Source organism: Phoxinus phoxinus, assembly GCF_949152265.1.
Source record: "Phoxinus phoxinus genome assembly, chromosome: 1".
Lineage (NCBI taxonomy): Eukaryota > Metazoa > Chordata > Actinopteri > Cypriniformes > Leuciscidae > Phoxinus > Phoxinus phoxinus.
The window spans coordinates 38,089,521-38,377,878 of NC_136876.1; the positions used below are offsets into that span (position 1 = coordinate 38,089,521).

Here is a 288,358-nt window from a genome sequence, read left to right on the forward strand (position 1 = left end):
TTAGTCCCTTGTGATGGGGCCATTATAGTTCAGTGGACATGAAAGTGGCATTGCAGCTGCAATATCATTGTCGTTTAAAGTGTAAAAATAATTCGAAATAGCCTATAAACAATAAAAAAAATATCTTGTACCATTTTACAAACTTCGTAAGATAATGCTTTCCCCCCTAAATCTTGAAGTAAGATTTTTTTTAAATTGTTTTAAGCACAAATCCATCCAATTTTAAAAGTAGAAATTTGTCAACGAGGTAAAGAAAACAAAAAATACATTTGAAGATATATTCTCTGAAAACAAGTATTTACATATTGTTTTGTATAAATAATAATGTATTTTATATTACTATTGTTTTTATATTATTTATCTTGTTTAAAGTTGGCATGAAAGGAAAGTTGTAATAGTCTTTTCTGCCTATTGTGATGTATAAAATGTAGGGCGGGACTTGATTTCGTCCATGGAGAATTGATTGGATGGTTGTGGTTTGCTATTGGTGTGATGTCATGTGAGTGACAGGTTCTCCCGCCTTCACGCCAGTGAACACGTCATAAGAGAAGAGATGCAAGAGGTAGGGAAAGCTATTTTGATTCAAGATTATGAGTAAATTAATTTAAAAATAATAATGATTTGCATGGATAAATCTAGCAATATTCCATACATTTTTTAATATTTGTCCATTTTGACTTCATGCTGATTTTAAAGGATGATATTTTTACTGGAAAAAAGAGAGAGAATAGTGATGACTTATCTTAAGAATCAAAGCATCAATGCAACTAATGCAATTTTTACCGTAGTCCCGTTTTGACTGTAACACTCTCTCTAGGTCTCCATTATGAATACAGAAACATTAGGATACAGAAACGATCATGGTAACTTAGTAAATGCCCATTTGAAACGGATCCGTTTCTCTTAACGTTTCTCTTTGGCAAATAGGTTCTCCAGCAAGTAGCGATATTTATTGTAGTTATCCAGGAGGTATTTGGGAGCGTACATATGCTCTTTGGGGTCTGTGGGTGGGTAGTTTGGTACAGACCCATCAAACCAACCCCCTGTACGTATTAACTCTTTAATGTAACTTATATTCCTTTTCTCCCCGTAATCGCCCCAACGTGGGAAGTCTCCATTCTGAGCTGATATGAGCTTGTAATAAATCCCTTTTGGTTTGAAACACCAAGAGCAGTGCCATCCAGCATAGTGAACGGGGCTTCCGATTGCCCACGGTACTAGAATGCGTCCCGTGGAGTTCTCATATTCCCGGAAACCCGACATGGAATAATAGGATCGGCGGCGAAGAAGAATCCCATCACTTTTGTAAACCTTAATGAGCATGGCTGCCGTGCAAGCAGATAAGACGTTTAGCGTTCCGAACTGCCTCCAATAAAATCCATAAAGGGATTTGCGCATGTGTATCCCAACCGGTTCCGTCCAGCCGTCGTAGAGTTTGAGGAAAAGGATTCCATCTCGAGCAGGAATTTCATCTGCATCATCGATGATGAAAACATCGTCCGCTTTGAGGCCCTCAATCCTTGACATTCCATTTTTGGTCAAATATGTGCGCAGGTAATCATCCATGATCCAGCCGTCCTCACGGCCGCCCTCTGGAAAGTGATCCAGGAAGACGTACAGAATCTTGTGCTTAATGTAATCGAACGTTCCGTTTAGGAGAAGGTGCCGGAAATAAAGAGGTCTCGTGTCACCGTACGCGGTAAAGTTGGATTCGCAAACCAAAAACACGTCCACAACATCTGCAAGTTCGTGAAATCGAGCGTGTAGTAGGTCAAACTCATGGTTGATGTTGATGGCATTGATGACTCGACGTGGAACTTTTCTGGGTTTTACTTTTGACTTGGACGGGAGATTGGAGTGATACACAGTTGTAGGTATGCCACAGTGAGGCCCGTGCCAACCCTGCCGACAGGGACACTGAACCACCTTCTTGCCTGCATTGATTGTGTCGTCTTTGGAGTTATGTTGCAGTAACCGGCGGTGAGAAGCAGAGGCGGCCATATCCGTACCCTCACGGAAGCACACAGCTCCGGATTTGGTGTGGATGAAAAAGGGTGTGGAATCATCATGGAGTACAAAGGTACGTTCATGAAGTTTCCCACCTGGAGGATCTGGCAGAATCACATGTGAGTCATATTGAGTCTGTTTGGAGGAAATGAAGATTATTATCACAAAGACAGTTTAATACATTTGTAGTCAAGTGACATTCTTGAGAGCTGGGACATTCAGTATTGTTAGCTAATCTGTCAGTTACTTGGCCGCCTAAAAAGTCAATATTAGTCCTTAAAATTAGGTAAATACCACCTTAGATGAACAACAACACATGGAACTTGTCATTATTTATTTAACAAAACAAGTACATTCTATTTTATTTGACAAACTAAGTACATCCTATGATTTAATTGCTTCGAGCCACCTTTTGCAGAAATAATTTTTTATATGACTTTACCAGTCCCTCACATCGCTGTGGAGGATTTTTGGCCCGCTCTTCTTTACAACGTTGCTTCAGTTCATTGAGGTCTGTGGGCATTTGTTGATGCACAGCTCTCTTAAGGTTTCTTTCATTTCAATCGTGTTGAGGTCTGACTCGCTCCAGACCAGCAAACTGCCAAAACTTCTGCTTTTATAGAGTTGATTACACTTGCTCGTGATCAGTTAAATCAAACGCATTTGATTAGCAGCGCTGACTGCTACTTACCCTGCTATGGAAGCTGTAAGGGGTACTTAGTTTGTCACACATGGCTTCTCCTTTTCCCCTAGTTTTTGTTAAATAAATAATGACACTGTGTAATATGCCATGTGTTGTTGTTCATCTGAGGCTGTATTTGCCTAATTTTAAGACCTGCCAAGGACCAGATGATTTTAAATTATGTCCTGATACGTAAAACCATAGAATACTAAAAGGTTGTAGCCTACTTTTTTTTCCACATGACTGTATATACTTTATATATAAAGCTGAAGTCTGTAGATGAGACCATGCAGCCCAAACAGTAACTTTTATGCCAACCACAAAATAACCGGCTCTCTTTATAAATACTCTTCGAGTCAGTACTAAACCAGGTTCATTAAACCACATGAGGACCTCAGTAGAAGACCTCAGATTAAAACTTCTTTCACCCTCATCCCCTCTACCTTCAGGTGGCTGTGTCTGTGTCTGTAGAAGTCAGTAGCCGGAAAACTCCAGAAGATCCCTCTGAACAACTTCAGGGTCTTTAGATGGGTGGAGGAAGACGAGAGCTCCTGCAGCAGTGAAAAATTGTGGAGGGCTTTGTAGTAATGAAGGAAGGAAACGAGACACATCCCCAGTAAGCACAACAGGAAGACCTTATGCTTCCTTATTCTTATCCTATAACACAGGTACAATTCTGTTAGTTGGACGAAAACAAACTCAGCCCACTAACATACAATTTCAAAGAGTAGCCTATAGAATGTATAAAAATTTCAAAGAGTAAGTCTGTCATTTATATCTTTAAATAGTCTGGCTGTCAAAGTGTCTTCTCAGTTTAAAGTAACAGATAATTAATTAGCAGAAATTAAAGCAATTACATTTAGCAATCTTTTTGCAGTGGATCCCGGGTGTCACTGGGGTCTTAGCCCATGAAAGATGAGCAGTGTTGTGCAACATTAGCAACCATGGGAAAGTCCAGCAGAAACAATCTGACTGACTCATCTTCTGTGTGAACGGCCCTTTACATTATGTTTACATTCGGCCCATTTTTCTTTATTTGTCTCTTCTTTTGTTCTTTTAATTTGACAAGAAAAGTGTCAAATGTTGTTGTCATAGTGGGGCTCTGTGACTAGAGATAAATACACTTTTCATACTAACAGAACACATTTGTTTTGCCCAAATCTTAACACCAGTTAACGCAGATATGTGTGTGTCAATGATTGTGTATTGTTTAAGTGCTGTTCCTGTCCTCACCATGTCCTTTTTCTTTAGTTTAACATTTACGGAGTCATACATTTCACTGTTGATTTATGTATTGTATTAAGAATTCGAACAAGACCAGTTACCGTGTTAAATGTTTATTGTTTTCAATTAACCACTTACATAATATATAAATTGTCATACTTGCGTACTGGAACATCTTCCCATACCAAACCCGGTCACAGTAACTGCCACCATTTTTAAATATCTATTTCCCGCCAATAGAAGGCACAGTTGATTGTTCTCATGTCTGAGGGGGAGATTGGTGTTCTGTTTGATTCTTCGTTAAACATTGTTAAACATTAATAATTAATTTAGTTTTTTCCAATGTTTATATATTTTTGTATTATTCTAACAGTTTATCTTTTTGTTACTGTTAAATCTTTTTTTTGTCTTTCTTAACTTTCTTTATTACCTTTAATTACTTAATGGTTTAGTCCAAAGGGGCTTATACTTTTTAAGAGGGCCTCTCAGTGTTGTATGGAGCTTGTAGAGTGAGTTGGTTGCTCTGTTTTTGGGTCAATTTATTGGCATAGCCAAAAGTTTGTTTGCAGTTAACTTTGAACAGTTTATGTTATTTTTCTTTCTCTTGTTGTTGTTTTATGGAATAAACACTGAACTTTGACTTCATCAGCACGTCACATTTTTTACGCTTCCATCTGCCGGTACATTCAGAGCAAGTATGTTACTTGGACAGTGTATGTTGTAACATACTACATGCAAGTATGTTACAGTGGTGCTGCCACTGTTGCTACATCTTTGTGGCAGTTGGCCCACCCCTGTCTCTGTTGCAGTTGTCATTCCAAGCATAACTAGCATAACAAGCCATTACTGTAAAATACTGGTCTATGCCATGTTTTCCACTGTGCAAACCGTAGTTTATGCCTTTATACATTGACAGTTCTCAAACATCTCTCCAAAGATCTGAGGCAAAGTTCTAGCCTATATTAATGCTCACAAAAAACACATGGTGAGAAATGCCATCCAAATCCAAAGGGTTCTTACTAGTGATATATTTGCATATATGTGACCCTGGATCACAAAAGCAGTCACAAGTAGCACGGGTATATTGATGGCTATAGCCAACAAATTGTATGGGTCAAAATGGTCGATTTTTCTTTTATGCCAAAAATCATTAGGATATTAAAGGTTTTCAGCGATTTCAGGCCCAAAAATAAATGATTGGTTATAAACAAATGTTTTCACCAACCACTCAAAATCAAAATAAACAGTGTTCCAACCAATCACCGACAGGGGCTGGGTGTTGTGAGGTTTTGCGCTCGTGCACGGCTGCACGCGAAGTCGGAGCTGAAGAAGAAGCCAGCGTCTATCAATGAACAAGAGAAATTGAACATGGCTGAGTCAATCCCCAAGAGGAGGAGGATTAGGGCGAAGGAATACCATCGTGTTTATTCCATAACACAGCTTCTTCTTCAGCTCCGACTTTGCGTGCAGCCGTCACCGTGCACGAGCACAAAACCTCACAACACCCCGCCACTGTCGGTGATTGGTTGGAACACTGTTTATTTTGGTTTTGAGTGGTTGGTGAAACCATTTGTTTTTGTGCGCAGATCTCAGAGCCTAGCCCAGCAAACACATAACGTTGGCACAACGTACCCGGCCTTCTAACAACGTTTTAACAACATGGCCAAAAGGTTGCTTTAACTACGTTGTGTGGTGAAGGTTGTTACAGCGTTGTCACAATGTTGACATTAAACCACCGTTCAGGGCCATTGCTTAAGGTTGTGCCTAGGGTGTCTGGACAACCACTGGACTATGTACTCGTCACTCGTCACTGGACTATGTACTCGTCACTCGTCACTGCCCTGAAGCGGGAAAATCAGCTTTCTAAATTCCAACCACCTGTTGGGCTCATTGTGTTCTCATTCATCATCGAGCAAGGATACGTGAGTATTGCGTTTAATTTAGCCTCAGCTATCAAACACAACATACAACTTTAATTTAATGTAACTAATGTAGCCTCGCTCGCTCCGTTTTAGTTTTTGATTTGTCCGATGTTTCCCCGGTTACCGACCTTTATCGGCCGACTTTCGACTACTGTCTGCCATACAGAACCCGGTTTTGTTCATTAAATGTTCTGATCTGCCTTTGCTTTTTATGTTTTATTTATTATACTTAAAATAAATTTGTATATTCGTTTGTCTTTTTTTTTCTTTTTCACAAATGTATGACTTTTGGAAGTGCAATTTGATTAGGCCTACCATATGCAGTTTTAATAAAGTTAACACTCTTCAAAGTGTACACTTGCAGGTGTTGATTATAATTAGGCTAATTTACTGATAGCCCCATTAAATAATAAGGATAAACAATATTTAAAAAGTATAATAATTATCTAACAAAATGCTAAATGAATTTGTAAAAAAAATTTGTTAGAACGTCGTCTCCCAGTTGCTGAATGTCGCGTAACAACGTTGCTACACCCCTGTCGCGTCTTACGGTACTGATCCACTTGTCCGACACGAATGTCGTGTGGTGTCGCAACGCCTCCCCACATGTGAACGTTGATGGGCGTTCTTCTAGTTTACCGCTATGGGCGTGGTTTTGAGCCAGCGGCCAGTCAAAAACAAAGGACCCGCGAGAGACTTTCCTCCGTCTCCATGTGCGTGCTTCTATTGGATAGACGCCTCGCGTTCAACGGAATTCATTTGCATAAAGATGGGCATCGGCCAGCTTTTTGACGCACGGCATTTTTTCAAATGAAGCACCGCCTTCCCGGAATGCTTTGCGAGCGCGTCAAAGTCGCTTGACGTCACCCATAGGAATATAGTGGAGTGCAGCGCGACAGAAGTGTCGCACGGACAAGTGGATCACCGCCGTTACAATTCTATGTTGTTACAATGTTGCGAGCACGTATACAACAACGTTGCCATAGCAGAAGTGCAACGTGCCAGAGACGTTGCCACAACGTAAATGTGTTTGCTGGGAGGCTGCCTACAGAGACGCGTTTTTTTGACGGCCTGCTTAAGAGGCGGGCAGCTAGCGGATCGTTATGTAGCAGGTTGATTAGTCGCAATGGGTCTAATTACACACTCTCTCTGGACCAATCAGGATTTATGTCCGGCGGTGCAGTTACAGCAAATCGACAGTGTCTCCCTGTCGAACTCGATCCTTCCTGTGATGGAACCGGGTTGAGCTTTGTCACTGGCTCGGTGTAGCCGTACTATCGTCACTATTGGTGCATTGACGCGACGCTCCCTGACGGGGTTGTAAACCGATTCGTTCACGCATGATATCTGCACTAGCCACTCCCTTCCCTGCAGTGCTGCTGTTTTGTCTCAACCAACTTCTGTTTCTATCATCAACCGTCCACAAGTAATTTTATGAGCGCAACCCTGGAGTTGAACGTCTTTACGCGACGTTCAGCGTCAGATCTGTTGTCCAACTGGGTGTCTGGCAGGGGTGTATTTGACTCAGTGTGACACGAGGATAGCATCGTCCTTATGTGGCTTGCCCGTGCTTATTAGTATGTGTGTGTGGATAGTGGGGTCTAGTTTATTAGTTAACTTATGATTAAGTGATTTGGTTTCATATTTCTTTTCATAATTCTTTTTGTTTTGATGAAGATTTTCAGGTTTCTCTGAAACTTTATAATTGTCCATTTTATTTTTTTCTGTTTATTTGTTAATTTCTGATTAAGTTATTTTTTGGGGGTTTCATTTTCTTTAAGTTGAGAGACTTTCAAGTTTCTCTGAAATTGTATAATTGTCAATTTTTATTATTTTCTATGTTTATTTGTTAACTCATGATTAAAGTGATTCTGTTTTGGTTTTATATTGCTTTGAGCTGAGAGATTTTTTATATCTCTGAACTCCGAGTTGTCAAATATCTTTGTCTATTAAGTCACACTTGCTGTCTAGATCTGCTTTAGATTGAAGTTATTTTTATTTATTTTGGTTTATGGATTAATTTTTTTCCCAATAATTGAATGTCCTTTCTTCCATAGTGCTGAGTGCTGAAGGTGGCGGTGTCGGTGTCTCTGGTGGTGGCGTCTTCTTTGTGTGCTGTGTTTTCCCCTTGTGTAGTTTGGAGTTATCACTGTGTGTGTGTGAGTGTTCACGTGTGATCGGGGATCCTTTTTTTGAGATTCCACACCCCTTGACTCTGTCCCTCTACTGGTAAGGCCTCATATTCTTTCCCCCTTTTATCAGCATGCATATTTATAATTGATGGTTTTAGTATTTGTATGAATAAAATAATTGTTTTTGAATGGAACTACGTCTCTGGCTTCATGCATAAATCAACATTTAATTAGTCAAATTCTATTCTCGGGGGGGAAACTCCCCGGGTGGCGTTGCCGGTAAAACAAAGTCCCACTCGCCACAATCAGGAGAGATTAGATGAATGTGATCATTTATTTTTGGGCCTGAAATCGCTGATACAACCTTTAAGTAAAGATCATGTTCCATGAAGATATTTTGAAAATTTCCTACCATACATATATAAAACATTTATTTTTGTGAGTGAATGCAGCACAATCGCGAACATAAATGGACAACTTTAAAGGCGATTTTCTCAATGTTTTGATTTTTTTGCACCCTCAGATTCCAGATTTTCAGATAGTTGTATCTCGACCAAATATTGTCATATCCTAACAAACGACCATACATCAATGGAAAGCTTATTTATTCACATTTCATGTGATGTATAAATCTCAAAAAATTACTGAAAATGTGACTGGTTTTGTGGTCCAGGGTCACATATATGAAAAGTTAATGGTGTCAATAACGTGATTTTAATAGTACAAAAATGCGGTGGAAAATAAGCAGGCGTGGAGGAAATTAAAATCTTGCGATAAATGGACTTGGATGAGATTAGAAGAATCAAGGAAGTGGTTTTACTGCTGTAACTTGCTACTTTCAAAAAAGGAAATAAAAAAGGAGAACACAACACACATACACAATGAACACTTAGCATGAAGTTACCATGAACACACATCCTCTGACACAAAAGTGAATTGCTTATTTTTCTTTTTCTTTTGGCTGAGAGGCTGAGTGAATAATTCACCTGACCTGTGTGTTCAGTTTTTCTCTCATCACCAGTTTTTCTCAGCTCCCAGTGTTAATATTGAACAGGACAAACAGGAACCATTGCTGAATTGCAAATGATACGATCAAACATCAGTTCAAGCATGGTTTTATATGGTACAAAGATCAATGTGTGACCATATGTTGAATTATCTGTCTTCAATTATCAATAATTAACAAAAAGACTCAAGACTGACTTTAAATACTGAAATCTTTATGAATTATTTATATTTATATTACAGGGCTGTTAAATACTTGAATCTGATTGGCTGACAAAGAAAAATAAGCTTCTCTTACGAGAGTTCTCTCGTACTGCGTCGAAGACGCTACGGGAAAGATTCTTTCTCGAGATATTGAAGTCAAAAAATTAATCCTTAATTTTGTAATAATGTCAAACGCTTTCAGCAGCATACAGCCTTAGGCGGAACAGCTTGCGCGCCAATTGGCTGCTCTGCTGCAAAAGCAGCAGCCTATGCGAGGCCTCTCATGACGCTTGACCCAATGAGGACGCTTCGCGCCCTCTGCGTCACGTCCCGCCAAAACAGGCGTGGCCTAGGCCTATAAATATCCGAGCACGGCTGTATCACTCTGATTTTCAACTCTTCAGCGAAGCTCCCGCATCGCTGGATCCTGAGAGGAAGCCGCCACAGCCGTCGACAAAGCATCACTGCAGGACGCGCCTTTTCAACTGAAGCCGCTGGTCGACATCTCGCCGCCTTCAGCCGTCGTTCCCTGCATCGCTATCCGGCGTGGAATTCTATATCCTTTCTAATTGTGTGTGTTTTGTGTTTGTGTTCGCCGCTGCGTCACACATTTTTTTTCCTCACGCTAAAAGAGCCGAGCGTCTTTTTCAAGATGCCTCGCACCTCCTGTGGCTCGTGTAGAGCTCCACTCAGCGACCACCACGTGATATGCGTTTCCTGCCTGGGTGAGGACCACGCAGCGTTAGCCCTCGCTACGGGGCTCGTCCCGCGCGCTCTCTCTCAGCTGAGAGAGCTGAGCGCGCGCGGGCTGCCCGCCAAGGGACTAGCTGCGTCAAAACAGAGCCTGTCCAGATGGGTAGTGGATGCCATAGCGCTAGCCTACGCATCAAAAGGACTGCCGTGCCCGTTGGGCATCAGAGCACATTCTACGAGGGGCATGGCCTCCTCGTGGGCTTGGTCTAGTGGAATCTCGTTGCAAGATATCTGTATGGGGGCAGGCTGTGCCTCGCCGTCTACATTTATAAGGTTTTATAACCTAGAGGTTCCCGCCTTGCAGGCCAGACTGCTCTCGGTCTAAAAGACATAATATGGTGTTTTCTGCTCCGTTCCATTACGGCCCAGATTGCCAAAATGTTTTAAGCATCACTCACCGACAGTTTGTCCTATGAGCAATGTTATGACCCACCATATATATTTATATACATGCTGTAAATACCCTTCGGGGCACTAATTATAAAAGAATGATGCTATTCTAGCCTCTCTTTCCTGGAACTCTGTGTGAGTTTTTCTGGTGATTATGCACTATGTGTGCCCCGGGCGCACGCGCGCCCTTGGGTGTCTGGTGTTGGATATCAGCATGCACGGCGTTTTACACAGGGTTCCCGTAGCGTCTTCGACACAGTACGAGAGAACTCTCGTAAGAGAACGTACTCGGTTACTAACGTAACCACGGTTCTCTGCTGCAAAGCATTTTACATTATTACAAAATTAAGGATTAATTTTTTTGGCTTCAATATCTCGAGAAAGAATCTTTCCCGTAGCGTCTTCGACGCAGTACTCGTTCCTCTTCTAGAGAGAACCGAGGTTACACTAGTAACCGAGTACGTTTTCAAAGAAAACCACGGCTAAAGTAGTTCCAGGCAGATATTAACCGCATTACAGTTCTACATCACTTAGCCACATGATTTCAGTTATTTCAAAGGTGCTTACAGCCTACAACAGCAAAATAACGTCTCCGGTTAATATCTCACATATATCCTATGGCAATTATTGTTTTAGTAAATCAGTATGTATTTTAATAATAATTCAATAATAATTTAAATGGTGTAGGCTATATGGATCCTTTTGACATACTAAGGTGATGTTTTTTTTTTACGATCATTAGCATCGTAAATTATTGTAGGGTATATTTAAACTGCAAAGGTAAAGCATAAATTAAAATTAATGTGACAGATGTGAAGGAGGAAGAGAATTTATACATGCGTCACGTTTAGTCAATAAAACTCTTCCGCAAAGGATACACTCAATTGACCGTTCGCAAAACCCCGCCCTCGAACGGTTCTCGTCCAATCCTAGCTCAGCAACTGTAACTAAGGAGAAGGACCTCCGTCAAACATTCCGATTTCAGCAAGATAGTGAAACGATGCGCCTATGGCAGTGAGGTCTGCACAGGCTTAAAACTTGCTGTATTTTATGATTGCTTGCAACTATTATTAAAAAATAGGCTACATGTACAAACACCGTTTCACTATGGCACTGCGGCCCCCTCATCAGTCAGCAAACAAGAGAAAAAAAGAGAAAAAGCACGGACTTACTAATTACGAAACTTTGATGTGGTTGAACAGGTACACAGTCACAAATTCTTCTGGAACTCAAACATTAAACTTCAAAACAAAGTTTGCGCAGTTGCACAACTATTTACACAAATATATCCTTCTCAGTAGGCTACGAGTTATGAATGAAGAGAACAGTGTTGTGACTGAAATAGCGTGCGCGCGGGAGCACATGCGCAAAACAGTTTTGTAAAATGATATATGATCAAATAAAAATGATTGATATATAATTTTACAAAACCGTTTTGTGCATGTGCTCCCGTGCGCTATTCTGTCTATACTTTCTGTCGTGCCCTGGAGGATATGTCTGCTGCATTACTCCAAAACCAATCACTTAATGTATGGATCTCAACCCAGCCATGGCTATGGTTCTCAATTGTTTGACGGGCATAGTAACAATAACTAAGGGGCGTGGCTTTTGCGAACGGTCAATTGTCCTCGACAATTAAGATGTCCTTCAAGATGGCTGAGCTCGATCGGTTTCCGGGTCATAGGATGGAGAAGCGAGGAGACGAGGAGGGATATTGAGAAGCACCCAGAGACGGGAAGGTTGCCCCCTGGTCCAAACCAGACTCGACTATGCGATGCGACAAAATCAATCAAAAACGCAGCCAATCAGAACAGCGTGTGGGTCGGCTCTCGCGACATGTGTATGGCACCAGAGATTAATCTTGTTGGCACTCGCAAGGAGATGGATAAGTAGGCCTAGGGTGCTTTTCAATTTTTATTTGTGCATCCTTGTTTTTCTATTCTCACTTCCTTTCCTCTCGTCTCAGCTCCACCCCCTGTAGGATATGAGGGAAGGCTGCAAGGAAAGAAAATGAGGACGGAGGAATCGAAGGAAAGCTTCTTTATACATTGGAATACTTGATCACTCGAGCATCCCTTCACAGCGTCATCGGCAGCGCTCAAAGGATCTGCCCTTATGTTGTTGAAGTTCGGTTATTTAAAGGGATACTTCACCTCTGGAAAGATGAATGTGTATTTAAAATGTGTCATTTATGTAGAAGAAATGTGAAATTATTTTTGAATTTGGAGCCTTCTAGACTGAGAAAAGCCAGAAAATTTATTTTTGGCTTATGGGGATGAAAGACAACAACTCCCAGAATGCACTTGCTTCGCTGCCCTAGGAGGCCACGCCTACCGGTAAAAGATCGCAGTAAACAACAAGGCTATGCTACTAGTGAGTCTCCGTGAGTCTGCCCAGTATTTTGATGTCGCCCAAAATGTCCAGGATTCGGCTCTTGCGTTCTACAGTCACCATTCATCATGTTTACTGTGACGAGCAAGAACGAGACTAACGGCCGCGGGAGATCGACGCGAGGCCGGTGGCGTGATTACTGATGAGGGGCACCTGTGAGACGCACAAGTCTCGTATCTCTCGGAATGAATTCAGTTAGATTGAAACAAAAGGTGTGCATGTAAACAATGAATGGCGACTGCAGAAAGCAAAAGCCGAATTCCGGACATTTTGGACGATCTCGACGGCCGGACATGTCCGGGAAAAAGAGGATGGTAACCCCTACTCAGCTTTCTCCACAGAATAAGAAACTGTTAGCTTAGCTTCCAAATAAAAGATGGCTGACACTATATGTACATTCTGTGAGTGAGATCCCACCCTCTATGGGCGGGTTGAAAACATGCGGAACAGCGCATTCTACTGGATAAATGCATACATGAGTGTTTGTAGTCTTACCCGTATTCAAAGAAATTGGACTTCCTGCTTTTTATGACGCAAAATGACGATTTTTGCGTCATAAAAAGCAGGAAGTGGAACACTTAAATCCTTATTTCTCCCATCTCAGGGGAAAATAAGGGAATAAACCATGACCATTTGAAAATGTGACTGGGTTTCTAAAGATACAAAGTCTAATGCAAATGGGTGAAGTGTTCTTTTAAAGGGTAACTCAACCCCAGGTCAGAGCCTGACTCCAATAATTGAAAATACTTGAAAAATGCTGGAAAAGTTGGAAGAGCGCAGCGGACGGGGGGCATGCACCTGAGACCCGTCTCTCTGTAGGCATGGGTGTGGTGAGCCGGTGCCTGCTTATGTCACGGAGTATCACATTTTGTATACGCAGATTTCTTTTGTATAACAATCTGCTGATTGTACACGATCCCTTAAGCATTGCCGCACCTCCCAGTTTGTGAACCACTGGATTAAACCATGTAATTTCTATTTGTCAAGAGCACAACTTAAGAAAAAGGACAGCTTACCTCACTTTATCCTACCCAATAAAGTATTAAAACCAGTCTGATCTTGTTTGCTGTGTCATGAAACCACAAGAGAGTGATTATACTGGGTGGTTTTGTGTTTTTTCAACCCGATCTCACAGCAATTCGTACATATTTTACGAGTTGCCCAATTCGTACGAATGACCTACCCCTAACATCGCCCCTAAACCTACCCATCACTGGGGTTTAGACAAACCGTACAAATTCGCCTACCTCGTAAAATACGTACGAATTGGTCCTGAGATAGCGTTGTTGTTTAAAAAAAAATTTGGGCTGAGAGCATCAATGTGCTGGATCTAAAATATCACAAAGTTACATTCACAGGAAGACCCGAAAGTGCGGGCATGTACTTGCCTGAGCTTGTTTTGTATAGCATGACTGCTTAGCCATGATATTGTGAAAAACTGAAGGCCTTTTTGTGGCCATCACTCATTAAATACAGGTGAAGCAGGTTAAGGTACAGTATGACTCAGGACATATATTTGAGCTTCAAAATATTCCAAAGCTCTTGTTGCAAAACTTTTTTTTTTTAGCAGATGAAGTAATGGGGAGATTAAATGCATGTTCCATCACCAAACACAAAAGGGTATATTTGAAGGATCTTCATGCAGCTCTTTTTCAATGACAGTAACTGCAGTTTATGGTTGTCCCAAATAAACCTACAGAATTCAAATTTGCAGACAAAGACCATCTGGTAAGCAACGCTTATTATTATCAGACCAGTGCTAACAATTCAATGATCTTGTAAAGAAATCATTATGGTTTTACACCTTACCGTCATTTGTTTAAGAAACACTATATATTTATTTTTAGTACACATGAAACCTTTTTGAAGACTACTAGAAATACTGATTTTCCTTCTGTGTTTTCCCTATAAAAACAGCATCATACAGTTTTGCAATATGAAGGCGAGTGACAGAATCATTGAATTTTTTTTTTTTTTTTTTTTGTGAAATAGGGCATCCAGCAAGATCCTTCTTATCTTTAGTGCAGAATAAACTATGATGTTGAGCATCGTCCTCTGTTCTCACTTCCTGTCTCAGAATGTGTAATAAGCGTGTGTGTGTGTGTGTGTGTGTGTGTGTGTGCGTGTGCGTGTTGCTTTTCATCAGAGGGCACCCATGCCAGGGGCACAATGACTCCTTTTCTGCTCTTCTAATTCTCAAATGTCAACTTTTTTTCTCAGCCTGTACAAAAGCTCTGTTCTCTTGGTTTGGGAACACACAGATGCAGAACACCCATAACCTCCTTTGCCATACTGTAGCGCTCAACTGAGAAAGAGGATTAGTCTGTCTCTGTCTCTCTCTCTCTCACTTCCAAACAACCTGTCACAGAATATCTTATGTTGTATAATATCAAGAAAATGCAATTACCTGCCTCCTTGTTTATTGTAGATGCCTTTTTGTTACACATATTTGGCCAATGTATTGGATACAATGCATTGCATTCAATGTTGTTATTTATTTTTCTTTGTAAAAGATGGCTTATATGAAGTTCCTAAACGTAAGTTAGGGAGGAGGGAGCCAATCTAATCATTCAATCAACAGCCTGAGTATATAAGCAGCCGCTTACCTCTCTCTAGCATCAGCGTTCCCTCCACCTCCCCAAACTCCACCTTCATCTTAGGTACCTTGCCCTTCAATTATCATATCCTACATTTAGCCACTGGGGGCGGCATATCAGAGCTCGAGTTGAAGCTGCTTCATCGAGCCCCTCTTCAGTGGACAGCAAGCCAAATAAGTTTAACCTAATATCTTAAAGATTTTATGGGCAAACAAACTTGTTAAATTGTTTTGGCATAGATGTACAGTAATTGGTTATTATGTATTATGTATATCGGTGTGCCAACCCATGAGAAAGAGGAGCAGAAAAGTGTGATGATGTGTGTGTTCTCAAGGACAGAAAGTACTGTGGTTCTACTCCCAGAACCTTAAAAGAAATCAGCCATCTTAGTTGAGTTTACTGGAGTTCAAGGACATGAAGAGGTGGACAGCTTGCACCTGCAAGGCCTTGAGAAGGGTCTGGAAAACTTTGGGAAAGTCACAACCTAACAGCTGTTTTAAACAACAGGAGTATAAAAGACTGATGAGCTGATTGCCTCTTGGGAGACTGATACGCCAGAACCCCCGACGCCTAGAAGCCCAAAGCAGAAGACAAGAAGCCCAGAGCTCACTACAGCTTTGATTCAAAACATGATTATTGTATTTTATACTTTAATGATGAAGTTTTATTTGCCTTTACATTTTTGTTTATTATAAAAAGAAAAGTAACCAATTAAAATAAATTTAATTGATTACAAAAACTGCTTACTGAGATTTAGATTTATGATCCTTTAAGACTTTTAGTAAGACCACAGAGTCTTCTGACCAAATTATAAGTGATTTTAAAATGCTTATAATTTAGGCCAGACTCGACTTACTTTACCTAACCTGAGAATAATAAATAAATAGGTTAAAGGTGTTATGATCAAAGTACACACCATAAAACATGGCGCCCAACGTGTTAGGGGCAATGCTTGCCCATTCGCTTCCGCACTCGTACGCTTGAGTCTTAGAAGTACGAACTTTGAAAGCTAGTAAATCACCAACTAAAAGGCAACCTGTAAGACCCAAAAACAATTTATAATCTGGAGGGATTATATATAGACAGCCCAGAAAGGGTTGATCGTGCGTAGAACAAATAACTTTGAGCGAGAGAGCCATAAAGATTGAGAAAGCTGTAAAAAAGGAGAGTCTCGCACGGCTAGCCTCAGAGAGTGAGAGGCAGAGACGGGCTAAAGATAAGACCTGTTAGTGAACGACGCTTCGCTTATAACAGGGAAAGCCCAGTAAAATCCAGCAATGTAGATATTTAAGTTTATACACGAGGAGATTCTCATGTATTAAAATGAAAATGAGCCTTTCAGGCAGACACAACAGTTCTAGAAATGGAACGAGGCTCCTGTCTAGAGATAGACCAAAATGGTTAAAACTTAGACTGAGGTAGATCTAACAGCAATACAGTGGAAAAATGTGTACATGTAATAAAATGATAGAATAAGACTCCTAGAAAAGGAAAATGTGATGGTTAATAATGATTAATGAACAGCTAAGAAATGTTTTTCTAAAAAAAATTTAGGAATGGTAGAGTGCTAAAAAGAATTTAAACCACCAGACCTGGATGACAGTAAGCTATATATCAAATTGCTATTAATATCTTTAAACAAACAGAAGAATTGCACCTAACAGTGTGGATATATGCAGGCTAAAAGTAGGACTTTTAATCTGTAACCATATGTGTTGGGAAAAATGGGATGTTATCTGGTATTTTAAGAAAAGTGTACTGAAAATATGATAAATGGTCCTGGAACAGCCAGAGCGTTAATATTGGGAAAGATAAGTTTCAGAGTCCAGATGAAGAGATGGAAAAGGACACTGGGATCTGAAATTTAACCCCCACATGAAGTTCAATAAAGAATAGTTCATAAGCAGGAGTATTAGACTTCATGTCATAAATCATGTCAAGTCGTACTGTGAACATCAGTAAACAGGTAGGAGTTAAAAATTACATAACCATATAGTGCTTATGCTGACAGGAGGTTAAAGCATTAGAAAATGCATATAGCTGAGCCGAGATTTCGCTACAAGACAAACGTGTATCTGTCCTTCCATTGATGTCTTAGATATATTGACAAGTTAAGATTATTAAGTAATAAATTAATTTTAAGACAGCATGGAATAGATTGTATAATATGCTGTTATAACCCACTCAAGCTCAACTTTAAATTACTTTAAGCGCCCCAAGTCAGACAGTCACAGCCTAGAGTTTTTTTTACACAGGACTGCAGTGTGTTGAGACCTCCATTTATATGTAGTATTCAAGTTAATCTAGAATAATATGCTTTTAACACGACATCTAGTCAACATCAGTGCTATTGCTATAATTTGGATGGTATAGTATCATGAGCCACAATTAAAGTCTTGTGACACTCCTGCCAGGCGTTATTGTTGCTGTTGACGAGTTTCCGCGCGCCGATTGCTTTGAGCCGTTTTTTAGTCCCAGTCCATCCCTGGGTGTATTTGTTCACTGTTAGTTGTAACAAGAGTTTTGTGTACTTCGCTGTGTAACGTTATGTTCCATGATAATGAAAGGGAGAGAGAGAGAGTGTATGGATAAGATCTTAATGCGCACTTCTTATAGGCCTACTGTGTTTATTCTAAGGCCATTGCACACTGAGTCCGAAATTTTCGTATTCGTGATTCGGTGGCTCTGAATTGTCAAAGCACCATTCAAACTGCTTGTTACGGATGCGAAAAACGCAGAAAATCGAACCCGTTTCGATTTTTTTTATGATGGACGAAAGTTTCGGAGGCAGTGTGCAAGCGTGATTGACGTGAGGTCGTATTTATTTTTTAACGTGCGAAAATTTCGGATGCGAATTTCGGACTCAGTGTGATTAAAGATAACCCATGTTTTATATCATTTTTCATTTCTCACTCTTACTACAAGTAAGAGGTATTAGCCTCCGTTTTTCTCAGCCCCCCAAAAATGACAATTTAAACATGCTGTAAAAAATTATCTGTGGGGTATTTTGAGCTAAAACTTCACATACACACTCTGGGGACATCAGAGACTTATTTTACATCTTGTCAAAAGGGGCATAATAGGTGCCCTTTAAAAAGAACATTCATGGAAAAATGTTATATGAATTGTGTAAGAATGTAATTTAGAAAATGGAACAGAAGCAAACCCTAAAAGTCTTAATATAGGTATGGAGACTTATTTGGTGATAATGAAACATTTTGAAAACTATTAATTAATGTGTAGAATATTGAATAATATTCTTTTCTAGCACTGGGTAGAAGGAAAATTAACCAAGAGATAATGGTAATATAAGATAAAATAATACATGGATAGGAGGCTAATACCTCCTACTTGTAGTAAGAGTGAGAAATGAAAAATGATATAAAACATGGGTTATTTTTAAATAAATTCCTAAATATCATGATAAAATTAAATATGAAAATAGACAGTATTTCTTTTTTAGAAGAAAAATAATAATAATTGTGCACAAAACTGGCAACAGAAACTAAGAGTGATATTAAATCAAGGAATACATGATGATAGCATATGGAGCATGTAGGCCAATAATATTTAAAGAGAGTCACATAAAATAGATTAGTATTATGGAAAATATTGCAGTATCTGTTACTGTATATTAAAGTATTCTAATATGCAGAAAGAGGACTACGCGAGACTGGAAACACTTAGGAGGAAAAGTATTTCAAGGATGGAAAATAGTTGGCAAAAAGGATAAGGAAACTGTTGACACAATAGTTAAGTCAGGGACACGTATTGCAACCACTACAATTAGTGCAATACAGTGGATAATTGACCACTGGTATGTAATATTAATAGTTGGAGCTATTAGGTATTTTGATTCTATTTGAAATTACAGGCCTTGGAGGTGTAATGAGAGCTTTAATAAATGGCTTTTGTTGTGGATTCGTTAAGCTTATCATGCAGGTGTCTGGGCTTAGTAAGAGTGCAGATAAAGAGGACAAACAGGCTCTTATTATGAATCGAAAGCACCGAGAGGCCTTGACTGAATCTAGAAACCCTCTGAAAAGGGGGGTAGAAGTAGTATAAGTCTCATATAGTTAGTTTACATGTCTTATTCAGTCATAAGACATACTACAGTTGAGAAATATACAGGAAAGACCACTATGGCTACGATAGCACTGCATCAACCAGCACTGAGACCTTTGCTGGGATCAGTGAAACCCTTTGGGAGATTTTGGTTAATATCATTATTTCATTATTACAATAATATTTCATTATTAAATATTTCATCATTTTCTACTAATTAGAAAAAGAAAAGAAAAAAGGGACTTACAACTACTAGTAGAAAGAGGTTGTTTGATGTATTGCATGTACGATGTGCCTATGATGGAATTAAATAATTATAATTTCATATTGTGTATGGTAAAAGGGTTAAAGATTTTATATATATATATACATATAAATATTTCATTAAGAAAACTGAATGTATTATTGTAATTGACACAATAATTCCGTCAGCCACTTTGTAATGGGGGATTTATGTCAAGATTGTTATCAAAAGAGTGCATATATTCTGTGGTACAATGATGATGATTCGATTGAGTATAATGTCAGATCTTTGGAATTGATTACTGGATTAAGTACAGGTATTTTGGAAAAGAGGAAAAATAACGTACAACATGGAAGTCAGGGGACCAGATTTTTGTGCACTGCCTGCATAGTAAATATACAACTGCAGTTGTAAGATTGATTAAACTTGATGAGATTTTTTTTTGTTATAGACAGAGAAATGTGTGGATTTTCTGGAGAAAGACCCATGGATCCGAAGGACAGACAAGCGGCACAAGTTTCCAAGGTACTTCGCCTGGATACTGCAAGCCTTGTCTGAGCAGGGGAGGAGCCGCACGTTCCTGTGTGAGGATCCTAGGGGGTGTTTGATTGGAGTGTGTGTACATGAGCTTACAAATTGACATTTTTTTGTGAACAAGATTTGGCCAGTATATCCTTAAGCACACAGCACAAACATTTGGCCTCCGGGTGTTGCTGTAACAGGAACCTTAAAGGAAATCAGCCATCGTAGTTGAGTTTACTGGAGTTCAAGGACATGAAGAGGTGGACAGCTTGCACCTGCAAGGCCTTGAGAAGGATCTGGAAAACTTTGGGAAAGTCCTAACAGTATAAAAGACTGATGAGCTGATTGCCTCTTGGGATACTGATACGTCAGAACCCCCGACGCCTAGAAGCCCAAAGCAGAAGACAAGAAGCCCAGAGCTCACTACACCTTTGATTCAAAACGTGATTATTGTATTTTATACTTTAATGATGACGTTTTATTTGCCTTTACATTTTTGTGTATTATAAAAAGAAAAGTAACCAATTAAAATAAATTTAATTGATTACAAAAACTGCCTACTGAGACTTAGATTTATGATGCTGGAAGACTTTTAATAAGAACATACCACAGAGAAGTCTTCTGACCAAATTATAAGTGATTTTAAAATGCTTATAATTTAGGCCAGACTCGACTTACTTTACCTAACCTGAGAATAATAAATACATAGGTTAAAGGTGTTATGATCAAAGTACACACCATAAAACACTTAGTAACCACATAGCAATGCTCTGCAACCACAGAATACCATAGCATTAAGGTTTACACTCAATGACTACGTTTACAAGCTGTTAAAATTCAGGTTATGGTCGGGTTAAGGTCACTATTCGGGTTTCTGAAACATTCGGGATAACCCGTTTACATGCGTGAGCAGAGAGAGTTACTCCTGTATACATGGAATGTGTAATAAGTCGCCAATATCCCGATGTAAACGGCGACGCACGGTTAGCGTCTGGACGTACGGACAACATTAAGACGCAATATGCGTCATTTCCGATTCTTCTTCCTGTATCCAAAGACAACAACAACAACAACAGCAGCAGCAGGCGGATAATGAATAGTTTGGGGCAGATAGCGATAGTCTTTGTTTGCGCTTTGGCGCTGGTACTGATCCACCAGCAGCACATAAAATACATTATATTCTTGGTTTTCACCACACTAATAAAGAAATTGGTCTCCTCCTCGCTCCAAAAGTGTGGTGCTGTGCTGCGTCTCGCCATGTTAACCTCGACTTGTTTACTTCCGCTATACTGCACGCGGGGTTTTTTTATGCGCCGTCTCTACTCAAAAGACCAAGATTCCTTGCGAATAGAATATGCGCAGACACACATTTTGATGGGGATATGCCGAAACGCGTTTACAAGACCAAATATTCGGGTTAGAAAAGGGGTACCCCAGGTATAATATATGAGCATATCCGGGTTTTTGCCGGTGTTTACATGGCTGTGCGCGACCGGGTTATTGCTAATATTCCGGTTTTGAACGGGTTATTGGCTGCATGTAAACGTAGTAAATGTGAGTGACACATCACTCAAAACAAACACATATTGGGCCCTATCTTGCACCCAGCGCAATTGACTTTGTACACTGACGCATGTATCATTCCTATTTTGCACCCGAGCACAGCGGACTTTTCCCTCCACAGACGCACGTCAGTAAATTAGGGAATGAACTGAATGTTCCCGGGAGCGGTTCAGCGAAAAGAGGAGGCGTGTTCCGGCGCAAACGTTCCCTGGTGCTATTTTGCAGTTTCAGAAAACAATTCCGCCACTGACCAGGAAAAACCTAGTCTAAAGACAGTGGCGCGTTGCGCGTTAGTCATATGCTATTTTAAGGGCGCGTGCTTGGCCATAATGTAGCGTGTGAACAACGCGCATACACTTTAATTCTCTAATCTAAACAGACGCAGCAGTTTTAATTTTTGCAAATAATACATTATTACAAGGAAAAATATTAACACATGAGGGAAATCATTGTTGTGTCCATGAAGATGCTTTGATTGTGTTTACAGTGTGCAATATAACATGTGTTCATGTTTCGCGTGTAAAAAAAACACAGTATTTTTCACAAAATGTACTTATCTGTATACCGCTGTTTTCACTGTTCTAAAAACGAGCTGATGACTTCCTTGTTCTATGAAGTCCCTCCTTCAGAAATACGTAACGAGTTCTGATTGTGCCAGCGGTTCCTGTGTTGTGATTCGACGGAAGCTTTGTCACGGAACACACTGAGAGAGAGATCCAAATGCAATGATTTATTAAAGGGGTAATCCGTACTCACAACTAGTTCAGGCAGAGGTCAAAATCCAGAAAGGCAATCCAAAACACGAAACAAAACAAGAAGCAGACAGAATGCAGACAACGGAAGTGTGGTGACTATAAACAAGGACTCCGTGACAAACACTGAAACAGACAGGGTATATATACACACACACCGAACTAACAAGGTGACGGGAAACAGCTGTGTGCAATGATCAGGTGAGTGGCAGAACAGAATGCTGGGAAATGTAGTCTAATGTGAATGACACCGTGAGAAGAGGACTTCTAGTGGACACCAGGAAACATAACCAGACACTGTGACAAGCTTAGCCCACGTTGCCCGGAGAGGTCACGCCTCTTACCATAACGTGGAGATGCATGCGCTCAGTGTTATTGTAAACATGGCCAAAAAAAGGTGATTTGACTCCGGGATGAAAATAACAGCATCTCGACGACATGGCGACAAACACACTCTACAAACTCAACTCTTCCTCTAGGAGACCACGACCACAACAAGACCACGCCCCCTTTTTTGTGTATTCCTGTGTGCGGAGGTTAGTCAAAAAACTGTTCTAGTGACGTCATTAAAGCAGGAAGTAGAGGGATGTCCAAACCGGCCGTTCGCTTTAGGCTTTGAAAGGGGACTTCTGTTAAATCAAATATCTCGCTTGGCATTGAACTTTGAGCTTTATAATTTTACAGTATTATTTATGCTCTAACAGCAACATTACACTAGCTAAAGTTTAAAAAATGGGATCACGAAGAACAGGACCTTTAAAATAGTTTTGAATGAAGTGAAGAGATGTGTGACGTTTTGCATTATGAGTGCAAGTTTCAGAAATTGTGTGTAAGAAATTAAAAAATGTGTGATTTAGAATAGTGTTAAACTGCCTGAAACTACCTGTGCATTATATAGTTTTAATGCACACCTTCCAGCCAATCAGAATTGAGTATTCAAGTATATTATACATATTCATTTTATAATACAATGTATTAAAAATAAATAATATGAGTACAAAAATATACTAAATTAATTTATTAATAATAATAATAATACCAGTTTATAGTAACTTTGACCATTGTGCATCTCCAAATAAGACCTCCTTTAATGTAAGTCAATGATTTTTTTTCACCTGCTTTATCATCCTCCAGCCAGACCATTATCACAAGTTTACAAAAGTAATACCTCAAATCTCCTCAATAAGCCACATGATTTCATATAAATCGTGTCCATAGTATAAACAGCGAGAGAAGAGCTACACAGCGAAACTTCATACTTGGAACTAATAGTAATATAAGCAAAAGTAATAGAGATGCTCACTATAGTAAAAGGCAATAAATTGTCATTTACAAATAAACATGCACACAGAGGTCTGTATAAAACACCACCCTATTGATTATTGCGATTAAAACGTGGTTTCCAAATAACTTTATTCAGACCGTCACGAGTCACTACACAAAATAAATCCATAAACACACCCTTTCCTGCACATTCATAGTGTACATGCACGGCCAATGATGCAGATAACAGAAGCGAGAAAGACCACAAACTGACAAACATGACAAAAATAAGCCTATATCAGGTGGCCATATCTGAGCCACCTGATATATGTCGACTTCACTGGCATTCCAACAGAAAGAGACCCAAACAAAGGAGTTTCACCATTTAGGAGAAATATAGCAGAAACCAAATAGTTAAAAACAAAAAAAAAAAAACTGTGCAGAGCTCAGAGCTATTTGCTCAAAGCTGGTGTTTTCTGAGCGCACAATATTGCACAATCTAAATGGATTGTTAAACCGCATTATTTCACTTTCGTTGTTTGTGTCAGAGATACTATTCAAGTTTCAAGATTAAGATTGTGGTTTGAACACCTGGATGTCTTCTTGTACATGCTTAACCTGTTTCACTTGAACCTGAAAACCTTTTACCCTTAAAGGGTTAGTTCACCCAAAAATGAAAATAATGTCAATAATGGCCCGTAAGACCTCCGTTCATCTTCGGAACACAGTTTAAGATATTTTAGATTTAGTCCGAGAGCTTTCTGTCCCTCCATTGAAGCTGTATATACAGTATACTGTCCATGTCCATAAAGGTAATATAAACATCATCAAAGTAGTCCATGTGACATCAGTGGGTTAGTTAGAAGTTTTTGAAGCATCGAAAATACTTTTTGGTCCAAAAATAACACAAAATAAGACTTAATTCAGCATTGTATTCTCTCCCGGGTCTGTTGTCAATCGTTCACAGTTACGCTGATGGCGTAAGACGCTGATGACATGTTATCTGGTGCGCCCGAGCTTCGTTTATAGACTGAGGGAAACGCACGCTGTAAAAGTGTCTCATCCGCGACATGCACATTTACGCACCATTAAAAAAATGATATCCACGCAAACAATGTAGAATAGCTTGAATATAGCGTGCGTCTCCCTCAGACTGTAAACGAAGCTCGGGCGCACCAGATAACACGTCATCAGCGTCTTACGTCAGCAGCGTCACTGCGGAGTCCTGAACGCGGATTGACAACAGACCCGGGAGAGAATACAATGCTGAATAAAGTCTTATTTTGTGTTATTTTTGGACCAAAAAGTATTTTCGATGCTTCAAAAACTTCTAACTAACCCACTGATGTCACATGGACTACTTTGATGATGTTTTTATTACCTTTATGGACATGGACAGTATACTGTATATACAGCTTCAATGGAGGGACAGAAAGCTCTCGGACTAAATCTAAAATATCTTAAACTGTGTTCCGAAGATGAACGGAGGTCTTACGGGCTTAGAACGACATGAGGGTGAGTCATTAATGACATTATTTTCATTTTTGGGTGAACTAACCCTTTAAGTTTTTTTTTTATAGTTTAAAAGACACCATGTGTGAACAACAGGGCTGGATCTAGTAATAGGCTATGCTGTATATTATAAGCAAAAAAGGGTTAAAATACAAAATGACATTCTAAACTTAAAAAAACAATTGATTGCTTATTATTATAAAGCAGAAATTAAGATAACTAAATCACAATTATAAATAATTAACACAAACAAAAAAAGATTAACTTGTAATAATATCTACAAGTTAACAAGTTAATAATTCACATTAATTCACTCGTCGAGTAGCCTGTTACATTAACAAGCAATTCCAACAATTTAATGATACTGCTTTCATAAAAATATTACTAGCCTAGTTTTTATTACATGTAGAATTTTAAACCAATACTTCCATTTCTAACAAAAAATATTTAAGCAAAATGTGTATTTTAGATAATTTTTCGCCGTCTGTTTGCCCGGCGCTCGATCATTGAAGTCAGTCAAGTTTAACAAAACAAAACCTGTGTTCAGGTTGGGGTGGCGGTGTGGGGGTGGATTTCGATTTTGACTGTCTGCCAAATTATTACCCCCTTATTGAAGTTGCCCACCCCTAATACTAGGGGCAAAGTAAACTAGACATTGGGATTCACAATTGTATTGGCTATTCCCCTTTTGTTTGTCATGTCGGTGTCATAATTTGCATGTATGATAAGATCAAAAGAAGAAACTCTTCAAACCGTTGCTCCACCATGAGAACAGTTAACATGAAAGAGAAAACACACTGAAAATGCAAAGGCTACTTGCATTATGAACCGCGTTCTACTTCTGACACATTTTGTCACTTTGTGTAAAGGTGTCTACATCAGAGTGTGCTGCAACTAAATGTGCACATAGAGTTTCACTTTCACAAACCCTAAGATTACACCTTAAACTGCAACACACCACCGCCCACAAGTGCTGTAGTGCAAACTCTGTGGCAAATGGCACAAATTGATCTTATGTAGCCAAATGATGTTGCGTATTATACGCTTCAGTGCCCGGTTGCATAAAGCACCTTAAGTGAAATTTTCCCTTAAGTTCGCCCTTATGTTTCCCTTAAACCTAAGGGTGTTGCAGAAAAATACACTTAAGTGTTACTTAACGTTTTTTTTAAGTGAAACGTCATAAACACTTAGAATTTCCCTTAAATGCTGTTTTTTCACTTCAGTAATCCCTTAAAAAGCGTTAAGTGTTGCATAAAACCCCTTAACGGTCATTTCCCTAAGTATAACTTAAGGTTTGGAAATCGTACCCTTAAGAGTAACGTGGACAAAAAATAAGACGACATGGCTGAATTTATGGAACCAGCTGAAGATCATTATGTGCCAAGAATAATTTTTAGGGATAGGGAGAACCCTTTGGACCATCTTAGCGATGAAAAATGGTTGCAAGAATACCGTTTTGATCGACGCGCAATATTTGACATGACATCATTAACAAACTAGACGGCGACCTTGACCGTGTGTCACACATCGCAACCACTCTTTACCTGCGGTGTTTAAACTGCTTATAGCACTGCGTTTTTTTTGCAACTGGGAGTTTTCAGACGATAGTGGGAGATGTTTTCCACGTTCATAAGTCGTCTGTCAGCAGAGTGGTTCACAGGGTTGCGGGAGCTCTTTCCCGCTAGTGTTAGTGTTTTGCGTATCTATGGCAACAACAGACTTTTATAACGTGAATCCAGGATCGCTGTCGTGAAACACTTAAAAGTTTCCCTTACCTAAGAGAATCGTTTAAGAGATTATATGCAACACCCTTAAGTTATTCTCTTAGGTAAGGGGAAATCGCCCCTTAAGTGTCATACTTAAGGGAAAAACTTAAGTGCCCGGTTGCATAAAGCACCTTAAGTTTTTCCCTTAAGTATGACACTTAAGGGGCGATTTCCCCTTACCTAAGAGAATAACTTAAGGGTGTTGCATATAATCTCTTAAACGATTCTCTTAGGTAAGGGAAACATTTAAGTGTTTCACGACAGCGATCCTGGATTCACGTTATAAAAGTCTGTTGTTGCCATAGATACGCAAAACACTAACACTAGCGGGAAAGAGCTCCCGCAACCCTGTGAACCACTCTGCTGACAGACGACTTATGAACGTGGAAAACATCTCCCACTATCGTCTGAAAACTCCCAGTTGCAAAAAAAACGCAGTGCTATAAGCAGTTTAAACACCGCAGGTAAAGAGTGGTTGCGATGTGTGACACACGGTCAAGGTCGCCGTCTAGTTTGTTAGTGATGTCATGTCAAATATTGCGCGTCGATCAAAACGGTATTCTTGCAACCATTTTTCATCGCTAAGATGGTCCAAAGGGTTCTCCCTATCCCTAAAAATTATTCTTGGCACATAATGATCTTCAGCTGGTTCCATAAATTCAGCCATGTCGTCTTATTTTTTGTCCACGTTACTCTTAAGGGTACGATTTCCAAACCTTAAGTTATACTTAGGGAAATGACCGTTAAGGGGTTTTATGCAACACTTAACGCTTTTTAAGGGATTACTGAAGTGAAAAAACAGCATTTAAGGGAAATTCTAAGTGTTTATGACGTTTCACTTAAAAAAAACGTTAAGTAACACTTAAGTGTATTTTTCTGCAACACCCTTAGGTTTAAGGGAAACATAAGGGCGAACTTAAGGGAAAATTTCACTTAAGGTGCTTTATGCAACCGGGCAAAGGTGCTTTATGCAACCGGGCACAGGCCTTTCAAATTCCTAAGTTTTGTGTTCTGGTGAATAATCACACACTCGTAAGAGGACCCTCATCACTGTTTTTGGCCATAAAGGGATAGTTCACTTTAAAATGAAAATTCTGTCATCATTTACTCACCCTCAAGTTGTTTCAAACCTGTATGAATTTATTTCTTCTGCTGAACACAAGGGAAGATATTTTGAAGAATGTCAGTAACCAAACAGTTAACTGGTCCCATTGACTTCCATAGTAACTTAGGAGAAAAAAATATATTATGGAAGTCAATGGGACCAGTTACCTGTTTGGTTCTCCACAAGTCTCCTTTTAGATCCTGTCGTTTGCTGGCCTTGGTTTCAATAAAAGCAGTTTTTGGAATATCAAGAAAGTTTTGAGTTTTGAAACTTACAGGGTATTTTTATAGTATAACGAACTCTTGAGAGTATGAGTGTGTGTAGTATTAATGCAATCTGGACGTGTTACATTCGCCATAATGTCATTATCACGTGACCAACCAGCATCAGTTACAACCAAAGGGGGTAATCCATCAGCCGGAAACCGAAGCTTCCCCGGGAGCCGCCATTGTATTAGACCATCACCTTCTGTTAGCATTCCATTGACTCCCATTCATTTTGGCGTCACTTTAACAGCGAATAACTTTACATCTGAGGCGTCCAAAGACTCCATTTGTCCATTATTTATTTCTAAAGAAACACGACAATGTATAAAAGGCTCCATTACCTTGTATCTTACGTTATGGCCCCGTAGAAGCCGATTTTGTAAAAATAGGCTAACGATTGCGTCATAACCACTCGACTCTCTGTCGCACAGTCGAGAAATTACCGTATAGACAGGCGGAGAATCTCGCAAGCAATCGGGGGGACGTGGAGGCATAAAGTCCGATAAAGTCAAGGGAGAAGCCCATAGAGAGTGATAAAGTTGCTCCTGCTGCTAGCTCATGGACAGCTAATACTCACGCTCTCCGTCTCTGCGAGATTCGGAAGGGATTGATTCAGATTTCTCTCGGCACAGATACATTTACATTTACATTTAGTCATTTAGCAGATGCTTTTATCCAAAGCGACTTACAACTGAGGACTAAAGCAAGCGAGTCATCGTGAAGAGGCAAAAACACCGCAAGAAGTGCTCAAAATACAAAGTTCAGGCATTGCTCAGAGTAGCACAAGGGAGGATTAAAGGAAAATATATTTTTTTTTATGTCAAGTGCTCACGAAAGATATGAGTTTTCAATTGTCTTTTGAATGTAGTCAGGGATTCTGCATTCAGGACGAAGGTGGGGAGATCATCCCACCAGCATAGAATCGTGATTTTGTGGCTCTTTGTGATGGCTACTAGCTACTAGAAGACTTACAGCTGTCAGACAGGTTGCTCACGTCACATCTACGTCATCAAGGTCAGTTTGAGCCTGCGCAGTTCGCCCAGCCAACAGGAAGTGAGGGCTTCTAATTGGCTTCACTTTTCTCTGTTGAAACCTATGGGGTCGCTGTGTCCATCTTATATACTGTCTATGGTTACATCACTTCACTGCCATTCACAGATCCTCTCCACGGCCTCATGGGACAGTTAAGTGGCCATCGTATGCACACTTCAGATTCTTGCTGGAAGAAGTTGTTCATCTGGGGACTTTTTGTCTCTCTTTACTGTGATTTTCCCCCCCGTGATTGCTCCCTTACACACTCTCAGAAAAAAAGGTACGAAAGCTGGTACACTTTCGTACCTAAAGGTTGCATATTGGCACCTTAATGGTACATATTAGCACCTAAAAGGTACACTACATATTAGCACCTAAAGTACATATTAGTACCTAAAAGGTACATAGCACCTAAAAGGTACATAATTATTAGTACCTAAAAGGCACAAAAGTGTACATTTTGAAAAGGTACAGCCCCAGTGAACTCAGAACTCAGTAATGTGGGTGTGTTATACTGTGGTTGCTCCTGCGTGTTTGTTTTTATTGGATTCTCCTTTTTCGTGCGCTTATTGCAGCCACTACACGTAACAACACCTTGAGTTGACATGGAACATACTGTATGTGCCCTTCTTATGCGGTTATGCTTAAGAAACACTTGTCTCCTGTTTATCTCCATTCCTCAGCATTTCAGTTGGAGTTTTTTCCGCGGATCTGTGGTATGTTAGGACTCGGAGCTATTCTGGCATTGAGGGTGTGTTAAAAGTTTGTAACCTCGCAGATGCATCACCCTATTTCTTTTTAGATAACTGCTTTTTAGCTGAACTCTGAGACAAAATGCTGTAACAAATTATATTGAACAATTAAGAAGGAAGATAAACTGGATAATATTTGAATAAAAATAAAAATTGTCCTGACAAGAACTTGTCTGAAAGTTAAATACTTTGTATTTGTATTTGCATTATATACTTTGAATACACACATCCTTTGAAAGCATCATATACAGAAGTCCTATAGTCTCTCTCCTTCTTTTGCATAACAAATTTGCCTATATAGAATTAAAGTCATCATGAAATCAAAATGGACTGTTCTTATTTTTTAATGAAATATTGCATTATTTATTATAGCCAATATGACTTATATGTGCACATCTTTTTTTTTGCCCTCGTAATCTTTAATCAAAATAACTAAAATAACCCTCCCTCCCTCTTTTTTGTATTTATTAATATTATTATTATTATTTTGCAACAATAACCAATACAGAAAACAAGACAATAATACACAATACTAAACAATAGAGAGGGTTACATAAAAAAAGAACATTAAACTAGCTTAAATGATTTACACTTACATGGAGTAGATTTTTTTAGAGTTCCTCAAAGAATTTATATATATATATCAAAAATCTTTCTTAAAAATAAAAAAAGGAGTTTTCTTTGAAAATTTACATTCAAATTTACATTTATATTAGTTCTGTCAAAAATAGGTGGAGCGCATAAAGGACATTTAGGGCCAGGTTTGACTAAAGGTTTCACACTATCAGGAATTGCACCAAAACCAATGGCACTCTCTTTGGGGGACTGGAAAAGAGAATTTTTGCATAAAGTGTTCATAAGAAAGCAAGACACCCCTATCATCTAAAAGTTGACTCACTAAAAGTATATTTTTATCAAACCAATTATTTAAAAATATATATTTATTTCTATATTTAATATTTTGGTTGTTCCAGATAAAATATCTATGAGGAGAAATATTATAATTATATATAAAGACCAGCATATTAAAGCCTGTTTATGAAAACTATAAAAAGTTAAAGGTATTTTAGAAATGTTATAGTTGCAGCGCAATAAAAAATGCAAACCACCAACTGAATTGAAAATATGATTTGGGATAATATTCCAAAAAGAGTAGGATTGTTCAAAAAAGATTTTATCCACTTAATCTTAAAAGAGTTATTAAGAGTGGAAAAGTCCACTAAGTCAAAACCACCCATTGTCCGATCAGCTATCATAACACTCTTTTTAATTAAATGCTTTTTAGATTTCCAAACAAAGTTTACTATAGGCTATAACCCTCCCTCTTGCAGCATAGACAATGTGTTTACTTGTGTGAGGGCGGAACAACCTGTCACAGTCACACCCTTAAACTTATAAATAACAAAAAAAGTGCAACATTTTTGATGCATTATGAGGATTTATTCAAAGATATGATTTAACATTATCATTGTTATGCTTTTCTTTTCTTTTTTGTGTATGTATATTTACATAATTTGATGTATGCAAATCCATATTCATGTTTTCTGTGGTGTATCATTGTTTGTTCATTGTAAATGATACAACCTTGCTTAACTTCCCTGAGCTTGTAGTTATATAGCCTATATATATATATAGGCTATATATATATATATATATATATATATATATATAAAACTGTCACAGTCACACCAATAGCAAATGACAATGACACAAGTTGGCCGCAGATTTACGAGTATTATGGGCCGTTCAGACAAATAAATAAATAAATAAATAATCTATATTTTTTCCAAGTATGAGATGTAGGCTATTGGCCCAAAACGCACGTTGGCCCACCGGGAAAGTGCCCGGTATGTATGCCCGATGGCCAGTCCAGCCCAACCATACTGCGCTTCAATACCTCATGGACAAAATCAAGTTCCATCCTACTTTTTGTTTGGTTTAAGACGCTGTTTCAATAGCATATTCATCACCAAAAAAGAAAAAGAAAAAAAAAGAGGAAATAAAGGCTCTCAAATAACTTACGACACATAATACAAGGGTTTACAATATAGCCTACAGTGTGAAATCTTGAAACCTGACGGATCAGCCAAATCTGCCACATATTTCGATTTTTTTTTTGTTTTAGAATAGGCTATTGGCTAATTCCTTCAATTGTGTGGAGTATTATAGCATTAAATTGTGTAGGCTATTTTTCACATAATCTGCCATCAACATCCTGAAACGTTATTATTGGCATTCATCATTGAAAAAATCAAATCTGTCTAGGATTCATATCGAGGCAGGGTGAACTAACTAGCTGAAATATGAAAATCATTTAAAAGCCCATTTGACAAGCAGACAGCTCAGAAAGTGCACTTAGTAATTTGACATTACTGGTTACGATAACAGCATAACGTTAATCAAACCAGCAAAAACTTGAGCAGTTAAGTATCTTACCTTACAGACAGGTATGATCTCCCCATGCTGCTCCTGCATGTGTCAGTCAATTCGGTTGTTTCTCTGTGTTTGCCTCTTAACTGTTGACCACACTCGCCAGGAAACTGAACTGAACACGCTCTAGCTCGCGCGCGCGCATTAGGCTACTGAAGCGCGAGGGCTTTGAACAGACTATTGCGCGTGACTTCCTCACAGGTAAATTACATTTTAACCCTCCCACACCCACTCTATCCTTATGTGTCTTATAATAATTCGTTCTCTCTCTTTATGACAAGTTATTGGGATGCAAATTATAAGCCTATTTGTCTGGGCTGGGGCGGATCCTGGTGTTCTGCCGAATTCTAGTGGCGTCGACGTTTCAAAAGCTCCCAGTCCATATCCCCCCCCCCCACACAGTTTGCACCTGTATGTCCCATCATTCAGGATTTCCGATTGCACTATACACACGGGAGAGGATGCACACGATATTCTGTAGTTCACACAACAGTAAATTCACTCAAAAAATAACGGGTTTTTTTTTCGCAGTGATGTGTCAGACAAACCATTTTTGTTTCCCGAAAGAACAGTTCAGTGTGTTCAGCAGTGTTTTCCCCAAATGAAAAACATTTAAAGACACTATAATCATTTTGTTTAATGGAATGGTTCCAGGGTTAAGTTTCTTAATGGAACCATAGATGACAATAAAGACCTTTACTTAGAAGTAGCTATATTATATAGAGTAGGCCTATTATAAAGTTCACAGTATTGAACCTGTTACTGGAAAAAAAAGGCAAAACAATTCTTGTATAAAAAAAAATATACACCTATAATACACCTACAGCTCATCACGGCCCAGATAGATAGTCAGACAGATTAGATATAATGCAACATAATAGCATAAACACACGTGTGTTTGTTTTAGGAGGACTTTCCATAGACAATCATTATACCATAAAAACTACATTCTTTTTTAAAACAACCTTGCCCAAAGAAAACTCTGCACTTTGACATTTACAAAAACACATGACTTTGTAGAATTTAAACCTCTCCTGATTGGGGTCCAAAAAAATGTCACCACAAGAACAAGGAATTTAGATATTACTATAATTATTTTAGTGGAAATTTGTGTTTTTCAAGGTTCAGCATTAGTGCAAGGTCTCAATGTGCAGATAAATAACTTGAAATAATATTTATCCCTATATCTCATTTCATCGGGTATTGGCAAAGTTGTGGATAAGAGAAAGATAAATATAATTGGTTACATTTTCAAATTACTTGGTATATTGTATTGATTTTAGTCTTCATAAGATAAGTCATGTTATTGAAAGCAAAAGTGTCAACTTTTGGAAGTCAGTTTTTTTAAAGTACAACCAAATAATTGCTAAGTTAGGGTACCATCACCTTCAAATTAATTACATTTTTATTTTAAGTTGAAAAAGGGTTAGGTCTAGATAAGAATATTAAAAATCAGTCTTTTCATTTAGCAAACTTAACAGTAAACAAAACCAATAATTCCCTTTGCTCTCCTTTAATATTATACCCTGAAGCAATACAAGATACATCAACACATTGTGACTTGTGAACTAAAAGCTGCAGCTAGCAGGAAAGCATGAATGGACAGACACAAAAGAGTAATTTAATATTTTATTCGAGGACCATGCAATAGCCATTAATGGCCCTTGACATTTTTACAAGTGTAGATCCTTCATTACCTCTACATAGTACAAAATAACTTTAAGTTACTAAAAAAAAGAAATACAACTAAAAAAAAGGGGGAGGGCAGGGAAAAAAAAAAATCCTGCACAGCATGTACATTTTACAACCTGCTTTGAAGAAATAAAGTTACGTGAACAGAACAATGAAAGATTAAGATTTGCTAAATGAAACTGCATTTACTGAGGGAATGCAGGAGGGGCCATGGGGAACGGCATAGACTGTTGCATCTGTTGAGGGTTAAAGGGGAACGGTGGAGGGTGGTTCATGCTGTTCGGAACGCTCCCTTGATTGGGACCGAACTGCTGGTTCTGATAGCCTTGGTTTCCGTAGCCACCACCAGACTGATTGCCAAAACTACCCTGTCCGTTATTGCTGTAACCCCCATTAAAGCTGCTACTGCCGCTGCCGTTGTAGCCACTAGATCCGTTTTGAGTCTTGTTTCCAAACACCTTCTTTTGCCCATAAGAGTCACCACCATTACGGTTGTCCTGGCTGTAGCTGTTGAAGTCCCGCCTGCTGCTGGAGTGGCGATCCCGGCGGTCGTCCCTAAACCCCCCACCTCGCCCTCCCCTTGAACGACCTGGAAAAGAAATTAGGAGTTACAGTAGGATTCGCAGACAGACCAAACTAAATCCGAGCCGTACCCTTCTAGAGAGATTATGAAGGACAAAACTGTGAAGGTAAACCACAGTTCTTGTATCTCACCAATTGGATTTACCTCCTCTGTCTTCGGCCATTTGGATGAGCTTGGGGTTTATGGCTTGGTTGGCCTCCCGGAGGACAGAGACGAGGTCGTGAGCCTGTTTCATGTTGTTGGGCGTAAAGAAAGTGTACGCCGTGCCAGTTTTCTGACTGCGAGCCGTACGGCCAATGCGGTGAATGTAGTCCTCGGAATTGTTGGGGTAGTCATAGTTAATGACAAATTTGACGTCCTCCACATCTGTTAAAGAGAAAATGGACGTGCCATGGCAGGAATAGAGGAGTGCGGGTGCACACCGCCACAGCAGCGAGAATAATAGACGTTAGCAAGGGAAACAAATGCTTGATAGGTCATCGACTTACCATGCTGAGGAAAGGATGGTTAAAAAAAAATCTGGACTTTAAGGATCCAAATGACAATTAACATTGTCCTCTATTATAAGTGACAAGACAAACTGCTGCATCTTGCCAAGACTCAACTTGCTCAAAAACAAGACCGATTAAGGGCTTAAATTTAAGGCTGACGCAAGCTTTCCAACCAACCGGTGCTCACTTGAAAGAAAATATGATTCTCTTTGGCAGGACTCGACATGACTGAAGCCAGCAAAAGGAGGGCACGCATCGACCAGCCGGGTAATCGCATTCAGTGCGGAGGCATGTAGATTAAAGCAACTGCTCTCGATGGCAAAACTAAAATTTTATACAAGACACGTCCTATTACGTATACGCCCAGTCCTTATACAAAAAGTTCCAACAGTTTAAGCTGTTGCGCGAGAGCAGATGCGAGCAGGACGCAAGTGCGACCACACAACGGCGCCGCACTCCTCCATGGTATGCCGCCCCTTGGATTACGCCCCAATCACAGAGCTCCGACCACCTCTGAATGCAATTTGATTGGCTGGCAGACAGGCAGAACTCCACAGAGGAGCTCCTTACCCCCTCCTGGTGAACCTGGACGCGTCATGCCAAGGTCCTGCCTCCAAGACTCCACCTTCAGGTGAGAGGGGCTCAGAAAGGCACAGCAGTTAAAAGGAAACGGCAGAACTTCATAGAAAACACAATATGAAAATGTTAAAGGACATATTGAGAAGGAACAAACCTAGTCCTCTGGAGGCGACATCTGTGGCAATGAGGATGGGCGCTTTTCCATATTTGAATTCTGTTGAAGTAGGAAAACAAGTCATTAAGTAAATTAACCAAGAATAAGTCGATGATCCAAGACCTTTATGGCAAACACGTACCATTGAGCACCCAATCTCTTTCCTGCTGGCTTTTGTCTCCATGGATACCCATTGCTGGCCACCTGCAACAGAAAAAGCCAATGAAATTCCTCCATTTGACATTAAGCAATCGTGACACGACAGAGCAGAGAAGGTCATCTTACCCATCCCTACGCATCCTCCTAGTAAGATCATCACACCTCCTTTTGGTCTCCACAAAGATAATGGTCTTGTTCTCCTTTTCACTCATGATTTCCTCCAGCAGACGTATCAGTCTGGAATGGAAGGAGTTAGTCATCATGCATTCCCTCACACAGCCACCGAAACAAAACTTTAGTCACTCCTAATGTTCTCTGCACTTACTTGTCCTCTTTCTCGCCATCATTGCAAACATCAACAATCTGTAGGATGTTGTGGTTGGCGCTGAGCTGCAGAGCACCAACGTTGATCTGTACATACTCCTTCAGGAAGTCCTCAGCCAGCTGCCTCACCTCTTTGGGCCACGTAGCACTCCACATAAGAGTCTGTCGGTCTGGCTACAGGAGGAAGTAAAAATAATAATTGTATTACCATTTTTCAAGAAACAACAGCTAGGAGTGCATTAAAATACTACATACTCTAATTTGGTCCAAGATTTTCCGAATCTGAGGTTCAAAACCCATGTCAAGCATCCGGTCAGCTTCGTCCAGCACAAGATACGTGCATCTGCGCAGATTTGTTTTTCCAACTTCTAGGAAATCAATAAGCCTTCCAGGTGTGGCAATACAGATCTCCACTCCTGAAAACAGCAGTAGAAAATTTAGCACACCATTAAAAGTGTTTCAAAGAGATTCAAGCTCGGTTCCACTCATACCCCTTTCCAGATCCCGGATTTGTGGTCCTTTGGGCGCGCCTCCATAGATGCAGGTGGATTTGAGACGAGAAGCTTTGCCGTACTCTGCCGCCACCTGCTGGACCTGCTGTGCCAACTCACGGGTGGGAGCTAACACCAAGCACTAGAGAGAAAAACACCCGATTAAAGAGCTGATTTTAAGACACCGATTCAATTTATGCTTAACAGATAGTTGAACTTACAATTGGCCCATCTCCATGCTCCAGGAATGGTTGGTGGTTTATGTGAACAATAGCAGGAAGCAAGTACTGTAGAAGAAAACTAATTAAAACCGGTTGAAATGACTCAACTATAAATTATATGACAGGATGTTTCATAAGCACCATACCGAGAGGGTTTTTCCAGAGCCGGTCTGTGCAATGCCGACCAGATCTTTGCCACTAAGTGCAACTGGCCACCCCTGACCTTGGATGGGGGTTGGATCAGTCCAGTTCTGTTTTGTTATCACATCCATCACATAGTCTGCATAAAACAGAACAAATGGTTAGTTTAAACTTGCAAAACTCAATATTGAAAATTATAAAATTTAACACTCAGCACTGACATACTTGGAAAGCTTGCTTCATGGAATTTCATGATGGGTTTGGGGACGTCTCGACCCTTCACTGTGATCTCTTTGGTTCTCCTGTAGTGTTCAACGTCTTGCTGCAATACAAAAGACAAGCCACATCTTTAAAATCTCCAACGGATGAGGGTTTTTATTTATTTATATCACAACCCACAATTTTGCGTTTACTTACGGGTGACCTCCGAGAAACCTCATGGTGCTCCTGGTAGAAGTTCTTCTCAAACTTAGGGAGCTCATCCAGGTTCCAGTGCTTTTTCCGCAGACGGTCACCTGGATTGCCAAACTTCTTGCCCTGAGGAGGTCCATTTCTGCTGCCTCCAAAGCGTGGAGGGCCACTGCTGTAGCTACTGATAAGAAAAAAAAGGGCATTATATTAAAACATGGACTCAACAAAATGAATTGGTGGATGCCAGTGTATGTATGCATGCATGCGTGTGCACATACAGACAGACAATTGCCATGGTCCCAATAACGTTACACCAATACTTTAGGAGTGATGCACATTTCAGAGTTTAGGGAGAGGTACCTTTGCCCAATAACCCCCCAAAAACACGGAAATTGTGTGTACTATACTTAAACACAAATACGGTAATACCATTGAACCATGTCAAATTGCATTTCCGTAACACTTTAAATAAATACGCCATACAGCATTGTTATACCATGGTAACATCAAGAAAAACATGGTACATGGACTTTAGTGCTTATTACTTGACAAAAACAAAAAAGGCCTGAATAATAGATGAAAAAGGCTCTGGTTTCGATTGACATCGTGAATTCTTTTCTGCGCCACGTTTTAACGCCGCTGCCATTTTATTTCCTACCGGCAGGAGACAAAGAGGAAAAACCGGCCGGCATTTTATAACATAACAGCCACATGGCCCGACGAGGCCTTAAAACGATAAAAACTGCGAAATTCATGTTAAATGTCACATTAACATACATATTTTCGACGTCTTCGACACATTTTACAAGTTAAAACAAGAGACACGCCTTTTCCACATGATTTCTATCGAGAAAACGGACACGAAACGTTAACTGTTACCTACGCATCCCCATTACACAACAACACACGTTCGGTCAGATTTAATCCCAGAACAAAACGGATAGCAAATGTATTCGATATAGAATGAAAACAATCGATTAAACGACACAAAAATAAAATAATTTACAAAAAATACCGAATTAATATTTTAAACCATCACAAATTTTCCAACGAAAACCAAACAAAAAACCTCTTACCCTCTGTCGCGACCGCGGTCTCTGTCGGAATATCCAGGCATATTGTAATCTGAGTTATAAATTAAAAAATAAATACTCGGACGCTCTTTTTCCCCAGTAATGCGCAGTGACTGTGCTTGTGAACGCCGATAAGACCGTGCACTCGCCGAGTTTTATAGGAAGAGGAAGTGGCTTCCGGAACACTGCTGACGTCTTTCTGACGTTCGCGCGCTCTCGTCGCTGAGCATGCGCATTTGGAGATTAGACTTAATATTCATGTGTTTTAGGATAATATTTGTTATCAAACCCCTGCAAAAGCTATTGTGACGGTACCATTATAAAATGATGGTATCAAATGGTAATGCGTGATTTACATAATCATACTTCTGGTATTTAGGCTACATTGATTTAACTCTTAGGTTCTTGAACTTACCATGGCATGTCCAAAAACATGGCAGTATGATGGCCCTTTTTTTTTTATTAGTGAACAGTAGTTAATATTTATTAACAATGTGAAACGTTGAATTGAATTGGCTATAGAGAGTTAAGTGCATTAAACCCTGTGAAAGTCTCTAAGTAACACTAACCACAGGCATTGTCTTATTTAGCCTATAAATGCAAAACTGTTATCCCCAAAACACATACATATATATATACTCCAAAGGGAACCAAAGACTTCTTCCAGGTTTAGGACTACAATCCAAAACAACTCTTAGTTTTGTAGATAAAGACAAATTGGGCCTATGTTCATTTTATACTTTAAAAATATAATACAGGGATGGGAACTGCAATCTAAATTAAACTGAATATGTTTTTTTTTTTTACATGTATAATCCAAATATATGTTCATTTGTGTTATTTCATAGCTCTGATGATTTAACTTATATTATAAAATGTGAAAGAGGTAGGTGAGGTCAAACTTGTGATTGGTATCGTACAATTATGTAGTAAACAAGCAGTTTTTTGGGAATGCTCTCATTTTGGGTTAGGCTACATTACAATGTGTAAAAGGTAAAAAGTTAAGTCTGTTTTTAGATTTGGACAAATCAAGTCTGACACCTAGAATACTTGCTAAAAGGGGAATATTTACACCTTCCCCCGTCTTGTCAAGATGGAGAAAAATTTCTTTCTTATTCTAATAGTGGCCCCTTTGTTTCAAGATGGTGCTTAATAGCCCACTTTAATGTCACAAAAAGATTGTGAAGCACTATTTTGCCACAATACCAAACCTGATACTGTAGTATTTGCAATCATTCTTATTGCAGTAAGGTAATGCATCAATGTTGTAACGCCCTTTTTGCACAGAATCATCTTTAACTCAATTACTGGAATGATTGGTTGATCCTTCAATGAAGGAATTATTTTTTTTTGCATCATTCAGACACAGTCATACAGAACCAGGCGGCCACAGTGATCCCATCAGGAAGGCAAGTTTAATCAGATCTAATTACACACAAAAATAAAACACTCTTACAAAAAATGATAGTGTGTGTTACATTTAGCAAATTGCACCGGTCAGCTATGAAAGTTAAAAGTGTTGCTAGTAAATCATGCTATAAAGGAACGACCCTCTCAAAGTCAACAGGGCATCCAGTTCAAATGGAGGCCTATTTAACTATACAGTTAAAAAAAAAAGGTTAAAAGAAAAAAACCAAGAGATCTTTGTGTGTGCACCAGATTTAAATGAAATATATAATCATTCAGTCCATAAAGAGTTTGGTAAATATAATTTTTTGCCTATTATATACAGCCATTATATAGTGTGTGTGCAAAATGTATTTTTTTTTCTTTCAAATCTAATTAAATTAAAGATAAATGACAGTCAGTGACTCACATATATGAACAATACTCTATAACTATACAAAGCACCATCTCAGAATATTTAACTGATCCATCCAGAGGCTTTTTTTATTCTTTTTTTCACCTTCTTTCACACTCAAATTTATAAAAAAAAGTAACAAAAGATGTATAGCTCACTTTCAGCGTATGCAAACTCTTAACAACAGTCCATGGTCATAGAGGATTGCTATAGACAGGCAGCATCTCAGAAACATTCAACAATATATATATATTTTTATATATATATATGCATTTGTTTATTTATGCAGTTTCTTTTAATAATCCTGAAGAAACAGGTTTTCAAGCTGTGCATTTCGGAGGCTTACAAAGAGCACATCAGACATGCTTTTGCTGTTTTCTGCTAGATTTACACCTAAAGCTGTTGTATTTCTATAAAAGATAGAATTGTTTCTTGTTCTTTAGTACAGCGATCCTCCTTGCAGTTCGTCTGTAATGCTCACTGAAGGCCAGTGACATTTTTGCACGGTAAAAAGTTCAGTAAATTGGTACTACAATGGGTTAATAATAAATCACAAAAATAACAATTGATACAGACACTCATCTCCCTTGATTTCCATGAGGGGTAAACAAATGCATTTACTTCTTTTATGAAAAAGAAGAAGGAAAAAAAACAACAACAAAAAACTGTAAGAATATAATGAGAAGGTATGAAATGGAAGACATTTCACATCTCATTAACATGCTCATACATATTCATCATATTTAAATCTGTTAAAGGGTTCAGTTGACATCCGAGACGAATTAGAATTCCATTACCAAAAAAGTTGACACCAATAATGCATATTTAAATGTTTTTCTTCACAATATTTAGTTTTCTTTTTTTTTTTTAAGAAAAAAAAGATGTAACTTGTCAGACATTCAAAGCAAGCCAATGCCAACCTCACTGAAGCCTTTTTCATTGGGCACATCCTATTTTAAAACTTCATTTTTTTGCTCTGGAAACATCGGCAACGGTTCCTGCGACGATGCCAATATATTATATCTGTATAATTTTATTCTTTTAACCTCGTCCTGTCACACCGTATAAAAATAAAGCTAGACTACCTACCTACCTAAGATTTCATGTATTCGTTCGTTCACTTCCAACAAGCTTATGAGTCAGACTGCGGGAGACACCAGCCTCCAAAAATGGAGCACAGGTAGTCAGGATGGTGTCTGGTGTAGGACAGCCCAGAAGAGACCAGCGGAGCCCAGTTCCCTGATCGAGAGGAAGGTCATCTCGCGGCTTGCTAAAGTCCAAGCGGGTCGAACATCAGCACCCTGTGCGACAACAAAACGTTCAAGTCCCAAATGACAGTATTTTTGTTGACGTTGGCATCTTCCTCTCGTCTCGTCTTCGGTAAGGACAGTAGTGCTTTTTACTTAAGCTTATGCCGGGACGCTTTTGTTCTGCGTGCCCCGCTAAAGTTCGGCCTCTCCTAAAGTCTAGTCTGTGAAAATGCTACATGAAATACTGTTAATATGTTGTCTTAATGCTAATAATCAAAGTATGGACTTAAAAAAAAAGAGTAAAAAAAAACAAAAACAAGGAAGGAGGTTCCAAAATAGTGAGTAAAAGAGTTACTAGCAGCTGAAAAGATCCACTGTTTTCTTCTCTTCTTTTCAAATAATGCAGAAAGATCTGTATAGCAGCATCAGGCGTTGAATGCTGCGGTATAATCCAGCCTTCCGTCGGAGGCCCACACGCCTGTCGGCTGACTGACAGGACTGTCCCGCCTGGAGAAAGGTTCCTCTGCGAGCGCCGGCCGCTGACCCTCATTCCACAGCGAAGCCGCAGGTCTCCTCGATGGCCGTCAGCAGTTTGTCGTAGAGTTTATCGTGGTTCTCGTATGGAGGAATGTCGATACGGTTGAAGCTGAGGTGAAGTTGGAAAGACACAAATGGCATCGGTGAATTAGTGAGTCTGAGTGCAGGAGATGTTAGTAGTTTAAACCAATGACAGGGCCATTCATTTACGGATTATTGCATCAGGTGAAAATATTTAACAAGTGTTAGCTCTTCCTTGCATCGGCTTCAAAATCTACAGACAGCTATGTCAATTTCTGTTTTAAAATATATTTATATTTATACGCTACCATTTCAAAAATGTGTGGTCTTTAAGATTTTTTGAAAGAAGCCTCTTAATCTCACTACGGCTGCATTGATTACATTAAAACACATTAAAGACAGAATAAATAGTGTGAAATATTATTCAAATTAAAAATAACTTTTTGAATATATTATTTTAAAATGTAATTTATTCCTGTGATCATGCTGAATTTTCAGCATCATTACTCCAGTCTTCAGTGTCACATGATCCTTCAGAAATCATTGAAATATACTGATTTAATGCTCAAGAAACATTTCTGATTATTATAAATGTTGAAAACAGTTGTGCTGCTTCATATTAAGGAAACTTTGATTCATTTTGTTGAAGATTCTTTGATGAATAGAAAGTTTAAAAAACATTTATTTGTAATATACATCTTTTTTAACATTACAAATGTCTTTACTGTCACTTTTGAGCAATGCAATGTCTTTGACGAATAAAAGTATGATTTTTTTCCAAAAACATCTTAGTCACTGCAAATGTTTCAATGCGGTAGTGTATAATACTTTCAATATTTCTACAATTGAATAAAAAGGAAATATAAAAAACAAAATAACACAATTTTGTATATGTCTCACTGCTATCTAAATATTGAAAAAGAAAAGTACTCACCAAGTGTGTGCTTTGGGCAGGTTGTTGGTGCTGGCATCAATCTGGTGAATGGTGAAGAGTCGTGGTCCAGCGGCCCCTGATCATACAGCGTTTTAGTACAAACACATATGTGGGATTTCAAGTAACCATATTTCCATGATCTATCTATCTATCTATCTATCTATCTATCTATCTATCTATCTATCTATCTATCTATCTATCTATCTATCTATCTATCTATCTATCTAAATCTATCTATCTATCTATCTATCTATCTATCTATCTATCTATCTATCTATCTATCTATCTATCTATCTATCTATCTTAGGCATGTGCCGGTATCACTTTTTCATGCTGCGATTAATTGAGAGAGCATTTATCACGGTATACGGTATTATCACGATATTGTAATTTTACAAGAGAAACAGGTTAAAAAAAGAAACAAACTTCAGTTTTGTCCTTTTAGTAACTTTAATAACTTTTTAATGAACTAAAAGTAACTCAAACATTTAAATACAAATAAATATAAATAAAAAAATATAAAATATAAAAGTAAACTGAACAATTATATCCTTTATCTCCCTGAATTGCAGTGGATGGTTTTCACGAATATGAGCGAACATGTTAGACGTGTTCCCTTGTTTTGCAGCCACTTTCCGTCCACATGTCTTACACAAAGGGAAACTGTCTTCGATCAGCAATCCCTCTGCATTTTTTTGGAACCCAAAATATTTCCAAACATCTGACTTTACCCTTTTTGAAGGGGGATAAATTGTCGGCAGCGTTCCTCCTTCCACCATTCTTCTTCTTCATGTGAGAATTTGAATGCGGCGTCAGTGGCCGTGGCGCGCACTGCGTGCAGTGTGATTCTACATGTGACGTGAACACTGTTTACATCCGGGTGCGCTCACGTGTTCTGCGCAGCATATACGCAGTGTTTGTTCAAGCGGTTGATGGAAAATAAGCTATAATGCACGTTCTAAAAATAAAAATTCGGATCTATTATTTTTTACGGTATTTTGAAGTGCCCACGATAACAATATCGTGTATATTCATTATCATGATTTATCGAATTACCGAAAATCGGCACATGTCTACTATCTATCTATCTATCTATCTGGCTATCATCCATCTATCTACATCAAATTGATGTAACTGAACATACGTCTGAGCTTCCTTTCCAGATTTCCTGAATGAGAAACCTCAGGTACCTTGCAGGGCTTTGAATCCTTGCAGTGGGACTCTGGAGGAGCCGGTGACGAACTGCAGCAGTCTGGCTCTCCGCTCCTCGTCGTACGACTCCACGGCCCGCCAGAACCACTTCACGATGTTACTGTCAAGCGTGCAGTGCTTCAGACGGGTGTTCGACTTCCAGTCGTTGATATCGATCTTCCCCAGTCCACACACAATAAGCTGAAAGTAAGAGAAACACTTGAACCCTGCTCAATGTTAAGGCTGGCAATGCCAACTTTGAAGGACTGATGTTTTCATACCTCCAACTCTTTCTCATCAAACGCCTTGAGTAGATGTTGTGGGATGACCTCATTAAAGCCTTTCTGCAGGGCCAGGAACTGAGCCTCGATGCCCCGCAGGAACCGCCAGTTCACGTACAGCCTGTGCAAAAACAGGCACAAGACATTACAACTTAAAGCCATCTGCAGAGACACATGAGGAGGAGGACGGTGTTGAAAGACAGCTCTACCCCACGCTCACCTCACATACTCCTTCTTGGTGTCCTGGGTGACGGGGATGCTCTTGCCGTTGGGTTTCAGCTCATGCTGAATGATCTCTCCGTATGCATTGTGTTCTACACAGAACGTGTGGTCCAACACCCCCGTGATGTCATTATCTCTAAATACACACAAGAAAAAAAAGATTATTATAGACAAAATCCCACAAAATGTGATTACAATTATCAATTTTATTTTAAATAAAAAAATAGACACTTTTCCCTGTACATTATATGAATGAAAATGTATAAAAGGTTTTTTTTTGGTCAACTCTCTATATATCTACAAGCAAATATAAATGTTTTTACTTATATAAAAAAATACCTGCATTGTAATTAATTTCTGTAATTACATCTCTAATTTTACTGTTGAGCCTTCCCTTACCCGTGTAACCACATCCCACCTCAAAAGCTGACAATGTACTCAATTAATTTTTGACATAGGCACATTGTAGTTAAAAGACACCTAATATAAAGTGGGACCAACTCTCCACCCCCACCCCCCATTTTATTATTATTATGAAGCATAGACATATTTTTCTCATGAATCATTCCAGGCCATGTTCTGCTGAAAATACAGCGAGAGTAATAATTGTTTTACAGTTCCTCTTTGAGAGTATATTGTAATGGACGCATGGATGTGTAAAGCACACTGACAGGATCCAAACGAGGCTGTTGTGGAGGTCTGGATCCACTGACTCCATGTCATCCAGAGTGATGGGTTTCCCGAGCAACTGCTTGTAGAAAGGCAGAGTGAAGCCTCCGTCTATATAGTGGCCGTGGAAAACAGCCATTCCCATAATCCTCCCCACAAAGTGGAAATAGGACAAATGCTCCTAAGAAACAAAATAAAAAAGAAAACAAAAGGTGAGCGTTATTTGTAAAGTTCTTGAATTTAAGGAATATCTGCTTCAGCTCCAGGTCCACTCACAGGATTAACGGCAGAGTCCGGGTTGATCTGTAGCGTGTAGATGTCGTCTCGGGAATACTGGAACAGTCCGTAGTATGGATTTAACATCTCGTGCGACAGCAAGTATAACCACTCCCTATGACACAAACACATATATTGGCACAAACTATTAACATACAGTCAAACCAAAAATTATTCAGACACCAGATATCATTTTTGATATGTTTTTTACTAGTGGGTCCAGGACACTATAGTTCCTTTATGTAAACGAGAATAGCAACATAAAGTAAACTGACATATTATATCCAAAAATTCTTCATACAGAGGACTACCAGTAAAAACATTTGGGACCAGAAATGATTCAGACACTCTGACCATGTTTTGCTTGTGTTTTTTCTTTAATTGCTAATGCGACCTCTTTACACCACAGACTGAACAAAATGAAGCATTGCTTGGTAATTGGTTGACAATTTGTAACTTGGTAAATTTGTATTATCTCATTGTGTACTTAAATTTAACAGCTGACTATTAACCTAATTCATTTATTCAACCTAATTTATTCAACCTAATTCATTTGTCAGACAGTCTAACAGAAGGATGGCCAAAACCAGTGAAATATCAACTGATTTAATATCTCTGATTTCTTGTCATGTTGTATTACCATTTTCTAAACTATAGTGTCTGAATAAATTTGGGTTTGACTACATTAAGTCTAACCTGGCCCACTGTAACATTGTTATACTCTAATCCTACCACTAGATGGACACACAAGCTTTAAAAGTCAGCAGGAAACTGCATTCATAACCCATTTTACTGCCAGACAGTGATACACGTATTAGTTGAACAGGAAACATTCAAAAATGAATGCTGGGAGTTGATTTTCTATGGTAAGCCTATTGTACCAGTAAGTGTTTATTTTTAAGACTGGGCTGCATACATACGTCACTTGCCCGTGCTTGTCTTGTCATATCCATAAATAGAGAAAAGTTACTTTGGCGCATGTGGGAGTGGTATAGGTTAATGGTCACAACAAGAAGCAAGAAAGGTGAACATGGAGCAGTTAAATCCTGAATCACCCGTAAAAAAGAGAGAGAGAGAGACAAACAGAGGAGAGTCTGCTGGCAAAAAGAGAACGCAACAGAGCTCATAATGAAACGAGAATCAACACTGACTTGGCTTTTCAGAGATGGCGAGGACTGAGGGATTTGAAATGTTGTAAAAGTGTTTTTATTACTCAACAGGTAAGTTATGCATTTCATTGAACAGGTACGTTGCCATATGTAGCTCTCTAACAGAGTTCATTTTAAAGTGCATTATCTATAGTGAAGAGTCATAATCATCAGTCAGGCAGAGCCGAAGCACAACCAAAATCAGTTTTTTAACCACTAGAGGGCCAAAAGTTACATGAATGTTTTTGCTCCGAGTCAAACTCATACCTGGCGACTCCACCATAGTCGAGACCTTCCTCTCCTCTGAACTTGACCATTAACCTCTTCCACAGGTCCTTCGGCCTCATCTTCATCACCTGCCGGTATGATTCCTGACGAAATAGTAGACACACAGAGTTGAAATTTATGAAGGGTTACAGAAAGGTCACAAATCTACTACTGCATTATACAGACGTATAGGATGCACCAGTCATCTTTGAGATGGAAAGTTCAAACTAAGGGCTTAGTAAATACTCTGTTGACAAACTCATTTCAAACCTTTTGCTTCACATAATTGTCAAGAGTCATAAACAAAATTGTATAAGCTGGTGTTATTTTAGTATCATTGAGATACTATTATAGATTTTATTAATAGTTTGAATTATTTTATTAGATTGTTTTTAGTTAAAGCTCTTGTGTGTTTTTGTATTTTTTTATTAGCTATTGATGTTTAAATAGTTTTTATTCATTTTTAATTCAGTTTTAGTTGTTATAGTACATCAAATTAAACTAAATGCAAATGAGAAACGATTCCTTGGCAACTAGCTTCAATAGAATAAGTTTAGTTTATTTATTTAAACAATTTGTTTTATTTCAGTTAATGTTTATTTTATTTCAAGTAAAAAAAAAAGTTTAATTGTACTTTTATGTAACTATAATAACCCTGGTATCTCCACAAGAGCAGAAAACACAATAAATAAAAACGAACGCAGCATGTTGGAACGCAGCATCCAGAAATGCCTGTGTGTATCCAGCTCAACACCCTTAAACACCCCAAAGCAGAAGACCAAACAGACACACAGACCAAAAAACACTCCAAGCTTAAATGCTTTTCCAACAGACCTGAGATGAGGCTCAGAAGTGTGTGCAGGACATGTCACACGCAATAGCTGAACTCAGCATGGTGTTTGCTGCATGCTAATGAGGTTTAACATCATGTCTGATGCATTATGGCTTTTTCCACACGTAAATTGATTTGTGGGTGAAAACCAGCGGAGTTCAAAGGCCTTAGGAAGGCTAAAGGTTAACCAGGACTTAGGGCTTTGAAATATCACTATTACAGACTGGTTCAGATTGACAGGTGTTACTGGTGCAACTAACACCCTCGAACAACAACAGAGATCCCGTCTGCCTCCATGCTCACGACGCGTCTCAGGGCTGACAACTGAGTCACCGTGAAGTGGATTCTGCTGCTCTGTGATTGGTTCAGTGGTTGCAGGGTGCACAAAAAACAAACAACAACCCCAATAAAAATAGCCCAAAGAAATGGAAAAAGTGAGTTTTATTTGTTTTGGCCACTTGACTCTATTGGATAGACATGCAGTAAAGAGAATAAAAATGTTGGTGAAAAGAGGCAGGAACGGGACGGTGAAAAAAGATCATGAGGTGGATTTGAATTTGTGCCACATGGATGATGACTATAAATGAGTCTAAAACCATTTGATTTCTCAGTATTTTAGCCTTGTTTTACAGTACAAAAATATCGAAGCATTTTACATTTACATGAGAAGCAAAAGGAAATAAGATCAATCTAATGAAATTTAGGGAGGTAATTCAGTTGGTAAAACATTTATTTTTTAATATTCCTTCTAGAGTAAAAATTATTTATTTTTTATTTTTATATATTATAACATTTTTAATCTATGTGGCTACAATGGCTGATATGATTATTCCTCTGATTAAAAAACTGCTCTAAAGTTTGGTGTCTGTAAGAAGTTTTTTAGTCTCTCAAGCTCACAGAGGCTGCAGTTATTTGATCAAAAATACAGTACAGGTGAAACTCGAAAAATTTTAATATTGTGCAAAAGTTCATTTATTTCAGTAATTCAACTTAAAAGGTGAAACCTTTTCATAGCTGTAAGCCATAATCATCAAAATTTTAACAAGTAAAGGCTTGAAATATCTCACTTGAATCTCTATATAATATATTCATTTCACCTTTCAAGTTGAATATTCTAGTCACGATATTCTCATTTTTCCTGTTTCACCTGTATAAACTAATATTGTGGGATTTTTGTCCTGTGATACATTTGGTTTCAGGATACTTTAATAAATAGAAAGTTGAATCAATTGAATGCATTCTTGCTGAATATAAGTATTACTTAAAAACAAAACAAACAAAAAAATCTTACTGACCCCAAACTTTTAAATGGTAGTGTATATACATATTGAATAAGGTCAAAAGGCAGAAACATAACCAAGGCCTAATTATAAGTTGTGTTTAATGTTTGCAAATGTATTTCCAAACGGATTATTTGCCGCTTGAATAAGAACCGTTCTCACCTCAAAGATCTCCTCACGCGAGACCTCGATGCGACAGTGTCCCGCCTGAGGCTGCTGCTGGGACAGCTCCTGTCTCAGGATCTTCAGTTTCTGCACCAGGTCTCGCTTGTACTTGGGCACCGTGAGACATTCGGGGTCCTCGGGGAGGTTTCCGGGAGATATGGGAGATATGACCGACTGAGCCTCCTGCTTCAGCTGTCCGGGGCGACTGCAGAGAAAGACCGAGGGGAAATAAAAAGAGATGAAACGTTCTGCATGCATAAACACTGACCCCATCTTCACCCTCGATGCAAGAGCAGCGTCGCCCCTTCAGTGCCATCTCACAGGTACGTCACGACAGAGACGGACAAAATTAACTTCTAAAGGAAATGAGGACACAAGTTCTCTTCACAAGTTCCAGTATGGTCATGAACTGATATAATGCTGCTGAATACACAGTCGACTCCAAAAGTATCTGGACACTTTTGAACACTTAACAACACTTAAGTTAAAATATTAAATGCCATTGCATTAGATTGCCGAATGTCAAAAGATGAGGCATCGCCAAAGAAATGCTGCTTGAGCATAACTGACTTCACAAACTCCAGTGCTTGACTGGAGTGAGAGGGCAGAGGTGTGTTCATATAGCACCGTAAACACAGACGAAGTGAGGTGAGCATACATTAATCTATAAACAACACATTCTTTAATATCGTCACCTTCCTAAAATAAATGCCTAAGTCATTTGAAAATGAAAAGGACTTAGGCAATTATTTTAGGAAGGTGACGATATGTAAACACACGCTCACTTCACATATCACACCGTACGCACTTCACAGACACTCTCAGACTCATTTATCCATGTGACACAGTGATCCTTACGCTCGTTCTCCATCTGCACGTGACCCACATTCTTCAAATATTCCCTTCCTCCCATTCTTTTTCCTTGACACGCAGAAACTAACTTCTCTGTGCCTGCAGTTTTACAGTTTCTTGATGCATTTACAGCACTATACTGATCTAAAATCGGTTTGATTCTGAATAATGTGTAAACAGACAAGATTATATCTTATTGCTACTTTGTAAAAACAGCCTGATGTTCATTATAATATACAAGCAAGCAACAATAATTCATGGGTCAATGACAAATAAGGATGTCTGAGATGATATAAAGGAGAAAAATCTAGCTCAAAACAAGTTCTTAGAATCTTAGGGTGTGTGCACACTTGGCATTTCATTTGAATAAGTGTGAACACTGCCATCTGAACCCTGGTGCGCATCAAACAAGCGGGCCGAGACCGCTGAAAAGATGGGTGTGCAAAAGGCGATTTGAGAAGATTAAGAGCGTTGTAGCGCTAAACATTATTGGGGACTTTTATTATGGAAGTGCGATGTGCTCACAAGCTCAGAATCAAACAATTCCTCACAGAGCAACGCATATCGCCTCAGATAGCAGTTATCTCATCCACGGGCGCTGGAGAAGACGAATAACATTGGTTCTCTTACGAGAGTTCTCTCGTACTGCGTCGAAGACGCTACGGGAAAGATTCTTTCTCGAGATATTGAAGCCTAAAAATTAATCCTTCATTTTGTTATTAATGTAAAACGCTTTCAGCAGCATACAGCCTTAGGTGGAACAGCTTGCGCGCCCATTGGCTGTTCTGCTGGAAAAGCAGCAGCCTATGCGAGGCCTCTAGTGACGCTTGACCCAATGAGGACGCTTCGCGCCCTCTGCGTTACGTCCCGCCGAAACGGGCGTGGCCTAGGCCTATAAATACTCGAGCACGGCTGCCACACACTGATTTTCTTTACTTCAGCGAAGCTCCCGCATCGTTGGAATCTGGGTACAAGCCGCCACAGCCGTCGAGAAAGCACCTCTGCAGGACGCGCCTCTCTCTGAAGCCGCTGGTCGACATCTCGCCGCCTTCAGCTGCCGTTCCCTGCAACGCTATCCGGCGTGGAATTTATATCCTTTTAAGCTGTGTGTGTTTTGTGTGTGTGTTCGCCGTCGCGTCACACATTTTTTCACTCACAAAAGAGCAACGAGCGTCTTTTTAAAGATGCCTCGCACCTCCTGCGGCTCGTGTAGAGCCCCACTCAGCGACGGGGACCACGTGCTTGTGCTTTCTGCTTGGGTGAGGATCACGCAGCTTTAGCTCTCATCGATGGCGGCTGCCATCACTGTGATTTGATGCCTACGGTGACTCTGAGGACTCGCCTGGTGTCATTCGCTGAAGCTGCACCTCTGCAGTGCCGCGCCGTAAAAGCGCCGTGCTCAGCGGATCCCGGAACCTCCCTCCACCACGAGGAGCTCGCCGCTGCTGCCGCCAGCTTCTCCGCCCGCTTCGCTGGACTATCTACTGACGGACAAGGGCCGCTGTTTGCCGCCGCGTCCGTCATGAACGAGGAAGGTGAAGCCGCGTCTGTGGAGGACGACTGCTGTTCTCTCCTCGCTTCGGGTAGTGAGGGATGGGCGAGCTCCAAGGATCTCCCCACCCCCGCCGCTCGCGAGCGTCGAAGAAGAAAGGCCAGCCTCGCTCACGCAGGCCGTCGCGAAGCCTCGGTCTTGAGTGATCGGCGCCCGTGGAGCCTGCGCTTTACCGGCTGGATGGCTGCTTTTCTGCAGGGGGACGTACGTTACCGTCCTCACGACTCGCGCTTTTCTTCCTGAGTTTCACGAAGAAGTCGCGAAGTCCTGGAAAGCCCCATTTCAGCTAGGATGCGTACATCTGCTTCAGTTTTGAGCAGTCGCCACACGTTCCTAGCCCGCCTAGGAAAGCGACGGTGTTCAAGTCCCGCTGCGGCCGGATTTTCACCAAAACTTTTCGCTCGCACAGTCCCAACACACGCGACCGTGCCAGTGTATTCTGCAGTCACCAAACCGGCACCACGGCCCGTTTGCCTGCACTCAAACGTCGTTTTTACGACGTCCCAGGTAAATCTGAAAAATGTATATTCTGATGTCCCGGCCACGGCCGATGGTGTTATGTGTGTAGCTAGCTACAATGCCCACGACTCAGTGCCCATTCGTACACACAAGCACAGCCCTACACAATACAGGGCTTGCACACATAAATCGACTCATGTCGATTGTGCATCACATGTAGTGAGCGCGCCCGCTTTTCAGTGCCCACAATCACTGCATGTCCCACGTTTCTGTAAAAACTAAACGAATGTATGTCCCGGCCACGGCCGATGGTGTAATGTGTGTAACTGTAATGCCCACGACTCAGTGCCCATTCGTATACACAAGCACAGCCCTACACAATACAGGGCTTGCACACATAAATCGACTCATGTCGATTGTGCATCACATGTAGTGAGCGCGCCCGCTTTTCAGTGCCCACAATCACTGCATGTCCCACGTTTATGCCAAATTACTCGTGCCAAATCATATTTACAAGAATTACAGCCTGTTTTGCCATTATAATCTCTGATCATCATCACAATCATTTTTCCATTTAAATATCTTATAATCACTTTTTGATCAAAAAAAAAAAAGAAGTTTAAACCCTCTACATTAAATGCGAGATTTATTCATTAGTATCAATAAATATTATTATTGAATAACTGAACAGATTCAAGCTAAAAACAAAACAAAAAAACACTTTTATCCCCCCGGCTGTATTCATTAATGACCCTTGAAATGCTGGATGTGGATCATGAGGGTGTATCCATCAAAAAACAAACGCAGCTCATGCATGCACACACGCACAGCCATGACAATCACCCCCCCCCCCCTCTCCGCCTGAAGCTCCCAACACGCACTTGATCGTGAGATCATGAAGCCATCAAGGCTGAGAGGAAAGCACACAGCACAGAAGAGTTTTGCCAGATGAGAGGTGAGAATTTCTGTGCTGATATAAGGCAGATGTTTAGACCGATATCCACATAATCTATCTGAATCTAGCCTTTTTCAAAAGTGAGACAACTGCAGCGCCAGGAACGTTTACACTGACTTGCTTTGGCAGTTAGTTTGCTTGAGGGATGATGTCTTAATGCAAATGATCTGTTTGGACTGATATCTGTCTGGTATCTCTTTATGGCAAACATAGCGATGCAATATTAAATCAAAATCTAGGTAATGGCACGATAATATGGTTTTGTATGTTCAGTGCATAATCATTCAAAGCTGTGTTATATTGCACACTTTTACTCTTTGTTGCTTTATTATCTGCATTACATACATAGCACATTTAGAGTTTAGATTTTGGCAAAATGGAAATAATTTAGTTTGCAGTTTGCGCTGACTTAAAGCTAAAGTACATTTTGGACTTTCTCTGAAAAATGTAGACTAAAAACTGGATTTTTGAGTCATGAATATTTTGTAGTTTTCTTCACTGCTTACATAAAAAAAAGTTTATAAAAATTATGCTTAATTGATCAGGACTCAGATTGAATACCTTAACACTTAATCCCACTTTTTTTCTGTTTTTATGCCATCATTCCTGTGGCTGTTTTTCTGTTGACTTTACCATTATGTACCCCATTGTAAAGAGACCGTGGGGTGGGGTGGAAGGGATTGGTAGGTGGGTAGTTAATTTCATCTATGTTTTCATGTTCTCATTCTGGCATGTTTATTGTAAAAAAAAATTAAATACAATAAATAAATAAAAAACATTATGCTAAATTATTATGAGCCATAATCGTATCTCACAACTTGGATCTTCTATTTCCCTATGTGACTTTATTTCTTGTTTTAAACTGTATCTTTCACAGTTTTACCATTTTAATCTTTATTTCACACCATTGCGTGATTAAAGTGAGAATTTTTGTTTTCAAATATTTTAGGCACATTTTGAATAAATGCTGCAAAATGCTGGCAATGACCTTTGAAAAAAAAACATATTGATTAACGTCAATCCAAACATCCCAGTTGACAGGTGGATGCTTCACATTTCCGTGAAGATACTATCCAGGTGCAATGATTCATTTGCAAGATCCTACGTGAACTGATATTCCCTGACTTGTGCGATGCCATTCATGCAAGCCGTACCACACACACAATATTCTTGTTACTGCAAGAACAACATGAAGTGGGAAGACGGAATGTGGGACACGTCCTTTGATCTGTCAGGACAGGAAAAGGGAAACTCGATCTCTCCCCATTAATACATTCCTCTGGCTCAAGCGACACACACAACTATACATGCACGGTCACGAGCATTCAGATCGATAAAACTGAAGAGAATCAGATTCATTTCTTACCTGCTCTGAGCCTCAACCGGCCCACGGGAGCCATTCGGACTGGGACTGTTGGAGTAAACGTGAGACACAACGGGATGAGACTTCAGCAATGCGACTATGTCTTTCATGTCTGTAGTAGTTTCTAGGTTGAATGGTGTCTGGTTCTTTCTGATGAAGTTGAGAGTGACTCACTTTAAGACGAGGTGCAGGTTAGCGGAGAGACGCGGGTCCGTGAATTGTGTGGTTCGGTTGTTGTGGTCCACAAAGTACACCCGTCCTGTGGCGGTGTTCCTTATCTCCCAGCCTGGAGGCAGCGGACCCAACTCCTCACAATTCACATTACTGAGATCCCTGCAGAGAGAAAGATGGAGAACCGTTTGTCAGTTCTAGCAGTGGTTTTGTCCTTGGAGAGATTCGAAATTGTTATGATATATGTAGAGAACCAGTTCACAATTGGACATTACGGTATAAATGCACATAGTGCAAGATAATATCTGGAGTATAATTCAAGACAAAAGCCGCTAAACGATATTGTGCGAATGCTCTCCGCACATAGCATACGTTCATCAAATACTTTGGCTTCAAATCCGCTAAATCCCAGCCTCTGCCCATTTAGAAATACCAGTTCGTGGCAGAAACCGCTAAACGCCAAGTTCATAGAACCAATCAGAAGTCGCGAATCGAATCATATGATTGCAAAATGAATGACAGCAAGCGTGTGAGCCAGCTTTCAATTGTTGTTTTATCCTGTTTAAAGAGGTTAACTAAATATGTTTAGAAGTTTATACAAGAAATGCACGTTTTATGACAATGGATTGTTTAGATTTGACTAATATCAGTTTAATGTTTACTGACTTCATGGACTTCTTAATGCACAACTTATTTAACAGTACACTTTTTAAAGTTATTCATTTATTATTTACTTTTGATACGTCATTTGATATGTATTTTTTATATTTAATATCTAGGTCAATATTTAGTATATAGGTCATTATATTTTAAATGTATATTATATATTTTTTTATTTCATTCTGAGCGTACTGTACATGTTGTAGTTATTGCATAAAGTCTTCTATTTGTCTTCTGTTTTTTGTTGTTATCCATTTAGTGTCATTACCGTGGGTCACATTCGAACCCTGTGAGCACTTGGGCCTGAATACGATACAGATGTGGCAGTAGTGATTAGTAGTGCAACTGTTTACTATGTCTTGAATTGATTAAAGTGATATTTTAGAAATTAAGGCATTTCAATAACTGACTAATAACCTTTTCATTGCCATTAAAGAGAAATTACTGAACCTAAACATGATGGGAGCCTGAAAAAAAAATGCTAATTTAAAAGAAAAAATACTTTTTGCGTCTTAACTCTACATATCTACTTCTTTAGCTAGACTAGAGGATTCCACAAAATGGAACCTTTTATGTTCCATGTGTTGATTTTATTACAAATATTTTCATAATTTCAACTTGTCTAGGAAACATTTGACCATTTATTTTATTTATTTATTTATACTTTTATTTATACTTGTAATTATAAATGTGCAGCCCTGCAAAAATGCTCAGTGTCAACCCACCCATAGCCACTTTTAATTTGTTCAGTCATGTTCCGCTCTCAGATAAATGACTAAACGGTCCCCTCATAAAGCTCCAAGTTTCTCCAAGTTCATGTCTTCCGTTAAAAGCATTGAGCTTCGAGGCATTTTGAAGAATAATGTTCGTGCACAGTAATATCTCATTGGTCAAAAATCACACTCTACAACATAGCTGTATTATTTAACAGTGATGTTTTGCATGTTACAAAGACTGGTTAGAGGCGCAGGTTTCCAACCAAATTCAGTATAAAATATTTGCTAGTTAAATAATTGTAATAATATTAAACATGTATAAGACACAAAGGATAAGGAGGTACCTGGGCACTCTGGGGTCATGCCATGTGCTGACGCCCGTCTGCGTGTGCAGGAAGTAGACCTGGCCCTGCTGCGTTGTCCGTTGCTCTGTGAACAAACACCAGGGGGCACCATCCGTCATTTACAATGTGAAAAAAACGACAAGAGGGTTGAATACTATCATTGTTTTGTGTTCATGTGTGTACAAGTGATACTTTCATTCTTTCACTTTCAATTTGATTTACCGTATGCTTATCTGGTCCATGACTGTAAACTATGTTCGTTTCACACAAACGAATGAACTTTAAGGGAAAATAATGGCTAAATATAAACAAGCAGATTCATTTTTAATCACCATAACATAATATATTGCTTGCAAAATCATAAAGATCGCATTAACCTTACAAATAATGCTCATTTCTCCTAAATTAAACTCACATGCTGGCGTTAAAGGAGGACATCATGAATCATTTGAATTTTTTTAATGAGAGGAGATAAAAGTTTAATGCTCGATCAGAAAAATCAACTTCTTAAAGTAGGGCTGAGCAATATGGCCAAAAATATTGCCCCATTATATTTTTTCCCAAATCATTCAATATTGATATATATCATTAATTTCATACCATTAATGGAGAAGGAAATGCATTCCATGTGTTTGTTAGACCTAGAGAATGTAAACAAAACCTGCCATAGAATAAGCTACCTTTATAATCCCATTTTTTTTTCTTTTTTTTTTTTTCTATTTGATGTTTTTCTGGATTCTGCGTTTTGGGATTTAATATAAATTTATTATCAAAAATATTATTATTATCAAAAATCTTGTATAATGAAATAAATTATTGAAATGGGAATTATTTAAAAAATCTTTTAAAAACAGAATTATTTTGCATCAAAACATTGCGTTTTAAATAAACATCTTGGTTGTATGATATTTCTTAAAATAATAACAATAATACAATAATTATTCTTATTATTCTATATACAACACCATACAATAGTAATATAGCTCTTTTCAAGTTAAACCCAACTTATCGAGAAGACTTTTGAGTTGGCAAAATATAGGAAATGACTTGAAAGTTTATTAGTGATTAAAAAGTCTTTAAATGATAGTTAAAGTCCCTGTTCCTTGTACTTGACCTGTATCCCATGTCTACAGACCCACATTTAGCTACTTGAGCAGAGGAGAGCACACAGAGCTCTCTTTAACCTGTGTCTATAACCTCTGCCCTCTGTACCTCTCCACGGACTTCACACACGCACACAGACATAGAGGGATTTCCAGGTCACCCGTCTGACCCTGCAGCTGGTGCTGACGGCACGTCTGACATTTTTCAGACAAGTTCCCTTTCTACAGCTCAAGAGACGTTTTAATTACTCCTGCTGCAGCACAAGTTTCCATCGCGCGTGTGTGTGTGTGTGAAATGTATGCTGCAGGGTGTATTTTTGACCTTTGCAAGCTGGCCAGTATTAACGTAAGGACTGATGTGTGCGTACCGTATCCCTCAGGCAGGTCGGGCGGTGTGTGTAGGTGAGTTCTGCTCATGTAGTTTCTGTGTCTCTGAGAGCGAACCCTCCGCTCCTGCACCCGGGGGTCATCCGCAGGTACGCCCGCTGCCCCGTTGGGCGTCATGATGGGCGTGTTCTCATCCACCAGGCAGCTGAGTGGCCGGCCGGGACTCGAGTACTCGGACGCAGGCCTGTGTGTGGGAAAGAAGAAATGAGAAAGTATGAGACAACAGACTGCATTAAAATTGTTCAAATTCACATCTACTTAGAATGCCGAGTCGCTTTGAATGAAAGCTACATGTGTGAAAGTACAATGTAACTGTGAAGTTTAGAAGAACAGAAGATTACAGAGCATTTTTGTGATGACTTATGCAAAACATCATAACAAATATAATAAAGACGAAACATCTTAATTTTTTGAAAACACCTAGTTTTCTCAAACTGAGTTTCTTCGGAAAGTACAAAGTGAAATAAAGTCTCGGCATCATTTCCCATGGTCCTTTCCATCTTGTTTGGACTTTCTCAGCTTGAAACAAAAAACAAAACAAAAAACCAGTCAAACCAGCATAAGTTGGTTTGCTGTTCTTAACTGGTTAAAAATGACCACCAAACCTGGCTGAGTTGGTGATTTATTTGGGTGGCCAGCTTGTCTACCAGCATGACAAGCTAAAAAACATCCAAATTCCCTTTAAAACCATCCATTCTAACTTACTGGTCCAAACTAAGACTAGTAAGCCATTTTAGGCTGGTCTAAGACTGGACAATCCTGTCCTATCCAACAAAACCACCTCAAACCCAATGACCTGTACAGAAAATTGGGCAAGCCAAAATCCCTTGCTCATACAAGACTTTATTTGAGTCTGCAAAGCATTTGCATCTCTAACAAAACTAGAAAAAGTGTCATGAAAGACGTGGCTCTTCTGGGGTACAATCGGGCATTAGTTTTGGAAACCCAAGCACACAATAGTGTGCCCTTTGGTATGAAATTCAAATCGCCATGGTCCAAAATGTACAGATGCTTTGAATACTAAATGAATAATGAAGACACTGGCAAGCAGAACGGCGTACTGCGATGAGCTGAGGGACTTGATCAAGTCGCAGACCTGCAACCTCTCCAAACAAGGAAGTGAAATTTCTGTCCTTCTCCAGCTGTCGACGGTAAGTGTTGTTATTGTAGAGTGGGAACATCTAAGTGCAACAGCAGCTCAACCGTGAAGAGGCTGGCAACACGAGCTCACCGAACGAGGACGAAGTGCTGAATCATGTAGCGCATAAACACAGCCTGTGCTCGGTTTCAATATTCCCTCTGTTCCACTCGGTCTCAACACTTCAGAGGTTCAAAACTGCCTTTGGAAGCAACGTCAGTGCGAAAATGATGTTTCGAGAGCTCCCGTGGCTGTGAATTGTAATGCGTGCTGCACACTAGGACCAGTCGGCCAATGTCGACACATAACCTCACTAATGTGCTTGTGGCTGAATTGAACCAAATCCCTACAGGCTGCCGTAACGTTTTGAGGAAAGACTAGAAAAACAACGGCTGTAGAGTAGAGAGAAAAAAAGAGTACATGGGTGTTTTTCAACTATATAGGTACTTACGGCCCTGTTTTTGGTATAAACCTTCTATTATTTGAGGTATATTCATTGTTGTTGTAAATGTACACTGTCCTTGCTGACCTGGGCTGCGTTTCCCAAAATAAGCATAAGCCTAAGTAGATTGTAGAGACCAAAATTTTTGGAAACGCAGACCAGAAAAGCTTTTTTTCTAGATCTTCGTCTTGGAATGTTGCCTGGAATGTTTCTTGGTCTTTATGGTTGAGTGTTTCCTTAAAAATTCATGAAGTGGGGATGCTCCCTGACATGGCTTTATATATCTTTCAGCTGTAGTCTGGATACATTTGGGTCAGTGTCTGAGATGGCAAAGGAGACAGATGTGGCCGACGCAATATTTTCCTTTTGTGTGGCACATGCGTACACACACACACACACACACACACACACACACACACACACACACACACACACACACACACACACACACACACACACACACACACACACACACACACACACACACACACACACACACACACACACACACACACACACACACACACACACACACACACACACACACACAATGACCATTCTCCTCAAACCCAAAACCCTGGACATTCATTTGGGCAAGCCAAAAAAAAGCCTTGATCCTACAAGTCTTTAGTTCAGTCTGCAAACCATTCACATCTCTAAAAAACTAGAATGTATATATTTTTTAAACAAATGAATATAATATTAATTATAATAAATAAATAAAAACATAATAAAATATAAAAAACAGATAAATGAAAATAAAATAAAAATAAAAGATAAAATAAAAAATAAAGTGAATAAAATAAAATAAAAATACATAAAATAATACTTAAAATTAAAGTAAAAATAAAAATGTTACAAAACAAAATAAAAACAATAATTTAAAAAATATATTAAAACACAATTAGTACAATTACATTAAAATAAAATAAATACAAATATTTAAAAAAATTAAATAAAAGTAAACTGGGACTACAACAAAGTAAACCTGCCCCCACCTGGTAGGTCTCTCCCATTGGGTGCTGCGTGTGATATGATTGAGATACTGGATCCGGCCAGATGCAGTTCTCCTCTCCTCCCAGCTGCAGACAGAACACAAAGAGACATTCATACAGATGAACAAACAGACAGAGAGACAGACACACACACACACACACATGGCGCAAGAACAAACACAGGGGTCGGATAAAAACAGTGGCTGTTCAGTATCCTCTAAACATAAAACATTGTTTTATATATAAGCGCTCATTTAGGAGTTTCTAAAGAGTTATTTCACGTACCCATCAGGCAGGTCATTGTCAAACAGACGACTGCAGTCGACGACTGGCCCTCCTGTGCCTATCCTGTCCCTGGACTGAAGACTAACTGTTGACACAAACACAAAAACAGGCTGTTAGATGGGTCCCATCTGTGAAAGGTGTGTGTGTCATGGATTGACTGAGACATGTGACAGCCATGTCAAGATGAGTGTATTGAGATATTTTGCCATTTTGGGGTGTTGAGGCATAGTTGTTACAAGTCTGAACTGGCAACCAAGAGGTTGTAGCTTTGATCCCCACAAATGAAAATCACTATAGTTACCTTGAGCACTTTTTTTTTCAATTCAATTCACATTTATTTGTATAGCGCTTTTCACAATACACATAGTTTTAAAGCAGCTTTACAGAAAATGCATGAATGCATGCATGAGCTTTACAGAAACTGCACAATTGTTCCTGCAATAAGAGTACTGCAAGTTCCTTCGCACAAAAACATCAGTTAAACTAGACGATAACGAGTAAAATAATCAGGGATAAACGTTAATTAAATATATTAGATCTTGGCATAGCAAACAAGTATATGGTTTTAGTTATAAAATAATACAAATAATACATAAAAAATGTCTTGCTTCCAATAACACCTAGTAATTCATTGTCATTTGAATATATATATATATATATATATATATATATATATATATTAAGAATGTATCCTAATAAATAAAAAACTATAATATTGGAAAATACGATATAGATCATGTTTTTAAAATTTGTCATACGTTCAAAAAATTTATAAAAAAATGTTGGGCAGACACCGAAAAGCGACATTAAAGCGATATAAATATTATAAATTATAAAATATATAAATATAATTATAAACAAAAAACATATAACTAACCCATATTGTGGGATAAAGCATTTTTTTAATGAATTATCCATTACAAATAATAAATAAAAATATAGCTGCAAGCAGCAATCACCGGGGCCAAGCGCAAGCAAGACGACAAGACATGCCAAAGTGGCTGGGAGTGTGAGACCCACTGCAGCAAGGAGCAATTAAAGACATTTGAAGATGAATTTTGGCAAAATGGTTGAAAAATCACATACAATAACTAAAAATATGATTATCACTTTCGACCAATAGGTGGCGCAGTTACGAAACTGATGTGATGTGGTCAGAGTGAAGTGACAATGACACATACAAAGTTTGGTGTCAATATGTCAAGGCATTGCAGATATAAAGCCTGAATAGTCATTTTGGCATCATGCCTCAACTTTGCCACTGCGGTATACGAAAACGGTTTTGTCTATCGACACGAAATCCATAACTTTTACTCGGCACGGTCTGGAGATGACACGATCCGATTTTGGTGAAAATCGGACGTTCGGTCTAGGAGGAGTTTGAAAAAGTAGGTTTTAAAAGAAAATAAAGATGGCGGACAGGAAGTTTGGCTGACTATGGCAAAATTGGTATCTATGTTTTCAGCATAACCCAAGGAATCTATTGAGATGAGTGTCATTACTATAGGCAAATTTATTCAAAAGTTATTAGAATTTTTGGAAATTTCATTATAACTTTTGACCAAAAGGTGGCGCTGTCTCATAATCTTTTGAGTACCTTTAGGGCATTGTACTGATGACCCATACTGAGTTTCGTAACGATACGTTCATGCGTTCATAAAATACAGCATTTTAGCACATAATTCAAAATGGCCGACAGCCAAAATGGCCGATATGGGAAAATTGGATATCAGTCGACTCAGCACGATGCCCTGAATCTAACGAGACCACTTTTGTGATTTTTGGACAAACCGTTCAGAAGTTATAAGCAAAAACATAAATTCTTCATATCTCCGGACCAGTAGGTGGCGCTGTGCCGAAACGCAGCATGTAGCCTCAGGTCATGCTTGTGATGACATGCACCAAATTTGGTCTGAATCCGATAAAGCGTTGTGGAGATACGGCCTTACGTCTGTTTTTGCAAGCGCTACGTAAAATTTATTTGCGCGGTATTCGAGAACGGTAATTCGAATCAACTTGAATTCTATAACTTTTGGTCGTCAAGGTCTGGAGATGATCTGGTTCATTTTTCGTGAAATTCGGAGCAACGGCCTAGGAGGAGTTCGAAAATGTAGGTTTTTCGGAAAATGGCGGGAAAACTATTATGACGGAAAATGACGTCATATTGTGCAGTCGAATCGTTATGAGCTCAGGAATCAGAGGAAAAAAGAATTTTGTTTCTAGCCCTTGTGGTTCAAAAGTTATTAGCATAAACATGAGTGAAACTTTGGACAGCTGGTGGCGCTAGAGGGAATGAGTTGGAGACTCCAAATTTGCTATGGTGATAGTTCAGGCTGTCTTCTATCACTGTGCCAATTTTCATAAGTTTCCCGCAAACGGTTCTATAGGCTGCCATAGACGCCCAGTCGGAAAAAGAAAAAAAAGAAGAAGAATAAGAACCGGAACAGATACAATAGGTGCCCGCACCTTCAGTGCTTGGCCCCTAAAAATGCAATATTGTCACAGATAAAGATTGTTTTTCGAAATTCATCAAAAAAAGTAATTCTAAAAAATGGATCCAAAATATTTATACTGGCACATACAAATAAAGATAATGCATTTAAAAAAATAATCAATTGGTATAACGAATATAGCTGACATATTTTTATAAAAATGGTGTGGGGAGATATATATTTAGGGTAAGGGGTTTTGTTCAAAGTGTTTAGAATCAAGCTTGCCTTGGCTTAGGGTAACTTAGAGTTAATAACTACTTGCTTTCATTAATGATCAACCGGCAACTGTGACTCATCATAACACACGCGACGCAAAAAAAATGTATGTGACATGAAGAAACAAATGGAATATAAGAGTGTTGTTTGAAATTCTCAGGCATGGGAAAGCATTCATCTTCTAATGAATGGCTGCTTGTAAAACCTGTGGTGTGGCCATGGGACGTGCAACCCAGTGTGCAAATACATCACCACGCCACAAAACTCTTTATTGATGAAGGAACAATGCGGCTCTTCGAGCGCATGAAAGAAAATCGCAGTGGAATATCAAAGAGAAACCGATAAATCAGGCAGAATGAGGGCTGTGTTTTTCCTCCTATGCTCCCAACCGAGGGACGTTTTTAGGGCGTTGAAGGTAAATGTGTGGGTTTAACCATCATTAATGGAAAACTTTGAAGCTCTAGCGTTGGTGTGACTCATGAGACAAATGGCAGATGTAGCAAAGAGATGAAAATAGAGGAGCTCTCCAAATCCCTGACAGGTCCTTCTCGTGAACGAGCAAAGCTTGTGACTCACCTACTATCTGTCCCCTCACGGTATCGCTGTCATTGGGCCCCAATTTGTTTAGGTCCAAACGCTGATCTGTAAATGAAGGAAAGAGGAAAAATTAGTGTCAGGATAAAGAAAACGTTCATGTGAGAAACCGAAGACCCATTCGGTGAGACATCTGAGACGCCTAAAACGCTCCATATTTCATGTGTGAGGTCACATATACTGCAGCGCTCTGTATAAGTGTGTGTGTGTGTGTATACACACAGAGGCTGCTTTATTCCTCTCAGACTGTAGATGTGCCGATAGGAGTGAGGCGCTTCCAGAAACACGCTGGGGCTCTCTGTCATTGCCGGAAAGAGGGAGACAGGAATAACAAGTAGCCTGCAGACATTAGAGAGGCCACTATCTGTTCTCACTCTCACATAGACACACATACACACACACACACACACACAGTCAGATCAGGATGCACACTCACATCTAGACTAAACAGGGCTGGATGAGTGTTCACCCATCCCAAAACACTCATCTCACATTTAAACCCCTTCATATGGTCAAGCACCTGCGAAAAATGTACTTTTACTAAAGACTAGGGATCATGCACTGATATAGATACAATCACAGTAACTAAAATAAAAGCGAATTAGCTGACCAGTAAAATAAATTAAAATAATTAGCTGACCAGACTAGTTACAATACATTTTAAAATGTCAGTTTGTAAGTACATTTTTAGTAGAGGTCGACCGATTCATCGGTTTTGCCGATTAATCGGCACCGATAGTTGACTGGTGGAACTATCGTTATCGGCAAAAATATATACCGATAGTTTTCCCTGGTTGCGTCCATTGCTGGAGCGGCTGAGAAGCGCGCGCTGTCATTCATTACACAGTGTAAGAGCTGAGAAGGGTCTGCTGGCACGATGCAGTACAAGAGCGGCCTCTAGAGGTGTAATAAAAACTCGTGCCTCGTGTTGTTTATTTCGACACGTGATTCTGCGTGCTGTACTGAGAGCACATGCTGCGTGGAGAGCGCTCAGATGCGCGTTTAAAGCACCGACAGCTCAAATGTATGTATACAGTACATTTTGTCATATCATTATAAAGTGATTAATTTGTTGACTAAATGCTGCATTAGTAGAGAAAGAACAGCACAACAGTATGTTTGCTTGCCTTCGAGGCTGAGAGGACGCTAACATTAGTAGTACCTCAAGCGGTTAAAACACTGACAAACATAAACGTAAGTCCGACCCGAATGTTTTATGTCACAATTGTTACCTCTGTTTGCATTAGTTCATATCCAGCTGGTCACTTTTTGCATTAAATATGCAGAGAAGTTGCATATTTAAAGCTAGAGACGTAAGCAAACTGATATGTTCACAGTTGACAGAAACATAAACGAATCAGAAAAGCATTTGATTTCGGTTATTTATTTTTTTCATCTTCACTTTAATACAAATTTTGTTACTTTTTTATTAATTAAGTTGGCTTGAAAAGAACAGTTAAATAGTTACATTTTGAATGTAACTGGTTTTATTTGTTATTTAGAGTATTACTTTTTGTTTCAGTTTGAATGAATGTCTTTTATTGACTTAAATATTTATTCACATTTATATATTTATTTCATTTAGCATGTTTTCATGGTTCAATACAGTTTTTTTTTTTATAATAAAGTTCAGCACTGTTTTACTTGGAGTGTTATGTTTGTTTTTATCCAGTATCAATTTTAAAAACTATCGGTTCATTAATCGGTTATCGGCAAGTATGGCCCAACCTAGCTATCGTTATCGGTAAAATCCACTATCGGTCGACCTCTAATTTTTAGTATTAAAAAAGAATGCAGTTGTTATCAATACATCATGTACATTTATTGTAATAAATCATTTATCAGATACCAATATAGCGGTCACTGGTACATTTTCACAATTTCATCATAATTTAAAAGTTACTAGAATATAGCCATCACAAATACTAAAAATAAAAACGAGAATATTAGCTGACAGATATAGACATACTGCAATTGTGTGCACGCACACACGCACGCACACACACACACACACACACACACACACACACACACACACACAAAGGAAGTAGATAATTTTTTTATTTTTTTATCTTTATGTTTTTTTAAAAGGTAATATTGGCAGAGACCAAAATTGTTTTCTTATTAAAGACCGTAATTATTAGTGATATACTGAACAGTAGAAAGAGAGAGAGAGAGGGAATGAGAAAAGACATAGAAAGAATGATGGTAGAGAGACAGAGGGGTGCAACAGGAAATGGTGCACTGAATCACTTCCAGCTGTGGGAGCGGCTGTGGGTTTCCTGTGCTTATCCAGGACAGTGGTCATGCTGGAGGGTTTCTAGGGAAAGCCTGCTTTTAAACACAACTGTGGAGCTGGAACACAGCCAGACAGACTGTGACAGGGGCCCTCGTACCCTAAACATCCTGACACCAGTTCTTGTGTAGCCGACAAGAAAGTGATACACAAATAACAGGACGCCATTTATCTGAGATTGACAGTGGTCTAGAGCCAACGTAAGATATATTATTGTGTTTAAAAACGTTGCTGTTGCGTTTTTTATTTAAATGTTGCACACTTAACACACACGGACATTGTCACATACTTACAACCTCGCTAAGCCAATTATACACACACAAGTACATTTGAATTTGGCCTGAGCCATGTTTTCTGAGCTAATTATACACACACTATGAGACTGCTTCTAAGCCAACAATAGAAACAAAAACACATACACTTACAGCCTGTGTCCTTGAGTCGGTTAATGGAGTTTGAGAGGAGTCGTACACATCCCAGGAACCCTGCTCCCTGTTTCTTATGGATCTTCTTATGGTTCCACACGCTGATGGTGATGGAGTCCGACTTCCCGATATACCTTGAGAAAGAACAAGAGATGTCACTTTAAATCAGACTTCTCAGTCTTGACAGTCCATGGTGCAGTTTGCTTAGAACGTACATGAATACATGCAGTGGCTCAGAAGAGAAGATCAGCTGCTTATTTTAGTTTTATGTAGATAGCAAAGAAGATGGCATGGAAAGGAAGAACATAAAAAAAGATTGAAGAAGACAATAGACAGAAGATAAAAGCAATGAAGAAGAGTAGAAAATGTGATGAAGAATGAAAAAAGAAGAGCAATATGATGACAAACAGAAAGAGGAAGTAGTTGAAATTGTCAAAGAAGAAAGAGGAAGAGAAGATGATCAAGAAGAGGATGAAGAAGACAATGAAGAAGTGGAAGATGACAATGAAGAAGATGACAAAGAAGAAGACAAAGTAGATGAATAAGAAGAAGAAGAAGAAGAGGAAAAGAGGATGAGGAGAATGACAGAGGAAGATGATAAATAAGAGAAAGACGACGAAGATGTGGAAGGAGAAAAAGAATATGACAAAGGGGACGTTTAAAATGATTAAAATTACCAAGGTAGAAGAGGAACAAGACAACAAAAAGGAAGTAGAGGAAGAGGAGGACGAAGAAAAAGAGGAGGAAGACGGTGAAGAAGTAGAAGAGGAAGATGACAAAGAAGTGCAAGATGACAAAGAGGAAGTGGATGAAAAGAAACAGGTAGAAGATGAAGATGTCAAGGAAGAAAATACCATAAAGAATAGGAAGAAGACGATGAAGAAGAGCAAGATGACAAAGAGGAAGACAAAGTAGATGAAAACACTGAAGAAGGAGGAGGAGAGGAGAAATAAGATTACAAAAAGAAAGAAAGAAGGTCACAAAGAGGAAGTAGATGAAGAAGAAATTGAAGAGAAAGAAACAGAAAAACAAAAAAAGGACTGGGTTATTTTTCACTCTATTGACGTCTTGGTCCACTTGAAGGCGTCTCGGTTTGGTTCTTTTAAACAGGATTCAAACGGGGAAAAACATCCCAAAATCTTCTCCTAATTTCAGCAAGACGAACCAAGAGGTTCAAGAACTTGTTCTCTTACCACTGTCTGTCTTTCATCAAGCCCTACATAAAAACTCAGCTGGTTTGTCTGAATGTTTTGGCATGGCGTTAGACAAAACAAATGATTCCCTTAAAGTCGGGGAACAGAAACACCTCAAGAACTGGACATGAAAAGGAGCTAGCCTGTCAAAAAAACATCCAAGCAAAGTTTGAATGTTCTGTAGGCCTGCCAATGGGACAGAATCCCTGGGCAAAAGATCTTGTTTGGACTGAAAACCAATCGAAGCGATAGAGGAGTAGAGAGAAAGGGCAGAGAAAGGGGTAGGGATGAAAGAAACAAGAAGACAGAACGCCAATGACTCAGTGGATGTTCTGACCAGATTGAGCCCAACCAAACCCAAACAATCGATGTACTGCTCTCTGATCCGGAGAGAGTTTATCAGCCGTCTACCGAGCCAAACACCAGCTCTAAAGGCTTAGCTCATAACAGCCCTTATTTATTCAAAATATGTAGGAGAGTCTTAATGCCAAGTTTGACTTATACCAGACAAGAGCTTGTAGTTACCCAACCAGTCCAAGAGGAGACAGAACAAAGAAGACAATAAATCTGAAACCGAATGCTGCCAACACTTAACAACAGATAATTATAGTTTTGTGCATTTGAAGTTTCTCTGATAACCCTTCATTAAACCCGAGTGATTGTTTCTGAAGGGAATACCAATTGTAACTCAGTAAATGAGTCAATGACAAAAAGACATAGCCAATATAATGAAAATATATTCATTTTAAATTGAATTTAAAACATATGTGCCAAGTTTACACAAATTTAATCTTCGTATTAATTTTTGAAAAAATGAAAACCTTGATTTCAACCTTGGTGTCTAAAATTGTAAGGTAGTTTCCACAGACCAGAACATCTCCAAAAAGTGGTTCTGACCTAAATATCAAGCACGATCTCCTCTTGCATTCGTTTTTTAACGGTTTCCTCACATCTAGGTTAATGTTTTAGTCTGATTGCTTATGTTGCTCTATTGTAAGTCGCTTGGGATAAAAGCATCTGCTAAATGCATAAATGTAAATGTTAATCTCTGTTGGTATTGTTTTGGGTTATCAGCCAGTTTTTCTCCTGCTTGACTGACTCTGTACTATTGTTCATTATGCACATTAGCAGTTATCTTTCTGTTCAACATGCAGCCTTCGGAGGTTTTCAGTCCTGTCAATCTAAATGATTTTGACATTCTGCTGGTCTTCTTGACATTCAACACGAATAACAAAACTACTAAATAATAATGGCTATATTTCCCTGCCAACAACGAGACAACTGAATCATTGTGATGCGTATTATGGGAGTACATAAATGCACATTACAGTATCACTACTTGAGTTCAAAAGTACTTGCTAAAACCCTGATTGCGAATCCCAGTGTACTTTAAGTATTTAGGGGTGAGGATTTAAGCAACATCTCCATGGTTTTCTCTTCCCCAGCCATTATTCCGGGTTGCAGGGAGGGCTGTGGAAACGGCGTCCTATTTTCCGCTGACAGACGTGACATGTTTGGCTAACTCGACAGCCGTCCTGGGGGGTGAGGGTTAGTCTACCATTGCCCTGGCAACCAAACAAACGAAGACGTGTGCTTTCTCTAGCTGCCGGCTGTCAGCTCGAAATGCGAAGGGGACAAGTATTGGAAATCAGCTCGTTTTTTTCTGTCGACCTTTATTGTATCTCGCCCTCTTATCCTCTTACATTCAGCTTTTGGTCTGTGAGAAAAGTGGCAGGCCTGCGTGGAGGGAAAGTTTCTATTTTTATTCCAGTTGATACTTGTAGTTGTTAATAAAACCTCTGTAAAAATTTAAATAGAGCTAGAAGCGTACGGTATAACTAATGGATACGGGATTTTTCCACCCATGCCCAAACTCCCATGGAAATCCGCATTGTGATCTCCTCAGATAGAGCCGTCGACTCCAGAGGAGGTGACCTAAATCCTCAAAGCCTGAAGGATGCTGGGAGCTTTACTGATGGGCTACATTGATTAAGAGATTGGAAGAAATCGTACACCACTGGCTCAAGAAAAAACCCTGGGGTTACTTTCAAGTGCATGTTAATATGTTAGTTCAAAACAAAATAAATTTTTTGCCATTATTTACACACCCACAGTCAGACTTTAATGTTTTTTTTTCTTTTGTTGAACACAATATTTTGAACGGAGATGAAAGACAATATTCTGAAAAATGTTTAACCACTGTTGCCCATACAACAAATAGGTACATTTATTGTTGAGCTTAGACAAGGACAAAAAGCACCAAAAATGTGGTCCACCCAAACAATGGGTCTCATTCACTAACTGTGCGTATGCATTAATTTGTGGATGAAATCTGCGTACAAACTTTTTCACTAACAAATCATGATTGATCAATAACTTTCGTTCAAAAAATGATTCTAAATTCACACAAAAAAATGTAGGAACAACTGAAACCACTCGTACACAAAATCAGATCTTAAATATATGATATATAGGCATACAGTAAGAGTTAGAAAAGGTGTGTTATAGCTCGGGCAGCGAGGTTCCTCTGCATAAAAACGCAGATATGTGGTATGTGCAGCTGCCAAATGGAGAAGCGCATCACTGCAGCTAGCGGTGGGACATCCAACCTGGCCCACATCCAAGTGTGACGTTAAGAGGCCACGCCCATGACCAAATACGTCAAACAAGTTCTTCTCAGTTCCCGCGCATGCGTCGTGGCGCTCTCATGAACTCGTCAGAGGCCCACACGAAAGAAAATGAATAGTTGACTAAAGCTGTTGTTTTTGCGCACAAAAAGTATTCTCGTCACTTGATAAACGGAAGGTTGAGCCACTGTAGTCACTTGGACTATTTTAACGATGTTTATACTAACTTTTCTGGGCCGGCCTAGGAAGCCTAGAAAGGAGTGAGCCAGCTCTCAGATTTAATTTAAAATATCTTAATTTGTGGTCTGAAGATGAACGAAAGTCATACGGGGTTGGAACAACATGAGGGCGAGTAATTACTGACAGAATTTTCATTTTTGGGTGAACTAACGTTTTAAGTTTGGTTTGTGTCTCATAGCAATCTAGCATACAGCGCCTTACTTTTATTGTGTTTTTTTCCTTAGCATCCTCTTATATTGTATGGAAAAACAGCAGCTCAGACATTCACCCAAATATCCCCTTTTTTGTTCCACAGAAGAAGAAGAAAAATCATACAAATCTAGAACAACATGATGGGAAGAAATATTCTGTACTATGCATTTTTTGTTTCCTTTTCAATCCAAATGTTTTCAACACCGGTGAGCCATAATCCATAAGCACACTTAAATGAGATGTCAAAAACAGGCACAGTTTCTATGTGGTGACTCACACAGAAAAATTACCGAAATGAAACCACTCGAGGCATCTAATGACAGTCTCACAGCACTAAAAGCAAAATCTGTAAGACTCAAACTACTGGACAGTGGCCATGTGCTTCGAAATCAGTCTGCTTCAGAGTCGTCTTCCTCTGGATTCTGGTTTATATTTATTTTAAACTGAGCTGGTATGAAGTTTAAAGGAAATCAAGGTGTGATAGTGTATGTGTGATTGAGAAAAGCCACTGAATGCAATCAGACCAGGAAGAGCTCTTACAGGTCATAGTGTTGGTTCCATTTGGGGTCCAGGGTGTTCCTCACTGTGTCTGTCGAATGGCACTGTCCTGAACCGTCCACCACCACCTTAGCGAAGGGGTCTGGCAGCCCTGCAAAACACAGAAACAACATCTTCTGAGCTGGAATTGAAGACGGCATTGAATACAAGTTCATATATCAGTAATTCAGTATATCCCTATTCCTAACACATACTTGCCCCTAAAGTATTGTTTCTCTTTCTCTCTATCTTTATTCATTATATTTTTAAATGCTGCTATTTTGGCTACTTGAATCAACATAAATCAGATCTGTGTGGCTTTATGAATTTAAATGCAGGGTGAAAAGGAAGGGGAAGATATGCATGAATGTTTACAAAGAGAAGAGACTCTAGTCTTTATTTAACTACATACAGTCTCTGCCAACATCACATTTCTGCTCCTACACTTTATACTTTTTCCTCTTTTTCCTCAGATTCTCCTGGTACCTGTCTCTCTTCCCACCCCCCAACATCGTCTCTCTCTCTCTCTGTCTCTTTGATATCTGATGAGAGTTTCAGATGTGGGCTTGGTTGTTTGTGTTTGTTGGGGTAGAGAGAATCGAGGCAGAGAAACTGTGGTGAGTATACATGTGTCAACCAGCGGTTGCTTTGTCTCCCCGAACTGACCCACATTTCTGCTGTCTCATGGGGAAAAAGAGCACTTATCTCTCTCTGCACACTTTTAATAGATGAGCCCCTGCTAAAACACAGTGCTTGAGACACGGTGACAGGCATAGAGTGCTCTCGCAGTTCACTCGTTCACACACACGCGCGTTCTCAGTATTTATGAAGGATGGATACTTACGGAAGAAGTCTTTCTTCACCAGGTTCTTTGCGCACAAAACTGCAGAGAAAAGAGGGGAAAACATCATTATTAAAACGTTTTGAAATAGATATTTGTGAAACATCACAACAGTTATTTATGTTTTAAAGTATTGTTTTTTTGAGTCAGACTGCAAAAATATTTTTACTCCGCTGATTGTTTTCCAGTAAAAAATAATAATCTTAAAACAATATTTATTTTAATTACTAAATAAAACCCAAGATACAAATAATTGTTTTCATATATATATTTATTTTTTGTAAAATTTTTCTAAAGTATATATATATATACTTGAAACGTGACAGTTTGCCAGAGGGATTGGCACAATAAACCTAATTCAAGATACAATCTCGTTAACGTAATATGTGATTTTTGCTTATCAAATAAATGTATCCTTCCTAGAAAATGACGAATAAAATCATTATTTTGTGCAAAACTGAGGAGGATTTAAGTCTCGTAACGGCTGACAGGACAGTGATACATAGATCTGTTTTTAATTTCAGAGTTCTGTATTTTTAGGGTCTCAGCATGTTTAAACCGCCGAGAAAATGTTTAAATCCGTAGCGGCTCTTACGGAGCTCAGCACTCACAGATCAAGCTCACAATGTATTAGAGATGAAAAAAAAAAAAAAAAAGCCCTCTGATCCACATCCCACTGCTGGCCTACATTCAGCTTAACTCTTAAAAATTAAATAAAAAAGTTATTTGACTTCAAACTGGCCTGGGCTACGTTTCCCAAAAGCATTGCAAGCTAAGTTGTGAGTCGTAGAGAACATTTGTGGCAATGGTCTTTACGATCAACTTGGGCTCACAATGCTTTTGGAAAATGAACCCTGAGCTGTTAGCTTAAACAAAGAAATTAATTTTAAATCTTCCTATATGATACCACAGGCAACTGCAGGGAGATCTTTATTCTTCCTTTGACAACTGTGAGAATGTCAAGAGGTTAAAAAAACACTTACAAATAATAATAAAGCTGAAGAGCATTGATGATCAAAACGGGTCTATGGGTGAGAAATGTACCGTTTGCGACAGAGAAACCTTTCAAAATACTGATTATTGGGAAAAGGCTCAGACACAATCCAAGGAGTGAAGGAGCAAGAAATGTAAATTATTTTATATTTGCTATAACAGAAATCAATCAATTGAAATGCTAAAAGTGAATGTAGGCATTTCAACGCTATAGTGTGCAGTATAATTTTTTTTAGAGATATGCTTAATTACATTCAAAGTGTTATTTAATTATTAGTGTTTTTAAAGATTAACCAAGTGAGCTTTAGATGGCAGGAAAATGTAATCTAAATGTAAAAATGGGAAAAAATTAACACCGGCAAATAAATATCTGTACATATCAATTAAAAAAAAAACTAAAAAATATCAGAAAATAAATACAGTCTACCACTTGTAAGAAATGAAAGAGAGACAGCGAGACTGAGTGTGTGTTATTCAAAGAAAGAAAAAAGTAAATGAGGGCAGACAGATATTTGATGGAGAGACGAAAAGCTAAAAAGGGAGGACAGACTGCAGGAGAAACCGTGAAGACAGGAATGAAGGGCGACTAGAGGGCAGGAGGAACACATTCGAGGTATTCAAAGTCAAACTAAAGCAGTTCACCCCACCAGATGTAAGAAAGCTGAGACGGTAAGAATAACTGGAATGTGTGGAGGAGGTTAAAGGGCAGAGAAAATGTCCATGTGCAGGTGAGTCGCAGACTTTACTTAGCAAATCCAAACAGACTTGGAAACACCCATACTGAGACTGCTATTGACTCTGTCTGCGGCACGACCACGGCTATTCCTCAACTCACACATGCACCACGACAATTATACATACATGCAGACACAAAAATACATGTAAAAAATGCATACATGAGAAAAAATACAAGTATGAAAGGGTTGGAAAAAAATACACATTCAGAGCTTATAAGTGAACACACCCATGCTAAAGTTGACTAAAAAGAGGAATAAAAGATCATCTTTTGGAAATTGATCTTAATGCCTTAATTAAAAAAATTAGGAAAACTTTCTTTTTGAATGAATAAAGTATCGTAAATAAATAAATGTTCTTCCTAAAAATACAGGGTGCATAAAGTCACCTTGGCATGTAGGGTTTTTCCCCCTGCATGGGGAAATAATAATATATTTTTTGAATTATTTTGCCTTTTTTTTGTGATTTTGCGTATTATTTTTGTGATAAACATTAAAGCACACTAGTGTGATAAATTGTATGGAATATTTTTACATTTTATTCAATATTGCCAGAATTACGCACAAATAATGTTTTTTCGTTGATGTTGCATAACCTCAGATAAAGGAAGCCTAAAATCAATCCGTTCCTAAAAGAAATTCAAAACCTGTCATAATTGAAAGAAAACCAGTTGACAAAAAGATTGAATCCTATATTAATAAAGCATAATGAGCGATTTACAGGCATTTTTTAAAAGGCGGGTCATTTTTGAACGAGAACACAAAAGGTGTTAAGGGTTTTCAACACAGCATAAGTTTAGTTATGAAAATGTTATTTCTAAATGTGCTCTGAACGTTCAAAATGTCAAAGTGTTTTAAAAACGTTTTTCTTGGTTAAACAGATGGAACATTCCCTTTTATCATCTTGCAAACATTATGGGATCATGTTACTTTTTGTTCTCTGAACATTCTGAAACAATTAGCATTTTAAAAACGTTAAATGAACATTAAACTAAAATGTTTCAGGAAAAAAGTTCCAATAACAATGTATAAATAATTTTTTTGTGTTTACGTTTTGAGAACGTTATTAAAGACCAGATAACTTTGGAGAACCAGAAGAACACAACTTTGAGAGAACCTTGCCAGAGTGTTCAAGTTCTGAGAACGTTCCCTGTTAGCTGGGGAAATAAACAGAGAAAAATAAAAATGATCATGCGACCGTGTCAGGAAAAGTGAAGAGACTTGTGTGAAGGGTTCGAACAGATGCAGCAGGTGATGATAGCGACGGTCTGAATCCAAGAAAAATGAGGGAGATGGCGAGAGAAAGAGGAGAGGGAGGGATCGGATAAAAAGGAAACATGCTTGCTTCGCAGTCGATGAAGAATTTCTCTATGCAAACATCCCTGGGAATGTTTACCGGTCCAGTGAAACCCACCTCATCATTCCACCATCTGGAATGTATCTCTCTCTCTCTCTCTCTCTATGGAAGTCTAACTCACACACACACACACACACACACATACACACACACAAGCACGCACGCACACACACACTCAGCCTTCAACACCTCGTCTGAACTCAACTCCATTAATTATTGACATGAAGCAACAGTGTCTGTATTAGAGACAAATTAGAAGAACTAGTGACAGAGCATTTAGTACAAATATTGAAAGAACACAATTTTAAAAAGCAAATACTGTGAGTGGATACAACTTAATTATGAGCACAGTCGAATTTAGTATTTGTAGCAACTGCCCTTTAATAGACTCGGAGTAGAGTAGACGCCATACTTCATTTTAAAAGCTGAGACTGAGGAACGAAGGACATTTTAGCGCATCAAGTTCGGTTGAGCTTCTGTTTATGTTCGCTGATCAATGTTTATGTGAAAAAAAGCCTAAATTCAATTTGTTTTTCATAAAGCGATCAAGTCTCTTCAGAAATTTGGACTTAACCTCTCAATTCATATGGATTAGGTTTACGACCTCTTTATGAACTCTTTGAAGCGTCAAAGTGGTAGTTGCGTTTACGGAGGGACAAAAAAATCTCAGATTTCATCAAAAAAGATCTTCATTTGTGTTCAGAAAAGTCTTACCGGTTTGGATTTGGAATGACATGACGGAGATTAAATTATGACAGAATTTTCTTTTATTTTTGGGTGAACTATTCCTTTAAAAGAAACTACATTTGTTAACAATGGTTCATGCATTAATGCAACATAAAACATTTTGTGTAGAATAACCTGGACAAAAGATTACCGTATTAGTATAAATATAGTGTTTTCAGTAAATATGTCAACTTTAATTAAATTTTGACTTTACATATGGCGTACCCTCTGACTAAAGTAATTTATTAATTGAGGAAGTTCCTAGATCAGGAATAATGCCAAATTCCCTGAGTGAAATGCACTCAAGCAGTTAACAAACCACACTATCAATCTCACGCACAGTACTAGTTCATAAAGCACCATTCCTGCACTGCCAGTCTGAACTGACAAATCAATATTTCTGTGAGACATATAGTGAACTGGCAGCATGCAATGCAGCCAATCTTCATTCCTACAAATCAACTGCTGTGAATCACTTGCAAAGTGAAATTCTGACACATCTTTCCTCCGAGCAACAGCATCTGCCCCAACACAGATGTTAATTTATGAATGGGGTGTTTCACAGCCACCAAACCACGCTTATCAATTCATCAGATGTGAAACGATGCGAATCAATGTGCAAACTCATATAGACAAGACACTGCTGTACTGGCAGCGAACAACAGATACAAACCTGGCTTAGATTCTGTCAATGTTAATCTCTGTCCTGTCCCAAAGCAAACTAAAAAAAGGTTTGACTGGTTTCTGTGACGCTCTAAAAATGTGCAACACTAGTTTAGTACGTCAGATAACATCAGCTACTCGAAACCAAGAACACTTAAAGGATCAGTTCACACCAGAATTAAAATTTCCTCACCGCCATGTCATTCAAGATGTTAATGTCTTTCTTTCCTCAGTCGAAAAGAAATTAAGGTTTTTGAGGAAAACATTCCAGGATTTTTCTACATATAGTGGACTTCGATGGGGTACAACAGTTTGAAGGTCCAAATTGCAGTTTTCAATGCAGCCTCAAAGGGCTCTACACAGTCCTAGCCGAGGAATAAGGGTCTTATCTAGTGAAACGATTAATCAACAATTAATATATACATGGAAATATACCACAATACACAGTGAACACTGTGATAAAAAATAAGTTACAGTTGCTAGTTTCTCACAGTGATTAGGGCACTCAACGTAACTGACTCACTGAATTAGACAAAACAGCCATTTTCGGGTCCAACTGTGTGTGTGGCTTTGTGTGTGTGAGTTCAGCTCCAGAAGACAAGTTAGTAGCTAATTTAGGCTGCAAAAGCCAAGACAGCGACAGTCTGAGGATAACAGAGAACAGTCTGATAGCGGTTAAGGGAAGTGACACGGTCAGTACCAGCAGCCGTCGAGCTCTGCCCTTATCAGGAGGCCTGGAAGAGCCGGACAAAGCGGCTGCAATGTGCATCTGTGTCCGTCACAAACACCTTCTTTGCGTCAAGAATGGCTGAAAGATAAAGATAGGACTGAGATGTGATCCGTAGACTTCCGGTGGGCATGCACGCGCGCTCTCATGTCGCTTTAAGGGTGTGAAAATAATTCCTTCTAAAATGCCCTAAACTACCTCGTGAAAACTGTTAGGGAACAATCTGCAAGAAGCTCATTCAATGAACCTGCGCTCTGGCACAACTACACAGAAGTTTGTCCGTAAAACAAAGACAAAGAAAGGACACGTGGCAAACGAATGCACAATGGCAGGTAGCGAAATGGAGAAAAATCTTAAATCAATGCTCACTGAGTTTAAAGATGACATCTCCAAACAAATCGGAGGGATCCGCGCAGACGTGGGCAAGATGACGACTGAAATGATTCAAATGAGAGAAGAATTGAAAGGTATACGCTCCGATCTGCGCGAGGCCCAGGATAACGTTAAAGAAGCTGAGCAAAGAATAAATAATCTGGAAGAACGGGAAGACGCTAACACGGTGCTGTTGAAAAAGCTGGTGAAAGAGCAAAAGGAAATGTCTGAAAAAATAGAATATTTGGAAAACAAATCAAGACAAAATAATATCCGCATATATGGAATCCAAGAAGGCCTAGAAGCAAATGATATAATTGGCTTTGTTACAACGCTACTCACAGAAAAGCTGGATACTCCACCTGACATGATCCAGATTGTCGCAGCGCACCGTTCATTGGCACAGAGACCTGCTCGGGATGCAGCGCCCAGGTCTATGGTGGTTCGTTTCATGCAATGGAATACAAGGCAACGGGTTTTACAAGCGGCTTGGTCAAAAAAAGAGATACGGATTGGGGAAACCCGCATCTACTTCTCTCAAGACTTTCCAAGTAAGATACAAAAAGAACGAAGCCGATACTTTCAGCTGAGGAAAGTTTTGAAAGAGAAAAACGTTAAATCCCATATAACATATCCGTCAAAACTGAGAGTATTTATAGACGGAAATGCAGTGACCTATAGTACACTCGAAGAAGCAGTTTCGGATCTACGGAGTAAGGGTACACTGCAAAGTGGAGATGAGACTGAGCCCCAGTCGCGCCGTGCCACTGTGGCCCGGACACTGACACCGTGACACCGACCCGGAGCAGGTATCGTGGGAGCACACGAGGAGCAGAAGCGGAGACAGTGTTAGCCTTTTAAGGTATGGAGATACAAAAAAAAAAAAAAACTTAAAAACTGATGAAGATGTTTACTCGTGGAGAGGACTCTAAATTGATCTTCGCTTCTGAACAAAATTATAAAAAATTGAGCCCCCCCACACACACACACACACACACACACACACACACACACACACACACACACAATGTAAGATATGTTTTTTTTTTTTTTTTTTTTTTTAAGAAATAGACAATTAGTTAGTATAAGATTTTTATTTTTTTCAAGGGGGAATTTATTTGAAGAACTTAAAAGTAACCCTTGTTTTGATTGGATGTCTATTATTTTCAGGTTTTGGGTTCTACTCTTGTAACTAGATGTAAGACGTAACACACACAATGTAAGATGTTTTTTCCTTGTTAAAGAAATAGACAATTAGTTAGTATAAGAGTTTCATTTTTGTTAAGGGGGAATCTATTTGAAGAATTTAAATGCAACCCTTTTTTCTTTTTTTCTTTTTGGATGTCTATTATTTTCAGGTTTTGGGTTCTATTCTTGTAACTAGATAAGGAGATAAGTCTATTAGGAACTAAGTTAGAATACTGAGAAGATAATGGATTAGGGGGGAGGGGGGATAAAGGAGGGCAGATATTAGAAGGAATAAAAATTTATTTTGCAGCTCACCACCCTTAGTGAGACTGTATAGGTCTCACCGCTCTGCCATGATTCAGTGGCTGAGAACAGATGTTTTTTTCTTCCACAAATTAACAACAATGTGGAACTTTTTGTGTGACCCTGTTGAGGTTACAGACTTTGGAAGTTCACGGGGGTGTTTACAGGCACTTTTACAATGTTTAATTTTTTATATTTATGTTTGCTTTAAATACCTTAATAAGACAGCAAAGTTTCATCTTGTGAAAGGAAAAAAATGGGAACACTTAAGATAGTCACAGTTAATGTAAATGGTATTAATAATCCAATAAAAAGAAGGAATATAATGCAGAGACTTAAAAAATTAGGGGACATTATTTTTTTACAGGAAACACACCTGAGTCAAGGGGAACATGAGAAACTGGGGAAATTAGCTGGAACACAAATTTATTCATCTTCATACACATCAGCTAAAAGAGGAGTAGCGGTGCTCCTTAATAATAGCTTAAGATTTACTAAAGATAAATGTATCAGGGAGAAACAAGGGAGATTTGTCTTTTTACGTGGAGAAATAGACGGTCAACCAGTAACATTGTTTAACGTATATAACCCACCAGGAGAGGGAGTTGCCCTCACGAAAAGAATCCTCCATCTGTTAATGTCTGAGGCTAAAGGATTAACTATAATGGGAGGGGACTTTAACTTAGCGATGAACCAAAAGATAGACACTACAAGTAGAATAAAACACAAATCAGAACCAACAGCTAAATTATTAAGGGAAGCAAAGTTAGAATTGGGATTGTTGGATGTTTGGCGTTATCTACACCCAAAGGACAGAACCTTCACCTTTTATTCTGATGCACATAAAGTATCTTCAAGACTGGATTATTTTTTTATGTTAAAGAATGACCTCTGTAAGGTGATTACTTGTGAGATTGTTCCTTTTCTATTGGCAGACCATTCCTCAGTCGTCATTGAACTAAATTTGAATAGGGCATTAAAAACAAGTGTTTGGAGATTTAATAATTCATTACTCATGGATCAAATGTTTAAAGAAAAAATGACAGAGGCTATTAAAACATTTCTTGATATAAACGACAACAGTGAAATAAACCCTGTACTATTATGGGAAACAGCTAAAGCAACCCTAAGGGGAGAGATAATAGCACACTCATCTTGGAGGAAAAAATTGAGAGAGAAGAAACAAACGTTAATAGAGAATAAAATACAAAAGTTGCAAGAATTAAAAGTGAGGGATAAAATAATAGAAAAAGAACTGAATGATGCAAAAAAAGAATTAGAGAGTATTAATTCGGAGGACTTGATAAAAGATTTCACTTTTGCTAAACAATTATTTTATGACAATAGTTCCAAAGCTCAACGAATATTAGCCTCCAAAATAAAAAAGAACAAAGAAAAAGCGGTAATCAATATAATTATGGATAATGCAACGCCAAGGAGAGGGGGACAAGAAATTTTATCTTGTTTCAGGAACTACTATGAAAACCTGTATAATTCAGAAGTAAATAATGTTGACAAGCAGACAATTGCAAGTTATTTAGAGGAATTAAATTTAGTATCAGTGACTGAAACCCAGAATGAAAGCTTAGTAAAAAACATAACCCAAACGGAAATAATAAAAACTATTGAAAAGGGAAAATTGGGGAAATGCCCTGGAGAAGATGGTTATACATATGAATTCTACAAAGATTATAAATATCTAATTGTACCAGTTCTACATAGAGTGTTTAATGAGGTGTTACAAACAGGAAAATGGCCAGATACTTGGAAAAATGCAATTATAACAGTCATAGCTAAAGAAGGGAAGGACCCAAAACAATGTTCATCGTATAGGCCTATTTCACTCCTGAATGTTGATCAGAAAATATTTACATCTATTATGGCAAATAGGCTCTCGGAAATCTTACCATCTATTATAAATCAGGACCAAACAGGATTTGTCAAAAATAGATTTCTTAGTGACAATGTACGTCGAACCCTTAACGTTATTGATTTTGCTAGAAAAACAAAACAACAAATGATAGTGCTTACATTGGATGCAGAAAAAGCTTTCGACCGAGTATCTTGGCCTTTTCTGTTTGTAGTTTTGAGTAAATTTGGCTTTCACAAGAAATTCATTAATTTAATGATGGGAATGTATAATGAATCTGCAGCTAGAGTGAAAGCCATTGGTTCGTTATCGAAACCTTTTCAGATAAAACGAGGGGTAAAACAGGGTGATCCGCTATCTCCACAGATCTTTGCCCTGTGCATTGAGCCATTGGCGGAATGCATAAGGACAAGTATGGGTATAAAGGGCATTAGGATACAAGATGAAGAACATAAACTGGCGTTATATGCGGACGATGTCATAATATTCTTAACTGATATATATAAATCATTACCGGCGCTTCTAGAGGAAATTGGGAAATACGGGGCTATTTCAGGCTATAAATTAAACTCCGCTAAAACTGAAGCCATGGAAATAGGATGCAATCTCCAAACAGAATTTAAGAAAAAGTTTAAGTTGAAATGGGATCAGAACAAAATAAAATATTTAGGTATTACAATTCCCAGAGAAATTGATCAATTATACACATGTAACTATAAAGTTTTGGAAAATTCCTTAAGGCAGGATCTTACGCGTTGGAAAATCCTGCCACTTACAATATTTGAAAAAATAGGAATTATAAAAATGAATGTCTTGCCACGCTTTCTTTTTCTATTCCAGAACCTTCCTCTGTATCTAACGAGCTCATGCTTTAAGGAGTGGGAAAGAATGCTAGGAAAGTTTATATGGGATGAAAAGAAACCAAGGGTAAAACTTAAATTTTTACAACAAAAGAGGGAACAAGGTGGGTTGGGTCTACCAAATTTGAGCCTTTATTATCATGCAGCCCAAGTCAAAAGTATTTTAGTTTTGATGAATAATAAAATGAACCCTAAATGGAAATCTATTGAGAACAAACTGGTAGACTCACCCACCTCTCTAATTTTCTCAGGGCAAACTCCAGAAAGGGTCAAACATTTGAATTACTCTATTTATCACACATGGAAGAGTTGGAAAAGATTATGTAAAATTATGAAAATAAAATCATCTGATACGGTTTGCCTGAGGGAAATTAATCAAGACCCAGACTTCACTCCAAATCGGATGGATGAGACTTTCAAGATATGGGAAACTAAGGGACTTACAAGATTTCATAAAATGTTTAAAGATAATGCAGTTGATACATTTGAAAATCTATCTAAGGACTATAATCTTTCAAGTAATAATTTTTTTAGATACCTCCAAGTAAGGAGCTATATAACAACAAATATACAGTCTTTCCAAGACCTCAGTCCTATCGTGGAGCATATCTTGAAAGTCTATGAAAAGTCGAGTTTTAAAAATGTAATGGGACAAATTTATAATATCTTAAATAATAATAATAATCAATCTAATAATATTTTGAATTCTTGGGAGAAAGACAGTGGAATAACAGTGACGGAAGAGGATTGGAGTCAAGCATGTAAAAATGTTTTCTGCTATGTTAAGTCCCCCTATTGGCAGGAATATGCGTGGAAATTATTAGTTAGATTTTTTAGAACACCACTGAAAATTAGTAAATATACAAATCAAATACAATACTGTTGGAGAGAGTGTGGTGAAGGTAATGTTGACCTGGCTCATGTCCTCTACACATGTTCAAAAATCCAGCCATATTGGGGTAATGTGTTAGGATTAATGAAGCAAATCTGTGATCAAAATATTCATTTTGAACAACTACATGTCATGCTGGGCATACAGCCGGAAGGGCTAAACAAAGAAAATTACTATATCTTCTGGGTGTTAAGAATTATTGCTATTAAACAAATAACTCGAGGTTGGAAAAAAACTGATCCACCCAGGTTGGATAAATGGATTGAGGCGGTAGAAAACCTGTATGAAAATGAAATGATAACGCATAAGATGAGAGGCAAAATGAAGTTATTCAAAATGAGATGGCTTGCATATGCTAACCAAATGCATTGAAAAATAAAAATCAAACATGGATTTGGATCTGTGTAATTAGGAGAGGCATGGGTGTAAGCTCTGTGACATAAGATGTAGCTATATGGAAATTTGTATGTCTGTATGTAAATATGTATATGGAAATGTATGTATGTACGCATGTGTATGCATTTATGTATATATGGTCGTATATGGGATGTACGTCTTGTATATGTGTGTGCGTGGGTATGTATGTGTGTAGGTATATGTATGCATTTCCTTCTGCTAATTATTATTATTATTATTATTATTATTTTTTTTTTTTATTTTTTTTTTTGTAGGTGTATATATACATGTGTATATGTTTGTATGTATATATGTGTATGTGTGTAGGTATATTAGATATATATGTATATATGTATTTATATATTTATTATTATTTTTGTATCTTTTTTTTTTTTTTTTTTTTCCTTCACTGGGGGGTAAAGGGAAAGAGAGGGGATGGGAGGGGAGGGGAGGGAGGAGAGAAAAAAGAAAAATATATTGTGTTTATTCTGACATGTTAATTGTATGATCACAATATGAATAAGATCACAATAAAAAAAAAAGTATAAAAAAAAAGAGATGTGATCCGTAGAGCTCAATGGAGAGACACAGAAAATGAGGGGGAAAAACCCCCAGAAAGCACTGATAAAACGAAGGCAGGGAAACAAACTTGCAGATAGACAGCGAGAAGCAGCGAGAAAATAGATGAAGCGTTCAACGACTGCTCTTCCGCAAAGTCTCGAAGGACTTCTGGAAAAGTAACGACTTTCTAAAAGCCTTCGTTCCCACAGACGACGATCTTCCAGCTCTGCAGGATGCATACATTATCATTCCCATGACACGTGGCCCTTTTCTTCCATTCTGCTTTTCTTTTTCTGTGTCACGTACTCACGTTCATGCATTCTTGTTCTCTGAATCACATGTGGACTCTGTTAGTGGCGAAAGGACTGCTTTTTTTATGTTTTATCGTCTTTGAGGTAGTCTTAAAATGAGACAAAAGCAAACATGAGAGTGAAACCCAATTTAACAAAGCCCAAACGTGACAGCGAAACCAAAATGGAGGTCTAAACGATAACCATCATGCTGAGAAATCTCTTGAAAGAGAAGCTGTTACCATCTAGTCTACCACACGTCCATGTCCAAGTAACTTCTCATCTAAACTATTTAAACACAATTGAAAAACAGGACGTACTCAACACGTTTTGACTTTAACCCAGATACCGTCATGAGCTCTCCCTCTTGCAGAACTCAAAATAGCATTGAAGTTGAGATGTTATCACTCTTCGTGTCTGGTGCAGCCGACGTCTCATGATTGACTAGACAATTTTCCGAGAAGTGGATCACGACTTTCTTTGGAAAAAGGCAATATAGTTGATCACACGTACAGGGCGCCGGCACATCAATATTTTAATGCTCTTGCTGGGAGTCCTGTGTCATGCCTTCTGTAAATACACGTACAATAACAAGAGGAAAGAAAAGTGGAGAGGTGAAGTGGATATGATTGGACCCGTCAGTTGAGCAAAAAGACAAATATTAGCTGTCAAAAACACTTTTGTACACTGTCAAAACACACCAATCACGCCAACTACGACACAATGGTCATTGTTCTCAGCTAATTCCAATTCTCTTCACAAATGTCTGGGAATTCACCATACTATACAATACACCAAATCCCTTCTTTCCTTAGAGAAGGGTTCCCCTAAGGTTTACAAAGCTTTGAAAACTAACAAGCTCAACTGGTTTAGTGGAAGCAATGTAAGTTTGTCCTAATGTCTATTTTATGAAAACCTCCACTGTCTCCAACTGTAACTACCTAAATCACCAAACTTAAGTCTAATACCCATTCACACAACTCACAAACAATACTTAAAACATTAATTGTGACAATTACAAAGTTGACAACTATCATTGGACTGCAAAAGAGCCTTTCCCCAAAAGGGTTTAATAAATGGGAAAGTCCATAAGGAATTGTGAGAAGATTTGGGGGTTGACAAAAAAAGAGGTTCCACCACAAAAGACCCCATGAAAACAAAGTAGGAGCTTTGTGGTTTTTAGTCCATGTTTGTTAGCTTTGATGCTATATGTATGCTAGTTCATTTATTTACATTACACACATTTTTACACTTTAATAAAAAATGTTTAAAATATGATCTGGAATAGTTGTAATGAATAAAGCAGTAATAATATATTACTTTATTCATTACAACTATTTTACTCTATTGATAACCATAGTTTATATGGTTCTACTTTGGTGGGTAGACTTTATTTCATGTAATATATATAAAAAAAGCATTAATGAGTCTTTATATATGAAAATATATAGCTGCCTTTATATGTTAGAAAGGGGATCATTATATTTGGAGGTGTGTGGCCTAAGGTTTGGGAAAACCCTGCTCTAACGTATTGAGAAACTTGAGAAAACTTAAAGATAGATGTTCCACCTCAGATTGCATCCCAAAGTGTTAATTATCTGAACAACATCAGGTTTTAATGTGCCTTCTCTCTCACACCCCCACTAACCTCTTTTTTTGTCAACCCCCAAATCTTCTCACAATTCCTTATGGACTTTCCCATTTATCAAACCCTTTTGGGGTTGACTACCTAAAAGCTTGCCTTACTAAAATATCTGCCCGTGAGTTCATCCACGACTTTCTGAATGTATAATCCAGTCACTCCAAACAGGCTGAGGCATCTCACTGGAATGCAGGCCTCCTTCCTCCCCGTCTCTCTCTCTCTTACCCCGCTTCCCCTCACACTATCTGCGGACCGGCCCAGCCTTGCCCTGCCCGTCTGAGCCATGTTTTGTCTCCAGCTCTTGGGCCACATGCTCTTATTCACAGCATTGTTCGTCTGTAAACAAAAGGCTTCCTTTCTCTGCGCCACTCCTTCCTACTTAGCTTCTTAAAACAGTACGGGAAAGACGACGGAGGAAAGGAGAGAAGGGTGGAGAGGTCGACTCGTTGTTAGTGGTGTAATCTCGAATTCGCTTCCTGCTACCGCACTCTCTGGTTTCCCCCCTGTCGTGATTTTCGTGAGTAGGGAAGGATTTAGTTTTGCTTTCTCACTCACTGGATTGGTATCTCATTCATTAGGCCACGACTTGGCATCCTGTTTGTCTGAGCTCACATCTGAGTCAAGACGTGCACTTCTCAAGGGTGAACTTAAATGACCATTTGAGAACATTGCTACTGGAGGTGCAAAGACATTATCGGATCGGATCTTAGTTATGGAATACATTTTCCACCACCTTCTGTATAATGTCTAGGTCAATCTCTTAGTCAGAGGTCTGAGAGAACTCTTAGTCACAAATTGTGGGCCACATAAGACTGAAAGAAAACACAAGAGACTTAAGAACCATCAGTGGCTATCCCAGAATTCATCTGTGGTTGCATCTCAGACTGTGCATCATTTATTTTGGGTCACAAATCAAGGGATTGGCCTACGCTGATACTGAAAGCTTGCATGACGGAGACAATTTACACCCTAGTGAATCATTTACCAGGTGGAAAAGTGTCTGAATCATGTACATTTAACATTTAAAACTATATTTATTGTTAGAGACACAAAATAGACAACATAAACAAAATCTAATTGACAAACTACAGTTTCAAACAGGCTAACTGAGTCAACAAATTAATCTTCCTGCACTGCTTTGAATCACCAGCGACACAATGAATTATACTTTTTACTATTTGTAAATGTACGTTTGCCGTTGAATTGAATAAATTATAACTTAGTGCAAAATAATGGCAAGAAAACATGTTTTTCTATTGTGTTGTCTTTATGCTGCATGCAAAAACAAACAAAAATGCTATCAGTGTAGTCCAATTCATAAATTAATGACTTTTTATGAATCTGTTTTTTTTACTACCATAAATCATAACCTAAAACAATGCCCAACAAGCACAGTACGATTCATGAACAAACAACTCATATGAATTGGTTCCTTTTAATGTATCAAAAAAATAAAAGTTATGAAGTTATCATTACTTTCTATCTTAAAATCTTTGAAGTGTGGACAAAAATGTTCTGTAAGAATCACTGCAACAAAGCCAAAAAAAACTACATTAGATGTGTGAGACAAGAAGGTCGGCATTCCTCCATCTTGATGAAGAAATCATAATTGACAAGCATGTGGTTGTTTTCCGCAAAAAAATTTACCGCACACATTTTCTTGAAGGGCTTTACTGTTGGTAACATTTATACTTTATGTGAAGCAAAACCTCCAGGAACAAGATTTCACTGAACTAAAACATTTTGGAAGGAGTACAAGCAATTTTGAGAAAACAAATACTTGCTTGATTGTTCACACTCAGGTTGAATTAAAGTTTAAGTGTAGTTACCTTCTGATTAACTTGATGACCTAAATTAATGAAGGTATGTGGAATTGTTTCATCTAATCACACCAGGAAGGATTTCACCAAATTGAAAGCTAAATCCACCCAACCCACGGCAATGCCATTTGGCTGCCACTACGGTATTCATTTAAAAAAAAAACAGCTTTGGATAAAATTCTCTCTGGTGCAAAGGGTTACACGCTTTGTTCTCATATTCATGTCATGAAAATCAGAAATGAGACAACATCAACATCCTGAGGTATATGGCTCAAAAATGTGGCAGGGAAACCCAAAGATCCGGGTCATATAAGCCAGACCTTTAACACTTCAACAAAAAGGAAAAAGACGTTGTGCACCGGTGGAGGAAGGTCTAGGGTAGTGGGCTCAGACTAAACAACGCAGACCTCAGGAAGCCTGGACGACTGCCTAGGTGCACTTGGAGCTGCGTCAGGTAAACATTAAGATCTGTTCCCAAGCAAGACCACTGCTGTGTGTGGCTCTGCGGACGGACCCTGAATTTACCTGCGAGAGGAAAGTTCACGTCTGATCTGAGAAGTTTGAGAGAGCAGAAAAATTGGATGAATATGAGGTTTGCATCACTTTTACACAAGCTATATTATGTAAATGAATAATCGGGGGGGTTGGGGGGCGGGGGAATTATAAGTAGGATTTTCCAGCAGGGAAGGTTTAATAAAATCTAGCCTACTGTTTTTCAGAAGAAGACGTGTATTTTAGTCTATATTTATCAATTTAATTCCTACTAGAGACAAACCCTGGCATGCTTTTCCAACTGTAAACCATTAAGTGCCTCTATCTGATCAACACAGCAGAACTTTCCCATCTGAATCCCCCATAAACAGCATGTAGTTTGGCTGAGTTAATTTTCCCAACAATCCATCAGTGTCGTCTACAATAAACAGCACTGCTCTTAAAGATCCTATGAATACAATGAAAGAGCAGAAGAGCAACACACTGACCACAAACAACCAATATTTGGCCATTTTAAACTATCAGCATTGGCTAATAACAGCACTAGGGTCTTAAGATGGTTAACTACTAATCCAACAACCGGCTAAACTGAAAAAAATATTCAAATTGCTCTCAAAGAACATATATATTTTACACCCCATTGGCAAATATTTGATTTTCTTGTTTTAAGCACAAATCTGACTTAATTTACTGAGGTTTATGCTTAAAACAGAAACTTGCGACGTTTGCAGTTGCGTAGCTAGTTTTTATTGACATTTAGCTACTGTCTGACTACATGAAACTCACAAAACCTGTCTAATTATGTTTATATGTCACCCCAAAATCAAATGAAAATGTAATCACATTGTGCTTAAATTAAACAATTGGCAAACTGTTCTTACAACAAAAAGAACAATTTGTTAATAGAGTAAGCAAATAAACTTATATCTTAATATATTCTCTGAAAACGAGTCTTAATATCAGTAAAATATTTACTTGAAATCCCCTAAACTTGTGATATGAAATTAGGCCAATATTTCCAAACAAATCAATGTGACCTCAAACACAGCTGTAGGTCTAAATATTAGATGAGAATCAGACATGTTAAAGGTGGGGTAAGCAATATTTGAAAAATGCTGTTTGAAAGTTGGTTGGACCGACACAACAACAAACGTGTAGCCATTAGGGGGGCGAATAACAGTGGAGGAGAGAGAACGAGCAAGAGGGAGATTTAAAGGGCCCCTATTTTGGATTTTTTCACAGGACGAGCATGTGAAGAATCTGATGTTAAAATTAATCTTTACCGTGATACTACAGCAGTATAATCCTAAACTTTTGCTTTACTTTATTTTACTGACGACTGCTTCTCAAATCTCAGAGTTCAATGCAGGATTCACAAACCGCTTGCTCTTGAAAGACTGTGTTCAAAATACTAGTTTTGAGTTTTACATTGTGTAGGTCTCCTGTTAACTGGCAGGAAGCTAGTTATCACTTCGTGTTATCACTGTCTTACTGAAATACTTTTGCTAATCAGCTGTGTAGGAGACACCAAAACAACATTAGGAAACTTTAAAATATCATAATAGGGGCCCTTTAAAGAAAGACTGTAGAAAGAGAAATGGCTGAGAGACATTTCAAAAGAGAAAAACACATAAGAACATCACTGGAAAATGAAGGGTTATGATCAGGAAAGAGTGTTAATATTAGAAAAGCTTTCCAGAGCTGGAGGTTGCTTTGGTTACGCGAGTAACACTGGTTTTGAGTGTCATTGATTGTCTGGAGCTGCTGTGTTGTTGGCAACTAACAACAAAATCTTGTTTGTATTTACTCTTGTGTATGTAATGCGGTGTTTACTGTTTACCGATCGCGATTTAAGGCCGACTCCGAGCAGGGCGGTTATGGTTGGAGGGTGAGTTTTGGAGGCGGAGCAATGAAGAGAGGGTTGTGTTTGTTTGGGTTGATTTCAAATATCAACAATGTTCAGCAACGACTTTGAGAAATAACATACTGCACCTTTAAGAGATCAGGCAGAGGTCACAAACTTTGCTGTCAAACACACATAATTAGATTAAGTGTGCTTACATTAGTTGGCACGATGTTTCATGATGTCATAGGTTAAAGCACAGGTGTCAAACTTGTACTAGACTGAGAGCAGGATTGGGCAAAATGTCACCTTAAAATAACGTGTTAAACCTAGGTGTACTCATGACCAAACTGTCGCCAGCAACCAAACTGTCGTTTTCATTTATTTATAGAAATAAAACCCCTTAGGTTCAGATGGACAATGGACACTACTATTATAAACTGAAAGTCTGCACCATACAGCAGGAGCAGCAGATGTGCACCCACAGATCGAATTCGTCAAACTCGCTGAATGTATTATTAAAAGAAGTTTCTGCCACTGTAAGATCAGAGCTATTATGTGCACAAACAAAATGAAGAGCTAAAATATATCATATTGACACAATAAGGTGGTTCTTTCTCCACAAGCTGGACTGGTCTCCTCTAATATTGACACAAACAACCAGGGCGAGACTAAGACAGCAAAAAGATAAAAAAGAAAAGAAATTGAGGCCCATATCCTGTAACACAAAGAACAGCCAGAAAAAAATGCTATCCCATGTGCATTTTATCAGGGTCCCTAAGCACAGATATACAAGTTAAACGTCCAAATGTTTACCATTAAAATTCGTCCAGCCTGACCACAAAACCATGTGAAGTTTCTTGAAAGCTGTTCTTGATCTACAGAATTAAACAGTGCTAATGAGGAATGTCTAGCCAAATGTTTCCATTTTCAGCCAGACATGCGGTGGAAGTCATACGCAGACTTGTCTCAGCTGGCATCGGACCACAAGCCAGTTTCAGATCCTGGATCACATTTCCCCCAGTCCAATCTGGTCAATCAAGGTTTAAAAAAATAAAGAAAAAAAGACAGCATTGCTCAGGGACATGAAAAAACACATCTAAACGCTTCTAACATCTTCACACCTGGTCTGAAGTATTGCACAGTGCAGCAGTTAGTGCAGCCGGGTCTCTTATTTAAACAGCCTGCGTCTGCGTTTCTGTCGCAGCTGTCCTGCTTATCTGGCCGTTACAGTTCAGATGCAGTGGCTTGTAAGCACAACCCGCCGTCTCGGCCTTCGCCTTCCAGCAGAGCAGCTGAACCAACAGGAAATCCAGTCTCAGTCTATTAATTGGTGGAACAATTTCAATCATTTGAGGGCTCTCAGTCGGAGAAGAAAAACGCTTACAAATGGTGTGCAATTATTGCACTTTCTTTTCGCCTGCTTTCGATTTGTTGTTTTTTTTCCCCTCCTGCCCTTTAAACTCTCCGCTAGAATGCAATTGGGAAATTTGGCAGCCGAGTCGACAGCCGTATGCAGCTAAACATGGTGTTTTTACCAGCCGTTCCCGTCTGGAGACCCACATGGCTGAAATGGCATTCCCCATTAACCGTTACATCACAATTACACAAGGACAACTGTCTGATGCCAACAAATAAAACACTTTACTCTGAATTCCCTGTAATTAAGTCAACGCCTGAACCTCAGCTGGATGAGAAACTTTGTGCAGGACTAATACTGCATTGCATGCTTACAGTCAACATAACCCTTTTCACTTTAGCAATATGACATTTCTGAGAAAACCAGGATATTAAATGAGAAAAAAAAAGTAGGACTTGACTTGATTGAGGAGGGGTTGAAAGATAAGAGTGCTTGATGATGTCAGCCAACAAGGAAAGTTGTTTCAGAGGTTCGATTACATTTCGATGACAAGGAATGTGTATTAAGAAGGAACATAGAATTGACATTTTATTTTAAATGTATCATTTTCTATACAGTCTGAGACTAATAACAATACAAGGATCCTATTTACGCCAAAGCATAAATAGAGTAAATAAGCGTGTAGATGCCAAACTACGCAGTGAGTCACACGGCAGGATGAGATGAGACGGTGAGATGAAGGGCATTTCCCTGGCAACAAAAAATATTCTTTTGATTTTATTGATTATTACTGTAATAAAAAAAAATGTATGAGACGTGATGGATAACTTGAGGGAATTGCATATGGATTCCTCAGCTGTGTGGATATGACAACTTTTCATCCTTGTTATAAGTTCTTTCCTTCTGCATCTTCTATATCTGTAAGAAGACAAGAGTCTTCAGACTTTTCACAATCAAAAGAAAAAAGAAATTTCATTTCACAAAAAGAAAATTTAGCCATTTACATTGTAAAATTATTTTAATGATGATTAAACATGTTCTCCTCAAATTCTCATTACTATAATTCATCCAGAGTTCTAATTTAATTCCGAGTATTCTCAGTGGTGTATGACCATTTCAATAATATTTCAATGCATAAGGGTGAAAGTCACAAAACCTGTCTAGATTAAGTCAATATTTCATCCCAAAATCAAATGAAAAAGGAATATTATTGGCCATGAAGGCAATAAAGCCTATTTTTAGAACTATTTTTATTATTAGCATTTTTTACCTATTCATTTTCATTGCTCTAATGTAAAATAATGATGGATTGGTCCTGAAGTATTAGTCATTTTGACCTATTTTTGGCCTATTAAATTTATAAAGAGTAGCTTTCAAGTTTCAAATATAATGGTAAATGGCTATTTACCCATTTTGTCCTCAGAAAATGTAAAAAAAAAAGTCAATTTAATAGCTTTATCATCAGTAGTGGTATTGATATTGTCCTTGATATAGTACTTGGTATCAGATCGAAAGCAAATGGGAATAAAAGCCTAAATTCAATCTGTTCATCATATAAAGCGATCGAGTCTCTTCAGAATAAGATTGATCTCATTATGAACTTTTTGAAGTTTCAGTTTCAAGTGTCAGTTGCGTAACTGTTAATGGAGGGACAGAAAGCTCTCAGATTTGCTTCTCAACCCTGTATGACTGACTTCTTCGTTGGAACACAAAAGGAGATATTTCTAGGAAAATGTCTAATCTGCTCTTTTCCATTTAAAGTGAGTTATCACTACGGCTGTAAAGCAAGACTTTATGCAAATGATGACTTAAATTTCTTTCAAAGCTATTGTATGGCTTCAGAAGTCACTTTCATAGTGCATTATGGGGATTTTATATGTTTTTGTGTTTATGCTTGCGTTTGAGCTTGACGTTCTGAAATGAATTAAAATTTTTGGGTCAACATTCTTTTCATAGGGCTGCCCCAGACTAAAGATGTTCTAGTCCACTAGTTGTCGCTACTTTAAGCCAATAGTCGAGTCGGATGTTTATGACATTCATTTAATTATATTTATACTTGGGTTTGGGGAGTGGCATCGGAAAATGATTTAGGCTAAGTTTCAGGGCTAAGAAAGATTATATGTAACATTGTTCTACATTACAGAGAAATACTAGCTAAACCATAATAATGAACATTAAAAATATAAATTAAGCGCTCAAGCACATGCATAAAGCTTGCCACTGCGTTCTTGGCAAAAGTAGTGATTATGATGCTGACTCTCATCTGCACAGTAACAGTATAGTAGATTGTACAGTATAGTAGTGTACAAAAATGTTATAGTGGATAACATTTGGCTACTACTTGCATATTTCAAATGATAAGCCACGTTTGAGGTCAATGAATGACATAATTACATACCCAACAAAATTACGGTAAAAGCTGGGGGGAAAATACTTTAGAGTTTTTTTTTCTGTGACTGACTAATTAAAATTTGATTGACTAAGCCTCTTCTTGTTGCCTAACGTTTAGTCAACTATTAGGGGGGGCAGCCATACCTTTTAATAAAGCATAATGACTAAATTGTATGAAGTCATGAAGGAAGTAAGATCACTAGAAACTAAGTGGTCATCCTTAAAAGTGGGCTTATGGATCACAAATCATCACAATAGTCTGGCAATAATAATCAATTGAAGCCATGAAACCTTTTCAAAATTTTGGGGTTCTCAGAAGCAGAAGTCGTCATTATTGGGTAAACTTCTATAGTGATGAACGGACACTAGTACAAACATAAAATAAGATTTACGACGTTAATAACTGTGCAAACGTTCTGTGACAATCTGTGAAAAGGGTCCATAGTCAAGAGAAAGGTATGCTTTTCAGTGATTTTACCTCAGAGGTGTTAGCCAAAATGTGAATCAAACCATGGTAAAATCACTGTAATAATGCACAGCCTTTGATGCGATTGCCACTGAAATGGGAATCAAATCTGTATGCATGTACAGCAGCCACTGTGAAGTCGTCTTAATAATAAAACGCATCAGAGAGACATTAAAACGCTTTAAACCAAAGAGGACATCTTGATTCCTGAAAAATGAGTTGCACTGTGGTACAACTAGGTTAATCTCCTATATAGTGCAGATGACAGCAGGTCAGTCATTGTACATTTTGTTTATCCTCATTTCAACCCACAGTGCAGTGAAAATAGCTCATTTAAAGGGTGCAACAGCAACCAGGGAGGAAAATGAGCTCTTTCTATATGTGAGAGAGCCAGACATCTCCAGAGCCCCACAGACGAATCTTCCAGTCTCACAGACTGCTGCTTCCTCCCACAACCACACTGCTGGGTCATGATGAATACTACAACATCCTGCTGCATACTTGGAGGTTGATTTCACTGCACAGTATACTTCTTTGTGGAAAGCATTCCCTGAGGTCATGAACAGAAACTTTTATAGAGACAGACTGATAATAAGGTTGACCAATATTTTTCACCGATATTCACAGTTTTGGTTCTTCAACATGGTTTCATTGCCATTTGGTGGGTCTTCAACAACAACAACCAAGAGTTCAACAGGAAACAGCAGTGCAGACAGGAAACACAACTTACTTTTTGTCTGCATAAATTACACATCTTTTTATGTAGCTAACAGCTATTCAATCTGACGTGAGAAATGAGTACGATTGTAAATTTATCAGTAGCTAAGTTTCCATCCACTTGTCAATCGAATTATCTGAAGTTCGGTAAAAAAACTCATGCGAATAAAGCTGGTGAAAGTGTGTTCCCATCCAACGGCTTTAAAGCGTATAAAAACCTGTGCGTAATGACGTCACATGCTGTTTTGCGATCAAATTGGTATATCGAATTGATTTGAGACATTTTAAGGTGTTTCCATTCATTTTCGCACTGAAGCATTCAAGCCAACATTTGCGAACAAAGTTTTGCTAGACAAAATGCAATTCATTATTTATTCGGCAAATAACGTTTCCATCAGCGTTTATCGCATAGGCTAAGTCGTATATCGATCAAGATAAAATCCGATGAGACCGAACGCATTTCATTTGTGTCGATATTCATGAAATTCAATAAAATTTTACTGTTTCCATAAGGCATTTTTCATTCGATATCACTTAATTCGGATAAAAACGTGTGGATGAAAACATAGTGACATAATAAACATATAGGCACCTATTACAAAAATATTCATAATGCATTGTATGTCTTTATTGTTGCAGTTAAATGATTAAGCTATTTATTAATGTAAAACAATATAAATAAAACAATTAAAAATTATCTATTTTGGCATGTAACCATCATAATGGTTGTTAAAATATTTCAATTATCTCTAATATTTTAATTTTGCTAAGTGAAACCTGTAGTTCAGGGGTACATTGCTGATATTGTAAACAATTAGGCTACAGCTTTTTTTACAAATTATCGATCAACTGACAAATGACAGTTTCTTCAAAATTTGAGTTTCAAATAGACAATATGTAGAAACAATTTTTAATTGTTTTACTTCACTGTAACACAATGATAAATTAGAGTACAACAATAAAAGTATAAGAATTATGGATATAAAAAAAAAAAAATGAAAATATATTTTTGATAAGAAAAGTCTACAATATCAGGTTACAAAGTGGACAAAGCTTGAGGCAGAGATTTAGAACAACATTTTGCCCTTTACCAGTAGGTCTATATTAAAGATGCAGTAAGTCATTTCTGGGGGGTATTGATCTTTTCAGGGCCTGAATTTCAGCTCGAGATTGTGAATATTGTGCTTATCTTACTGTAAAAACCACGCTTATAGTGCGTGAACTAATAATAAATTTAAATCTTTCATTTAGACTAATTTCACAAACAGGTGAATCATTGCTAACTGTGAACTGTGGAGGAAGCACTTTCTAGCATATTTCTGAAAATGGACTGCTCGGGTAGTCTTAATAAATGTGTTAGGCTAATTCATGCCATCACATCACATCTGCACTTCAAGCCAGCTATTCTTTTTTTACTCAAACTGTTTTGTGTTATTGTGTAGACTATTTCACAACGGGGGGAAAAGCCAACACAAGCTGTTAATGGCAAATGTATGTAAATTTCCTAAACCCACAATAAAAATATGATTCAGCATGTGTCACATGTTCATTTTAAGGTGTAATTGTGTTCTTTGTAAAACTGCTAAAAACAAACACTGAATTGAGGTTGCATGCATTCAAATGTGCAAACATTATGGTTTAAAAGCTGTAATTTCTATTAAAGCATGTCAACAATACCAGGGAGAAAAATATTGAACAAGGGAGGGATGAAGGAGATGGATATGGATATGAAGATGTGAAATTAATAGATTGAGAATTTAAATAAAAACAAACTTTGTCCATATATTTCCTTTGGGGAACTTTTGCAATTGAAAAAAGGGGTAATAAACTGCAAAACTCAGCATCTCGCAAAACGTTTATTATTACAATAATATCGTATCGTGGATAAAGAACCGTGAAAATATCGTGGCACGCCACTATAGACAGTTTTTGAGTAAAATCGAGGTTCTGTCGCACGCTTCATTTTCGAAAAAGCGATAAAAAAAAATCCCTCCTAAATGTAACTAGTTAAAAGTAATTGGTCAAATAGTATCTCAGTGCCACATGGAGCATACATTTCAAATACAATGAGATTAAACGCTTGCAGACTAGGATTCATGTGATTATGATTTCTTAAAAGCCCACATCTTGGATTTGGCGCAAATGGCTACATAAAAATACACTTTAAATGTGCGAGTTTAGGAAATTATAACACTGATTTTGTAAATAAGCCGGGACCAATCGCCAACGCCAAGTATTTATTAAAAGCCCAAGATCCGTGCGCATGTAACTACGTGTATTCGCTTTAAAAAAGCACATTAAGGATAGCCTACTCGCAACGCAACTTAGAGAACGTAAACAATGGAACGCATAAGAATTGTATTTGTTGCGTTCGCGCTCCATAGAAGGATCCATATCCATTATGACGCTGTCCAGCCCGCTAAAGAACGCAACGTTGCAAAAACGCCAGTTTCGGTCACATATAGGCTATTCGCCCTAAACATCATGTATTAACTGACAATTAAACACACAAGAGGGCATTTAAATGGAAGTCCACACGTTACGATTGAACACCACAATGACTTAAAGCAATAGCTGTTAGCCAGCTAGCCAGTTTCAGATGAAACTGTACGATGTCGCAAATTCCTTACCTGTTAACCGCAACTTGACGGGTCCATTTCTTCTAACTCCTTGATTAGACATGTCCTTGTCCCTTATCCAGGATGAGTATTACTGAAAATGAGTCGAATGTGCTATTGAGTTGCTTTTTGGTTCCCCTCAACGCCAGTTTCACAGTGAACAGAAAATAATGGAGTCACGGTCCTGTGGCCCGGATGTGCACAGCCCTGCCATGTCTACATACACTCGGCTTTAACGTGCTGCTCGTATTTCTACCCTCTGCGAAAGTAAATCCACGACGTTCCCCAAAAAGATCCGCTTACTGAGACCTCCTGGAGTTCTCCGCATTTTCCACGAACGAACCGCACTCGGGTTCTTCTGCTGCCCTTCCAAGGAGACCTTGAGGGGAAAGTTGTATCGCTAGTATTCGCTACAGGCGATGAAATGTGGTTTGTTAGGTGTCTGGCATCTGCTGAGCCACTAAAACCGCCCAAAAGGTGACATCAGACCCACTTGTTATTCATAGAGCTCTGTAATCCATACTTATAGATAGCATATGGCCTTTGGAATCACTAATTTCCCCACCATTATCAATATTTATTTTAAGTCTCGGATAGAGATACACAGACAAAACAACACTTGTGTTTATTTAGTTTTTTTTATTTACAACAAATAAAATTGAGACAGATTAGTATGTACAACTCAGAGCATGAGGTAATCACAAAGACTAACATGAACAAGACAAGAGGTGCGCAGAAATGATCAGGACAATCATACACTAAACAAACACACAGATCAGATATTTAGAAGTTGAAAGTGCTTTGGTTGTCGTTGATCTGGAATGCATAGCCATCAGTTGTAGCTTCAGGGGCGACGCATTCATCCTCTTCCTCCTGCAAAATGGAATAAATATCATGCATTTAGGAAAAGCAGGTTCTTGAGCATAAGAAAGCAGGCTATTAAGTATAAGTGGTGTCTGGCTGTATAAGAACAGCTAGACATCACTTTCAAAACATTTAAAGAGGGTCGAGATGTTATATTAATTGGCAAAAATAAGCAAGCAAACTACAGGTAAAACTTAAAATATTTGAATACTGTGCAAAGGTTCATTTCAGGAATTCAACTTAAAGATGAAACTAATCTATTATAGACTTATTACATGCAAAGTGAGATATTTCAAGCCTTTATTTGTTATTTTGATTATGGCTTACAGCTTATGAAAACCTTTATCAAAATTAAAATATTGTGAAAAGGTTTTCATAAGCTGTAAGCTATGAACATCAAAATGATAAGTAAAGGCTTGAAATCTCACTTTGCATGTAATGGGTCTATATAATATATTAGTTTCACTTTTTAAGTTGAATTACTGAAATAAATCAACTTTTGCACAATATTAATTTGAGTTTCACCTGTATTTATACATAAATTGAGCAAACCTACAAAAATAATATATCACTAAAGATTTTGAAAGTTCATATTCAACCGACCTCTCCAGAGAAGTACTTTTCAATAAGGTTGAGGGAGGCCTTATAGACCATTTCATTTTCATGCGATTGCAAAGCTTCAATTTTGTCCAGGCCGCCACATTCCTCCATCATCAGGGACAGCTTGTCGACCTCACCAATCTTCTCACCAGCCTTAAAATAATAAGAAATAACAAAAATTGTCAAAGAGGCAGGTTTGACACTGATTGTATAAAATCCCTGATTTATAGTCACAGTGAAACACCAGTAGTGAAAGATATTTTGATGAACATTCAAGTGAAACATTATCAAAAGAATCTATATGAAGGCAATGAACGTGAACTTGAAGGGGTGATATTAGCAGATTAAAATTTAAGTCCTAAATACAAAAATCACAAGAGAAAAGTCATTTAAGCATTACAAGGTCAAAAAAATATCTATATGCATAAAATAAAAAATCCATGCTGGCTTTAAAGGAATCATACCAAAAATATATTTGTGATCGCATCCAAGATGACAAGAATAGTTTTGCTGTCCTTAGTGGAGAGCAGGTTCAACAAGGGCTCTAGTATATTGGCCTGAACAAGGTAAACCACTTGCTCTACAGTGCCCCCGCTGGTGTAGTTGGTCACTGCCCATACAGCCTCCTTCTGGGTCTTGTAGTCACCCTGCAAAAAGTATGAGAAAATGGTTAAAAATAAATAAAAAGACAGCTTCATGGACAAGTCTTATATTGTGTACTTGTACGATGGCAACATACCCGTCTGAGAACTTCCACCAGGTAAGGTACAATGCCAGCATTGATGACCTCCTGAATCTGATAGTCCCTGCCAGCTGTGATGTTGGACAAGGTCCAGGAAGCCTCCTTCTGAACGTTGTTCTTGTGGTGGCGCAACAGAGCAGGGAACATGGAAAGAGCACCAGAGTTGATCACTGCTTGGGTCTGTTCATCTGTGCCAGTGACGATGTTACCGATGGAACGCAGTGAAGGGGTCTGTGGGAAGAAAAATAAATTATACAAATACACACTCCTATAACTTCCCAGTATGAGCATTACTTTCCACCAACTTACCACAATGGAAAGTTCTCCTGATCCCAGTAGCTGGACGAGTTGAGGGACCACGCCAGTCTGCACCACCACCTCAATCCTTTCATTGGGCCCATCAGTGAGGTACGAGATAGCCCAGCAGGTGTCCGCCAGAACCTCTTTATCATCATGATGCAGAAGGCGGATAAGTGTTGGCAGTATCTGTTTCACGGCCTCTAGAGGGGGTGCAGGGTTCTTATTGCGGCACAGGTTTGACAGGGTCCAGGTGACGTTCCTCAAGTAACCAGACTGCAGAAGTAGACAGACCGGTTAGTCAGGCCAAAATATTAAAGTGTCGATGCCACCTACTGGTAAAGTATGCTCACTACATTATAAATAGCAGTTTAAACCCAAAACACAATAGGAGGGGAGGAAAAGAAAACAATTTACATAAATGTTTTATATACATGTTAAATTTAGTATAATCTATAAATAATTAACATGAGCTGATAGTCAGGTTGAGCCATGACATTCAATCTGTGGTTCTAAAATCATTTCACGTTATTCAAAATACACACATACACATTTTGTATTCATGTTGCCCATTTTTTAATTGTGACTACCCAGTTGAGAAATCACATGAATAATATTTTAAATATCTTAAAATTAAAGATTTTCTTTTTAAAAACAAACTTACAGGGAATACAGAGAAGTCAGGAACAGCCAGCAGAGCTAATAGGGGGGCAATCGCACCATGCTTAATGACTTTATCTCTATACCCAGAGCCATCACCTATAAACACAAAAAGGGCAAAAACAAATTCAACCTCATACAACCAAGTTGGCAAAATTAATTAATCTCATTTAAATTAAATGCTAATGGCCACCCACCAGCAATGTTTCCAAGGGCCCAGACTGCCTGCTCGCTAATATGAGCATGTGGTGAAGAAATGAGGCCGATGAATGCTGGGACGGCCCCTCCCTGAACCACAGCGCTGGTCTGGTCAGATGTTCCAGATGCAATGTTAGTCAGAGCCCAGGCTGCCTCAAACTGTATGGGAGGAGAGTCTGCCAGGCTCAAGAAGTTCACAAACTTGGGAATCAGACCAGCGCTGATGATACGGTCAATAGGTGGATGTCTCTCTCTTGACAGCAACTTCCTACATTTCAATAGCACAAATCATAATATGAAAAACCCTTGATATAAACGCATATTTTTGCCAATGAAAATGCTATCTTTTAGGCATTAACGTTACCTGGCAGCTTGGGTGGCCTGGACTTGAGTCTCCAAGTTATTACTGTTCACACCACTTACAATCTCCTCCACAGTCCAGTGCGGAGCCTGATTGAAAAGGACACATATCTTACGACGTGCAACAATACCAAAATATGAATTATGCAATAAGATATCGTCTACCTACCTGACAGTTCTGGCTTTTCTCTTGAAGGGGAGAGGTGGCCTCATCCGGTAGAATGCTCACGTTTCTCCTTTTCAAAATCTGATCGTCTTTCTTTGCTTTACGAAGTTCAACATTGACTTCGATCCTTCGACGTCTCAGCTCCTACATAAAAGTATTTGACATTTATGAAACATAATTGAAAGAAAACAATTGATATCAGCACTTTTTTTTACTTGACTTTTTGTTGTAGTAGCATGTTTATTACTTACAGTTGCATCTTTTCCTTTGTTTTTGAACTGAGTAAGTCGTGCAGTGTTCTCGTTTGCAGCAGACATTTTAATGAGGTTTGATTAATCAAAGCACGTTATATCGCAACCTGAAATAATAAAAAAAACATGTTCGTGTAAAGATCAAAATAATGTGCATCACAATCAGTTCACAATTCGGAAATCTGATATTTTTAACGAACTAAACCTAGAAAAACTACACTATAACTCAACTTTTACAAAAGAAGGAACTTACCGCTTCTAACCAAAGGACTGTGAAGGTGGAAGTATGAAACAGACCTTTAAACACGCGCTATGGACAATCTGATTGGTCCGTTCGAGCAAAAGCACTTTCTCATTGGACCGTTTTGAAAAATCACACTGCTGGCGTGGGGACGTGGCTTATGTATTAACGCGAGATCTGGCGAGAATGCTGGGAACTGGGAATAATTTACCTTTAAAAAGGAACTACATTCAAATGACCAGATTATATATTTTCAGATTATAAATATATGTTTACATATGACTTTGACATCTGATTGTTTTATTGATCTCATGATATGACTTAACGTTCTCTATAAATAGTTATATAATGTTAATTTAGTTAACGAGTAGCTTATTTACCATTTAATATACACGTACAATGTTTTTATTTTATACATGACTTTAAACAATACAATATAATTTAAAAACTGTAAAATTATGTACTATTTAATACTAATGCATATATCATCATAGATAAATCGGTAGAACGTGCATTGGTAGAACGGGAGTGTGCGTGTGACAAAGGGGCGGGGCAACACGGCTCTAGGTTTAATTCTGATTGGTCAATGGCGACAATGCTGGGCTTTCTGAAATTTAAAATCCATGGTAGAAGAATGGACGGAAGAAAAGCCATTACCCACGTGTTACACTGTATATAGAACGCATACATCCATTATGCTGAAAAAAAAGAGTAAAAAATAACACAAGATATCGTGCCTCAATTCAAAAAAGCATTTAGTATTTCTGTAATTGAAATAATCCTTTGGCGTACGTATACTCACCATATTTATAATAGGAAATGTGTTTGATAACGAAAAACAACTGGTTAATGGTGACACAACTTTCAAATTGTTAATGAACACTTTAATTGATTAAAGAAATTCATTAATAAGATCAAAGATTGGAACAAAACAGTTATTGCCATAAAAATATAACACAAGAGTTAAGCATATCTTAACTATAAACATGAGAAAATATGTGGTTTCATTTTGTGCCTTTTAACACAATTATCTAGACAAAATATTAATGATTGCGTTAGATCATTTATGTATCCACAAACACACAATTCAAAGAAAAATATGAATTTCAAATCTAAATGGCCAGATTATTTAGGGGGTCTACTGAGGATCACATTATTGCTATCATTTTTCAAATGAAGAGAATATAGAGACATCTTAATCAATGTAGAAGAGAGAATCCTGTCCCCTCCATTTATTTGTTTCATATACATCAATATTTCTTCAGTTGTAATACAAAAAAAAAAAAAAAGGTTGAAGACAAGTTATACAAACAGGAAACCTTCTCAACTAGCACTTTCATCAGTCCTCAACGCATTCTTAAAGCAACACCTTTCGTATTTTAGGTAACCTGTGCTACCCACCCCATTGCTTAAAAACCAATTAGCCGATTGCGTCCACATTCCACTTCTGAAGTAGTATGCTCAATCATATGAAGGGGAAAACAACAACAGGTGCACCCATGATAGACTCCTGCTGTCCTGGGTAATGTGAACATGGTTCCGAAGGGTTTTAAAAACTCACAAAAACATTTTTGTAGGCATTTAATCCACAAAGAAATCCTTTAGAAGACCATGATCCCAGTCAAAACTCATTGCTTTAACAATCACAAATGTAAACCGTCCATTCTTGATCCAAACCCACAGCTTTTTATGTCCAATATTCCACCAAACGCTGTGGCTATGTGTGATGCTGGCTGACTGGGATAGAGTTCCATCTTGAATAAAATGTTCAAAGTTTATTTAGAACAGCATGTGGTTGTATTCTATGAGGCTGATGACTGTAGCTTGTTGTTATGAGACCTAGAGAATACAGAGAGAATGAGGTTAAGAGCCCTTTGCTTTTATTGAATATTCACAAATAAAACGAGAGGAAGTTTAAAATGAAATCTGCAGCATGGAAACAGAAAAATAGCCTCAGGGGTTAAAGGAATGGCATGTTGGTGTAATACACCGGGAATGACTTTCGGTCGTTTAAATTGGTGCTGGTGTCAGATTAAATTTAGAAGAGATGAAAAAAAAACAAAAAACATACCATTTAAACTTGTTTTGAAAGTATGGTCCTTTATTTCAACTTCCTAATAAAAGGATTTAAAACTCTTTATTTCACTTTATTTTCAAGCCAACTGAATCCGCGTAGATTCTGCGCAACATTTGCAAAAAACTACGCATAAATCAGCAAATTCATTAATCCTCTCAATGAAAACCTGGACAGATCAGCGAACCAGCTGAACAAACATGTTGTTAAGCACATTACAATAAAACTGAACAGAAGTCTTAAAATGTCTTTAATCAGCCAATCCATGTGATAAATATGATCATGCATCCATAAACATCATAAATAACATCATGTGACCAGCAAACGTAATGGGAAAAAAAACAAAAACAAAACAAAACAGGTTCAAATATGCACAGACAGCATTTCCCTTGATTTTTGTGTGTTCAGTGCTTCAACATGGCTGCCGCTCTCTGATTGTCAAAGGCTTCACTGGAGTTTTGGCTTTTTTGACAAGTTTTTCATTCTCCAAACAGTTTTCACTTAAATGTACACCGGTTTCCGCTGTTAATAAAACAGCAAGTTCCATGATTCTCTAATAAAGAATGACTCCGCCCCTTCAGCCACTATGACTTATGACATCACAATCTGCAAGAAAGGACAATGGGTTGTATGAATGACATGCATGAAGAAGCACAAACACAAAACGTTATGTTATCAGCATACTGTAGTTGAAATACGGACAGAAATAAGAGGATGAAATGCCAGACAGAGAAATCCGAGGTTAGATGATGACTATCGCCTCTGAATTAAAAATATATTCGAAGCAGAATCATAGAGTGAAAAACAAAGTGAACAAAGACAAGATAAGCAAGCACAAGACAAAACTGGATGTATGGAAGCTAATGCAATGGGAAAAAAATGAAAATTGTAAAATTAACACTAGCGCAAACTACACACTACACTTCAGTGACAAATTTAGTATGGAAAACTAATAGTATGGCAAGAAAACACCTATGAACATTCTTTTACCTGTAGTAAAAGCACTGTGTAACAGCCGTTTGTGGCTTAAACCAATAATCGGTTTGACCATTTTAACCGATATTCACAATTTTCATTTGGTAAACACTTCTTCACATCATTTGATTGGACAATGTAACACATTTAATGTATTGTTTGAATAATTACTCAAAATATGTAGCTCAATTAAAACAAAGATGAAATGAGGAAATATTATTTTGCATATTATGTTACTACAGTAATTATAGGATAGATCCCGATAGCATATTCAGAATATTTTCAGATGTCGATAGTTTGATCGTCTTAAAGAAAAAAAATCTCTCCCAACTAATGCTGTGTAAACTATACAGGGAAAGCTGAGACTTTGTTTCTTATCAGAAGTAATTATTCGATTATTGGATAGGAAGCGCACTATAAATAATTTTTGGTGTAGTGAAAAAACAGATCTGGTAACCCTGGGGATTCATCTTCTCTATTCTAACTTAAAAAAAATGAAGTAGTTGGATTGTACTGTGAAAAGCGTCTGCTAAATTAATAAATGTAAATGTCATAGGGTCGAATAGAGAATGCTTTAATGATGCTTTTTTTAAAAACTGTTCGACAGCCCTAAATTCAACACAATAGAGATTTTCTTCACACACAGTATGGGCTGCAGTTTGACACATTTTTCCCATCCCCTTTTGATTGACAGGATATAATTGGCCCTGATCGTTGGTTATAAAATTGGCCGATACATCAGTGCATCACTAAATTATAGTTTTAAATAATTTATTCGTTTAGAAAAGTAGGGTAAAATCAGTTCAGCATAACAGTTATGAGACACCCAAACATGGGTATTGGTCGTAAAGTGATGCAACAATGAGGGTGAGAGAATGACAAAACTTTCAATTTGGGTAAACTAATATCCTAACAACATCCTATGCTGCTCTATTGTATGTGTGGGAGCAGACATTACCTGCTTGCTTTGAAAGCTTTGAGTTTCTGTACAAAGAAAGACTCCAGGAACTCAGCACACTGGTAAAAAGGCGAGTCGCTGGGATTGTAGTAGCGGCAGTTGTCGAAGATTTTGGTCATGTCCGCTACGAACTCTGTGAGTTTGCTGTAAAAGCGTTTCTGTATCCTCTCCTCCATCGTAGAGAGGTCTGAAGATAGCAGGAACACAAAGGCGAAAATAATGAAACCAATTACGAAAAAATAGATATATGATTAAAAATAAATATATGATCAAAATGGATCATTAACAAAATAAAAAAATTATAAATCTAATTGGTGCAAATTGTTCAAAATATTGTTTACAAGTCATCTATAAAATAATGTAATATAATACAGTATAATAATTTAGGAACTACCTCTTTAAAATGTATAATATTCCCTATTACAAGTCAAAATTATTCTGGTCATACAAAAAAGCAGGAACAAAAACTCATACCCATCGGTTCCTTGATGATCCCATAATAATCTGGAGCATCATTCGGATCCACTGGTTCCAGGAATGGCCACGCCATCTTATGGGACTAACATACAGGAAACATTTACAATGATTATAACATTTGTTTCTGTTCCCAATAACTTCCATTATAAATTTTGACCATACAATGGAAATCATTGGAAACAATAGCGTTGCATGACTGATATATAGCTTTTTTCATTTTTTATTCAAAATATAAAAAATATATATATATTCTGATTCTCAAATATATGTAATTATGTAAGTGAATGAGTTTCTTTGTTTAAACTCCTTTTTAATGATCACGTTAGTCGCGCCGCCATGTTAGTTTGTGCAGGAGTTCAGAGAATCGTATCAGTCGGATTTACAACCCGTAAATTCATCAATCTCTCCAGAAATACACAAGGGATTCAAAATATTCTCTAGGAACTAGGAGAAGAATAGAGCAAACTTTATAATTACCTGCACAATGTGTATCTGATATAAATAAAACAGGTTGACAAATTATATTCAAAATAATAATTATTGCCTAGTACTTGTGTAAATGTCTAAAACCTCAAATAAACATTACGTGGTTGAAAACACTGCCTAGTTTGATATATGTGACCCTGGACCACAAAACCAGTCACAAGTAGCACAGGTATATTTGTGGCAATAGCCAACAATTCATTGTATGGGTCAAAATTATCGATTTTCCTTTTATGCCAAAAATCATTAGGATATTAAGTAAAGATCATGTTCCATGAAGATATTTCCTACCATAACTATATAAAACATTTATTTTTGTGAGGGAATGCAAACACAATCGCGAACATAAATGGACAACTTTAAAGGCGATTTTCTCAATGTTTAGATTTGTTTGCACCCTCAGATTCCAGATTTTCAAATAGTTGTATCTCAGCTATATCCTAACAAACCATACATCAGTGGAAATCTTATTTAGTCAGCTTTCAGATAATAGGTAAAACATTTTTTATTGAGATTTATACATGTGACTGGTTAAGTGGTCCAGGGTCACATATGACAAGCGCAGAGGGTGTCAGTCTCTGGCTCGGCGCCAGCCGAAGCACGTTTGAATTTAGCAGTTAATCACATGACGAACGTTCTAATGACACAGGTGTGATTTTACACGTCAAAGGTGAAACCGATTACAACAACACAATCACTTGCTTTAATGCTTTTGTGATGATTATCTAACCTAACCACAATTAGGGGTAAAATTGAAGGGAACAATGCATGTACCAATCATACAAATTTGGATTGCGTTCCATTCCAAACAAAACACCAGCTCTAAAATTCAAAACAGGCACGAAACCGGATTTGCTTCCATACAAACCTGTAAGGAGCGCAGGATTCGCTTCAGCCCCTCGTAGTCTTTATCTGTGAGTGGCGTCAGGACCGTCATGGCGTCCTCCGTAGACTGGCACTGCGGGCACACATACTCGTCGATGTGTGTGGCTTCGCTCTGTAGGATGCCCACACAGCGCCCGTGGTACCAGTTCTGACAGCGATCACAACCGATGTAGAACCTAAAGCAGAAGCAGGCACAATCATGTCAGAAAGCACGCTCCCACGTGTACCTTTGGACATAAACGTGATGAAACTGCAGAAGCATGATTACTGCGACTCGTCGTATGGGGTTCTGCAGATGCAGTAGAGCTCCTCTGTGCTGCCCTCCTGAGCTCGTTTACATTCTGAACAGATGTAGTCATCCATCTTCTTGGCCTCTTTCTCGGTGATGCCCACACACTCGCCATGATACCAGTTAGAGCAGAGGTCACAACCAATGTAGAACCTGAGACAAGAACATACCAACATTAGATCGAGATCACATTTGATTTTCATATTTCAAAACCAGTTATATTTGTATGGCTTCAGTAGACAATCCTAACATTATTCACATGTATGTGTTCAACAATCTACAGAAACGAATTCAAATTTAATTCTCTTACATAGTAGTTGCAAAATGCCAAATCTAAATGTGAGATTTAACAATTTTTCTCTGATAAATGTTCAAACCAAGTAATAAATTAAAATAATTTGCTTAAAGATTTTTTGCTACTCAAAGTAACCCAAGGGAAACTAACTACACAAAACAAGTATAATATTATTTTACACCAGATGCATTCATATCAATTCATACTCATGTCTTATGCACAAAATTAATTTTACATTATTATATTTAGAATTCTCTGCAAAATATTTCCGTAATATCTTATAGTTTGTTTACATTTTTCATGCCAAAATTCTGTTTAATTAAAGAAAACAAACAAAACAAATAATTCCTAACAGATAAAAAAAACACCTGATAAATAGGTATATTTCTGCCTTTTAAAATATTATTGTACGCTTATATTTTTATGCCAAAATACTCTTAGTAGTGTAACTAAAGAAAACTAAATTAATAAATAAATAATCCCTAACAGATAAAAATCACATGATAAATAGGTGTGTTGTTTTGTTTTAAAATCTTATTGTATGTTTGGTAAAACTTTATTTAACATTGTCCTTGTTACACTTTACATGTACTTACCATAGTAATAATAACAGTAAATTATGCATAAATACATGCAACTAACCCTCAACCAAACCCTAATCCTACCCAGTACTTGTTGTTAATTAATCTTACCCAGTACCGGTACTTAAATAATTACATTGTAACAATGACACGTTAAAACAAACTCTAACCTAATGTTAATATTTTCATGTCAAAATACACATAATAGTGCAATTACAATAAATACATAAATGAATCCTAACACATAAAAACAACAGGTAAATAGATGTTTCTTTTTAAAAGCTTATTGCATGTTTATATTTTCAGCCAATAATGTGAACGTCTAGTCTAAATGTCTCAACACCTGATGACCGCCTGAAATCAGAGGACATACTTAGACTCATCGTAGGGCGTCTTGCAGATGCAGTATAACTTGATGTCCCTCTTGTTGTCCTTTGAGGTAGTGGAGATCATCTTTTTGCGTTTGGACTTGGAGGCGGCTTCTCTCTCCTCGTCCCGCTTGCGCTTGTGTGCGGCGGAGGGCGAGGTGACCGTGGGCGCGTACGTGGAGAGACCACTGTGCACGTGTGCGCTGACAGCCGCCGCAGCCTGAGCCGCCGCAGCCTGAGCTTTCTCCTTCTCTCGCCGGAGTTTAATGAGATCGCGCTTCAACTCCTCCTGCAATCAAAACAAATATGTAAATGCATCAACATATGGCGTGCAGCTTCAGCTGTCTATTTGGCAACACTGATATGGTGTGAACGGAGTGTGTGAGCTCAGATGTACGTGAGAAATGAAAGCACACGTCTTCGTTGCCAGATTCTCACTGCTAAGTGCTGTCATAAACGCCGCAAAACAGTCATTAGTAAGTGCATATGACCTTTCAAAAGTTTGTAGCCGGTAGGATTTTTTTTATATATACTTATATATACTTTCTGTGATGTAAAGCTGAATCAGCATCTTTTCTCCAGTCTTCAGTGTCACATGATCCTTCAGAAATCATTATAATATGACGATTTGGTGCTCAAGAAACATTTCTGATTATTATCGATGTTGAAAACAGTTGTGCTGCTTAATATTTTTGGAATCAGTGAAATGTTCTTCATTTTGTTTAAAAGAACAGCATTTATTTGAAGTAGAAATCATGTGTAACAAGTCTTTACTGTCAGTTTTGATCAATTTGAATGTATGAATGAATGAGGCATTTATATAGCGCTTTCATTTGTACTACTGTACACCCAGTAGTAAAAAGTTAATTTCTTTAAAAGTTAATTTCTTTAAAAAACAATAACACATCTTGACTGAACTGAAACTCTCATATCAGTGTAAAACAGTGCAGTTTCCGCACTTCCTGTTCCTCTCACCTGGACTTGCAGCTGTAGTTCTTTATCGAGCAGTGCTCTTTTCTTCAGGATATCAGCTTTGAGCTGCTCTTTGTGTTTGAAGAGCAGAGCCGACAGCTTGCTGGCGTTCTGCTTGCTGCGCTTTTGCTCCACAGACTCCTCCCGTTTCCTCTTTTTGGCCGCCTGCCTCTCGTCCTTATCGATTTTATCCAGGATGAACTTCATCACCTGGTTACAAACAATCATTCTGCCCAGACAGACATAAAAACAAACAAACAAAGGATTTGGTTGATTAATGCCAGTCTATTCTACTCCATAAATACGGCTTCAGTGGTTTATGGTTTATCTGTGGTGCACATATATAATGAGACTGAATAAAACTTCATGTTTGTTGGAATTTAAAATTTGAATAACGTGGAAAGGAATAAATGGGGAGGAATTGAGATGGACAGTGTTTACCTCTGGTTCTCCTCTCTTTCAGCAGGAGTCATGGTTTTCTTCTGTTTTAACTGCTCTATGGCCACATTCTGCTTCTGAGCCACCTAAGTGAAAAATTGAGTGTGTTTAACATTTGAAGAAAGAGAGATCATCCGCGCTTCTTCCGCAGTGTAGTAGTTTTTAATATTTGCAATCTGGCAACCGTGCTGATGCTGTGCATGAGCACGGTTACCAGATTGCAAATATTAAAAACACTGGGTTTTGTCTTTTATTTGACAAAAAAGTTATTTCTCATTCTTTTTTCGTCAACGATATTCCATGTTAATATAGTCGCGGTAATCGTTTAATGATGTTGGCGTCGTCTCGTCATCGTCTCGGAAAAAAAGGTTGTCAGTGAAAATCTTTCTTCATAGATTTCATTAACAAATTAATGTTATTAACACTAGTAATTTTTAGTTACTACATATTCAGGAAATATATACTGATAACTTTTTTCTTTAAATAATATTAATAACAATGTGCACTAAAAAATTGTACACAATAAGTAAATTATATGGACAATGCTATTTTTTTTTTGTATTTAGTCATATATATATCCATAGTTTATTGTAATATAAAAATGTGTCCATTATATCTATGAACAATATTATGCATTATTTCTAGGTACATATTCTCATATTTATGTTATTGAATTTAGTGTTGTTTTTTGTTGCTTGTTTTATTCCCAAAACTAAATTGTCCCCCGGGATCAATAAAGTTGTCTGAAATATTACATAAGATGAGACATTTTAAGGAAATTAAATTAAATGCTACCAATAAGAATTAAAATTACAATAATAAAATTTGCCTCAAATTTAAATATCAATCAACTAAGTTTTAATCAACTAAGGCTCATTTACACATGCATAATAACCTAGTCTGACTTCATTCATGGGTAATGCCTCTAACCATAGTGAGAAATTATTGCAAATATCAAGCCAACTCACTCTCAAATTTTGGATCCAAATTCATAATTTGTATATCATAATTTGAACAGAACCATATTTAACATTCAAATCACAAACAACCGTATACTGCTGCAGTGCGAACATAGCCCAAAGTCTACATAATACCCCATCTTTCTTGATAACATATTTATCCAACTCAATGAAACTGTGGAACAACTTGAGTCATATTAGTTTCCTGACCTGTTTCTGTATCAGGTCGCTCTGGCTGACGTGCTGTTGGGCCTGCTCTCGCTTCGCCTCCTGCTGTTTCTTCTTCTGCTGCTGCTGTTCGCAGAGCTGCTGGATCCGCTGGAGCTGCTCCTGTACGCTGGCCGTCTGGATGGTCACCAGATTCTGGATCTGGTGCGCTTGGACTTGCCCTCCGCCCTGCTGCTGGATCTGAATGGGCAGTTGCAGTTTGATCTGCTGGGGCATCCCGGCTGTGGTCCCGACCTGCTGAACCTGAGCTTGAATTTGGGCTGCTACCTGACTCTGGATGTGGGAGATGACCTGCTGCTGGAGCCCGGGGACGCTGAGGAGCTGCGGGGGGAGCTGGATCTGGGGCTGGACTTTGGTAACGGTGGTCTGGGTGACAGGGAGGGTGGTGATCTGCTGTGGAGGTGCGGTGGCTGTCACCTGTGCTATCTGAGGGACAGGGACAGGTACAGGTGTAGGGGGCGCGACTGATGTTTGAGGAAGGACCTGGGGCTGAGGTCGGAGCTGTACGGGCGGGTGGGGTTGTAGAGGTGGAGTCGGTTGGGGAACGATTGCGGCTGGGACCGGGGTGGGTATGTGCTGGACTGGCTGTGATGGAGGGAGAGATAATGTGGGAGGAAGTGTGGTTGGAGGTTGGGGCTGTGGAGCAAGACGAGTAGCTAGAAAAAGAGAGAGAAAATATATTGGAACTTAAAACACTCGCTGATCATAGAGAACATTGGTGGCATTGGTTCTACGATCTACTTAGGTTTACAAAGCTTTTGAGAAACACAACAGTGAACAGCTAAAATACACAAAACAATAAAATAAAAAAAAATAAAAAATAAAAAAGGGTATTTGTGTTTTTCATGATACATGGTATTATATTTGCTATGATACAGGAACTTCGATGGGCCAGTGCTGTATTGTCACAAGTTTGATCACTCGCACATTTTTTTAAATGATTATATTTGGTCAGAAAACTGCAAGGAGACCTTTAAATGTCTGTGACAAAAGGTTTATAAAAGCTTCTTATTACAAAACTGTGTGAAATGTATAATCAGTCCACAATTTTTTTGGAAATTATGCGAATGTGAAAAAGCGTAAATGGAGCACAATGAACATGAAGAGTCGGAGTTCGGCACATTTACTGTGAACCGAGCCTCTCTGAGACACTGAAAACACCAGATCATGAGCTGCTTGCATGTAAGAACACAGTGACGCGCTTCATTCTGAAACATGCAGCGCAACGGACTACATATTTAAAATACACACTGAGGTGTGTGAAAGAGACTTAAGAAGCAAGAGTGATAAATCGCAGCTGGTAATACTGTTTCGATACTGCGGAAAATGAGTAATGAAACCGTTTCAAACAATCAGAATCTGACAAAACTAGTAGGCATCTAGGTAATCTGTGCAGGAAGTTCAAGTGTCATCAGAAAATTTAGTTAACTTTTTTGGAGGTTTAATCAGCTTCTGTGTTTTGCTGGCTTAAGAAGATGTAACATTGCCAGAAAAGTTCCATACTGATGCTGTGTGAAAATAGAAAAGTGTCTAATAAAGTCTCACCTGGTTGAATGGGTGCTGGAGTTGTGCTGGTGATGGCAGCTGGTGCAGCTGTGGCTGGGATGCATGATGAGGTCGTTATGGCGGGGGCTGCGGGGGCAGACACTGGTGCAGGGGCCATGGGTGTGAACAAGAAACGCTGGACTTGGCCATTGGGCATGGCCGCCTGCATGAGCTGCTGACCGGGCCCCGGGATGACCGTCACCCCCTGAGGAATGACCTGCAGCTGGCCTGTGGTCTGACCTTGCCCTTGGATCACTACTGTCAACCCTTGGTTCCCTCCCTGAAGAGCAAAAGTGCAAGTTTATTTCAGTAGCAAGTAACATTAATCAATAACCTTGTCTTTAAAAGGCAATAGGTAACAAGTGGCTAAATGCGACTACAGAGGTTTTCGGGGACATTAAACATCATTACAACTAACAGGTAAACATCTACTTACTAGTCTGCAAGCTATTTTAACTCAAACTTTCAAGGATTTAAAAATAAAGACTGAAAGAGATGTTGGAAGCTTAGTTTTGGTGATGTTGAAGTCATGCGACCGTGTTGTAGGTTTTTAATATTCTACGTTTAGCTTTTTACTTCTGCGAAATTTACGCTCCAAGATTCCTAAAAGTTGTGTTCATTTGTGAAGATTATCATAATGAACAAAACATGTAGGAATCATAAACTTTTGTTTGGTCACAGAGCTTAATTTCTGCAATAATCCCAAAGCCAATGGGAAAAACCTATTGGGTTTTTGTCGATGGAAGCAAGGTGATGCCGACTACATCACTGCAGCGCTCTATAATGTGCACAGATTAATCGGGCACAATAAGAACATTAAAATATGCGTTAAAGGAAGTAAATAAAGGTCCAATTGATTGCATGCTGATTTAAAACTGGTACAAACCTGAGCCCCTTGGGTGAGCTGAGTGAGCTGGGCTAGTGTGAGTTTGACCTGACCCTGCTGTGGTCTGGGAGAAGAGGCCATCTGTGGGGTCTGGGGTTGATTTGGTGTGGAGAGGCGAGGAGGAGTGCCCACCACCTGAGTGCCCACACTTGTTTGCACTGGCTGTTGCACTTGACCTGTGTGATATAAATCACAATCACACTCAGAAGTTTCAGAAACGATTTAGAAAACTGTGGTGTATTCAACAGAGTAGGGAATAAGTTACTGTGGACATCACATGGTCACAATGTAGCCTTCTGCTGTCAAATATTTTGGTTTAATTACCAATAATTAAACAAGACCCCATCATTTCCTGTCTCTTCTCTATTTTCCTACAGAACATTAAAAGTAATGTTAAAAACAAATTTCCAGGACAAATGCATGTTCAGAATACCTTGCTGAACCATCAGGGGTGTGCGAATGATAGTCTTCCCCAGGGTGGTGGCCTGTTGCAGGGGAGAGCGTATCACAGTCATTCCTGGCCGTAGAGCGGTTCCAGTAGTAAGGACCTGAGCATAAACAAGTAAATGAAACATTATTCCAGGAACACAAAATGTTGAGTTGACCAGAGCGGATCATTTTAGTGAGAGTTCATACCTGTTGCGTGGAGGTGGTTGTGTTGGGTCGGATGTTAATAGTGGCCGTACGGGGCTGGAATGGAGGGAAGGACTGTGCGGTGGCCGCTGTGCTTGATGGAATGATGCCCACCACCTTCTGCTGTACCTGTACCAAACCTGTTGAGACAATGAGTAGATTTAGTTTGCTCCAAGAGTACTGCATTACATAGATAAAAAACTGTTCAAAAGTTCGGGGTTGGTAATATTTTTAAATGTTTTTGGAAAAAATCTCTTATGCTCACCAAGGCTACATTTATTTGATACTAATTATAGTAACATTGTGAAAAACGTGGGTAATCAAACAGTTTCTGGTCCCCAGTGTATAGTTTTTTCTCCTATGGAAGTCAATGGGCACTTTGGTTACCCATTCTTCAAAATATCTTCTTTTGTGTTCAGCACAAGAAATAAATAATACAGGTTTGGAACAACATTAGAGTGAGTAAATAATGACTGAATGTTTTGGTTAACTATCCCTATAAGGTCAAGCAGCAGCATGTTTACCATTACCTAACTACACGCGACGCGCGATAAAAGGTATCTTTTCCATGTTAATCAGAGTTTTTGTCCTAACCTATTTGTCCGATTCTATTTTAGAAACGGTTTCTATTTTTCTGCGACGTCACGCTGGAACAACAAACACAAAGTGTGGCAATGGTAATCTCAGGTGCTGTTTATGTGCTTTATTCAATGTTAAAAGCGTGTCATGTGACTTTGAATATCATTTAGTGCTCCCAGCTTTGTAGCTGTAAAAGCAACAATGGAAAATTCACCTCATATCTTGAAATTAAACAAATGGAAACAAGAACGTTCAAACTGTGAAGAAACAAGTATATTATTTGACAAAGATTGTTTTAGTAAATCAGTAGCCTGTGTATTTGAATAATATTTAAATGGTGTAATATTTGTAAATTTGATTATGTAGCTACTTATCCATTTTCTTGCGAGTGCCGTCAAGATTACTCTCTGGTGCTGTGCACTTGCCGCGAGAGCCCGCCCACACGCAGTTCTGATTGGCTGTGGGTTTTGATTGATTTGTACGCATCTCGCAGTCGCGTCTAAGTGTGGACAGACAAATTATTTGTAGCTGGATTTTATCGCATCACGTCTGGTTAGGACACGGTGTTAGGGTACTGTCGCTTTGAGAACGGCACGCGACGCATCTAATATACACGCACCAGATTTTCTCTCAAATGTTTGCTTTCACTTTAGACAGAACCAACTCCGTTTATGTAAACCTTGTGTGTATTTGACACTATTAGCACAATGAGACTCTAAAGATAACCAGTCCAGTAACCAGGCGCTGTTTGACAGGCTGTAGTTCCTGCCTGGGTGTATGCGCTCAGAAAAGCGCATGTTAGAATAGCGCATCAGCACGCGAATGAAATGTTTAACCGGCAAGGCTTTAAAGTACATGCAAATAATTAACTTTTGTGAATTGCAGTGTCCCGTATCTGCATTAACGTGTGATGTAAATGTATGCTGCATTGTACAGTATGTTGAGACAGAGGCACCAGAACTGCAACTGATAGAATGCACTCCAACACGATACTTCGATATTTCTTCAAAAGCAGATCGTGGAGACATTTTAATCGTCCACGATCAGAAATCGTGATATCGCACATCCCTAGGTAGAGTATTGATATCAGAATAAGAATACTTGACTTGGAATATTAACTTCAAGTGTTTTCCAAACAGAAAAACAAACAAATTAGCACAAGGAAAGAAAGAAAGAAAGAAATCCTTTGTATTTAACAATGACAAACAACTGAATTGAAATTGAAGCCGGACGTGAAAAAGGACGTAGAGCTTTGTACCAAACTTTATGGGATGTTCACAATGACAGCAATTAAACTGAATGTTTCCTTGAACTCATTGAAGCTGAATGACTTTTAGCTGCTTTGTTGCAGCAAACTGCTGCCAGTCTGAACAACCTTTTAGATAACTAACAGGCTGCATTAAGTGACCCATGCACACGGTATGTTGTTCATCATTTGAAACGAAGTAAAAAAATAAACCTCATTTAGGAATATGGTGCCGATATTATGCCTCTCTGCAAATCTGCGTGCAGGCAGGCCTAACTTGAAACAAGAATCACATGCCAATGATGTTGGAGGCCTGCCGTACCTCCTTGCGTGGTTGGCACGTTCACTGTGACTATCTTGCTGTTGGCTGGAACAGGTAGTTTAGCGGTGATGACACTGCCGGCCATCGACCCCGCAGCAGCCGCGATGTGGAACGTTTGCCCAGACGTGGTGGCGCTACTCGCCGCCACAGTCACAACCGAACTGGTAGAGACTGTAAGACACAGGTCTGATCACCACCCTAACACATACATCTCAATCAGGTAATACAGCGGCGCTTGCATCCAAGTACGCCACGGACAACCAACGTCGATGTCAAGCACTAAACACACAACTACAAATAAACGTACCCACAAAAAAAAAAATCTGCTAATTTCCGATCAAATACACTGACGTGCAAAAACATCTCAAATAAAAAGTCATCAAGAACTGTAATTAACCATGCATCCTCATAACATTGTAAAGACTGACCTGAACTGCCTTGTTGGCCCTGCTTGACCCAGGAAGCAAAGGACTGCTGGAAGTTCTTGTTTTGCTGGAATGTCACCGGAGAGCCCAGCTTGGCGGTCATTACCACTTTTGGCGCTGAAGTTACCTGACCGCTAATAGAGCCCACCACCACCTTCTGAGTAGTGGTGCCAGGGGTCGTAGGGGTGCTGGTCAAGGTGGATGTGGTGCTGGTGCTGCTAGGTTTTTGCTGTTCCAACCGTTTCTGCAATATAATCATCGAAAAAATGTTGCTTGACAATATAAACAAAGATACTAGGCAATAAGATAAACAAACAAGAAAAAAATCAACAAAAATAAGATTATTACAATTAAGAACACACAAACAAACTAAGAGTTAAAGGATCATTAAAGGCAACAACCAATCAAAAGGCCCATTGGAAAGAACACTAATTTCTTTCAGCATTGTGTGCCCCTGGTTAAGAGGGGCGCCCCAGGTGGGCACATGTCTACATTCCCACCTGCTGGGCTGCCAATCTCTGATGCTTTAGCTGAGATTCCAATTGGGCCTTGACCTCCTCTGCTTTCTTCTGCACACTAACCTTAGTTGGGTCAGCCGCTTGTGCCTTTTCCCTCTCAACCCTGTCAAGTCAGAAGGTTTGAAAATCTTTAAAAGAATAGAAAACTTGGGACACACTGAGTATTGGGAAACATACAAATTGGTAATTGTGTAAACAACCACAGGAAATAACATCCAACATTTTTATTATCATTAAAATATAATATATGAAAATGCACATATTCATGTCTTATCTACAACCATCCTTTATCCAAAATATTTCACACTAGAGAAAGATTTGATGGAGTGTTTGATATACTGATTCCTTGCATACTCATCTGTTGCATTGTGAGAGTGCGCAAATTCACAAATACAACAGGAAAAAGAGGGAATTCCCACCTTTCAGTAAAGGCTCGAATCTCCCAGAGTTCCAGATCTTCCTCGGCCACCCAGGTTTCGATCACAACAGGCCCTGTCTGCTTAGCCGGTTCTGGCTTCTTTGGTCTCAGAGCACTCGAACGAAGGCCTTTCCTTTGAGGTGTGGGAGTCTCTGCTCAAAGGAATGAAGGACAGACCAAATATCAACAGTGTTTCGGGTCAATCTAGCCTTGCATTATAGAAAACTATCCATGTCTGAAAACAATGGACTAATCGGTTGACTGGCATAAGGACTCATTGAGTCACCATTACCTTTGGGAGTCTCAGGTACCCCAAGGGGACAAATAATCTTCCTGATGCAATACTCTGAACGAATGCCATAAGGACCAACATCTCTCCGCTTTATGATCTCCGTGGTGGTGATATCAGTGTCAGATGTCTCTGTTACACAAAAATGGTTGAGCACTGGCTTTTTAAAGTTCCTCATGAAGGCCAAAATTATATTAAAGTGGTTAAGCGCCAACCTGTTCGCGTTGTCCCTCCTGTGGGTGAGGGTTTCACAGACATGTCATCCCATCTGAGGCAGGCCCAAAGTAGCCTTAACATTAGGCTCACTCCAGCCAAAGACCTCACCGTCTGGAGTCGGTATCTGTATGAAAGAACCTCCAGCTCATTAGCATCACTAAAATGTTTTAGGTATTCATGCAGATCTCATAAGCCTATTTGGACTTTTGGCGACTAGTACTGCTCTTGAAAATGTTCATAAATGGACAGCAATATCCTGGTCTCTCATCTGGACACCAAATTAACCTTGAGGAAAGATTTGAGCACTAATTGGGACCAAGAACATAATAGTACAGTAAAGGCTACAAAATACCCTAAAGGGGTGGTTGATTGCGATTTCACTTTTTTCATTTTAAATAGTGTGAAAAAAAAAATGAAGACATGTTATATTGCACCCCATAAACACAATTATGCAAAGAAAAAAAGCAGTAAACCACCCCTTTATGGAAACTAGTAGATTAATTAGATCAACTAGATTCCAGTTCACATTGTCTAAACATAATTGAGTGGTTCTTGAAGCTAAACCTGCCCCCAAAACTACTAAGGGGTTGCCAGGGAATTCCAATAAAGTTGCCAAGTTGTTTCAATTAGATTTTAGAGTGCACTGCTACATGGTTGGCAAAATGTTATCAGTGGTTGTAGGACATTGGTAGGTTATTACCGGCCCAAGTCAAAATAGCCCACCCCAAGTGTCGATGAAATTCTGGTCCTATACATCTTGGGACAATGAAACTATTTAATTTTCATACATTTTCTCGAACACAAGGCAAAAACACAAGTCTGATTGCCTGGAGAAGTGATGGCACATCTCTTCCTTTACAAGACACAAGATTTGAAATACCATCCATGTCCATAAAACAAAGAGTTTAGGGGCTTGATCAGGGCTAGACCTAATCTCTGCTGGAAAGTGCGCCTTCAGGAGCAGGAATGGACACCCCTACCCGAACCCAAATGTAAGCAATAATAACAGTGACGATTGCTTTATTAATTAATTCAGGTGTTTAGAAAGACAACATGAAACAGGGAAATAAAAAATTTGCTAAAAATACAAACCTCCATGTGATCCCAAATGTTGGTCGTGGGGATGGGTAGGGCCAGATGTCCAGGGCTGGCTTGGCATTATAGTTAAAGATAGGAACTTCACGGATACCACCGCGCCTTGCTAGTTTCTTCAGCTCATCATTAGGAAGCACAAAGATACTCTTCTTGCTACTCTTGGTCACAAACTTGCGGTACGAGGGCAAGGCTGTTCCGGACCGCGTTTTCTTGGTGCGAGAGAACTTTAACAGTCGTACCCTGTCCCTGGTGGAATATTCGTGACTCACTGTCATAGACTTTACAGTGGAACCACTAGGACTTAACATGGTATCGGTCAGTGTTTTCGTGACAGTGGTCAAACACTCTTTTGTTAGAGTAGCTTCCTGGGGTGAGTCTGTAACCTGTGTAACAGTGGTAGTTGTAGTGGAGAGTGTCGAAACAGAGCTGGTAGACTCCACCTTAGAATCTGTTGGTACAGGTGTACTGATCCCGTTATTGGAAGCAAGACTGTCACGTGAGGTCAACACCATGCGGGACGCTGTGGATACTGTGGTTGTAGTTGTCGTGACTTGAGTAATGACGGTCGTAGTCTCGCTAACACTGCTGCTGTTTTCGGTGAGGTCACTACTTAAGCTGGACTCTTCCGCTGAAGGGACGGGAGAAGGAACAGGAGGCTTTGCCTCCTCAACTTGCATTGGCTCTATCTTTGAGCTATGACTAGGCACCTCGGATCTTGCATTCGGCTCAGAAGCAACAGAAGAAGGTACAGCGGAAGAAACCGAGGAGTCTACAGATTCTTCAATGTTGTTTTCCAACTTGGCCACTTTCTGAGGCGGTGGATAATCGGGATCAAGCTTGGTAACCCCTTTATCCTCATCCGATTTGACCTGAGGAATCGTGCTATTAGTCCATTCTTTAAGACACTCTTGAGTGGCGTCACCATTCAATAGCGACTTAACTGGTTCCTTTGGTGATATTGCTTTAATCTCCTCCGCAACGGTATTGGTTAGCTCCTTTGTGTTAACATTATCAGTCAATGTCTTACATTCTGGGTCAACAGGACCATCCTTCCCATTTACTTGCACAGGCAAAGCTCTCTTTACATCTAGGTCATTTTCATTGTTTTCAATGATGTCCTTTATTTCAGAGTCTTCAGGTGGGCATGTAACTTCTGTAACGGTTTTCTCAGGTTTAGCGTTCAAGCTGAGGCTTTGATCCAGACTTTGAGAGTTTCCATTAAGCTCAGACATTGCTACCCTACTGGCGGTCCTGGGTTCAGGTTCTGTCAACTTCTGCTCATGTTCTTTAGGGGCTAAGTCACCCGAGTCATTTAATCTGACATCCAGGATGTTCTTCTGTCCTGAAGTGTTTGTCTTAGCCTGTTCTTCCTCCTGGTTAAAATCAAGCTTTTTGACCACATTGTCTTTTTCTTGGATTACTAGACATGCTACTCCCTCAGTCTGTCTAGCCTTTGGAGTTTCAGAGATATTTCCTTCAATCTTAATTTTTTGATCTTGAGCAGCAATGGTTGTCTCTTTGTTTTCCAATATCTTTTCTGTAGAGGGTTTAGACATGGTTCCCTGCTTGAGTTTCTCAAGCCTCTGCTTCTCTTCTATGGTGAACTGTTTGACCCGCCTCTCCAAAAGGCCATCAAGTTTTGATGCCTTGATTTTCTTGTATGCTGTGCGTAGCAAGAAGCCTTCACTGACATTCACAACATCATGCCAGAAGGACTGCAGGGGTTGATTAGGAGCACTATCCTCATTATCCGAAGGCTCTCTTTTTAAAGGAGAGGCATCGGATGAGGCATTTGTGATGTTAGCTACAACCATGAAAAACAGGCTCATTAGCAACTGTTCCACATTACAAGGCAACTATTTTTATGCATTCAAATTCTAGTCAATACATGCTATATATTTTCTGATGTACTCTCCTTGGTACGTAAAAAAGGGATGTGATAATTAAGAGTAAAACTTTGCAAATACCTTTTTCATCATTTACAGAGTTTGGAGTGCTGGTGTCCATTTCTTCCACAGATTCATTTTTCTCATCACACTTCTCTTTAACCGTTTCATTCTCTTTTTCTTCATCTTGTTCTTCATCTTTTAACACATTATCTTTCTCCAAAGATAGCTTTTCTTCAGAAGAATCTAGTGATGTGTCTTGGACATTATCCTTTTCAGGCACACTTTCAGAGGAGATTTCATCTGTTTTAACCAAAGTTCTTGGTGTTTCTGGAAGAGATGCCTGATTGTCCATTCCAGTTTTAGCTGCTGAAAAAGGAAAACCAAGAAAGTTTTATCAGACAGATTTAGGCAAAAAAGTTTTTTGTTTTCCAGATTGTTCAATTATATTTTCTAGTATTCTTTACTAGCAAACAACATACCCTCAATTGCTTTCCGGTAATTGACGTTGGTGTTTCCAGGTAGCTTTGTGAAAAAGCGATGGACGTGCGTCTTACTCACCCAGCTCCAGCCTCCATACCCAGTTACTCTGTACTCCTCACCTTTCTGCTTCCACACCTACAGAAGATGTTTGAACAGTTACTGAATGCCTTCAGCTCAAATGTTGAAGCTGATGTAATTTCCTAAAGTGTTCAAATAAAACGCTCAAGCTGGCAAGTGTTCAGACATACCTGGTGTTTGATGGGGAAAGTGTACTTCACCCATGTGGCCTGCTGCATAGTCTCTTCATCTTCTAGTTTTTTCTCTCTTTTTTTCACCTTCTCCTTCTCTTCCCGTTCAACAGAGGTCATGCGATGAAACCTAAGCAAAGATGAAGTACAAAAAAAAAGAAAGATCACCAAAACTGGGACATAAATGTGACATTTTTGGAAAGCCTCTAGCACAGAATTTGCTGAAGTATACAAACGGATGCTTTTGTGTTTAGAATCAACAATGTGCAGAAATATATTGCTGGATTAAGGTATTGTTATCCACACATACAAAAAAGCATTTAATTTCCCTTAAAATAAAATGCACATGACAATTGTGCTAGCTAAAAGCCAACAAACTGATAGTGTGAAAACTTGGCTGTTTTTTTTTGTGTGAAAAATAAATAAATAAAAATTATTAAGCCCTTTCTGACTGCAAATCCTTCCAAAGCTTTCAAGCTACATCTACCCAAAACACAGCCCAGACATGAATTGGGTTATTATGACTTTCCTTACTGATTTAACATTTTTTTCCTAAGCAGAATATCAAAAAAGCCCAAAATCCCAGACTTCCTCATCCACAAAACTGAGCACAATCCTTTAGCCTTTTCTGATTTATTTATTCATCTTACTTTTTTAATCTTAACTGCATATCTCTAAAACTCCCATAGATGTAAATTGACAATGTTGACGATTTCAAACTCAAATTTGATCACAAACACTTTAAACTGTTCATCTGTGCATCTATCTGTCTGGCCTGTATGACCTTCAAACTACAACTTTTGAGTTTTTTATGCTTATATAATACTTTTACATGTATATACTTTAACTATTTTATACTTTTAGAGGATTTGTAATGGCTGCTATTATAGGAAGACTTTCAAAACAGCTATAGCATAACTAAAGCGGCATTCATAACAAATAGCAATTCAATTGAAGGAGTTTCTAATCTGTTAGTTGCTAGATATATATTTTCTATCCTACCCAGCTCTAACAGGCAACACATCGTGTGAACTTCACTGTCTGCACTCACATTGGAGGTCACCATATTGCATTCGTAGTATAATTCTGTATAAATTAGCATCAAAATATTGTAGGTTCGTTTAAACTGACCTTGTGTGACCCAGAGAATCCTTCCACATAGGGAGCATGACCACTGGTTTGATTGCACACTCTAGAATGGCCAAAGCTAAAGCAAACTCTCTCGCCTTGCTGCACATTTGGACAGCCTTTATCCAGTTTGACCTACAGCAATGGAAAAGGTCACAGGATGACATGGTTAAATGCTTCTTCTAGGAAACTTTAGCACATTTAAAATAAAAACAAATCCTACTGGTACTTGTAAGACTTTCACCTGTGTGACGCCCAGTTGGGATGCAAGAATGGAGCAGGGACATTGTTCTCCAGCTGGATGATGGTTAATCTCAGAGTGGACACAGTTAGGGCTTTGGAGCCGTACAGCGATCCGTTCCATTTGAACTCACCAGCAGGGGTCATGCAAAACTTGTGGGATAGATGTCTGCGTTTGTCATGGTCCTCACGATGTTGGTGCTTGTTCAGGGCAAGTGTGTTAGTGCTATACTGGTTGTGGTAGACGCGAAATTTGCCCTCATGGCCCAGTTTGAAAAAGCCACTGCTCTTGTTTGAATCTCTCTTAAAGGAGCCAAATGACGACAGTGGGGGAGTCTGAAATATCAATGACATGATTTTAAGATTTACAGATTTAGTAACTATGTAACTTTTTTGTTGAAGACCTTTATACTAATACTAATTCATGCCTTAGCAAATACCACTAATGACCCAAAATCTATTTTGTCACCAAAACATCAACAACCTCTATCCAAGATGTAATCCGTCACCATTAATAAAGGCAACAGCCTTACCTCTTTAAGTGCTCTGCTACCATCCTGAGAGCTGCCATCTTTGTCCTGCATGACCTTGCGTTGGCTTAGCTTGCTATCAGGGTTCCGGAGTCGTGTAATCATGCGTGAAGATCCTGTCTTTGCGCCATCTCCATTAGCTTTACCCTCACCTAAAAAAAAAAAAGACATGTATAACCCCAAACTTTTGAACAGTTGTGTTTGTTAAAGGGCACCTATTATGCAAAATTCACTTTTACATGGCATTTGAACATAAATGTGTGTTGGCAGTATGTGTACACAACCACTCTATAATAGGGGTGGGGAAAAAAATCGATTCTTAGATGCATCGCGATGCGGACGTGGACGATTCTGAATCGCTTCACAAATGCCAAAAATCGATTTAAAAAAAAAAAAAAAAAAAAAACTTTTTTTTTTGTTTTAAATCGATAATAACGTAATATTGACGGAACGCAAAAGACGGAACTCTGAAGCGTGGAAACAATATTGTCAAAGCTTCCACCCGGCTCGGAAAGGGCAAAGCGCATTACACAATCAATCGCAACTTTTATTGCCTAGGATTTGCATCCAGTCGTTGAGAACCAGGGCTTTCGCGCTATGTTGCACACTTTGGAGCCGAGATACAACGTCCCATCTCGGAGATATTTTACAGACACAGCGATCCCCACACTCTACAACAAGACCAAAACCGAAGTCATGGAATCACTGAAGAAAGCGGGTAGGATAGCTGTAACATGTGATGCGTGGACATCCGTATTTTATGTTAATAGAGATTCAGAATATGTTGAAGTTTGTTATAATTTGTTATTGTTGTGATTTTTACTGTAGTGAATTTACTGTTGTGAAATGGAAAATCAATAATCGAGAATCGAGAATCGTTAATAATCGAAAATCGACTGTAATCGAATCGGGACTTCAATAATCGTAATAGAATCGAATCGGGAAATCAGACAGATTAACCACCCCTACTCTATAATGATAAAAATCCACCCAGTGCTTTTTTTAAATCCCCATGAATCATAAGCACTGTCTCAGACGAGCTGTTCTCAGAATCAATGCAATGTGACGTAGAATTGCACAAGCCCCGCCCACGACTGTTGATTGACACTGCAGTTTGAGCATACGCCCTGAGTGAGCTAAACACAGTCCACTATTGTTTCGACGCTGGAGCAGCTGTAGACAAGAATGTCTTCTAAAGCGATTGAGGTGTTTTGTTGTTGAATGTAAGAATCATCATAGCAGTCGTCATTTACTCTCGCTGTTACTCGAGGATGGATCTGTACCAACTGTTCGTGGTCCAGCTTACAGTCTCCAGAGCGACAGGACTAACGTTAATATTACTGATCACAGCAGAAATGAAAGTGAGAGCACGCACTTTATGACAGCTCAGTGTTTTGTGTACTTCGCTGTGTTAAGTTATGTTCCATGATAATGTAAGGGAGAGAGAGAGAGTTTATGGATAAGACTTTAATGCGCACTTCTTATACTGTGTTTACTCAGCTCTTACAGGGATTTTCTGCAGTAAAACTGACGCTTCATCTTTTGTGTGATATACAATAAACTTCATTGAACTCATCAGTATATTTTTGGCCATCATTCGGACACTTGTCCGCTACAGCAGGCTTGAATTAATAGTGGATAAAAACAGATGACAAATACATTATTACCACAATTAAAGTAAACTATACCTGTTCTATTTCCATACAGCATATATTCTCTGGCTCTGTGGGGATTATTGGCCGACTTCGGGTCTACTGAGAGTTTCTGTTTTGATATTATCATTGTCCTGGCTCTGAGCGCGAGCTCGTGAGGCTCCGCCCTTTGGGCCGACAGCAAAAGCTCATTTGCATTTAAAGGGCACACACTAAAACAGTGCGTTTTTCTGAGCCCCCAAAACTGACAACTTAAACAAGCTGTAAAAAAATATCTGTTGGGTATTTTGAGCTAAAACTTCACATACACACTCTGGGGACATCAGAGACTTATTTTACATCTTGTGAAAAGGGGCATAATAGGTACTCTTTAATAACACATTTTAAACACATATAACACATTTAAAAGTATATTGGGTGTATGTAGGTGCATAGAAACCTGTATCATCTTGGCTGTTGAGAGAAGATTGTGAAGATCGGTCCACCAGGTCAGGCTCTTCTGGACCTCGCAAGCATTCAGAGATGGAGAAATGACTGCTGCAGCTGTTCTCATCCACTGTCTGTGCAGGTTCAGTCTCTAGTACAGAATCCCCATCACCATGAGCAGCAGACTCTGAAATCTTATCTGAAGGAGAATCAGTGACAGAAGATACATCAGTAATGGCCATGTTGAGAGTAGAATACTCCCATAATACACATACAATTATTGCAATAACAACAACAACAAAAAGTGTACTAGCATTTCACTATAGCCACAGCCAAAATAATATTGTAGTAAATCATCAACAATGCAGTATATATCAGTACACCATTGTAAACTTTGTTAAATCCAATTCAAACAGGCTCTATACTTTCAGTAAACATGATATACCAAAGACGATGGCAAAGATCCAGTGCTGCTTTATAGACGGCACTGTTGAGCAAAGGTTGCTGGGCAAAGTAGATGGTCTCTTGTGCCAGGAGGGTCTTTGTTTCAGAACAAGAAAATGGAAGACCTGTGTCTAGCTTGGAAATCAACTGCAGCCAACTAGTTAGGACTGTCTTAATGTAACAGCATGTGACTTGAACATTAAGAAAAGAACTTTGCTGTACCTGCCAACTCTTTCACCCCATCAGTCCCTTCCCCTGCCTCCTCACCACTGGAAGACGCTGTCACTGCATTCCCTATGGGATTCTGGGAGTCAGTTTTAGTCGGAATGGTTGAGCTGGATGCCGCTAGCTCAGGAACGTTGGTGGTGCTGCCCACCTCACCAACTGGGATAGCTGAGACTGAAGCTGAAATTTGACAAAAAAGACTGTGTTTAGCAAGTATAAAATATCACTACACAAGGGTAATAATATCTTAATAATTAATAATAAAACCAAATTGAGAGTAGAGTAAAACTAGAAAAAAAGGAAACTCATAATTTAAATTCCAATAACTTTTTTTTAAGGCCTTTTTTAATTTCCTGATATTTCCAGGTTTTTTTACGACAGTGGGCCTCCTGTAAATTTTATCAATATACTGAAAATTATGTATGTGTGATATGATAAATAGCCCTTCACAAACAAAAAAGTACAAGATCTAGTTACTACTAAACAGACCCCAAATCACAAGTGTGCCTGAATTACTTCTATTAGAAAGACGCACTTGCAAATAAAACCGACATCAAAAACACACAAAATCATGTAAACACAGCTAATAGAGGCATAAAAAGATCTCTTACCATCTGCAGAAGTTTGCTCATTCATCGCATTCCCATTACTGGAGTCTTGTTGTGGACACGATCCGTTCGAGTTCATCTGATCGGTCACAGCTGGTTCACCAGATCCTGATTTCGATTCCTGTCTGGCCTTCTCAGCCTCCTCCGCTGCCCGTCGCTTCACCTCCTCAAGCTCCGCTTCCTGCTTGGTCTTCAGGCGGTCCAAGATCACATCTGGAGGAAAAGCATAGAAGAATATTCTCAAGATCTCGCCCACTTAACAAGGACTGAAACACCACAACAGCTGTCCAATGTGTATCCCTAAACAAATCCGCTCCTAATTCCTATTAACATCAAATGAGATCGTCAACATTTCATAAGCCTAAAGATATGTCAACGAGTTAAGCTGGTTATCACTGACATACAATGGCCTACAAGTTATTTGTACCGGTAAGTTTTGAAAAATAACTACTTGCAACTTACTAGTCCCAACTAAGCATTCAAGTAACCACATGAAAACAAAGTTTGCATGCAGGAAGCAAAAGATGCATGAAACAAACATCTGCAGCAAGTGAAATACTTCCCCACAAAACCTTTACAAGATGAATCTCACTTCAGTGCAGGTGGAGCTGCTTTTGCACTGCTAAAAATAGCTGAGCGGAAAGACACCTTACAGTCATTTGAATTGCATCCAAATTCATCTTTTTGAATTCCTTCACATTAACTATTATTGGTTCAGACAGTCACTGATTGTAGTTAATTAAAATAACACAATTCTTTCCACATTTTCTTTTTGACACTGCTAGAGTACACTGCAGGCAACCACAATACATTTGTGAAATGGAAGTCCTTATTTGCAATGGGGCATGTGGAAAAAGTATGTTTTACCATAACCGGGTGTATGAAAATCCACATGATTTATTTATTTCGATTTCATCATCCATTCATGTTGTTTGTTTACATTAGTACTCTGATTTAAATATGTCTACTTGTTGTATGCCAGGAAAAGATTATAATGATAATAATAAAATAAAAATTTAAACATTTGCAAAGAAATGTGTAATGGTATTATCCAGTAATATTTTTATTACTACAATAAAACAAGTATTGAAAGTAAAAAAAAATTAAGTAAAAAAAAAAACTTTAAAAGTGCATATATTCTGATTAAATCTAGTAGGTTTAACTAAATGGATATACGTTTGGTCAACATAACTAAAACAAGTCAATTAAAATAAATTACATTTGTTGAAAAGGCTTAATTTAATTATGCATTAATTAAAATAAAGTCATGCATAATTTAATTACTGGTAAATTCAATGAGCATTTATTTAAGTTGGGTCTTAGCATTGGGATCATAAGCTGAATGCATTATATATAAATACTTCAACAACAAAAAATGCCCACATACTTAAGGAAAATTACTGCTGTCATTTCCATACAACAAAGCTAAAAGCTTAACTTAAAGAAATTAAATAGGTCCCACACTTCCACAGAGCAGACAAGAGACCAGCAGAGTCATGAACTATTTAGGAAAGGGGAAAAATGAGTGTGGGTTGCTAAAATGACCAGTTTCCAAAAAAATGTTGATTCAGATAACATGCATGTCCATAAATAAGTCAATCAGTTAGTCAGACATCCAGGAATGATCAGGCATCTGCTTAAAAACTTAGCTCATAACGTTCAGTGGTTGTGTATGCTGTATTAAAACGATAACTAATAGTCATGATTCTCAAAGGAAATACAAATAATAAACAAACAATATCAGCATCTTTTATTTAATTTTTTACATAAAATTTTTTTTGGAAGAAACAAACTTGATTTCATTCTTGCAAATAATCGAAAATATATCTTACAATAAAAAAAACTTTGATGTATTTTATTGTGAGTAAATCTTACTAAACTAAAAGTATTACTTTGGGGGGAAAATTGCAACATGGCTGTCCAAAAAAATTAATAAAACACACCATCTAATTAAATATAAAACCTAGCAACAGTTTGTGGTTGTCTCACTTGGCACATCCCAACAAATGTGTATTTCCAAGACGTTAATAAAAATGGTATGTATGAGCTTTGATTAATATATTTTCTTACCATTGGCAACGGTGAGGTATGCCTTGTTATTCCCACGGGCCTTGTTAGTGAGCTCCTCTGTAATGTCCATGTGAGAGTGGATCTCCTCTCTCATCTCCTCCAGCACGGAGCAGAGGTCATTCTCCCAGAACCCTTTATCCATAAGCTCCAGTAACTCCCCCAGCTGGACTTTAGTGCTGTAGTACCAAGTCTGCTTATTTTCATCCTCGCCATCTTCCTCTCTGAAAAGGATCAGGTTACATACATTAAACACATGCACTTTATGAACTTTACCATATTTTGGTTACACTTTATTTTAAGGTGTCCTTGTAACAGTGTAATCATACGGAGTAATATCAATTAACAACATGTACTGTACTTACTATAGGGCTAGGATTCGGGTTTGGTTTAGGGTGAGTCGGATGTAATTATGCATAATTTACAGTTATTACATGTCAAATGTAACAAATACACTGTAAAATAAAGTGTTACCCTATATCTTATTTACTTTTTCAGAAAAGCTAGGCTGAAATGTTAGTAATGCACTGAAATGTTAATTGTCCACGCTGTCCTGTGATTTATCAATAAAGTAGCTTAGAAACTGAACAGTTATAGCACATTTTTTTCTACTTTTGAAGTAACTACAATCCGCAGCTTCACAAATAATAGAGAGACAGTAGGAATAATTCACAAAATAACTTCTGTAAATTTGCTGTTACATCAAAGTAGGGCTGCATAGCGATTAATCGCAACTAATTGTTTGCAGAATAAAAGTTTTTGTTTACATCATGTGTGTGTACTGTGTATAATAATTATGTATATATAAATACACAAACATGCATGTATAATTTTAAGAAAAAAATCTATTTATATATTAAGTATTTATAATTATATAATATAAATTGTATTTAAATATAAAAATGTATATAAACATGTAAATATTTTTTTAAATATATACATGCATGTGTGTGTATTTATAAATACATAAATATTTTACACAGTACACACACATATATGATGTAAACAAAAACTTTTATTCTGCAAATGATTAGTTGCGATTAATCGTTATGCAGCCCTACATCAAAGCAATAGCACTGTGGATATGGAATTCCAAAGCTGCCAAAATAATATATTTGCCGCAGTTGTACACAAAGCGACCCGAGTTCGAGTCCCGCTTTCAAGGTTCAAGCTTTCTCAAGTCAACAACATCAAAGTTTATTCACAAACTTTAGCCTATAGTTATAACAATAATGTTCACAAATATGTCATTGCATGAAAGATAGAATCAAGTCTTTAGAAAATATCATGTTACGTGATCATTTTATGGTAACACTTTACATTAAGGTTTCCTTAGTTAACATTAACAGTGACCAATACTTGTACAGCATTTATTAAAGAATTAGTTCATTTCAAAATGAAAATGCTGTCATCATTTACTCACCATCAAGTTGTTCCAAACCTGTATGGATTTTTTTTCTGCTGAACACAAAAGAAGATATTTTAAAGAATGTCATAATCAAACAGTTGATGGACCCCATTGACTTCCAAAATAAATACCATGGAAGTCAATGTGGTCCATCAATTTTTTGGTTATGACATTCTTTAAAATATCTTCTTTTGTGTTCAGCAGAAGAAAGAAATGCATACAGGTTTGGAACAACTTGAGGGCGAGTAAATGAGGACAGAATTTTCATTTTGAAGTGAGCTATTTCTTTAATCTTAATGTTAATCTCAACATTTATTAAAACATTTTGTAATGCTTAACATTAGTTAATGCACTGTGAACTAACATGAAAATGTTTATTAACTAATATTAACAAAGGTTAATAAATGCTGTAAAAATAGATTGCTCATTGTTAGTTTATGATAGATAATGCAGTAACTAAAGTTAACAAATGAGGCCTTATTGTATAGCTTGTTTATTACACGGATCAATAATTAAACTCCTTGAAGGTGAGCACTTAAGAACTGCTTTATAAATGGCATTTTTTGTTTTACATTTACACCAGATTCTCGGCAGTTTGTATCCATAATATATTGCGAATACTCACACAACGATCCTCCTGTTGAGAAACCAGTATTTTCTTTGATGTCGGTCGTAACCAACGGGCTCTTGCCGGATGTACGGCCGGCTCTTCTGGAACTCTGTCAGACAGTCTGTTACGCCGGGCACTTTGTGCGCCACACAAATCTCACACTGCCATTCGTCCTCGGGCACCTCTTCCAGTGGAGGCTTCACGCACTCAAGGTGATAGACGGCCGAGCAGGTCTCGCAGCACAGGAGGTCGCCAAGCCTATGGCAAACCCGGCAATGGTCGTCGTACTGAACGACCCCCTCGGACATGAGCTCCTCGCGGGCGAGGTTGGTGGTGAGGAATTGGTCCACCAGGAACTGCAAGACCTTGACTTTGCTCTCCAAAGGGCTGAACGGGTAGTCTTCGCCCTCCAGGTCAGGGAGCACGTGGTGATACTCCGGGTCGCTTTCGCAGTATGAACGCACCACTTCTGGCCAGGTCATACCGTCAATGAAGTAGAGCGTGGAGTTAATGCTGTCTTTGAGGTCCGCGGGTCCGAAAGTGGTGTTGGAGGTGTCCTCCTCCCGTAAGATGGCCTTCAGCAGACAGATGTGCGTCTCCGCCATCAGCGTGCACTGCTCCTGTCCGACCAAAGCGGCGCAGAAGTCCTCGAAGCGGAACGGAGAGAGACGCAAGACTGTACTGAAACTGCGAAGGACCTCATAAACAGCTGATGCGTTGAGTAGCTGCTCGTTGGGAATGAGAAGGTCCTCGGAGGAACTGGGCAGCTCCAGAGAAGGAATCTCCTTCTGCTCCAGAATAGGAGAAGGTGGTCGCCTTGGTCTTGGTCTTTTACGACCTACTGAAACAGAGAGAATCAGTATCAGTTTTGATTGCTGGATGCGAGTGCTCGAATTAGGAACAGATTAAAGACAAAATGGAGGAAAACAAAGTCCCAACGCAATTTTATGCTCATGTAATATAGAAACTTAGTCTCATTTTATTTGTTAAAAATAAGAGAGAAGGTCATGTTAGAGTCCATTTGGAATAATGTGCATGAAATGATCAGTTTCCCCAAAATATTCAGTCAGTCAGTTAGTCAGACATCAGGAATGATCAGGCATCTGCTTAAAAACTTAACTCAAAAATGAGACAGAGGAACATAACGTTGTGCATGCTGTATTAAACCAACATTAGATTTTTATGATTCCCAAAGGAAAAAGATTATAACATTTGCAATTTGCATGCACACAACAGTTTAAAATAAATAAGGTGAATCTTGTATGTAAAGCATGTACAGGATTCCAGCATCTAAATGTGTTTTAAAGCAACAACACAAAAATCTGCATGAGGTATACTTAAATTCTATAAAAAATATATATTTTAATCTTTGAAAAAAACGTAATATGCACAGCACTTTTCAAATGTTTAAACTTAGGAATTAATTTTATTCGGCAAGGTCACATTAAATTGATCAAAAGTGGCAGTAAAGAATATTTATGATGACACAAAAAGATTTGTAACTTCATAAATGTCTTTCTTTTGAATGGTTTTGTCCATTAAAAGAATCATGGAAAAAATGTATCACGTTTCCGCAAAAATATTAATCAGCACAACTATTTTTAACATTGATAATAATCAGAAATGTTTCTTGAGCATCAAATCATCACATAATAATGATTTCTGAAGGAACAAGTGACACTAAAGACTGGAGTAATGATGCTGAAAACACAGCTTTACCATCACAGGAATAAATGACACTTTAAAACGTTCAAATAGACAACATGCGGTTTAATACCTCATCCATCACTCTAAAAAATACTTTAACCTTAATTATCTCTCATAAGGCGGGTAAATCATCCTAACAGCAGCAAAACCTTCATAAGCTACATCATAAATGGCATTATGACGTCATGTGCGAGAGTGACACAGTGGCGGGTCGAAATTAAACGTCCTCCCCGCGTCAGGTGCAGCGGCACTGGCGCTGGATTTCAAAACAATCGGCCGCATGCTGCCCTGTCATTAGCTGCACTTCAGCTTTGGCTACGTGCTCCAAAACACCAGTCAGACAACCATAGCCTCATGCAAATGAGGGTGGATAGTAAGTAAAACACCGAAATACAACACTCGACCGTACTTTTATCAAAGTTTATGGAATATGCAGATGTTTTAATAACAAATTATCTTATCAGCGCGAAATCAATTAGATAGATGAAGGGCTGACTAACTTTTGTTGTGCTCATATGTAAGATTAAAACGTGTTCCCGATACAGTCTAAACCCATTGAAACATATCGTATAACAAGAGAGAGTGATTTAAAAGTAACGTTATTTAAAACAACGCAGAGGGTGTCTGGATTTAATAAGCTAACAGGCTAACCGTTAGCAAATACATAATTGACGAGTGAAGCTAACTTTTTGTTGATATTAAAAAGTGCCTTACTGTTGTACAGTGGGATTTTTAAGTCTAATAGTTAATTCTAAGGCTTTTTGCATCTTGATAACGTCCCACAATTTCATAGCAACAAATGACTACCGCGCTAATGCTACTTGCTAAACCCGCGGCCTTTGCCAGCATAGAAAAGCACCAGGATCCATTTTGAGTGTTTTGGTCAACAAAAGAGCGCTGTTTTCAGTCTCATTACTGCACACGGATCAGTCGCCGGTGAGATCGATGAAGATCGCTCGTACCTGCGTTGCTGCCGTGGCTGCTCTCCGTGCAGTAACTCCCATCATCTTCTTCCAATTCGTCCAGTTCCTCCAGGTAGTCGGACTCGTCGTTGATGGCCTCCTCCTCCTCTTCTTCTTCTTCCTCCTCTTCATCCGTCAGAGGCTCCTCAATGATTTCTTCCTCTTCTGATCTCAAACTAACCGCATCCTCATCATCATCATCGCTCTCGTGGTCGTCGTAAACCACCCCGCTCGCGGTGTTCCGCCGCCCCCTGCCTCTGGCCGTTCCCCTGCCTCTTCCTCTGCCCCTCGATACCGCGGATCGCGCTTTTCTCCGGCCTCGTGTTGAATGATGATGAATCCCTCGTTTAGGGGTAACATAATCGTCATCAGAGGTAACTTTCACCTTCGCCCGCAAGCCCCGGCGGGGTCTCAGACCGCGCACCGGTCCCGTTGAGGGTTCCTGCATCAGCTGCGCTTTGGGCGGCCTGCCTCGTCTCCCCCTCATTATGGATAAAAATCTATTCTCTTCAGTTTCGCGTTTTGCCTGCACTTTACACGCACAAAACCCGGAATTTCGGGCACCACCGCTAAGTTAATCCCGTGCAGGTGAGAATGCACTAGTCCCGCGGAGCCCCGGTCTCGGTTAACGCGAGAAAGCTCAAAACGAACGCCCGGCGCCCCGCTTCAGGTCGCTCGTAGCCGCCATGTTCTTTCCTCCCTCTCCGTCCGCTGACAACAGACAGCAGGCCTGTGCTGGAGTCACGTGACCCGCGCTCCGAATCAACGCTTTCAGCACGCCACGATGTTTGTTGCGTTTCGCACTGTCAACACGCTTCCATCCAGAGCGCCTGTTACTATCGTAGGCTCTTAAGCACGTGAAAATGTGCCTCTGTGTGTATATTTCTTGGTTTTAGTGTTGTTCTGAGGCAGTGGTTCTTGTCATCTGTTCTCCATTTTCTTCTACGTGTTAACTTCATTGAGATGGAGGGTTGACAGAAACAGATTGGTCTAAGTAGCTACTGAATAAAATAAGTTGGTGTTGATATTACAGAACAGAACATGTATATATTAGGCTATTGTGTTGCCTTTTTTCTCCATGTGTACACGTTAGTTAAATAGCCTCATTTCGAACTTTTCTTTCTTTCGACCAATTAAAAAGTTTTTTTTATTTTTTATTTCCCATGTCATTACATTGTTTAGAGCATTTTTTTCATCTCTTTTTTTCATATGTAATGCCATGTCTACTGACCACTGTAGTGCACACCAGAACTCAGTTTTTTTATTTAAAGAAGCCATGTATAGGCCAAAATAATGGTATTAAATTTAATACTAAAAGAGTGTGATTATGATTGTTAAAACTAAAGAGGACCTTAAGCAAAACGTTCCCTCTTTTTATTTAGGTGACCATTTATTAAATGTGGCAAATAAAATACATCAAGAGGAAGAGAGTTCCAATGATGATGTGCAGTGCCAGTGTTATATGGACAGGCACAAATATGTCGGCACGTACATTTTATATGTGCACAGGTGATGTTAAAATAGCACTTTTTAGAGCTTGCTGTATACTTAATTTTATATGGCACATCTATGGTGTAGATGTAGTAAAGCTAAAATGAAAAAGCTTCAGGTGGCATTTAATGATGCATTAAGTGCAACCCAAATGTTCGTATCTAATGATGTTCCTACATACATTGCATGCTGTGTTAAGGAATTATATGTATAATAATAACAATAAAATATGTACATTTTTATTTGGTGATTCAAGAAATACAACCAATGGTTTTAATAATCCTACATTAAGTGATGCAAGGTATTGCTCCTGGTTCTGGAAGCACTGGAATTCAAGTTTGTATGTTTTTAAATAATGTGTGTTGTATGTAAATCTATGTTTGTATGTTATTATTTTCTTTCTTTTACTTTGTGATATGGACCTAAGGGTCTGAAATAAAGAATGAATGAATGGGATTTTTTTCATTCACCAATCAATTTTTAGGTTCCAGGATTTTTTGGTATAAAGATGATTATACTTTCATAACTATGTTATTAAAGATTAAACGGAATGAATATACATACCATTTTACTTTATGCAATATGTGGGTAAAATGGCCATAAATAAAGTCCTATTCAATAAAATGTATATACTGCATACAATTTGCATATTAATGTGTTCTTGGGGCAACATGTAATGAAAAAAGAAGTGTGATAATGGGAGGTAAGTTACTCTAAAATAGTTAGGCCTATTAATAATACTAACTACAAATGACATCTTCAACAGTGTAATTAGATTAATGTAATAATTACTATCTTTAGAAAGTATTGGTCTACTTATTACTAATTACTAAATCCCATATCAACCTCAACCACTCAACAACAATACAAGGAGAGACAAGAAACTGCACTTTTAATGCTTTCAATTTAACAATACAATTGCATGAATTATTTTTGAATTGACCAAAGTGTGTATGGGAGAAGGTTACATTAAAAATATACCTTTTAAAAATGTATGTTAAATCCACTATTGTTTTATACAGAATTGTTCTATAGTCTATGCAGTAGCCTTCAATGTAATTACATCAGATTTTATTTTAAATTACAGAAGAATTAAGAGTAATCCCTTTAATTAAATTACACTATTTAGATTACTTGTTAATTAATTACACCCAACACTGTATAACAGTAATTCCTCTTTTTGTCTGGCGCTGTTGCCATGGTTACTCGTAATATCTGCGTGCCATTGGTAATGGCTTTTTATAGTTGTTGTGCACGCGCACAACTCAGAGTCAGTCAACTTAGAGTTGATTGAACTAACTAATTTCAGCTGATCTGTAACCGAAAACTCAGAGTTTCCCATCTCAGGGTAAGTCAACTCAGAGTTCAAGTTTTAACTCAGAGTTGGTTGAACCTCCTTATTGAAACAGACCCCTGGTGTCCTCTACAGAAAATCAATGCATTGTTTTGTAACAGAAAGTCATATTTTGATTAGAAACCCAATAACATTTTCCTGAGATGCTGATTTATGACAAACAATTAGAAAATGGGTCAGATTTGAATAATGACAAAAATATTATCATATTTCCATAAGAGTGCTAAATTTGATCACTAGTTAATGTCAGTCACATTAAAAGACCAAGCAGAAGTTGTATTATAGTTGTACTATAGTGGACAAAAGTCTATTCCTGGGTCACAAATAAAATTATATGATCAGTAATAACCATATCTGATTTTTCATGCTGAACCTAAAGGACTTTTCACTTAAGCTAAGTTAATTAATAATTGCATAAATTATTCCTGAACTGACTAGAGTATTTAAAAAGGAGAGAAGGTTGCATTAAAAACATACATTAAATATTTATGTTACATCCATTGTTTTATATTGTTCTATAGTCAATACAGTATTTAATGCAATCACATCAGAAGTAACCAATTAAATTATAGACAAATTAAGAGTAATAGCCTATTACTTTACTTTTTCAAGGTAATCTTGCCCTAATTAAATTACAATAATGAATTAGTAATGAATTACACCCAACACTAAAATAAGTTACACATTTTTTTAGGTAAAATAATAAAGTTGTGTATGCTATATATGTCACGATCCACACACGGGAAACGGGTAGATCCAAGTGCAGTGTTTATTAATGGGTAATCCGTAATCGTAAACCAGTCCAGGCAGGGTCAAAACCATAAAAGCAATCCAAACAAGAAACAAAACAAGAACAGACAAGAAAACAGACCTCAGAAGTGGCGTGATACATAACAAGGAATCCGTGACAAACAAAGAAACAACCAGGGTATATAAACACACAGAACTAACAATGATAACAAGAGACAGCTGGGAACAATGACGGGAACAGCTGAGTGCAATGAACAGATAAGTGCAGACAAGGATTGTGGGGAATGTAGTTCATAATGTGACAGACACCGTGGGGGACGAGGACCTCTAGTGGACACCAAGGAACATGAACCAGACACCGTGACATAACCCCCCCTCTACGGAGCGGCTACCAGACGCTCCAAGACCCACAAAAAACAAACAAAACCAGAGTCCAGGAGGGAGGTGGAACGGTGGAGGATCAGGGGGAGGGATGGGGGGCCAGGTCCATGGAGGGGGACAGGAACAAGGGGGAACGGTTTAGCCGGCGACCAGGGTTGAGAAGACAGTCCATCGGGCGGCCAGGAACAAGGGGGAACGGTTTAGCCAGCGACCAGGGCGGAGAAGACAGTCCATCGGGCGGCCAGGGCGGAGACGACCCCTCGGGCGGCCAGGGCGGAGCAGACAGTCCATCGGGCGGCCAGGGCGGAGCAGACAGTCCATCGGGCGGCCAGGGCGGAGCAGACAGTCCATCGGGCGGCCAGGGCGGAGCAGACAGTCCATCGGGCGGCCAGGGCGGAGACGACCCCTCGGGCGGCCAGGGCGGAGCAGACAGTCCATCGGGCGGCCAGGGCGGAGCAGACAGTCCATCGGGCGGTGTGATGTATGTGTGATGCATACTTGTATCCAAGATCAAGGCCTGGTTTCAAAGACAGGGCTTAGACTATGCCAGGACTAGGCCAGGACATTTACCCCCAGTTTCACAGACAAGGTTTAAAGTAAAATGCATGTTTGAGCTGTGAAAGCAACTTGCACTGACATATCTTAAAATATGTCCGTGTTGTTGTTTTGTCTCAAGATGCACAGCTAATGTTTTTTTTCTTTCTAAAGCACATTTATAAAAGCTACTTAAATGTCCTGGCTTTTCTGTGAAAGCTTTTATAAAAATGCCATAGAAAAAAACATTACTGGTGTGCATCTTGAGACAAAACAAGTTGCTATCAGTTAAAGGATAATTCCGGTATTTAACACATTGAGTCTATATTGTAGTTTGTTTTGGATGAACAAGAGTGGTGGACAAAAATTTTTTGACAATGGTTCCTCTCTCGAGTTTTTGACTATATAAGAATTGGCCATGGATCCATTTAACATTGGAGTCAATGGGCATGTCCGAAAATGTCATTAAAACAACCTTTAACATTAGTTTTCAAAACTGTGCAAATCACCTAGTGATTAGTGATGTTAGTTGATGTTCCAGAAACAAAAAGTGTTGCGAAATACAGTTTCTGTCGTGTTTTATTCGTCATTGAGCGGAAGTTATTGTGAAGTGTCTGAAAAAATAGTTCCACTATAGCAAAATAAACGGATTGGAACCATATATTGCGACGATATATTGTTTATAATCATCAACGAACACCACTAACCACTCGGTGAGTTTAACAGTTTTGTAAACGAACATTATTGGCTGTTTTAATGACATTTTCGGACATGCCCATTGACTCCAATGTTAAATGGGTCCATGGCCAATTCTTTTATAGTCAAAAACTCGAGAGAGGAACCATTGTCAAAAAAATGTTGTCCACCACTCTTGTTCATCCAAAACAAACTACAATATAGACTCAATGTGTTAAATACCGGAATTATCCTTTAAAGGATTAGTTCACTTTTAAAATGTAAATTGTGTCATCATATACTCACCCTTAAGTTGTTTCAAACCTGTATGAATTTCTTTCCTCTGCTGAACACAAAGGAAGATATTTAGAAGAATGTCAGTAACCAGACAGTTTTTGGTTCCCAATGACTGCCATAGTATATTTTTTTCCTACTATGGCAGTCATTGGGAACCAAAACTGTTTGGTTACTGACATTCTTCTAAATATCTTCCTTTGTGTTCAGCAGAGGAAAGAAATTCATACAGGTTTGAAACAACTTAAGGGTGAGTATATGATGACACAATTTTCACTTTAAAAGTGAACTAATCCTTTAAGACAGCTCAAACATACATTTTAGTCTGGATTTAAGCCTTGTCTGTGAAACAGGCACAAAAATACCAAACTGATTAAATCCAACAAACAGACCCACTCAACATAATCCAAAACGCACAGGTCTGGAACAAGAAGCACTAAACACATGAAGCTATTCACAACAGTCTAAACAAGAGATAGGGGTATTTATAAAGGTGCCAATCATACAATGCAGACTGAGATAAGATTAAGATCAATACTGGAGTGACAGTGACCTCTGATGGTTAGGTTGGGATTGTCAGGTGTGATAGTATTTCTGAGATATGACAATAAAACGTGACAATCGAGCGCGAGAGCGTTTTTCCCTTCTAGTGTGTAACACTTTGTACAATGCAAACAGTCAATCAATCCAGTTACAGCTGTAAGATATGTGATATTCGCTCTGTGTAGTTACAAACCAGGTGTGTTATTCGCTGAAAACATTTTCTCAGATATGACCTAACTCGCACACGGCGCTCGAGCTTCTTTGTGTGTCGCTCGTGAGACGTTCTTCTAAAAAGTCGTAATCAACCTCGGTACTACAAGAAGAAATAAAATAAAAGTACAGCAGTAACCATTCACATCTCGTGTAGTCGTGGCCGAGTGGTTAAGGCGATGGACTAGAAATCCATTGGGGTCTCCCCGCGCAGGTTCGAATCCTGCCGACTACGGTCAGAGTTTTTAATTTGTCTTTGCACAAACATCGTTTTACTATAGTAAATGTAAAGTTTTTTTTTTTTTTTTGAGTAGTAAAATCCCTAAGATATCTGATTGCTTCGTGTTTTTTGGAATGACAATTGTAGCTGGTAATAGTTAATAAAGAGAAGTTGTCAGTAGGTGGAGCCTTTGTGTCAATTTACTGTAGGCCTATTAAAACTGTCAATCTTAAAATTATTGCTCATATTCTTATCTTGGGTGTCAATATTAAAATATAAACTGTACTCTCCATATATTAGTGCCAATTCACCCAAAGAATAAACATGTTGCCATTATTTACTCACTCTCATGTTGTTCCAAACCTGTTCTCTGGATCGTAAAAATATATTAGTGAGGATGACACTTTCATAGTGTCATTATATTTTTATTACATTATATTTTTCCATATAGTGAAAAATTGCATTTTTTTTAACAACATGAGGGCACCATATAGTCAAGTATTGTATCCTTTTAAGATGAAGCAGTTCTATGGAAGTTGAATTAAATAAATTGGCATTTAAACTGATTTAGTTCATCCAAAAGATATAATCAGTTTACCATTTTCAATAGAAAAAGCTTAACGTGGCAAAAAGGAAACAGCAAGTTGACGTAAGATAGGCCTAAATGTGAAAGTCAATGTTCCAGAGATCAGTGTTTGCATTCTGGAACACATTTGCATAGGGTGCAGCTGAAGAGTTTAAAGCCAACAGGGTTTTCTTTATCTCACGATTCGGAAACTGCACTTAAACACTTTGCCTTCCAAGATACTGTGCTGCTGATCACCTGCTGCGACCCGAAGATATTTGTCCTCCGTCCAAACAGAGCGATACAATCAAGAGGAAAAAGAAAGCTGACTTCATCAAGGACTGGCTTCTGTCTCTTCCTTATGTAATATCTCCACAGGTTCAGGCTGAGTTGTGGGAATGTTAAGATCATGCCGCCAAGAAAAGGTTGGCAGAAACTTTATACTAAAGTGTATCGTTCATAAGTTAGTGGTCAGTAAAACATTTTTTTTTTATCCTTATTCAGGTGTGATACATTAAACTGATCAAAAGTGATAGTATAGACATTTATAACGTTGCAAAAGAACTCAAATAAATAAATGCTGTTTTTGTATCTTTCTAATCTCAAAATGTATCAGTTTTCCACAAAATAATAATAATAATAAAATGCTTCTTTAAAGGGATACTTCACATCAAAATGAAAATTCTGTCATCATTTACTCACCCTCAAGTTGTTTCAAACCTGTATGAATTTCTTTCTTCTGCTGAACACAAAGGAAGATATTTTGAAGAATTTGGGTAACCAAACAGTTAACTGCTCATGATTTCTCTGCACACCTCATAACTTACCTCTATTTGCAGGAGTGGAAAACCTAATCTGACTTGTCAAATGACATCAGATACTCGATTATGTTGTCGTAATCAGGTCAGTTACACGGCTAACTGTCCCGTTTGCATGTAAATCATGTTATTTTTAAACGAGTTCATATGATTATTGCTTGCTATTAAAGACATACTTTTATTCATAGAAATGGCCACATATCAGTGAACTTATTACATAAAAATGCTTTTAACATTTAATTATGCAACACTCTTTGCAGAAATGAATCCCAGTTATGGATAAACTCACAACATCATCATCAAGTCCTGGCCCGGGCACATTGGGCAACAAGTTTATTTGTTTTTTTTTATTAAAGGATAGCCTCTTGAGATGCAACATCTCATTTTCTGTAAAACAGAATACAAAAGACAAATCATAAACAAAAAAAATAACAACATTACAGATACATCTACAAATTCATTCATACACAACTCATTCACAAATTCTCTCACCAACTCACACCGACCCTTAAACTAACAAAGTTTACTTAAAGTTAAATAAATTAATGAGAAACTATGACATTTGAACAGATAAACAAATTAACAAAGAATTGAAATTAACTTAAAAATTAAAAGCATAAACTAGTTGTTTTAAGATATAGAGATAGGGATGATCTGAAAAAAGCGAAAAGAAGTTATAGATCTCAAGGGAAGAGGAAGATTATTCCAGTCCCATGGCGCTTTATATTGAAAAGTTCTGGGTACAAAGAAAAAAGGATATTGCATGTGTCTGAGTGTATATAAAGATCTGCATGGAATTAGAAACTGTTTTAAATAGAAGGGACAATTGAAATAAACACATTTAAAGATAAACTGAACCCAGTGGAATTGCCTTCTTGATTGAATGCCTTCTGTACACCTAAAGACTTTGAAAAGATTTAGAAAAGACTTTATAAGATTATCAGCTCACATCTAAAGACTTGGTTTCACAGACTCACAGTCTCAGACTAAAGATTTTACAAACACTGAATCTTGTAGTGACACTATTTACAAGACTACAACAAATTTTTTCCTCCATTAAAATAGGCATTTTTATGCATATTTTTTGTTTGATGAGTAAAAATATGTTAATTTATATTGTTTAATTACAATAAATAACTTTCTTTTCCAGGAATGAAAAAAATCTGTGAACATCTCTTAATAAAGAGTTGACTATTTAATGGGATGACCTAACTTTTTCACATGACTGTATATGGGGGTTTTGAATCTATATCATTATATGATGAGAACAATAGTTTGAACTAAATGTCTTGAAAGGGTATAATTTTAAATGCAGACATGTCGATGGCTTCGGCAATATCGGTCCACTTCTTTTCTTTTTCCACTCTGTCGTGGTATAAATGGCAGTTTACATCAGAAAGACACGGCTGCTCTGCCCACAGCTCGACAAGGCGCTCCTCTTGATCCACGGTCCATTTTCGCCTACTTGGCGCTCGTTGTGTTTCCACGTCCGTCGACATGTTTCTTTGTTGTGACTGATGGCTTCCTGTTTCCGGTTTTCAGAGAACAAATTTATTGGTTGTTGATTGTTTTACGTCACTATGACTACGCTAGGACTTGCGATAATATCAAACATGTTTGATATGAAAGACTAGAGAAAGACTGGCATAAATCGGGTCGCCGATAGATTGACAGGAGTTTATACTGCGCTTACCTTGGTCAAAGAATCAACAGGCAGGGGGGTTTCCATCACCTCTAAAGTGATTTTTGATGTGGTAATACATCAGCTGTGGAATGCTGGTGTACCTGCAGAATGGGCACTTCTACTGCAGTCTTTTAAATACTGCACACACTCCCCCTTGCTTAACACAGTTGTGTGCATTTTTGTAGGGTGGAATGGCTCTTAAAAGAGCATTTGAGTTATAAAGTAAACAACAACAACAAGAAATAGGCGAGAGAGAGAGATAGAGGACTAGAGTAAAAGTTAGAGAATAATTAACACAGCAAAACAAATATAATATAAAGTAAAATAGCAAAAGAGGTACACATGGAATATAAATGGGGATGACAATGCCAAGGATCTGCAAAGAGAAGGAAGTATAGAGCATCAGAATAGCATACTTTTTTTTAATTATTTTATTACTCTAGTGCAGGGGTGTCCAAAGTCACTCCTGGAGGGCCACTGTCCTGCAGAGTTTATATCCAACTTGACTCCACACACCTGCCTGGAAGTTTCTGTCTAGTAAGACCTTGATTGGCTGGTTTAAGTGTTTATAACTGGGGTTGGAGCTAAGGTGCCCTCCAGGAGCAGGATTGAACAGTGCATATACTGCTATACAGTAAGTAACAGTATGCAATATATAAAACTACTTTCAAGGAGTTTTGATGAATTTGTATTACTATTGAATGTAGTTTAATAAGTAGCAATAAATGCATACTTATTAATAACAATAATATCAAAATAGTTTACATTTAATCAATTTATTCAGAGAAAAAAAATGTCTTACAATATAACAAATATAACACACACACCTACGATGCTTTTGGGAAACTCTGCCCTAGTTATTTGTGTGATATGGTGAGAAAAGTTGCACGATTTTGTTTTTACACCACTTAATTTTAACATCACACTAAATGCCACTTCAGAAATAAACATTGTAAATAAAATTAGAATTAAACAAAAAAAGAGTAGCTTGCCTGTAGGCCTACTCACCAGAGACAGGGGTAGCTGCAGCTTGGAGTAATGGGCGTGGCAAGCCCCGCCCCAGGTGCACCCCCGCCCAAATCTGCAGGCTGCAGCCAGGTGCTTCTCGCCCGACAGGCAGAAAGAATCGTGCTGTGAAAGAGGCTTCCCATTAAAATACATTCGTTAATTAAATAGCGTGTTGATATCACGAAAATAACTAAATAAACGTGTCCGTGTCACGAATCAATAGATTAAATTACGTGACTGTTGCCCCCTTGGACAATAACAACGACAACTTTTTCTTTCTGTAGATTTATTCGCCCCGGTTGTTTTCTCTTTTGTTTTCTGCGACAGATTTTGGGGCTGAATGTTTTAACATGAACAACAACAGAACATGCGTTAACTGCGCTTCTTCTCTTCCGTTTTTACTCACTAGTCTTTTCTTCTAATAGCGCCCCCAACAGTATACATATTTTTCTGAGGCTTTCTATATTTATACCCTTTACATTTATATGAGTGCAAATTATCTACAATAAACAAGGAAATGAAATAAATTAAATAACTATTTGAGGTCATTACATGACCATATCACGAACTGCCGTGAGACTGGGTTGAAAAAATGCATCTCTGTTCTCTTTTAAACAGGAAAGAAAATGTAGTAACTCACTATGACCAGCAGAGGCCGACACACTTCAGTGTAACGGAGGTCTGGAACAAGACTATAGATGGACGGAAGGTGGATGGGTGAACAGATGGATGAATGGAGGAGGTGGACGATCCCTGGAGTGTGGAAGGAGACCGTTGGGAATACACACCGGACACATCTTGAAGAATTGCATTGTATTTTACATTGATGCATTTGGCAGATGCAAATAAGAGAAATTACAGAAAACAAGACAAAACACACCTGCATTGTGTTTCTCTTCAAATAAAACTGTGATGGAAATCACGCATTTTGACCTAAAAAAAATTGCCTTACATTCTGAACATCTTAACCTAAAAAATTGCATTGCATTTGACAGATGTAAATATGTGCATTCCCTGGAATCAAGCGCTCTAGTCCAGGCTAGTTTAGGAAAAAAGGGTGAACAAATTGCAACAGAATCAAACTCAACTGATTTTGTATCCTCCATATATCCTGAGTAAGGAAAAAAAAGCCCCGAAGAATCCCATTAGGGGAAAGTTCCGAAAAAGACCCAAATATATCCTATTCATATACGCCTATTCATTTATTTTTCTCACATGAAGAGGGTAAAATTTTTTACCTTTAGATATCACCATAAAAATGACTGAGTTGATTACTTATATCAAGACAAACAAAAAATTTATTAACAAGTTTTTTTAATTGTTTGTTGACATGGACAAACGGTGCATCGTCTAATTACAGATGTGCTAATTTGCATAAATACCAGAACAGATCTAAATATTTTGACCCCCATTTTGGCTTAAAACGCCGGGACTACTCATCCTGTCTAGTGTTTCTCTGCCAATAAAACAGTGAAGAAAACAACAACTAGCCTAAACAAAGAATGACATCTCAGATAGCACTGACCGTAACCGCTCTCGCTTCTTATCCTCCTCACTGTCAGCGGGAATATTTTGGTTTGTCTGGCTGTGTAAGGCTATAGGCTACTCTACGAGATGGTTGAGAATCACTGATCTAGATTATGCGCATGACTCAAATGCTGGCAGACACAGCAGCAGTTGTAGGCAGGTATATTGATCATGAAATCAGCATTTTCTTGTCTTGAATTGTTAATTCATTCGTTCGTTCGTTCATTCATTCATATTCATGTCACTTGTAGTTATCTAATATGTAAAAAATAAAAAAGCAGGCCCTGCTTGAATTGCAACTTGTTAGTCTTCAAGTAGGCTACTTGCTGGTTTTGGCTGCCCTCCAGAGAATATCTTTCTCAGATCGTGAAATGAATCGAATGATCACAGGCCTGGCTCGCTGGTTCTCACTGTTGAGCCTGCAGTCGATGAGCCACATCAACTGCTCGTGTGGTGTTGAATGCTGGACCGAGCGCACGACACAGGCGCGCAGATGGCACTGGGGACGGGGGGGACATGACCCCCCCAGATTCATAGTGACCCGATCCGTCCCCCGGCCTCACTATCCCCACGAAAGGCGACAAAAATTGGTAAAACAGAGGATTAACCAGTGTTTGCGCTATGTACATTAGCCAAAGCAGTGCCCCGGCCCGCCGCTGCGCTTCAGAATCGGGTCGGGGCAGACGCAGGCTGACACACAATAATAATCTACACCGGTCACCATTACTTTGTACCCACGTTCTCACTACACGATGTTCTGTTGTCAATAAACACACGATGACACCGACGTTTACACTCTTTCTCTCTGTGTGTGTGTGCTACGACTCCTGAGTGACGCAGGGGTCCTATGAGGAGCTGGTAGCTGCCTCAATCGTGCCTGTAGGAGCGGACGAGCGGTAACCATAGTGATCATATACCATCTATGACTGAGCTGAGTCAGTGATTTTCTGAACTGAAAAAAATCGACTGTAAATGCCACATAAAAGCAATGAAGAGACAAAAAACAATCACCTCGTTTTTTCAAAAACCAAACAATGTAAGTATCCTATGCCTGTTGACTTTCCCAGATGTGGCAGATTAGATTTTTTAAGGGGAATAGCTAGTCTGAATAGCTAGTCTTTTGCACTTAGCAAACACAGCAAAATGTGGAGACCATAACTATGCATTTTGGTGAGTGGACAGAGGCAAATAATGAATGAACACAAAAAGAATGGTTGGATAAATCAAACAATTTATCGTCGTCAGGAAATAATGTTTTATCTTATAATTTAACCCATTGTACTGTATAAATTGACTGAGGTATGTTCACTGTCGTGTAAGCCACTATAAAAATAATTATAATGATAAATAATAAGTACATTTGTGTGGTGCAAGGTTTATGCAAACAACAAATAAAGGCCTACATAAACTTTTGACACCCTCTTATAGTAGGAAATCATGTTTTTTTATTGTACGTACAGAGCAACGAACGGAGGATATAGATTCTTAAATTATGGGCTATGAAAAACATTTCTTAATATGTCATACATCATTTGAAAGATATTTCTAATATATAAATTGCAAACAAACTTGTAATTAACTCCTAAATTTTACATTTTGAGTTATTCTTAGATATTTGACATAGTAGTTTTAGCCATTAATTCTCAGGAATATGTTGTATTTCACATTGTTGTGAAATTCTATAGAGGTATAGGGTTAACTGAAATTATGAGATTTGGGTGGTGATTGGTATACTAGTCAAATAACAGTCTGATCATGCATTGCTAGTGGTGATCAGGTAGGCCTTTGTTTACCTTTGTTCATTCATTGTTGTTTATCCATGATTTCAAATAAGAATACCCCAATGGCTTTTTAGCGCAAATCATTTGCCCAAATTACGCAAAGTAACTACTTGAGCACTAGTTAAAGCCCAAATTACGCAAAAAAGGAATTGAGTTTAAATCATTTGCTGACAGCTTGGTCCCCCCCAGTTAAAAAATCCTATCTGCGCCACTGGCACGACACACCTCCTTGACTCTGGCCTTGACGTCCTCTTTGCTGTTTTCTGATAGCCCGTAGAGCCACCTCCTTCCATAACGCTCCGCATCGGACAACCTCTCTTCTAACTCCTCAATTTTCTGTTCATAAGCCCATACGTTTCTGCTTGAGAACGTCCATTTCAATGCGAAAGCTGCCCACTTCGTTGTAGGCCTATATGCAGTCCACTTTCTCCCGCAGATCTTCGACGAGCACAGCATTTTCAGACACCTTTGATTCAATTCTATCAGATCTCTCATTAATTCAATTATAATAATCAATCAAGAAAAACTCTTTTTTTTCTTACTCTCGGAGCAATCACTTGTTCACTCTTACTTTTCTCAGCATTAGAATTATTTGCATAGTAGGTAAATGAGAGTGTTTTAAATTTTTATTTTCAGTTTAAAACCTCACTAAACTATGCAGCCATAGAGATGTTATCGCAGGACCTTTTGTTGGCCATGTCTGAACTGATTAACCGTTTGGATTTTCAGGATGTCAATAATCATCAGTTGCATTGCAATATTAAAATATTGGCATGTTTGCACGTCATTTTTCAATTGTCCAGATTTCGATTTTTTATATATTTTTTTATATCATGCTTTGTTTAGATTTATATCTTATCTTGAAGATGGTAGCCTACCTGTAACAGTTGGGTTCACTAGTTCTAAAATGTTTTATTTTGCTGCATACAGTAGGCTTGAGGTTATACTGTATCTATAATAGTTGGGTTTACACGTTATAATTTATCAGAGTATAGGCTACATTGTAAAAAGTAATGTTGTTAGATTTTTTTCTAATTGAGATAACACTTACAATGACTTTTGTTAATGTTACCTTCTGATATCAGATACGTTTATTAATATGAATTACATTTTAGTTTAAAATAATAATAATACAATTTAATGTAAATTAACACATCAAACACGTTTTATTTATTATTATTTTTACTCTGTGTTAGTGCCCATGAGTCGCAATCCACCACTGGTCAGGAAGAGGAACATTTACATACAAGTGTTATTTAATTGATTCATATTCAGAACAAAACTTAATCATAGATTTTAGAATATAAACGGCTAAATATGCCATTATCAGTAAGATGTACTAAAACATGAAGTGTTTGTGTGCGTTTAAATTGAATCATGACCAACAGATAGGCTATCTGTTTTAAAACAGTGGCAATTCACTCCTTGATTTGCTTAATAAAAGCCTACTTTGAGATTGTCAAACATGTTAATAGTGCATTGGTTTCAATTTCAACGTGTTTATTGCCAGCCCTGCAAAATAGATATGTAATTTCGTGTGCTATTAAGCTGGTTGCCATGACGACCTCACGCTTGCTGGTGCTCTATGTAATCAGTAATCATTGGAATGGTACACAGAGTGTGAATTTGTAAGTTTACCAGAAAATCTAAAATAATGTATTTAAACATGTGACTGACCAAATTGACTGGCTTGGTTTGGTCCCCCAAGCTCAAACACCAATGCACAGCCCCTTTTTTAAATAGACATGGAAATGCACATTCCGAACTTCAATTGTTGTAATTCAAGAATGCTTTGGACATCCGAAGATGTCTCAGGACTCATTGTTCTTGCAGATGTAAGTTCCCCTACACACAAACACACACCCCTGCCTCTCTTTCTCACTCACTCTCTCTCTCTCACACACACACACACACACACACACACACACACACACACACACACACACACACACACACACACACACACACACACACACACACACACACACACACACACACACACACACACACACACACACACACACACACACACACAATCTATCTCTCCCTCACTTTGCCTCTATCTCTATCTATTCCTCTATCTTTACCTATCTCTTTCACTATCTCTCTCTTTACATACCCTGTATCTATCTCTTTGTTTTATCACTCTCTCCCTATCAATCTATCCCTATATATCTTCCTCTATTTCTACCTCTATCTTTCCCTCTCTCTGTCTCTCCCTCTATCTCTGTATCTATCTAACTCTCTCCCTCTATCTCTTTTATCTGTCACTTTATCTATCTATCTATCTATCATCACTATCTCTCTCTGTATCTTTCTCTATCTATATCCCCCTCTCTCTCTTTATCTATCTCTTCCTGTCTCTCCATCTCTCATTCTATCTCACTCAGTGGTAATCTTATGTCATTACAGTTTTTTTCGATTGCTAAACGACAGTGAGCACAACTGGAGCTATATGCAAAACTCTAACTACAGTCTGCACAGCAGCAGTTCATGTGGACAAAACTCTAGTTCGTTTTTCATAGCTTGAACACAGTTTTCAAAACTCTACACACTTATCCCATGACTTTAACCACAACCTGCACAACACTGTGGATTTACAGCACTTTGTTCAAATGCTAACACACTGCTGTCAAAACTGTGAACCACACATTCAAAACAGAATAGATTTCAGCCTTGTGTCTTTCAAACACTGCTGATGGCAACTTCAGCTGAAACAGGTGAGATTTACATCCTTACAGTAAATGAGAACATTACAGGAATTTATTTTGTTTTGCAATTAAATTTACACAGATATATATTACAGTAAGTTTGACTGTAAAATATATTTTTATTATATAATATACAACAGGACCCAAGGCTGGGCCCAACAGGAGGAAGAAGAAAAATATTTTCAGATGCGCAGGAAAATCCTATTGTCGCAAATTTACTGCATATTCACCCTTCCTCAACCCGATAGAGGAGTTTTTCTCTGCCTGGAGGTGGAAAGTGTTTGGTCACCACCCACATGACCAAATGTCTCTTTTGGAAGCCATGCATGCCGGATGTGAGGACACGAGTCCAGAGGACTGCAGGGATGGATAATGCACTCCAGAAGGTTCTTCCCCAGGTGCATGGCAAGAGAGAACATTAGATGTGATGTTGATGAAAACCTGTGGCCTGATGCTAGAGAGAGGCAGGATTAGCCCCTCAATTATTTGTTCGAATTACAGTATGTACTTTTAGTTTCTACCTTTTTTTCCTCATTACTGTAATTCCGTAAATTACTACAGACTATTGAAGCAAACTGCTAATTTTCATTTACCTTAAAGAATCGTTATGTTCTAAAAATTTAAATAAATCATGTGAAATAATGTCACTCTTTTCTTTGAAGAAAATATTACTTTGTATGAAGTCACTGAAATTGTTCAAACTGTAAAGATGAAAAGTTTGTATTTTCTGTATTGGTGTTTGATGCTAGTGTTTTTACTCTCAGTGTGTTCTGAGTGACAGTGTGTGTTATCTCAGTGAGGGTTGTGCACAGTGTTTGGCTGCACTGAGCCTGTTTTGAGCCACGTGTTAAGAGTTGTGTTGCCTGGAGTGAGTTTTGCAGGTGATGTGAACTGTTTAGCTCAGGTGACTGTTGGTAGTGCAGACTGTAGTTAGAGTTTTGCACATGTAGCTCCAGTTGTGCTCACTGTCGTTTAGCAATCGAAAAAAACTGTAATAGGCCTATCGTGTTTAATTTGTTCTATGTCCTAGGGATATGCCACTGCAGCTGACCTTGAGAGTTCACTCTCTATACCTGCAACTCCTCGTCTGATACTTCTTGGTAAATTGGTTTTTAGACAGTTGGCTTTAGTGTTGTAGGTAGTGAATTCAATGGTATCAAACTAAACTGTATTCAAAATGAAAAATAAAACAGAAATTTGACAGTTAAAACATTTCTGCTTCAGGAGAAACGGAAAGCCGCTTCCAGCGCTGGACGCTCAGCCTTGAGGGCCAAATCGTTTGCGAAGTGATCCAGTCCACCTTTGTGACAGGGCTGGCGTCTTTTCCCCCCCTGTTTTTACATCAGTAGCCTGCACGCTTGAATTCATCCAGAGGTAACAGTCTGTTAACACCTGAATTTTTCTGGTCTAGCTGTGGCTCAAGCATGGTTTCAACAGGTCTGGTGATGGGATTTAGCAATTAACTTTGATTTAGAAAGTTTTAGTGCAACTTACAATATTCACAGAGGCAAGAAGATAGTGCATGTTGAGGATAGTTTATGTACATTTGTTGTCTTTGTTGTGCTGTTAGTCTGTGTGAATTACTAGATTTTTAACCAGTGTATAATTTTTCAGACGCTTTGTGGGTATAAACCCAGAAAAAGGGACAAAGGCTGCAAAGAAAAAAAAAGAAGAACTGTCAATTCACACGTCGCCAGTCTCTTGCGCAAGCTCATGGACTTTCAGTGGGATTTCATTTGAAAATGGTGAGTAAGATGTATACATTACACATATGTTCAAACAGCATTGACTCTGAAAGGCAGTTGAGAATGAACATTAGAATGAATTTCCCCAGCCTCCTAAGTTAGAATGCTGAACTCCTCTTTCATGCACTTTTGCCATTCTTTTTTTGTTCTTTCAATGAATTGTACTCATCACACTTTCTATTTTTTATGCTATTCTGTCTGTTTTGTGCTCTGTTTCTAAAATTAGCTTTTGTTAGGTCAAGCCATGTGATTATAATTTTGGATTAAAAATGTGAAATTATGGAACTCATCTCCCTCTCTTTTTTTCTTTTTTCAGTATGTCTTTAATCCAGTCAGAATAGCTTAATGAAATAATAATAACTTACTTTTTACGTGTATGTGATGTTTTAGACTTTGGGACAAGGAAAAGTTGAAATCGAATAAACAATATTAATATTAACATAATCATGTTCCATTAGGACAGGGACATGGATGTTGGGTGCAGAAACTGTTGCTGTCAGACGGCTGTTCATCACCACACATCACGTCTTGGAGTTCTGCATTCTCTTCATCATCATCATCGCTGATCACATCTTCAGCTTCAGTTTTGTCACCATTGGCAAAATGTTGTGAAGGATGGCACGCCATGTCACAACAGCTGGAACAAAGTTGGGGTTCACCTCCAGAGCTTTGAAAAAACACCTGAAAAGAACTGTTGAAAGCATTGAGCATTGACATTATACAAATATAGCAGCCGTCAATGGCTCCGACTGCCACACTGAAAACAGGAAAGTCTGTCAGCCTGGCATGCACCCACCTCCTCTAGCTCTTAACCTCGAGGAAGACGAACAACCTTTCAGCCATGGTGACTTTGTACACAAGCCTGTGGACTGTGGACCGAGGGATGTGAAAGGCTGAAGCAAACACCCTGCAGGATAGAGCATTAGCCAGCCAGTAGATGAACAAAAGCACCTCTATTTCTTTTGACCATCCCTGTTGAACCTCATAGGGGATTGCAGTCATCAGGTGCAGTAAATACAGCCTTAGGAGGCTGTCAGGTTTCCACTCTACAAAACCACCAGAAGAAAAAAATAAAGTCATGCAAGTCTCCTCTCTTTCTGTTCTGATGTACAATATTTCATAATGACAAAATTATGAATTATGTGGTTTTCATTGAAATTGTGAAATAATGAAGCTTACAGTATGTCTTAAAGCGAACACTGAAAATGTATTTAAACGCTAGTTTTTCAGTTATTTCACTGATAAAAATCACAATAACAAACAAACAAACAAACAATAATAATAATAACTCATTAAATAGTATTATTAGAAAATATTTATAAATAATATATTAGGATAATATAAATACAGTTTAGGTATAATATAATTGTTTCAGTTAGTCTTTTAAAAAGGCATCTGAAATAATAAACTATCTGCAATGTAGTGTTGTCAAAAATGTTCAGCAAAAGTTGCTTAAATCTCCATTGTTTTCCTCTTTTGTCCTGTTGAATTTAACTCTCGTTTTATCCCTCAGGCTTATAAATAGCAAAAAAGAATAATTTCATTTTCTTTATGTATTATGATGAATTAATCAAAGATATTTAACCTTGTCATTGTGCTTTTTTCCCCTGTGTATATAATCTTATATTGTGATTTACACAGACCCATGATATATATATATATATATATATATGATTGTTCATTGTTGAAAGATACAACCATATCTTTCCCTGATCTTTATATAACTATAAGTTCTGCAATAACAAAATGATATGAGCGACAGGTGCACTAACATCAATAACTCGTCTAGAACAGTTTTCCTCAGCGTTTGTAATGTCCAAAGGAGACGGGCAGCTGTGCGAAGATCTTGCCTTTGGAGAAAACGTGAACATTCAAGCATCACTCTTTAAAAATTAAGATTACCCCAAAATGAATTACATTGCTATCCCACCAATGCACTCACTTTCATTTCCTCATTTAATTAAAGCAAACACAATTAACTATATAATAATTTGTTAGCCTACCTGGTTTAGTAAATGGTGCATGGCCACGTTGTAATAATTCATTCCCTTGTGAGGATGTGACGTCATGAGAATGTAGTCAAGTGAACTTTAACTGGATATATAGCATGAAGGAACTTGTTTACATTGCAGCACATAATTCAAAGTTGTTTTGAAAAGTGAGACTGTATGCAGTTGTCTTGATCTACATAATTTGTATTCATTTATGCTGAAATTGATTCATGATAAAGCAACGGTGAAGAAGCATTGCTTGAAGATGTATGCATTTATCATCCTTTACAGGAGTATTACACAAACACCTTAGATGTCATGCACCTTGTGTTATGTCCTGGATATTATGTCCTGGATATAATGTTATGGATATTTGTTCAATTAGAGCTCATTATAATCTTTATTTGAGAATGCGTGAGGCTGTTATATTGTGACAGTATATCATGTGTTATATATATCTTGTCTTTTGAAACATTTGACCTTATTTGTGACTATATTCACCGTTATGCTTTCAGAAGTTTCTAGAATTGATTTACTATTTAAAGATTGTTTTAAAGTTACAGGCTCAATCATTTTTCTCTTCCTTCACTAGAAGATAAAGGCCCGGTTTCACAGACAGGGTTTAGATTACAGTGTTTGTTTTTCTTCAATTGCTAACATCCTTTTGTCCAATCTATGGTCACATTTTTTTTTTTTTTACCAAAAATATATTTAACAAAATGTGGTTTTGGTGAGAAAATTAACTATTTGGCCAATTGTGTGACGTTGCTGTGTTAAGATTTTAGAAAAAGTACTTTAAAAGTATTGGTAAACGCTTGTTAGCAATTGAAACAACAACAACATCAACAACAACAACTGTAAACCAGGATTAAGCCTTCAATCAATTAGGACATTTAAGTAGCCTTTATAAAAGTGCCTAAGAAAAAAACATTACTGGTGTGCATCTTGAGACAAAACAATGACGTTTTAAGATCTGTCAGTGCATGTTGCTTTCAGTTAAAACGGCTCAAACATGCCTTTTAGTCTGAGACTAGGTTTAAACATCGTCTGTGAAACCAGGGGAAAGCTGGGCTGGCGATTTTTTTTTTTTTGTATGCATGTATAGGCCTATATCCTATCACCCTTTTTTTCTATTACAGAGGGATAGACTGAGTAATCAGATTTAAAGGCTATTGTGAATTACAAAAAAAATGTTCCTGTGTTTATTTGTTATTATCTTAATGTATATATTCTGATTTGTAACCATTAAGATTATGAAGTCGCCTTTATTAAAAAGTCCATGTACACAAGGCTTATCGTACGCAAGCGAGTGATTTTTTATTAGTCAATAAAGAATCACATTTCTTACATACAGCATTCTCATCTTGCCCAACGATATCTTCTCATCAACTTATTTGTAGAGATACTATACTTATGAGGCAATTTATGCTATATTGTAATAAACGGTCAAAAGCTTTGTGTTCTCCCACTGTGCGATCTGCTCTTCTTGCATGAATAAACTTGCATCGTCAAACTTTTTTACATGCGCTACAAAAAAGACGTCACTGAACATGCGCGGTAAGAACACATTTAAACCAAAGAAATACATTCAACAGTAAATGACTAATTAACACAAATAATTATTATATAAAATTTAGGCAAAAAAAATATGAAAATATAAATGTTGAAATAGGGCTCCTAATTGACAGGCAGGCAGGCAGACAATTACCTTTTCAACAAAAAACAATGGAGCCATACTGATAAAATATTTACATTATGCATCACTTTAGAAACCTTAAGTGTCCATTTTTCTGAACTGTAAATTTTTTTGTGTTGCAGAGAAACACTCCTTGATATTGAGGAGTAATTAACAGTCCATTTCACAGATAAAGGCACAACTTATCAACAGGCCTTTCCAAGGTATTGGTCTTAGTTTTAACCAACACATGTCTTACCAGTCCTTTGTTATCTGGAAACACTTTCATGATTCTTCCAAAGACTCATGAATTTCTTGGGGAAGAGTCATCTATTATCAGGACAACATCGCCAACTGCAAGATTTTTGTTTTGGTGATGGAAAAGGACTGAATAATTTGACTGGTTTTTAAAGGGTTGTGGCCACCAGGGGGCATCGATTAGGATGCAGACAAGATGTTCCGTTTAGGTGTTTTATTGAGATAAAGTTTAAATGTGTGTGGTTCTGAAACAGAGATACAGGATTAAATCAGTAAATGCAGACTCTCTATATAAATGTCAAATAGTTATTACATGCCTAGCAGGTATATAATAAAACAAACTTAATCAAGAAATTAAATTATCATTTTGTTATGTAGACTATGACTTAAATGCAGTGTTATAATAAATGCCTATTCCTAAGCAAATACAAACTCAGAAATGCAGTAGTAGCCTACACTATATCCCTGTTCTAAGATTAATTTGCTGCACATTAACTACAACAATATAAAATATGCTAAATTCAGCTGAACATATAATAATCATGAGCTGCAGAGTTACTCCTTAAAATAAACGTTACACATTGTGCAAGAACAACAGACGCTATTTCAATTGAGACACGTATAGCGCTAAGGCGTGCAGAGCAACACATCCATTAAAGGTTGTGTAAGAATTGTCTAAAGAACTTTTTTTCAAATTGGCTTAAACTGTATTTATATACCAATACATAATTAAAATGTAAGTACTTTGAAAAAGAGAGTATAAAAATTGAGTGACTATAGTGTATTTAATCTTCAAAAAACACAGCTCATTAATTCCTACCGGGACGAAACAAGTGATTGGCTTGCGCGACTGTCACACTCCGTCGCCATGACTACCGCCGCGAGACAGAGCGTATTTAGGCCATGCCCACACCCAGGGGGAAAACAATCCAACCGTCTCCATAGGCCCTATGCACAGCTGCACTACTTCCTGAACTTAAGCAGGGTCCTTTGTTTCCTGTCTGCCAGGATTGGCCAAACTGATTAATCCAGGTGTGTCTGACCAACAACAATAATCAGACACACCTGGATTAATCAGTTTGGCCAATCCTGGCAGACAGGAAACAAAGGACCCTGCTTAAGTTCAGGAAGTAGTGCAGCTGTGCATAGGGCCTATTGACTTTGCATTGCGAGAGGCTGCCTTCTTGTCATTTCTTGCTTCTAACTAAAGACAGAAAAATGCCTCAAAGCTGCTGTGTGACAAAGTGTACAGCAAACAAACGCCCGTTTCACACATACTCCGTTTGCAGTGCGTATTTTTTTCCGTACCCATGTTAACAGGTTAGAGCTTTCACACTGCACACGGATGCGGTCCGGCAATCCGTTCCAGTTGCGGTGCGTATACAGCAGTGCAGCGATCGTTTACGCACAGAGTCTATTTTCTGCTGTGCTGCACCGCACTGCAGCCTATTGTTCACATTGAAATAAACATAGATTGACAAGAAACTGTAATAATTTGATCATATACTCATAATTACAGTTAATGTGTTCTACATTTACTAAATTACAGGATCAAGAAAAAAAAAATCAGTGTAGTCCCAAGAGTTGCAAAATGCGATCAGATATGACTTTTCCCCGTCAAAAAATACATGATATGGGGAGGGGAGGGGGGCACTAGCATCACAGCAGACAATCACGTGGAGAGAAAAGTAACTCAAAAACAAGGTGACAGTGACATGGATGACAATCGTCTCATTGTGGAGGTGAAAAAATACACACTTCTGTATGATCCACAGAATATGTTGTATAAAGATTTAAATGCCAAAGAAAGGGCATGGGAAGCAATTTCCTCGGCTACTGGTGTCGATGGTAAGTTTTAAAATGTTTGTTTCAAGTGCGATGTTTATAGGCCTTTAGTTGACTAATGAATACAAAAAGTTATTTATATGATTATTGCTTTTAAACGAGAATATAAATATTATTGCTTCATGTTGTTCTATTTAAACATGAATATGTACTGTGTTGCCCTTTTTATTTATTTTGTTTATCGTCACATTCAACCTTCATGTCATGCGAATTTATTAAATGTAAATGAACACCAGAATATGTAGTTGTAGCCTATATCTGAATTCATAAGTAAATCATATTATATAGTTTTATTTTTGAATATACAGAAGTTAAACAGAGTGTAGCCTAATTATGTAGTTATAATTAATTTTGACTAAAATGTTTAACTTTTTGGTGCTACAGCCAGCCTTATTTATAGCAGAGGAAAAATACTCGTTTTAATGTAGATAAGTGGCATGTACTAACAATAATTATAATATATCAAATGTTAATTTCCAAAAAGGTCCTTTGTCTTCTGGGGGCTAGCTCTCTTCCGGTTCTTATATTTTTTTTCAGTCTTACAATATGGATTTATAATCAGTATTTATACATTTGTATCAAAATTACTTACCCATTTTTTATTTTGTGACACACAGAAACTGCTGCAAACGCAGCATTTGTGAAAGCACTATAGCACGAGAGGTGTGCGATACCGCTAGATTTGGTATCGATCCGATACCAAGTAAATACAGGGCCAGTATCGCCGATACCGATACCAATACCAATACTTTTTAATAATTAAGGTGGATGCGTCTTCAACCTAAATCTAAATGAATTTTCATGACTTTTAATTTGTTTTTGTGATTTGCATTTTGGGTTATTAATCAGTACTGCAAAAGCTTTTATTCAGAAACAACTTTTGGTTACTTATGTTTTATTTAAATAAACAAAGTTACAAAATGATTACTTCACAAATATAAAAAATGTAAAAACAAATTCTCTTTTCAAGTAGCATGTTAACAAAAAATGTTTCTCCTCTTTAGTGCACTTCTTTTCAGGATTTTTTTTCTTAAATAAACAAAGTCACAAACTTTTAATTCACAACAAATATTATAAAAAAATGTAAAACAAATTCTCCTCTTTAGTGCACTTTTTTCAGGATTTTTTCTTAAATAAACAAAGTTACAAAATTATTACTTCACAAATATAAAAAATGTAAAAACAAATTCTCTTTTCAAGCATGTTAACAAAAAAATGTTCTCCTCTTTAGTGCACTTCTTTTCGGGATTTTTTTTCTTAAATAAACAAAGTCACAAAGTTTTACTTCACAATAAATATAAAAAATGTAAAACAAATTCTCCTTGTAATACGATATAATGAGAACAAAATAACGTGAACTTAGAACTTAGTAAGACTGCTGTTAGAAATGCGCGGCTGAGCGGCGCGCGCGCCTGACTGCTGGTGGTAGCGCTAGTGGTGAGTCACGTGACGGTACAACACAGGAGAGGGGGAGGAGAGCAGTGTCGAGCACGAGCAGCACTCTTGAGAGCTTGCTCTGCTGTGACAGCCATAAGACCCCTTGTGAAAAAGAAGTGTGCCTAATTGTATTGAAAGCGTACTTTTTTTGTGCTTAATATCATAAAAGTATACTTTTTGAAAAGTGCACTTGCAGATAATATAATATAGTTCAAATGAAATACCACTTAAGTGTACTTAAAGGGAATGCACTTTAATGACAATATTTCTTAACACACTTAAGTGCACTTTTTACAAATGCACTTTGTAATAATGTCTAATTAAGTTTAACTTAAAGTAAGTACACTTTCATCACAATATTTCTTAACACACTTAAGTGCACTTTTTACAAATGCACTTTGTAATAATGTCTAATTAAGCTTAACTTAAAGTAAGTACACTTTCATCACAATATTTCTTAACACACTTAAGTGCACTTTTTACAAATGCACTTTGTAATAATGTCTAATTAAGTTTAACTTAAAGTAAGTACACTTTCATCACAATATTTCTTAACACACTTAAGTGCACTTTTTACAAATGCACTTTGTAATAATGTCTAATTAAGTGTAACTTAAAGTAAGTACACTTTCATCACAATATTTCTTAACACACTTAAGTGCACTTTTTACAAATGCACTTTGTAATAATGTCTAATTAAGTTTAACTTAAAGTAAGTACACTTTCATCACAATATTTCTTAACACACTTAAGTGCACTTTTTACAAATGCACTTTGTAATAATGTCTAATTAAGTGTAACTTAAAGTAAGTACACTTTCATCACAATATTTCTTAACACACTTAAGTGCACTTTTTACAAATGCACTTTGTAATAATGTCTAATTAAGTTTACCTTAAAGTAAGTACACTTTCATCACAATATTTATAAACACACTTAAGTGTACTTTTTACAAATGCACTTTGTTATAATGTCTAATTAAGTTTAACTTAAATTAAGTACACTTTCATCACAATATTTCTTAACACACTTAAGTGCTCTTTTCACAAATGCACTTTGTTATAATGTCTAATTAAGTTTAACTTAAAGTAAGTACACTTTCATGACAATATTTCTAAACACACGTAAGTGCATGTTTTAAAAAGGCACGTTGTAATAATGTCTAATTAAGTTTTACTTAAACAGTTATTTTGATGTATTGACTAATATACTAAATAAAATAATAATTTTAATGGAAAATATGAAAAAAATAATTGTTTTTAATTTCAACTCAAGTGTGTTTACTAATTATTTTGTTGATGTATTTTAAATGTGTTTAGTCTATAATATATTGTGTGCATTAATGCACTTGAAATGTATTTTTCCTCTAAACTGCAATACATTTGTTTATACAGTATACTCCAGTACAACTTATTGTTGACATTTTTATCACCAGCTTCTGCTCTATGAACTCAATTAAAAGTGTCAGTTTTCTACATAATATTTGACAATAAAATGTAATTTATGAGAGGAGTTCTTAATGTAATATTAATGTATTGTACTTTACATCTGTGTAGAGAATACTTTTAATATCATTATGTTGATCTAAGTAAATTAAACACATTTAGTTGTGAGCAAAGTTAAACAAATCTAAACAAAATTAAATTGCATTTAAATTCAGTTAAAATACATTTAATTTAAATTAGACTACACTACACTATAAAAATGATTGACTTTTAGTTAGGTGAATGAATCAAGTTTTGTGAACTTACAGAGTCTAACAACACAATGAGTTTGAACAGAAATTAAAAAGCTGAAATAACCATGCATGAAATATATTAACTGTATTTAATGCGCATGCGCCAGAAATACTACGTCACGATGACGCACTACTTCACTAGAGTTTGAAAAATGCACTGTTATGTTTCTGTAATCGCGATTCGTGAGGAAAGGAAACTGAAGCTGCGCAATCAGGAAGAGAACGCCACGTTTGATTACAGATGAGACGTTATACTGCAATAATGAGTCAAGTAAGTATATCTTGATGCTTTCTTTATTTTAACATTTTCACCGTAACATGGCAGTTGTTATTGCGAGAGTGTAACACATTACATTATTTTCATCGCAGACAGACGCAATAGACTCGGGAGGTGAATTAATCAGTTTTTCAATAATTTATCTATGATTGCATTCTAATAATTTCTTACATCATAATATTTTCGCGTGTGGGTGTGTTCGACGAATTTGGCTGCTGAAAAAATATATAATTTAATTGAACCGACTTTATAAATCATTTAAACATTACTAAATGACAAATTTGCTAAATACAGATCCAATATTGTAACACTCGAAGACATTTATGTAAGGAATAATTGACGACAGGCCGTTGAATTATTATAAAAATAATGCACACCCGAGGTGGTAATGCGGTCACGACGCGAAGCGGATTCCAAAACGTCATTTTAGAGTTAGTAACGGGGGTTTGAGCCGCTGATAGTAGAGTAATGCTGGACACACACGTAACGACTAGAGACATTCTCTGACTGTGAATGCAGCAGATTTTAAACACCACTGTGAACACAGACTGAACGCGCTGAACACGCGTGCATGATCAGTCATAACATAAGTATCAAATTACATTCATAACCGGCCTTAGAGAGAAGCATGTGCGTCAATATTATTATTTATTTATTAATTCAATTCGTTTTAATTAATTCGTTCATTCTTTTTTTCTATTAGTGACAGTAGACTAGACTAATAAATGAAACACAAAGCCCTTTTAACAAGTATAGGCCTATCAATTTTATTTATTTGTTATATTATCTTCAATAATTACGAAAACCCGTGCAACAGGACTATCAATTTATTTAAATATTCAGTTTAATTTTCTATTGATTATGAATAGGACTGTTTACTTTATTTATTAAAATTAAACTGCATGTTTTCATTGATTGTGAAGTTAGACATTGAAAATTGCAGATCAAGCGCATGGGCTGCAGCTTTTTCTTGTTATGAATTGTATCGTATTGTCCGTTATTACAGTTGACTACGCGAAGTGATATGGAACTGTAATGAGGTCAAGACCTGCCGGAACTACTTTAGCCGTGCGGTTCCCTGAAAATAATTGCACACCTCAGAACGTTCGTCAACCAATCAGATTCAAGCATTCAACGGCCCTGTAGTATAAATACATTTAATACATATAATCAATGTTATAACCACCATAAATATTTAATATATCACTCTAGAAATAATGCTTGTAATGTAGCATTATTTTTTTATTTTTGCATTTGAAGAGTGAGTTGTTCAGTTACTATTTGTTTTGGAATATGTTATTTTTTTGTGCTTATCTGGAGTTACACGTTCATTTTGCAGGATCAGTTCATTTGTGATTGGAGATACAGTGCAAGCGGTGTGGAATCACAGGCCTTTATTGATGAGGTCATGTTAACGTTACATAATTTGTCATGAATTGTTGCACAGACAGCACACCCTGATCAAGCTGAAACACTGCTATCAAGTCACTTACTATCCCTATAGCTTTTAAATACTTTAAATCTTCTCCATTTGTAAGTAATAAATTCCCACCTGTGCATTTACAGATGCCCCTATAATCATCATATATTTTACAGGTATCAAACCAAAGGAAGAGGGCCGCAGAATTGCTGTGTCAACCGTGGTACCAGTAAATACAGGAACATCCTTCATGAAGATTTGCACGGTAAGCTGAAACTTACAAGCCAAGATGAGGAAACGTTTGCATGGGTCTTGGGTATGGAAGTAAAATAATGGCAAATGTTTTTGAAACAAAAAAGCCTGTTGAATTGCACTACTTGAAAAAAAAAAATGCATTGCATTAACTATGCTTGCATTTTAATGCATTGTATTTTTAGGGATTGCATTGGGTTGAAATTTAAGCTGTGAATATTTCGATTAAAAACATTTCAAACCCATTTTCATTATTAAAAATCCAATAATCCATATTCACCTTTAATATTTTACTTCAAAAATATTCAAATGGTTTAAAAATACAACCTATAATATTTAACAGGTGATTTTCGGTCAAAAAAATGTTTCCGCTTCGCAAATTCAGTGGTTCGAATTGGACAGTAAATTCAACTTTAACATCCAGGAACTGCTAGCCTGGAAATCCAGACCCAAATCCGAAAGATTAAGGGTCTGGCATTGAGTAATATAAATCACCCAACTCGAGGGGCGGCACCAAGCATGTATTTGAAAATCTCACTGCACGCAATTGGATAATACTAGTACGACCAATCACAACTAAGCCCCATACGCCTAGCTACCAGCGGAGCTAACTGGTAGATTAGACTCTTGCCAGCAATGTCTTTGCCGGCAAAACAGTAAAAACATCCTTCTTGCAAAGGAACGTTTCGAGCACCGTCTTCGGTTCCTCTTTTAGATAAAAGTCTAACTCGTTCATTGTAGCGGCCAAAGCTGTTTCAAACAACTGGTGTTCATCCACAGCCATCTTGCAATGTTACTAATGACGAATAATTTGTATCATTATTTTCGTCACCGACATTTTCACAGACGAAAACGAGAGGATAACTAAATAAAAACCAGTTTTAAATGACGACAACTATGACGAAAATGTTTTGACATTTGATTGGGGAATGAATAAACTGCTTCATCAGGGCAGTACTAAATAAAAAGAGAACACAATTTTTTGTTATCCCTCTTATTACTATAATTATTAACATTTTGCAGATACTGCAAGGTGTATAACTTTAAAGCGCAACTGTATATCTATCACTTTCATTCAATTGAGCCAAATATAATAATGGACTGGATCTGTTTTTATAAACAATTGTTTTCCTTCTGTTTTTGTTTTCTTTCTTCAAGGTATTTTTTCTGACTTTCCTGCTTCTCTGGAACATTTCCATTCACATATACTCTGGAGAGCTTCTGGGACATTGACATAAACAGCACTTTCCAACAACTTCAAAACATTTGGTGACAAACGATTTTGGTTTTCTTGTTTTTATGCCGTTGGAGTTCTTCAGATTTTGTTTTGTTTTTTGTTTTTAGACAAACTTACATTCACTGTAATTGAGTAAGATTTTAGAAGAAACCATTTGGTTCTGTTGGTGCTAGTAAAGGTTTAAGAGCTTTAATATTTTTACTTTAATATTAAGTCTCATTTGCTAACATTAGTTTATACATTAGCCAAAATGAACTAACAATGAAGAATTTATTTACTGTATTTATTCATCTTTGTTAATATTAGGTGTGTGTGTGTGCGTGCGTGTGTGTGTGTGTGTGTATGTGTATGTGTTTTTTTTATGGGGACCAAATTACCCCAAAAGTAGTAGTACCAGTAAATTACATGGAAACAAAAACAATATTATATATCATACAGAATGTTTTCTGAAAATGTAAAAATGCATAATGTTTTCTGTGATGTTTAGGGTATTTGAGGAAGAAAATGATTGTGCATATAAGCTTCATTGTCCTCCAGACTCTTTCTAAAGGAGTTAAAGTGTTGTAACTGTTTGTGTTTATGTATAGTGTTTCTTTTGATTGTAACTAGGTTATTAAGAGATTTTTTTTTTATTAAAATTTGAAATGTACTAAATTACAACTTTATTATAAAAATATTTAATTATAAATGTATTTAATTATATAACGAACGATGTACATGTATATTACATTAAAGTATATTTTAGTTCACATTAATTGCGTGTCAGTATATTGTGTAGTGCACTTAAAGTATATTTTAAAGACACTAGAAGCTGTAATGAAAGTAGATATAAAGTTGTATTAAAGTCCCACTTAAGTTGTTCCAAAAAATCACTCTTAATGGCAACTTATTGCATTTTATTTCAACTTAATATGTGATACATTTGAAATTAATTACACTTAATGTGCATTGAGTGCGCCCAAAACAATACATTTAATTCACACTTAAGTGTATTTTTAACTGACATTAAAGTATATTTTAGTTCACATTAATTGCGTGTCAGTATATTGTGTAGTGCACTTAAAGTATATTTTAAAGACACTAGAAGCTGTAATGAAAGTAGATATAAAGTTGTATTAAAGTCCCACTTAAGTTGTTCCAAAAAATCACTCTTAATGGCAACTTATTGCATTTTATTTCAACTTAATATGTGATACATTTGAAATTAATTACACTTAATGTGCATTGAGTGCGCCCAAAACAATACATTTAATTCACACTTAAGTGTATTTTTAACTGACATTAAAGTATATTTTAGTTCACATTAATTGCGTGTCAGTATATTGTGTAGTGCACTTTAAGTATATTTTAAAGACACTAGAAGCAATTATGAAAGTAGATATAAAGTTGTATTAAAGTCCCACTTAAGTTGTTCCAAAAAATCACTCTTAATGGCAACTTATTGCATTTTATTTCAACTTAATATGTAATAAATTTGAAATTAATTATACTTAATGTGCATTAAGTGCGCCCAAAAGATTGCATTTAATTCACACTTAAGTGTATACTTTTAAAGTATATTATTTGTGTAATAAGTACACTTTATAAAAGTACACTAAAGTGCACTTTTTTTTCACAAGGGACAGTATGGTGCCAGCAGCAGCATTTTGACAAACACGGCCAGGTCGCCATAAGACAGTATGGTGCCAGCAGCAGCATTTTGACAAACACGGCCAGGTCGCAAAACGAGAGAAACTGAAACTTAAGTATCGATATTTTCACGTTGGTATCGATCAATACCGATACCAACGTTGGTATCGATATTATCGATATTAGTATCGATCTGCCCACCTCTTTGGGTTCCCCGGAAACATTTCCGTTGTGTTCTGTTCTATTTGCAGCGCGTTTCTGTATTTGGTTGTGTTGTGAACTTTTGCAGCGCGTTTCTGTATTGGGTTGTGTTGTGAGTATTTGGAGCACACGTGTGTTGTGAAACTGATGAAGATGTTTTCTTAATTTGCATGTGTTTTTTTCTATTTGCATGTGTTTTTTTCTATTTGCATGTGTTTTTTTCTATTTGCATGTGTTTTCTTCAGTTGCAGCGCGTTGAGCTCTCTCGGCCACCATAGTATTGGTATATAAAGACAGTTTAAACAAATTTGAATAAAAGTTTTTTTAGACAATTCTGACCTACCCTACCTTTAATTAACGTTCTCAACAATTAAACTCACGCGCCGCCATTATACAACAACGAGCAGCAAAGTGCCTTGACATTATTACAGCGCAATAAACAGCGAAACATTATGAGGTAAAACTAAAAACAAACATCAGTGTACTTACTGGTAGGGATGGCTGACGCGAAACATTCGTTCCGAAGCTTTGGGAGATCCCAAAGCGCAGATGATTCAGAACACTGATCCGAACCGTGATTCAAAACACCCATGTCACGTGACTATGGCCAAACGAAGCCTCGAAGTGTTTCATCAGGTGTGATCCGCCGAATCAGCTTTTGATAGATAGATGCCCAGAACTCATGATCCACTAACTTACTGGAAAGAGAGAGCAGTAATCTTTCCTCATTTGTATGTCCTGGCTAAAAAATGTCTTTGCATGCCAGCAACAAGTGTCCCTTGTGAGAGGATTTTTTCAAAGCCTGGAGAAATTATCTGTAAAAAAAGAAGTAAGCTAAGTCCTTCCACAGCAGAGAAATTAATATTTTTTAATAAAAATCTCTAAAAAAGTGAGACATTGTGGCTTGATTTCTTTTATTAATATTCATTTTGCAGGACCAAAATAACATTATGCACAGTGATGAGCCTATAGGTTACAAGCTTCACATATTAGAAAAATACAATAATAAAAAAACAACACATTTTTTTAATGGCTCGTCAAGGTTGTTTCAGATCAACACCTGCAAGTCACCACTAGGTGTCACCGTTGAGACGGGTGTCGGATTGATTCGAAGCCTCGAAACAATATGGCACATTTGGTTCAACTGTTTCATTGCTTCACGAAGCCTCGATCTGCCCACCACTACTTAGTTGCACGCACACAATACTAGGAACTTATAAATAAGTACAGCAACACTATCTTATATTAACTATAAATATAGACTACACAGTCTTTCAACGCCAGCGCTCTCTTCCAAACTTTCCAGAAACTGAAACTTAAGCGGTCTTCTTCCGCGAGCCGCAGAGCGCAGTGCCGCTCCTGATTGGCTGATTCTCAAGCAGGCAGTTTTATCTGCCTGAAGAGGTCGTCCTTCGTCACAATTTTTCTTTACTTGATTCCACTTTTTACGCTCCTGGAGCAAAGGTAAATATTCACGCACCCATCGCTTCCAGAAGGTCAGCAAGATACTGAATTTGCTTCCATTTGCGACGTGCATATACGTCTTCTTTTTGGAAAAGTCCAGATGATAAAAGGCTGGTTTCCTTTTCATTGATAACAGGTGATTCGGTGTCAAAGGTTCAAGATCTGTGGGATCATCTGTTGTAATGGTAAGTGGTCTGTCATTTATTATTGCTTCCACTTCACACAGGATTGTATGCAAGCTCTCATCATTAAGTGTTTGTTCTTTCAGCTCAGATCTCAGGATTTTTCTTATAGACCTTATCTGTCTTTCCCACACTCCACCAAATTAGATCCAGATAGTGGGTTGAATATCCACTGTATTCCTTTTTTGCATGAGAGTGCTTTCAATTTTTGCTTGATTTCATTGTTGAATGGCTTTACGCAGTTCAATCTCAGAACCAATTTAATTTGTACCAGTCACTTCTCATGATTGACACCTGACCTCTCCTGTACACAAAGCGTCGGATGGCATTTAAACACGAGTCTGTGTCCAGCGTATGTGCAACTTCAATATGCACAGCTCTTGTTGTCAGGCAGGTAAACAATACGCCATATCTTTTAACATTACTTCTACCTTGTCTGATTTCAAACGGTCCAAAGTAGTCTACCCCAACATTGGTAAAGCAAATTATTCTGTCATGTGGCAGATCTGACATCTTCTGCTTTACTGCCTTTGCTCTGATATTTCTACATGTCAAACATCTGGAGAGAAACTTCCTGACAATAGAGTTTGCAGAAGGAAGCCAGAATTTTTGTCGCAACTTTGAAAGCATATAGTTCCTTCCACAATGTCCAATTCTCTCATGAATGTCTCTTAAGATTAAAGTTGTGACGTGAGTGTTTGGTTTGGGTATAATGAATAGGATGCTTTACATGCTCAGGCATTGCAGATCTACCAAGAAGACCTCCAACTCTCAGCAATCCATCCTGAAGTATTGGATCCAGTTTAGAAAGGCAACTGTTCTTTTTAACAGATGAATTACCTTTTTGCAATGAGGAAATTTCTTCTTTGAATCCTTGACTGAATTTGATGATTTAATGTTCAAGCCCTTGTCATCAAACCAAGTCATGCATTGTTAGAGCTTTGCAGTTTTCTGCTGTATAGATTTTTTCTCACAACTCTGAACTTTTTTGTCTTTGGCTGTTTTTTATTGCTGCGCTGTATGCGCTGTATAATCATGTCCTTGAAACGAAGGATCCATGCCACAGCTCACTTTAATTTGTACCAATCAGAGTAATAATTGATCAAAATTGTTCACAACATCTGCGCCATCCACTGCACACACAAGATTCACTGAGGCTCATCCACTTTTGTTGATAGGTCATGATTGGCCACTTCTTTGAGAAAAGAAGGACAGTGGATCCAAGTCACGTTTTTCATGAACTTTTCTACATAAGAGTTCTTGAGAACTGTGTTGACTGCACTGTAAAAAATTGCTGTAAAAAAACGGCCAAATTTAACAGTAACATGCTGTATTTCATTAAAACAGTATACCGTAAAAAAATGCATTCTGGGTGATATTTGTCGTTTTCGAGAAACTAGCCTACAGGAATATACTGTGAATTAACAGCGCTCAAAGTCGACACTCAGAGGCTGTGTTCCAAATCACACCCTATACCCTAATTCACCATTGCCTAGTTCACTAATACAGTCCACTTGACTGAGTGAATAATTTCATCGTTAATTCAGTTAATTTTCGAAGTTAATTGAGACACTGAGGAACACCTGGTGTTAACAAGCAGAATCACTGAAGGAAAGAGGAACAAGAGGAACAGAAAAAAAGATGAAATCAAGATAAAATAAATGAAATCTTAGCAAAAGATCTTAGAAGAGGAGGAACAACTCCAACTCCAGAAAACAACTTAAACAACTCCACAAACAGCATTACCAGATTCACTTATTACTAAACTGACTTTATTTCTGTCAGACGTCTACATAAGGACTTATTGAAAGGTGGCAGAGGTTTAGATGTCATTTTATTTTCATTTGATGTTACCATGATGGTGATCAGTGTTTGCTTTAGTTGGGCTCTTGACCATTGACCTTTGAACATTAGTTTTTCTTCAACTGCGGTAGCTGTGTTTTAAAAATACTTTTGCTATGGCAAAAAAGCTGAAAGAATATAGGATCAGGGGCCTCATTTATAAAACTGTGCGTAGGATCCTTACTAAAAGTGTACGTGCGCCCAAAAGCCAAAAATGGCGTGCGCAAAAAAATATTCAGACTTATAAAACCGTGCGTACGCCAGAACCTGCGCAGGATTCACTTTATAAATCCCAGACAGCGGAAGATTGTGCGCACGTGCGTCTCCTCCCCGAAATAACCATATATGGAGCTTACAACGCCTAGTTTTACTATGCATATCCTCATCTGCATATCATTTGCATATGATTATTCATCCACATGATAACATGTTTAACGGTACAAGACATTAGGAAAATATGAAATACGGATGTGCCGTCACATTACGTTAATACAAATCATTTAGTAGTCTATGCTTGCCTTGTTTTTGAATAAATAAATATAATAGTGTTAAAAACATTTCAGATAAAGTTTTATATTTAGATTTATATTTTTAATGGAAACAGATAGACCTTGTTGTGCATTATATTTGCACAATATGCTATTATCATGACAAGCAATTATCTCTGTAGTTAAAACATTAAAACACAGCATGCCAAAGGAAATGTGTTCAAAAGCATTTTTATTTATAGGATATTTATTGGCTATTTATTGAATATTTATATATTTTTTAACTTTTCAGTAAATGTCATACAGTGTTTAACTCCATTAATGAGAGTGGCATATTTAATCTAAATGTTTATATCAGAAGTATTATTTTATTTAAACTGTTATTGTGAACATGCACTGTAGCCTATTTATGATTAGGACTCATAATGAAGATTTCAGTTTTACTTCATCTGCCGTTAGATATGCGTCAGTTTCACTAACGGCCCAACACTCGCTGGCGCGGACATTTAAGGTGTGGATATTTGCTTCAAGTGATAGGCTTGGTGAGTGAAATTATATTTGTATTATCTTTCTGTATATGTATAATTTTATTTCGATTTTCTGTCTAAAAGTGACCAAAAAGACATTTAATTCCAGCTCACCATCGGTGTCGCCAAACTGCTCCGTCTCCAAAACGTTCGTACGCATGGGTCAGAGTTTGTGTGCAGGTGCGCACATTTTCCCGTCAAGTTTGTTTTTATAAATCACAACTTATGCGTCGGAAGTGGCGTACGCCTCTTTCAGGGCCTGTTTTGTGCGTACGCAACGGTTATAAATGAGGCCCCAGATGACTATGGCTGTTTGTTAATGGTCTCAATCATCAAATAGTGGCCCAATTCACTGATCTCATTTGTTGTCTAATGTTATTATTGATGTTTTATCTTTTTGATTTTGGTGTTATTGTAATTTTACAAAATGAGATTTTTTGGATATTTGCCATTTAGAAAATATGAAGGATTTTAAAACAGTTTATACTAAGAACATTTTGAATTTCCAGATCAGCTAGACACACACAGACATCAAGAATCGGAGTATGAATCTCAACAATGGTGACAACCCTAAGTTTTATGCTGCAATGCATGTTGGGTACCAGCATAGTACAAAAAAATCAGCCATGAGTCCCAGCATGCATTGTAGCATGAATAAATTATGCAGCTGAATTGTCTGGATATTTTCTTTAATTTTTACTTTTTGCTTTTATTTTTGCTGTTGATTTTGTGTTGACTTTTAGTAGCGTATTCTGTGATGTTCAGATTGTATGTTATCTTTTTTGTTGATTGTCACCATTGTTGAGATTCATTGGCTGATTCTTGATGTCTGTGTGTGTCTAACTGAAACCATAGTTAAAAAATTTTTAATGTATGATGAGTTTAAAATTTTTTCACAACCTGCTTTAGAGCCCTGCATTTCAGCCCGAGCCCGACGGGCCCCGACTTATTTACGCCCCTAGGGCCGGGCTTCGGGCCAATTTTCACGTCATAGTTCACACGCGGGCCGGGCCTCGGGCCTGTTTTAGGCTTATCCTTCTTTTTATAGCCTATTTTTGACATGTATTAAAATTAAATATGAGAAGTTGACGATGGAAAAACAAACATAGAAAGACGTTTTAAACCTATCACACTGACATATGACTGACACATGACAGTCTGCTCGCGCTCGCGCACACACACACACGCACGCACACAGGTTTCCCGGCGGCGCGACCCAAGATTTGCGCGACCAGCTCGCTGTTGTTAGTGTCCCCGCCAGCAGCAGAAGTATAGCGAGCGTGACTTCAGCGCGGCTGGAATAGTTCAAGATAGTTCAGGCTGACTGGATTAAAACCTTCCACTGTGGATGCTGTGATTCTTCCTCACGATGCTCTGTAACTGTTCTTAGCCATGTTTTAGGGGGCTGTCTTGTTGGCTTTCGTTTGAAAACGACTTTATTTTCATCAGTCTGTTGGAAACTATTGGAAATAAGAATGGCCATGTTCTGTAGTGAAGACTTGATTTTTGAGGTAAGATAATGTGCATGTTTGTTTTTAATTTAATGCCATTTATTTGATTTGTTTATAGGCTATAGCTCATTTCGTTTACGAGCGCTGTTGCCACTGTGAGCAGCAGAGCAGTTTGCCTCAGCGTTTAAAAAATGATAATAAACGTTTAAACTATTACTGTCTATTTGCGATATGCTTAAGGTGTTTTATGGATTTTATTGTAGCCAAGTAAAGTGTTGATTTGAGAGGCTAAATCGATCAAACATGTTTAACTCGCTGTCGGCTGCTTGGTCGTCAATAAAAAAACAAAAAGAAACCGAACATTTGTCTAAATTAACTTAATAAAGAAATGAAAAGAAACATAACTAACAAAACGGAACAATTTTAATGGCTGCAAATAGTTAGTTTGCCCTAGACCAGGCTACATGTAGCCTTAAAAAAAAAAAAAAAAAAAAAAAAAAAACGGGCTCGGGTCGGACTCGGGCTGATAATTATGATGAGCTGTCGGACACGGGCCGGGCTAGGGCCTGAGCGTCTCGGGCCAGGGCCGGGCTAGGGCCTAGATTTGAGGCCCGTGCAGGGCTCTAACCTGCTTGGTCTTCTGCAGTAGTTTCACAGTGTAGTAATATTAAATTAAGCTGTATTAAAAAAAGACACATTTTTGATAAGTGATTAGCAACTGATTGAGATCAGTGACAAAAACATTATGTGATGACAAAACATTCAAAACATAACCAGTAACACCAGGGGGCTGTTCCATAAAACAAGATTAGAATACAAGCCAGACTTATTTTGGTTAGTCAGACTTATTGTCGGTTGATTCTGTTTCATAAAGTAAACTTAAAATAGTTCAAACTCAGTTACCCTGGCAACTTATGCTGGGAAACTAGCCTGGTCCAGGGCAGGCTAACTGTCAGGCTAAGCCTCAGTTGTTGCACAGATCCTCTAACACTGACCAATAGGAACACAATTACTGACAATCTCTCATACCATTATTTGACTTTATTAACCACTATAAGTCCAAAAATACATATATAGTAAAGAAAATCAACTTAAATAAGGCTACAATGATAAATTAGACAATATAGACCTACAAACATATATATGTCGGGGTTTATATACACACTCAAAAAAATAAATTGTTGAATGAACATGATTTAATCGTATCACCCATTATGCATCTAAGCAAGATTTGAATATTTTATTTGAACACAATATTGGTTTGTAAATTGAACATGATTGTAATATGTCAATACAACTTCTTTGCAACTAATTGAATCAACATGTTTGTATTGTGTTAGACTAATCAAATGTATTCTCATTCACTCAAAGCACAGGAAAGCAGAATCACCAAAGGAGAAAATCTAATTTTTAAGTCACCATTATGGAGATCAGTGTGTGTTTTAGTTGGGCTCTTCACCCTTAAATTATTAACTTTAAGGTTTGTTTGGCTGCTGTACATAAGTTATAACAGCCAGATGAACAAATAGGAACGGTGATCTGATGGTGTTGGTTGTGTATTAATAAACCATTATTTCACAATCATTTAACCCGAATCACTGAACTCATATAGAGTCCAATTTATGATTTAGGTTTATTTTATTAATTATAAAAATTAATTATATTAGCTCCCATCATGCAGCAATGCGTGATGGGAGCTATGAATGAGTTTTGATTGGTGCAACACAGAATGCACTGCAACATGCTTTTTAAATATCACCATTGTTGAGATTCATACACTGATTCTTGATGTCTGTGTGTGCCCCCCAAAAAAATGTGTATATATATTTTTTTATTTGTATTGATTTGATCGTTTTAATTTCATTGAAAAGGCTAAACCTATTATGCAGCTAAAATTAATAAATTAAACCTAACTCATAAATTGGACTCTATATGAGTTCAGTGATTCAGGTTAAATGATTGTGAAATAATGGTTATGTTAATACACAACCAACACCATCAGATCACCGTTCCTATTTGTTTATCTGGCTGTTATAACTTATGTACAGCAGCCAAACAAAACTTAGTTAATAATTTAAGGGTGAAGAGCCCAACTAAAACACACACTGATCTCCATAATGGTAACTTAAAAATTTGATTTTCTCCTTTGGTGATTCTGCTTTCCTGTGCTTTGAGTGAATGAGAATACATTTGATTAGTCTAACACAATACAAACATGTTGATTCAATTAGTTGCAAAGAAGTTGCATTGACATATTACAATCATGTTCAATTTACAAACCAATATTGTGTTCAAATAAAATATTCAAATCTTGCTTAGATGCATAATGGGTGATACGATTAAATCATGTTCATTCAACAATTTATTTTTTTGAGTGCATATATAAATATATATATATACATATATATCCTACAGGTTTTCTTTTCTTACTGGCCGAATGTTTTGTGATTTAATTAGATAGTTTTAAAGATGTATGAAACAGAACATTTAAAATACATAATTACAAAAGCACAGTATACATTTAAACTGGTAAGATGAATCTGAGCTTAGTAATTGCTATATTAACCTACACTTGATTTACCCCATTACAATAGTCCCTTTACAGTTATTTATATCATAAAAATACACTAAATTGTAGGTTTAAAATTCTAAATAAGGCACATCTAATGTCCAACAACCAATATTTTAGCATTTATATTTTATGTACTTTATCAATTTTATGTCTTTCAATTCAAATACATTTCACAATAATACAAATGGACAGTCCCTTTAAGACATAATATTTCCCCCCAATAAAACGTATTTTTCCTTCTACTTTTTTCTTTTGTGATAATACCCACCAACACATAAAAACAATTAGAACAACAACCATTAAGTACATAGCCACTTTTACATATGAAAAAATTGGATAAAATCAAACATTCACATATTTATATCAAACTCTTATAATGACACATAATTCATAATAGGTTATTAAAGTAATATTATTTAAATATCAAATATTAAATACGTAAATAAATAAAATAACAAATAACTAGAATTAAGGGAGGGAAGGTTATTTAGTTATACGCTAATGTATTCCTTTATTTTATGGAATATTCTTTGATTTTAGAGTTGCATATTACTTTTCAAAATGTATACTTTTGCTCTTAATTTCATGTTATCCTCTCCATAATGCACTGTATAAACTAAATCTAACCAAACCTTCTTGCTTTCTCCACAAAAAAAAAAGATTGCTTTAAAAGCTGTAATTCCATTCTAATTAAATAAGTATAAGTCATCTTTATTAAGTAGCTTAGGTCCTAAACCCAAAACTATATTTTGTATCTTTATTATATTTGGTTTCTTTAAAAAAAAATTATTCCCTGAATTAGGCCTACTTCTGTTCAATTGTTTTATTATAAGTATAAAATGAGTGTAATGAGATATAAGTTCACTGCAACTGATATAACATCCTAAAGATAAATTATTATAATCAGAAGATATTTCTGGTGTTATAAAATATCTTATAGCCTATTAATTTTTCAAGCAAAATGTATATTACCAGAGCCCGTCTACGGAGAGCCTGTTCACTCCCTATTAAGTCCTATTGTACCGAATTTTGGTTGTAGTTCCACCAGAGTTCCACTGGGGGCGATCACCCCCGAGTGCAAAATGAATGGGAGTCTATGGGGCTAGACGGCTAAATTTGTCTTTTTCAGCCGATTGCCGTTGAGAAATCTCAGATTGGATTGTAGGTTTGGCAAGTTCAACATGGGTTATAGGTCGAAAATTGAATGAACGAGTACTTATGTCCTTTCGATTTCTTACAGGTTGAGTTGTTGTTGCCCATAACACGCTAGCATTCTGCTAATGAACGCTGATTGGTCAGTGAAGGACTGGTTACGACCAGAGATACCGCTTGACGGCATCATGGCATCCGAAGCGGGAACAGAATGTATTCTAGCAGAAACTCTTCTAGCACGTGTGTTTACCTGTGTCAGCTGTACTGGCGATGCCTCGAGAGAAAATAAAGTGCAGAGCGCGAAAGCACCACAGTGACTGAAGGATTGCCGTAAAGCAGTATCTCTGGTCGTACGATGTGTATGACGTCATTGACATTTTGAAAGACTTTTTAAAGCAAATAAGTGACTCTAAAAAATCTAACACCCAGCAGTGTGCAATTTCTTTGCATCTCCTTTCGAATACAACATTCAAATTACTAGACAAAAAATTATATCTTGAGAAAAGTGGATTTTGAGGGGTATAGCTCCATAGACCTCCATTCATTCTGCACTCGTCCTGTGAGCGCCCTCATATGGAATCAGAGTGGAACTGCAACCAGTCAGAAGCCGGAAGTGTAGCGAGAGTGAACCTTCTCCCCTTATTAGACATTCTCTGATATTACTCAGAATTATTGCGCTCCAATTTGGCGCGCATGCGCGCAGCAGCGCTCGTTCAATGTGAAGTTTACAGCAAAATTGAACTATTTGCACGACTTTCTAAGATTTTCAAATGGAGAATATTGCTGTGAAATGTAAGTTTTGCAAACACCATGTCTAAAATGCATAAAACAGCACAAAATATATGTAGTTTGATGGTGGATCGATTTAATCTATGATCGACCTCCAGGGCTGCTTAAGAGACGCGTGCACACGCAGTTATAGACTAGATAAACCTGGATCAAATTAGTGATTGCGTGAACTTGAATTACCTTTTATGAAACCATTTTAGCAACAACTTATTTGTTAGGTTTATTCAAGTCGGGTTTTGGAGTTTAATCCCCGCTTTTCTTAGAATCTTTTATGGAACAGCCTCCTGATCTCATTTTTGTTGGCTTTGCTTCTGCCACAACAAATTTGTATTATACATACACAGTTAAAACAGCCAAATAAAAACTAATGTTAAAGTCAAGGGTCAGGAGCCCAACTAAAGCAAACACTGATCTCCATAATGGTAATGTCAAATGAAACAAAACAACATCTAAACATCTGTTAATTCTCAATAGGAATTTCAGTAGACGTATGAAAAAATGAATTAAGTCAATCTGGTTAATAATAAGTGAAGCTAATGCTATTTTTCAGAGTTGTTTAATCCTTCTCTGCTGAGATCTTCAGAGATTTCATGTCTTCTGTGGCTGAAGTAAGTTGTAGTTCTTGTGTTTTGCTTTTTTATCTTCTTGTTGTTCCTCTGTCCTTGTCAGGTGTTCATCACTAATGCTCAATGTTCAACTTCAACACTGCTTCAGTGTTACTCCAACACCCTGTAGTGTGGAGACACAAGTGTTCATTTAAAACTGAAGATTTTGCAGTGGGGTTTAAAGGGTTAAATGTGTCAATAAAAAAAAACAGAGTGAAGTGTAATTTAACGGTAATCAACTGTAAATTAATTTACAGCATAAAACTGTACAAAAACAGCATTTTACTGGCAACCAAGCTGCCAGTAGATTACCGTAAAATCAAGGAAAAACAGCAATATTCTGTAAAATTTAACAGTCAGATTTACTATACAAAAAAATTAATTTCACTGAAATATTAGTAAAAGTTCATAGAAAAAAGTTATGCAAAGTCAATAACTGATAAGGAGAGTAAATATTAAACTGAAGTGTTTTATGTGTTTTGCACAAGATGATACAGGAGAGATCTGTTACACTGTTAGACCTTACCGGGGTTTTTTTTACAGTAAAATACTGGCAACACTGTTGCCAGTAATTTACTGTTAATTGTACAGTTCTTTACTGTAATCTACAGTATTTTACTGTAATAAACAGTTTGTTACTGTAAAATGCACTAAATTAAAACTCGAGTTAAAACTAATTTCACTTGCAGAAACCGACTGCCTTAAATTGACCAACTGTCATTTAAATGTATTAACTAATATGTGTAATGCATTAATAATGTGAGCAAAGAGTATTATGAACTTTCCTTAGAAACCACTAAAAAACTTAAGTACATAAAAAGATTTCCACTGGACCAGCAACTACACAGTCACCGCCTGATAAATAAAGCAACATGCAGCATATCATCAATGTTCCTAGATCTTCTGCTGGACTGAAGCACATGCTCTACTCTTCAGCACAATGGTGACCCAAAAAACTACATTTTACAGTAAACTACTGGCAACAGTGTTGCCAGTATAAACCTGTTTTATAACTTACAGTTTATTACTGTTAAAATACTTTTCGTGGGTGTGTCTTTTTATCTTACACTGTTAACCCTTTCAACCCCACAGGAAAATCCACACTACAAAGAGTAAAAAGTAACATTGATAAGATAATTAAGTGAATATGTAAGTGATTGTTGAGCATTCGTGATGAACACCTGCTGTTAACAAGCAGAATCACTGAAGAAAAGAGGAACACAAGAACAGAAAATAGAGAAACACAAGAACTACAACTGACTTCCAGCCATATCACATTATTACACATATTATTAACCAGTATGACTTTATTTCTGTCATACATCTACAGAAGTAGTTATTGAGATGTTTAATTGAAAATGTTTGATTTGAAGTTACCATTATAGAGATCAGTGTTTGCTTTAGTTGGGTTGCTGATGCTAGAACGTTAATTTTTCTCTTTCTGCTTGAGCTGTGTTTTTGCAAGTTGCACTTGTGCACACACACAGTTTGTGAATGACTGCGATTATATTCACTATCATGGCAAAATCATTGTATAGCCTGTCCATTCACTAAGAAGTTAATTCTCACTCATTCAGAGTTTAATTGTCAATCAAAAGTGTTACCACCAATGTGAAGCCACAACAACGACTAATTTATTCCTAACACATGCATAACCAAAAATAACAGAGTTACACTTCAATACAGAAACACAGAGATATCACAAATTAGAACATGCATCTCAACAATGGTGGGAATATTTTTTTTTAATTATTATTCATGCAGCAGAGCATGCTGGGAGTTTTATACTATCCTGGTACCCAGCATGCATTGCAACATGAAACTTTTGATCGTCACCATTGTTGAGATTCATATGATGATTTTAGATGTCTGTCTGTGCCTGAGTCAAGCAAGAGTTAATACAATTTTAATGCACTATATGATAACAATATTCTTCAGTTAACCTGATTACGGCAAGATTGCTTGATTTCATGTTATAGATTTTCAAATATATTGTATTAAACCCGTAAATTTATATCTCACATACAAAAAATAGCAAAAACTCACTCATGGATGATTATGACATCATCACAAAACCAAAACCACCTGATCAACTTCCTCTTGACTTTTTCTTGCTGTAAGAAATGTGCTTTAAAAACTCACTGTTACAACAGCCAGAGAGAGGAATGGAAGAAATGTTTGAGTCAAGGTACAAGACACCAACTAATGCAAATACTGATCTCCATCATGGTGACAAAAAACTTTATTATTAACTAAATCCCTGTTCATTCTCAACAATAACTTTTGTACATGTATGAAATAAATAATGGTAAACTGGTTTCACACTCAGTGTGGCTGGAAGACAGTTGTAGTTCTTGTGTTTCTCTTTTTTCTGTTCTTGTTTCTCTGTCCTTCAGTGATTCTGCTTATCAGGTGTTCATCAGTGTCTCAATTCACTCACTTATTTTCATTCAAGTGGACTATATTAGTGAACTAATGTAGGGAATAGTGAATGAGGGTATAGGGTGAGATTGGGAAAACAGCCTCTGAGTGTCGACTTTGAGTGCTGTTAATTCACAGTATATTCCTGTAGGTATATTCCAGTATATTACTGTTTTAATGGAAAATGGTATGATATTGTAAGAATTTGGGCTTTTTCTACAGTAAGGGCTAACAGTGTAGTTTAATGAATTAGTTTTGTGGGTCACCATTGTGCTGGAGAGTAAAGCCTGTGCTTCAGTCAAAGATGAGCAGAGTAACACAGATGTTATGCTGCCGGTTGCTTTATTTAAACACAGGAACTGTGTAGTTGCTGATGCAGTGACAATCTCGTTGCTAAATACTTTAGCACATACATGTGTGCTACTGTTCGCTAAATGCGAATTGCAAAGATTCTAGTTAATGTCATGTTTTTAATTCATTCACGATTACACATTAGATGTTTGCAGTATTATATTAAAGGGCATATTGCAGGTTAGAGTACCCAGTGAGCCAATGTATAGAACAATAATGTAGGAACTAGATTTAAATATAAACATAAAACGCTATTTAGGCTTCTGGAGTCGTTTTTGTGAGAAAATTTTACTTCCGCATTTGAAAACCGCCAAACCGGAAGTGACGTATCATGAGGGAGCGTGGTCAAAGTAAACAATAGGAAAGCAATGGATCGCAATGACAGTTCGGACGCTGAGGAAATTGTAGCCTAAATGTTTACTCGTATGACAGACCTCAGCCATATAATTATGAGCCTTATATGAAGCCAAGAGAGTAGACAGGTCAGGATTAGACAAAACAACGGTCAGAGGAGACGCATTGAGCTGTGGTGTGAGGAGAACAGGGCAGGAGTCGGGTCTCGATGAGAGAACAGTGTTAGCTTATAGATGTATTCATGTTAGCCGACTATATGTATAACACTATGCTCAGATCACAATATTGTAATTATGTGTCAGGCAATAGCAAAGCTAGTATTTAGACCCTTAACTGCACGTGTATGTCAGCCATTAGGAGACAGTTTCCAGAGAAAGAGGGACATTATAAAGGTTTTGAATGGCCCCATTTGGTAATAATGAATAAAAAAATAATCACAATCACAACTTTCTTACTGTATAAAAACTTTATATGTAGAAGCAGCCAACACAAACATTAAAATTCGGAGTACAGATTGAAAATGAACATAATATATTATATAATAATAATAATAAGTGTCGGCTGCAGACTTGCAAGACATTACAAGTTTATGGAGGATACGTTAGTGAATTAAATTAAGACAAGGCACATTTTGTAAAACAAATGTACAATAAGTGATCTCTGACGGATCCGTGACCGTCATGTTTCCCACCGGTGGCCGACCCACATGCTGACGGCGGACCGGGCGACCCGATGAAGGAGCCGGGACAGTGTGCACATATCGCCGTCATCATATAACGTAACGTTAACTCATCATATCGCCGGGATTATAATCATGCAGTCTATAGTGAACGCTACACACTACCGCGTTTTTCAAAGCAGACGCAGAAGCGAAGGCCGTCTCTTACCCTGCACAAAACGCACACAAACACGGAAGAAAGCACCATCCTTTTTCTTGTTCGGAAACCTGTGGACTCGATGTCCTGACAGGCCATAATTCACAGTCATTTATCACGATAATTATTAATTGAAATACAATAACCACCAAAAACACACTGAATCACGACCGCTTCAACATAATACCAGCCTATTCTGCACTGAGCGAACGCAGCGCCCGGCAAACGACTCCCCATTGTGACGTAATATGACGCGGTGGTGAAAAAAAAAGCGTTTTTTCAACACGGTCAAGGAAACGGTCACGTTTTCCACTGAATTTGTGCCCTTATGTCTGGCAAAACAATTTTTAATCGTGCATTCACTTTTCATATGGTATTTTCATACAAGGTTATATATTAATTCTGAAAAAAAAAAAACCTGCAATATGCCCTTTAAGAGATATTCATTTTCAGTGGACTCTAAGTAAGTTCACAGTACTATCAGTATAAATACTCGTTTTTAAACTTCAACTGTTTGAAGCAATCGGTTTCCTTAGGTGCAATTATAGTATTACTATAGTTTTTTTTACAAAAAACTTTTAAAATGTAGTGAAATGCGCGACAATGATACGAAATGAGCGTAGTTGTCTTGCGCTTAAAGCGTATGTCTTGTGCTGGAGGCGGTCACATGCAAACGCTGGTACGTCACTTCTTACCATGGATCCAGAACGAGCTGTATTTAGAGCTTGATTAAATAAATGATTTGTTTATAATGGGGAGGACGTCGTAAGCTATGAAACTTGCAGGATGTTTTTATGGTACAAAGACCTCTTATATACCAAAAGATCAAGGCAAATTTGGTTTCTCATGTCATGACCCCTTTAAATAACACACCGGTCCCCTTCAACCTACCATCTTAATTCAAGAGTCAGCGCGCACAGCTGTCACAGCCAATGGGACCATGCAGTGGTGTAGTCTAGTTTTTTGTAGTGAGTATACTGTGACTCACTACACAGTAGTGTAGTACCCCCTACTAGTGTAGTGTAGTGTAGTCTAGTGTAGATAAACAGACTTTATCAATCGATCTACGAACCACCGATCCAAATGCGCTGAACTGTGTAGAATCTCATATGGTCCAGCGCATTTGGATCGGTGGTTCGTAGATCGATTGATAAAGTCTGTTTTTCAAAGATGGCTTCTGCTTATATACGTGAAGTTGACTGTATGTATAAAATATCTTCTTATTAAACTGTCTGGACACTGTCAAAGTTCTCAATGCTTCGGTTTGCATGTAGGGACCCTCATTATGCTGCCGTGTTAGTGTGGGGCTATTTTGAGCCTTGTTAGTGGTATTAACAAGCGATTTTTATTTGTCATTACTCCATGCCCCATTTACTAGCATTATACTAGCGTTATAGGCTAAACTGTTTTTAGAGATAAAACTATTTACATTCGATAATCATGAAAACAAATCTCAGATAACGGTTGACTAGGTAACAATGTGTAATTAGACCAAAGGTTCATTTTGCACCGGAGTTCTCCTTTAAAGGGATAGTTACCCAAAAATAAAAATGATGTCATTATTTACTCACTCACTCTAATGTTGTTCCATACATGTATTAATTTATTTCTTGTGCTGAACACAAAAGAAGATATTTTGAGGAGTGTGGCTAACCGGGCGGTTGCTGGTCCCCATTGACTACCATAGTAGGAAAAAAACTATTATGGAAGTCTCTGGGGTACATCAACTGTTTGGTTACCCACATTCTTCCAAATAACTTTTATTTTCAACAGAAGAGAGAGACTTATTCGGGTTTGAAACGGCTTGAGAGAGAAGGCTAAATGATGACAATAATTTTTTTTTGGAGAACTATCCCTGTTAATAAAACAACAAAATACAAAGAGCAAATCCCTCACTCTTGACTGAGAACTTTAATAGTAGCTTTAATAAGAATCAATGTACAATTTATACAGTGAAGTGTAAGTTGTGTTTTATTTCCATATTTCATATCATTTAATGACTTTCTTCAATAGGGGGGGGGGGGGGGCTCACTCTTCCCACTCTTAAGCAAAAGTAAAGACTGTGTGCATTTATATCTCAACACAACTTATCGTTCACAATTTCACAACCGCTTGTGGATCTATGTAAAAAGTTGGCCGAGGACAAAACTGCTTTGTCTAAACTGTCACTGTCGAACCAGCAAGTAAGCTATCTAAATACACGGCCTCGCTTTACAATTCAAAAAAGATCTTTCGGACAAACTCGAAAAAACTATGTTTTCTCTGAACATTGATGAGTCGGCAAACAACAATGTAGACCGAATATTAAATGTGTTGGTCAGATTTTTCGACGAGGAAAGTGGAACGATAACAACACAGCATTTGGCTAGCAAAATGGTAAATGTGGCAACAGCTCCTATTCTTATGGAAGAGCTAGGGGATATTTTAGCTTCGTACAAACTTGAATGGAAGCAAGTAATAAGTATTCTTATGGACAACTGTGCTGTCATGCGTGGAAAGAAGGGGGGCGTGGAGGCCTATGCACGCAAAGAAAATCCCTGTCTACTGGACATATCAGGAGACACCGTTCATATGGTCTCAAACAGCGCTAAAGCCCTTAATCCATTTGGCACAGAAGTACAGGACTTTTGTTCAGATATTTATTATGACATTAAGAAGTCTCCCAAGCAAAAAGAGATATTTTCAGAATACCAAAATCCAGAGGTGGAAAGTAACGGATTACATTTACTCGCGTTACTGTAATTGAGTAGTTTTTTTGTGTACTTCTACTTTTTTAAGTAGTTTTTTAAATCTGTAATTTTACTTTTACTTAAGTACGTTTTGTTTGAAGTATTGTAATTCGCTCCATTTTAAAATCATATCCGTTACTGAGTAAAAAATGAATAAAATAATAATTTTCAAGAAAAAAAATTAATAATAATCGCGCTCCGGAAACTACTGCATTGATTGAAGGGCGGGAGAACCGTCTATCTATGGGAAGAACAAACGCGCATAAAAGGTGATGCAGACCCAGCTGAAAGTGAAACGCCGTCGAATTCTTATGAAGCGAACCATATGGCCAGTATGTGAATAGGCTACTTTAGATGTAGGAAAAACGCGTGGTTGTCCTCGAGGATAGATAGCCTATCCAATGTGCAAAAAGTGTGGATGCAATGTGGCTGCAAAAGGATGAAACATAGAACACCATCCATCCGTGCAGATATGTCCCGTTTGCAGAGTGAATCCCGGAATCCAGTCATGAAAATTCAATTTACATAACGCAGGTGACACGTAAAACACGCAATGATGTAGTAGGCTATATTAATAAATTGAAAGTAGAGCTGTGCAATAAATCCAATCGCGACATGGTCTCTGAATATTAAAGCGCAAAAAGACTGCTATGTAAATATGCTTGTTCTGCGTGCCTCTGTGTGAATGAGCTGCGTCGCGTCTGTAGCCTACTACATACTCAAGTATGCCTGATGCTCATTGTGTTTTCAGCGGCCTCTCACTCACAAACAATATGAGGACATGAATACTTGAACATTTAGAGAGCTGCTCTGAGAGAACGCCTAATGAGCATTTTCATCATTTTGTTTGAGAAAAACCATTGTCAACACTACAAGTCTTCACTAGAACCCGTCAAAATAAAAGTTTAGTGTAACTAGGAGAAATTATGATAGAAATAGCATACATTACTATCGTATGCCTATAGAACATACTTCTCAAAATAATAACAACAATAATTTGAATTTAAAAAGATTTAACATTATTTAAGGAATATCTTTTTTTGGGTCCATGGTTTAATTTAATAAATCTGTTCTGCAGAACTTTCCCAAAAAATAAAAGGATACAGTTTACATTTATTTGTATTAAATCATAAAAAGAAACATCCATTTTCTGAATAAAATACATTTCATAGGAGTATTCTTAAACATTTTAATAAATTATTAAAGGAACACTCCGACTTTTTGGGACTTTATCCTATTCAACTTATCCCCCAGAGTTAGATAAGTCCATACATACCTTTTTCATCTCCGTGCGTGCTATAAGTCTGTTTGACGCACCCCCCGCTAGCCTAGCTTAGCACAAAGACTGGATGTGAATGGTTGCAGCTAGCATACTAATCCAAATAAGTGACAAAATAACGCAAATATTTTCCTATTTACATGTTGTGATTTGTATAGTCACAGAGTGTACAAAAAACAAAGTCACATGAGACACAGACATATTTTAACCGTATAAATACTGGGAACTATATTCTCTGAAGGCGAAGCACTGCTACTTGGGCGGAGTGATAAACGCAGCACGAGACGCGCCGTTTTTTCTTCTGTCAACAAAACCAACGTGACTACGTGAGCTCTAGCTCCGCTCAAGTGTTACTGAGACGACAGAGCGCGTTCGAGGCAACAATACTAACATTACAGGGGATACATGGAGCCCGTAAACAACTGCAATAGTAGTTACCACCCTATTCATATAATAGTGTCACTAACGTTACATTAGATCTAAGTTAGCTAATGGCACTGTTACAGTAACGTTAGGCTAAACATTTAAAAATATAACGGAACACTTACCGCAGCCGCTCACTTTGTCCTGTATGTGATATCGATGGGATGGCCGTATCCTTCAGCACACGTTCCTTGTGGCAAATTCCCTTTTTTGAAAATAGTCGTCCTCAGTGAAATGTACCGAGCAAACATAATGTCCCTTGATAATCTCATTAGGTGTGTTTTGATCAATATCCAGAGCAAGTAGCCATTTCTTCATCCGGTCAGCGTTTTTAGTTGGAATTCTATGAAACATCATGGTATTACCTGGTCTCCCTGTTTATTGTCACAGCTCTTTACAATACAGCGAAAATCCATGATTGTAAACTACGCTTTTACTATTTATAAATTGCTGACTCTGTAACCCAAACTCTGAACGAACTCTCTGCTCCTCACCTTGGCGCGTCTCAGGTGCTGCGGTTATCACTCCGCCCAAGTAGCAGTGCTTCGCCTTCAGAGAATATAGTTCCCAGTATTTATACGGTTAAAATATGTCTGTGTCTCATGTGACTTTGTTTTTTGTACACTCTGTGACTATAGAAATCACAACATGTAAATAGGAAAATGTTTGCGTTATTTTGTCACTTATTTGGATTAGTATGCTAGCTGCAACCATTCACATCCAGTCTTTGTGCTAAGCTAGGCTAGCGGTGGGTGCGTCAAACAGACTTATAGCACGCACGGAGATGAAAAAAAGTATGTATGGACTTATCTAACTCTGGGGGATAAGGGGAATAGGCTAAAGTCCCAAAAAGTCGGAGTGTTCCTTTAATGTTAAAAATAGTTAATCTAATGGTCATTGGTCAGTTATTGAATTTAGTTGATTAGACATGTTTTATTGAAAATTTAATAAACAAAACAAACACATAATTTTAAGTTTGTTACTGTTTTCATTCATTTAACTGTCATTTTTTAACTGATAATAATAATAATAATAATAATAACAATAATTTATTATAACCGTTTATTTATTTATTAATTGATTAAAGGGGGGTTAATAAAGGCCTTCTGAAGCGAAGCGATGAGTTTGTGTCAGAAAAATATCCATATTTAAAACTTTACAAAGTAAAATAACTAGCTTCCGGCCACACGAACATACAGATTCCACTTAAAGGGCACCTATTATGCAAAATTCACTTTAACATGATGTTTGAACATAAATGTGTGTTGGATTTATTTTACATCTTGTGAAAAGGGGCATAATAGGTGCCCTTTAAGTCTAAAGCTACGCCATTACGCACTACGCTACTTCGACGTCATAAGTAGACTGCGTTTGGCCGGAAGCTAGAATTTTACTTTGTAACATGTTAAATATGGATTTTTTTTCTTAAACTCATTGCTTTGCTTTAGAAGGCCTTTATTAACCCCCCAGAGCCGTATGGAGCACTTTTATGATGAATAGAGGCACTTTAATGGACTTTTTAAATATAACTCTGAAAGAAGAATGTCATATACACCTATAGGATGACTTGAGGGTGAGTAAATCATGGGCTTATTTTCATTTTTGGGTGAACTATCCCTTAAATAGTAATATTTTCTGAGACATTGCCATACTGTGCAAATCTCATACCGTTACGACCCTACACGGGAGAGCCCCCCACCCCACCCCACCCCACCCCGCTGTTAAAAAAGTAACTAAGTAACTTTTACTCTGAGTAAATTTTAAATTAGCTACTTTTTACTTTTACTTGAGTAGATTTTTAGACCGGTACTTTTACTTGTACTTAAGTAAAATTTCATTGAAGTAGTAGTACTTTTACTTGAGTACAATATTTTATTACTCTTTCCACCTCTGCCAAAATCTCTTGCACAAACCCCAGAAGAGCTTGGTGCGACCCATCAGCAGCAGGTTTCTTCAGATGCTTGATGTATGCAACAGGGTGGATGAAGTCATGGATGCCTTGGTTGTCTACTATTACCATCTTATACCACCAGATGAAGAACACAACTACAGGTAATATTATTTTGTACTTTATGTATAATTTTGGAAAATAATTTATTTATTACTTTTAGGGCTGTCAAAAGATTAATCGCATCCAAAATAAAAGTTTGTGTTTCCATAATATATGTGTGTGTACTGTGTATAATTATTTATATATATAAAAACACACACAATCATGTATATATTTAAGAAAAATTGTTTATATTTATATATAAAATATTTATATATAATATAAATTATATAAATGTATATACAGTATATAAATGCAATTATTCCTTAAATATATACATGAATGTGTGTGTATTTATACATAATAATTCTATCCAGTATACACGCATATTATGTAAACAAACTTTTATTTTGGATGTGATTAATCACGATGAATCTTTTGACAGCCCTAATTACTTTGTTTATTGACTTTCTTACTAGGATTTGGCATATTAATCAGGGATATGTGTTTTTGCTGCAGATGGTTGCTAGCTGAAGTACTGCAGAGAAATGCAGTGTCAGTTGAGGAAAGGGCAAGAATAACATTTCTGCAACAGCAACAAACCAAAGCCTACCGAACACAGGCAAACAAAGACAGGAAGTCACGATTATTAGTGCTTTTTACAGACTATGAAAGATTGAGAGTAGTGATCGACATCTTCAGAGGTATTTTGATTAAGAAAGTGTATATGACTAAATGTAAATAAATGTAAGAATACTTGGAAGGCACTGAAGGAGGATGATTGTTCACTTGGAGAATTTTGTTTGTGCTTGTTACATTTTTTTTAATATTTTATCCTGCATATAACCAAATAATGAATTGGGATTCACTACATATGTCCATGAACATCAGTTTTGAGTCATTATATTTTTTTAGTGTAGAATATGTATGTTTATTAACTAATTCTTATTTTATAATGATGTTTAATTAAAATGTCCTCTTTTGTGTACAGGAGTTCTCCCAACATTCCAAAGTTTCCTCAAAAAACTTCAATACGAGAAACCAATGGTGCACGCACTTCACGCAGAGATGGTGGCTTTGGTCAGAGAGCTGCTCAGTAAGTTCATGCAGCCTGAGTCCATTGGCCTAAGTGCAAAATACATCCTAAAGATCGATGTTCATTGCAGAGACTTGCACTTGTCAGACAAAAGGCTCTCTGTTGGACAATTCTGCTTCTCTAAACTGAACAAAGCACATTCGGAGAAAAAGCTATGGGTTTCAAGTATCTATTTTAGTCTGAGAGAAGGATACATCAGAGCAGCAGCATTTCTGCTAAAAAACCTTCCACTGAATAATAAAATAATCACATCCCTGTCAGCACTCAGTCCAGCTTTATTGCAGGAGGACTCATTTCTTACATTAGGCAGGGCTTTGCCAAATGTTGTGGCACCAGAAGACCAAGGGAAACTCAATGAGGAAGTACGGGCCTATCAAATTGATGGTGAGCTGGTTGCCCGTACTCATATATAAAGATGAGAAAATGAGTGTAGATGTTGGTTGGTGGAGCCCCATTGTGGCTATGAAAAATGATGAGGGAGATAAGAGATATCCGGTCCTTAACATGCTGGTAAAAGCTTTACTTAGCTTATTTACAGGACCTCTGGTTGAGGGACCTTTCAATCAAATGGATGACATTTTTGAGGTGGATAGATGTTGCATGAATATTGAAACATATGAGGGCCTGGTAATAGTCAAATCCAGTTTAAAAGCAAGACGGATGACTGCTGCAAACATGACAATAGATCAACCGATGAGGAGAACAGGGACGTGCAGAGAGTTCCTCAGGGGTAGGGGCTCAAATATAAAAAGGGGCATATATATGCGTGTGTGCTTTGCATCACAGAAATATATTATATTTTTTTAAGTATATTAAAATAGAAAACCCTTATTTTAAATTGTAGTTTTTTTTCTGTATTTTTGATCAAATAAATGCAGGCTTGAAGCGCATAAGGGACTTCTTTAAAAAAAAAAAAATAGTAATGTGTGTGTGCAAAAATGTTAAAATAATAAAGTCACCATTTCGCGTGTTGTTGTCAGGCAGCCTACACTTCACATAATCTTAGAAGAAAAGGTTCTATATAGAACGGCGCTTCGTATTTGGAACCCCTAAAAGGTTCTACACTCTTAGAAAAAAAGGGTTCATTGGGGTTCTATATAGAACCATAGGGTTCTTTACTCAACTCCAAAGAACCTTTTATGCTAAAAAGGTTCTAAAATGACAAGAAAGAACCCTTTCTTGGGTTCTGTTTAGAACCTTTTAGGGGTTCCAAATATGAAGCGCCTATAGAACCTTTTAAGGTTCTATATAGAACCTTTTCTTCTAAGAGTGATAGTTTCATAATGGTAAACGGTGTATCAATATAGACTAAATATAAGTGACTTGAATACTATACTTACCATTAATGCTACTTTTGGTGCTGGTTTGTAGTCAATTAACATCCATTAGGTCAACGACGGAGATTCGGATCACTTCAATGTAAATTCGTCTGTCCATGTAATTTTCAAATGAATTATTTATAAATGACCGTCCAATGATATTTGAACTTCTTGTGCCAGATGACGATTGGTCGGTGTATTATGCATGACAAACAGGCTTCAGCGAATTAAGTAATATTTTAAAATATGTGTTATATGTGGATTTTTTATTGAATCGACACGCAACCTTTTATTATAAAAGAAAAAAGCTTTTTTTTTTTCTGCCGTCGAGCCATACTCACTGAAAGACGCTCGAGAGCATCGGTTCCCAAGCAGACTGTGTGGGATACCTACGTGTACACTAGTACATTTTCATTTTAAAACGCATAACTTTTGCTGCGGTTATGCCTGCCGCCCACACACACTCCGGAGTTTTAGACCCTCGAAAATGGAGACCGTCAGATCAAGACCGAAGCAAGACACGCACAACTTGACGCAAGTGACGCAACCCATAGCAACGCGTTATAGCAACGACACCTCAGACTGACAGAAACGTAAAAATAAACGTGAAATTTAGGCTACTTTAGTCTTGTACACATTGTCATGTAAATTATAAGCAAATGCATTTTGTTTTATTGACCACAATATTATCAACGATATTTGTTTGAGAAGGGCACTTTTGATTAATTTTGAAAAAGGGCAGGGGCTCGAGCACCCAAAGAACAGCCACAGCCCGCTCCTCTGCACCCAAAGCCAGCTCCTCTGCACCCAAAGCCAGCTCCTCTTCAGCCACAGCCCGCTCCTCTTCAGCCACAGCCAGCTCCTCTTCAGCCACAGCCCGCTCCTCTTCAGCCACAGCCCGCTCCTCTGCACCCAAAGCCAGCTCCTCTGGACCCAAAGCCAGCTCCTCTTCAGCCACAGCCAGCTCCTCTTCAGCCACAGCCCGCTCCTCTTCAGCCAAAGCCAGCTCCTCTTCAGCCACAGCCCGCTCCTCTGCACCCAAAGCCAGCTCCTCTTCAGCCACAGCCCGCTCCTCTGCACCCAAAGCCAGCTCCTCTTTAGCCACAGCCCGCTCCTCTGCACCCAAAGCCAGCTCCTCTTCAGCCACAGCCCGCTCCTCTGCACCCAAAGCCAGCTCCTCTTTAGCCACAGCCCGCTCCTCTTTAGCCACAGCCCGCTCCTCTTCAGCCACAGCCCGCTCCTCTGCACCCAAAGCCAGCTCCTCTTCAGCCACAGCCCGCTCCTCTGCACCCAAAGCCAGCTCCTCTTCAGCCACAGCCAGCTCCTCTGCACCCAAAGCCAGCTCCTCTGCAGCCACAGCCAGCTCCTCTGCACCCAAAGCCAGCTCCTCTGCACCCAAAGCCAGCTCCTCTGCACCCAAAGCCAGCTCCTCTGCAGCCAAAGCCAGCTCCTCTGCACCCAAAGCCAGCTCCTCTGCAACCAAAGCCAGCTCCTCTGCACCCAAAGCCAGCTCCTCTGCACCCAAAGCCAGCTCCTCTGCACCCAAAGCCAGCTCCTCTGCACCCAAAGCCAGCTCCTCTGCACCCAAAGCCAGCTCCTCTGCAGCCAAAGCCAGCTCCTCTGCAACCAAAGCCAGCTCCTCTGCACCCAAAGCCAGCTCCTCTGCACCCAAAGCCAGCTCCTCTGCACCCAAAGCCAGCTCCTCTGCACCCAAAGCCAGCTCCTCTGCACCCAAAGCCAGCTCCTCTGCAGCCAAAGCCCGCTCCTCTGCACCCAAAGCCCGCTCCTCTGCACCCAAAGCCAGCTCCTCTTCAGCCACAGCCCGCTCCTCTGCACCCAAAGCCCGCTCCTCTGCACCCAAAGCCCGCTCCTCTGCACCCAAAGCCCGCTCCTCTGCAGCCACAGCCCGCTCCTCTGCACCCAAAGCCCGCTCCTCTGCACCCAAAGCCCGCTCCTCTTCAGCCACAGCCCGCTCCTCTGCACCCAAAGCCAGCTCCTCTGCAGCCAAAGCCAGCTCTTCACTGCAAATGATGCAATATAAGGTAATAAATGCTTAAATTAAGTGTTTTATTTTATTTGATCTTGAATTGAATACATTTGAATTGTCTTAAAACAAGATTTGCCAATGGGACAAACCTTTTAGTCTTATTTCAAGTGCTGTTGCAATGTATTTCTCAATCCAAAGGACAATTTTGCTTGTCCCATTAGCAAATCTTGTTTTAAGACAGTCAAAATATTCAAATCAAGATAAATATTGCCTAATTCAAGCAATTTTTGACTTATGTTTTGTCACTTTTTGCAGTGTTCTCCACCCAAAGCCAGCTCCTCTCCACCCAAAGCAACCATGACCTACTCAACAGAAGTGCTTTCTATCAAAACTTTGAAAAGAAGATGCTTAGATCGCTTAAGAGACTTCATTTATAGCCCAGAAACGCCAAAAAAACAGAAGAAAGATTAGATTTAGAATGATAAATAGCCTTTTGAGTTGCACTAAGATTGTAATACAGTACAGTATTACGCTACAGTAGTTTTCTAACATCTATGCATTTATTGGTTTGATGCACTTTTGTGTTTTTTATGTTCTCTAACTAATACAAATGTCTATTTAAGTTGGCAAAGTTTTCTGTTTTGGTAAAAGCGCCTAAGAATGTTTGCACATTTCAGAGTGAGCAATGTTGAGTGCACTTTATGCTGTTTGCACATTACAAAGAAACCAATGGTGAATGCACTTTGTCATTAACATGTTTCAAAGCTAACAATTCAATAAATATTGGCACAAACATTCATGTTATGTTATTTTCTTGACACAGTAAGCCGAGTACTGCAAAAGTTTCAATTATTTTGGCACAATAGTTGTTAATGCGTTGAAAATATGACTGTGCTGTTGCTCATAGAATTGGTTAATAGAAAAAACGGGCTTGGTAAAAGTCCTGGTTGAGCCACAGAATGTTCAGGCTCAGGATTTTTTTTCACTTTAAGCCCTTTTATTTGTATTTAGCCTTCATACAAGCAATGTAAAATCACTGTCAAATAAACATAAGTTAATTACTCATAAGTTAATAAGCTATAGGCTAACATTGATTACATTATTCGTATAGATTGAAAAAAGTGCTTCAGCCAGGATAAAGAATAAGAAAAGTGCTCAGAGTTGCTGCAGAAAAAAAAGAAAAAGTGAGCTACAACAAACATGTTGCTGAGGGACATTGAGTGTTGATGACACACCAAATTAATTTTGATTGATGAATCTGAATGTAGTAGGGATGCACCGATCCACATTTTTTCACTTCCGATCCCGATACCTGAATTTGGATATCGGCCGATACCGATACTATTCCGATACCAGAGCTGTGTTTGCTTTAATTATTATCATTCTTGTTGATTTTATATGACGCTGTCGCTGAAATAAACTCCTCTCAACAGGCAAGTATGATATGTACGCATGTATGTCCCAAAAGGCAACTTGAAGTATGTATAAGATCAGAAAAACAGGAAAAATCCCATTCTGAAAACAAATATGCAACTAAGTATTTCAAATTGATTGCCATGTCAATATTTATTACATTTCATAACTACATTTCATAACTTCATAAGTATTGAAAATATAAGAAAAGTGCAAGTGTAAACATCTAACACACACTATCAATAAAACAGTGTACATCTGAACAGCACAAATCAAGAACACTGGCTCTTGTAGAATCAACAAATCATGTTTTTAAAATGTTAAATATTTGAAAATAAATATAAGAAAAGTGCAATAACTGTAAACATATTTTACTTACACACACACACTGTCAAACAAACACACACACACACTATCAATAAAAATGATATTACATGCGCTTCATGAGGCACGCGCGCGGTCTCTTGCTCTCTCCCCCTCTCTGCCGTGCACGCGCTACACGGTTTGGAGCACAGTCTCTGTCTCGCGGGCGCTCTCTCTCTAGATTCCGGAGATTTTAACTAATTCGCGGGGATCAGTGAGCCGCTATCATGAATGACTCCAGAAGTGATTCCTTACGGCTCCCGTTGTCTTTCTGCCCCCTGGCAAAAAAAAAATCATCGTGCTCTTTTACGTGGTGCTTTTTTAAATGTTTTATAGCGTTCGTTGTGTTGTACGATGCGAGGGAGCTTCCGCCTCTATGCATTACAGCTTTGCAAACATTGCACTCTGCGGTGTTTCCAGTGTGAAGTATTTCCACACAGTGGACATGTTGGCTAGCCACAATGCTGCTCTAGCTGGCTGCAAACTGCGGAATGGCTTTCCTGAGCGGGGACGTGTCTCATAACTCTGTGTCTCATTGAGCCGCGCCTCCGTTCAGGAAATCCATTCCTCAGTTTGCAGCCAGCTAGCAGACTCGCCGGCGGGATATTATTTCAGCAGACAACGTTAAAGCGCAGACATGGCTCATGGATATCGGATATCTCCGCAGGTTGGATCGGGAAAATCAGATACGTGAATTACGCTGGTATCGGCCCCATCCCTAGAATGTAGTGTTTACATGAACGCTAAACACGTGATCGGATTGTTGTGTATTGTTGATTGTTATGTCACAAGCTTCAAATCAGAATAGATTTTTTTTGACATGCGCACACTGCACAGATATAGATATGCGTGTACGTGGAGCAATGTCTGGCAAGAAGTCTTTGTACACCTCGTCAACTTTGAGGACATCTGGATCTGGCAGCTCCCCTCGCACTGCCTTGTAACGTGTACTCCTTTGAATAATAGTAAGAATCAGTGTTTGTGAAAAATCTAAGTTTGTGTTTGTTAACATTTAGTTAATGCACTGAACTAAACAGGCGCGCAGATGGCACTGGGGACGGGGGGGACATGACCCCCCCAAATTCATAGTGACCCGATCCGTCCCCCGCCCTCACTATCCCCACGAAAGGCGACAAAAATTGGTAACAGAGGATTAACCAGTGTTTGCGCTATGTACATTAGCCAAAGCAGTGCCCCGGCCCGCCGCTGCGCTTCAGAATCGGGTCGGGGCAGACGCAGGCTGACACACAATAATAATCTACACCGGTCACCATTACTTTGTACCCACGTTCTCACTACACGCTGTTCTGTTGTCAATAAACACACGATGACACCGACGTTTACACTCTCTCTCTCTGTGTGTGTGTGTGTGCTACGACTCCTGAGTGACGCAGGGGTCCTATGAGGAGCTGGTAGCTGCCTCAATCGTGCCTGTAGGAGCGGACGAGCGGTAACCATAGTGATCATATACCATCTATGACTGAGCTGAGTCAGTGATTTTCTGAACTGAAAAAAATCGACTGTAAATGCCACATAAAAGCAATGAAGAGACAAAAAACAATCACCTCGTTTTTTCAAAAACCAAACAATGTAAGTATCCATACCTGTTGACTTTCCCAGATGTGGCAGATTAGATTTGTTAAGGGGAATAGCTAGTCTGAATAGCTAGTCTTTTGCACTTAGCAAACACAGCAAAATGTGGAGACCATAACTATGCATTTAGGTGAGTGGACAGAGGCAGGCAAATAATGAATGAACACAAAAAGAATGGTTGGATAAATCAAACAATTTATCGTCGTCAGGAAATAATGTTTTATCTTATAATTTAACCCACTGTACTGTATAAATTGACTGAGGTATGTTCACTGTCGTGTAAGCCACTATAAAAATAATTATAATGATAAATAATAAGTACATTTGTGTGGTGCAAGGTTTATGCAAACAACAAATAAAGGCCTACATAAACTTTTGACACCCTCTTATAGTAGGAAATCATGTTTTTTTATTGTACGTACAGAGCAACGAACGGAGGATATAGATTCTTAAATTATGGGCTATGAAAAACATTTCTTAATATGTCATACATCATTTGAAAGATATTTCTAATATATAAATTGCAAACAAACTTGTAATTAACTCCTAAATTTTACATTTTAAGTTATTCTTAGATATTTGACATAGTAGTTTTAGCCATTACTAATTCTCAGGAATATGTTGTATTTCACATTGTTGTGAAATTCTATAGAGGTATAGGGTTAACTGAAATTATGAGATTTGGGTGGGTGATTGGTATACTAGTCAAATAACAGTCTGATCATGCATTGCTAGTAGTGATCAGGTAGGCCTTTGTTTACCTTTGTTCATTCATTGTTGTTTATATTTCAAATAAGAATACCCCAATGGCTTTTTAGTGCAAATCATTAGCCCAAATTACGCAAAGTAACTACTTGAGCACTAGTTAAAGCCCAAATTACGCAAAAAAAGGAATTGAGTTTAAATCATTTGCTGACAGCTTGGTCCCCCCCAGTTAAAAAATCCTATCTGCGCCGTAGAACTAACACGAACAAACAATGAACAGCTTTTTTTTAAATTAACTACCATTTACAAAGATTAATAAATACTGTAACAAATGTGTTGCTCAATGTTAGTTCATGTTAGTAAATACATTAACTAATGTTAACTAATGAACCTTATTGTAAAGTGTTACAGAATAATTTAATTTCACAATTAGGATTTTAAGATCAATTTTACACAAACAACAATCACAAAGACAGTTATACTGTATAGTAGGCTGTACAATTACATAAAACAATAGATATTACCTTACACCATCAACAATCGTGAACTGCTTCGGCTTAGTGGAAATGAACACCATGACACTCACTCTGTGGTTTCACACCCTATTAATTACACAAAATAATGATCAAATTAATTGAAATGGTTGTTGATGCAACATATTAGATCAGCTCTTCACACATTAAAACCTACTATGGTAAAGTACTTGAATTAATTTGTTGTGGTAATATAACAACTATAGTACTATAAACAAATTACCCAATACTGTACTAAGTTTTCTACAACTATAGGGTATATTATACTACAATACACTACAGTTTACTGTAGTAAAAACTAACGTATACTACAGTATTTATTAGTTTATCAATTCACTAGTTAACACTACAGTATGCTGTAGCATTCATTAAAGTGTTGTAAAAACTAGAATATATATAATACAATTTACTATAGTAAATACTATATACTAAATACATATTTTTTCATGTGATTGTGAACACATACTTACCATGGTTCTTGGCTTGTGCCAGCGCTGCTCGGATTCAGTGCAGCTAAGGATACAGCAGCCAGGTTCAGTGTGGAGTAGTGCGCGGTCTGGAACAACAGTGCAACATTGTGGTTGCAGAGTGCTGTTCCAGCCACACAGGAACACTCTGCCACGGAAATGTCCACTGGTGAGCAGTCCTCAAAGACAATCTACACATTAAAACAAAATGTCTGTCATTTCACATTTAGGAAACTATTTGAAAACAACACAGAAAATGAGAAAGCTGAGAGCAGGCTGATCAGGTAATTAGTAGGTATGGGAATAGGCTCAATCATGTCAGGTTATCAATGGCATCATACACAATACTGAATCTAAGGACATCTAAATAGATAAGCCTTTATCACCAGTCTCAATTTACTGTGTTAGTAAACAGTGAACATTCAGTAAAGAACAGCAGCCGTCAAAACCAGTTTCTGGGTTTCCATGAAAGCTATGTGTAGATTTAGGCCATTAATTTGTCATTTTAAACACAGGGATGCAAAACGAAAAGAAATATATAACTTAGCCCTTTCACGTCAGCTAGCTAGGCTTATTGGAATCCTAAATCTCCACTAGCCACATCAAAACCACAGAACATTAACCTGATTGAGGCTTTGAACTAATGAACACTTGTTATTTCTACTCCATACTCTGAGGTCGTGAGGCTTCTCGCTCTTTCTCATCGACTTGTAACATGCAGCCCTGACGCTCACTCTCCCTGATGAATCTTATTTTGAAACTGTGGGGAATTGGACATCATTCATGTTATCATAATAGTACATCATCAAAACACACGGTCTTTGCGAACGGTCAATTTAAAGACAATGAACATATGAACCACTCTGCCGTGCTGCTTATATTTATAACGCATAAAAAATGTAAATGTAGCCCATGCCTGTAATATATATCGGAAATGTGTTTAAAAATCATAAAACCGTTATTGAGAAAAATTATATTGCGATATATATTGATATTGAATTATTGTCCAGCCCTAGTGGAACACAAAACGTGAACTTTGGAAGAATGTTCTGATCTGTTCTTTCCATGTAGTGAAATTTAACAGAGCCAATATTTTTTTAAACTGTAAAAGGAATAAAAAATAACCATAAAATAGGTGCACATGACTCATGCACTGATTTCCAGGTTGAAACAATACAATAGCTTTGGGTGAGAAAAACCCTTTCTTGATTATCTGTCTGGGTATTTCTCAATTCTTTATTATTATGTATTTAAGATTGTATTGAGTGTCTAGAGCTCTATGCCTTTGTTGGTTACAGATGTCTCTACTCAAACCGATACATTCTCCATCTCTTTTGTCCTTTATTCCAACCCATTTTCTCTTTCGTGAAATTATGTATATATGTGTCATGTTTATCATGGACTTTCTGTTTGTTATCGTCATCTTATCACTGTTTTCAGTAGTTTAGTTCATCATCATTAGTTCAGTTCTGTCACCTGTGTTTAGTTAATTAGTCATTGTTCATCATCACCGTCACCTGTCATCACTCGTTATCATCTGTGTATTTAAGGCCCTGTCCACACGGAGACGCGTTTAGCTGTAGGCTATACGTACAAATTTTGTGTCGTATTGGCGTTTCGTCCACACGGATCCGGCGTTTTGAGAGACTGAAACCGCTATTTTTTGAAACCGGGTCCCAGAGTGGATAAATCTGAAAACGACACGCTTGTGTTTTCGTGTGTAAAGCCAATCCGTATATTTTGTGAAACGATGATGTCATCACCCGACGTGTCGACTAGTCAGACACTGCTTAGTCACGTACACAGCAACAACACCTGCCGACTACATGCTTGTATAATAATATATTATAATGCTGCAGAAGCCTCTTTTATTCCTTTATTTATTGTTTACTTGAATGTATTCTTATTGTATTTCTTTATATATTTTTCTTATGCTATGGTGCTGGTCTGTTGTCTGATTAAGACATTTTGTATTTTGTAGGGATGGGCATTTCAAACAAAAATAATATTCGACGATCGCTGGGAATTATTTTATTATTATAGGCTATTCAAAAAACAGGGGTGCGTTTTTTGAATAGCCTAATAATAAAATAATTCCCCACATGCTCGCCGGCAAAACAGTGTTCGCTCAAATTCCACTCCAACATGATTACATTTCTCAGTAAGCCTGTTGTAGCCATTAAAGGGCACCTATTATGGAATTTTGAAATTTACCTTTCATGTAGTGTGTAACATAGATCTAAGTGAACAAAAACATCCTACAAAGTTTGAAATATGAAAGTGCACCGTATATAAAGTTATTGTCTTTCAAAAGTAAGAGTCGACTCTGAGTCATTTTTATGAATCGTTAGAAGACCGAAGCTTTTTCTCTGACTAGATGACGTCAACTTGTCAAGTTATTTGAATACGATACGCCCACTTATTGCGCTCCAAGGCCAGGGAAAATATCATGGCGACGAGACGCTGTGTTCTGAAGTGCGGCTCAAAAGCCAACTTTTTTCATCTGCCCAAGGAGGAGCATTTGAAGACTAAGTGGCTACAATTCATATATACAACTATACCACAGAAGTATAGTCCGAGCCTTGTGCTTTGCTCGCGCCGTTTTGAAGACGATTGCTTTACCAACTTAAATGCACTCAAACTTGGATTCGCGAGTCGGCTGATATTGAAGGAAGGTTCAGTTCCAAGTGTATTTGCATCAGCTTCCTCCTCCGTATCACAACCTGTAAGTGTTATTAATAATTGTTGCTTTTATGTTTTATGTAGCATGCAATTATTTAGTTTGTTGTGTAAGCACCGTTTAGCTTCTAGGTCTTCAATGACAATTGTATTGAGATATGTGAAGTGTTTGTCGTTGTTTTCGGAGTTGTCTTAAAGAATAGAGTAATACCTCGTAGTAACGTAACTCCATTTTATTTTTTTTATTTATGTAAAAACGTTATGTTTATGCATCGGGCTAACGCAAACAAAGACTGATAGTGCTTTTTACAATATGAACTCTGGGCTATGCTCGCTAAAATAACATTAAATTCTTTATCTTATTTTTATTTTTATACTACAAACTACAAAGCAGTGGACTATAATCATTATTATAACACAATTTAATTGATAAAAGCATCATTGTACTCCGTGTTAAACAATAAGTATTATCTCTGTAAACACTGCTGGGTCATCTGACCAATCGCAGATTAGCGTCGCGCAAAGGAGGGGTTTGAAAAATGAGTCGTTGAACGAATTGAACGATTCATTTGGGAGTCGGTGAGCAAATCAGGTAAAAATAAATGCATATTATACGACAACAAAAGTGTTTTTTGTCATTGCATGCACGTAAAACTGTTGTTGGGGACTCCCTAAACAACATTAGGAACATTTTAAATGTCATAATAGGTTCCCTTTAAATAAAATGTATTTAGTTTCATATTTATGTTTAAATAATATGTTATTTTTTTTATTTCATCTATGTTGATTTATGAAAGTGAACAGCATTAGTAATCATAAGATGCACAATATATCGGGAGACATAATTTCGACCACATTAATTTTTGTTTTATATAAAGCTGTTTTGTATAAAGCCTCTCTTTAAAGTGAATTTCGTTTTTTATAAATTGTATCTTAATTTTAATCAATGTTTCATTAACCAATTGCCTGGATTTAATAAATAAGAAGCAAATATAGCTGACAATATAATCATGACATGGACGCGCCCGCAATTTTATTTTTTTATTTAACCTTTATTTAACCAGGAAAAAAAGTCCCATTGAGTTACAATAACTCTTCTCCCAGGGAGTCCTGGCCAAGATAGGCAGCCAAACAAAGTTGCAAAATAAAAAAAGAAACAGGACAAAACATGTCATACTACACAACAAATATCTATATATAGACTATACATATACAAACAAAACATTTTGTTTTACTTAAGTAAATACAAGCATATAATTTACAAAGGGTACCTAGTTTAAAAACAATTACACCGTTCAGTCAAAGTTGACTTTAAAAGGTTTCTAAAAATATGAATAGATGGAAGTGATTCTAAATTTAAGGTGTTTTGGAGTTCATTCCAGAGATTTGGTGCATATGATGAAAAAGCTTTTTTACCAAATTCTGTTTTTGTTGATGGAATAATTAATAATATTTTTTTTGACGACCTTGTTCTGTAAACACTGTTTTGGTAAGTAAGTAAATTTGAAATGTAAATGGGTAATTTCCCCATTAATGCTTTGGCAATAAAAATCAATAGATGGAATTTTCTTCTGAGAGAAAGGGAGGGCCATTTTACAGTTTCATACAGAGTGCAGTGGTGAGTTCTAGCTGTTGCATCGGTAATGAAACGTAAGGCAGAATGATATAATACATCTAGTTTTTTTAATACAACTGAGGTAGAGTGCATATAAATTAAATCACCATAATCCAAAACTGTTAAGAATGAACTCTGCACTAACCTTTTCCTTGCTGAATAAGGAAAACACCTCTTTAATCTAAAATAAAAACCTAACTTAGGTCTGAGTTTTTTTAAAAGGCTCTCAATATGAACCCCAAAAGACAATTTATCATCAATCCAAATACCTAGGTATTTGTAAAAAGTCACTCTCTCTATTGGAGTACCACTTTGTGTTAAAATAGTGAAATCCACAGGAGAATGTGAACGTGTAAAGACCATTAATTTTGTTTTTTTAGCATTTAATACCAACTTTAATCCTATCAGAGATTTTTGTACCTGACTAAAGGCAGACTGTAAATGATAAATTGCTTCCTTCAATGATGTAGCAGAGGTGTACAGAATAGTGTCATCTGCGTAAAAATGAGCCTTTGTTTGATTCAGATCTACACCTAAATTATTTATATAAATAGAAAATAAAATAGGACCCAAAACTGATCCTTGGGGGACACCCATTTTTACTTCTAGCAATGATGAGGTACAGTTATCTAATGTCACACACTGTGTTCTACCACTCAGGTAATCAGAAAACCATTTTAACACAGTGCTACTAAAACCTATGGTTTGCAATCTTTGCAGAAGAAGATTATGGTCAACAGTGTCAAAAGCTTTAGATAGGTCAATAAATATAGCAGCACAAGACTTTTTGCCATCTAAAGCATTAACAATATCATTTGTAACAGAGGTTACAGCCGTAATTGTACTGTGTCCTTTCCGGAACCCAGACTGAGTGGAACTTAAAATACAGTTATCAGCTAAAAAATGTTTTAGTTGCTCATTTATAAGAGACTCGAATAGTTTAGACAAAACAGATAATCTGGAAATTGGCCGATAATTATCTAAGGCCGACGGGTCTCCACTTTTTAATAGTGGGAGGACAAATGCAGATTTCCATGATTTGGGAATAGAACCACTGTATAAACTAAGATTAAAAATGGAAGAGATGGGTTTAGCAATCAAATTTGCAGCAGTTTTAAGAAAAAATGGCTCAATCTGGTCTGGCCCAGCAGACTTTTTACAGTCCAGGTCCAACAGAGCCTTTTGCACTTCAGAGACAGATATTGAAGTAAAGTTAAAATTATTCACATTTACATTTACATTAGACAAGTCTCTGATAGAAATTACACTATCTGTGGGGTTGGTTGGGAGTGTTGACTGAGTATCTATTCCTGCATTAATAAAATGCTTGTTGAATATATCTACTATATTTTGTTTACCCCTTACTTCACCCTGATTGGCTATCATAACTTCTGGGATAGTTGGAGGGGGTACGTCTCCCGAAGAAGATTTAATTACTTTCCAAAAATGTTTGGGGTCATTAAGGTTTTCATTTAATAAATTCAGATAATATTCACTTTTTGTTTTTTTTATTAGTCTTGTGCATTTGTTTCTTAATACCCTATAATTTACCCAGCATTTATCATTATTATTTACTTTTGCTTTAATCCATGCTTTGTTCCGTTCTCTAATAGCTGTTGCAATAGAGTCATTGAACCAAGGATTGTCTCTACCCCTCACTCTGTATCTTCTAATAGGAGCATGTTTTTCAACTATGGCTAAAAAGGTCTTTTTAAAATAATTCCAGGCCAGCTCAACATCATCCATATCACAAACTATGTTTAAATCACTCTGATAGATTTCATGAAGAAAAGCTTGCTCATTAAAACATTTATAATTTCGTTTAAAAATGTACCGTGGCTTAGTTTTAGTCAATTTGCAGTTTCTAACACACACAACCATACAGTGATCACTGATATCATTACAGAACACTCCAGTAGCCGAATACTTATGTGGAGCATTAGACAGAATTACGTCAATTAATGTCGATTTGTCCATTCTTTTCTGATTTAGATGTGTAGGTGACTGTACTAGTTGCGTCAAATGTAAAGCATCACATATGTCTCTTAACGTTGATGAAGGTGATAGCCAGTCCCAGTTCAGATCTCCTAGGAGAATATACTCATTGGCAATATAACGTGCATTGCTCGTGAGCTGGAACTCGTCTCATAAATGAACCGAAACTCAGAAATTTAAAATGCTTGAAATGTCTACTTTTAAACAATTAAAATGTCTCCTTGCTATATGTGACTCATTCATTACTTTTGCCGGTTCTTTGTGGCAAGCTTTATGAGTCTGCTAACTAATTGAATATCGTGACTCATCCCTATTTTGTACCAGGCCATTTATGGTTGTTCATATTGTTTAATAAAGTTGTTGGTAAAAAAGAAAAGAAGAAGCTACTGTGCCTAATATTATTGTATACAGCGCGCAAGGTTTATGCGCATGCTCAAAGTCTTCTTCTCCGTTTTTATTGTATCTCTATGACAGAATTACAGCGCCACATACTGGTCTGGGATGTAAACTACATCGTTTTGAGTCGGTTTCAGTGGTTTCGTGTGTACGCAGATATTTCTTGAGACGACGCCGTGTTTACGGAATTCTTTTTTAGAACGAGGCAAAAAAAAACATCGGATAGGGAAAGCTCTGGCTTCGTGTGGATGTGGCCTAAGTTCCTGTCTTTCACCTTTCAGTTGTCGGTCAATGGTTTTTGTTAGTGTTGAAGTCTGTGCTCTGAGCACACGCTCCTTGTTTTCTTGTATTTGCCTTATTGTGAATTAAAACCTTTGATTTATTATCTTCGTGTTTGCCTCATACATCATCTACCCAGAACCTGACAGATTGACCGACCCAAAAAGGAAAGGAGGAAGAGACCATGGAAACGTTTAGTTTCGATCAAGACGGTAGTACTTTGGAAGAATTTGTGGAATTTTACCTCCGTCTCTATCAGGATGTGTTTTGGGGGGAAGATTTCTTAAAACAGCAGTTCTGGAGCAGGTTGGATGACCCACTCGCCCAGATACTGCTGGTCGATGATCTCAACCTATCATTTGTTGAGTTTTTGGACCGAGCTCTTTGGGTTTGTGGTTCCTCCCTCACGGTAACACCAGCCGATCCAGAAGCAGTTGAGCAAGTGCCTGTCGTCTGTCCAGCCGATCTTGCACTTTTCTTCACGCATGCCGAGCCAGAGCTTCACGTCCCGCCTGCCGAGCCAGAGACGATTCCTGCCTGTCCAGCCAAGCCCGCACTTCACACTAGATCTGCCGAGCCCAAGGCAGTATACGTCATGCCCGCCGCGCCTGTGACTGAGAACATCATGCCTGCTGAGTTTTTTTCGTTTATCCCGTCTGGCTTGGATCTCCCTCCACCTCTGGTCCCGTACAGCTCAAAGCCCTCTTCGCCGCTGGTCCCGTCCAGCCCAGAGCTTCCTTCGCCGCTGGTCCCGTCCAGCCCAGAGCTTCCTTTGCCGCTGGTCCCGTCCAGCCCAGAGCTTCCTGCACCGCTGGTCCCGTCCAGCACAGAGACTGTTCACGCCATGTCTGCACCGCCTGAGCCCTCAGTGACCGCGACACTGGCCATTATGGCCACAGCCATGTGGTGTGTGTGGGCTGCGCACACACTGGAGCCGGTGTCTGTCCCTGAGCCGGTGTCTGTCCCTGAGCCGGTGTCTGTCCCTGAGCCGGTGTCTGTTCCTGAGCCGGTTCCGAATCCTGTCACTCTCCCCAAGTTTTTTTGGGGGGGGGCTATAGGCCTCCGCCTGGACCACCCGAAGGGTCCTCACCGCCGTGGCCGCCCGAAGGGTCCTCACCGCCGTGGCCGCCCGAAGGGTCCTCACCGCCGTGGCCGCCCGAAGGGTCCACACCGCTGTGGCCGCCCGAAGGGCATTTAACGGTATTTAATTATAATAGTGGACGGTGGGGAAAAAAAAAACGGAAAACCATTGTTTATGTGAAAAGTAGTGGTACATTTACTGGAAAAGACAGTTAATCAATTTTGTGACAATTAAAAATGTTCATTAGGTGAAAGTGGCAGTTATTTATCTTATTTATCTACTAGGGGCCTATACCCTATATGCTATAATTAGATTTTATTATTTACTTTCTTCAAAGTTTTAGGTGTCATTTACCTTTTGTAGGGGGTTCGTATGTTTTAAAAGTAATGTACCTAAATCGGTTAAGTAAAAAGTACTTTACCTCAGAAATGCTGGTAGAATAGGATGTCCACTTACAATGAAAACCGGGTTCTGCGCGCGGTGGTCACAACCCCTGCTTATATATGCCCGCTGGAAGGTTTCATGGGCTTGGCACGCGCACAAATGTATATTATTTTATTTTTATTTTTAAAATGTAACGTTACATGTAGGCTATATAATGATACTGTGACCGAGCGTTCAGACAGGGTTCGCCTAACACTTCAGAAATAAGAAAACAATAAACGATAACCGTTTTGAACTCTTCTCCACTTTATTATATAACACCGATCACCAACTCCAAAAGAAACCCGCGACACTCATAGACAGTATATAAGATGGACACAGCGACCCCATAGACTTCAACGGAGAAAAGTGAAGCCCATTTGAAGCACTCACTTCCTGATCGCCAGGCGAACTGCGCAGGCTCAAACTGAGCTTGAACACGTGAGCAACGTGTCTGACAGCTGTCAGTCTTCTAGTAGCTGTGCGGAGAGAAATCTGAATCATTCCCTTCCGAATCTCGCAGAGACGGAGATCGTGAGCATTAGCTGTCCATGAGCTAGCAGTAGGATCAACTTTATCACTCTCTGTGGGCTACTCCCTTCACTTTATCGGACTTATTGCCTCCACGTCCCCCCGATTGCCTGCGAGCTTCTCCGCCGGTCTATACGGTAATTTCTCTACAGTGCGACAGAGAGTCGCGTGAGTTATGACGCAATCGTTAGCCTATTTTTACAAAAACGGCTTCTACGGGGCCATAACGTAAGGTACAAGGTAATGGAGCCTTTTATACATTTTCGAGTTTCTTTAGAAATAAATAATGGACAAATGGAGTCTTTGGACGCCTCAGATGTAAAGTTATTCGCTGTCAAAGTGACGCAAAAATGAATAGGAGTCAATGGAATGCTAACAGCAGGTGAAGTTCTGCTACAATGGCGGCGCCCGCGGAGGCTTCAGTTTCCGGCGGATGGATTACCCCCTTGGCGACACTCCAGTACCAAGTGCGCGCATGACCCATGCCTATCTACGGCAAGCCCCGAGGGGAAAAACACATTACATACACACATACAACGAGCGCCAGTACATCCAGAATTAGTGCATCATAACAGAATCCAACAAAGTCTGTTACAATACCTTGCCAAAAAGTGATACACCACAATAATTTAGTAAATAAGTTATATATCAACTTTAGAATATAACTAAATTGGTTAGATTTACCAAATTAATTAACAATTAAAATGAATCGGTTGTGCAGTCAGTGTTGGGTACCTGGAAGGGATGGGAAATATACATAACATATAATACATACATATTCAACAACCCATAGGTGGCGATATACGAGTCGCCAATAAGCATTATGCAAGTGAAGAACCAGCTAGCCCACAGACTCGAGTTTACTCTTATCAACGCGTGGCAGCCTTTATCGGTGGAAGCATTTGGCTATGATGTGCAAATGGTTGAGAAGTAAGTAACGTTAGTATGATATGGAATAATAAGTGGAAATGTATGGTTTTCCTTACAAAAATAACCTACAGGAATCCTGCAGTTTTTTTTTTTTTTTTGCAGGATATTGTTTTATTTACACATTGACAATATGAGCAGGACATTTCTATAGGTTTTAGAATGAACCCTTCAGTACAAAAGAAACATGCAGGGACAGGCAAGGCAAGTTTATTAATATAGCACATTGCATACACAATGGTAATTCAAAGTGCGTACATAGAAGAAATTAAAATAATCAAAAAAAATGAGAAAAATTAAAGTACGAACAGTGGTACAGTGCTCATTCAGTAAATGCACAGCTAAACAGAAGTGTTTTGAGTCTGGATTTGAATGTGACTACTGAAATAGCACATGTGGGCCCGTATTAATAAATTATTAATGCAAAGAGTAGTACCTAGTGACAAAATCCTAAGAAAGTTCTTAGAAATGTGGGTGTTTTTACTCTTACAATTAAATAAAAATCCTAGTAAAGTAATTGAGAAAGCATCTTCTTAACCCTTAAAAGAGGTCCTAAGGTCAAAATTGTTAGGAGTAAGGATGAGGACTTTGATGAGGAGAAAATGACAGAAAGACGAAGAGGGACAAGAAATGTTTTGCATACAGTGAGTTAATAAGACTCTATAAATTAGATCTAAATGTAACTGGATGCCAGTGTAAAGATCTGAGGACTGGTGTGATATGTTCATATTTTCTGGTTCCTCGATTTAGCAGCAGCGTTCTGTATGAGCTGCAACTGTTTTATGGTCTTTTTGGGAAGTGTTGTATTTCTATTCCACTGTAATACCTAGATCCTTCTAAAATATTTTCATAATCCACTGTAATCAAATATTGCCCTTACCTTTAGATTAAAGATGCAAGACGTCAATCCAGGGTCGTCAGCGGAACATCTAACCAGTTCAGTTCTAGGTTCGGTTGCTAGGGCGTTTGCTAATATTACTATTTTATTACTAAAATTTATTTAGTATTAATAGGGAAAAAGTACTCGTAGTCTTGTTTAAAAAGGTTTATGAATCATCACAACATGATTTTGTTTTCTTTAAAAATATTTAGAATAATACAAAGACAAAAATTTCCAAAGGCAAAAATAACAAACATGTAAAAGTCTTTACCTGAATTGTGGCTCTTTTTGCGTTGTCCCTCTGGAGGTGTTCAACTATAAGATCGTCCATAAAAATATCAACTTTGTCTATGACAATTAATTTATTGTACTATTACTGTACTATCTATACAGGGGTAAAAATTACTTTAGTTAAAGTGAAGGCCAAATAGTCGGAATTGGAACCCATCCGCATCCAAGTTAGTTTACACATTAGGAGTAGCAAACTTTGCAAAACTCAGCAAACCTTGGACAGTAGGCAGCGCCAGGGGAGAGATCGGGGGTAAAGAGCAAGGGCACCTCAGTTGTTTCCTGTCTGTATTGAGACCTTTGAGTTTCAAGTCTGACTCTAACCATTAGGCCACAACTGCCTTTAGAGAAATGGCAGCATCGTTATTTTATTTTAACACAGAGATTTGTAGATCTATTAGTAAAATCTGTTGACTTTAGGAATTTTTGTTGCATTGTATTCCAAGAAATATTAAAGACATCTTAATATTCTTTTTTAATTCTGGTTCTTAACAAAATGTTATTTTGGTATCATCATTTTGAATGCCCCACTGTTTAATTCTAAGAATGAATTTTACAATTTTAATTAATGGTCTGAAAAATACATATCATATGCTAAATTGAGTTTTTTTTTCATTACACCCAGGCAGGCTTGGTTTGGAAACTGCTCTACCATGTCCAATGGGAGGCTCAAGAAGGGAGACATTTGGATGTCCTCAGTCTCCTGGCGTCTGGTCACTTCAGCACAGTGTGTCATTTGTGCCTACAGTGAGGTTGTCCACCTCTGGGTAAGTCTCTCGCCCAGAAACCCATGTGCCCTTCTGTGTGCATTTGTATTGATGTATCAATACTCTAAAGTTTATACCATGATCAGCAATGCAACGATTGGCTAGCATCAAGACAGCAACATAACATCATATAATTAAAAAAGGAAACGGCCAAGCAGGCAAAATTAAATGAAATGTCTAATAGATAAATAAAATGTATAAATGATTGTTACATGATTCCTAATTATTAAAAATGTTCACTAATTTGTGTATTTGAACAGGCTTTACTTTTTTTTTCCAGTTCCAAGAGTATGGCCTATTGTAATGAGCAATTCACATTTCTTTAGGGCCAGGAACAAATTAACATAGTTTTTACAGTATTTAATGTGTAAGGCTCCAATAAAATTAAGATAATTATTCCCTCACAAATAAATCTCTCAATGAGTAAAATCGGCTCTATTATTATGGACTACTAAGACCAAGTATATTTATACTTTTACTGATTAATTTCCCTGGTTCTGTAGGGTGCCATGATCCTGCCTTTCTGCATGGTGCGCTTCTCATTCTGACGTCCGTGATAACAAAGCTAAAGGCACATCTCTTCACCTGAAACAAGAAGCTAATAAATGCTAGATAAATAATACATGATGATGATAATGATTATTATAATAATAATAATTATTACCATTAGTCATTTAATATCCTATCATTATTTTACAGGTCTTCATCTGTTTAAAGATTTCCTCATTTGGCTGGTTTGGAAGGACCGAGTGTCAGCATTACAGGAAAAGCACAGATGGGTGAAAGCTGGTGAATGACACAAGTGTGTTTCCTCTATATGCATTAATCAGTGGCGTAGTTGAATAGGGCATATACATACTCAGTCCAACACACACACACACACACACACACACACACGTGTGTGCACAACAGATAAACAGGATATCTGACAAGGAAGAGAGCAGAAGGGGTTTTACTTAATTTCTTTACCAGAGGCAGATGAAATGCAACACAAATACCAGAGTTTAGTTAAACATGACATTTTCTGAGTGTCCATTGAAAAGTGTAAAACCAAACTAACTGGCTACTAGTTAATCCTGTTTGACTATGTAGGTCTATGTGTCGTTCTGAACAAATTCTTGAAACTGCAAATAATAAGTAAGGGATAATGTAGAGCAAGGCGGTTGTTTTAGCGAATACAACACCGACAGGCTGATCAGGAGGAAGAGGAGGGGTCTTAAATCAGCCTGAACGGTAAGAATCCTGCGTGTCCATTAGGGCTGAACGATATATCGTATCTATATCTCGATATGAACTTTCAAGATATTACTATCGAAAAAAGCAACGATATCGACGATATAGATTCCCCCTCTCCGCGCTCGCCCTGCATACAACTCTGGCAGTCACAACAAACATCAGTTTTACGAGTGCCTTTGAATGCACAGCTAAAGCCAGCGCGCACACACTACCAGGGATGTGGGAACTATATTGTGAGAGGGGGGGGGCGGCGTTTCCATGGTGACGCGTCATTGCTTGTCACGTGACACACCGCAGCAGCAACAGCGCTGAATGAATGATGATCTGCTTTTATGACATTTTTCCTTTTTTTATTCAGAATATTCACAAATGTGTTAGCTATGGCATGAAATATCTGATATTCCGATTGTCAAATACATGCAAGTGGAAGTATATTGTTGTTTAAACACCTTTATAACGATCGCGTTAGTTGAGCTGTATGCGCGATGGGCGCCGCCGTGTTAGTTTGTGCCGCAGACGCAGTTCAGAGAATCGGATCTGTTGGATTTACAACCTCTATGTTTACAACACGTGAATTCATCCACTTCTCCCGAAATACTTAAAAGTAAGTGGCTGGTGAACTGGGAATAGAATAGAGTAAACACTGAAGTTACTTACACAATGTGTATCTGATATGAATAAAATGTGTCGAATTATAATGGAAAGGATTATTATTACCTCTTCCATAGACATCAGTGTGTAACACACACACACACATATATATATATATATATATATATATATATATATATATATATATATATATATATATATATATATATATATATATATATATTATAAAAACAACGGAAAACAAAAACAACGAACAAACCCCTTTTTTCAAAAAAATTCTGAGAAATGCTTGGTTTTCACCGAACCCCGTAGTCATATCGTATTGTATCGATATCGAGATATCTGGCATGAAAATCGAGATATGAAATTTTGTCCATATCGTTCAGCCCTAGTGTCCATGGCAACGCTCTGCTTTGCATGGCAACGGTGTGTTATCCTTAGAGTAAATTTTATGTAATAAACCTATATTAAATTTACTCTATTACAAGTGACAATTTTTTTTATAGGAATAGTGCAACCAAAATGGAAATTCGTTCATTATTTACTTAAAGGATAATTCCGGTATTTAACACCTTGAGTCTATATTGTAGTTTGTTTTGGATGAACAAGAGTGGTGGACAACATTTTTTTGACAATGGTTCCTCTCTCGAGTTTTTGACTATAAAAGAATTGGCCATGGACCCAGCTGATATCTGATGCTGCAATTTGTTATGAGACAATGTTAAACCTTCTATTTTAGAACAAAGCTTATTTAACAATGGTTCAATTGCCAAAGAGTACAGCATTCCAGATAGGGCACATCCTTGTCTAATGCCTCGACTAACTTTAAAAGGGGCGCTCAAACCACCATTGATTTTTAGCATACTTTTTAATATCTCTAAATAACACTTGAATTACTCCAATAAAACCTGTGCCAAAACCAAAAGCATTAAGAGTTTTCCAAAGGTACTGGTGTTCAACTCTATCAAATGCATTCTCTTGATCAATGGAAATGAGTCCTAGATTGATTCCCAAAAGGCCAGCTACTTCTATTATGTCCCTAACAAGAAAAATATTATCTGAAATAGACCTACTAGGCACGCAGTACGTTTGGTCAGGGTGTATAACTTGCCCCATCACATCTCTCAATCTGTTGGCCAGAGCCTTAGAGAAGACTTTCAAATCAGAGCACAACAAGCTCACTGGTCTCCAGTTCTTAATTTCTTGCAAATCGCCTTTCTTTGGTAGAAGAGTAATTGCAGCTCTCCTACAACTCAGAGGTAGAGAACCCTCAGCTATGCTCTCATTGAGAACACCCAAGAAATCCTCACCCATGACCTCCCAGAAGGCTTTGTAGAACTCAACTGGAAGACCATCGATGCCAGGCGATTTTCCGCCCTCCATGTTCTGCATTGCATTCCAAAGCTCTTGCTCACACAAAGGCCTCTCAAGCACTGCCTTTGACTCCTCCTGTAGCTTTGGTAGACCTGCATAAAAACCAGCAGACATTTCTTCATCTTCCTCATATTCACTCCCATACAGTTCCTTATAGAACCTCACAGCCCGCTGTCTTATTTCAGACGGCGCTGTCAGCTCTTGCCCATTTTCTGAGCGTAGGGAGTGAATATATCGACTCTGGCCATTTTTCCTTTCCAAATTAAAAAAGAATTTGGACGGGGCATCCATTTGCGTGAGATTTTGATACCGCGACCTGACCAAAGCTCCCTTTGCCTTCGTGCCTAGCAGGTCCGCAATACATAGCTTTTTGGCCTTAAGGGCATCAATACCACTCTGCCCTCCAGTGACCTCTATTAGCGATTGTAACTCCACAATTTTTTAGCTTCAAGTTTTTCCAATTTTTGTGCTATATTTTTAGAGACACTAAAAGTATACTGTTGACATAACAATCTAATTTCAACTTTCCCACAGTCCCACCACTGGCGCAAGTTTACAAAACACTCTTTTTTAAATTTAAATTCTTTCCAAAAAAAGGAAAAAACCTCTTTAAACTTTAAATCACTCAACAAAGAGACATTAAAATGCCAATAGGCACTCTTGTACCTAATATTTGCAATGAAGGATTTACATATAACAATAGCGTGATCAGAGAAACCAGATGGACTAATTACACAACTTTTCATAATATTAAAATGATGTTTAAAACAGTATAATATATCTAATCTGGCCAAAGAAATTAAATTCTCCCGAGTATGTGACCATGTATACTGTCTATCATTTCTGTTCAAACGCCTCCATATATCACACAATTTATGGGTCTCAATCAATGTTCGTAAAGCACCTCAAGTTTGAGGCTTCATGCGGTTCAGCATGATTTCGATCTAATACATAATTCTCTGTACAGTTGAAATCACCACCTAAAAACAAATACTCATCTGAGTTACAACTCTGTAAAAAAACATTGAGATTGTTCAAAAACAAAACCCTCTCAGCGCCATTAGTGGGAGCACATACATTAATAAACACAACATTGAATTTTTCAAATTGTGCTCGTATAGCAATAAGTCTGCCAGGAATCTCTTGTTTCACCTCAAAAGAGGCAGGAGTAAAATGTTTAGAAAATAAAACAGCCACCCCTCCTCTAGTAGAACTCATATGAGAGCACAGCACCACTCCTTCCCATTCTCTTCTCCAATCAATTTCATTTTGACCATCACTGTGTGTCTCCTGAATAAACACAACATCTATTTGCTTTTGTTTTTATTAATTCAAATAACAGTGCTCTCTTATACGGATCTCGTGCCCCATTCATATTAAGAGTGGCTACCCTCACTACACTCATTAGAAAATATGAAAGGAGGATTAAAATCAAAACAAGCGTCAGCATGTAAGAACAAAATAGACTAGGCCTATATAGTTTCAAACCCATCCTCTACTTGAAGTTCTAATCTCAGTTTTGCAACAATTTTCTTTAACCTGTACATTTCTTGAACAGTAAACTGTTCTTCACCCTCGCCTCGCATTAGCATCCCCACAGAGTCAATAAACATTTTGCGGTCTGGAAAGAAATCTGGAACCTGGACATTTTTCATGTTTTTTGTTTTTTGTAAAAAAGACCTAACTTTTCCAAAAGAGTAAGCACTGCGTCTACTCCTTTTGTCTAAAGTATCACTATCAGAATCTTCAGCAGTACTGCTTTCAACATCCTTATGTGCATCAACTTGTATTCCTGGCAGTTGTTTTGACTTTGTATCCCCTTTTTTCACTTTGTTCCTTTTCCTCTGAACAGAAGGTTTTTTAAAAAGTGCATCATCACTCACATACTCCGCACTAGCTCCATCTTCCATCACTATATCAACTGTTTTGTCAGTAACATTTGCTGAACCTCCCATCCCTGCATCACTTGTTCCAGCCTCTGCTGTGTCACTCGCAGGTTCAGCGTGTTCGCGCTCGACTGCTCTGACAGCGTCATTCTCCACAGCTGCTGCGCTAGCCACTGCATTAACAGTGTCACCAGTCTGTTCTGGACACAAATTCCTAATGTGCCCTTCCCCTCCACATTTAAAACATTTCATCGTCTCAGAACTTGAAAACACAACATAATCGAAACCATCGGATCTAAATTTAAATGCCACATTTATTTCCTCAATTTCGCTTTTTAGTACCATGTAAACTTGCCGTCTAAATGAGACTACATGTTTAAGTAAGGGGGATTTACAGCCCAACGGAACTTTTCTCATCATTTGTGACACAATCTTTCCATGTCTGGACAGCTCTGTGATCAACAACTCATCTTTAATGAACGGGGGGACATTGGACAAAATTATCTTTTTTGCTGGTTGAACTAGAGGCATAACTGGCGTAAAAGTCTCCTGTATTACAATCCCGTTTTCCACCACGCTGTTCACTTTCTCAATATTATCCAAAAAAATCACCACAGCGCTGTTCATACGAGACGCCGACATTATGCTGTCGTGACCGACAACATTCCCAACCGCCAAACTACACTCTTCCACTGAACACTTCATTGCAGGTGCAATCTTGATGCCATGTCTGCGTGACAGGCGATCATAACTGAGGCGTTCAGAAGACGCCTGTCAACCACTCGCTGGAAGACTGCGCGCTCCTTAGTTTACCTCAAATCCTACTTCCCTCTAATTTATTTACACAAAATAATAATTAGGCTACTAAAAAATAATAAACGTTTGCCACCGCAAACAACAACCAAAAAAAAAAAAGAGTTGAGAGAAAAAGAAGGAAAACTCACTCACCGTAGAACTCTCACTCACACGCTAACTCCATCCATTCACTCCCGCATGCGCACAGAGAGAGAGAGAGAGAGAGAGAGAGAGAGAGAGAGAGAGAGAAAATGGAAACTCACTCATAGTGAGTGTTCCTGACAGAAGAGAAATAATCCAAGAACACCTCATGCAAGGTAATGCTGCTTTTGCTCCTCATATACAATCTAAATTTAGCTAAATCTTTACAAGATAAAACCTGCATGCTCAAATTGTTTGTATATGATAATGCAGACTAGAATAATATAACAGATTAATCCTGACATACATGAAAATGACAGATAAATGCATTTAAAGATTAGGTCAAGAAATAAAAGTAGACGTGAGTAGAATGTTTTTGACTTTGTCACACTTTGTCAGGCTGCAAAAAAATGCTTTTCTTAGTCATTTTTTTCCAGTCCAAATATCAAACATTTCTTAAACCAAGATCCATTTACTAAAGTAGTAAAATGCCATAAGATATTAAGTCTTGTTTTATAGGGAACTAAATTTTACTCCTCTAGCAAATGCATCTTGATGTAAGAATTTTTAGATATTTTGACTGGAAACAAGACAAAAATACTAAGTAAGAAAATATTTTTTTGCAGTGCATTGAAGGTTTTCAATTCGATCGCATTTGTGTGTGTGTGTGTGTGTGTGTGTGTGTGTGTGTGTGTGGGGGGGTGTGGGGGGGTGTGTGTGTGTGTGTGTGTGAGAGAGAGATTTCTGCAGAAGAAGTCAAGTTAAAAAACTTACTCTGAGGTCCATTGAGGACAAAAATGTCTGTCAAAAAACTGTCATAAAAATTTGAAGCTTGGAAGCACAGAGTTAAGTTTGATCTCATTTTAAAGAAGACCCTTGGCAGAATATTGTTGAATTAAAATTGTATTTTTTTTTAAAGTATGGAAGCCCGTTTCCACCACAGTTTAAAAATGCGATTCTTTAAGTCATAATAATGAGAAACTTTAATTATGTCATCTCATTCATTGTATTGAGAACGTTTTGCATAATAACGACGTATATCCCAGCTAACAAAAATGAGTTCTTAGAATGTTTTGCGAACATTCCCTTTAGGTTATGAAAACGTTATTTCTGAATTTTTTTAAAACGTTGAAATTACCCTGAACAACAGATGTCCATCACCGGGCTCACACATAGACACTTGAGTATCGCTAATGTACCTCTGTCTGCTGCATGTCTTTGAACTGTGGTGGAAACTGGAGTACCGGGAGAAAATCACAGAGACCTGCTAATTCCTGGACTCGAACCGGGGACCTTCTTGCTGCTCTGTTTATACTATATTTATGTTTATATGAATTCAAGTGACAAAATAGATAAAATGTAAGCAATTAAATTCTTACAGTCACAGGTATGGGTTTCAAAGTAACAGGATTTTAAGTAGCCTACCAAAAACTGTTGACATTTTTCCAGTGTTTAAATTTTTCCAGAGTATAAAAGTCTCTAAGTGCATTAAATATCAGAATTACAAAAATAACAGATAAGACTTTGCTTTAAGATTTACATTTTACTGTAGTAGTACACAACATTTTGTAAGAGTCTCTGTGCAAGTACACAGTCCAAAACATGGAATCATAAAGAGCAAAGACTACATTTTCTAAACCAAAAACACAACCTCGAAAAAAGAACACGAACTAAAACAAACTCTATCTAACAAATCTAACAAGACACGTGGAAAACAACACAATAGAAAAAGAAAACACCACAAAATTGTGTTCTGATATGAATTGTTTCATATGGAGTTTTAAACATTGTCATTTTACAGTGATGCTTCAGGTTAAAGAGAGACGTCGTGTAACGGTTGTCTGCAAATGCTGGATGTTTGGTTTAACCCTCTGGTTATCTTCGGGTCTTTTTAATTATATCTGTTTTATTTTAGCGTGAAAAAAATATTGACACTCGTTGTCAATAACATATAATTTTGTAACAGAATAATCGGGTTTTTTTTAAACAAATGTCATTTTACTCTGTTTATTAATGTTTTTACTTTACATTTGTGCAGTTTTTGGAGGATTTATGCTATATTTTACATTTATATAAAAAATAAAAAAATGTTTTATACAAAAACAGCTTTTTATGTAAAATTCACTTTATAAAAGACCCATATTTCTAAATTACACACACACACACACACACACACACACACACACACACACACACACACACACACACACACACACACACACACACACACACACACACACACACACACACACACACACACACACACACGGAGAGGGCAAGAGACAAAAGTTACTGTAAAATGGTCAAATAGCATATAGTGGAGCTCTTTAGCCATCTAGTGGCTAAAATGATCTTTTTTTTTTTTTTTTACGACATTTTCCAAAATATGGGCAAAAATTTGACACTAAACCATGTAAAATGATCCATGTTATCCCCATTATTTGGATATTTTATAAAGTGAATTTTACATAAAAAGCTGTTTTTGTATAAAAACCTATTTCATTTTATTTATTACCCTGAACAACAGATGTCCATCACCGGGCTCACACACAGACACTTGAGTATCGCTAATGTACCTCTGCTGCATGTCTTTGAACTGTGGTGGAAACTGGAGTACCGGGAGAAAATCACAGAGACCTGCTAATTCCTGGACTCGAACCGGGGACCTTCTTGCTATTCTGTTTATACTTATATTTATGTTTATATGAATTCAAGTGACAAAATAGATAAAATGTAAGCAATTAAATTCTTACAGTCACAGGTATGGGTTTCAAAGTAATAGGATTTTAAGTAGCCTACCAAAAACTGTGTTGACATTTTTCCAGTGTTTAAATTTTTCCAGAGTATAAAAGTCTCTAAGTGCATTAAATATCTGAATTACAAAAATAACAGATAAGACTTTGCTTTAAGATTTACATTTTACTGTAGTAGTACACAACATTTTGTAAGAGTCTCTGGGAAGTACACAGTCCAAAACATGGAATCATAAAGAGCAAAGACTACATTTTCTAAACCAAAAACACAACCTCGAAAAAAGAACACGAACTAAAACATAGCCTACTCTATCTAACAAATCTAACAAGACACGTGGAAAACAACACAATAGAAAAAGAAAACACCACAAAATTGTGTTCTGATATGAATTGTTTCATATGGAGTTTTAAACATTGTCATTTTACAGTGATGCTTCAGGTTGAAGAGAGACGTCGTGTAACGGTTGTCTGCAAATGCTGGATGTTTGGTTTAACCCTCTGGTTATCTTCGGGTCTTTTTAATGATATCTGTTTTATTTTAGCATGAAAAAAATATTGACACTTTTTGTAATTTTGTAACAGTTTTTTTTTAAACAAATGTCATTTTACTCTGTTTATTAATGTTTTTACTCTACATTTGTGCAGTTTTTGGAGGATTTATGATATATTTTACATTTATGTAAATAAATAATCAAAAAATGTCAATAGGTTATACAAAAACAGCTTTTTATGTAAAATTCACTTTATAAAAGACCCATATTTCTAAATTTCACACACACACACACACACACACACACACACACACACACACACACACACACACACACACACACACACACACACACACACACACACACACACACAAACGGAGAGGGACAGGCCAGGGCAAGAGACAAAAGTTACTGTAAAATGGTCAAATAGTATAGTGGAGCTCTTTAGCCATCTAGTGGCTAAAATTATTTTATTTTTTTACCTTTAAAACGACATTTTCCAAAATATGGGGAAAAATTTGACACTAAACCATGTAAAATGATCCATGTTATCCCCATTATTTGGATCTTTTATAAAGTGAATTTTGTATAAAAACCTATTTAATTTTATTTATTTATTTATTTATTTATTTATATAAATGTAAAATATAGCACAAATCCTCCGAAAAACTGCCCAAATGTGGAGTAAAAACATTAATAAACAGGCAAAAATGACATTTGTTAACAAAAAAAAACTATTATTCTGTTACAAAATGATTATTGACCCCAAAGATAACTAGTGTCTGCACAAATGAAGATAACCAGAGGGTTAAAAATGGCGTGGAATGAGAAAGTTTCGCTAATTAGTTAATCAGTTGAAAGTTTTGCTAATTATCTCTATGGTTTAGCTGTGAGTAATAGAAAGACAATAAGAGAATTTAGTTCAAACTCAGATGAAAAGCTGTTACTGAAGGGGAAGTTCAATGTCCTGATTGATTAGTGGAATGCATTAGGTTCAATGCCAGCTAACAAGGAACAACAAACACAGAACGTTCCTACTGTTCCCATATGGTTCCCATTTGGTTCTTTTTTTGGGGAACCAAATAAGAACGTTCTAGGAACTTTAAGACTGGAAAAACTAGAAGAGAGGGCAACTCTCTGAGAAAAAAGAAAATTAACATTTGAACTCTCTCTTGTGAAGTTAGCATCACCATTTGAGACGCAAGTCTCACCTCAGAATACATCTCATTCCCTCTTCCCCCACTCCTTCTCTCTTGTGCTGAGATCACCAAAATTCACCCAAAAATCTCTATGGTTTAATGTGAATAATTATCATACAGTATTATACATGTTTGGTATCATTTGAAATCTCAGTGCGGCTGGTACAAATGTCTCATTCCCAAAGAAGTAAACCAAAAGATAATAAAGTTCTTTGTTTGGAGATATCTTGCACACAGAGGAGGGTGTGTCTTCCAGGCAAATGGCATTCTGCTCCCAAAAGGTGTAATTTTAAATGCAGATTCCCATTGTTAGCAAATGTGAAATTTCCCTCTATGCCGCGGGCATGCCCTGGACATTCCATTAAGAAAAGATGGTCCTGCAACCAAAGAAACAGTGAAAGGGGCAAATGTATTAAGGCTTTCAAATAAAAGTTGAAGTCCTATTCTAGTTAAATATAATACACACTCTAAAAAAGTATTCATCCTTTCAACCTAAAAATTGAGGCAATTGATATAGATAGATAGATTTAAGATTTAAATTTAGAAGAAATTTAAGTTTTTCTCATCACATTCTCATATTCTAAGATTCTAAAATGGATCACTAAACTTTCATTATTAAGAATCTCTTATTATAGGCTATGTTAAATAAATAGAAAACATTTATTATTCATAAACTCTTACTTATTTTTGCATTCTTCTTCCAAGTCATGTAGCGGTATCTTCTTTGCAAATCCTCATCTATTTTTTGAGGTACAACTCCTCCATCTTCACAGCTAGAACACTCACTCTTTTTCTTTGGGTCTGTCTCAAATCTAATAGATATCACCATGAAACTTCCTCAGTTGATTACTTACACAAGTTCATAAAAAAAATGTGTTACAAGTTTTTGAAATGTGTATGTATAATTATGCAAATGAGGCATTATCTCATTAAATATGCGCAATTTTGCATATATTTTCGGTAGATAGATCTGAACATATGATAGGTGCAAAATTATTTTTTCATTAATTACACACAAGATGAAAAAAGATGTTCAGAGGGATTTCAGGATATATGCTTTTAATTACCTAGGAAATCAAAATGAAAAAATAATTTTGCACCTATCATATGGCTGAGATGTGTCACTGGAGAATGACAAAAAACTCATTTTGAGAAAAAGGCATTTAAAGATTTGTAATATAAAAAATCATACTTTTTTAGTGGAAACAACTATTTACAGACACAATATCTCATCAAAGCATTAGCAACAACAATTCAAACCATCTAAATCACATCAAAACTTATAAACACAGCATTTATGGCCTTTAACTAATCTTAGAGAGCAAATGTATGTTTGTTACAGCATAGAGGAAAAACATAAAAAACATAATCTTTCTGTTAAAGGGATAGTTCACTTTGAAATAAAATTTTGGTATGTTTTAGCTTACCTCAAGGGCATCCAAGATGTAGGTGTCTTTGACTCCGCAGTAGTTTCAATTTTGGATATTTTTAGGTCAAACCGTTCTTGTCTGTCAGTCATATAATGCAGGTCTATGGTCACCACTTCAAAGAGCATGCACAGAGAAGTCCAAATTAATGGCCTTACACATTGAGACACGAAGCGACACGAGACACGAAACAAGCGGTTTGTGTGAGAAAACGAACAGTATTTAAATCGTTTTTACCTCTTGTACACAACCACGTCCAAGTGATCTGAGGGCGCGCGCTTCCTGGTGTGTGACGTGTGCGCCGGAAAGCACCGGCAAAGTGGCTAGAGGCAGTGATCACTCATTGTTTACACAGAACAGAGATTGTAGGTAAGACCGCTAATAGAAATGGTACTAATTTGCGCTTATCCGTGATGTTTAAACCGACGAAGGACCACTGCGATTTCGCGCTCTCTACAAGCCGCTGCCCGGAGTGCGACGAGATGGCTTTATCGACCCTGCGGGCTCGATTAGCCTCCTTCGGCGGAGACACCACACTGCCGCTCTCTCAAGGGCCGCGCCGTAAAAAGCGCCGCTCTCAGAGTGCTCCAGAGGCCTCAGCGGTCTGCGAGCTCACGCCGGCTAACTCCCCGCGTGCCTTCACCGGTCGTCCCTGATGGCCAACGCCCTTCCGCCGCCGTCCCCATCACCTTCGGTGTGCCTGAAGATGAGGACGTCGACGAGGACAGCTGTTCGCTCGCCGCTTCGGGAAGCGAGGACTGGTCAGGCTCCATTCCGGACCCCGCCCCCTCAACCCAAGTCAGCGCCAGTGTAACTAGAGCCAGCGTGGACACTGAACTCGTCCGCCTGCTGACGAAGGCCGTCGAGGACCTCGGCCTCGAGTGGTCTCCCCCCGAGGAACCGACACGCAACATGCTCGACGAGTGGTTTCTGCAGGGGTGCCGCCCGGCACCTCAGCAAAGGCCCGCTCCGTTCCTTCCTGAACTCCACGACGAGCTGACGAAGTCATGGAAGGCGCCATTTTCGGCTAGGCTCAAATCGTCTGCTTCCTCAACGCTCTCCGTTGTGGACGGCGCCCTGGAAAAAGGCTATCAGCATCTTCCACCGATTGAAGACGCTGTGTCGGCGCACCTTTGCCCGCCCTCCTCTGGATGGCAGTCTAAGGCCGCACACACTTCTAAAGCCTGTCGAACTACGTCAGCCCTCACTGGTCGCGCTTACACCGCAGCCGGCCAAGCTGCATCGGCACTCCACACCATGGCTGTGCTTCAGGTGTTCCAAGCCAACCTTCTCCTCATTCTGGACGATGCTGGCCCCGACCCTGAGGCATTTAGAGATCTGTGCAGCGCAACGGGACTTGGCCCTGTGGGCTACCAAGACTACCGCGCAAGCGATCGGCAGAAACATGGCGATTCTCACTGTCTTGGAGCGCCATCTGTGGCTAACGCTCACGGACATGAAGGACGCTGATTGAGCTTCCTTCCTGGACTCGCCCATCACACCATCGGGTCTGTTCGGCCAGTCCATCAAGGGCTTCGCGGAACGTTTCACCGAAGCTCAGAAAGCGTCACAGGCCTTGCGCCACTTTCTGCCACGACGCTTGAGTTCTGCATAAGGCTGCTCAAAGAAACAGCCGCCTGCTCAGACTTCAAAGGCGCTGCCGCCTCCGCCGCCAGCTTTCCAGCGCCACCAGTCCGCCGACGCTCGCCAGCACTCGAAGACCGCCGCCCCCTGGGGGCCAGAGACCAAGGATTGCGGTGAACCCTGAGCCTCCAAAGCCCTCCTGACCACGGGGGGAAAACGACGACGGTTAAGTCTTGCTGCAGCCGGACCACCGTCGAAAAGCTCGCGCACTGTTTCCCCAGTTCCCGCTTCAAAGGTGACTGTTCATTTCGCAGCAAACGAGCCCATTGCACAACATGCTCGCCTGCACACAAACGCCGTTTTCACGGCGACCCAAATAAATCTGAAAAAGAGCAAAATGTCTGTCTTTTATCCGGTTTATGCCAAATGTGTTCTAAATGTAGGAAATGTGCCCACTATTCAGTGCTCACCCCTACTCATAAACACTGCCCGTTCAGTATCCCACACAATAAAACATTTCCCCGCTCTCGCGGCATGTGTATCATATGTAGAGCAGATGCCCATAACTATATGCGCACCGCCTCATATAAGCGCTGTAAATACAGTGTCACAAGCACAAACAGTTCAGGCCACCGGATCCCTTTCACACAGCGATCCGAGCCCAGACATCATTCTACCCCTAGCCATACGTGCAAAAGCATGGGAAATCATCCCGGGTGTATCAGAATGGGTGCTACAGATAATAAAGTGAGGCTACTCGCTGCAGTTTGCACGCAGACCCCCGCGCTTTCGTGCCATGGTCGAAACGACGGTGAAAAAAGAAGTAGCACATCTGTTTCGCGCCGAAATAGCGAAACTGCTGAGAAAAAGGGCTATAGAAACCGTCCCTCTGACACAGAGCGAGGCAGGTTTTTACAGTCGTTATTTTCTCGTCCCGAAAAAAGACGGCGGTCTCCGTCCCATCCTAGATCTCAGACTTTTGAACAAAGCGCTCATGAGGCGATCGTTCAAAATGCTGACGACCAAACAGATTCTCGCGCAAATTCGCCCGGGGGACTGGTTTATGTCAGTGGATCTGAAGGATGCGTATTTTCAAATACAAATAGCACCCCGTCACAGGCCATTCTTGAGATTCGCCTTCGAGGGTCAAGCTTATCAGTAAACTGTCCTACCGTTCGGCCTGTCTTTAGCACCACGTACGTTCACGAAGTGCATGGACGCGGCTCTCGCACCCCTGAGACAACAGGGCGTGCGAGTTCTGAACTATTTAGACGACTGGCTAATTCTAGCTCAGTCAGAGGCAGAACTGATATCTCACAAAGTTTTGTTACTCAGTCATTTGGACAATCTGGGTCTCAAAATCAATTACAACAAGAGTTTATTGTCGCCCAGTCAGAAAATCTCTTTTCTGGGGATAGAAATAGACTCTGTTTCGATGAAAGCGCGGCTTACATCACAGCGCGCGCTCTCCATCCAGCGCCTAGCGGCATCATTCAGAGCCGGCAACGTCACTCCTCTCAAACATTTTCAGAGGATTCTGGGTCGCATGGCCTCGGCATCAGCAGTGCTACAACTGGGGCTGTTACACATGCGCCCCCTCCAGCTATGGCTGAAAGCCCGAGTCCCGCCTTGCGCTTGGACAATGGGTCGCCTTCGTCTCAGGTTTACCCAGCGCTGTGTCGAAGCACTGGAACCTTGGAAGACAGCCGACTGGTACCAGTCAGGCGTCGACATGGGAACTGTCTCGAAGCTAAAAGTAGTCTCGACAGATGCATCCAACCTCGGTTGGGGGGCCCTGCACGAGGGCAGGCCGATCTCCGGTCTATGGACAGACCTAGAGAAGCGGCTACACATAAACTGTCTAGAGATGAAAGCGGTCGAGCTAGCTCTAGAGTTTTTTCTCCCACGGTTGAAGGGTCACCACATCTTAGTCCGGTCGGACAACATGTCGGTGGTATCCTATATAAACCGCCAGGGCGGCATCAGATCCCGGAGCCTGTTTACTATGGCCAAACGCCTTCTCGTATGGGCTCAGCACAACCTGCGCTCGCTGAGAGCGGTGCATGTGCCAGGCATCCTGAACTTGGGCCCGGATATGTTATCCAGAGGCAACGTTCCCCCAGGGGAATGGTCTCTTCACCCCCAGGTGGTTCAGTTAATATGGAGCATCTTCGGCAGGGCAGAGGTCGACCTCTTTGCCTCAGAAGACAACGTTCATTGCCCAGCATACTTTACAAAGAACAGGGAACAAGTATGTAAAGCATACTTTACAAAACTGGCCCAACCGCCCACTCTATGCTTTCCCACTGATTGCGCTGTTACCACAGGTTATCGCACGGATCAGGGAGAACAGGTGCGCGGTGCTCCTAGTCGCCCCGCTCTGGAGGAACCGTACATGGTTCCCGGAGCTGACGCAGCTAGGAGGGACAGCCTCTTGGCCGGTCCCAGTGAGGAAAGATCTCCTCTCTCAGGCCAAATGGACGCTCTGGCATCCCCACCCCGAACTGTGGGCCCTGCACGCATGGGCTCTCAACGGGTACCCGTTAACCTCCCGGAGGGAGTGTTAAACCCCATCACAGAGGCTAGAGCGCCGTCTACTAGGCGTCTTTATGCTTTAAAATGGTCAGTGTTCTCGAGCTGGTGCTCAGCACGAAACGAAACCCCCTTCACGCTCAAAGTATATGTGTCGGCGATTGCGGCTTTCCTAATGCCAGCGTCTGGTCAGTCACTGGGGAAAAACGACCTAGTCGTCCGTGTTCTTAAAGGAGCCAGGAGGTTAAACCCTCCTCGACCTCCTTCGGTTCCCGTCACGGTCCTAGAGGCCATGAAAGGTGATCTATTTGAACCAATGCAGTCGATAGACTTAAAATATATCTCGCCAAAACCGTTTTTCTGATGGCCCTTGCACGCGCTCTCCGGAATTTGAATTTGGGCCCAATGACTGCAAAGTCATTCTCAAACCGAGACACGGTTACGTTTCTAAAGTACTTGCCACTCCGTTCAGGGCGCAAGTCATTTCACTGTCAGCTCTCCCTGCATCTGACGGTGAGAGGGACGTGAATTTTCTTGAGAATTTACGTGGAGCGCTCTGCTGTGTATCCTTTGGTGGCCGCACTAAGGGGTTGGCTACCACTAAACAGAGCCTTTCATGTTGGATAGTCGATGCTATTTCATTGGCTTATGCTTCCAAAGGCCTCTGCTGCCCTCTGGGCGTTAGAGCTCACTCTACTAGAGGCATGGCCTCGTCGTGGGCATGGTCCTGTGGGATTTCACTACAGGATATTTGTACGGCGGCAGGCTGGGCCTCTCCGTCTACATTTATCAGGTTTTATAACCTAGAAGTTCCCGCGCTACAAGTTGGACTGTTATCAGTTTAGCCGCGCTATAGCAGTTATGCTGTCCGACTTAGGTTGGCATACTGTGATATAATGTGTCAAGCATTCATAGTCATGTAGCACTTAGGGTCCAATCACATTCGGCCCCATCCCTACATATTCCCTGTTCAGCCCCCCCGTGGCCTGAACTTAATTACTCGTCTATGAGACCCGGGCACTGCCCTGGGACGGTGATGAAGGGAATTTTTTGTGAGCACACACAGCGTTTTACACGGGGTTCCCGTAGCGTAAGCAAGCCACACCCATTTCGGCGGGCTATGACCCATAGAGGGCGCGAAGTGCTTCTATTGGCTCTCATGCTAGCCGCATCTCTCCATAGGTTGAAGCAATTGCCGCAGAGCAGCCAATAAGCGTGCGAGCCGTCTCGCTTGGTCTGCTTGCTGCAGCAAGTGCGTTTTAAATTAAAGCAAATTATAAGGATAATTTTAGGCTTCAATCTTCTCATTAGCTAGCTTACGGAACACTCGTTCCCTCATCTCAGGGAACCGAGGTTACGTTAGTAACCGAGACGGTTTTCTGCATTAATTGGTAATAAAATGTCATCTGATCTTCATGGCGTGAAACTCACCAAAGAATAGCTGTGTACCGTCTCAGTAAAACATTTACATCAAGTGAATGATTCCAGGAAAAAAAGAAAAAGAAAATAATTATTTTGAAATCTTTAACCAAGCAAATAAATTTAGCACGGAACACGGACCCAGCTAACACAGTTACGTAACTGCAACGTAATCTGGTGACCAAACTTTCGTCGTGGCGATGCAACCGGAAAAGTGAAATTCCTGGATTCGTTGCCACGACGTAACTTTGTAACGTTGTCAGTAAGTAATGGTCGTGGCAACGTTGCGGATCGACAGTCGTGTGTTGGTAACCAGTTGGTCATTTTAGTTTTTAATAATATGGGCGGACACGCAGTGGTCTAATTTAACTTATCCTCATTTGCCCAAAACTATTTTAGAGACTTTTTCAACGACATATGAAATATACAGACTCAAAATTTGATTAATTCAGTCCATTTACTATAGAACAAAGCACAAACAGCAAAAACAGTGTAACCCCAGTGATGATACCCGATATGTTAAAGCTGGGGCCTGGGTAAGTATTTGTTTCACAGTTATGATTACCTATAATAATCACATGTATTTGCCATTCCCTTCAGCAGCAATAAAGACTATTGAATCCAATACGGGTCTTATGAGTTTTTTTATGTATTAAAATTAGCCAAGTAAAATAATGTGAAAATAAATAAAATGTGAAAATACACTTTTTTTGAAATTAACTAAAATAAATGTCACATTAAATCCCTTTAAAGGATTTACAATGATTTGGAATAAACCAAACACTTATCTTCACAAGCGTTAAACTCAATAACACAGTCTTCCAATTAGTATTAAACCCAATGCAATACTCAATAACTCAAATCAAAACTCACTTAAGTGGGCCCACATACACGCTCTCATTCACACACACACACACCCTACGTTGCAGGCCTGATGGTGTCCAGAACGCGACGTGTCCCGCAAACCGATGATGTCGTGGCTTCAACTCGCAAAAGGGGCTGTCGCGCTCTCCCTCGATGCAACAGAGGAACTCTGGGCTTTTCCGGTCACCCAGAGCGCTATCTGTTGTGACGATCTGTCCCTCGTTGCCAGAGGAACTCCGGGCTTTTCCGGTCACCCGGAGCGCTATCTGGTTCGCCTCCTCTCAGACGAATGTCATACGGCTCGTCGCTCGTGCTATTCACCACACGAGCGCATGGAGTGAACGTGCTGAGTGAAATCCATAACGAATGTCACCAATAATTGCTAAATAAAGTTCTTATTAGCAAAATACAAATGTTAATGACCGATTCTGTCTGTATAGGATTATCGTGTGAAAAACCTTTTATTCAGCCTCTACAATACTATTTTTCTCCGACTCGTCTCTCCTCTCCCCTCTCTCTTAGCCACGCCCCACTTTTCGTCAAATGCGTGATACGTGAGTATGTAAATAAACATTAAACATTAAATAATATTATATATAAATATATAACTATATACATACACATGAAAACACTGTAAAGGCACAGAATAAATAAACCTTATAAATGTAAATAAACATATTACTTTCAAACAGTAATTTAGTGTCTTTAGGATCACCGGGCTACACAGTATGCAAACAGGTTATACATTTAAATGAACAAGGTTTTCCCAAAAAGCTTGAACATCAAACTACTTCTACACATCTTCATTTTGGTGGCCCTAATAACGAAGCAAGAATAAGAAAAGAAAAATGCAAGAAAAAAGAACAGTTGAGGGTTTTCCCATTTAACATTTAAATACACAAAGCAATTAGCACTGAAAGATAGAATCTGTATAAGCAGACAGTTCTCTTACGAGAGTTCTCTCGTACTGCGTCGAAGACGCTACGGGAAAGGTTCTTTCTCGAGATATTGAAGCCTAAAAAATGTATCCTTAATTTTGTAATAATGTAAAACGGTTTGCAGCAGCATACAGCCTTAGGCGGAACAGCTTGCGCGCCTATTGGCTGCTCTGCGGCAAAAGCAGCAGCCTATGCAAGGCCTCTCGTGGCGCTTGACCCAATGAGGACGCTTCGCGCCCTCTGCGTCACGTCCCGCCAGAACAGGCGTGGCCTAGGCCAATAAATATCCGAGCACGGCTGTTAATAAACTGATTTTCTTCACTTCAGCGAAGCTCCCGCATCGCTGGATCCTGATAGGAAGCCGCCACAGCCGCCGAGAAGCATCACTACAGGACGTGCCTTCTCTACTGAAGTCGCTGGTCGACATCTCGCCGCCTTCAGCTGCCGTTCCCTGCATCGCTATCCGGCGTGGAATTATATCCTTTCAAAGTGTGTGTGTTTTGTGTGTGTGTTCGCCGCTGCGTCACACATTTTTTCCACACTAAAAGAGCAGAGCGTCTTTCTAAAGATGCCTCGCACTTCCTGTGGCTCGTGTAGAGCCCCACTCAGCGACGGGGACCACCACGTGCTTTGTGTTTCCTGCATAGGTGAGGACCACGCAGCTTTATCGCTCGCTGACGGCGGCTGCCATCACTGTGACATGTTGCATATGGTGACTCTGCGGACTCGCCTGGCTTCATTCGCTGAAGCTGCACCTCCGCCGGCTGCAGTGCCGCGCCGTAAAAAGCGCCGTGCTAAGCGGAACCCGGAACCTCCCTCCATCACGAGGAGCTCGTTGCTGCCGCCGCCAGCTTCTCCGCCCGCTTCGTTGGACTCACTGACCGACGGACAACGGCCGCTGTCTGCCACCTCGTCCGTTATGGCCGATGAAGGTGAAGCCGCGTCTGTGGAGGACGACCGCTGTTCTCTCCTCGATTCGAGTAGCGAGGGATAGGCGAGCTCTGTGGATCTCCCCGCCCCCGCCGCTCGCGAATGTCGAGCTGATGCGTCTGCTCACGCAGGCCGTCGTGAGCCTCGGCCTCGAGTGGTCGACGCCCGAAGAGCCTGCGCTTAACCGCCCGGATGGCTGCTTTCTGCCCTCACGACTCGCGCCTTTTCTTCCTGAGCTTCACGAAGAAGTAGCGAAGTCCTGGAAATCTCCATTTTCAGCCAGGGTGCGTACTTCTGCCTCAGCAGCATTCTCCGTGGTGGACGGTTCTTGAGACAGAGGATACCACTCCCTCCCTCCGGTGGAAGAGGCTGTAGCGATTCACCTTTGCCCACCCTCTGCTGGACGGTGGGCTAAGGTAGCGTTACCATCCAAAGCCTGCCGCACGTCCTCAGCTTTGAACAGCCGCGTTTACTCAGCCGCTGGACAAGCTGCATCGCCGTTGCACACGATGGTGGTGTTGCAGATTCACCAGGCCAACCTTCTCCGTAACCTCGACGAGGAAGGCCCGGAAGCGATCTGCGTGCCGGATTTACGGAGCGCCACAGACCTCGCTCTTTGCGCCACAAAATCCGCTGCACATGCCATCGGGCGAATTATGGCCTGCGTTACCGTGGCAGAGAGACATCTTTGGCTGACACTCTCTGAGATGGCGGAGTCAGACTGCGCTGCGTTCCTCGACGCCCCCGTTTCGACCGCTGGTCTCTTTGGATCGTCCGTCAAGGATTTCGCGGACCGATTCTCTGAGGTACAGAAACCGTCGCAAGCCATGAGACACTTTCTGCCAGAGCACTCCAGCTCTGTGACAGGTCGCCCTAAACAGCCGCCTGCTCGCACTCAGCGCCGCCCCGTGCCCGCCGCTGCACCCCAGCAGCGACAGGCCCGAGACCCGAGACAGCGCTCTCGCTCAGCTGGACGCCGCCCCCCGTCGCGCAGGCCTCGGCCAAAGATTGTACTCAAGCCCGAGGCCTCCGCGCCTTCCTAGCCCGCCTAGGAAAAAGACGGTGTTCAAGTCCCGCTGCGGCCGGATTTCCACATAAGATTTCCACTCGCACAGTTCCAACACACTCGACTGTGCCAGTGTATTCAGCAGTCAACAAACCGGCGTCACGGCCCGTTTGCCTGCACACAAATCTGAAAGAGTGTATTTTCTGGTGTCCCGGCCATGGCCGATGGTGTAATGTGTGTAACTGTAATGCCCACAACCCAGTGCCCATTCGTACACACAAGCACAGCCCTACACAATACAGGGTCTGCACACATAAAATCGATTGTGCATCACATGTAGTGAGCGTGCCCGCTATTCAGTGCCCACAATCACTACGCACTGCATGTCTCAAGGTTTCTGTAAAAACGAAACCAATGCACGGTCAGTCAGTTCTAATAGACAGTAGCTGTAAAGTGCTATAAATGTGCCCGCTATCACGCACCCACATTTATTCCCAGACATGACGAGCCTTACGGGACTCGCCCCGCGCGCTCTCTCTCAACTGAGGCAAGGATTGAAACTACGGTAAAAACAGAAGTACATGTAGCACATCTACTTCGAGCCGAAATAGCGAAGCTATTGAGCAAAGGGGCCATAGAGCCTTTATCTCAAGCTCAGAGCGAAGGGGGTTTGCACAGCAGATATTTCCTGGTGCCAAAGAAAGGCGGGGGTCTCAGACCCATTTTAGATCTGAGGCAGCTGAACAAAGTGCTTGTGAAGCGCAAGTTCAGAATGCTCACGACCAGAAAAATCCTTGCGCAGATTCGCCAAGGGGACTGGTTTATGGCAATAGATCTGAAAGACGCGTATTTCCAAATACAAATTGCGTCACGTCACAGGCGATTCTTGAGATTCGCCTTCGAGGGCCAGGAGTATCAGTATACAGTCCTCCCGTTCGGCCTGTCTATAGGCGTGCGAATTCTGAATTACTTGGACGATTGGCTGATTCTAGCCCAATCACAATCAGAGCTTGTACAGCACAGGACCATATTACTCGATCACCTCGAGTTTTTAGGTCTCAGAGTCAACTGGGCAAAAAGTTCACTGTTTCCCAGTCAGAAAATATATTTTCTGGGCACAGAACTGGACTCGCTGTCTATGACAGCACATCTGTCATCACAGCGCAGACTGAGTATTCTGCACATTAGGGGTGTGCAAAGCAGCCGATATTTGTATCTGTATCTTTATTTGTATTCGAGTAAAATGCAAAAAAAAAAGTTGCGTTACACTTCTAATTTACGTTATAGTGTAAGTATTCTTTAATTATACCCATTATAATAATTATGGATATGCAATATTGGTTGATGTTTTTCCATAAATCCAGCAATGAAACAAGGAACGTCATTGAAAAGAAAATAACATAACAGCCATTACTAGCCTGGGAAAACCCAGGAACAAATTTAGATTTGCTCTGCAAGTGGGTCTGGCAAAGAGCCCATTGAAACCCATTTCCAATCCGTCGAAATCGCGGCACCAATCAGAAACGTTGGGGCGGGCTCTACACGATGACGACAGAGCAGCGACGGTGATGTCGATTTTGATTTTGTACATTACAAAGATGGATGCCGCCGTGGAACGTTCGAATCAGCTATCGCGTCTGTTTCAAGCGATTTAAAATGGTCATTTCTAAAAACGGCAAAAGTCATCAGAAGCCATTGCTACATCTTCCTGGAAAACACAAACAGAGAATTGCTGAGAGTCTCAGATGTTTCTCCGTCGCTCTGATTGGTTTTAGATCTATCCAATTGCGCCCAGAGCCATTTGAGCGACGTCCGTTGGTGACGCCCCTGTGGAAATGAATTGTCTATGGAGCTTTGCCAGACCCTAACTCAGTTACAACTGAGAGTGGTCTGGGTTTTCCCAGGCTAAGCCATTACCTCATCCATTGTTAAACCAACTACACTCTCAGTTACAACTGAGAGTGGTCTGGGTTTTCCCAGGCTAAGCCATTACCTCATCCATTGTTAAACCAACTAATAAAATACCATTGTGAACATTATGAAGCAGCCTACATCTTGCTGTCTGCAAAAGACTTAAACGTACAGTACCATATAACTCCCACACGTGCATACAATTCGACACAACTACACATGCATTTTTAACCTTTTTAACCGAACGTTAACATTACTCTGTCCACAGCCTATTGTCTAAATTACCGCGCTAAACAGCTGACGTTACGTAAACAGAGCGAACATGAGAGCACCCGACTGCAGACGTCAATAATGCAGCGTAACGGAATAATCTCCCGATCAAACTAAAAAGTTATAAACTGCATCAGAAACCCAGTTAAGGTACAAAAATCTATTCAACATTAATAGTGATGCAGTTAAGTGTTTTTTTCGCTCAGCCGAGCGCTCTCTGTTGCTGTGTGGAGCAGCCTGTGTCCGTCACTCACTCACTCATCCGGGCATGCACTGCGGTCTCATGAGGAAACCTAGCTTTTTGATATAAAGTTTTTCTTGTTCCCGAATACAAATAAATTTTTTAAGTATTTGTTCGAAACAAGTATTTGTAAAAAACACGTTATTTGTGCCTTTCCGAATACCGCAATCGGGTTCGGCTCCACCCCTACTGCACATGATAGAATCCTTCCGCAGCGGCTCCATAGTTCCGCTCAGGAAGTTTCAGAGGATGCTGGGTCTTCATGGCCTCATCAGTACTACAGCTGGGTCTGCTGCGCATGCACCCGCTACAGTTCTGGCTGAAAGCGCGAGTGCCGCGCCGAGCATGGGTCTCCGGTCTTTGTCGCCTCAAGGTCGATCAGGAATGCGTGTCAGCTCTGATACCATGGAGTGTGACAGACTGGTACCAGTCAGGTGTAAGCCTGGGGACTAACTCGAGCGTGAAGGTGGTGTCTACGGACGCATTCACCTCAGGCTGGGGAGCGTTGCTCGAGGGCAGACCGTTCTTTGGCCAGTGGTCAGAACGGGAAAAGCTCCCACACATAAACTGCCTGGTAATGTTGGCGCTGAGGCGCTTTTTGTCCCCGGATAAAAGGACATCACGTCCTGGTCCGTTCGGACAACATGTCAGTAGTGGCCTACATAAATCGCCAGGGCGGTGTCAAATCCCGAAACCTTTACAGGTTAACGGAACGCCTCTTGGTTTGGGCCCAGCACAACCTGCGCTCGCTGAGAGCAGTACACGTGCCTGGGCACCTGGATAGCGGCCCAGACAGACTCTCACGGAACAGAGTGGTCTCTACACCCACAGACAGTACAACTGCTGTGGAGGACATTCGGCAGAGCAAAAAATAGACCTGTTTGCATCTCAGGAAAAAAGCTCATTGTCCGAAATTCTTCTCAGAGAGCAAGAACGCGCTGGCCCACATCTGGCCCCGCTGCCCACTCTATGCTTTTCCTCCTGTCTCGCTTCCACCTCAGGTATTGGAGCAAATCAGGGAAAGTGGATGCTCAGTGCTACTCGTGGCTCCGTTCTGGACAAACCAAGCATGGTTTCCAGTACTGATGCAGCTGACGAGCACTGCTCCATGGCCGATACCAGTGAGGAGGGACCTCCTCTCTCAGGCCAGGGGCTCGATTTTGCATCCTCGCCCGGAGCTTTGGTCCCTACATGTGTGGGCCATCAACGGGTACCCGCTAACCTCCCAAAAGGAGTATTAGACACAGTCGAGCAGGCTAGAGCCCCGTCCACTAGACGGCTCTATTCCTCTAAATGGTCTGTGTTCTCTGGCTGGTGCTCAGCCCGGGGTGTATCACCCCTGCAGTGCGGGGAAACGGAGATTCTCTCCTTCCTAAAGGAGCTGCTGGATAAGGGTAGGACCCCATCCACGCTCAAAGTTTACGTGGCGGCTATAGCAGCGTTCGTCAATCCAACGCTTGGCCGATCACTTGGTAGGAACGACCTGGTTGTTCGTTTCCTTAACGCTTTCGCACGTACGATCACACCGGTGTGATCAGTCTTGGCTGGTCCCTGGAGCGTACGATCACACCGGTGTGATTAGAACGGTCAGTGCATCACGTGATCAACTGCTAAATTCAAACGTGCATTGGCGCGTTGGCTGGTGCTGAGCCAGAGACAGACGCGCTCAGTGCTTGTCATATATCACAACCATTCAGTGTTTTCAACCACATAATGTTTATTTTAGGTTTCAGACATTGAAGAATCACATAAGTACTAAAAAAACATTTTTTTGAGTTTGTAAAATACTCACTGATGTCTAAGAAAGCGGCAATAATAATCCTTTATATTATAAAAAGACGACACGTTTTATTCATATCAGATACACATTGTGTAAGTAGTTTTACATTTTACCCTATTCTTCTCCCAGTTGACCAGTCACTTACTTTCATGTATTTCGGGAGAAGTGGATGAATTGATGTGTTGTAAATCCAACAGATCCGATTCTCTGACCTGTGGCACAAACTAACATGGCGGCGCCCATCGCGCATACAGCTAAACTAACGCAATCGTTATAAAGGTGTTTATACAACAAAACACATCCACATGCACATATTTGACAATCGGAATATCAGTGTTTCATACTATAGCTAATAAATGTGTGAATATTTAGAATAAAAACAGATCATCATTCATTCAGCGCTGTGTTGTGGTTGCGCTGTGTCACGTGACAAGCAGTGACGCGTCACCATGGAAACAATAAAGTGATAGATTCAAAATAACGGTCGCCTTGAAAAACTCACGCTAGGGGGTCAATTAGAATATTTTAAACTTACGTTTGAAAGGGTTAAAGGAGCTAGGAGATTGAATCCTCCCAGACCTCCTTCAGTCCCCGTCTGGGACCTTTCTACGGTACTGGATGCCATGAAGGGTCCCCCGTTCGAGCCTGCACACTCAGTTGACATGAAGCACTTGTTTTTTTTATTGTCACATAAATCAGGCCAGGAATGATTTATTAACAGGTCCCTCTGAACATATCTTCAGAATCCTGCTAAGTGTATAACTGAAAAGTTTGGTGTACATAGGTGTTACATAGGCTGGAGAATGACAAAAAACTTATTTTGAGAAAAAGGAATTTAAAGATTTGTAATGTAAAAATTCATACTTTTTTTAGTGGAAACAACTATTTACAGACACAATATCTCATTAAATCATTAGCAACAACAATACAAATCACCTAAATCACATCAAAACTTATAAACACAGCATTTATGGCCTTTAACTGAACAGAAAAATAGTTAAAAACATCTCTGGTTACGACTGTAACCCTTGTTCCCTGAGAAAGGGAACAAGAACTGCGTCGAAGGACACTTTGGGGGACGCCCCTCAGCGTAGCGCCTCTGAAGCATGAATGAAACTAAGCCAATCCTGATTGGTGTTGCGTCATGACGTAATGTGTGACGGCATAAGCGGAAGCTACAAAAGGATGTCGGCACACAAACAGAGTTAGCTTCTGTGATGAAGTAAGCGCTCCAGGCAGGGGAGGCGTGACGAAGGGACGCAGTTCTCGTTCCCTTTCTCAGGGAACAAGGGTTACAGTCGTAACCCGAGACGTTCTCTTTTGAGGGAACTCGAACTGCGTCGAACGACACTTTGGGGGAACGAGTACCCACTATGCCACAACGAGCCCTGCCTGTCCCAGTGTGAAGCTGCGCACAGGCACACTTAGGACGAGAGCACAAGGGTGCCAGGTGTAGATGGAATGTCCAGGCTATAAAACCGAATGAAGGTGTGAGGGGTGGCCCATCCTGCTGCATCGCAGACTTCCTGGATCGGGGCCCCTGAAAGGAGGGCTCTAGAAGACGCCATGGCTCTGGTCGAATGAGCCCTCATGGCCAAAGGTGAAGGCAAACTGCGCACCTGGTAGGCCATCGATATAGATTGAACAATCCAGTTGCTAATGGTCTGCTTGGAAGCGGGAAGCCCCTTCTTGGGCGACCCGAAACACACTAGCAACTGGTCTGACTTCCGCCACGAAGAGGACCTCTGAACATATCATTTAAGTGCTCTGACAGGGCAGAGCAGATGAAGTCTCTCCTCATCCGCCGTCACGTGTGGTGGGGGATGAAAAGCCTGCAGAACCGTAGGCCGTGCCACATTAGATCGCACCTTAGGCAAATAGCATGGCCTAGGATGTAGGATAGCTTTAAAGGAGAACTCCGGTCAATTTTAACTTTGAGCTTAATTTTTAGTAAATTTGGAGTGCTGTCAATACAGAGAACAACGACAAAAATCGGTGTTGCCTACACTGTGTTATCCTCTTTTTAAAATTTACACCCTATTGACTTGAATGGGGCAAGTTTTAAACTTAACCAGTTCTTAGTCTTATCATCCTTGATGTGTCATACAAGTTCCCAGCCATGTTGAGTGATTCCTTCAAAGTGAACACGAGTGAATCTGACTGCAGTAGATGTGAAAGATATGAATAAAAAGGATGTTATATCAGCCAGCGCAAATACATGTATTTAGTTCCTGTTTTCGGTCGAAGTCCAAAGTAGTCGATTGTCGAGTTCACGCGCATAGGTTTAGTTACTATGATCACGCGCGTGAACTTGACAATCGACTACTTTGGACTTTCACCGAAAACAGGAACTAAATACAGGTATTTGCGCTGGCTGATATAACATCCTTTTTATTCATATCTTTCACATCTACTGCAGTCAGATTCACTCGTGTTCACTCTGAAGGAATCATCTAACATGGCTGGGCACTTGTATGACACATCAAGGATGATAAGAGAAATAAAAGCAGGTTTAAAACTTGCCCCATTCAAGTCAACAGGGTGCAAATTTTTTAAATAGGATAACACAGTGTAGGCAACACCGATTTTTGTCGTTGTTCTCTGTATTGACAGCACTCCAAATTTACTAAAAATTGAGCTCAATGTTAAAATTGACCGGAGTTCTCCTTTAATGTCGCCTGGAGCAAACTCCAGGCACCTATTGGAAATAGAGAGCACCTGAAGATCTCCTACCCTCCTCAGAGAAGTAATGGCCAACAAAAAAAACACCTTTAGGGAAAGGTTTTTGGCCTCAGCCGCCTCCAGAGGTTCGAAGGGGGCCTCGGCCAGCCCTTCGAGAACCACCGCCAGGTCCCAAGTGGGAACCCTGGTACGAGCCGCAGGTCTCATCCTCCAAGCCCCACGGAGGAAATCACCCAGAGGCCCATCACCCAGAGGAGCGTGGCAGAAAACCAAGAAAACCACAATGGCAGCCACGTACACCTTGAGTGTGGATTGGGTAAGACCAGCCGAGAAGCCATCTTGGAGGAACTCCAGTACTGAAGCCAATGGGCAGTTAACTGGGTCCACCTCACGCTCTCTACACCATGTGGTGAAAACATTCCACTTTAGGCCGTACAATTTCCTCGTGGAGGGAGCTCTAGAGCTGAGTATGGTGTCCACACTATTGTGCCCTCTGCCTCGGCCACGTCTGCACCATGGCATCCAACCCCAGCGGGGCTGGATAAGTGAGGGAAAACCACAGTGGACAGTGAGTCGTCTCTCGAGACGCAAATAGATCCACTTCCACTGGGCCGAACCTCTGACAGCCTCAGCCCCTGCCTCGACAGGATGTCTGCTCCCTGATTCTAATCCCCCGGGATGTATGTTGCTCTGAGAGACAACAGTTTCCCTTGGGACCACAGGAGGATCTGGTGCGCCAGTCTGCATAGAGGGCGAGACCTCAGACCACCTTGATGGTTTATATAGGCCACCGCTGACATATTGTCTGACCTCACGAGGACATGATGACCCTTGAGGTCCGGCAGGAGGCTCCTCAGAGCCCGGGACACCGCCAACATTTCCAGATAATTTATGTGCCAGGAAGAATGATGGTCCTGCCATAGGCCTGTCATAAAGCGGCCGTCCATGACCGCGCCCCAGCTCGTGAGGGAGGCGTCTGTCGAAACGTTTTTCCAGCGACATGACGCTCCCAACACGGGACCTTGGGAAACCAAGCTTTTTCCCACATAGATAGGGAATGAAGGCATCTGAGCGTAACCCTGATCATGCGAAATGGGTTCCCCTTCGGGGAGAACCCCTTGGTTTTCAACCACCACTGCAGGACCCTCATGTGCAGCAGGCCAAATGGAATGATGTTGGACGCTGCTGCCATGAGACCTAACACTCTCTGAAAGTGTTTGACAGTGATGGCTTGGCCTAGCTTTATCCTGGTCACTGTGGCCAGCATGGACTTGATCCGTGCAGGAGACAATTGTGCCCGCATCGTGACCGAGTCCCACACCACTCCCAGGAACGAGGTTCTCTGGGCTGGTGCCAACACGCTCTTTTATGTGTTGAGTCTCAACCCCAGGCCCTGGATGTGGGCAAGGACGACATCTCGATGCCGAACTGCCAGCTCTTGTGACTGGGCCAGAATTAGCCAGTCGTCGATATAGTTCAGCACCCTGATGCCCTGAAGCCTCAGTGGTGCTAGACCTATATCCATGCATTTGGTAAATGTGCGAGGGGAGAGAGCTAGGCCAAACGGAAGAACCCGATATTGGTATGCTTCGCCCCCGAAAGCGAACCTCAGGAACTTCCTGTGAGATGGGAGGATGGAAACGTGGAAGTATGCGTCCTTCAGATCTATCGTGACAAAATAATCCTCGGATTGAATTTGGTTCACGATGATGGGAATGGTGAGCATCTTGAACCTGAACCTCCTCAGAGACCGGTTCAAGATCCTGAGATCTATTATTGGACGCAACCCCCCATCCTTCTTGGGAACTATGAAGTAGCGGCTGTAGAACCCGGACTCCCTGTCTGGTGGAGGAATACGTTCTATAGCCTCCTTTACCAGCAGGGAGTTTACTTCTAGTTCTTACTTCAGTACCAATACCTGAACCTGCTCTGGGTCGACTACAGTCCAGACCACCCCGTTGAATCTTGCTGGGCAGGAACCGAACTGCAGTCTGTACCCCTTTTGAATGCTGCGCCGATGTAAAAAATATTTTACAAAGGGAACCAGCCTCTTGAGGCTGGCTTCGGGTATCAATCGGGATTCGTTCTCGACCCCCTGAAGCGGATCTCCGGCAGGGCATCGATTTCCTGACAGACAACTGACAGACAACACCAAATAAGACGTACAAAGACAGAGAGCGCTAGCTGAAGAACAGAAAGCTAACTCTGTTTGTGTGCCAACGTCCTTTTGTAGCTTCCGCTTATGCCGTCACACATTACGTCATGACGCAACACCAATCAGGATTAGCTTAGTTTCATTCATGCTTCAGAGGCGCTACGCTGAGGGGCGTTCCACCAAAGTGTCGTTTGACGCAGTTCGAGTTCCCTCAAAAGGGAACACACATCTAAATGTCAGAGCACGTCACGTGATGCATCTGAACGAATCGCATTGTCAGAAACTGACATCAGCCAATGAGATTTCGCTTTCAGAGTTAAATGCCTATTGTACTTTCACGATTGGTTGCTGATAAAAAGGAAATGACCCTATTTGGATCCGACAGCATTGTACAGAAGAGAGAGAGCTTTCCAGGGGTGTGTGAGATTAAAGGAAGCAGACAGAGATTGCGGAGCAGCGCGTTGATTTAGAACGCCAACTTTTGTTGAATTTCTTAGAAATCTACAGACGCAAATAGACAAAGTGTAGTAAAATAAAGACCTAAATGTGTATTTTGGACTTTATGTCACCACAAGTCTGAAAGAAGACATGTTATTGAAAACAAATAGCCCAAAATCTCAAAATTGACCAGTAAAAAAAAAAACGCTGTTTTTACCTGCCGTGTCTCGCCTTAACTAGGGATGGGCATCGTTAAGAAATTATCGTTATCGATGCCATTGTCAAGTCTGCTTATCGATGCGATTCCTTATCGATTCCCATATCGATTCCTGTACCATTTGCTGAACACTTACAGGGTGGCTTTGAGAGTTGTTGGCTTTGAATATCTAATTTAAAGTGGTTTTAGAGAAAGAAAACCAAGTGTGCAATATCAATACAGAAGTTGAAAGCTTTGAAAAAAAAAAAAAAAAAAAAAAAGTAAACATTTCTTAAACAAAGCTTTGTATTGTAATCACACTTAATCCCCCTTGGGGTTAAAAATAGCATCTCAAATTATAATAAAATGCGTTTTTTTATACTGATAATATATAAATACTTATAATATTTTAATGATATAGGTAAAAATATAATAAATATGTAATATAGTTATCATATTTAGCAAAATAAATATTTAGCAAAATACTCCTCTCTACAGACAATTGTTTAAGTCCAACTACGTGCTATGGTTATTAAATGGCTTTCCTGAGATGAACGTAACGTTACGTGACTGAGCTGTTTGGACCTCTTTCTGCGGTTGAAAAACACTTGATCTATCGATTTTATTATATTTCGGTAAGTTGAACTGTATATTTCAAATTACCTATTGATCATTTGAAGTGAATTTACTATTAGTAGCTAGTAACAGATGATCGGTTTACGTGCCGCTTAAACTGAGATCTGTCACATCACATTTAAAAGCACCAAAACGGTGTTTATTGTTTGAATTTTGTAATTAAATTGACAGAATCTGAGAGCTGAGAATTTGTTTTATATCAATAGTACCGTAACCTTCTCTGTGGGTGTCAGTGTCCTCTTTGCTTCGGGATTTTCTCTGCGTCAGAAAATGGGTGTGTGGCGTGAGAGCGAGTGGAAAGTGACAACTGCGTGATCGAGTCTCACGGTGAATTCGGGAGAGTTGGCAGCTCTGCAGATTCAGTTTGTAAATGTTTTTGGCGGGTGTGCTTGTGCAGCCCGGTGCAGCCGCGGTCAGGTTCATTTGCTATGTTGTTTGTGTAGCTCTATGGCAAACGCGCTGAGCACCGTTCGGAACTACGGGAGCCCAGAGGGGAGCGTCGGCGGACGTTAAATAGAAAACCGATTTTCATTCAAACATATCGACGACGTACACAACACATTCGAGTTAATCAATAAAATCAAATTATCGCCCAGCCCTAATGGAAAGGAACATTCGGAATCGTTAGTGGAATCGTTAACGTGTGGACGTGTACGATTCCGATGGATCGGAATGTTTGGAACCGGTTCCAAACCGGAACCTGGAACCGATTCCCAAGCCTAGCCTTAACTGTCAAAATATAGAGGAAAATTTGAATTCTCAGTTCATGACCCCTTTAATTGTATATGCTTTGTTTAGCATTAGCTTGTCTAAGCGCCATTTTTATTGTAAACATGCCTTATTGTGTGTCTTTACAGGTATGTTCAGGCTTTCTTTTGAGTCTATATATGTTTAATGATGTAAACAAATTACAAAAGAACAAAAGAACTACCAATAACCTTTTATCTTTGTTTTTTACTGGGGGTGTAAAAGTGTACACACAATATTACTTCTATCTTGCCCCTCTATTTCCTCAAGTTTGTTTATACACTGAAGAAAATTATAAACGCAACACTTTTGTTTTCGGGGGGTCCGTATCTGGTGTGACACTATTTGCCTCACGCAGTGCAACACATCTCCTTTGCATGGCGTTGATCAGGTTGTTGAGTGTGGCCTGTGGAGTGTTGGTCCACTACTCTTTAATGGCTGTGCGAAGTTGCTGGATATTGGCAGGACCTGGAACACCCTGTCGTATACACCGATCCAGAGCATCCCAAACATGCTCAATGGGTGACATGTCCAGTGAGTATGCTGGCCATGCCAGAAATGGGATGTTTTCAGCTTCCAGGAATTGTGTACAGATATTGCAACATGGGGCCGTGCATCATTATCATGCTCAGGATCTCGTCACTGTTTCTCTGTGCATTCAAAATGCCATCAATAAAATGCACCTGTGTTCGTTGTCCATAACATACGCCTGCCAATACCATAACCCCACCGCCACCATGGGCCACTCGATCCACAACATCAGCAAACCGCTCACCCCCACGACGCTATACACGCTGTCTGCCATCTGCCCTGTACAGTGAAAACCGGGATTCATCTGTGAAGAGAACACCTCTCCAAAGTGCCAGACGCCATCGAATGTGAGCATTTGGGCAGAGTTCTCGACCGCACTGCCGAAGAGGCCAGCCTGGGATATGGGTGAGTTCAGGAACCGGGTTTGCTCAGCCTCGTGCATATCAACCAGGCTAAGCCAGAGGTGTCTTTCCTGGACAATGTATGTGGACATCACCTGACCCAGGGAGCGTGTGGTCACCTTCGTCGCCTGTAGAGCGAGGTCGGTGGCAGCACGCAGCTCTTCCAAGAGCCCTGGACCAGCCCTACCCTTGTGCATGAGCATGCAGTGAGGTGGCAGCCTGCCCACAGCTCTATAGGTTTTTGCCACCAGAGTAGACAAAAACCTAAAGGCTTTGGCTGGGACTGGTCAGCGATCTCACTCGGAAAACTTCACCGGTTGCAATGTGAGAGAGTGGTGTGTGGACCGAGGAGAAATCGTCGGTGTTGTTCCACAGCAACAGGGTCAGGTCACCCTGGCCACCAGCCAAAGTATACCCTCACGTGGAGGAAATAGGTTGGGGTGTGGATGAGGGGACTCTCGCTCTAGTGAGGACATTGAGTCTTGACCACAACATTGCAATGGTCATGTTCCCGCAATGAAATAATGACGCATTTACGAACGCTGTCTGCGCATGAGCCCAAACACGCGAGGCAGCGCTCGTGCCCATCAGCAGAATTAATCTGACTATCGCACCCAGAAATACACGGGCTAAACGTCTTAAAAAATGGGCCACGTGCAGGCTCTTTTGTGAGAGGAAAAAACTCAGCAGCTGTGTTGAAGCACCCGGGGAGAAACACATGCTGTAGCAGACCACTGCTCATAGATCAGCAGGCAGGAATGTGAAACTCGCTGGAACGCGCCGTCACACCAACACAGACTGGAGAGCTGCTCGTCTCGAAGAATGGCTTGTGGAGTGAAGAATGCTCTTGGCTCCGGAGCGAAAAACATATCTGCATGTTGCCAGCTATATACTTCCTTATATACCCACGAGGTGATGCGGAGTTACGCTATGCAAAATCTGCAGACCCATGGCATTTCTTTGCCATTGGTTTGTTTCTTAATTCTCGAAGATGATAGGCTTTCTAAGCGAAACCCCATTCGTCGTCACTGACGTAACTCGTAGTGACTACGAAAGTGAACTGCAGTCAGGATGAGACCCCGATGAGAATGACGAGCATGCAGATGAGCTTCCCTGAGACGGTCTCTTACAGTTTGTGCAGAAATTCTTTGGTTATGCAAACCGTTTGTTGCAGCAGCTGTCCCGGTGTCTGGTCTCAGACAATCTTGGAGGTGAAGATGCTGGATGCAGAGATGCTCACAAGTCTCTGAGCTAGAGTCCAAGTCAAGTCTCAAGTCTCTGAGCTAGAGTCCAAGTCAAGTCTCAAGTCTCTGAGCTAGAGTCCAAGTCAAGTCTCAAGTCTCTGAGCTAGAGTCCAAATCAAGTCTCAAGTCTCTTTATTATAATAAGTCTCTGCTTATAATAATTGTTGCATCACAACGTACAGCGACCCATCCAGGCTGCTTAGAACACTGCATAGCTATATAATAAATTCAAAGCATGTAATATGTTATTATGACTCCTTTATCTATTAGCATACAGTATCAGCTTTGATTTTGGTATATAATCAGTGTAAACAGGCTATTGCAACATGACAAAAACACCAAGAATGCTTTACTTTTAAGTCAATATCTGTATTTTGCATTGTAGCATGAACACACAGTACAGTACAGACCAAAAATTGAGGTTCTGAAGAAAAAGGGCTCCCTTGTCTGTTGTTACGAACCCTCATGACATAAAGTCAACAAAGAGTAACATTGAGGTTGTGATCAAATGGTGGCGTAATTAAGGTGGCAAGAGACAACACGTAATTTATTATATATAAGGGAAGTATAATACAAAATGATGAGTAATAATAATAATGCTTGTTGTGATGGATGTAAACAATGAAAGAAGAACAATCACTCGTATCGAGAGATAACAAATAAATAAATACACAGAGAGTATAGGACGTAGTGAAGCCAAATGAAAGAAAATAACAAAACAAAACTCAATCTAACTAATTCCAAACCTCTAATCTAACTAATAAACAAAAAGAAAAGTAAAGACATACTTCTTCAGCGCGAAGCGCCCTCACTACTCTAACTAATCAAAACATAACATACAAAGTTGGCATTCACTTGCTTACCTGATGTATCTAAACATTGAGTTTCCTAGGTGTTGCTTTGGTGTAAGTCACGTGACATATTACCTGTCCTCATTACTCTTGGTATCCTCAAAACACGCCAACATGGGCAGAGCACATTAGGTATCCTCAAAACACGCCAACATGGGCAGAGCACATTAGGTATCCTCAAAACACGCCAACATGGGCAGAGCACATTAGGTATCCTCAAAACACGCCAACATGGGCAGAGCACATTAGGTATCCTCAAAACACGCCAACGTGGGCAGAGCACATTAGGCAGGCCCGGTTCTAGAACCAAATCACTGAGGGTGCTTCTGAAAATAGTGAGGGTGCTTACATAAACGTAGGGTCATCCAAATTTTTTTAGTCTAGGGGGAGGGTCACCCAAATTTCATATTGTAGGGGAGAGCGGGGCACAACCTAACGCATTTTGGTTTTGGCTCAATTATTTAAAAAATAATTAGGTTAGATTAATCTTTTTTTTTACACAAGAAACATACACATCTCTGCTACAAATGAACACTTAAAGTTTTTTTCTAAGACCTTCCATTTTCGTACAGTTGCACTGAAAGTGACAGAAGTGCAAATGTTACAACTTACCCCATATGCGGGGTTAGTTGTAACAGACAGAGGGGTTAGTTGTAACACTTGTGTGTAACACACATAATTCAGTACTATTTTATCTGTATAGTTTGATATTGTTTGTACATCTGTATAGATAGATATCCATACATCCATCCCTCATCCAATCATCCTTCTATTATGGATCAATATCACGGATAGAGATATAGGAAAGGGCTGAACAGTTTTGCATGCAAAATTATTATTATTATTAATAGTAACAGTAATAATAATAAAAACAAGCTTAAAATCACATTTTGAAGTGTTTATTACATGAAAACAGGCAATATTTTTTATAAATAAACAAGTGATCAATATAGTAAACAAATCCCATAGCCTAAAATATTGTGAACACTTGGCGGCTTAGTTGTAACACTGTGCTACAACTAACCCCGCTGTGTAAAAAATATTTTAAACCTAGCTAACAGTTGCTAGGAGTTGCTGACATGTTTCAAAATGGTGCCATGTTTTAAGCAACAAGACAGTGATTAAGGCAATATAAAGTTAGATTTGGTGACGTACACACACAACCCAGAAACATAAAAATACGTATGATGAAAAAAAATACTTAGATGGTGTCAAAACACTCTTTGTCCCGTATCTTCACAAAATATTACCAAAACTTTTCACAAAGCCACGGGAGACCGTCTTCTGGCAGCGAGAGAAAAAGAGCGTAAACACAACCCGCGTGACCCTGAGTAACTACGTAAAAGGTCCGTGTTACATTTAGCCCCGCGTTAGGTTGTGCCCCGCGCTCCCCTACCGTTTTTTTTGTATTCATGAAAATAGAAAATTTTCAAAGTGGCTTGTTTGGTGCATATTTTTCCATGTGGCGCCATGTAGCTCTCTCAGTCTCGGCCCCCCAGCGCCAGCAGATGGGTCTGACCCAACAAAAATCGTTTGATAGTGCGCGCGCGCGTACACGCTCAGAAAAAGAGCATCATGTCAGAACAGAACGCCAATGAAATGTTAACCCGGCACAGCTTTAAAACACGAGCAAATAATGAACTTTTGTGATTTCGAATAAGTGCAGTGTCCTGTGAGTAACTCTACCACTGTGAAGTATAGTCACTGACATGAAGCTGACTAGCGCTCAAAGGTTTCACGTTGCCTGCCTAGCAACTAAATATTCTTTTAAAGCTTCAAACCAACAGCAGAAACGCTAGGCATTTTATTTAAAAAATTGTAACACTTTATAATAAGGTTTCATTTTGTTAGCGTAAAATAATTTCCTGAGCGGGACGCACACACGCAAACAAAGTGGGCAATTAAAGAGACCTCTTCACCTATGCGTATCACGATCGCGAAAGGACACAACCAATCAAATTAAACATGAAAGCATAATTAAATCATTTCTGATTTGAAAAATCGTGTTAATGGATTTATTTTGTGTATTAGCCTATATGTATGGGTGTGTTTCTATTGTCGGCAAAATCTTGTTTACTTGTGTGCTATTAATAATTTCATCTGAGGGTGCTTTCACTTTTGTTCTACCCCCGTAGAACCGGGCCTGACATAAGGTATCCTCAAAACACGCCAACATGGGCAGAGCACATTAGGTATCCTCAAAACACGCCAACATGGGCAGAGCACAAGGGAGTATAAAGGGAAAGTATCATAATCATATTCAAAACGAGGTGACAAAGAAAACAACACAGGAAAAATGACAGCAACGAAAAAATAAGGAGCGTACAGAGCGACAAACAGAGCGGCAAGAAATCAAGCTGTCTAAGAATAGGCTCGCTTCATCACTGATTATGAAATACTTATTTGGATAACACAACATTCAAACGCTCAACATTTTTAGAGTGAATTACACTCTAAAAGCAACTCTTAGAGCAACTGACCAACTTATGGCATGTAACTTAAGAACAAAATGTTTAGAAATAATAAAAATTTAAAAAATCCAAAGGATGAGACTGGTTAACCTTCTCTTCGCTAGTTAACACACTAGGTATGGGCCACAAAACATTTTTGGCTTCTAGGCGTCCTTCAGTGGCCTAAGAACTAGAAAAGTCTTAAGCAACAGAATGGTTACATTTCAAAAAGATCAAGCTTGACAGTGTCTTTGCACTAAGTCTGGCTCGGTGAGGGCGCATTATAAGGCCTCCATGACTAAATACCCTTTCCACTGGTGCACTTGTGGCAGGAACTGCAAGCAGTTTCATAGACACGAGATAAAGCCTTGGGAAGATCTTTGCATGCTTTTGCCAGAAATCCATACAGTCAACTTCTTCTTCAGAGCACACCTGAATGTAGCGAATGACCTCATCTTTGCAGGATGTGTGATGGTCTGCTTTTTTCGTGGTACTCTTCTTGCGGTAGCCAGAGAAAAGCCGTGGAGTTTTAGCAGGTACTGGTGGCTCCTCCTCATCTTCTCCACTGCTGCTCTCAGGTATGGTGACTTTCTGAGCCTCAATCAAGAGAAGGTCTGAAAATATTCCCACAAAAATGATGGTTAGTTACAATATTATGACGTTAATACACTAAATGCACAGTGGTGATGATTAACTTATGAATCAATAAAAAGTGAGACAAGATTGTGATGATAATCTTTTAAATCTGTTAATGTGTATTCACCTACCTATCATCATCTCCTTCACCTCACTCTTGACTTCATCTGGTGCAAGGACATCTTGTTCTAGCCAAAAGAGGCAGAATGATGGGTCTAGTAGTGCAGACAACATGTAGACCATATCTCCAAATGGAAGCTCTAGGGGGGGTTGTGCTGTTTCATCCATTCTGACATTTGCAAACATCCCCTGGAAACGGCGTTGGAGTGACTTCTGCAGTGCTTTCACTAAGCCAACCAGATGACGAGATGCATTCAGCATATGGATGAGGTGGCTGTTGAGTGAGAGTACACAAGGGAGAGCCGCACTGACAGTAACCACCTTCTCTCCTTGTGTAAGGTCTGTTGCTTGCAGAAATGGGGCTAAAATGTCCACAAGCTCTTTGAGCTGACACCATTCTCTGGCTGATAAGCAAAGGCCTTTATGTCCTTGGGCTTCCAGGAGACAGTTTAGGCTTTGGGGATCCAGGTCAGTGACTGCCTCCACAAGGCGAAGAGTTGTGTTCCATCGTGTGGACACAGCTGAGGGGATGTTTCGGTTTGCGCCATACTCCGCCTCAAATGCTTCCTTCAGTCTACAAGTAGAATGGAGTAAACTGCAAAATTTTGTCACTTTTGCCATTGCGCTGTTCAGAGTTTTTGTCTCCTTTAGTCCATCTCATACAACAAGCTGCAATGAATGTGCAAAGCATTGCAGCCGCTGCTGCCGACAGCTGCTCTGGATGGATTCCACATCATCCTGGTATTCCTCACTTACCTCCTCCCACATGCAGCTGTTTCCCAGCTCATCTTCATCATCATCTTCATTGTCAGTTTTATCAGAAGGGAAACAAACTGTGAAGGCTTTCTTCATATTTGAGGCATTATCGCAGATGATGTAATCCAATTTATGTTTTATATTAAAGTTGTCACATATCTCCTCAAATTTCTCACTTATTCTCTCTCCAGTGTGTGACCCAGTGAATCGTTCACAACTTAGGAGAACTGTCTGCAGTCGTCTTTGGCAGTCTTTCTCCTCCATTTCCATGAAGTGGGCTGTTACCCCTAAGAAGCCACGCATGCGCCTGTCGGTCCAGATGTCCACTGTCACAGACACATTGTCAGTTTTTTGTAGTTTACATTTTATCTTGGACTCTTTTTCTGCTACTAGCTCACTCAGACGTCTGGTTACGGTGCTTCGACTTACTGGGCAGTATCTCTCCTCTACCACTGACATAAAATTCCTGAAGCTAGGCTTGACAATCGAAATGATGAGGTCCTGTATTATGGATTCAGTAATGGCCTTCTGTCTGGGATGCCCCTGGCTGTACAGCTGCACACCTATTGTCTGGCTTAAGAATGAATCAATGCTGCTCTGTCCCTGTGCACTGGCCCCTTTCTTTGCTTTGTTGAACTCATTAAACCTGCAGATGTCAATCAATGAATATGAAAAGACAACAAGTAAGATGCTTATCTTATAGCTAACAATTTTATGTGCAACAAAGCCCATCTGAAACCACAAGGTCCTGAACTGGAAAAATTCAAGCACACACACGCACACACACAGTCGCACACACACACTCAAGCACACACACACACACGGTTTACAGGGACTCTCCATAGGCGTAATGGTTTTACTAATGCACACACTGTATAATCTATCCCCCTACCCCTAAACCTACCAATCACAGAAAACTTTTGGCCTTTTTTGAGTTTCAAAAAACACAATTTAGTATGTTTTTTTAAGCCGTTTGGTTTATGAGGACACAGATGTTTACGTTGTAATACCCATGTCATTAACGTTATACACATTTGTGTCCTCATGAACCTTATACACAGGGCCGGCTCTAGCCCTTTGGTTGCCCTAGGCGAGATTGATTTTTGTGCCCCCTCCCTCCTTTAAAAATGATGAGTATTTATTTAACTAAACAAAAATGCTCTTATAGTCACCCCAAAACTTCAACAAGCAAATTATGACTTGAAGGATTAACTAATAAATTGTTCATACAAATGCTAGTTGCATTGTACAAATATAATTTATCTGGGCATGTAACTTGTAGATGAATTACAATTACTACCACCACTACTATTATTGCTTATCTATTAGGCTGCTACAAGGCTAGGGGGGTTCAGGGGCATGCTCCCCCGTAATAAAATTTTGTGCATTTTAATGTTAAATTCATCATTCTGGTGCACTTTGAGAGTTCAAAATTAAAAGCTCCAACCATATCCAGTGTGCAAATTGAACAAACAAAAATTTAAATTCAATTTAGTTAGTGTCTGTCTACATTACACTACTACATAATAATAGTTCATATTAATCCCATGACAGTAATAGCCATAGGCTATATTGTAAAACAAATGCACTGAAAAATAAAGGGAAATTTTCATAATTTGTTTAAAATGTTTATACTTGAAAGTAAGCTATATACTTGGAAGTAACCCAGCGCCAATTAAGCAAAACAAAACAAAACGAATGGGCCGCCGATGTACGAGTTTTATGGGCCGTTAAGACAAAAAATAAAAAATAAAGTATGAGATGTAGCTATAGGCCCAAAAAGCACGTAGTTCACCGGGAATCTCCCGGTAGTCCCGATGACCAGTAAGCCTAAATGCCTGTGCACAATACTACTAAGTACATTTATTTCGTTTGACACCTTAATGGCTGAGATGAGAAGACTTACCTCTATACTGGGCTTTTTTAAAATCATGTTGCTTTCTCTGTTTTCGTCCCTGTGCACCAGAGGGTTTAGACCGCTTCATTTTCGATCAACGCGCCAGCAGCTGAGCACTAGCCTGACGTAACGTAACGCAACTCCCGCCGTTTGGAAATGATCGACAATAATCATCAATTCAATCTAATAATCAGGCTGACAAGTAAACGTGTGGCAAAGGGGCGCCTTAGGATGATCATGTTTAATAAACATGTTTTTGTTTCGCTTGTCATTCTAATTCTGTGATTTCTCGATTAATGGGAAGTAGGTAAAGTGCGACACTAGAGCGCGCCCGCGCCCCCAACACATTTGTCGCCCTAGGCAACTGCCTAGTTCGCCTATAGAGCTGGTAAGTCCCGCCCCTTCCGTAAAACCCCGCTGGACCTCAAAGTTAAAAAAACGTCAATGCAAGTGAATGGGAGAAAATAATTCTTTTCTGGTCCCTTTTGAATTGTGCCATGAATGTGAACATATGTTGTCTGTGAATTTTTTATATAATCTTTCATGTTACAAGTTTGACAGTATATGGTATGATTCGTCGGCTAGCAGTTGTGGAAAAGACATGACGAGAAAGACTACATGTCGCCTATGTGACGTCACCCCATAAAGTTGACTTACCCGTGGTTTTCGCCAACCTCAACGATTTTGTCCTCTCCCTGAAAGAAGGCGGTGAAGTGCACCAAAGACAGCCATGTCTAGCGGGATCCGTGAGCTAGAGCCGTGTGCTAGTGGTGTTGACGTTTCAAACGCGCCGAAAGCAGCGCCGAGTTGTAGTCCACAAAGTGCTCTCACACAAAGTCTACCCGTATCAAACTTCTACCCTCTAAATTGTAGCATTTTTCACACGAAAGATTATATAAAAAATTCACAGTCAACATATGTTCAAATTCATGGCACAATTCAAACGGGACCAGAAAATAATTATTTTTTCCCATTCACTTGCATTGACGGTTTTTCAACTTTGAGGTCCAGCGGGGTTAGCGGAGGGGGCGGGACTTACCAGCTCTATAGAGCATCACAGTCCCGCCCACAGCCCGAGAGAGCTCTGGTGCCGGAAGTAAATTTCCCATTCATTTCTCCCATTGACTTTTGGAAAAATCCGTATCTAAAGAGTTCTAGAGCATGTCTGAGGATAACCAGCTATGGCTGAACTCATAAGCATACAAAATATCATTTCGAGTAAAAAAACGAAGAGAAAATCCAAAAAAAGGCAAAGGTACAAGACTGTGTACATATTTTCATTTCCGAGCGAAGGAACTACTCATCCCATAAACCACCGCGCCTCACTGAAGTCGACTGAAGCCTCAACCGCGAAAGAGTCTTTTGAGTGAATTTTATATAGTAAATGTGTAGTTAATAGCAGTTATTTCAGTAATAATCGTGTAAATAAAAATAATAATATTGTGTGCGTGTGTGAAAGCGGTTAAAGGAGAACTCCGGTCAATTTTAACATTGAGCTCAATTTTTAGTAAATTCGGAGTGCTGTCAATACAGAGAACAACGACAAAAATCGGTCTTCCCTACACTGTGTTATCCTCTTTTTAAAATTTGCACCCTATTGACTTGAATGGGGCACGTTTTAAACCTGCTTTTATCCTCTTAAAGGAGAACTCCGGTCAATTTTAACATTGAGCTCAATTTTTAGTAAATTTGGAGTGCTGTCAATACAGAGAACAACGACAAAAATCGGTGTTGCCTACACTGTGTTATCCTATTTTTAAAATTTGCACCCTATTGACTTGAATGGGGCAAGTTTTAAACCTGCTTTTATCCTCTTAACATATTTGATGTGTCATTACAAGTGCCCAGCCATGTTAAGTGATTCCTTAAGAGTGAACACGAGTGAATCTGACTGCAGTAGATGTGAAAAATATGAATAAAAATGATGTTATATCAGCCAGCGCAAATACCTGTATTTAGTTCCTGTTTTCGGTGGAAGTCCAAAGTAGTCGATTGTCGAGTTCACGCGCGTGATCATAGTAACTAAACCTATGCGCGTGAACTCGACAATCGACTACTTTGGACTTCCACCGAAAACAGGAACTAAATACAGGTATGTGCGCTGGCTGATATAACATCATTTTTATTAATATCTTTCACATCTCCTGCAGTCAGATTCACTCGTGTTCACTCTTAAGGAATCACTCAACATGGCTGGGCACTTGTAATGACACATCAAATATGTTAAGAGGATAAAAGCAGGTTTAAAACTTGCCCCATTCAAGTCAATAGGGTGCAAATTTTAAAAATAGGATAACACAGTGTAGGCAACACCGATTTTTGTCGTTGTTCTCTGTATTGACAGCACTCCAAATTTACTAAAAATTGAGCTCAATGTTAAAATTGACCGGAGTTCTCCTTTAACATCTTTGATGTGTCATTACAAGTGCCCAGCCATGTTGAGTGATACATTCAGAGTGAACACGAGTGAATCTGACTGCAGTAGATGTGAAAGATATGAATAAAAATGATGTTATATCAGCCAGCGCACAGACCTGTATTTAGTTCCTGTTTTCGGTGGAAGTCCAAAGTAGTCGATTGTCGAGTTCACGCGCATAGGTTTAGTTACTATGATCACGCGCGTGAACTCGACAATCGACTACTTTGGACTTCCACCCGAAAACAGGAACTAAATACAGGTATGTGCGCTGGCTGATATAACATCATTTTTATTCATATCTTTCACATCTACTGCAGTCAGATTCACTCGTGTTCACTCTGAAGGAATCACTCAACATGGCTGGGCACTTGTATGACACATCAAGGATAATAAGACTAAGAACTGGTTAAGTTTAAAACTTGCCCCACTCAAGTCAATAGGGTGTAAATTTTAAAAAGAGGATAACACGGTGTAGGCAACACCGATTTGTGTCGTTGTTCTCTGTATTGACAGCACAACAAATTTACTAAAAATTGAGCTCAATGTTAAAATTGACCGGAGTTCTCCTTTAACGATAACGTTGGCAACATGGTGCAGCTCAGTCATCAACACACGTGTGTTCAGTCAGTGTGTAACGTTAGTTTGTGTGTTTATTTCAAAGCCCTTTATGACACGGGACACTCTGCTGACAGGACAGGTTGAGGTCCATGCTCATTTTCATGATGTTATAGTTCATCCTTAATTGTAATAACATTTAATGTATTTTCTTAATATCCACAACAAGTGAAAATTAAAAAGTGATGGTCAGCAAACCAGAAAGTGCACAGCGCCACCGGTCTGATGCATGGTCTGCTCTTGGACCGTCATATTCAGTTTATTAACTTGCCATGAATTATTACACAAATGTTCAGTAAATGCATGAAGAGGTATGCCTAGGCTTAATATTGTTTTGACAGTGGCATCATAAAATGCTTGATATGACTCATACCATATGAAGGCTACAGTAGCCTAGCTAAAGTGAACGATAAGTAAGGGATAATGTAAAGGTTGTTATAGCGAATACAACTCGCGAAAGGCTGATTATGAGCCCGAAGCGAATCCTGAAGGGATGTATTCGCTATAACAACCAACTCGCTATACATTATCCCGCTTATTACATGGCTACCTACCAAATAAATAAATAATTTGTAACAAAATATTAATTTAAAAAGGAATGTATTGATTTAAAAACTATTTATATGGCTTCCGCTAAAGAAAACAGTCCGTTCAGTCTCTACCAAGAATGTAGACGGGCTCTGGTCTCTACTGTTAGAATCCTGCTCCCATGGCAACGCTCTGACCTTCGCGGGGTTTACACGACATCCACCAATCAGATGCATCACTGTGGGATTGTGGGATTGTTTAGGATTGTGGGTAATGAAGTACTTATCTAAGACATCGCGAATAAAAGGCATTTATCTCAAATCAAGGTTAGTGCCCCATGAACTTTTGGCGTTTATATGAGCATATACAATCGCTTAGTACAGCCGTTGCTGGTTTTAAGTCTACCATGTATGGTTACGTTTTTATGGCTTATACCCCAAATGTCTATGGAGAAATTGTATTGAATTTTTACTTCCGGCACCGGCTGTGGGCGGGACTGTGATGCTCTATAGCAATCGCCGGCCCTGCTTATACAAGAACACACACACACACACACACACATACACACACACACACACACACACACACACACACACACACACACACACACACACACACACACACACACACACACACACACACACACACACACACACACACACACACAAACACACAATAACAGTAGGCCCTGACAGGAGGACAGAGTAAAGGTAGCTGCTACACATAGGACGTAAAGTTTCCACACTTTTAAAAACGGGTCCTCCCCGAACACCATACAAGGGTTAAGCAAAAACTCATTTATATTTAATATAAAGACAGTCGGATTTAACCTCCCGTAACGTTAGGTCGTAGCTAAAGCAATAAGCAAGCTAACGGTAGATGGTCAATGCTGAGCTAACGTTAAACATGTTTACTGACCTATCAGGATGTGTTTTCAGATGCCTGATAAAATTAGACGTGGTTGAGCCAGAATCTTTTATCCTCATGCCGCATATGTTGCATTGAGCACTTCTTTTGTTTGGGCCCGGGCCGTCATTTTTTAAGTTTTTAAACCCAAAGCTTACGATGAATGGCTGTGCAGTCGACATGTTTATCCGCGCCTCTCATGTGTTGCCGCGCGCAGCAGATACGTAGTATGTACGTCACGTGGGCAGGTTATAGGTAACGGGGGAGGGGAATAACAGCAAGCGCATCAGACGTTTCCTAAAAAAACCCATTGTTCACGAGTCCCGCATCTCGAGTCCGAGTCGAGTCTGAAGTCTTTCGAGGACGAGTCTCAAGTTGAGTCTGAAGTCACTGTGTGTGCGACTTAAGTCGCACTCGAGTCCGAGTCTCAAACTCGAGTCCCCATCTCTGGCTGGATGTGGTGGTCCTGGGCTGGTGTGGTTACACGTGGTCTGCGGTTGTGAGGCCGGTTGGATGTACTGCCAAATTCTCTGAAACGCCTTTGGAGACGGCTTATGGTAGAGAAATTAACATTCAATTCACGGGCAACAGCTCTGGTGAACATTCCAGCAGTCAGCATGCCAATTGCACGCTCCCTTAAAACTTGCGACATCTGTGGCATTGTGCTGTGTGATAAAACTGCACATTTTAGAGTGGCCTTTTATTGTGGCCAGCCTAAGGCACACCTGTGCAATAGTTATGCTGTCTAATCCGCATCTTGATATGCCACACCTGTGAGGTGGATGAATTTTCTCGGCAAAGGAGAAGTACTTACTAACAACATTTGAGAGAAATAGGCCTTTTGTGTACAAAGAAAAAATCTTAGATCTTTGAGTTCAGCTCATGAAAAATGGGGGCAAATCAAAAGTGTTGCGTTTATAATTTTGTTCTGTACAGTATATCTAATCTTCTACATGGGTTGTAATAATTTATAACTTAAAAAAATTTCCCTTCACCCCATATTTCTACTACTACATATTCTTGCTCATTCCCTTTGTCTGCGTGTTCCAGATTAAGGACCTTCTGCACCTACTTCAGGGCCTCATCTGTGTGTTCCAGATTTTAGGACCCTTTGGTGTTCCAGGAGATCAGCATCCCACAGATCTTCATTTTCAAGGCTGTTAAAACAGATTCCAGCTTCTTTCCCCACTGCATTGTTACCCAGCACAACCAGTGGAAGACGTCACCGCCATCACTCAACCACGTGGAACGTAAATATATCACTTTACCATATTATCATGTATATTATCAGTATATGATTTTCTAATTTACATTATAACTGATGCAAGTTAATAACTAATTTTTAACTTATTAGTTTGTTGCATAATAAGGTTCTTCACCTTATTAGTTTCAGAGAAACAAGAAGTTCATCTTTCCATTAGATAACACAACCCTTCCATAGCCACACTTAACTTAATCACTTCTATTTTATGCATCTTATGCCGTTCATTCCTTTATCATTCATGGTATTCATTTAGTAGTTGTGTTAGTTATTCTTATTTATCTTTTGTTAATAACATTTATTTTATTACACTTGTGCTGATAATAGAAAAAAATGGCCCAAAAATCACAAGCATTCTTGGATGGACGAAAGTAAAATCACTACAGCTATTGTAAAATACAATTTATTAATGTGATCAAAGCTGATATTGCAGCATCATTATTTTAGTCTTCAGTGTCACATGATCCTTCAGAAATCATTCTAATAGATTCAAGATGTTTATTTGTCATATGCACAGATTTTACACCATGCAATGAAATTCTTAAAGGGATACTCCACTCTTTTTGGAAATATGCTCATTTTACAACTCCCCCAGAATTAAACAGTTGAGTTTTACCGTTTTCAAATCCATTCAGCCGAACTCCGGGTCTGACGGTACCACTTTTAGCATAGCTTAGCATAGATCATTGATTCTGATGAGTCCAGTAGCATTTCTTTCAAAATGACCGAGTTTCAATATTTTTCCTATTTAAAACTTGACTCTTCTCTAGTTAAACCGTGTACTAAGATTGACGGAAAATGAAAAGTTGCAATTTTCCAAGCCTATATGGCTAGGAACTACTCTCATTCAGGCGTAAGAATCAAGGAACTGTGCGGCCGTACCATGGGTGCAGCAGGCGTAATGATATGACGAAGCACTTGCCGTCAACAAACCAACGTGACAACCTGCTTGCACAGGGAGCGTGCCTTGTAGCATGGATACATTTGTGAGAGATGATTTCGATAACATTTACTTTGGTGCTAATCCCGAAACGTATTTATTTGGAAACCTAATTTGCCGCCTAAAAACTACACAAACGTAGTCCCGGTCATGTTGGAAGTTACCGAGCTGGGGACTATTTTCAGGTGCTTCGTCATGTCATTACGCCTGCTGCACCTATGGTACGGCCGCACAGTTCCTTGATTCTTACGCCAGAATGAGAGTAGTTCCTAGCAATATAGGCTTGGAAAATCGCAACTTTTCATTTTCCGTCGATCTTAGTACACGGTTTAACTACAGAAGAGTCAAGTTTTAAATAGGAAAAATATTGAAACTCGGTGGTCATTTTGAAAGAAATGCAACTGGACTCATCAGAATCAATGCTCAATGCTAAGCTATGCTACAGTGTAGTGCAAACAGTGATTAGAATGCGAGTATGGAGTTGTCAAAAGACTGAGTCAATCAACAGCCTGATGGCCTGTGGATAAAAACTGTTTTTAAGTCTGGATGTTCTGGCTTTCATGCTCCTATAGCGTCTGCCAGAAGGTAACAATGTGAACAGTGTACGCTGAGGGTGTGTAGTGTCTTTGATGATGTTTTGTGCCCTCTTAGTTACCCGGGTTTTGTAAATGTCCTGAAGTGATGGAAAAGCTGTTCCACAGATGTATTGTGCAGTTTTAATCACACGCTGGAGAGCTTTCCTTTCCTGTACTGTGCAGTTTCCAAACCACACTGTGATGGAATTAGTCAGGATGCTCTCCACTGTACATCTATAGAAATTGCTAAGGAGTTTGGTGGACAGACCAAATTTCCTCAGCTTTCTTAAGAAGTACAGCCGTTGTTGAGACTTACTGACAATGTGCTGGGTGTTGTGAGACCAGGAGAGGTCCTCACTGATGTGGGTGCCGAGGAATTTAAAGGTTTTTACCCTCTCTACCTGTGCTTCACCGATGTAAAGTGCGCCGTGCTGATCTCTCCTCCTCCTCGGATCGATAATCATCTCCTTAGTTTTCTCTGCATTTAAGGAGAGATTATTTGTGTGGCACCAGGACACCAGCTGAGCCACCTCCTCCCTATAGTCTGTCTCAGCCCCACCAGTGATCAGGCCGATGACTGTTGTGTCATCCGCAAACTTGATGATGGTGGTGTTGCGCTGAGTGGGGGCACAGTCATAAGTGAAGAGGGTGTACAGCAGAGGGCTCAGCACACAGCCCTGGGGTGTCCCTGTGCTCACCATCCTTGTACCTGATATCTGGGTACCAACTCTGACTGTCTGGGGTCTGTCTGTAAGGAAGTCCAGGACCCAGCTGCAGAGGGAAGGTGCCAGTCCAAGGATGAGGAGCTTCTCAGCCAGCTTGGTTGGGAGGACCGTGTTGAATGCTGAGCTGTAATCGATAAACAGCATTCGAACAAATGTATCCTGGTTCTCCAGATGTGTGAGGGCTGTGTGGATGGCAGTGTTTACTGCATCATCAATGGATCGGGTCCGACGATACGCAAACTGTAAGGGGTCCAGTGTGTCTGGAATGGTCTTTTTAATGTGGGTCATGACTATCCTCTCAAAACACTTCATCACAATTGAAGTGAGTGCGATGGCACGGTAGTCATTTAAACATGTTACGGTGTTTTTCTTGGGGAGGGGGACAATGGTAGTGGTCTTGAAACAGGTGGGTACAAAAGATAGTGAGAGGGATAGATTGTAAATGTCCGTTAGTACCTCAGCCAGCTCCGCTGTGACAGACCTTCCGTGCACGGCCTGGGATGTTATCAGGGCCTGCTGCCTTCCAGGGATTCGTTCTCTTCAGTGTCCTGCGCACCTGAGCTGATGTCACCGTGAATGGAGAGCTCTGTGCTGCCTCTGTTGGAATAGTCTCTCTGCTGGTGTTGAGGGTGTCGAAGCGAGCGTAGAACTTATTCAGCTCATCTGGTAGTGTGCTTTGGTTAGTTGTGACCTCCCTGCTCCTCTACTGATAATCGGAGATGTGTTGCAGGCCCTGCCACATGCTCCGGGGATCCGCGGTGGTATAGTATCCCTCCAGCTTCACTCTGTACTGTCTCTTGGCTTCTCTGATGGATCTGCGTACATGTATGCAGATTTTCTGCTCAAGAAACATTTCTGATTATTATCAATGTTGAAAACTACTCGGTTACTATCATAACCTCAGTTCCCTGAGATAGGGAACGAGTATTGCGTAGCTATACGCAGTGGGGAAACTCCCTTTACTGAAGCTTATTTGTAAAACACATTTGCAGCTGCACAGCTGGCACATTGAGCATCCCACCTGCTCATAGGCTGTGCTGCCGCAACTGCACATCCAAGGCGTGGGCGCCTAAACGACGTGTGATCAATGAGCTAGCCCCACGTCATAAATGTCAGAGCCCCCTGACGGGGCGTGGCCTTAGCCTATAATAGTCCCGCAAATTCGCCATTATAGCAGGTTTAAAGGACAAGTTCGGTATTTTACACTTAAAGCCCTGTTTACAGATCGTATCTGATGAAATAGAACGGTTAAGATTAACATTTGGACACATGCTCCTGTCCCGAGAATTTTAGGTTTATTTTTTGGTTAAATTTTATTTTATTTTGCTATCTTGAATGGGAAACCCTGACGACCAAGCCCATGATGAAGCCATGCCTCTGGTAGAATGGGCCTTAATACCTATACATGGCCGGATTAAGAGTTCAGAGGCCCCTGGGCACAATGACTTGTAGTATTAGACAAGACCAGACACCGTCAGGCCTTAGTTGATGTACCCCAGTGACTTCCATAATAGTTTTTTTCCTACTATGGTCAATGGGGACCAGCAACCGCCCGGTTAGCCACACTTCTCAAAATATCTTCTTTTGTGTTCAGCACAAGAAATAAATTAATACATGTATGGGACAACATTAGAGTGAGTGAGTAAATAATGATATCATTTTTATTTTTGGGTAACTATCCCTTTAAGGACAAGCGGCTGCATGTTTACTATTAGGGCTACTGTCTCTTTAAGATCTGCCCGCGACGAGTCTAATATACACACAATCAGATTTTTATCTTATTTTTTTCTACTGTTCTTTCACTTTAGACATAACCAACTTTGTTTATGTAAACCTTGTGTGTGTTTGACAGTATTAGCACAATAAGACTCGAAAGATAACTTAGTCCAGGATCCAGGCGCTGTTAGACAGGCTTTTAGTGCATGTGCGCGTTGGGTGTAACGTTATTGCGCTCAGAAAAGCGCTCGTTAGAACAGCATGTTGGCATGTTTAAACGGCAAGGCTTTAAAGCACATGCAAATAATTAATTTGTATAAACTACAGTGTCCCGTTCCTCTGCATTTCATGTGAATATACGTCGCGCTGTACAGTATGTTGAGACGGAGGCGCCAGAACTGCAAACTGATAGAATGCACGATCCTACGATATTTCTTCAAAAGCAGATCGTGGAGACATTTTAATCGTCCACGGTCAAAAATCGTGATATCGCACACCCCTAATCTAGCATAATATTTGACTGTGCCCAGGGCCCCTTAGATGTCCTGGGCCCCTGGGCAAGTGCCCAGTTGCCCTAATGGTTAATCCGGCCCTGATGGGGCAGACCTGACCCACTGAGGTATAAGCCATAGAAATGGCATCCACTATCAATCTAGACAGTCTTTGCTTAGTAACCTGATCCCGCTTGGATCGGCCACCAAAACAGACAAAAAGCTGTTCTGAGTGTCTGAAAGACGCAGAACGCTCCAGATAGATTCTCAGTGCTCTTACAGGGCAGAGAAGATTGACATCCCCATCCTCGGCAGAAGGGGGAAGGGCCAATAAAGTAATAACCTGAGCTCTGAACGGCACTTTGGGTATATAACCATGCCTGGGCTTGAGGGTGACTTTGGAGTCACCTATTCCAAACTCCAAACAGGAGGGGCTCATGGAGAGCGCCTGCAGATCCCCCACTCGCTTGATAGATGCCAATGCCAACAGGAGAGCAGACTTTAGCGAGAGAGGTTTAAGGTCAACCGATTGGAGTGGTTCAAAGGGCGGACCCTTTAGAACCCACAGGACCGTGGATAGATCCCAGGGAGGCACCGAAGGAGGTCTGGAAGGGTTAATCCTCCTAGCACCTTTCAGAAACCGAACCACCAGTTCATTTCTTCCTAGTGACTGGCCAGCTACCAGTGTGTGATGCGCTGCAATGGCTGCCACATACACTTTGAGCGTGGACAGGGAACGGCCCGCATCCAACAGCTCCTGTAGGAAGGAGAGCACCACAGGTACCTCACATGACTCTGGTTCAAAATTACTTTTCAAGCACCAGCTGGAAAACCCTGACCATTTTAAAGCATATAGGCGCAGAGTAGACGGGGCCCTAGCTTCAGAGATAGTGCTTAAGACCTTCTCAGGAAGGTCCCTGGGTACCCGTTCAGGGGCCATACATGGAGGGCCCATAAGTCGGGGCGGGGATGCCATATTGTCCCCTTCGCCTGAGAGAGGAGGTTTCCCCGCATTGGAACAGGCCACGGGGCTGTGTCTGACAGCTGAACCAGCTCCGGATACCACAGTCTGGATTTCCAGAGAGAGGCCACCAGAAGGACTGGGCATCCGCTCTCCCTGACCCGTTTGATGACTTGTGGAATCATCGAAACTGGGGGAAAAGCACTCGCCTAGGGGAATGTTGCCCCGCGAGAGCATATCCACACCCATATTCTGAATGCCTGATTGTCTGATGTCTGAATATTCTGATATGTGTTGCTCTCAGAGAGCTCAGATTTGTCTGTGCCCATATGAGGAGGTCTCTCGCCATGGCATACAGGCTGCCTGACCTGGTGCCACCCTGGAGGTTTATGTAGGCCACCACCGCCATGTTGTCCATGCGGAGTAAGACGTGGTGACCCTGTAGGTTTACCAGAAAAGTTTTCAGGGCTAAACCAACTGCTTTCATCTCCAGACAGTTGATATGTAAGCTCTGCTCCGTGCTCGACCAGAGGCCGGAGGCAGGCTTGCCCTCGTGCAGGGCCCCCCAACCTAGGTTGGAGAACACCACTTTTCTCCTGGAAACCACTCCCATGGTCACGCCCTCGATGTACCAGTTCTGAGCCCGCCAGGGATATAGTGTTCTTAAACAATCGTGATTCACCATGATGCGCAGGCGTTTCAGCCAGTGCTGCAGCGGGCGCATGTGCAGTAATCCCATACGGAGTACTGCTGATGCTGCTGCCATGAGACTGAGGAGTTTCTGAAATTTCCTGAGGGGTGCGCGCTTGCGCGCTCTGAACGAGGCTGCCAGCGTCCGCACCGAGAGCGTGCGCTCTCGTGTGAGCCGCGCTGTCATCGTCACCGAGTCCAAAACTGTGCCCAGAAAGACAACGCTCTGACTGGGGATCAGTTTGCTCTTGGCAATATTTATTCTGAGACCCAGGCATTGTAAATGGCCGAGAATCAAATCCCTGTGCGCTAGAAGCTCGGTTCTTGACTGTCCTAGCACCAGCCAATCGTCTAGATAAATCAGAACGCGTATTCCCTGATGTCTCATTTTCTCATTTCGTGAATGTACGGGGCGCCAATGACAGACCGAACGGTGTATTGATAAGGGTCTATCTGAATATTAAAATATGCATCTTTCAGATCCTCTGTGACAAACCAATCCCCGAGGCGAACTTGCGCGAGGATATGTTTGATAGTTAACATTTTGAAGGGCCGTCTCATGAGAGCCTTGTTCAAATGTCTTAAATCTAGAATGGGTCTGAGACTGCCGTCTTTTTTCGGAATTAGAAAATAGCGGCTGTAGAAACCCGAGTACTTTAGCGCAGAGAGGATTATCTCTATCGCCCCTTTTGCTAATAAATTCTGCACTTCGGCGCGAAGCACGTGACCCGCACTGCTTCTCACCAAAGTCTCGACTACCGCCTGAAACTTCGGGGGTCTGCGAGCGAATTGAGCGAGTAACCTCTCTTTATAGTGTTTATGACCCAACTCGACACATCGGGGATGGCTTGCCAGGCCAGCACCCGTGTGGCTAGGGTTCGACACACTGATTGGGATGGGTCGCCTAACGTATGGGGACCTAATACCCTTATATTGTGATTTGTGCACATACTGAGTGTTGGACTGACTGTACCAGCTTTCGCCTGGGGGGAAGTCAGTGTTACAACAGGGAGGGGGCCACCTGGTGGAGGGGGACCGTAAACCTGTGAGTTGTGATTGTGAAACATACTCTTTTTGTGCTTTATTTGGGTCACAGTGAAATCGGCGTTTGTTTTCACCTGAACTGCCGCCTGAACTGAACAGGGAGCTGTGGGAAGTTTTGGAGGTCTTTTTGAGGGTGGTCCGGTCCGCGAGACATGAACCCTCTCTCTTTAGCTTTGCCGCTAGGATGACTTCGGCGGCACCGCATCAGACGCGGCGCTGGGACTGGCCCTGGCGTCAGGAAGCGCTTTGCGGAACGCGGCTGGTGGCGGGCGTCAGCCACAGGGCGGGGCTGAGAGACCTGCTTCGCCGGCTTAGCTTGCTGCGTCAAACACGGTGCTGGCTTGGGTCTGCTGGACGCTAAGTTCGAGCGCTTTGGCAGGAAGTGTCGCATGGCCTGGGACGTCTTCTGTGCCTCAGGGTACCTCTCCGACAACCCCTTCACCGCCGGGCCGAAGAGGCTGGAGCTGGATACCGGGGCGTCGAGGAACCTCATTTTGTCAGCCTCCTTAATCTCGGTCAGATTAAGCCGATGTCAGAAAGAGCACGACCAAGCTCGCCATGCTTCTCCCAATAGCCTGTACTGTAGCCTTGGTAGCACGCAAAGCTAAGTCTGTGGCGCTTCGGAGATCGCGGAAGGCCTCAGGGTCCGGGCCAGCCTCATCCATGGATCGGAGGAGTTTGGCCTGGTAGACCTGCAGCACGGACATCGTGTGTAGGGCCGACGCAGCCTGACCAGAGGCAGAATACACGCGTCCAGCGAGGGCTCTAGTGGTTCAGCATGGTTTGTTGGGATGAACAGCTCTAGCTCGCAAACTAGCAGCTGTGTTTGGGCACAGATGAGCGGCCACGGCCTCTTCGAGGGGCGGCAACGACTCATAGACCTTTTCCGCCGCGTCGTCCACGGAGGAGATTGTTGCGGAAACCAATGAACCCATACATGCTGAGTAAGGCACGCGCCACGCCTTGGTCAGCTCCTCGTGTACCTCTGGAAAAAATGGCGCCGGCTTGTGACGAGGGGCCTGTTGACGCCCCGGGAGAAACTAGCCATCCATCCGGCTTCGAGGGGGCTCCTCGGGCAAGGACCACTCGAGCTTGAGGTCCGCGACGGCCTGGGTCAGGATCCGAAGCATTTCAGCGCCGGAGTTAGTCCTGGTCGCGGACACGCTGCTCTCTGCCTGGGAAGCCATGACGGGGTCGAGAGAGCCCGGCCATTCCTCCTCAGACGCAGTGATCGAAAGGCTGTCGTCGTGTTTGCCAGATCCGCCGAAGGAGACGAGGCCCGCCACGCCGATCTCCTGCGAACAGGACCGGTGATTGCTCTGCCGACAGTGAAGCACGTGGGGATGTGGCCGGCGTGCGTTCACTGACGTCCATGCTTTCCGGCTGGCTTTGGCTGCGGTGCTTCTTTTTTCTCGGCTGAAGTAGCGCCGGAAAAGGAAGAGCGGGTGACGCGGCGTCGCGGTCTCGGGAGAGAGCTAGCCGAGTCCGCAGCACGGAGATGGGCATGCCTTTGCAGGCCACACATCCGCCGGCCGAGAGTGCATTCTCTGCGTGGTGAGGTTTCAGGCATGAAATGCAGCTCGTGTGTTCGTCGGCCTCGTGCAGCTTGCCTCCGCATGTGGCACAGGATGAGAGAGGCATTTGGAACAACGCCTCGCACAATGTTAAGACAGTAGATATTAGTAAAAGGATATCGTGTCGTCTCCGGATAGCCACAGGTGAGACGCCGTCAGCTGAAGATACTGCTCGCTCATGCTGAAAGGGCTTATTCGACGCCGAAGTTCAGTAAAATACAGTCAGAGATGTGGAGTTGTCGCTGAAGGAGTTATAGCTGCTATAATGGCGAATTTGCGGGACAATTATAGGCTAAGACCACGTCCTGTCAGGGGGCTCTGACGTGGATGTGGATGTGCAGTTGCGGCAGCACAGCCTATGAGCAGGTCGGATGCTCAATGTACTAGCTGTGCAGCTGCAAATGCGTTTTACAAATAAGCTTCAGTAAATCGAGGAAAGGGAAGGGAGTTTCCCCACTGCGTATAGCTACGCAATACGAAGTGACCGATCGAAGGGCAACTGTTGTTTCTTTTGAGGAAACCGTGCTTCATTTCTTTCAGGATTTTATTATTATTATATGCCTTTACTGTCACTTTTGATACATTTTATGCATCCTTGTTAAAAAGTATTTTCTTTCTTCCAAAAAAAAAAAAGAAAGAAAAAAAGAACTTACTGACACTTAACTTTTAAACTGTAGCGCATGTCTGGAAAAATACCCTGATTCATTATCACTTTTGTAAGATGTCTTAATCTACAGAGATCCTTGCTTTAAAACGTTGCTTGCTTCTCTAAATACATATAAAATATTATTAAAACACAACAAAAAGAAGACAGAACAAACTGCATCGCTGTAGAACTGGTCAGTTTTCATTCGTGACAGTTCACTTGTTTGTTTGTGTCCAAAGAGTTTGACTTCCCTTACAGGTTAAAGCTATTGGGAAGGATTACTGACCCCAAATAAATAGCATAAAACATAATTTCACACAATACAGAGATATAATGAAACCAAAGTCAACACTAGTTTAGCATAATACATTGACGTCTGTTAATTATATTAATGGTATATATTATGCAATGTCTTTTTTATATTAGGGGACCCTTAGCTTGGGAAAGGTTGACAACATTTGATCTAAAAAAATGCATCTCTGTTCTGTTTTAAACAGGAGAGAAAAAAACTCACTATTACCAGCAGAGGTCTACACACTTCCGTCTAACGGAGGTCTGGAACAAGAATATAGATGGACGGAAGATGGATGGATGGACAGATGGATGAATAGAGGAGGATGATTTACCCTGAAGTGTGCAAGTAGACCGTTGGGAATATACACTGGAGACCCGTTTAAACACATTGAACAAAAATTACATTTTGCATTGATGCATTTAGCAAATTGCAGAAAATAAGATAAAAATACCAATCAAACTGTAAAGGAAATCACGCATTTTGACCTAAAACATTGCCTTACATTTTTAACATCTTGACCTCGAAAAATTGCATTGCATTTGGCAAATGCAAATATGTGCATTCCCTGGAATCAAATGCACAACTTAGTGTCTACCTAGTGTTTCTCTACCGAAACAGTGAAGAAAATTAGTGAACTAAACCAAGAATGTCATCTCAGATAGCACTAGCCGTAACGCTCTCCCTTCTTATCCTCCTTACTGTCACTGGGAATATTTTTGTTTGTCTGTCTGTGTACTTTACGAGACCCCTATGTAAAATCACCAACTGCTTCATCGTCTCCCTAGCCGTCACAGACTTTCTACTGGGCACCCTCGTGTTGCCATTTTCCACCCTTTATCAAGTTAAAGGCGATTGGCCACTGGGGGCGCACTTCTGCAACATCTACATTTCGTTGGACGTCATGCTATGCACTGCCTCCATACTCAATCTCTTTGCTATCAGCTTGGATCGTTACTTTGCAGTCACCGAGCCGCTGCGCTACCCAAAGCTTTTGCTTCCGTGGCACGTTGGCGTGATTTTAGCAACAATCTGTCTGGTTTCGGTGTCCGTTTCGTTTGTCCACATCCACATGGGCTGGTATACACAAGACTTGAGAGTGCAAAATATGGGTGAGGGCGACCCTGTACGAGTCTGCCGATTTGAGTTAAATCCAGTGTACGTATTGGTGGATGCCTTTGCAACGTTTTATCTCCCCCTGGTGGCCATGTACTGGAGCTACCACCGAGTTTTTCGCATTGCAAGGATGCAGGTGAAACGGATAACTTCCACTCAACGGGGTTCGTCGTCGTCGCCAGACGCAACGATTCTTTCATTGCGCGAACACAAAGCCACAGTGACACTTCCGGTTAGGCTTGGTGCGTTCGTGGTGTGCTGGTTCCCATATTTCATGTTATTCGCGATAATGGGGATACGCAACGAAGATAATCAGCCACAGACAGCGCAGTCAGTGGTGGTTTGGCTAGGATACGCAAACTCTGCACTAAATCCCGTAATTTATGCCTTGCTCAACAGAGACTTCAGGTCCGCTTACGCCAAGCTGCTCTGTGGAGGACGAGGATGTAAAACACGGAAGAGAATACCGATAACGGCAATGGCGGAGGGGCTAATGAGTATACATGCCTGTCCTGCACAAAGGATGGAGCTTCAGCCTAGAACTTGTGTGCCACTGCAAGAGATTGAAAATGAGAAGAGGGTCAAAAGCAACACAACGACTGGAGCTACAGTTACCATTGTGGCTATTGAAAATATAAGGTATACATATTATAAAAAAATTAACAGATTATTTACTTTACTTTGTATCTGCTTGTTTATTGTCTGTCAGCAGCCCACAGGAAACATAATATTAAGATTGCGAAACTTAAGTACACATGGGAAGTATAGTACAAATGTAATTAATAGTTTTTTTCTACGACAAAAATGCTTTTCTTTTGACGCCCTCTGATGGCCATATATATATATATATATATAAATAAAATATTAATATTATATTATTATTATTATATTTATTTATTTATTCTAATAAATAAATAATTAGATGTATTAGTACCTAAAGTACCATTTAGTACCATTTAGCAAATGTAATCTTTGTTTCTGGTGTATAGTGTCATCTAGATATGTTTTCAATGAATAAGATACAGTAATTACAACAAAAATAAAAAATAAATAGTAGAGAGATGAATACTTAAACGCAGTAACGACAGCCCATGGTGGAGACGAGGGAGGGAGGTGCCAAGGTGTAGACGGGACTGGCAACATCTGGGGGGAAAACGACGGGGGTGGAGCCGATGGATCTTAGGGCGCCGATGGAGAGCCGATGGAGCAGAATGACGTCGCTGGCATCGGAGGACTAGTCGCTGTCGGGGCGACGACCAGAGTCCCTGAGGACTGAGACGATGCCGGTGTGACCGCGGACCAAGGCGAGTCCGAAGGGAAGGAGAAGCCTGCTGCAGCCGTATGGGTGGAGGAACGGAGTGTAGCAAAGGTCCGCAAGTCCGTGGCGGAGGTGGTGTGACGACTGACCAAGGGGGATTAGCTTGGATGAGGGAACACGGTTGAGTCGAAAGTCTGAGGGGGTCTGCTGGAGCCGAAGGTGGGAGGAGTCAGGGCGGAGCTGCCAGGTTGACAGGCCGAGCTAGGCAAGGTAATCACGGACCAGATGCTGAGCCACAGGATCCACTCGCTCAGGCGTTGATGGAGCGTCTGGTAAGCTTGACGTCACAGCAGGGCGATTCCAGAGATGGTGAAGGGCTGCAAACCTCCAGCAGAGGTGGGGCTGGAGGACTGGCTGAGAAGGTCGGTGACGGAGGCATGTCCACACCACTGGACCACTGGAGGGTCAATACTGTCCACTTGTCCTCTGGCTGACACATCGCGGTGGGTGGTGGTGGTGATAGCTTTCCATCTGCGGGGGGCTCACGCAATTTCTCCATGGTCGCAGGTGGTGAAATAGGCTCTGTGTCCGGCAGTGTTCTGGATCGTGTTCTGGACTATACGCTCTCCTGACACCTCACGATGGCCTACCTCCAACTCAGTCCGGTGGTATCTGGGAGGTTCATGGGGTTGTGGAAATTTCCCCCCGATCCAGAACAGGGTCTTCAGGGTCTCGTCGTCCAGGTTGCAGGTGGCGGCCAAACAACAACAAATCTTTAACAAAAGAAAATAAATTATGGTTCTCCTGAGCCAGGACGATCAACTTTACCCTTTTGGGCAGTCTGGCCATCTGTCACAATGTACTTGCAGGCAGGCAGACGAAGACAGATGAACAGATGAAGTTCACAACGAAGTTTAATGTCAAGTAGACTCAAACAGGCATTAGAAAAACACAACTGAACGTGAACGTGACCAGACAAAGTGAACAGCAGGAACTTAAATACACGATGGCGATGAGATGAATGACCAACAGCTGTGATGATAGTTAGTGTGTCCATGGTTACAGATAGGTGGTGGGAAACTCAAACAAAGGAACACAGGAACTGAAGAATTACAAAGTAGGTGGTGGGAAACTCAAACAAAGGAACACAGAAACTGAAGGATTACAAACTAAAAGTCCATGAACAAAACTAAACAGAATGGTGACAATATATACTGTGTGTGTGTGTGTGTGTGTGTGTGTGTGTGTGTGTGTGTGTGTGTGTGTGTTATATAATATATACTAGTTTAACAACGAATAAAGCTAAATTGAAGGTAGTCAACCACATATGACGAATGGCTTTTTTCTGTCATAGTTATGTTCAGACTGTTTTCATGGACTTTTAGTTTGTTGTTTTCAGTCACATGTGTTAATTTGTTCATCCGCCACTCTTTAGTAGTCATAGAGATTAATTTATTTTGCATAGGTGTTAATCATCATTAACCTGATTTGCTTTGTATTTAAGTCTTTTCAGTTCCCAGTAGTCCGGTCACGTCTATGGTAGAGGTTGTGTTTTGTTCGCCTGTCTGTTTGGATTGCACTTGTAAGTGGATAATTAAAGACTTTTAAAACTTGATCATCATCTTCTCAATTCACTGCTTTAGCCAGACGAAGCCTTGATTTTTGGGACTTTTCAGTTGACCTCTATCATCTTGCCATCACCTGCCCTTATGACGACAAGACCCTAAAGTCATTGTTCTGTATCGGGGGAAACTACTACCACGCAGTAGCCTTCCAGACACAGGACTTGATTAGAGGGAGGCCACCATCAAGTGTCTGGAGAGCATCTACCCACAACCTGAAACAAATTTCGGCAGTGTCCCCCGTAGACGGAGAGCGACCACCTGTGGCGATGAGTGAGCTAGATCCCGAGATAAAGAGGACTGCGCCGACCATTGCCCCTGAGCCGGTGCCCCAGAGTCACTCTTATCAGGGGTATGATCCCACGACACCAGCAGCTGAGGGAATACTGATGGAAGTGGACACTGAAGACTGGCTGATTATGCTAGATATGGAGGTACTGCACCCACCCTATCCAACCCTGAACTATCAGTTTGTTCTTTTTGTAGCTGTTGCTAGACAGTACTGAAACTGTATCATTGACCTCTTGGGAATTGGAAGTACCATCATTGATCTTGTCAAGCTTACCTCTGTCCCAGTGATGCCTTGCTGTGATGTGAAGCCTCAGGTTGTGCAACCACCAGCCTCGCCTAAGCGAGAGGATCCTGGGGCTCCAGCTCCGGCCTCTGACCCCTTTGCTCCACCTCGGCCCGTCGACGCCGCCTTGGCTCCTCCCACCTTCAGCTCCACCAGAGACCATCGGCCTTGCGGCTCCACTGGTTTCCCTTGTCCCACCAGTTCCCCCTCGGTCAGTCGTCACTCTTCTTCCTTCCGCCATCCACAGCGCTCCGTCTTTCCACCCCTACGGCTACAGTGGGTTCCTCCTTCCCCTCGGGTATGCCTCGGTACTTAGTCAGACCGACTCCGCCTCAGTCCTCTGGCACTCTGGCTCCACCTTAGAAGCTCGTTGCTGCAGCATCGCCAAAGTCTTCAGTACCAGCAATGTTGCTTCGGCTCTCCGTCTGCGCCCTTGGATCCCTTGGCTTCGCCTCTGTCGATCGTCCCCCAGATGTTGACAGTCCCGGCAATACCTTGGCTCCTCCCTCCGTCGACTCTGCCGTGGGCTGTCGGCACTTCCAGGCTTAGGGTCTGCCACCAGGGTTTCGTCGTCATCAGGATGTCACAATTCCTCAGACGCCATCAATCAGCATACCTTTGTCGCCTCCTCGTCCACCTCCAAAGCCCCCACCATCCCTCCCATCCTCTTGTTACGGTGTGAGGTCGTGCTTCCCAGTGGGGGGTTAAGTTTTGTAAGTTAGTTTCTGTTTTCATGGACTTTTAGTTTATTTTCAGTCAACTGTGTTCCTTTTGTTCAGTTTCCCGTAACTCTTTAGTTGTCATGGAGATTAATTTCATCTGCACAGGTGTTCATCATCATTACCCTCATTTGCTTTGTATTTAAGTTGCAGTCTTTTCAGTTCTCAGTTGTCCGGTCACGTCTACGTCGGTAGAGGTTGTGTTTTGTTCACCTGCCTTTTTGGATTGCCTTGTAAGTGGATTATTAGACTTTTAAACTTAATCGTCTTCTTGTTCCTCCAAGTTTCAAGTTTAATTAATTTATAAAGCACATTTAAAACAGCCACAAGACTGACCAAAGTGCTGTACAAGACAACTAAATACATATCCTAAATATATACACTTTAATACACACAAATATAATATACACATTTAAGAAAAATGTGTGTAAAAAAATAAAAATCAATACGCCAGAAAAAAACAAATACGTTTTTAAAATCTACATTGAGTTGCAGTAGTCTAAACAAGAAGTAATAAAAGCATGAACAGCCATCTCTGGGTGCATCAACCCATCTTAAGTTTTTTTTTTTTGTCCAAATCAATCCCAAAATCAAAGTTGGGAAGAGAATAATTTTAGACAAAAGACAGAGTTGATAGAAACTAGATCCAATTACCGAAGATATTTGTTTGTCAAGTTTTATAGGCCCATCTAAAAGCACACCCAAATTCTGCACATGCGTAGATCTGAATAATAGATCAGATAAGCTCCTCAAATCAATGCTGGTGGTCTTAAAATTATCAGTGGGGCCGAAAACTATCACCTCAGTTTTGTCTTCATTTAAAGACAAAAAGTTTTGAGCAAGCCAAGATTTGACCTCATCTAAGCATAATAAAAGATAAATTAATGCAGACGGATAATTTCTCTTGATAGGAATATATTTGGCTGTCATCAGTATAAAAATGGAAGGAAACACCATGTCTTCTTAAAATAGAACCCAATGGTAGCATGTACAGAGAGAAAAGGGAGGGCGCCAAGATCGATCCTTGTGAGTAGGCCACAGGAGAGTTGAGCGACAGAAGAGGAGAAATGACCTATCTTGACCAAAAACTTTTTGTTCGATAAATAAGACTGAAACCACTTGAGGACAGTACCTTTTATCCCCACACATGACTCTAACCTAGTAATTAGTAGGGAGTGGTCAACAGTATCAAATGCTGCAGTTAAATCTAAGAGAACATGGACCATTGAGTCACCAGAGTCAGTAGTTAAATTTGTTTATATTTGTTTATTAATATATTCAAATATATTATGGTTTGGTTTTTGAGGATAGTAGTTTATTTAATTTATTCTTCCCTCTTTCTGAAAACATCTTAGTGACATGCCAGTCACCGACTGAGTCACCCCTGCAAACCTGTTGGACAACGCAGTGGACAGTGTAAATATGCACTTATCCCAGATGATGTCCCGCTGGCAGAGGCATTAGCAGGGTCTCTATAGAGTGGTGAAGGTATTAAATCACGTTGTTGAGGTTACCATCGCACTGGTTCCCTCGACAAAAACCCAATAGGACTTCCCCAAAGGCTTTTGGATTATCGTAAAATACAAGCTCTGTGATCAACAAAAGTTTGTGATACTTACACGTTCCCTTTCGTAAGGGAACTCCCGCTGCATTGATACTCTACGCTTTGGGGAATGCCTTCGGCATGACGCGTCTGAAGGAACGGGGCATTCCAACCTTGAATGGCGTAGTGTCATTACGTCACTCGTGACGTCGCATGTGGCGGTGATACGGAAGCTATAAAGGGTCACAGGAAACAGGAAGTGTTAGCTTCTGGTCTTCAGCAAGCGTTTTGTGTCAACCTGTGTGTCTTATTTGGTGTTGTCTGTCTATATATATATATATATATATATATATATATATATATATATATATATATATATATATATATATATATATATATATATATATATTAGAGCCGGGACTTTAACGCGTTAATTAAGATTAATTAATTACACAAAAAATAACGCGTTAAACATTTTAACGCATTTTAATCGCACTTATTTTTGCACCGCGGAACGTTTCTCACTGGATGAGTTTAGGCGGACCGATTATACTGGAGCACCAACTAGCGTTCAGTTCTAACTAAACGATAACTTCAGACAACAACAAACCACAGTGAACATGAACAAAGAAGCTGACGAGACCGCTTTGGTTGGCCCCGTGGATGGGACATTTTGTTATAAAAAACGAACGGATGGAAGCGTCGATAAGAGCATGGTTGTTTGCAAGCTATGCAACAAGGAATTCGGAACGGCTATTGCTACACTTAATGGCAAAAATAGCACTGGTCTGCTGGACTTGGTTGATAAACAATATTTTGTTGCTTAAGCTTATGTATTCAGTCATTATTCAATGGTTCAATTAAAATGCGATTCATTTCGATTAATTAATTACAAAGCCTCTAATTAATTAGATAAAAAAATGTAATCGAATCCCGGCCCTAATATATATATATATTGTGAAATGGCGAATAAGGAGAAACTATTCAGGCAGTGTACGTCCCCTTGTCCGCGCTTTCTGAGCGAGGGTGACACACACTCGCTTTGTGTAGTTTGTCTGGGAGCGGAGCATGCACAGGCAGCGCTCGAGGGCGCACTGAGGGCGCACAGCGCTCGAGGGCGCTGTCTGTACTAACTGTAAGTGTGTCGAACTGTAAGTCGTCCGTGAGTGTGCCAGATGCTTCACACCAGGGCGTATTTCTCTCAGTGCGGCGGCGTGGGAATTTGTTCCCCAAAGCGTCGAGTATCGATGCAGTGGGAGTTCCCTTACGAAAGGTTCCCTGAGTTAACACAGTCTCACCCCAAAACGTCACATACTGACGGGTCTTGACCATACGGCAACATACGACGAAAAGGGTACCCTTTAACGTCCATGTGTGACGATTCGGGTATGGTTGGGTTTAGGTATGCGTTAGGGTACCGCTAGGAGGCGCTGCTGGTGCGCTTATGTCTGCGTCTCATATTGACGTTATAGGGGTACCCTTTTCGTCGTATGTTGACGTATGGTCAAGACCCGTCAGTATGTGACGTTTTGGGGTGAGACCGGGCTGCCTGAGTAGGGAACGAGACGCTGCATCACTCGGCCACACTTTTCGCGCTCCTGAGAACTTGCTTTGACCAATCAGAAGCTAACACTTCCTGTTTCCTGTGACCCTTTATAGCTTCCGGATCACCGTCATATGTGGATTCCATCAAGATTGGAATAATTCCATAGTTGACCTTAGACGCGTCATGCCGATGGCATTCCCCAAAGCGTTGAGTATCGATGCAGCGTCTCGTTCCCTACTCGGGGAACGAGGGTTACGATAGTAACCCGAGACGTTTTGTCCATCAAAATCATTTTCACAGATGAACAAAACTTTTATGAATTTTGAAGCCTAAATGCAGTCGGTAGAAGTAAAAAGCTAAAGGTAGGCTATAAACAAACTACACCACGGTCGTTTGACTTCAACTTCACCATCACTAAAAACATTTTCCCAGAATGTTTGAATTAAAATAGTTTATAAGGGCACAATTATAAGCATAACAAGGCTGTAAAAGCAAACTGAGCTTACCTTTTCAGCGTAATGACGTTTAATCTCCTCGTCTGACTCTGTAGTCCCATTTAGCCACTTTTTAGCAACCGCCTTTTTCAAGACACATAACAGCTTAGAAAAATCACGATTGGGGTAATACTGTATTTTGTGTCGTAGAATAAAACGTGAAAGTGTCTTGAGTGTCACAGACTTTATTTCAGCCATTAAAACAAAATCCCGTTCAAAAAACCCATTGATTTCATTTTGGCCTACAACGTGATGTCATACCTGCACCACTGTATTGTGGAGCCCATCCAGTGTACATACGAGAGGTACACAAGTGTACATACAAATGTTTTCTTCAAATCTGTTTCATGTACTGTTAATTTAAACTTTTATTTTGCTTTTCTGATCTTAAACGTAGCTTATCTTGTAAATGGTTGTAAAAAGTACTGTAAGTACAAATGTATAGAACAATTTATTTTGTTTAATTTACAAATTAATTGACATGACAAAACATTTACGGAGTAATTTATTTTTATTTCATTTACAAAAAAGAACTTGCATAACAAAAATAATGTATTAATTTCTTCTTCGTTTCATTTAGAAATCTTAAAGGTACAATATGTACGAATTTTGTATCAAAATATCCAAAAACCACTTGCACAGGGTTATATATTTCTTTCAATTGTGTACTTGCATTATACTAAGGCCCTGTTTACACGAGAATGCTCGCGGGTGAAAACGTAAAAATATTTTATCGGATGTGCCTTTCGTTTACACGCCGACGGCGTTTTTGGGGCTTAAAAACGCAAAAAAGTGAAACCACCCTCCAGAGTGGAAATCTTAAAAACTGCTAGACAGTGAAGGCGTCGCGTACGCGTTTACGTCACAGGCATGCGCCATTACAGGAAAATAACAAAACATTATCAAACTAAAATATAGCATTAATTTCATTGACAAAAAAAATAAATAAAAAATTCTGTCATTTTTGAGCGACACGCGAAGAGCACTGAGGGTTAAAGCAGCAGCTTTACCGTATTAAACATGAAAAACAGTGTCAGCGTCTCTTTCACTTTCAGTGCTTCACGTTGCCACCTAGCCGCCTGGAGTGCATACTACATCGAATTTCACACACTTTTGCGTCACCATATGCACGCAGATTTCCCCCCAATAACGCTCATCTAAACGCAGAATAAAAAGTGATAACGCAACGGCACTTTTGCTTTTTCTCTTCAGATCGTTTCCGTGTAAACATAGCCTTAATGTTTCCAAGAATTTGTAAATTCAGAGGAATTCACAATTTTAAATAGTGCCCGTCCCTTTTCACTTGTCGCCTGTCAATGACATAATATTGCATTATCCCTGTTATCTGTACTGCCATAGTAACCATGGTGACAGACAACTGTCAACTGACAACTGTGGACAACTGCATACGTCTAGCGGCACGCTGTTGTTGTTTCGTTCAAACATTACGGACCATGGCAAGCAGACTTTGGGACAAAAGGAGAAATAAAACGAGGATCAATATCGGGCGAGAGCTTCATTGGTCAGGCAGTTCATTCACAAAAAGATTGAGATTCTGGAGGTCTTCGGCTCGGTCTTCAACTGGAAATGAATGCCTAACAGGTTGTTGTTCATGTCTGGCCCAGAAAGTAACACATCATTAAGTGCAACACCATTAAACTTGGCACTAGAGTCGAAAACCACACATTAGGCCTGGGCGATAAATCTATTTTATCGATTAACTCGAATGTGTAGTTTACGTCGACTTGTTTGAATGAAAATCGGTTTTCTGTTTAACATCCGCCGACGCTCCTCCCTGGGCTCCCGTCCGAACGGGCTCAGCGTTTGCCATAGAGATACACAAACAACATGGCAGCGAGCGGGGAAGAAATTGTTCCCAAGAAAGGCACAGTGTCATCCGTAATTTAGAATTGGTTTCGGTTTTGCGGCTTCACCCCGCTGCAAAGTGTGTTTAAAGTCTGTTTCTAGCAAAGGTAGTAGCACGACCAACTTACTGCAGCAACTCAGAGGCTGCCGAGTAAGAGAGATGTTGTGCCCTACGAAAAGTGAACAAGGCCGCGGCAGCACAAGTACACCCGCCAAAAAACAACCTACAAACATTTGTAGTCTTACAAACATTTACAAACTGAATCCGCAGGGCTGCCAAGTCTCACTTATTCAGCGCCAGACTCACGCAATTTACACTTTTCACATGCTACACATCCATTTTCTCACGCAGAGAAAAATCACGAAGCAAAGAGGACATTGACGCTGACAGACAAGACAGAGCAGGTTACTTTTGATATAAAACTAATTCTCAGCTTTTAGATTCTGTAAATTTTATTACGAAATTCAAACAATAAATACCGTTTTGCCGCTTGTAAATGTGACGTGACAGATCGCTGACAGATCTCAGTTCAAGCGGCACGTGAACCGATCATCTGTTACTCTTTACTACTAGTATTTAGCTAAATATATGATAACTATATTATATATTTATTATATTTTTACGTATATATTAAAAATATTATAACATATTTATTATAAAAACCACATTATATTTATGTTTACAGTATTAGGTGAGATATTTTTTTTCTTGAGAAAAATGAACATGTATCAACTGTACCTAATATTTATCCAAAGGAATTGATATTGAATCAAGATCTGAATAAAATCACAAGAATTAAATTCATGAAATTTGTGTCAAACAATAATAAAAACAGTAGCCTACCAGTCATTGTTCATGAATCATCATAGTTTACTAGCGATATGTGCAGTTATTTTCAATGGATGGTTTCGTATTTCTGATATTTTTTCATGTGTTGTAAATTCCATGTGGATGGGTAGGCTATATTTTTCTGTAGGCTATAGTGTATTGTGTATTTTGAGTGTTGCTATCTTACATCTATTTGTATCTGTGCTATTAAGCTGCTCATCCCAAATAAGGGGAGTGGCGAGGTCAGTAGTGTCCGTGGTGTTTTCCTCATGTTGTGTTGTGCAAAAACCTGTTGCATTAGCAATCGGGATCAAAACTATAGATGTTTCTTGATGTTTGGGGTGGGTTTTGTTAGTGCTGCCGAGTTCCTTGCCAAGGCTGCCGTGCTGGGACGTGGGTTGAAGATTGTTGTACAACGTGTTCCTTGCCAAGGCTGCCGTGTCGGTGTTGTGGCAAATTTGACCCCCGCCAAATTATTACCAACCTAGCATTGGTAGGTTTAGGATTAGTTGTGGGGGAGGGGTTAGGATTAGGGGTGGGGTTAGGATTAGGCAATCAGGTACTGACTTCATTGAGGGGGGTAATAATTTGGCAGGGGGTCAAAATTCGGCACAACACCGGGACGTGGGCTGGAGATTGTTGTACGACATGTGCGAATAGATTGAGAGAGATATTTTGTAGTGTTGGGGTTTCCCCCTACTAAGTTTGGAGGCCCCCGTAGATTTTCCCTGAATACTGTAACCCACATCCGGTAGCGGGTAAGAAAGCCAGCAGTATACTTTTATCTTTAGTGTTGTATGGGTTGTTGACATATGCTAGTTCAGTGTTTCCTCTAGGATTTTTTCTAGCTGTGGTGGCAGGCCCATTTCCCCAGGGGGAGGGGGCGCCGCCCATGAGTGATATTCCCATGGGCCAAGCCCCCTTGCCCCAGGTGTTTAAACCTCCCCTAAGTATTATAATTAGGGATGGGTATCGATTCAGATGTTCCGATTCGATTTCAATTCGCAAGCTCTCAATTCGATTCAATTTCGATTCTCGATTCGACTCAATGAATATAGATTTAACACAAAACCTATATTTATAAAAAAGAATAGTGAACATAAGTTTACGAGTGGTTAATTAATAAAAATAAATTAAGAGCCAGTATATTAAACTCTTATTATTTTAGGTACACTTGGGTACATTAAAACAGAACCCAACCATATATATCAAATGCATACAATGAATAGACAGGATTTTGATGCAAGATGAAAAATCGATTATTGAAAAAGTCAGAACAGTCTCATGCCTTGATCAGGATCAGGTTATTTTATGTTTAAGATAAAACAAACATAAAATCTCACTGCATTAGAGTAACATGGAGGCTGCAAGCCTATGAAGTGTATGAAAACTAATACTGGCTTTTGAGTGATATATAAATAAATATGGGGAGGGGGGGACGATTCATAGCCTTTGAGAATCGATATTGAATTGACCACATTTTAAAAAACGATTAATAATAGTTATAATATGAAAGGTTCCAATTTACAGCGGCAAAGCGATTATGCGCATCCCGTGCGCCGAATGATGCACTTGAAGCAACTCGAAGTCACAGCGTGCAGTGCTTCGCATTGAAAAGTTAAAAGCACAAAGCGAAGAGATATTTGATGCTTACTGTATTATATCTATGCAACAGTTTATTGAGCCTTTTCTTTTAACAGTTTTAAATTTCAGTTACAGTGCGCATGAAGAACAATTCAGTGCTCTCTACTCCAGTGCTGTAATCTAACAGAACTAACGCAATAAACTCCAGCAAGATAAAGTCATTTTATGCAAACCATAGACCTTTATCTACAAATAAAGTATAATAATGTGAACATTGATCTTGGAGAGTGTCATCGTGTTACTCGTAACCGAACGCGACGCGCTGTTTGAGTTCTGAATGGAGAATAACTGAGGAGAGATGAGTTTTCATTAACGTTAACTTAACGACTTCAATATAAATTTTTACCTCACATTATGCTATCGAATGACTTTAGAAGTCTTGGAATATAGTGCACGAAAACTTTATGGTGCTTTACAATGTTTTTTATGCCTTTAGTGGGGCTTAACAATAACACAATAGTATGCACAATATCGGACCTCACTGAGAAGCTGCAGCCGTGGCGGGAGGATTTTTGGTGTGGCGGCCCACCACAGCTGAATGAATGTAGCGGAAACACTGCAGTTTATTGATTTGTTTGTAAATAATGTAATATTTACATTAATGTAATATGTCTAATAAAACATTTACATTAGTGTTTTATGTCGCAAACACAACTCTGCCTGGGATTTATTTGTGAACCGCTTCCTATGCATTTGTAAATCGCTGCACACATTTGTGAATTTGTTCTTGTGCATTTGTAAATCCCCTCACGCATGGGTTTTGAAACATTTCTTGCGTCGATGTGCAGACAAATCCACAAATAAGTGGACTTCACCCACCGTTTACTCAAGCCAACCAGATAATGCCCACACTGAGCTAACCAATCATAGCACGTTCTCGCTACAACCAATTACATTAGGCTCTACACTCGCGGCGGGAATTTAATCTAATTCATTTTACAGATATTCATGGCCGCTTCATTCAAATTGAGCTGTTTGTGTGGTTAAAACACCCTGTTTCCCAAAAAATTGTTGGAGTTTAAAGGCTGTGTTGCATGGTTAATTTTTCAACGAATTTGTGCAATTTGCTTGTTGGTAATAAACATTTAAACTGTTATCCATTGTATTGTATGTTGTTGGGTATCACAAAACGGAATATAATACGAAAAAGTAGGTACTATCTTACAGCGGTTTCCAACGATTCTCCTTTCCGCCAAAATGCATTGCATGAAGTCACCTTGGGGAGAGAATTTACCAAAGCCTGTCTTGAGAGCGTTGAGAGTGACTAGAGAGACGAGTAGTAGACTAGAGTATTCAGATAGCGCAGATTATAGATAAATACCTAAATAATAAATAGATAGATAGACTAGATATATAGATAGACAGATACCGGTATATAGATAGATAGGCTAGTAGAGAGAGAGATAGGCAGACAGCCAGATAGCATAACGTTAGCATAGATAGCTAGCAGCTAGATATATAAATGTACCGGTATTGCCTAGGGATGAGTATGTTGGAAACATGATTATTGTCTATACAACACATCTCTAGTCACCTATAACTGTTTAAGTTGGTTCATAAGACTTTGTGTAAAAAGTAAACAAACAACATGCTCGTGCGTGCTGGCTTGAAGGGGACCATGATCCTGCCTGAAATGGGTGTATGCTATCTTCAGAACCACAGACGGGTTCAGGCAGCATGCATTCAGCATTCAGTCACATCTGGTCGCGGGGTAAGCTCCTCGACCAGCGACCAAAACGCACTCACTGCCCTACATCACAAGCTTTCCAACGCAGTTTCCATGGGACGGTACCGCCCACACAAGCACCTGCCAAACCCCGCGACAGACACACGGCGGCTAGTTGTTGACTGTTTTTACTGTTTTCTACATTATATACTGATGCCAGGTTTGTTGTTCTCTGAGTTATGTGGAAGAATGTGTATCTTTCCTTAAAGGTGCTGTATGGAGTTTTTCTACTAAAATGAATCCATTTTTTATTACCTGTGTGTGAAGGGGTTGTAATCTCACAATAAAATGATCCACTTGGCGGGTTTTGCTATTACCTCTGAAAGCAAGTATTCCTATTTCTAAGTGAAGTCTCCGGGTCGGATTTGCCGCGAAATCCAGTGACGTGACTGAGACCTGCATGCGCGCTCCCGAGCGTCTCGCCTCTCGCCTCGTCTACTGACTTTGCACTCAACAGCGACGACACTGCAACTTTATGACATGGAGTCTGCTAATACTAGGAAACGACTAGCACAACACAGACTCCAACACAAACTCCACATAATAATAAAAAACAAAAGAAAGCACGCGCACGAGCACTCGCTTGTAAACGTATTGGTTGCAATCTGAAACATCACCGCTAGATGCCGCTGAAAACTCCATACAGCCCCTTTAATGATGTAATTTTGAATGTCACACTATTGTGTTGTATGAATGTAAAGAGTACACTACCATTCAAAAGTTTGGGGCCTGTACGATTTGTTTAATGTTTTTGTAATAAGTCTCTTCTGTTCTGTATAAAAAAAATTATAATAATGAAATCTAAAATTTTATTTTAAAAGGAATATCAAGGATCACATTAGGCCTATACTAACTACAAAAAACTAGACTACACCACTGATCTAACGGTGCTGTTGAAAGATTTCACCGTGCACTGAAAGGTTGCATCCAGACAGCCATTCAACACTCACAACCATGGAACAGAGCTGTTACAGAGTGGCTCCAGGTGTACCGGGCAACCTCTCATGCTACTACGGGTGTGTCACCATATGAGCTCTTATATAGGAGGAAGATGCGAACCAAGCTTAACATCCTGCCTTTACATGGGGAGGGCAAATGTGATCTTGCTGCGGTCCGTGAAAATGTGAAAAAGAAACAGGACTAAATTAAACTATACACTGATCACAAATGCGGTGCTCGCAATCCTCTCTTTGGTGTGGGAGGGAGAGTGAGAATAAGGCTTCCTCGTGCAACCCCAAAAGGTCATCCTAGATTTTCTGCTCCTGTAAGAGTAGAGAAGAGAGTGCCCAACTCATTCCTGCTCAGTGAAGGAAAAAAGTGGAATGCTGCTCACCTGGCATACTCTGGACATATATATATATATATATAAAAATAAATACCTGGATTGATTGACTGTGCCAGTAACACAGCACAGCAAACACACAACACTACACACAGTTCTGTGAAAGTCTCGCGTATGAGACGTAAGCCTGTTTGGCACAAAGAAGAGAAAAAAAACTGTTCTGAAGGAGTTAACTACTTCTTGGTTTACAAAAGTGTTTGAAGTAATAGTAAAGGAAGGTTATTAATATGTTCCAATGTCAACTGACTGCTTATGCTGACCGTTCATGTATTATGTCATGAGTTATTAGGTAACATATATGTCACTGTTCTGCTTCAAGTTTACCGGTACATGTCACTTGTATTGTTTGTATAGTTGTTTTAGTTCTAGCGCCCCCCTGTGGTAGATCTCTAGAAATATAAGTGATCACATTTCATGCAGTCAGCTTCTCCTCGATCTTTGGATGCCAGCCTTTGTTTTGCGTTTGTAAAAGCATCATCTATAAGTTAATTCTTCAGTACATAATGCTTAACAATATATATTTGCATTTATGTGTGATAGGTTTATTTGAAGCTTCGATTTAATGTCATTTTTGTGATAGCCTTATTAGCCTATAGCCTTTCTTTGATATATCATTCAATGTGTTGATTCCATTCTACTTTGATGTGATAACTTCACTATATGAGTCAATATCTGTATTTGTTGCTATTTTCTTTGTTGTCTGATAATTCCATTTTTGTAAATTGATGACACTGATTTCATTTGGGGGTATTTTCAGATAAGAGTTTCAGAACTACATGAATGTTCTTTAGTCAATGTATTATTGTTCTGATTATGGTTTATTTGCAGTTTTACTCCTAATTCATGATGTACCTGGCATCTTATTAAACGGCAAAGACTAAGATGAATCCTGACTCATCTGTACTTTATGGATAGAGTTTGGCTGGCTGTTAAATTGCATCTGTACATGCAAGGAGAACAGTACAGTAATGTTTTATATACATTGAATATAATGTACGGACTGTTACTGAATAGTTGTCTAGGTTGTCACAACTACTTTATTCAGAATACACGTTTTCTTCTTGTTGAGTTAAGAAGAATGTTTTTACAAAGAGGGGAAATGTTGTGTCATATACTGTAATTCCTAATGCTACCTCGAGAGACGCTGCTGTAAAAGGATGGAGGAGTGGGTGAAAAGGGAGAAGAAGAAGAAGAAGAGTGCTTAGAGTTAGACATGTGAAGTTACTGTTCGGAATAAATATGAGTTATTGAAGATATGTCGTGCTTACTACTCACACAAGACTTAACAATCATCTTATACTGTGTATGTGTGTGTGTGCGGATATAGGCTACACACAGTAGCTACAGTATACACACATTTATGTACGTATATACACACATAATCTAAATATATAGCATTATCATGTATAAAATCCATCTATTCCACTACCTGGATCTTAAATAATATCAATAATTAAGCAAATTAAACCACAAATAGAAGATCTAACAAATACAAGGGTGTGATCTGCTGTAAAGCAATTCCCTGGAATATAGCATCACAGTCCTAACAAAAGCAAAATAAAACCCACTCCCTCTCTGGTTCTTTATCCCTGGTTAGTGTGTTGGAATTTAATATGCGACTTTTATTATTGGGAAAGTGGCAGATATGTCTGTGCCCGCGCATGGTCGCAGTATCTCAGTGTAGATAATGCGATAAAGGCGGCAGGGGCTATTCATCACCCTGGCCGATCTCAATACGCTTTATTATTTTAATGCATTTCACAGCGATTCAAAATTATCTATCACCAGACCTGTGTGTGTGTGTTTGAGCTGTGTGTGCGCGTGTGTGGTCACTTAAAGGGATACTCCACTTTTTTGGGAAATAGGCTCATTTTACAACTCCCCCAGAGTTAAACAGTTGAGCTTTAACGTTTTCGAATCCATTCAGCCGAACTCCGGGCCTGACGGTACCACTTTTAGCATAGATCATTGATTCTGATGAGTCCAGTAGCATTTCTTTCAAAATGACCAACGAGTTTCAATATTTTTCCTATTTAAAACTTGACTCTTCTGTAGTTAAACAAGATCGACGGAAAATGAAAAGTTGCGATTTTCCAAGCCTATAAATATGGCTAGGAACTACTCTCATTCCGGCGTAAGAATCAAGGAACTGTGCGGCCGTACCATGGGTGCAGCAGGCGTAATGATATGACGAAGCACTTGCCGTCAACAAACCAACGTGATAACCTGCTTGCACAGGGAGCGTGCCTTGTAGAATGGAGACATTTGTGAGAGACGATTTAGATGACATTTACTTTGGTGCTGATCATGAACCGTATTTATTTGGAAACCTAATTTGCCGCCTAAAAACTACACAAACTTAGTCCCGACTCCCGGTCATGTTGGAAGTTACCGAGCTGGGGACTATTTTCAGGTGCTTCGTCATATCATTATGCCTGCTACACCCATGGTACGGCCGCACAGTTCCTTGATTCTTACGCCGGAATGAGAGTAGTTCCTAGCCATATAGGCTTGGAAAATCGCAACTTTTCATTTTCTGTCGATCTTAGTACACGGTTTAACTACAGAAGAGTCAAGTTTTAAATAGAAAAAATATTGAAACTCGTTGGTCATTTTGAAAGAAATGCTACTGGACTCATCAGAATCAATGATCTATGCTAAGCTATGCTAAAAGTGGTACCGTCAGACCCAGAGTTCGGCTGAATGGATTCGAAAACGGTAAAACTCAACTGTTTAAATCTGGGGGAGTTGTAAAATGAGCCTATTTCCAAAAAAAGTGGAGTATCCCTTTAAAAGGCCTATTACTGCTGTCGGTGTGCAAAGAGACAGCACAGAAACTCCCCTCCTCAATATTCCCGGGGTAGAAACATTCACCTCATAGTTTTATTTGGCTTTTTTATTCAATGAGCTCCCCAAAGCTGTTGCGGCGTTTCTCTGCGTTCATCCCTCCTCCTGCAGTCATTAAACGGTCTTCGTTTCGGAGTCACCTCCTGGGCCTTCCCGGTCAGAAGTGACCGGACACCTAAAAATTCAATTTCCTCCATCCCAGTAAAACCAATGCAATTTATTTTTGTTCTATAATATTTTTTCTTTTAAATTTTGTATTTTGAGAGAATTTGATTGAATTTATTAATATTTATGCAATATTTATGGTCTATTTTTGCCAATGAAAAAAATACACATTTTTTTTTTATTTTTTTTTTATGCAGTATGTTAGTTTAATATAGAGTCTAGGCCTCCAAAAAAAAAATGGTTGAAGCAGATTAGCGCCATCTGGTGAGAGTATGGAGAGAAAGCGTAGAACCATGGTGTAACCACTAGATGGCATAAACAGCACTCTATGGAGAGGCATGTGACTTCCCCAGCTGTTTAATGGACACATTTACTTTTTTTTTTTTTTTTGTGGATTTGAATATATATTTAAACAATCTCAAAAACTATTTCTTATCAAGTTTTATATATATTTTTTTTTTAGAAATAGTGATTTAAAGTGTTAGTTTTTGCATTATGATTAGTCAAACCTAAACATTGTGTTAGAAAGCCTAGAAAAAATATCCTAGAGTGGAAATCACACAATCCACCTAATATGTCATCATGACTTAGTGATATAATGATGTTTAATATAAATATAAATATATATTTTTTTAATATATATATAAAAAATTATGAAAAATTATTTTATTTTATTTTTTTACATTTTTTTTTTTTTTTTTTTTCTCTCTAGATGTTTTAGAGTGTCACCCCTTCAATGCTGTGTACTTAAAAAAAAAAAGTAAAAAAAAATTTTGGGTGAATTTTTGTGTTTTTGTCAATTTCCCATTCATTTCCTATGGGGGTCATTTTTGACCAAAGACCACAAGTGTGATTATTTTTTTTATGACCACTTAGCATGCTCGGATCATGACCTCAATTTTTTTGTGTGTTCACATACATAATGCCATAAAAGTCACCAAGTTTCGTAACATTCCGATGAAGCTGTGATTTTTAAAAATTCAAAACATATTTTTTGTGATCTGAATTTATTGGTGTGTATGTGTATAAAAGTGTGTTTGTATGTGTGTGTGTGTGGGTGGGTGGGTCTGTTTTGCACTCTTGATGTTGTAGAGTTTCCCCCCTTTCCAGCGGTGTACTTTTTTTTAGGATTGTGTCCGTTTTGTAGATTGTACACACAAAAATGCGGAGAATTTTAGAATTTTTGTAAATTTCCCATTCATTTCCTATGGGTCGGTCATTTTTGACCGAAGACCACAAGAGTGACTATTTTTTTCACGACCACTTAGCATGCTCGGATCATGACCTCAATTTTTTTTTGTATTCACATACCTAATGCCATAAAAGTCACCAAGTTTCATAACATTCAGATGAAGCTGTGATTTTTAAAAATTCTAAACAGAAAATATTTCGGTCAGAACCGACCGAGGACCGTCTGAGGGACAAGTTCGGTATTTTACACTTAAAGCCCTGTTTACAGATCGTATCTGATGAAATAGAACGGTTAAGATTAAAATTTGGACAGATGCTGCTGTCCCGAGAATTTTAGGTTTATTTCGCTTTCCCACCCCTACCCCCACAATGGCAGTCTATGTGCACTGGAAGATTCCTTCTTAAAAACACATTAAACTTTCGTTTACAAAGACATGAAACTCACCGAATGGTCAGGGTGTTCACTGATATGATCCCAAAAAAAATCGCTGAAAAAGATGCATTCCAACAGGTTTTATCGTAGTTTTTGTCCAACTCCATTGACTTGTATTGAATGTGCTGTGTTAAGGTGTGTGCACACTACAAGCGACAAAGCGACACGTTACCATTCATTTCAATGGGGAGCGGGCGTTTTCCGGCGACACGCGCGATCGCGGCCGTTGGCGACCTGATGGGGCGTGTCTGGCGACGCGACAAAGTTGAGATGTGTTTAACTTTATGCAAATGAAGAGCGACTTTCGGGAGCGACAACCAATAGGAGTGAAGTCAGTGGAGCGCGTGATCATCCGTCACTCTCTGACAGAAGCAAGTTGAACGAGAAGCTAATATTAGCGTCAGAAACTGTGCTATAAGTTGTGATATATCTCCGTGTACATACAGTGGTATTCACAGTACTGACTCAGAGCCGGATTGGTTTCGTGGACCCATATAGACCGGTATTTGCCCGTTTGTTGCAATTAAATAGCCGCGATGGCAAAAAGCACTCACAGTTTCTCGT

General features: G+C 39.4%; 7 protein-coding genes and 3 long non-coding RNA genes across 31 annotated transcripts; 2 read left to right on the forward strand and 8 right to left on the reverse strand.

Annotated features, from left to right (window-relative positions):
- Positions 1-465: 465 nt before the first annotated feature.
- Positions 466-32,828, reverse strand: mgat3a (beta-1,4-mannosyl-glycoprotein 4-beta-N-acetylglucosaminyltransferase a). 3 transcript variants are annotated; one of them, XM_079610836.1, is made up of 3 exons: positions 32,586-32,828; positions 3,133-3,346; positions 466-2,142 (listed from the first exon to the last, which is right to left on the reverse strand). In XM_079610836.1, the coding sequence occupies exons 1-3, from the start codon at positions 32,609-32,611 to the stop codon at positions 904-906; spliced, it is 1,479 nt and encodes a 492-aa protein (XP_079466962.1). In that variant the 5' UTR covers positions 32,612-32,828; the 3' UTR covers positions 466-903. The 3 variants fall into 3 exon arrangements, with proteins under 3 accessions (XP_079466962.1, XP_079466964.1, XP_079466963.1); XM_079610838.1 differs by having other exon boundaries at positions 884-2,142; positions 3,133-3,240; positions 32,586-32,700; XM_079610837.1 differs by having other exon boundaries at positions 884-2,142; positions 32,591-32,649.
- Positions 32,829-34,195: 1,367 nt separating this feature from the next.
- Positions 34,196-39,128, reverse strand: ddx5 (DEAD (Asp-Glu-Ala-Asp) box helicase 5). Of its 3 annotated transcripts, none has more exons than XM_079612749.1 (13): positions 38,902-39,128; positions 37,832-38,006; positions 37,640-37,736; positions 37,420-37,553; positions 37,274-37,339; positions 37,053-37,194; positions 36,817-36,977; positions 36,563-36,735; positions 36,364-36,474; positions 36,221-36,282; positions 36,079-36,138; positions 34,986-35,220; positions 34,196-34,860 (listed from the first exon to the last, which is right to left on the reverse strand). In XM_079612749.1, exons 1-13 carry the CDS (start codon positions 38,940-38,942, stop codon positions 34,827-34,829), a joined length of 1,491 nt encoding a protein of 496 aa, XP_079468875.1. In that variant the 5' UTR covers positions 38,943-39,128; the 3' UTR covers positions 34,196-34,826. The 3 variants fall into 3 exon arrangements, with proteins under 3 accessions (XP_079468875.1, XP_079468874.1, XP_079468873.1); XM_079612748.1 differs by having other exon boundaries at positions 34,999-35,220; positions 37,832-38,003; positions 38,902-39,072; XM_079612747.1 differs by having other exon boundaries at positions 34,999-35,220; positions 38,902-39,071.
- Positions 39,129-40,956: 1,828 nt separating this feature from the next.
- Positions 40,957-98,587, reverse strand: smurf2 (SMAD specific E3 ubiquitin protein ligase 2). 2 transcript variants are annotated; one of them, XM_079623362.1, is made up of 20 exons: positions 98,141-98,587; positions 72,851-72,889; positions 72,010-72,118; positions 67,218-67,351; positions 64,479-64,544; positions 61,195-61,279; positions 60,913-60,996; positions 58,316-58,518; positions 56,845-56,929; positions 55,128-55,286; positions 54,957-55,001; positions 49,770-49,977; positions 47,496-47,599; positions 46,081-46,195; positions 45,807-45,985; positions 45,134-45,271; positions 44,914-45,034; positions 44,632-44,833; positions 43,442-43,517; positions 40,957-42,595 (listed from the first exon to the last, which is right to left on the reverse strand). In XM_079623362.1, the coding sequence occupies exons 1-20, from the start codon at positions 98,190-98,192 to the stop codon at positions 42,496-42,498; spliced, it is 2,304 nt and encodes a 767-aa protein (XP_079479488.1). In that variant the 5' UTR covers positions 98,193-98,587; the 3' UTR covers positions 40,957-42,495. The 2 variants fall into 2 exon arrangements, with proteins under 2 accessions (XP_079479488.1, XP_079479487.1); XM_079623361.1 differs by having other exon boundaries at positions 41,294-42,595; positions 67,212-67,351.
- A 100-nt stretch (positions 98,588-98,687) lies between these two features.
- On the reverse strand, positions 98,688-102,643 carry kpna2 (karyopherin alpha 2 (RAG cohort 1, importin alpha 1)). The gene is made up of 11 exons (XM_079628397.1): positions 102,520-102,643; positions 102,267-102,373; positions 102,019-102,159; positions 101,854-101,939; positions 101,489-101,757; positions 101,296-101,390; positions 100,644-100,907; positions 100,332-100,565; positions 100,057-100,239; positions 99,596-99,745; positions 98,688-99,001 (listed from the first exon to the last, which is right to left on the reverse strand). The coding sequence occupies exons 2-11, from the start codon at positions 102,330-102,332 to the stop codon at positions 98,912-98,914; spliced, it is 1,578 nt and encodes a 525-aa protein (XP_079484523.1). The 5' UTR covers positions 102,333-102,373; positions 102,520-102,643; the 3' UTR covers positions 98,688-98,911.
- Positions 102,644-103,372: 729 nt separating this feature from the next.
- On the reverse strand, positions 103,373-136,252 carry bptf (bromodomain PHD finger transcription factor). Of its 15 annotated transcripts, none has more exons than XM_079609098.1 (32): positions 135,286-136,252; positions 132,632-133,454; positions 130,602-130,822; positions 128,535-128,744; positions 127,921-128,103; positions 127,268-127,453; positions 125,180-125,328; positions 124,651-124,982; positions 124,410-124,541; positions 123,279-123,408; positions 123,030-123,165; positions 122,629-122,913; positions 120,659-122,465; positions 119,566-119,690; positions 119,354-119,482; positions 119,063-119,213; positions 118,626-118,746; positions 118,129-118,369; positions 117,701-117,871; positions 115,557-115,693; positions 115,354-115,468; positions 114,921-115,096; positions 114,035-114,314; positions 112,472-113,145; positions 111,306-111,388; positions 110,868-111,093; positions 109,898-110,181; positions 108,628-108,801; positions 108,343-108,535; positions 106,989-107,073; positions 106,515-106,701; positions 103,373-104,346 (listed from the first exon to the last, which is right to left on the reverse strand). In XM_079609098.1, the coding sequence occupies exons 1-32, from the start codon at positions 135,770-135,772 to the stop codon at positions 104,310-104,312; spliced, it is 8,670 nt and encodes a 2,889-aa protein (XP_079465224.1). In that variant the 5' UTR covers positions 135,773-136,252; the 3' UTR covers positions 103,373-104,309. The 15 variants fall into 15 exon arrangements, with proteins under 15 accessions (XP_079465224.1, XP_079465220.1, XP_079465222.1 ...); XM_079609094.1 differs by having other exon boundaries at positions 118,707-118,746; positions 122,629-122,916; XM_079609096.1 differs by having other exon boundaries at positions 122,629-122,916.
- A 7,141-nt stretch (positions 136,253-143,393) lies between these two features.
- LOC307004969 lies at positions 143,394-148,188 on the reverse strand. Of its 3 annotated transcripts, none has more exons than XR_013799191.1 (4): positions 146,453-148,188; positions 145,813-145,935; positions 144,814-145,180; positions 143,394-144,645 (listed from the first exon to the last, which is right to left on the reverse strand). It is a non-coding gene; the product is annotated as an uncharacterized lncRNA (long non-coding RNA). The 3 variants fall into 3 exon arrangements; XR_013799192.1 differs by having other exon boundaries at positions 143,394-145,180; positions 146,453-146,609; positions 146,693-148,182; XR_013799193.1 differs by having other exon boundaries at positions 143,394-145,180; positions 146,453-148,182.
- A 4,873-nt stretch (positions 148,189-153,061) lies between these two features.
- LOC307006450 lies at positions 153,062-154,126 on the forward strand. The gene is made up of 3 exons (XR_013799458.1): positions 153,062-153,205; positions 153,446-153,576; positions 154,035-154,126. It is a non-coding gene; the product is annotated as an uncharacterized lncRNA (long non-coding RNA).
- A 66,193-nt stretch (positions 154,127-220,319) lies between these two features.
- LOC306997555 lies at positions 220,320-222,397 on the reverse strand. The gene is made up of 3 exons (XR_013797382.1): positions 222,282-222,397; positions 221,536-221,666; positions 220,320-221,231 (listed from the first exon to the last, which is right to left on the reverse strand). It is a non-coding gene; the product is annotated as an uncharacterized lncRNA (long non-coding RNA).
- Positions 222,398-245,217: 22,820 nt separating this feature from the next.
- LOC307004830 (E3 SUMO-protein ligase ZBED1-like) lies at positions 245,218-251,873 on the reverse strand. Its single transcript, XM_079624337.1, has 3 exons — positions 251,506-251,873; positions 248,855-250,245; positions 245,218-248,701 (listed from the first exon to the last, which is right to left on the reverse strand). The coding sequence occupies exons 2-3, from the start codon at positions 249,462-249,464 to the stop codon at positions 248,289-248,291; spliced, it is 1,023 nt and encodes a 340-aa protein (XP_079480463.1). The 5' UTR covers positions 249,465-250,245; positions 251,506-251,873; the 3' UTR covers positions 245,218-248,288.
- Positions 251,874-267,528: 15,655 nt separating this feature from the next.
- LOC307010166 (histamine H2 receptor-like) lies at positions 267,529-268,994 on the forward strand (the record flags this gene model as incomplete). The annotated part of the gene is made up of 2 exons (XM_079634603.1): positions 267,529-268,634; positions 268,985-268,994. 2 exons carry the CDS (start codon positions 267,529-267,531, stop codon positions 268,992-268,994), a joined length of 1,116 nt encoding a protein of 371 aa, XP_079490729.1.
- Positions 268,995-288,358: the final 19,364 nt, after the last annotated feature.

Coding starts and splice junctions, on each gene's coding strand:
- mgat3a (XM_079610836.1), bottom strand. CDS start 32,611: ATGGGGAGATCATACCTGTCTGTAAG. Junction 3,347..32,585: donor AGATCATACCTGTCTGTAAG/GTAAGATACTTA, acceptor CCTGTGTTATAG/GATAAGAATAAGGAAGCATA. Junction 2,143..3,132: donor ACAGACACAGCCACCTGAAG/GTAGAGGGGATG, acceptor TCCTCCAAACAG/ACTCAATATGACTCACATGT.
- ddx5 (XM_079612747.1), bottom strand. CDS start 38,942: ATGCCTGGATATTCCGACAGAGACCGCGGTCGCGACAGAGG. Junction 36,736..36,816: donor AAATCTTGGACCAAATTAGA/GTATGTAGTATT, acceptor TTCCTCCTGTAG/CCAGACCGACAGACTCTTAT. Junction 36,139..36,220: donor AAGAGATTGGGTGCTCAATG/GTACGTGTTTGC, acceptor CTACTTCAACAG/AATTCAAATATGGAAAAGCG.
- smurf2 (XM_079623361.1), bottom strand. CDS start 98,192: ATGTCTAATCAAGGAGTTAGAAGAAATGGACCCGTCAAGTTGCGGTTA. Junction 61,280..64,478: donor CGTGAGGGGACAGATAGTAG/GTGAGTCACAAG, acceptor TTGTGTCAACAG/TTAGTCTTCAGTCCAGGGAC. Junction 45,272..45,806: donor AACAGCCTCGTTTGGATCCT/GTCAGTGTGCTT, acceptor GTGTGTATTTAG/AGATAATGACATCACGGGGG.
- kpna2 (XM_079628397.1), bottom strand. CDS start 102,332: ATGTCTGCTGCAAACGAGAACACTGCACGACTTACTCAGTTCAAAAAC. Junction 101,391..101,488: donor GGCCCTTGGAAACATTGCTG/GTGGGTGGCCAT, acceptor TTGTGTTTATAG/GTGATGGCTCTGGGTATAGA. Junction 100,566..100,643: donor CAGGAGAACTTTCCATTGTG/GTAAGTTGGTGG, acceptor TTCTTCCCACAG/ACCCCTTCACTGCGTTCCAT.
- bptf (XM_079609089.1), bottom strand. CDS start 135,772: ATGAGGGGGAGACGAGGCAGGCCGCCCAAAGCGCAGCTGATGCAGGAA. Junction 124,983..125,179: donor GTAGCAGAGCACTTAAAGAG/GTAAGGCTGTTG, acceptor TTGATATTTCAG/ACTCCCCCACTGTCGTCATT. Junction 123,409..124,409: donor GATTCTCTGGGTCACACAAG/GTCAGTTTAAAC, acceptor ATCTTTGCTTAG/GTTTCATCGCATGACCTCTG.
- LOC307004830 (XM_079624337.1), bottom strand. CDS start 249,464: ATGGCAAAAGTGACAAAATTTTGCAGTTTACTCCATTCTACTTGTAGA. Junction 248,702..248,854: donor GGTGAAGGAGATGATGATAG/GTAGGTGAATAC, acceptor GAATATTTTCAG/ACCTTCTCTTGATTGAGGCT.